The sequence below is a fragment of the Lacerta agilis genome, chromosome 5, assembly GCF_009819535.1.
Source record: "Lacerta agilis isolate rLacAgi1 chromosome 5, rLacAgi1.pri, whole genome shotgun sequence".
In the NCBI taxonomy this organism is placed as follows: Eukaryota; Metazoa; Chordata; class Lepidosauria; order Squamata; family Lacertidae; genus Lacerta; species Lacerta agilis.
The window spans coordinates 67,278,719-67,567,076 of NC_046316.1; the positions used below are offsets into that span (position 1 = coordinate 67,278,719).

Consider the following 288,358-nt stretch of genomic DNA (forward strand, 5'->3'; position numbering starts at 1 on the left):
TTGGATACAATGCACTGTAGCTATATACCATATTATGTGGAAGTCACTTCTGTGACAGTAGGCTGTCAAGAACCCACCAGTGATCAACTTTGTTTTCATGTAGTTCCAAAATATCTGGAGGGTACCATGTTGTGGAAAGCTAAACTAGAGTGAGATGACAGGGCCAGCTTTTTGTACAAGGCAGAGAGAGTGACAGCCAGCAGATTTGAGCTCCAGTACCAATTATTTTAGACAATAAAAACTTTGTAAATAAGCAGCCTTCAGGCTTGTGAAGATGGATAGGTATGCATCATATTATTCACATGTGCAGAATTGACTGCAGTGAAAACATTATTTTGCCTGGAGTTAAATGTATATTTGAGTGTTTGTAACTCAGCATTGTTCATTACACATATACAAAGTCTGGCTTCCTGTTATTTGAATCTGAGGGTGCATATTCAAGATCACACCTCTGATGTCTGCTTTAAATAACTCATAATAACTAACTACCTCTGCCTGATTTCCTGTTTGTTATCACAAATGTGAATCAGAATCTCCTCATAACTTACAGTATAAGCATACATTGGAAGAGCAAGAGGAATTCCAGCCCTTTACCACCCTTCAATTACTCTGGTTGATGGATTATGGATGCAAAGGTCTGGCTAAACTATGTTAAGGGAACATGACTCTACAGATTTTCTTAGGTTAATTGTATACTAGTTTGTTTCTGTATTATTGTTGGAGTTTTATGACTTTTGAGTTTCAGTTTGTTTTCATCAGGTCTGTGACCATGTAATAAAAGTTATTGTACTCAAAAATGCATAGAATTGCGCTGTTAGTTTCTCAAGAAATGTTGTTACCATTATGCAAGTACACTTTGGGACACTTTGACAGTAGCTATGATTTCCCCCCTTTACAGATTGTAGATATTTTTGTGCACAAATGTCACTTTGAAAAGAGATACTATAAAAAAAACTCTTTACTTAATTTTCAGCATAATATATGTTAAATCACAAAATAACTGTAAATGTGCAATTCACTTCAAGTTTCAATCCCCTGGGCAATTAAAAATGTTGCATCAAACACAGTGGGACTGACATCCAAGAAAGCATATATAGGATGATGCTCCAACTCTCCTAGATCCAGTTGGATATATATATGTTTGCACAACTCTGTGCTAGATGGTATATATCATCTTTATTGGTACCTCATGCCCTGTTTTTATTGACTTAATTCAACAAGCCAAGCTGAAGAAAAACAACATCCTCCTTGTTCTACCAGATCTTGTTCTACTAGGTGTCTACCATATCCTGAATAATCCCTGGTGGCCTGCTGCCATTTAGTATACCTTGAAAGGAAAGGCTTAAGATCACAAGGATGTTATAATTACACCATGACACACTTTTAAAACAAGTCTAGCCAGAGAAAATCTGTAGCACTGAAACAGATGGGTGGAGTTTGCCTCTTGGTGTCAGCATGCCATGTTCTACGACTTCCTCACACAGGTGTTTCTGTTCCCTTCCTACTTCCTAGCTTAGCCTCAGCAGCCTTTTATACATGGTTTACTATGCCCATGCCAAATAACGCAGCAAAAGCCATGCAACAGGTATTTCTGCTGGACAGGTGGCTGAACCGTCAGCGGTAGATAGGCTTGAGGAACACCTCCCAACCACAGAGAAGGAAGAAAATATACTTCTTGACTTCAGCAGGGTGGCCCAACCAAGGACTTCACTCCCAAAATAGTGTAGGAATATTGGGGTACAAGAGGGGAAATTTTTGACACCACTTGGGGCTGTCTCCAGGACCACTTTTTGTTGCTGGATTTATTGTGGCATTTGCTGGCCTGTGGTCAACTTCCAAGTGTTGCTTCTGCCTGTGCAGCAGAATTATTTCAAGCTTCTATCTAGTGCAGTTGAAGATGCTAGTTTGCCAGGACAGAGAACTGTAAACAAACTATCATAATGCATTGGTGCCACTGCTCATTTAAGGACTCACCCATCTTATGTTTACATCACAAAGTTGTCCTTCAAGGAAGCCTTTTAATGACACACCTACACATGAAAACACATCACTGCTAGAGTCTACATGAAGTTAATGCTGCATCGTTTATATACCGGTATTCTAAAGATCCAATGCACATGGTTAATTAGAAACCTGGATGAACTGGAAGGCTATTTGCAAAGGCATGACCTATCATGGAGTACAACTGTGAGGGCAATGTGCCATAGAAGGATGTATAAATCCATTGATTGCTTGGCTGATAACTAAAGCTACAAACCTATGAGCACTCACCTGGGAGTAAGCTTCATAGAACATAGTGGCACTTCCAGGTAGACGTGCAGGATTGTGCTGTAAGAGGGTCATTTTGTACAATGAATGTTTGGTTCCTGGTGATATCAATAGTGCTCGGTGCACCACAATTCTCTAAGCAGTAAGAAGTTCCAGGAGTTCAACATTTTTCCAAGTTCAGCTTCCATTGGGATGAGGTAACAGGAAGCTTATGGCATTCCAAAGTGCTTTTGGTGCCAAAACTGCACGAGGGAGGTCAGTCACACCAGTGGTCATTCAGCTACCACTCTCTTCCTCACCTCTAAGGCTAAATGCACACTCATGGTTTAAAAAGCAATGGCGACATTTTCCCCATTGTGTGTCACATCATTTTTTGTCATTGCTGTAAGCACTAGAGGTGGAGTGGGGATGTTTCTGCCCAATGCACATTGCCTGATTTGTTTCCCCACACCAAACACCTACTCATTGAAGTTGTCATCTGTGCATGTACCTCAAATATCTCTCTCTCTCAGCTTAACTATGACTTACATTTTCAAATTGAATGGAAGCTGGCTTGAGAGACAAAGATCAAGCTAACCTATGGGAGACTCGTTGGGAAAGTGCAATTCACGAGGAGGGTCACATCAAGTGTAGAAATGGCACGTAGTATCTTTAGATACTTGAAAGTGGGGGAGAACAGAATATTGGCACCATTTTGATATTTAGAGTCTGTTTAGTCAGGAGGCTTTGACTGACAGATTGCAAGGTGTATCCAATGGGCTTAGTTGCACAGTCAGGAAAGGCACCTGCCAAGAGCTGGGTTGATCAAGGTGTCAAAAAGAGATTGGCCATCTTTTCCTGGCATACATATTATCAAAGAATTCCTCAGATTATATACTCAGAGTGATGGGAATTATGTTTCCCAGCTTGGAGAGGGGTTGCAGAGAGGTGTGATTTAAAGAGACATACCTGGCAAGGTATATCTGAGTGTCTCAAGTATTTTTTTAATGTTTGTGTTTATTTACAAATACATAGGCTGAACAAAGGAGGAAATCTAATACAAATATTCAGTTTTCCTACAGAGAAGTCTACTTCTTCAACTTTATTTTATTTTATTTTTGACATTTATATCCCACCTTTTTCTCCAAGGAGCTCCCAGATTGGGAGTCCCCATGGCCGCTTCTTGAGGTATGACTAGTCCTAAGCATGTGATTTGAATATGCTTTTGATGTAACACTTACCTATCACATAGCATAGGAAACCACTATAGAAACCATTAATTGAAAGCAACTTAATATACGACAGAGGAAACTGTTGCTTGAAGTACAAGTTAACAGCTCCCACCTAAAAATTACTCACTTGTATGCAGTAATTCAGGTCAAGGCATACATGTATAAAATTAATTGTTACGTCTTCCATCCATTGTACAATTACTTTTGTGCATGCACACCTTGACCTGAATTAAGGTATGCATATTTAAGTTTGATTGTACAATGGACAGAAGGCGTGACAATTAATTACAAACATGACTGTGAGAAGCAAAAGCACGAGAAAGATGGAAAACTTTCAGACATGGGGACTCCATGTACAGATCTGTTTGCATAAATGAATGAACACACTGAGTTGGTCTGCACTGCCAGCCACACATTCCACCGCCTGCTTCCACTCCCCATATTCCTATAAAGTAAGTATTGTTTCATTTTATAATGGTTTGTTATGTCTTGTTTGATGGTGTTCCTTGTTTCTATTAAAAATTCAATAAAAACCTATAAACAAATGGAAAAAATGTCCAGTACATAACATTGAGATTGGACATCTCAATATACCAGAGTATATAAAGTTTGGTTAGCCTGGTTGAAACCAGTCAGGTGACGTGATCTCTTTACCAGTTGATGCTGAAACTGGATGAATGGGTGCCTTCCCTATTCATAAATAATTTATCACTCACAAATGTCATTTAATTTAGCCCTCCATGTTAATTAGGAATATTATACACCTCCTGCCAGTCCTTTCATTTCCCTCTTTGAATTGCCAGCCTACTTTAAGGACTTAATATTTCCCATAATGCAGTGGAATCAAGGGAGTTTGCTTGCCAACCCCTTTAAGAATTCCCAGGAACTAACTCTGAAAAAAAGCAAAAAGCAAAAAAAAAAGCAAAGACATCAGCATCTTAAAAAGCAAAGACATCACCTTGCCGACAAAGGTCCGTATAGTTAAAGCTATGGTTTTCCCAGTAGTAATGTACGGAAGTGAGAGCTGCACCATAAAGAAGGCTGATCGCCGAAGTATTGATGCTTTTGAATTATGGTGCTGGAGGAGACTCTTGAGAGTCCCTTGGACTGCAAGAAGATCAAACCTATCCATTCTCAAAGAAATCAGCCCTGAGTGCTCACTAGAAGGACAGATCCTGAAGTTGAGGCTCCAGTACCTTGGCCACCTCATGAGAAGAGAAGACTCCCTAGAAAAGACCCTGATGTTGGGAAAGATGGAGGGCACAAGGAGAAGGGGACGACAGAGGATGAGATGGTTGGACAGTGTTCTCGAAGCTACTAACATGAGTTTGGCCAAACTGCGAGAGGCAGTGAAGGATAGGCGTGCCTGGCGTGCTCTGGTCCATGGGGTCACGAAGAGTCAGACACGACTGAACGACTGAACAACAACAACAACAACTCTGAAACAGAAAGGAAGCTGTGGCTCAATTTACGTTCCATTTAACATCTTTTTATACTTGTTCCTCTTTAAACTCCTCTAAGCTCTGTGTTGGTATCCATTAGATGTAATAAGCTAAGGCTCTGTTTTATTTATATGTAGTGTAAACTCAAGCTGTTCCTCAGTGCATCAGGTTAGACTGCCTTGTTAGGGGTTTGTAGTTTAGCCTTTTCTGACCTTCTCAGGGAGAGCCTATTCAAAGTGTTGGTTTTTATCTATAAATCTCCAGATCTCCTGGATCTGTAGGATCACCTCTTCCCATATGTATCTACTCAGGGCTTAAGATCATCAACATAGGCCATTCTATGAGTGTTCCTTCACTCTTGACATAACAGAGAGGGTCTATGAGGGAGAGGCTTTTTTCAGTGGTGGTGTCCCAGTGGGGGAATGCTGCCATTAAAGAGGCTCATCTGGAACCTATAGTAATCATTTTTAGTGCTGGGATAAGCCTTTTTTTGTTCTCCCTTTTTACTATGTTGACATTTTTTATCAGTGTTATCATTTAAACTACTGATCTCCATTTTCCCCTCCCCCCTTTTATTTGCTCTTCGTTTGTTTGCTTACCTGTTACATTTATATCCCACTTTTTCTTCAAGGAAAAAGTGTGTTCCATTTTCTACTGAACACACTTAGAAACTCTCCCCCAAATGGGAAATCCCAATAAGCCAGAATTCCTGCTGGAGGGGAGGTTCCTAATAGAACACACTTAAAAGCCCTCTTCAGACCTTCAGCTTGATCACACGATTTCAGGCAAATCCCTTAACACAGCATCCTAGTCATCTCTCTTTTAAGTGGTGACAGTAGTCTTCTCTTGAATTCCACTCGTGTCTGCAAGATGTTTCAAGACCACATACAGATATGCTATAGTCCCTGCATCTCTGGAGTAATCCAATTTACTTAACAATGCCACAGTTAAGAGGTTTAGGGATAGTAGCCTCAGTCTAACCAAGGACTGGTTGTCACGGGTAATATTATTGCAAAACTTAAACCAGAGCAACATTGAGTAAGATTCTAGCGGAAAGAATTGTGGGGAAGCTGAACAGCTGTTGTGGGGCAGCCTTCAAGTGAAGTAACACTAAAAGAGACCCTGAAGGAAATGATTCTGAGTTGTGTTTGTGGAGTCTTGCCCAAGGAATGATCAGAGGGCTGCTGAGTCAGCTTTAACTGAGAGCGATTCCTCTGTAGTCTTTAACCCAGAGCAGAGAAGGAACCCCAGGGAGTACTGAAGGAATCTAACACATGAATCTTTCTAACATGTCGTGGGGGGTGGAATACAAACTCGCCAAACCAACTCCAGCTGTTGATTGCTTTTATAGCTGTGTTCACATCAATGTGTGCAGACACCCATTAGTTATTTCTATAGAAGATGAGTAGTAAGGAGGACACAGCTTTCCTTCTATACTGTTCATGAACCTTTTAAGAACATGAATATACAATGGGAATCCAGCAAAATAGCCCCAGCCCCAAACAGGAATTGTCTTGTGCAGGGCTCCAGCTGGGCTGGAACAGTAGCTTTGGAATGCTGTTCAGGGTTTGCATGGAAGGTTTCAGAAGGTGGGAAAGGATAAAGGATCTTTTCCCTCCCTGAGCCAAACAATGCCAGAGTAACCCAGCCTCAAGAACCGAGTGCTTTATTGGTATATCAGGGGGTGGGGGTCTAGAGAGTGGGGCGTTACTAGAGGGAATAACAAAGGAGTGCATGCTGTGTCGATGTTTTGGAAGCACCTTTCTTTTTTATATGGAAGAACTTGCCATTGCTTGCCCAACGAAGGTACTCAAAACATGTCAGACGATTTAATCATGCCAATGAACAGTTTCAGGTTCACCTTCCTTGGCCCTATTCGGTGGTAACTTTAGGTCATTAGGAGTTTTGGTTCAAGGTGCCATCTGCACACTGGTGACACTCAGCTCTGTTTCTTGATAACATCTGAATCAGGAGAAGCAGTGTGGGCCCTGGATGCGGTGGTGGGATGCATGAGGGAAAATAAGCTGAGCTTGAATCCTGACAAGATGGAGGCACTGTGGAAGGGTGGGTCCTGGATTTGAGAAATTGATCAATTGCCTGCCCTGAAAGGGGTTGCACTCCCCCTGAAGAAGCAGATACGCTGTCTGGGGTGCTCCTGGACGAGAGCTGGGACCAGAGCTAAAGGTAGGTGAAGCCATCCCATTGTTTTACCTTCCTCTATCCAATGCCTTTATCACTTTCTTCTCACCTCCCTTTGTTTCTGGTACCCAATTATTTCCACCACCACCCCTCCTTGCCACCTGCATGAAATTATTCCAAGGACTTATAACCCTCAGAATTCTGGCTGGCCACCTGTGTGGTTATATAAAATAATAAAATGGGTCTATGTACTAGATTTGCATGTCAAAAGCATAGAATCCTTTGCTTTTTTAAAAAAAGATACCCATTTGATGTATGTTTTATAATATTTCTGTAGTTATGAGGTATAAAACATTAAATACAAGGCCTCTTAAAATGCACCATTTTTAGCAATTTCATGTATCCAAAAGAGAGCCTTTAGAATCTGTTAAGAATTTTCTTCTGTCTCTACATCTGCTACAGAAATCTGATATGGAACCCCTGTCAATTTTCCCTACTATCTTTAAAATAGTGTGTCAATATTAATCTTTTATGAATTACATACCGCTTTAAATTACATACACCTTCAGAACTTATTTTCTCATATTGAGATGTACTTTATATGTATATTTGAGTAGCATGGCCAGCCAGGAAGACTCCTCCATATGAAGCATTAAAACAAAAAACAACCAGCACCTGCTATATGATTAAACTATAGTGAGATGAATACTTTCTCTCTCTATGTGTCAGCAGTGAATAGCAGTTTCATGCGAAGGTGAGTATAAGTTTTGTCACACAATTGCATTGTATTGTCCTGGAAGTGAAATGTGTCAAATAAAGGCAGAGTGGCTGTCAGAATTCCAATTGAGGTGCTTTGCTAGAAATTGTTCAGAGGAAATATTTCCTTACAGCTCTGGTGGTTCAGGCATGCAGACTGAAATGTTTAGAAGGTGAACTGCTGAGATAGTTGGACTATCGGGAGTAACTATTAACGCTTTTACAAATGGCTCTGTCTAGCAGAAATTTTTCTGTCACTGCAACATTAATGCAAGGGGTGGGTGGGCGGGTGTGTTGGGTGAGAAAGAAAGATAAAGCCTGCATTCAAATGAGGCATATAAGAACACAGGAACTGCCTTATTCTGAGACAGACCTGAATAGCCTTCTCCTGTTGTGCCCAGCTGTTAGGCAAACATGCTGTTAGGCAAACATGCATGGTTCATCTTGTGTTTCATAAGATGTGCAGGAGGCAGTGATGGCCACCAACTTTGGTGGTTTAAAAGGTGATTGGTCAAATTCATAGGGGGGGGGGGGGAAATGCCACGTTATTGCTTGTTTGGAGACACAGTGAATATAGCATCCCGGATGGAGAGGCATGGGGTACCAAGCAAAATTCACCTGAGTGCCAGCGTTCATCAGTGAGTAAGCTCTGACACAATCCATTAAGAATGCTTTGCTCTGAACACTTTACTCTGCATAAGGCTGTTGTTGTTGTTGTTGTTGTTGTTCAGTCGTTCAGTCGTGTCCGACTCTTCGTGACCCCATAGACCAGAGCACGCCAGGCACGCCTATCCTTCACTGCCTCTTGTAGTTTGGACAAACTCATGTTAGTAGCTTCGAGAACACTGTCCAACCATCTCGTCCTCTGTCGTCCCCTTCTCCTTGTGCCCTCCATCTTTCCCAACATCAGGGTCTTTTCCAGGGAGTCTTCTCTTCTCATGAGGTGGCCAAGGTACTGGAGCCTAAACTTCAGGATCTGTCCTTCCAGTGAGCACTCAGGGCTGATTTCTTTGAGAATGGATAGGTTTGATCTTCTTGCAGTCCATGGGACTCTCAAGAGTCTCCTCCAGCACCATAATTCAAAAGCATCAATTCTTCGGCGATCAGCCTTCTTCATGGTTCAGCTCTCACTTCCGTACATTACTACTGGGAAAACCATAGCTTTAACTATACGGACCTTTGTCGGCAAGGTGATGTCTTTGCTTTTTAAGATGCTGTCTAGGTTTGTCATTGCTTTTCTCCCAAGAAGCAGGCGTCTTCTAATTTCGTGACTGCTGTCACCATCTGCAGTGATCATGGAACCCAAGAAAGTGAAATCTCTCACTGCCTCCATTTCTTCCCCTTCTATTTGCCAGGAGGTGATGGGACCAGAGCCATGATCTTTGTTTTTTTGATGTTGAGCTTCAGACCATATTTTGCGCTCTCCTCTTTCTCCTCTTTTCAGGTCCATTATTTAATGGACCTGGGGTATATTCTGGCCAAGATCCTATGTTTTCACTCTACAAATGGAATGAGAGAATTGCACTCATGGGAGGAGTTTGTGTTGAGAGTCGAAATTAAGGATCCATACCTAATCTGGGTATAAAAAATAAAATAGGCAGGCAGTTAAAGATGTTGGCACTCTTGCCTTGGTTTTAGAGCTGAAACCTCCACTGTCTTAATTAGTGTGTGTGTGTGTGTGTGTGTGTGTGTGTGTGTGTGTATGTATATGCAAAAGTACCTGGTATCTTATGATTCTATAATCAGTTTAGATTATGGCATTTAAAATCGTATCTCTCCCTGCTTCTTGCTTTGGTTCTTGGTACAGTGGTACCTTTGTTTAAGAACAGTCCGGTTTAAGAACGATTTTGTTTACAAACTCTGCAAAACCGGAAATACCGTAGTGTCTTGGTTTTAGAACTTTACCTCGGTCTAAGAATGGAATCCGAATGGTGGAAGGACACCGGCAGCGGAAGGCCTCATTAGGGAAAGTGCGTCTCGGTTTAAGAACGGTTTTGGTTTAAGAATGGACTTCCGGAACAGATTAAGTTCGTAAACCGAGGTACCACTGTATGTGGAACCTAAATATTTAGAAATAGGCATTCTATTTTCTACTCAGGCTACACATCTAAATGTACACTTGGAAGGAATGCCCTCTAGTGGTAAAACTGATGATATTACACTATCAATATGGTCCTGCAGTATCAGAAAGACCCATCCACACAAACACACGGATAGGCTAAAATGATTGTTCTAAGTGTTTGATTTTAGCTTTTGTTCATGTAAGTTTTGGCTTCTTGAAGTAGAGCTATTAAACCAGGAATCAAAACATTTCCAGAAGGATTTCCCGAACGAAGTAACCATACAGTGTATTCATCCTTTTGGAAATGCCTGGTCTCTTACCAATTATCTTCAATGTCTCAGAAAGATATGCAGGTCACCTGGATAAAAAACAAATGAACGCAAAGGGCCTCATTTTGCAGTTGCCTCTTTAGTGTCCTTGCCAGCCTGGGATTTAGGAGGCATTAACTAGGGTTGCTATACTGTATTTCAAAAAGTAAAAACCAGGACACCCTGAAAGATTTTTTTAAAAAAATGAAAGTTGCAGACAAACCCCCAAGTCGGTTTTTTGATTGACTTGCCTAAGCTCCAGGAAAAAAGCACTACCTTTCAGGTATTTCACCTAGATGTCAATTCTGCCTTTGAAATCCCGGGAAAATCTGGAAAATGTGGGGAAGATCCAGCATTGCAGACTCCCATGCTGCTACCATGGCCCCAACTGCATCTGTCTACAGCACATATTGTGTGCATTAGCTGGCACTGCTACATGTACCCATAACTGTACAGTGTACTAACATCAACATAGCCTGAGATGAATAACTGAAACCAGGAAAAATATTGCGGGTAGGGGGTGGGGATTATGTGATATAATGAAAATGAAACACTTATCAAATGAATGGATGTTTGAGAGGAGACTATGGACTGCATGAGTTGGCTTACCTCCAGATCTCACATGCAGAGAGGTCTTGTGTGCATATCCACATTGCCCGCAGGGAAAATGCTTTGCTTGGCATGCAGGTTTCATTGCTGGATCATGGCCACACTATTGCCAGATCTATTGCTGCCTTGCTGATGAACTAAGAACCTTTTTTCTTAAACAGCCAAATGAATCACTCTATTTTCTATGCTTCAAACCATAATGGGGAAGCATGTGGAGCTGCACTTTATCATAGCCCAGACGCTTACAAATTACACAGTCCGTCTTCAGTTCAGGGAACACAGCAGCCTTTTCCAAAAATAAAATCCTCAGATGCCAGGCATGAAATTACTCCAAAATTCAGCACTACTTGGATATGCCAATGTCCCTTCTGCAAATGCTGCTGATGCCAAAGCTGGATATTCTCTCTTTTAAAAAGAAACAGTTACATATTTTGTTACTGAAATAATGAGGAGTACCTGCAACAGAAAGCAAACAGCACTTTTAAAAAACAAAACAAAAACACATTGATGTCTAATAAATTCTTCAGAATATGAATATAGGAATAAATGGAATGTGAAAGATCCCTGTCTTCATTGTTAACTATGGCTGAAAATGGTGATTTGTAGTGCAATTACATATTTTGGATCTAAAGAAAGTGTTTAGGGACAAATTATCAGTAATGCCATGTTTACTTTGAAGTAAATCCCACTGAGTTCAATGGGCTCAAGGCTACAATACTAGCTCCATTTGCCTGGAAGTAAGCCCCATTGAATTAAGTAGGACTTACTTCTGAGTTGACATGGCAGGGCTTGCAATGTAAGACTTGTAGAATCTGAGTAATAATTATGTGCATTTTCCAAAGTAGCAATTGAGTTTCCTCTACTAGATTTTTCATTAAGGGTTTAAAGAGAAAACATATTTCAAGTTCAGTATTAGTTTCGCAGCTGACTGATCTGCTCATTTAGGATGATGCCTTTTATATTATCCACAAAAGACAAGGAGCATGAGGAAGAAACATAAGCCGCTTGGCAAAATATGGATTAAGAAGGACCTAGTCTTATCTGTTCATGGTCAAGGTTAGCTAGCGTTCATTTTATAGCAATTTTGAACCATGAGAATCATTGTGATTCTTACCTAAGAACATAAGGCAAGGCTGCTGGATCAGACCAATGTCCCACCTAGTCCAGCATCCTGTTTTCACATTGGCCAGCCAGATGCCTGGGTGAAGCATATTAGCTAGAAATGAACGCAACAGCACTCTGCCCACCTGCAATTCCCAGCAACTGGGATGCAGAGGCATGCTAACTCTGACAGTGGAGGTAGAAGAGGAGCCATTGATGTTTATCTGTGAATTATTTTTTTCCTGGGGTTTGTTGACAAAGTCTGAAGGACCATGATGCAACCTTGCCTGAAGCTAAGCTGATACAGGTCTGGTTAGTGTCTGGATCTGAGAAGACTTGGGTCCTATTATCACAGCAGAAAAGTACAATAAATAACTCAGCAGGCTTGGCTTTTGTTGTTGTTTACTTTCTGCTGTCGTGACAGTCTAGTTCCACATGCATACATTCCTTTGAGACCACTGAAATCTCATGACAAAAACAAAATGCATAGAGGTTTTGCACATTTTCATCGTGAAGTCTCTTTGCAAATGCATCTAGATTAGGGAGGAGGATAAGCAGCCCTCCCATTTCCCCCATCTTATTGAAAGCACTCCAAGATGACCATTGAAGAGCATTTCTGTGGAGAAATGTGCTGCTATTTCTCCAGCATTGCAGAGCCACCCTTCAGCATGAATTCTGTCGCAGCAAAAACCAGAAAGTGTCTTGGGAACCTAGGAAGCTGCCTTATACCAAGCCAGACCACAGGTGCCATTTCTGTTTCCTTTTTGGTGCCTACTGAAGACTTTCATCTTCCAACAAGCCTTTCAAAGTAGAGATCTTTCTCCCTCTGCATCTGCACTGGAAATGTCTTATCCTTTGTGTGTTTGCTGCCCTGAACTGCTTTGGGAGGAAGGGCTGCATATCGATTTAATAAATAAACAATCTAGCTCAGTATCGCCCACACTGACCCAGCCCCACCTGGAGACACAAGGGATTGAACCTGAGACCTTTTTGCATGCAAAACATGTGCTGTGTTCCAAACCTATGGCCCTTCCTCAGTTTCTGGCACCTTAAAGACTAACCAATTCATTGTGGCGTAAGCTTCCCTAGACCACAGCCGGTTCCATCAGATGCGTGAAATGTACCTAATCTAAAACAGCCTGCAGGCTTGAAGGCGCCAATCAGCCTCTTCGCGGCTCTTGTGGCTCGCCATTTCAGCACCACAGACCCCTGGACAGCGCCTTCAGTTCCGGGCAGAAGCAACGACCCAGGCAAGGCAAAGCATGGCTGCGCTCCGGCAATTAGAGATGGCGCTGCAGTCATGCTGCGCGCAGAAAGAGGCGCTGTTTTCGTGACGGGGCTGCTCAGCTCAGATCCTAGGCAGTCAAAGGTGACTTCGTGGCAGGCCGATCGTAACCTTGCAGCGGAAGAAAGGACAGAGCCACAAGCCCGTTGTGGGGTTCCGAAGAAGGGGGTGGGTGGGGAGTGAGTGAGTGAGTGAGCATGGGGGCTGCAGGCTCGCCGCTCAGATTTCCGAGCCCTCGAGGAGAGGCTGGTTCCTTCCAAGCAGTCACGACATCCTAGCTCTCCGCCCGCGGAAAGGAGCTGGCCAGGGTCCCCAAACTAACGTGGCGTCTCCGGGGAAGGAGCAGAGAGCCAGAAGGATCACCCTGAGCGACGGGAATAAAGCAATGTTGTACGATTCTAACGCTTGAGTCATGCGCCAGAATGGTGAGTAAGCGACTATTTGTCTCCCCCACCGACCCCCAACGATCTTCCACGGGTGGTTTTTGTTTTGAAAGTTAACAGAGGGATCCGGGATCTGGAGGAGATGCCGATGAATTTATGTCAAATCGATTTTAGAAAAAAACCTATGAGCAGTGGGCGGCGGGGAGGGAAGTTGGGGGGGGGGCGTTGCTGCCAGTTTAGCTCTGTTTTGCTTTTCCCGGAGAGAAAGAAAAGCAAGGGATCCTCAGCTACTTAGCTCCGGAGCAGCCCTAGTAACTTTGGAGCAAGGGCACTGAGGACCATGCTAAGGTCTTGCCAAGACCGTCTTGGTAGTAGCCAGCGCCACGAGCAGAGGCGACCACGTCCACTCGACGCCCGTCAGTCAAGTGGCTGGAGGACCAGCATCAATAGATTCTGGAGATGGCAACCTGTAGCTGTCCCCTCCCTCCTCGCGTCAGTGGCCGACCCAGCCTCCAATGAAGTCCAAGGAACTGCGGCTGATGTCAATAGGGGGCGTCTGGCCGCACGTCGGTCTGGATTCAGGAGGTAGTAAATAAAATATCCCGAAGCGCACAAGCCTCTGCTCGCCTCGCACCAAGTAAAAGTCAAGAAAAGAGTGTTACGCACATTCTCGTTTTCTTAAAAAAGCTGACAAGCCCAGTTGCCCCTCTTTGTCCCCGTTTCTGCCAAAGCTGGAGTGGCTTAGAAATACGGAGAGAGGATTTGTTGTGCGCTGGGACAGCGCTTGGTTTTGGCAATCCAGTTAGCGGCCTGGAGACGCACATCAGCGCAGCTGTGCAGAGAGGCGCTGCGGTTATTAAGACCGCCACCCTATCAAGACGCGTTTATCTATCTCTAAGCTCCGTTGAACACTGTGGGATTCGGGGCTGATTCAATTCAGCTTCACACCTCAGAGCGTTTGATGCCTTCTCCTATTTATGGATCCGGGAGGCACGCAGAAGGTGGCAAGAGAGAAAGGCTCCCTGTGCAGCAAACCTGTAAAGGATGGGGATTGTGGAGGACATTCGTTTTTTAAGGAGCTCTGAGGGCGTCCAGAAGAAAAGTGCTTATTGATGAACTGGGGGAAGAGGAAACTAAGAGGAGTGGGTGTGCAAGAGCTCCCTGTAATTGTACTGACCCAAGTAGGTCATTTTGATCAGGCGCTTCTTTTGGGGATGCGCATCATCTGAAATACTAATCTGGGCGACTATTACTGGACATCTAAAGTAGAGTCTTTTCTCATATGCTTTGTAACAGTACCAAAGAGTCAAGCAGACATGCAGAGAAAGCTATGAAGGGAGTGTGCCCCTGAATCAGGAAAATGGCAAATTCCTCCCTGACTTTTAAGGGAACGGTGTGTTTGTTTCCTTTGCTCCTGTTTCTGTGCTTCTGCCCGATAAGGATGTTGAATAGCAAGAACATAGGAAACTGGTCCATCTAGCTCAGTACTATCGGGCTGACATGGTCCCCTCAATATGTTCTTGGACTCATCAGTTACAGTCATAGAATCATAGAATGGTGGAGTTGGAAAGGACCACGAGGGTCATCTAGTCCAACCCCCTGAAATTCAGGAATCTTTTGCCCATTGTGGGACTTGAACTCACAACCCTGAGATTAAGAGTCTCATGCTCTACCAACTGATCTATTCAAGTCTGTCATGTAGACTATTACGGTACATTTTAAAAATTCTGAATTACAGCAAAATAAGCCTGAAGACACTAATAGTAAACTTCATTATCTGGCCGGTTCTGTATTCTTTGCGTATTCGTCTTGTAAAAGCAAGCCAAAGTTTCATGTAATATATATAAATGCAAATATCATCCAATGTGATGCAAATGTAACTTTTAAAAAGAGAACGTTCTATTTCCCATTTTCATGCATTTGCTTTTGCAGTATGGCTTCATCAATACATGCCTGAAGTCTTTGGTGGTTGAAAAATATGGTGAAGAAGTATGGGAGAAATTAAGGTAATTTATACCTGGAGGAATTATTCATAGACTTTCTGTTTTGTTCCCTTTGTGATCTCACTTAATAATAATAATAATAATCATAATAATCATAATCCAGAAACACCTTTTGAAATCTTAGGAAGTGTCCTGCAAGGCACAAGTTGACAAGTGCTTCTCTGTATGCCCACCAACGCACCATAGTCTCAGACATCAGGCCAGCCAGTGCATAATAGGGGCATATGGGGTTTGTCCTACTGAGGTGGATCATTTGATCTGTCTCTCGATCCCAGTATTGTCAACCCCAACCTTTGCCAACCCTACTGCACACCAGATGTTTTGGGCTACAACTCTCATCAGTCTCAGCCAGTGTGGCCATGCTGATGGGCGTTGTAGATCTAATCATCTAGCGGTGGCACCATGTTTGCAAAGGCTAGTACACTCTGCTACCAGAATTCAGAGCCGTGGGATTGGGGCGGGTGGAGGTAATAGATACCATGGCAGCATTTTGCAAAGACACAACATTACTCTGTCAGGAAAGGAATATTGTTGCATGCCACTCCAATCTCTGAGCAGTGTGAGATTCTAAGGGTCCCAGGTGCTTACCGGGGGTTTGTGTTTTCTTTGGAATGAGGGACAGCAGACACAACCTGAGCCCACAATGGAGAGGTTCACAGTATTAACACACACAAGAGGACTTTGCTTTCCCCAATAGCCACAGCCTTGGATTCAAGCAGAAATCAAGCCCCTCTTTCTCTCTCTCTGGCTTCCACCTGCTTCAATTTCTCAGCTCTTGCCTTTGTCTTTCTAACTACCAGTCAGTTGAGGGAGGGGGCCCACCCATTTGTTCTCTGGCACCAATCCACTTCCTTTGTTCCCTTAATGGCTCGTCACCTCACCAGGAAGCTAGCCTGGCTATTCCAGGAACTAGAAGAGGGCCAAGGCAACCTAACCCCCACAACTCATAGCAGTATGTACGGCCTTCAGAGCAGAGAGACTGAACGCAGGGACTGCCCATTAGATTAAATTTATAGAATTGTAGCACCCACCCCAAAGGAAAGTAAAAGCACATACATGCCTAACACCTGGAAGCACAAGACTCTCATCATGACTCAGCATTTGTCGTCCCGTCCCGTCCCCCGTGAAGAAAATGCCTTTAGCCAAAGAATATTTAAGTGAAAGCAGAAGGAATACCATATTGCAGGAGAATGATTTCCCTGTGTGGGGATAACCTGAAACAATTACTGAAACAAAGGCAAGAGACATAGCTGTCAACTTTTCCCTTTTCTTGCGAGGAATCCTATTCGGAATAAGGGAATTTCCCTTTAACAAGGGGAAAAGTTGACAGCTATGGCAAGAGATTGCCTCATCACATAATGCTACTCTTCTCTAATTGCTTTATTTGTTATGTAAAATGGTGGTCGGGTGGACATTTTTGTGACAGAGCAGTGGCTGAAAACTCATCATACTGGAATGAAGCCCCTTCAAATTTTGAAAGTATTACAGCAGGCATCCTTAGGAAGTGTTATTAACTCTAATTGAAAGCATTATATTCTCCCTTCCTCCCTCTGGACATATTCTCTTGGCTGCTATGGGCTTATTCAAGACCCACATTTTAGGAGCATAGGAATCTGCCTTATACCGAGCCATTCCGCCAGCCCATCAAGTTCAGTATTATCTATGGGTGTGATGAGACCTGGGGATTACTGCATTAGTTTCCTTGGTTATAATGCTAGTGCATCTCTCCTGGTTTCCTGGTTTCTAATATTCCTTTTACATTGCATTACCTGCTGTGGTATGGAACTGTGGCTTTCTGTTAGATATACTGAGGTCCAGCTCCGAGGGCCTTCTGGCAGTTCCCTCACTGAGAGAAGTGAGGTTATAGGGAACCAGGCAGAGGGCCTTTTCAGCAGTGGCGCCCGCCCTGTGGAACACCCTCCCATCAGATGTCAAGGAAATAAACAACTACCTGACTTTTAGAAGACATCTGAAGGGAGCCCTGTTTAGGGAAGTATTTAATATTTGATGTTTTATCGTTTTTTTAATATTCTGTTGGGAGCCGCCCAGAGTGGCTGAGAAAACCCAGCCAGATGGGTGGGGTATAAATTATTATTATTATTATTATTATTATTATTATTATTATTATTATTATTATTATTATACATCTTGCATTTGTACCAGGGACCATGGCATGACACAACAGCAGGTGCCATAGGACATGTCACTACCCTTTATGCACATGTGTGCTTCTGTTCCCCTATGATTACCTCATGGAAATGGCGGGAAAGAACTATGCCAGGGTGGAATGTCTCATTTCACTGCTTGAAGCAAAACAGGAAATGCTGCTGTTATCCTGCTGTTGCTGCCACATGCCTTCTACTGCTGCCACCAACTGTTCTGCTGATACCATGCACCTTTACACATCTGCTGCAGGCAGAGAAGCTGCACCGCCATCAGGGCCAATTTGGGGTGAGATCTCAACCAAATGGATCCAATCTTGCCCCAAATTGGCATTGGTGGTGCTTCTCTGCCGATGGTAGAGGGGGCAGGCAGGTGGGACACCCGTGAGTGTGCTGCCGGGGGGCTTCGGCCCCCTGAAGCAGTGGCCTCACCCTGCCTAATGACTGGAACTATATGCCAGAATACTGCCCAAAATTTCATCACATGGCTTGATCCTAAGAGGGGTCAGTAGTGGCAGGCCAGCTGACTGAATGAGAGACTGAACTGAACCCTAAAAATGTTATTAAAATGCCAGCAAATATTAATTTCTATTACAGAGTCCAAACTGGAGTACAGGATACCTTTTTGACTTTTGAAGTTTACAGAGATGAAATCACAATGCAGCTGATTGATAAGGCATGCAAAATTCTAGGTATGTATGGTTTGGAAAGTAATGCAGAACCTGGGTTCTGCTGGCATTTGATGTTTGTGGTCCTGTGGGATATTTGCCACATTTCCAACAAATATTGCTGACTTCAAGATACACCTTTGCAGGTTTTTGTGGTGTCTTGTAAAACAATATAAAATCTTGCAGAAATGTTTGTTTCGATTGACTCATGGAGAGATCATTTGGTCTGTTTTAACTTTATATCTTTGGTTAATTATTCCACCCCTCCCCCAGGAAAATCAGGCCTAGTCCAACATTTCTATTTCTTAAATTTGTTAGACTTGAAACACTTCACCTGAAACTACAGGTAACATGATTTGGGTTATGCCTTAAATTTAAATGTGCATATTGGAGTAGCCAGGATTTTTTTTGGGGGGGGGGGGTTGCAGACTTTATGCTGGGGGGGTTATTTGCAACTGAGTTATTTGCAACAAAATTGGTAAGTTAGTTAAGTATTTTTATTTATTTCCTTGATTGGGGGGCAGTTGCCCCCCCCACACCCCCTGGCTATGCCCATGAATGCGTGAAGCAGTAATTTTGACCATAGGCACCAGATCCTAGGACCAATGCAGTAACCGCATTTCCCTTTCAGAGAATTAGGTTGTAAATTGGTTTAGATTCAAATATTTTGCCCTGATTGAATTGTAATTTTAGATGGGCCCAAAGCTGCAATCCTGATCCTATTGCAACCAAATGGGAAAGTGGTGATAGAACAATCTGAGCTAAGTATTCTAGGTTAACTGAAGCTCAGTATTGACTGATGGGGTGGCAAAGGTGGGTCAACCACACTGTGCCAAGCTCTCTCTTGGTAGCTGGCAGTCGCACAGTGTTGGGAAGCTCTGCTTACAATGCAGCCCTGCCTGCACCACTCCACCAGCAGATCCTCCAAGTGTCCTTATTTTCCAGGGATGTCCCTGATTTAGAGAAGCTGTCCCGGTTTCTGATTTGATCCCACTTTTCCTTAGGATGTGCCTATTTTCCTTGGAGAAATGTTGAACTTATCTGACCCCTGAGCTGTCTGAAGGAGGCAATCCTGTATAGGGATTTTTTTTTTAAAAAAAAAAGTTTAATGTTTTCTTATGCTTTTATATATGTTGGAAGCTGCCCAGAGTAGCTGGGGCAACCCAGTAAGATGTGTGGGTTATAGTAAAATTATCATTATGGAACGGGTTGTCCCTATTTTCATTGGAGAGATGTTGGAGGGTCTGCACCAGCCACCACTGCATGTAAAGCACATGCGAAGCACATGAATTTCCCCAAGGAATCCTGGGAACTGTAGTTGGTTAAGGGTGCTGGGAATTGTAGGTCTGTGAAAGATAAACTACAGTTCCCAGGGTTCTTTTGGGAAAGTCATGTGCTTCAAATGTGTGCTGCATACACAGCCCGAGTTAAACTGGGTTCTTGATCCTAAAACATTAATTGACAATTATTTTCCCAGATGTCCCCCCCGATATGGTCCTGAAGCAGTTTGGAGAATATTTCTTTGAATTCTGCAAGCGGTCAGGTTATGACCATATGCTGCGGACTCTGGGAGGGAACCTCTATGAATTTATAGAGAATCTGGATGCATTGCACAGCTACCTAAGTCTGTCTTACCAGGTAGGTGGAAATAACGTTTGTGGTTCTACATACACAGCACATGTTCACAGCAGCATAATGTGAGATTATGTCTATGATTATTATACATACTCTCTCTGATTAGTTGGGTGTATTGACCTTGGGCTTGAAATATTTACCTACTGTTTGATTGCCTTTCTCCACTGCATATGCTTGAGTACAGTCAGGGTGTTGTTATTTTTTTTTGGGGGGGGGGAAGAATCCAGATAAATGTAACATTAACTCATGGAATGCCCCCTAACTCCTAGAACTTTGGAAACCAACTTGCTTTTCTATATTTGTTCAATAGTGAGCTTAATTTCGGCCACACCTTGATTGTAATTTGGTAGAATTACCACCACAGCACAGATCATGTGCTTAACTTGGTGCCTAGGAAGGTTGCCCTTTCTGCTTCAGGGCAGTATTGAAAAATGAGCTGAAATATGAGACACGTGATTATTAAGAACTCTGGGTGTTTTTCAGGAAATGAATGCGCCTTCATTTAGGGTGGAAAAGAATGAAGATGGGTCAATGCATTTGCATTATTACTCAGACAGGCGAGGCTTGTGCCATATTGTACCAGGTATGTAGTTTCCTCTGGAATGGATTTTGAAAGGTGGAATAGTCAGCTATTGGATTAATGTCTTCTGAATGTCCTGCGCGCCGTGTTTTTCTCTTTAAAGACCTCTTCCAAACCCTCCATTCGCTATAAATCAGCAATTGTCCCAGTGGTGTCATATTGTGTTGATTCCTGCCATCATTCTTATTGTATATTTATTTAGAGTATAATATCTTTGTAACAAAGACTGGCCCTCTATGCAATGATTGAAAAACAGACAAACAAACAAACAAACAAACAAACAAACAAACAAACAAACAGGAGAAAGGACTTGGTTAAAATGCCATAAATTTATGGTTGCCATATTTCAAGAAGTAAAATTCACCCCAAAGAGGCAAAGAGTGATTCCCTGTTTAGGGAAGTTTTTAATATTTGATGTTTTATTGTGTTTTTAATATCCTGTTGGAAGCTGCCCAGAGTGGTTGGGGAAGCCTGGACAGATGGGTGGGGTATAATAAATATATTATTATTATTATTATTATTATTATTATTATTATTATTATTATTATTATTATTTACTCAAACACACACTTTCTGGTTCTGTTGGCAAAAACCTGGACATTTTGTCCATTTTTCAAAATTCCACCTGGACACTAATACCACTGTTTCAATCCCAGGCATATCTGAGAAATCCCTGACGTATGACAACCCTAATAAATTGCTATGGTGATTCAGATATTTAATTTGAAATCAATCAGGATTTGAGTTTGTTGGTGTCTCTGGTAACCTTTCTTTTACATCATGGATGTTGGCTGGTAGAATGGATGTATTATCTGTAATTTTTTATTGGTACTGATGCTGTAGGTTTTCATGTCCTTTGGCTAGAACAATAAACTTATATTGTTGTATCGTCTATTGGGCTGCCTTTGAAGACTTCTTGGATACTATAATTTGTCCACAATACAGCAGCTAGGCTGGTTGGTATGAATTGTGCTATCAGAGTTTGTACAACACCAGTTCTGGCATAATCCTGAAATGAAGCAAGGTGTGTTGAAGGCATTTTGGGCTTGGCTAAAGTGAAGCAGGATCTCTACAAGATGGCATGCGTTGAAGCAGTAACCCCTGACGTGCTTCACTGCACATGGGTGATCCAGACATGGGGGGGAAATGCTGCAAACAAGTGTCTGCTAAAAGCAAAAGCAATGTCTCTAAGCTTAGTATTAGTTTAGGGTGGGGTGATGGAGGAAAGGAAACGAAAAGGCAGAGTAGGGAGCAGGTGCAGAGGAAGATTTTTGCTCTCACTGACAAATCTAGCTTGCAATCAGAGGGATTTTTTTAAATCTAGAAAGTAAATCCCTTTTCCCCCTTCCCACTCCAGAAACACTTTGAAAGTATGCAGCACCTTAGCCCCTGGACCCATTTACTTGTAATTTAACAGATTTTATCCAGCCTTTATGGGCTACAATACCTGCAAATTTCATTCACTTCTGTTAACAGGGGGAAAAGTTATAGCCATTCAACAAATTCCCAATTTGTGAATGGAGGCAAGAGAATGTTTCAGACTCGAAGCCCCAAGCATAAAACTGGCGTCCAGAACAAATCACTGCATATCCCCAATAACATCTAGTTTTTTTTCTTTTGCTTCAGGAATCATTGGTGCAGCAGCTTTGGATTTTTTCAACATTGAAATTTCCATGGAAATAGTCAATCAGTCAGAAGAAGAAGAAAGAACAGGGAAAAAGGAGCACATTGTATTTCTTGTGACACAAAAACCTGTATTTTCATACAGAAGGCGAAGTAAGTTCTCTTCCTGTTCACCGTTCCTTTCAAGTTCCGGAAAACTGGTGGAAAAACAGCTGAATAAAGAGGTACTGTGATATTCATTTTTGTATGAAGTCATGTTTGTATTGGCAGGAAGACCTATATATAAAATATATAGCGTCGAAGCAGTTTTAAAGTAATGGGTTGTCTTCTTCTACATCATCATCATCAACATTAATGAAATTACTATTACTATTGCTACTATTGCTACTATTATTGTTGTTGAAAAAAGAAAACAGGTTTCAATATAAGACACTTCATGTTCAGAATGCAGGCATATGCTCAAAATTCGGATATTTGCCTCCAAAGAGTTAGAAACAATGAAGCATACTGGAAGATATCCCAAGAGCATTCCAATTCAAGAGTAGGAAGAAATTTAAGTTGTTTGTGCCTTCCATTTTTACATCAATTATGTTGCTGATGCAAAGACCTTGGTACGCTTCTCACTTTTAAAATATTAACAGTTTGGCAATTGCTTTGGGTTCATTCCACAGGATACTGAAAGCGCTATGAACAAGAACAGGGATAAAGCCAGCCCCCACTCTACATGCCCTGTCAAGAAAAGTCACTGGGAAACAATTAAAGGAATTGTGACAATAGGAAAAGGTAAAAGTGTAACTTTCAAAAAGCACTTGGCGCCATTAATTAATGCTTTCAGTATGGCATTTAAAACCCAGCCTTTTTCATTAAATATTATTGATTTCTATCCCAACTTTCCTCCAAGGAGGTCAAGGTGGTGTACCTTCTTCATTTTACCCTGATAACAATCTTGTGAGGTAGGTTAGGCTGAGAGATGATGAATAGCTCAAGGTCCCCCAATGAGCTTCATGTCTGTATTGGGATTTGAACTCTGTTCTCCAAGGTCCTAGCCCAACACTCTAACCACTACACCATGGTTCCATCTCAGTAAAAACGACCACGTTGTATTAAGGAAAAACACAAGATAATGGTTGTGTTTACATGTCATAATTTTTTTATTTTTGAAAACCCTTTCCAGGTTCTAATGTATAGTAGAAATCTGTTCAGCCTGTTCTTCCAATCACATCATATTCATATACATATACATGGAAAGTCCCCATGTACATTATTCTGGAGTTCTTTGAAGAAGATGGAGGGAAATGAATGAATATTTATTTATGAATGAGAATTAAATTATCTTGCAGAATCATGCTACCTGAATAATGGTACTGATTCTATCAGGGAATTGTGATAGGATTGAAATTACCACCCCCACCTCCCATATTGCAGGACGACTTCTGAAAGGATTTGATCCTGTCTATCCTAAGACCCTCTGCATAGATCCGAAGACATTTTGCAATGGGCTTCCTTTCCACATTGTATTTGATGAAGAGGTGAGTCAAACTAATTATAACTCGTTTCCCTACATATGTGAACCAAACATAGCCATTTTACAACACAATCTTCTGCATAGCAACTCAGAAGAAAATCACAGTGAGTTTAGTGGGACTCATTCCAAGATAAGTAGGCATAGGATTACAGATTCAATCACCTAATGCAATAAATTGTTTACTGCTACTGCCTACTGTTGATCTAGAAGCTTGCTCGCATGATAAGTTAACCTGAGACATTCTGTTTCATAATATATTAATAGTGGGATTAATAACTTGTAGCAGTAGTTAGCTGCTGAAAATTGCCAGAACAGCAATCAAGCATTGTCTTATAGCCTACTTTTCACCATTATTCCAACATGGTCCCAATAATACTGTTATGTGAGACAATGCAAAATCCACTCCAGCCTTTAAGTAATGGGATGGGGGCTGTGAGGGTCAGTGTGCTGCCTCTGCCCCCTGTCACTCTTCTGATGGTGTTCCATCAATGGTAGGCCAATCTTCTAAAGCAAGAAGCTTTCTGTCCCTTCCCTGCATGCATTCAGGGTTCTAAAATGTACAACAAAGCTTTCATGTGTACAAGAGGCCCCTCACTTCAGAATATCACTCTCCAACTCATGGAGGGTGGTCAGAGCAGCAGCAAGGGGTTGGAAATAGTGGACTTACCTCTCATGTTTACTTACCTTTGGGATGGGGGACCTTTGGCCCTCCAGATGTTGCTGGACTCCAATTCCTACCAGCTCCAGCAAGCCTCCCCAGCCTTGCCACTGCTTTATTAACCTAGTGATAATGCTACCAGGTAGTTGGCTCTGTGGCGCTACCATTCCATGCTGGCTGCTCCTGTTCTTACTCCAGAGGTAGGATTGCAAGACAATTCTTAGGGGGGCTGATGCTAAAGAGTTGTGATTCTATCTTTTAAGCTTAGAGTGAAGCAAGCCGGAGTCAGCATTCAAAAGATCGTGCCAGGCCTTCAGACAATGGGCATCCGTCTCAACCAATACTTCATTATCGTACGCCCTGAAGTGAAATTCACCATCTCCAGTGTTCAGAAATTTATCAACAGCCAATTTGTTTTCCAGACCAAGAGGGAGATGATGCCAGAATCTTGGAAGCAGCGTCCTATGTTAGAACTGAGAGGTAACTCATTGTCTCCATAAATATTGGGGTCAGGCATGATTAAGGTGACTAGATGAAGAGCCGGCTGCAGGGCTGGCCAACCCTTGAAGAGTGGTAAGGCAGTTGCTTCAGGCAGCAGATCCTGGTTCTGATGTGTGGGACACCCACTGTTACTCCCCACTGCCTGTCGCCTGGACAGTAGCAAATATGGGAACACCCTGCCCCCAAATCTATTCCCTAATCCTCCCCCCCAAATTCGGAAATTGTGTCTTCATTGTAATAATTGAGACAACTTTTTATATGTTCTGGGTGTTAGGATTCTTTTCCTGTGTTGCAGTCATGGGATTGGTTTTATCACATGACGGTGTATGTTTTCATTCCACATTGTGGGAAGTGATGGAGACAGGATGTTTTTATTACTGTATTTCCATGATGTAGGACATTTGTCCTTTGTTCTCCCTTTGCTGTATGATGCTGAAGAGGAAGGAGCTGAGTTACGATGCTCCAAGTGTATATATGTAAATAAATGTAGTTTAGCCAAAAAGCTATGCTACTGAGTCTGAATGCTGACTGCCTATACTCTGCGGATCCTGAAGTGTGCTGATGCTTCTGAGGTATCAGTTGCTGTGATGTTCAAACTGGAGAAAGATTTTGAATCTCCCGACCGGGGGGGGGGGGGAGAGAACATGCCAGTCGGGCATGTGTCTCTGCTAGACTCCTACTTGTGTGCAGGACCTCCTGACATTGGGTGGAGTAGAGGTCTAGTGAAGGGTTGGAAGTTAAATAATGCAGATATAATCTGGAGGGAAAGAACAGCAACCAAAAACTTAAAAAACTAAATGAATGGCATGCAGGAAAAGTACCTGTGATTCTGTATTATTTTTAAATCAGGTCAGATGATTTGGATGGAGTCTGTCCAGTGCATGCTGTACCTTTGCTCCCCTCTCCTGCGCACGCTGCATGAGCTGGAAGAGAGGCACATGCACATTGCCGACATTGCCCCCCACGATGTCACCAGGGATTTGATCCTTCTGAACCAGCAGCGGCTGGCTGAGATGGAGCTGTCCAATCAGCTCGAGAGGAAGAAAGAGGAGCTGCGGATTCTGTCAAAGCATCTTGAGGAAGAGAAGAAAAAGACAGAAGCCCTTCTCTATGCCATGCTCCCAAGGCATGTGGCCAACCAGCTCAAAGAAGGGAAACGAGTTGAGGCAGGTGAATGAACGTCAGGCAGATAAAACATTTGGGGCCAATGTGCAGGTGCTTAACTTGTAAGGAAGGCCAAAACGAGGAACTTCAGAGAAAAATTGGTCCAGGCTCCCTTTCCTCCTTACTCTAATGTTGCCATTAGCCATTCATTTTAACGCCAAGGGTTGGAAACATGTGGTCCTTCACAAATTTGTTGAACTACAGCTCCAATCTCCCACCCAGTCAGTATGGCTAATAGTTAGGGAAGAAGGTAGTTCATTGGTGTTTCCTAGAGCACCTCCATTGTTTAGAGGACAAATATCAGATGCTGGGGAGAAAGAACAAGAGAGGGCTGTTCTCACCAGGTCTTGCTTTGGAAGCTTGTAGGAAGCATCTGGTTCTCCACTGTGAAACTAAATGCTGGACTAGATGAACTTTTGATATGATCTAGCAATGCTTTTCTTGTTTTTATATGGATGGAGAGTTAAGCACATGCTTATAACTCTTATAACAAAAGGGACTGAATCACTCTTGGTCTAGATCAGGGTGGAGAATCTGTGACTCTCCAAGTTCTTTTGGACTCCAACTCTCAACATCCCAAACCATTGGCCATGCTGGCTGGGGCTAATGTGAGAGATGCAGTTCAACAACTTTTGGAGGGCCAGAGGTTCCCCATCCCCAGGCTATATCATGCATGTATATATGTATGCATATATAATTTTATAGTTGGCTATTTGGATCTTTTGCTGTGCAGTTGCATGAATTTTAGCTATGTAACTAGCTACATAATTGTTTTATTTTTTTATTAAATTACAAGATCTCGATATCTAGGAATGAATGAATAACTTGAGTGTAGGTACAAGTCTTGACCACATTTATTCACTAAACTATCCCCACTCCTAACCTTTGTCCTTTTGGGCTTGCAGGAGAGTTTAAAGAGTGCACCATATTATTCAGCGATGTTGTAACTTTCACCAACATTTGTGCCCAGTGCGAACCTATTCAGATTGTCCTCCTGCTAAATGCGATGTATCTGCGATTTGACAGGCTGACCACAGTGCATGATGTCTACAAGGTCAGTGACAAATGTTCAGCTGCAATTTCATGAAAGTGATGTTAGTGGGAAAGAGGGGAAAGGTGTCAAAGACCATTTCTCTCTCCTCCTCCTCCTCCTCCCCCCTAGGCACCTTGTAATTCCCTGCTCTCTTTGGCTCCACCTTCTTAGCAGCCCCTATAAAAGAAAGGAGAAAAGAGATGGGAAAAACTATCCTGTCTTATTCCCGGTACCTGGGCTCTGATTCCCTCCCTTTTCTTTTGCCTTGCTCTGCCTGAATCCTGTCTAAAGTGTGTGCATCTTCTCCCGTCTGCTTACCCTTAATGTGGGGGTGGAAATGTCTTTGCGATGACAATGTGGGCAAAGCTCTCACATGTCCACTGCAGCCTGTTGAAAGACATCAGTTGGGCCCGAGGGAGTGAGATGCAAGTAGCAGCAGCAGCAAAATGCACAAAGGAAGTTGAGGAGGAAGTGTGCTGACCATAACACACAAGCAAGGGAGAGATAAAAAGCAAAGGTGGTCTCTAGCCCCATGAAGTTGTTTGGAAGGAATATGAATTGAGAGTGGGAGAATAGGAAAATGGGGTGCGGGGAGGAGTGGTAGAGATAAAGCAGAAGGTCAGGGTGAGACAGCCATGAGAGAAACATCTGTGAGGGAAAGAGATAGCTGGGGGGGGGCAGTAAATCTGAGGTTACAAACTCTGTGGCAAGCCCGAGATGCCAGAGAGAATTTATGAGGAGTGCATATAACAAACAGGATCCTGTGATGAGAAGCTACTAGGGAAAACCTGGAGTAAGGAACCATTCTTAGACTCTGAGGTCACCCTGTGTGTTGTTATACGGAGCAAGAATCCTGACAGTTTTCCTCTGAGGCCCGCTTGGTCCATCTGTGGCATCTGTGCTCTTCCTTATCAGTAGCTGTATCAGAAGAGAGGGTAGCCATGGTTTTAAAAACCGCTGCGCAAAATCACAAACAGAATGCAATGTAATGCTTTCTGTTTCTTGAAGAACAAAAAAAGGTTTATATTATTGTTCAAAACAGCAATGTTACATGTTAAAATAATTTGAATATTAAAAATGTGAGAATTCTGTGCTAACGATATTTCACACTAACCCTCTCTCCCCAAAACCAGATCTTAAAATAATTAGGCAAGTCCTAACTAATATCATAATGCATTCATTTATTTATAAAAGTATTTCTAGTGTTAACACGCCACCCCAATCTCTGAGCGCTGCGAGATTCCAGGGGCTCCAGGCACTTACCCTGGAATAATAATAAGCTCAGGCAGAGACTATTGCCATGGCAGGGTTTGTCTGCTTCTTTTTTTATAGGTGGAAACCATAGGAGATGCCTACATGGTAGTAGGGGGTGTTCCTGTGCCTGTATCCACACATGCTGAACGGGTTGCCAACTTTGCGCTGGGAATGATCATAGCTGCAAAAGACATAAATAATCCAGTGTCTGGGAATCCTATTCAAGTGAGTAGCTAATAGACACATGCACATTATCTGTTTACTGTTTGCAAATGGTGATGACGCAATGTAGGGCCATAATGATCAGCAATCTCAGACTTGATTTGTGCCTCATGTGAAGTAAATTGTAGGCTTCTGGGCTGTCATAATAAAAAGCCATTATGTAAAAGATCCCGTTGGTTGGCTTGACAAGTTCACTGGGATGACTAAAGACCAATGTCCCAAAGGCCATCAGTTCTTTTCAATTGCAAGATATTTAATGTGCACACAGAGCTCTCAACCCAAGCAAGGGTACCATAATTCAGTTCAAGGGAACAGGAAGCTTTGCACATGCAAAGGGATGAGTATGTGGAGCTGGCTTGTGCATTAACACAAAAAGGGATCCCTATTCATGCAGGAGTGCTCTGCACACAGATTTGGACTGGGGGATATATGGCTAAGGGTTCTGTTTTTATATGTGAGATATAAGGGCTAGAAGGACAGGAGACATTGAGCACACACAAATGTCTTTGCAGGATTGGTCTCGATGCCTGGAGGGCCCCATTCGGCCCCCAGGCCTGAGATTTCCCCATTCCAGTTATAGAAGTTCCCATTCTGTGTACTCAATAACTCCGTTTTCTTTTAAAGGGTTGGGGATGTTGAGCAAGACCTTCCTGGTAGATTGTGTCCTCCTGTGTCAGCTGTAGTAATGTCCTTGCAAGTGTGATCGAGAGAGTTGCACTTATTTTCAGACCTCTGAATTCAGGGCTAGAGCTTCAGCTTCTGTCTCTCAGAAAGAACAGCCTGATAGATTTGCTTCCCACCCTGCACCACGATGCTTATGAATAGTATCAATTTTCATGAAGAATTACAATGGCCTGGGTTCAACAGTGCTTAGAAGCCATTTTGGCATGTAAGCAGTATATAAATTTTTTATTATTATTATTATTATTATTATTATTATTATTATTATTATTATTCAACAGAGCTCATCACGGGGAACTGTGGATTATGGCTTGTGACTGTTTAGTTTGTGTTTTAGAACTTATGGATAGATTGTGCTTGAAATGAAACCTGTTGTGGAAGTGATCTTTTTCCCAAAAAAACTCTTGCTCAGATCAGAGTTGGGATCCACACAGGGCCTGTCCTTGCTGGGGTTGTCGGAGAAAAAATGCCACGTTATTGCTTGTTTGGAGACACAGTGAATATAGCATCCCGGATGGAGAGCCATGGGGTACCAAGCAAAATTCACCTGAGTGCCAGCGTTCATCAGTGAGTAAGCTCTGACACAATCCATTAAGAATGCTTTGCTCTGAACTCTTTACTCTGCATAAGGCTGTTAATGGCTACTATTCATAAGGGATAGATTGCCTCCTGTATCAAAGGCAATATGTCTCTGAATATCAGCTGCTGGGGAGCACACACATACCCCCCTTTGTGATAGGATAGTGTCTGCTTTCTTATTGGAGCTACTTTAAAAGTATTTAAATTTGTTCCCAAATTAGTGGAGTTAATTACCAAATGTTCCCTTCCTACAAAAATACATGTGATTTACATTTCAGCTCTTGAGCTCTACTTTACTGGGGAATGGTGATTTTTGTGGTTGTGATTTTGAAAATACAAGATAGATGGTGGCACGATTTAGAGCACAGAAGTCCCTAAAATGGTTTGTTCACAGGTGATGGTGACCTGACCATATCAACGTCATCCAAAAAGAATCCTTAGATTCTGGGTGTAGATTCAACCTTCCACACTCAAGATCCCCTAGGGTTAACGTGAGATCCTTGTTTTGCTGGAAATTTCAGTGGGATCATTTTTAGTGCAGTAATTTGGGTGGTTACATGGAATGTCTTGTTTGTCTGCCCCAGGTGAGATGTACTTTAAATGCATGTTACAAGAGAACAATGTGGAGAAAAGCATTAATGTAGACAAGAATCCTTGCTTCTGTGAAGGGATGAATTACTGTAATAAAAATGCATGTTTCCACCTGCGTTTTCCGCATTTTGAAGAATATAACCATTGACTTTAATTAGTTCTGAATGAGTGGTTTTTTTTAGATTCTAGTATTTATTTATAGCATCCTACCTGAATGGGCCCCACCGATGCTTTATTTGCACCGAACACTGGGACATAAGCATCATTGTATAAGAACAGTGATATTGCTAAGTGGTGACAAAAGGGAGGATGGCAGGCACAGTTCATGCCATTCAGGACCCTGTCATAACACCACTAATATTTCAGGCAGGTGCAAAGCCTGCACTTGAAGGTGATGGGCTGTGAGTTCAGAGGCCATCATTCTATGGCCATGACTCATTCTGGAAGGCAAGCATTTCAATGCATGTTCTTTTATAGGCTTCTGCTAGTTAAATTGCCATTGTGTCACCATTCCAGGTCCTTCAACAGAACCTAAGCTATGTTGAACTTTCCACATTAGAGGCTGATATAATTATTGTCATTGCGCCATTTTCATAACCCACTGCTTAGACGTGCTGCTTTATTTATGTTTCAGGTGCCTAAAGGACAAGAATTTTGAAATGATGGAAAGGGGAGAAATTGATGTAAAGGGCAAAGGGAAAATGCACACTTACTTCCTGGTCCGGAATACAATGGCAACTGAGGATGACATCTTGGGAAGACCACCGAAGGATCCTGTTCCCAGCCATGAATCTGCTCAACTGTCTCTCGAATGCAGCGCTGAAGCATTCCAAAGCGCATGTCCACAAGGTAGAGGAAGGAGAACAAAGAGACTCCTTTTTATTTCATCATTTCGCTGTTTCTGATGCTCAGGCCATGAGTGCCCTTGCTTATGTTGTCAACAAGGCACCACCCATCATGCACTTTATCACATAAACAAGACAACAACAAGAATCGGCTGACAGCTTACGAATCAATCTGGCTAACCCGATCCAAAAACACACACATACCCCACTCTCACACAAAAACAAATCTCACTACAGCCAGCCAAAGACAACCAATCACACCCTAGGCCACCCCCCCCCCCAACATCTCTCACCACCAAGGAAATACAACAAGCAAATAGTAAGATAACCCACATGTGATGCTGACACACAACCCCACACGTACACTAAGTAGAATACAGTGGTGCCCCGCTAGACGAAAATAATTCGTTCTGCGAGTATTTTCGTCTAGCGGGTTTTTCGTCTAGCGAAGCGGCAATGTAACCGCGGTTTTCGCTAGACGAAAAGAAAAGATGAAAAATTTTCATCTTGCGAGGCAGCCCCATAGACTTTTTCATCTTGCAGGGCAGCCTCCCGCTAGACGAATGCCTTCGCCTAGCGAGTTTTTCGTCTAGCGAGGCATTCGTCTAGTGGGGCACCACTGTAGAAGCATTGCCACCCGACCCCACCCCACTCACCATTCTCCCCTCCACCTTTCCCCCCTTTTCTTCCTAATGTAACACTAATGTCTCACAACAAAAGAAACTGATCTGTAGAAAACGCAGCTTGAAAAAAAGAGACATTGCAGGTATTTTTGTAAACTAAGAAATCTTAATAAAAATATATTTAAGAGAGAGAGAGAGAGAGAGAGAGAGAGAGAGAGAGAGAGAGAGAGATCAGCAGGCTTGAGGGAACTCCAAAGTTACCAGCAGCATAAAATATTTTTTTTGATAGTGGGAAACAAGGGATTCCAAAAACATCCCGATGGGAGGCGAGCAAGCTAAGTAGCCATGGAAAGCTGACTGAATGTTGAGGGGCGGGGAACAGAAAACCAGCTGGAAGGCAAAACAACATGGAGTATTGTGTTGGAGGACATGTCTGACTTACTAGAAAAGTTAACAGGAGAAGCCATACCACAGTAGTTTGCTGCAGGACCCAGCTGTAAAAAAATAAATGACACGTACCTATTTCTATTCCTTTTCAGATTCGGATGAGACATCACTTCCTATCATAGCAATGAAATATGCAGATAGCCCCATAGAAGCACACTCCAGCATCAAAGGAAGAAATGAATCAAGAGCAAAGGACTTAGCAGGTATTAAGAAGTCAGGCAGAAGTTAGGGTTTGTGGGAATGGGGCTAGGATACACCCCACCTCTGGGGTGGGGCAATGGCTCTATCCCCGGTAGCAGTGACCAAGGCCAGCAGCCAGGCTGCCTCCTACCCATCCAATGGGTCTCCTCACAGGGAGGCAGGGAGGGAAGAGGTGGAGGCAGAGCAATGACAACAGAAAGAATGTAATCTGGGGCATGGAGGGGTACCCTGCCACCACCTTCACCATCAAGAGTAGGAGGGGTGGCAGAGGGAAGATGGCAGCAACGAGGGGGGCACAGTGTGGTAATTTGCCTTGCCCCCACCCTCCCAGGGACAGTCCTGCTAGGATTCCAGTAACTTCAACCTTGGATGGGAGACACAGCAGTCATGTTTGCCTTGTTGCCCTGCACTAAGAAATAACTTGATGTTGATAGATGACTCCATGATTCTATGATACTAACATCACACGATGCACCAGTTTGCATTCACTCTACTGGCTCTCAAATCATGGCACATTCAAGTTAGTGGCTGAGTACAGGCATAGCAAGGGTAGGTATTCATTTGGGAAGAAGGGAAACAGTCCAACCCACAAACCAACCTACAGCTTCCTGGGATATTTCAAGGCAAGCAGCCTGGCTTTTGCTTGTTTTAGCTTTAGGTTTTATGTACATTCTCAGAATATTCTCATGTTACTAGAGAGATGAAACTCTGTGTTAGAAAATGCATGCAGTATGAAATGATTGAACTATGGTGCAAATGTCTTTTCTTTTCTTTTGTCAAGAATACATGGTTTGGAAACCCATAGCATGTATTGTGTGCGGGGGGGATGCTCATTCAGTATTTCTATCCAGAAATACAGAAATATCAGTATTTCTATCCAGCAGGTCTTGTGGCCCCTGTGAAATGGGAGACTGTTTCAGAGTAGCTTTTAAAGAAAATCTCTCAATGTGTTTCTAAGCAAAATCTTTGTCCTATATAGTATTCAAATATATATTGATGAGGCAAGAAGACACCTAAAAAGGGTTTATTCTCCACAGAGTAGAGTGTAGAGGGGTGTTGGGAGAGGATTCCTTCAACATAACACAGAGATAGCCAACACGGTGCCCCTCTGATGTTGTCGCACTATAACTCCCATCATGCCTACTGGGGGTGATGGGAGTTGGAGTCCAATAACATCTGGAGAGCACTGTGTTGGGTATCCCTGATGTAACAGACCTTCTAATCATGGTTCTCTCCATTCTCAGGCTTTAAAATGATCCCAGGTTTTAAAGATAATGTTAGGCTCAGGCTTGATGCTGTTATTAAGACAGGGCCCACCATCTTTAAGAGCTCTCATGGAAGGAACATGTCTTTACAGGCAAAGCTCGTGATTCAGAGACCAATGTAAGTCTCCATGGTGACCAGCAGTCAAGCAAAGATCCTTATCATCTTACACAAGGAAGAAGCAAGCCAGCAGCAGAGGCCCCGCGGATCAGGAATGTCCGGTCCAATTTCTGCAATTTGCTTTAAGAAGCTCCTGAGTTTTAAAGTTGAAGAGTACAAATGTGTTCTGTAATGTAATGTTTTGCTGTTGCTCTCCTGGAGTCCTGACTTTGCTTACAGTAGTAGTACATCAAGTGCACTGATATTGACATATTTTTGAAATCACTGGTAGCAATAATGAAGCAAACTCTGGGTATTTCCCCGTTTGCCGTCTTGTTTTCTGTGTATGAACATGACACATCTTGTTGTGTGAGATTGAAGGGGGTTGTGCTCCAGATGTCCGCGTATTTAAATGTCTTTGTCACCTTATGCTCAAACTGTGTTTGACTTCCAAAAAGAAAGAAAGTAGAAACTTAGGAAGACATAATCGGTATGGCAGTGCATTTAAGCTTTACTAAGGGCTCATCCAGACTTTGCTTTTGTGCTGTGTTTCTAGGCACAGCTCTGAGCTTTAAAGCTCTGTGCTTGAGCGCTCCCCCCGGGGGGGGGCCTTTCCCCACAAAAAAACCCACTCTTTATCGCTGATTCAGAGCAAAGCAGCAAATTGCTGTTTATTCCGATTCAGCATTAAAGATCAAGTTTTCCTGAGGAAAGTGATGGAGGAAAACAAAGCGCTCAGACATGGACCAGGAATGGCCCTGTGTATGGGAAGCATGGGGCAAACGGTAAGTGTGGATGACCCCTAAGGCAATGGTCAGTGGAAGCTGTTGCACTTAGAACTTAAATTGCCCAATATCCCCAGGCTCCCTCCCTACACACACAAAAACACACAAACAGTATGATATAGGGATCTGCGTGTTCTCCTTTCAAGGATGAAAGCAGTCCAGGGAAGGATTTGGAGCTGGAAGGAAAGAGTTACATAGCCCCCCCCCCCCCGCCTAAGTCCTGTAAAAAGGTAAAGGGACCCCTGACCATTAGGTCTAGTCGTGTCCAACTCTGGGGTTGTGGCACTCATCTCGCTTTACTGGCCGAGGGAGCCAGCGTACAGATTCCGGGTTATGTGGCTAGCATGACAAAGCCGCTTCTGGCGAACCAGAGCAGTGCACGGAAACGCCATTTACCTTCCCACCGGAGCGGTACCTATTTATCGACTTGCACTTTTGACGTGCTTTCAAACTGCTAGGTGGGCAGGAGCTGGGACCGAGCAAGGGGAGCTCACCTTGTCATGGGGATTCGAACCGCCGACCTTCTGATCAGCAAGCCCTAGGCTCTGTGGTTTAACCCACAGTGCCACCTGCGTCCACGCCTCAGTCCTGTACTAGGCCTCAAAACACCTTCACTAGCATTACATGAAGAAAGGAGAATAGAATGTATTTTGATTTCATCCACAACTGTTTTATATCTTAGTTTCATCCATGTTAGTAAAAATCAGAAAAGATTAGCAGCCATGGTTGCTATCCATAGCTCACTGGGAATCGATGGCTGGTTTCCAAGCAAATTCAGTATATGCAGATCTGTATGAGTGTCACTGTGAAGGCACCTTCCTGGTGTTTGGTATAGTTTCTACTTCGACAATAAATGTTTTATATGAGACATCAAATTAGCACTTGCTTTTGTGGCATGAAAGGAAGCGCCTATCATTTGCAAAGTGATCTCTTAGCAAGAATGTCATTCTTTGCCAAAGGCCTCATTTTTTTGTGAAATGTTTCAAGTAGGGAAACATACTCCCTCAACAATTCCTCATAAGCACCATTACGTCTCTGGATCTGGACACCACACCTCTGTTGATGCAGCCCAGAACACCAGCCTTTTTTGCTGCTGCATCACACTCTTGACTCATGTTAAGCCTGTGGTCCACCATGACCCCCCAAATCCTCTCCACACGCATCCCTGGCAAGCCAGATGTTGCCCATTCTATACCTGTGCAGCTGGTCACTCCTGCCCAAGTGCAGAACTTTACATATGTCCCCGCTGAAATTCATTTTGTCTGTTCTGGCCCAGCTCTCCAATCTGCCAAAGTCATCCTGAACCCCAGTTCTGTCCTCCACAGCATCAGCCACTCTCCCAGCTTAGTGTTATCTGCAAACGTAATGACCATCCCATTATAAGGGTGCTGAACAACAATGGGCCCAGGACATGTCACTTTCTTCCAGAATGATGAGGAACTACCAGTGAGCACTCCTTGGGCTCAGTCAGCCAACCCGATACAAATCCATCTAACAGTTACTGCATCCAACCCATGCCCCACCAGCCTCTCTGCAAGAATATCAAGGGGCTCTTACTGAAATCCAGATACACTATATCCACAGCGTTCTTCTGATCAACCAAGCCTGTAATTCCATGAAAAAAAGAAATGTGAGTCATCTGGCATGACTTGCTTTTGAGAAAGCCATGCTGGGTCCTAGCAACCACAGCATCTGCCTCTAAGTGCTCACACACCAACTGTTGAATTATCTGCTCCAGGACCTCTCCTGGTATTGATGTTAAGGTGACTGGTCAGCAGTCACCTGGGTCTCCACCCTTTTTGAAGATGAGGACAACCTTTGCCCACCTCCAATCTGCAGGGACCTCACCTGTTCTCCAAGTATTCTCAAGGATTATGGACAGGGGCTCTGAGATTACACCCACAAGCTCCTTCAGTACCCTTGGGTGTCAGCATTCAGCTTGCCAAGCATCTTTGAGGACCTTTTGCCTCTTCTACTCTCATTGCCATTGACCTCACTCTTGCGTCTTGCCTGGGGGGTTGTATCCAGACTCCTATCTTGCTCCATGTAGACTCAATGAAATCAATTAAGTTAGTTATGGCTAACTTAAGTCCCAATTATTTCATTGAGTCTACTTTAAGCATAACGTAGTCTGCACCCTAAGTCTGATCCAGCAATGCTCTTATGGTCTTCCTTAGGAATGTTTAGCCAGAGGAAACTAGCCATAAATATTGTGCTTTGAAAATGAAAATGCCTACTCATGGAAGCTGGTTTAATATCTCCTGCTAGTAACAGTTTAATTACAAGAGCAATTAAATGCATATATCAGTCAAGTCAAGTTCTGTGTGAGCAAGCATAGTGAAAATGGAATCCTTAAAATCCACCATGTTTTAATATGTATGTTTTTAGTAATTTGTCAGAATGTTTCAGGGGCTAAATGCAAATGGACACAAACCAAACTTTTATTATTTGAAAGACAGATACGCTCCTGTATTTCTTTCACGTACTTTTTAAAGCTTTATAAAATAGACACTATTCTCCTGTTTTTTTACAAGTTTCTATATTTCTGGCAGCTTGAGCAGTAAAGGGAGCTTATAGTACGCACTCTTAAAAAGAGCAGAGTGAACACTGTTATATAAAATGCTGTTTAATGGGGTTCCGGAAATAAACCATGAAGTAAAAAATAAAATAAAATACAGCAGAGAGGCATTTGTTATCACTGGGTTTCTTTCAGCCCTCCTCGCACAGGCTTTTGACAGTCTCTGTCACAGGTTTTTTTTTTCCTTTGCAAAACAATCTGCCAATGACCTGCAGTGCTGGCCTGGGCGATTCTCTGAGGGCATTCTGCCAAACAGCTTTGCAGAAATGTAATCTGATGCAGGGCTCTCGCTTCAGGCGAGTTTATCTCTGAAGTCAATGGTGGTCCTTTAAATATTCACCGGCTCACATGTCCTTTTCAATAATGGTGCTTAACTGTTTTGTGTTCTGATTTTGCGAGCATGTGAAAGAGCCTTGATTTTCTGAATAACGTGACATGTCCATGGGTAACAGGAAACTGACAGCCTTTACTTTACCCCTGGGGAAAAAAGAAACATGCGCAAGATATTTGGAACAAAATGTTAAGCGATATGTTTTACCTTCTGGATCACAAACATATCAATACGGCATAATTCATCATTGCAAATGTATCCTGAATTAGATCAGGGCTGATGACCCATTAGCTCTCTGGATGTTGGACCCCGACTTCCATCAGCCCAAGCCAACATGGCCAATAGTCAGGATTGATGGTAGCCATAGTCAATAATATCTATGGGCCACAGGTTGCCAACTTTGTCCTAGTTTGTATAGCTTTTTTTGGGGGGGGGAATGTCTGGAAAGCATGCTAATCCATCCAGGACTATAATGTTAATGTTAAAATTATTTGAATTCCTTTCTATTCCCCCATGGTGTAGACTGCCCTTTCTACTCTTCTAGATGAATCCTCCAGCGTTCCTTTTATAAGAATAACTACTCAACGTGGAAGACTCACGGAATAACCACTTCAAAGCCACAGTGCACTATAACAAGACTAGCCGTGTAGAGCCTTGCAGATGTTGCTGGACTACAACTCCCATCATCCCTAACAATGGATGGGACGACTGGGTGGTGGGAGTTGGTATACAACATCTGGAGGGCACCATGCACTTGTATACGCTTGCAAAGGGTTTACATCTGCAAATACAGCTCCGCATTGTTAGCAACTGTTTCTGGGCGTTGCTTGACAGTTAACAATTCACGTGCAGCTTCAGGATCCTGGTGAAGCTATCCTCTTATGAATAGGGCAAAAATGTTTCTTGATGCTCCTGTTCCTCATATGGAAGCTAATTATAGTCAAGACATCCAAAATTATAGTCAAGACACCAGTGGAATAATCGGAATGCTGCTCACGGGGGACTGTGATTATACAAGTGACCTTGTAAACTGATGCATGTTAAGTCAGAAGCAAATCCTACTACAGCCAATGAGGTGAACATTGTAGGAGGTAGTGTGTTTAGGACTGCAGCCTGAGTCACACAGAGGCACTTCATGTGAGCTTCCACTTGCCATGATAGTGAAACTTGGCATTGCAAAGTTGACATGCTTTGCAAAAGGGATATGGACTCCGTAGCCCTCTAGATACTGTTGGAACATGGCATTCATCATCCCTGATGACTGGAGCTGATAGAGGTTGCAGTCCAACAACATCAGGAGGGCCACAGGTTCCCCATCACTGTTTACAACTTGCAATATTGCACCGGATATGCTTTGACTTTTTGTGTGTGTGTAAGCCTCTATAACCAATTTTTGGTGAACAGCGGAATAGAAATCTCTTAACAACTAATTTGTAAATAGACAATGTCTAACGGATGAATATGGTCATGAGATTTATCAAGCTCATTCTTCAATTAAATATGCTCAGGTCCAGTGCCATAGCTGTAGGAAGCAATACCCATGATATGAAATTGCCAGCCTCTGACATTCTAAAATGATTGGAGCCATCAGGTAACCAGACTTTTGCATTCTTCAGTAACCTGACAAGGGATTTCTTGAAGCTCCAGTCATCATTTCAGTCGGGCCTACCTGCATTTGTAAACATGGTCTTGGAAAGATCTCCTTTTGTTGGATGTACTGCTGGAGAGGCAATCGGATGGAATTTTTACAACTCCTTTTTCTTCTTTGTTGGTTAGTTGCGTATCTGTGGGAAAGGTCGGCTGCTTGATTATCTCCTTCACATCTAGGGCTCCCTTGAATGGATTCCTCTTGTCAGATTTATGGTGTTTGTTCCCAGGGAGTGAAGGCACAGATGAGGAGATGGAATAACGCCTCACCGTCATAATGCTACCTGTGCAAAGATTGCAATCCATGTAGTTTGGTCTTTTTAAAATAATAATAATAATAATAATAATAATAATAATAATAATAATACCTTTGTCATTAATAGCCTGGAGTGACAATCTTAACCTAACAGATCAGGTGGAATCTGACTGCGGTGGTGGGGAAATTGCCCATGCATTCTAATGGAGCAACCTCCACTAATTGCCCATGCATTCTAATGGAGCAACCTCCACTGTTGGACAGCACTGACCAGATTCTCACCTGAGAAGGTATTCCTCTGAAATCACAGGCTGGCTGATAACTGCCAAACTGAGAAGTGGTGGGTGGTGCTTAGCCATTTCCCAACTCACAACTTGATTGACATAATTAGCAAACCATTTGTATGTCAATTAGACTGCCTAGATTTGGGAGACTGGAACATCAGAACTCTGTATTCAACCTTTAGTTCATGCCTCGTTAAGCTGCTTTTAAAATGTGGTTTTTTTTGGGGGGGTGCTATTGGGTTGTTGTTTTTATTTTTATTAGGTATTTTTGTGCTTTTATATCTAGATTTCATTCTGTGAACCGCCCTGAGACCCCCATGTATAGGGCGGTATATACCGGTAAATTCAATAAAAATAAAATAAAAATAAAAAAGTATTAATAATCACTGCTGTCCTGATTTCCGAGAGTAACAGGATGAGTTTCTGAGGCCTACCCAGAGCAGCTTGTGACTATCAGTGGAATTCTTTACCTTACTTTACTTTAGCCAACATGGTGCCCTCCAGCCCACAAGTCCCCTCATCTCTGACCATTGACCATGCCAGCTGGGGCTGATGGGAACTGAATCCCCAATGACATTTGGAGGGCACCATGTTGGCTATCCTCCCTCTTCCTCTAGCCCACGAAGGGTCACTAAACAAAAGGTTTAGTCATAACCTGCCCCATCAGGAATCATGGGTACCTTTTTGCTCCTGTAATGTCAGAGCAGAGCCTGCCGAGACATTCCTGCGCAGGGTCACTGGAGAAGCAGCGGCCTCTTCGACTGAGTCCGCGAGGCTCCAGCCCTTGTCCTTTGTGTCTTCGGCCCCTTCTCCATCCTCTCGCTTTGCTGCCTTCTGCCTGCTGCATGTCAGTTGCCCGCGGAGGGCTCTGTTCTCTCTCTCTAACTTGATGATTTCAGAGCGCATTTCGTGGATGACCTGCATGAGCCGCTTGTTCCCGTCCATTTCCCACCTCCTTGCCAGACGGCCAACCTGGGCACCGCTTGCTTTAAAAAGAAACCATGAATCCAAGGTGAGGGGCTCATGTGGCACATAAACACACCTGAACAATGGCACTCCCTCCTCCGGGCTCAGCATTGTGCTGTCTTTCACCACCCAAAGAGCCTTGGATAAACTGTCAAGGCTTGAAGAGCCCCTCCATAATTTATTCATTCCGGGTTTCATTTTTCCAAACTGAGTTTTCCTTTGGTGACAGCTATTTCAGTGCAAAGGCCTGTGAAAGTGGCGGTGTGTGGGAGTGTAGTCACGATAATTCAAACACAGCATTTGTTGTGTGTGTGTGTGTGTGTGTGTGTGCTCCTGCATTTGTCCCACATGTCAAGTTCAGGCATCTCATGCTGGAAGGCTGCATTCTGCCTTCAGCGATCCTATCCTGTCCAGGGCTGCTGAATGCTTCAGACTCAGAATTATTCTGAGCTGAAGCCAAGTTCACCCAGCATGCACCTTTCTCACCTCCGCCAACATGCATTGTTCCCTTCCCTTCCTCAGCTTCTTGAGAAGTTCCATTTTCAGAAATGACTTTTAGGGGAAGGGGAAAACAACGCCTTTCCACAGTTCCCCGCGGTTCCCATTAAACCAAAATGCATTTCTGGCTGCCAACTAAGAATATATTTCCACCCGGCTACAGCTCAGCTTTGTTTGTGGCATTTGCTTGAACAAAGTGTGCACAGCAATATTCTGGGAACGTAAGGAGAGACACATCAAGCATGAATGTTGCATTAGAAACGAAAGGCAATATCGCGGGCTGCTCCTGTTACCTACTCCCTGCGAGTATTTCTGCGCAGCAAAATGCCCTCCTGTAGCACTGAGAATTTTCCTTCTGTGATTTGGCATTAATATTAAAACTCAGTGTATTCTCTGATCAGCATAGAAATTATTTAAAACCTGTATGCTTTGAACTGAACGCCCTCCACCCCACTTTATCACCTTGGAAGAGTGTGATTTTGATTCATTATGCAAAGTGGCTAATCATAGTAAAAAAATAATGTGTGCATGTGCCATGATTGGCCCAGTCCTTTACAGATGTTCGATAAATACATTGCAATCAATGTGCACTACCCATATCAGGGGCAGTCAATGTGATGCTCTCCAAATGCTGTTGGACTCCCATCAGCCCCAGCAAGCATGGCCAATGGTGAGGGATGATGGGAGTTGTAGTCTAATAACATCTGGAGAGCACCAGGCTGGCTACCCCTGGCCTATATTAATCCATCAGAATTGATGGAATATTTTTAGTTGCTAATGTCAGCTGACAGTCTCTCTCTCTCTCTCTCTCTCTCTCTCTCTCCTCTCATCTCTCCTCTCTCTCTCTGTGTGGTGTGTGTGTATGTGTGTGTTGTATAAAATAAAAACAACATCAAATGAGTGAACATGTGGCAGGAAGGAGCGTATAGGTTCAGACAATAAAACATCTGTATGTGGCCAGGTACACATTTTAACATATACATGCATAGACTTTCTTCAGACATAAAGACTGGGGTGAAGCCTGCTTCTCTCTGCCCTGTGTGACAACTAGGGATGGGCAGATATGTCAGTTTCAGTTTCTCCCAGTTTCTCATTTTTTCAATAAGTTCAATTCTCCAAATTTCTGCACAAGTTTTTTTAAAAAGTCCCTATGAAAATTCAGCATCATCTTTCTACAATATGCCATTTTGCCTAATATACACATTTTTTTGCAAACCAATTTCCCCCAATAGGATGCATTTTAATACTTATTTTCACCAAATATGTTTTTATACATGTTCCTTACCCTAGCACCTGCATTTCTGCACACATTACTTGGCTGAAGAACTGCATTGCAAAATCTGGAGAAGCGCAAATTTTGAAAGATGACCGTTTTACAGGCTGCATCTTGTTTTGGAAAGAGTGAAAAAGGTAAATTCGCCTGGTCAAGTTCTAACAGTTTCCCTCTGGATTGAAGCCGCTTCTTCCAAAGGGAGCATTTCCCTCTCTGCAGACATGTTGCAAATGTGGTTACACAACAAACCACATCTGCAACATCTTCTCAGCATCTCTGAGGTAAAGAAACTTAATTTGCCCCAAAGGGAAATTTTAAAAATAGAACACACACACACACACACACTCCCTTTGCATGAACTTGTACAAGGCCCACTTTTGACCCAGTAGTGCTTGCAATTTTACTAAGAGGCTTTGGTCAATCATCTCATTGGTATCAAAGTTTGCAGAGTGAAAAGCAATGGCATGTGAGAGATTCAAACAGAATTCTGTCTTCAAGTTTCTTATTCCTATATTCCCCAGCAAGGGATCATGTGTAGGCTAAGTGACACCAAAAGCACCCAATTATAGTATCATTTCTGACCTCTTGGTTCACTCTGTCAACAATCAGCTTCCACTAGGGAGTCTGAATGCGTGTGACCTTTTGATCTTGTATAGGCAATATCTGCTTCAGTCATTTGTTTCTGGAAGTAATGCCATGCATCTTTTTCCAAAGACACCCAAGGCAAGTAAATATGGAACATTCAAGGCCATAATTGTTTCATCAATAAATAAAATAGAGAATGACCAAACCAGACAGATACAGTGGTACCTCGACTTACGAGCGACTTGACTTCCAAAGTTTTCGACTTCCAAATCAGTTCCGGAAGCGAAAAAATGGCCGCTTCTGAAATTTTCGAGATGCGAAGGGAAAGCGGCGGCACGATACCTCGACTTACAAGGTTTTCAATGCGGTTTTTTCGACTTGCAAAGTTTTTTCCCGTTCTGAGATGGCGCCTTCAACTTACGAAGATTTCGACTTACGAGGGCGCCTTCGGAATGGATTAACTTCTGGTCTTGACTGGACAGATACTGGAATCAGCAAGGGATACCCACATGATCTGAAGGTGCTGCTGTGCAATGCCAGATCAATGATGAATAAGACCACTGCCATCCATGACCTGATTGTGGATGGAGGACTTGACCTGGCATGTGTAACAGAGACTTGGTTGGATGAAGCAGATGGGCCTGTCCTTGCTGCTGCTTGTCCACCAGGTTTCTCTTACGCACAGCAACCCAGGTCTTATGGGCGGGGAAGGGGGGTTGCAGTGATTTTAAGAAGTCATTAGTTTGCACCAGGCATCCTGTTGGGAAGACCCAGTTCTCTGAGTGCATGTTCTGGAAGTTGGGCAATAGGGGCAGTACAGGATTCCTTTTGGTGTACCGACCTGCTTGCTGCACCAAGGATTCATTGCCCGAGCTGCTTCAGGAAGTGGCAGATGTCCTCCTGGAGACACCTAGTTTGGTTGTCCTAGGGGATTTTAACATCCATGCCGACACAACCTTACAAGGGGCCGCTCGGTACTTCGTGGGAAGCATGGCCTCCATGGGGCTGTCCCTGAATAAGTCTGGCCCAACTCATAGTCGCGGACATGCCTTGGACCTGGTGTTCACCTCTATGGATGTTGGTGATCTGACACTAAATAAAAGTGAAACTAAAGAAGTGCCATGGTCAGATCACTTCCTGGTGTAACTGGACTTCTCCACGACCCTTCTCCTCTGCAGGGAGATGGGACTGATTCGGATGGTCTGCCCCCGCCACTTAATGGATCCAAATGGTTTCCAGAGAGTGGTAGGGGATGCTTTATCCCATGTTGATGGCCTTTCAGCTGATACCCTGGTGGCCTGCTGGAATGTGGAGTTAACCAGGGCTATTGATTGTTTGGCTCCGAAGCGCCCTCTCCAATTGCATGGAGCCCGGACAGCCCCATGGTTTTCCACCGATCTGAGGGCAATGAAACAATCGCTGAGACGGCTATAGCGCCGGTGGCGGATAACTCATTCTGAAGCTGACCGGACATGGGTCAGAGCTCAATGTTGAGCCTACTAAGTGGCAGTAGCGACGGTGAAGACTATTTCAGGTGGTTCGCAATCTAGTGGAACCACCTGCTCCATCGGGGCCCAGTACGGGCCACATGATCTCCTGCAATGATTTTGCTAAGTTTTTTGCAGATAAAATTGCTCAGATTCAGGAAGAGGTAGACTCCACCGTGGGAGCAGGGCCAGGGTGGGAGAGTGCTAGAATCCTGTCTAGTCAAGTTGTGTGGGATCAATTCCAATCTTTTACCTCTGAGGATGTGGACAGGCTGCTTGGACGAGTGAAACCAACCACCTGTCTCCTTGATCCTTGCCCATCCTGGCTTATAAAAGCTAGCCGGTAAGGGCTGGGTGATGGGCTTCACGGGGTGGTGAATGCTTCTCTCTGTGAGGGAGCCTTCCCAGACCCGCTGAAAGAGGAGGTTATTAAACCGCTTCTTAAAAAAAACCACCCAGTCTCAAATCTTCCATTCTTGGGCAAGGTGATTGAGCGAGTGGTTGCTGAGCCTGGAAGAAGTGGACCATTTGGATCCCTTCCAGTCAGGATTCAGGCCTCATCATGGGACTGAAACTGCCTTGGTCGCACTGGTGGATGATCTCCAGTGGGCTAGGGACAAAGGTGAGAGCTGTTTCCTAGTTCTCAGTGGCTTTTGACACCATCAACCATAACATCCTTCTGGACCGTCTAGAGGGGTTGGGAGCTGGAGGCACTGTTATACAGTGGTTCCGCTCCTTTCTCCTGGGCTGTGTTCAGAAAGTGGTGGTGGGGATGAGTGTTCAGACCCCTGGGCTCTCACTTGTGGGGTGCCTCAGGGTTCCATCCTCTCCCCCATGCTTTTTAACATCTACATGCAGCCGCTGGGAGAGATCACCAGGGGATTTAGGCTGGTTGTTTATCAGTATGTGGATGATACCCAGCTCCACCTCTCGTTTAAATCAGAACCAGTGCAGGCGGTGAAGGTCCTGTGTGAGTGTCTAGAGGTGGTTGGAGGATGGATGGCGGCTAACAGATTGAGGTTGAATCCTGAAAAGACAGAAGTACTGTTCTTGGGGGACAGGAGGCGGGCAGGTGTAGAGGACTCCCTAGTCCTGAATGGGGTAACTGTGCCCCTGAAGGACCAGGTGCGCAGCTTGGGAGTCATTTTGGACTCACAGCTATCTATGGAGGCACAGGTTAATTCTGTGTCCAGGGCAGCTGTCTACCAGCTCCATGTGGTACGCAGGCCTATCTGCCTGCGGACTGTCTCGCCAGAGTGGTGCATGCTCTAGTTATCTCTCGCTTGGATTACTGCAATGCGCTCTATGTGGGGCTACCTTTGAAGGTGACCCAGAAACTACAACTAATCCAGAATGTGGCAGCTAGACTGGTGACTGGGAGCGGCCACTGAGACCACATAACACCGGTCTTGAAAGACCTACATTGGCTCCCCAGTTTGGCTGAATGTTGGTAGACTCATCTACACAATCAGGAACTTTGCATGATTGGAGCTCCCTTTTCTAGAGAGGATTATTCACATGCTCACCTGAACTCACAAGGAATTCTCCTTTGGCCCTCCCACCCAATGCACGAAGGCGTGAAGCTGCAGCCCATGGAGATGGGGATGGTCCAGTTAGTGTGCATACCATGCTCCAATATATCAGTGGTGGAGAACTGTGATCCATTGCTCTCCAGAGCTCCCCATTTGGCCCTTGAAACTGTTTGGGTACAGCCACACCTACTTGCCCTGCACGTAATCTCATATACGATGTCAGGTACGGAGCAGGTAAAGATGTGGCTGTGATGACAGGTGATGGAAGGTGACAGGTGGTCATTGTGATGTTAGGTGAGTCACAGTGGTCAAGCAAGGCCTGCAGGGTGAGAAGAGAGGGGGAGATCAGAATCCTACCCGTTGGCTGGATACAGCTCCCTGTCTCTGCTCTGTGTGTTTCCATGCAAAAGGCCTGAATCGTGGGAAGGTTAACACAATAATATAATCAGAAAGCACCTAATTACATTTCTGGCTGAACTGAAAAACAACAACACAGAGATGCCCTAAAACTAAGCAGTGAGTTGGACCAGTGAACCTCCCTAGGGAGGTTATAGCATAATAGCTGCAACACTTCAGAGGAAGCCTGGTCCAGCTCCCAGGACATCCTAATGGGACCTTTCAGAAACAAGGCAGACGGAGAAAACATGCCCAAACGCAGCATGTGTCCTACTCTATTTGGCAAACATTATGACCCATAAGTGAAGGAGGATGCCTCAGGAATTTAGATTGTTCCTCATAAAAGCTTGCTTTCAGTAGACAGTGACAGCTACTCTGCTACTGGAATTGCTAAGCAGCTGTTTACAGCCATTTGTTATGCTGAGCTGCTTCTGCTGTTCCAAAATTTAGACAGGTCAATTCTTTGTTGCTTCAACAAAAGCCAAATGGTTTTGCAAATAATCACTGTGAGCCTGGGATGCGCTTACAGATATGCAAAGATTTTTTCCCCATAAATGATGGATGTACATATGCAGACACCAAAGTCATTCGCCTGGGATAAATTCAACCAAGAAAGTTTTAGGAAGAATGCAAATTTATCTAATAAACTAATGATTTAGTCACTGGAATGTTAACTCCCTGCTTTTCAGATGTCATTGATCAAATACAGTGAAAGCCTTACCTTTTACACAAATGTCTTAATGCAGTTCAGATAAACATGGACATCCTTGGAGGTCTTTAAGCAGAGGTTGGATGGCCATCTGTCATGGATGCTTTAGCTGAGATCCCTGCAATACAGAGGGTTGATCACCCTCGGGCATAGGCATAGCCAAGGGGAGACAGGGGGAAGCTGTTCCTCCTAAATCAAGTACTGTAAAACAATAGAAATACTTAACTAATTGACCAATCACATCAGTTCTCACCTCCTCCAACAAAAATCCTGGCTGTGTCCATGCCCTTGGCGTCCCTTCCAACTCTATGATTCTATGATTCATGTTCTAGATGGATGAGGAGCCATTTGACTGAACAGGTGCTGCATATGCAGTTACACCTCCAATCCAGGAGAGTCTTGTCAGAAATTCAGCAATAGAACTTCCCAGGTAGAGTAGTGAATAAGGTTTCCAGGATTGGGCTGGGCTGAGGACTAATTTCCTGTTATTAATAGACACCAGATATAATTGCCTGTCTTTAATAAACACCAGATATATGCATGTACTGCCTGAATACTTCTGTGTGCACTGTGTAAGTCGCAGCAGTACTCTGCATAGGAAGACATCCTTGTTCTGGGTGGCTGCTACTGAATTTGTAAGTCTCTTCTCCTAGAGACTCACCAAAGTCAGAGCCTTTATGGCTTCCTGCGCAAGACATTTTATCTGGCTGCTGTTAGTCAAGGATGGAAAAGGCAAGGCAGAAGAAACAACCCTTGCGATCAAAGGATTATGCATCCATGTCATGCCACAGTGGAGCTTGGGTATGAAACGTGGCTCAGGTAGATCAATTGCTTGATTTTGACACATTAACCCACTTGGACCAACATTAATGTCTCTTACATAAGGCATGTGGCTTGGGTTTATGACATGCACACCCAGCACCATGTGAAGGGTATCTTCTCTGCATCAAGAAAGCCATAGGAACGTGGCATGTATGATTTGGCTACTGTGCAAGATCTTTCCCCTTCTGAGAAAAGACAGGAGGATCATACCAGTTAAATGAGTTCCCCACCCTAGGCTGGTCCCAGCCCATATCATGCAAGGTTGCTGCTGCATGATGACGGTAGATGTGATAAGATTTGATGCTATGGATAGGACAATAAGGTGTCAGTATCAAGTTTGAAAAGTGTTCTGAGAAAGGTGTTTTCTGAGCCTCCATACTATCCTGTTGGGCACACACACACAAGCTTACCAGGGCCAATTCAACCTAACTTGCAACAATCTGTGGCTGCACATACCTGACTCGTCTGAGGTCCTCCAAACCTGCCTGATGTGATTCAGTCGCTAGCCAAATCTGGTGCATAGTGTCATGTGACAAAGACACATGAGAACAGGAACAGCAAAGCAGGCTGGGAAGTGCTAGGACTGCACGGACATTCGGCTTACTAAAACTGTTGAAGCCTAACAGCTAACTGTTGAGTCACTCTGGGTCAAGTGACTCACTCTCTTTTAAATGTAGCAACCATTTTCTCTCAGTCACAGTCTCTCTGTGTCTGCCTCAGTATACCATCAGTATAGAGCTCAGTCTGTGTATTCAGTATGTAATCTCATTCAAACTATTTGGAACCATATTATGAAGAAGTTTATTTAAGCATAGTAAAGATTTTATTAATTTCCGCTGCGCGACACATAGCCCTATTAGATTGGGCAGCATTTCCCACTGAGGACTGTCCTCTTAAAATAGGATATGTTACCACCCTATATTCAGGGAATGGTAGAATTGATAAGACAATCTTTATATCCATTAATCCACAAAATCCTGCAGGTATTAGTGTGACATTTTACAACTCCAATTTAGAAGGAAAAGGTTGAGAAACAACGTATTCTGCTGTGTTTTTTTTTAATGCTTTGCTTTTTACTCTCCAGCATGCTTACAAACAGCTGTAATGTGCATGCTATGAAAATAATTGTTACAGGGATTGCCAACGTTGTAAAAAAGTAAAGGTAGAGGTCCAGTCAAAGGAGACTGTGGGGTTGAGGCACTCATCTTGCTTTCAGGCTGAGGGAGTTTGTCCACAGACAGCTTTCTGGGTCATGTGGCCACCATGAATAAACCACTTACGTTCTGGATGATAGAGCAAGTTGTAGTGTGTGATTGTGGTGCCCACAATAGTTTATCCAGTTTGGAAATTCAGCCAAAAAGGCTGATGACTCCTCTTATAATGAGCATTATGACAAAGAATGTTATTACTTATACTATACAGCTACAGCTGTTTATTTCTCATGTGATTGGACACTTGGGCACAAATTTGAAGATGGACATTCTGAACAGTCCAAGCATTCACCTGTATACCCCTTGCAGGGAATACCTGCACCACCACTGGGTGGGTGGTGGGAGTTTTTGCTAAGAGCACAAAAGAGTTGCCATCTGATCCGGTCCTTGTTTTGCTTTTCCTGTTAATGCAACAGAGGGCTCTCGCCATCCTTTTTACTGCTCATGTGTCCTTTATGTGGAATTTCACATAATTGGATATGGAAAAATTATGTCACATTCGATGTGAGGGTGATTTAATGCTCTCCCTTCCTTCTCAATATTAACCAAATATGCCTGTTACAATCAACCAAGGGTCATCTAATAAAACTTCCCCAGTGAATATCGAGACATAATTACTCTGCAAGGAATGATTCCTATTAAGCATTAAATGAGTCTTCAATTTGAAACTGAAACCTTTGCCTGTGGTTTGGTGTCGGCGAAGATGTGATTAAACATAAAATATGCATAACTCTTAACTCCTTTAGGGGTGTTGGGATGACACCAACTAATGCATAAATAATACCTCAATAGATTCGTCCAATTTTACCCAACGGCAGAAAACCTTCATTTGTGAAAAGTGTGTGCTATTAGAGTTCACAAAAGTTTTGAATGCTAGTGGTATCAGGTTGTGACCAGGTGGCAACACAAGGAATTTGCCTTATGCTAAGTCAGAACATTGGTTCATCTAGTTTGATATTTGTTGACACTGAATGGCAGCAACTGTACAGAACCTGTACAGAACCCCAGCCTTTCCTGCAGACACCAGGGATTGAACCGAGGACCTTCTTTGTGCAAAGCAGATGTACTACCCCCAAACTAGGGCCATTCCCCTTAGTTGATGATGAAAGTAATACTACTACTACTACTACTACTAAATAATTTATTTATGTCCCCCCATCCAGCTGGGTTCCCCCAGCCACTATGGGCAGCTCTCAACAGATTAAAAACAGAATAAAACATCAAATATTAAAAACTCCCCTAAAGAAGATGTCTTCTAAAAGTCTGGTAGTTGTTTATTTCCTTGACACCTGATGGGAGGGCGTTCCACAGGGCAGGCGCCACCTCCGAGAAGGCCCTCTGCCTGGTTCCCTGTAACCTCACCTCACAGTGAGGGAACCGCCAAAAGGCCCTTGGCACTGGACCTCAGTGTCTGGGCTGAATGATAGGGGTGGAGACGTTCCTTCAGGTATACTAGGCTGAGACCATTTAGGGCTTTAAATGTCAGCACCAACACTTTGAATTGTGCTGGGAAACGTACTGTGAGCCAATGTTGGTCTTTCAGGACCGGTGTTATATGGTCTTGTCGGCCACTCCCAGTCACCAGTCTAGCTGCTGCATTCTGGATTAGTTGTAGTTTCCAGGTCACCTTCAAAGGTAGCCCCACATAGACCGCATTACAGTAGCACCACTCTGGCGAGACAGTCTGCAGGCAGGTAGGGTCTCAGCCTGTGTACCAGATGGAGCTGCTAGACAGCTGCCCTGGACACAGAATTGACCTGTGCCTCCATGGACAGCTGTGAGTCCAAAATGACTCCCAGGCTGCAACCTGCTCCTTCAGGGGCACAGTTACCCCACTCAGGACCAGGGAGTCTCCCACACCTGCTCTGCCTCTGTCCCCCAAGAACAGTACTTCTGTGTTGTCAGGATTCAACCTCAATCTGTTAGCTGCCATCCATCTTCCAACTGCCTCCAGGCACTCCAGCTAATCATTCCCCCTCCACCCCATTTTGATAGATCAGCCTGTAAGGCCAAATAATACTACCTATAATCCCAAGGAGCTTTCATACTGCACTTCACCAGAGATCAATTGCTTAGCATCTGAAGTCAAGGTTTGCACTACAACAGCTGGGAATTGATGGGATTCTTGATCAGAAGACATGTTTCCGGCTGTTCCTCCAAGTCTGAATCCTGTCCAATTTGCCCAACAGTAGGACTGGAGGGTTACAAGTCCTGATAATAAGTTATCACCAGTGCTTTGTGATGCTTCCCCTCACTCACCCACCTTGGTTATAACATCCAAGGATCGCTCTAGGTCTTAGATTAGATTGGAAAGACAAAAGCACTCCACAGTTCAGTGGCAGGGTATATGCTTGGGATGCAGAAGCCCCCAGGTTACAACCCTGGCAGCTCCTGTTAAAAGGATCAGAGTGCAGGGGTGCGAATAGTCCCCTGCTGGGAATGTAGCAGGGCTGAAAAGACAATACCAGACTAGATTCCTAGGCACTGCTCAGCTTTGTGATACGTGACAGGAAATCTGAAAACTCTCTAGTCTGGGATTCTGAAAATCTGAAAACTCTCTAGTCTGGGATTCCAAGCACGAAACCTTGATGCGTGCGTACTGTCTCTAATGGTCCTGCTAGACAGGGATCAAAGAAAACTGACTCACATTTCTGAGTGGCGTGTTGGGAAACTGCGAAAGGAGGGCCAAGAAGCTAAACGTCACTTTGTTCTTAGTTGTTTTTTTTTTTTTTTACTCTGTGACCAAGAACTCTCGAGAGTATCTGTTTTATGCTCTGCTGTTCTCATGTCACAGATCTGAAGAAGGAACTGAGAAATCCAGCCAGTTTTTTTGCCCCTTTTTCCATTTCACAAGTAATGGCAACCTATTAGGCAGGCAGCCCAACTGAGGGAAGCGGAAAAGTATTTCAAAACAATCCCAAAGTGAAAACCTTGTCTAAATGTTAATTTTGTCATATTTTAGAGAGGATGGAAGGTTAGAGGTGGCTCATTAATATCTCACAGTAATTAATGCCTTGCTGCAATGGTTGAAACTATCCAATTATTTGAAACCTGGTGAGGAATTTGGGGGGGGGATCTCTATTTTAAGTTCCTCACACAGTCCTGTCCTCACCCACCGACACAGAGATTAATTGCCTGGTGAGAAATGCAATGTAGAAACTGGCCCTAATATGAGGTGGAGAACCTCAGAATCGGGGAAATGTGGCCCTCCAAAACTCTCTGTCTGGTCCTCAGGACTCTCCTCAGACCCCATGTTTCACCAACCCTACCTCATGCCATTCTTGAATGTTTTTGCCTGTCTAGAATTTTTCTCCTGGATGGAATTTAAGCTCCTTGATGGAGCACAAGTGTGTGTGTGTGTGTGTGTGTGTGTGTGTTGTGTAGAGAAACTAGCCTAATGTATTGTACTTTTGTTGCTCCACCCACTCTGGGCTCTGGCCCCACTCACCACTGGCTTGTGGCCTCTGGTAATTTGTCCAGAAGGAAATGTGGCCCTCAGGCTGAAAGGCAGGGGTGAGGAAACATTATCAACCAAGGGCCATTTTATCTTCTCCGCCATCTTCTGGGACCACATGCCAATGGTGGGTGGAGCCAGTAGCAAAGGTGGGTGGAGCAACAAATGTTAATGTCCCTCTCCCTATCAAGCCTCCTTCTTAGGTGAGCAATCAGAGTTCAAAGACGCATTCTAGCAAAGTGAAAATACTCAAAAGGTGCAAAGCAAGGTTGGGGAGGGGTGTGTGTTCTGGGAAAAGTCTCAAGGGCCAGACAGAGAGAGGACTGGAGGGCTGCCTTTGGCCCCCATACCTGAAGGTAGACCAACAGCATCATCCATATCTCTGATGATTAGAGAGAGTGGTTTGTCTAAACCTTTTAGTGAGTTTTTTATGGCAGGGGATGAGGTTCAAACTGATAAGCCCTTGATTCATAGTTCAGTAGTTGGCCACTATACCATAGAGTCTACAGGTTGATATGTGGATGGATGGAGGTATAGCCCAGGCTTAAGCAACTGGGACATGGGGACAACCCATCAGGATAAGGTGAAGAATAGTTACCTTTCCATCTACAGTGGAATTTGATGCTCCTCTACTTAGAAGCAAGCAATTTGAGTTCAATGGGTACGTGTGCATAGGACTGCAGCCTGAGTGCAGGACTAGGTCTGTCCAAGCAGAGTGGTGGCCTCCAAGATTGGCACCCACTTTTTTCCACAGCCCACCCAATCATTAGGCACCTAAGGCGGCTGTTGCCAAGGGGCAAGAAGGTCACAGCTGTGTGTCAATGCACTATAGCAGGTGTTGGGACCCTGTGGCCCTCCAGATGTTGTTGGACTCCAACTCCCATCAGCTCCAGAACCCCGTGCTGGAACATTAGGCTTTGCATCCAGGGAGACCTAGGTATAAATAATCAACAAAGCTTACTAGGTGTCCTTGGGTCAGCAGCATACTTGGATCCAGGAAGGATGTATGCTGCCTTGAGTTCTTTGGAGATAATAAATGCAATAAACCATTATCATTCCTCTTTAGGAGAGGAATTAAGCACACAAGAGATTGCCCCAAGTCAACCAGTAAATTTCAGACCTTTCAGAGGCCTTCTATTTAATTGTACTGGTGTGTGTATATAATGCTGGGGAGTGTATTAAGTATGGCTGTAGAAATGAGAAATACTCTGTGATACCCAGTGCTTTTTTCTGGGGGGACACGGGGGTACACATACCCCTAAACATTTTGTGAATCTAAGTTTGGCCTCATTGAGGGGCAGTATTTCAATATGAGTAGGAAAATGAGAGTACCCCTAAACATTTTTTTTAAAAAAAGAAAAAAAGCGCTGGTGATACCAGAATCTACATTTATAAATAGAAATGTGCTTGGACGCAATGACAACTTAATTCAGATTTCAGGTGCCTGTATAGTAGCATTAATCAAGCCTCAGAGTGACAGAATCTCAACAGTTACTAACACATACTGCCAAGCATAAAAACTGAACATAATGAAAGAAATTTCAAGGGTAATTGCTTTTATGGATAGAGTAGCTTGTGGCTTGACCACAACTGTAATTACATTTGTATCTTCTTCCTGATAATGATGAAAAGCAGCACAGCAAATTGGAAGAGGTGTCTGTTTTCTAAATGCGGTTTTAGAACTGAAACCATCTCTCTTATTTCTAGGATGGCAAGGGCAGTCTCAAAGTGTCAAACAGGTACTTCTCCAGGAATTGCCAGCTTGAACTACAAATATAACTTAAAACATATGAGCTATACATTAGCACCTGGAGGTGTGACTGCCTGCTTATCTGGCAGAGGTAGGGAAATTCAATATATGATGTTATATTCCTTCTGGGCCACAGCTGGTGGCTTTAAGTGTTTGCACAGCAAGCATTTTAAACTTGATTTCCATTAGCTAGGCATCCTTATTGGAAAATATGCATCTAAATTGCATGTTTATTCAGAAGCAAGTCCTTCTGAGTTCAATAGAGTTTACTACCAGTAAGTTTGCACGCAATTGCAACTTCACAGTGCAATCCTATATACTCCTCCTTAGAAATAATCCCCACTGAGTTCAGTAAGAGTTACTCCCAAGCATGTGTGTCTATGATTGCAGCCTTTTATATCTTATTTACAACTGCACACTCTGCAGTTATATTGGACAATAAATATACAACCATGCAGCAATAAAACCAGCACATTTGCATGGTATCAAATTGGATGGGGGTGTGTATGTTGAGATTCCCGCAATGCAGGGGGCTGGACTAAACGAGCCTTGGGATCCCTTCCAACTCTTCAATTCTATGAGCCTATGATTCTATGAAATATTCAGAACAGTGTGTCCAGGCTATCTCACTTCAGCATGTGAGGCACACAAGCAACCAAGATCACTCCAGGAGGACTAAAACCATTTGCAAAATTAAGCATATAACCACTGGTTATATTCTGAAAGACCAGTACTTATACATTGTACATTCAGATCTTACAGAGCCATTATGTTAGTCTAAGATGCGGTGTCCTGCTCTAGCAGACCTGCTGTTGCTTGGAAACTTTGCCACGGCTGTGCTGGTGTTTTTGATTCAAATGAGCTGAAAAGTCTCCCAGAGGATGTCTACATTGTGCTTAAGTCACAAGTGGCATCTTAAATGGTTGTACCATATCTGGGACCAGGAGGGATGCAGCAGTGCTAGAGCTAGTGCCAACCCTCATTTCAAAACGTAACTAGTGACATTGGGCTCAAGGGTCCTGATGCTAGCAGGAAAAGTGATGTGCTCAGGTCAGGTAACAGATATAGGGCCAATAAATTGTTCCAATTAGGTCTCCCTTGCCTCTATCCAGATAATGGAAAAACACTACCGGCTCCTCCTGATCACTGTTACCAACCTTCAGAAAGAAGCAGTTTTAACAACATACAGAGGCATTTTCGTTATATTTTCCTCAGCAATGCAGGAATTGCAACTCCTAGAAGATCGCCGTGTAACTAAAAAGTTACTTTCAGACACTGCGTTTTCGTTAACCCTGTGATTTTAGTTGTTTTTAATATTCCCAGTGCTGAATATGAAAGGCAGAGCTGTCCTCACCAGCATGAAGATTAGATCCACATTCCTTCCATTTGGTTATGTGGCTGAAGCTGATAATGAGACTGCAGGCTGATTTTCATTGCAAGCAAGCACTTCACTCAACAGCGTGTATTATAGAGGTGACAGACGGAACAATTATCTACACACAAGCTAATGCTATCACTATATAAATGAGAAAAGGGAACTAGAGCAGTATAGTGTATTAGAGTAAGCAACTCCCCCCCCCCCCCGTATTAAGAGTTGTCCAACCTGGTTTAAAGCTCCCGTGAATGTGAGTAAAATACACAAATAAGTGCAAAAGTTGATAATAGAGGGGTAAAGGATAATATTTAAGAACAATGAAATTTTTACCCCTTTCCTCTATTATCAAAACTGCCTTGATTTACATATTTGCAGACTGTCTGAGTCAGCAAAATTGCTGTGTCCTAATGAGAAAAGTAACCAGTGGCAACTCACGAAGTGATGGGACTGCTTCTCTGGTTTGAGCAGGACGGAGGATCACCGCTCACTCCATTTCTTCAGTCCCCCCTCCCATGTCTTTCACTCACTCCACACATCTTGTTTGATCTCCATTATGTACTGCTCTCTACAGTCATACACACCTTCACTTATTCTTCCCTCTGTGTACATGGACACACACACATCACCCAACTTTTTCACATACTAAGCTACACATCCCATTCTTTACCTTCACAAATGCACCTACCAATCCATCAACACACACACCCACACACACCTCATACCCCAGTTGCACACAAATATCATACACCCAACACAACCAGGCAGGGTACCACAAGCCCTTTTTAAATCACAGCAACTTCATCCAACTTTGAAAGATAATCACCTTTCTAAATCAACTTCATCTCAGCAAGGGCTAGGCAGGTGTCAGCAACATTCCAAGGACTATCCCACAAGGGAACCTCATTTGCATCCCAACAATCTCAGCTCCTCACCTTTAAAGATAGGCAAAGCCTTCAAGCACAGTTTGGACAACTTCCTCACAAGGAAGGATGTTCTAGCTCTGAAATTCCTGTATTGAGCAAAGCCTGGGCAGGAAGATCTACAAGAGATGTTGTTGGACTCCAACACTCTCAAGGAGGCTAACCCAATAACAATGTAAATTGCATGTAACCCTCAAGCAAACCACCCTGGGCTTCTTGGAGGAGGGGCCAGATAAAAATGTGATAGATCAGATATATCAACCCCATCAACCCCAGCCAGCAAGGAAATCCAGCAACATCTGGGGAGTGTTTGGTTCTACTCTTGTGACAGGCAGAGTTGTGTGAATGTACCTTAAGTTTATAATGCCAGAGTGGGAGGTGATTAATGCCTCCTGAGCCCAGCTGAGCCTGTAATATGCTGGCTGAGGTGGAGATCTGCTGCATCTTAAACAGATCATCCCAATGGATCTTACCATAGGATTGCCCCTCAATGAAGGACTTTTTAGGCAAGGGAGAAAGGAGAATACGGTAGGCAGGGAAAGGTGAATGAAACTGAGTGCATGGAACCATGAACCAAAGCACTGCACACTGAAAACTCCTGTTGCAGGACCCAACTTGTATGGCGCATTCCCAATGGACATTGCAACATGCCAATGAATTCCCGTATCACAAAGGAGTAATTATCAGCAATTTTCTACACATAGACAAATATTTTAATATAATTGTATCTGAAACGTTATCCACATTTTAGTAATTATTAACTAAAAACTTTGTAAAAATGACATATTTTACACATCTTCTATTTACAATCGCAATATTCTTAAAGGTTATAAAACATCCACTTTTGACTTTTAAAATATATGTATACTAGGACTTGTATTAGATTATATTATCATTTACAGCAAGCGTAAGGCTTGTTGAGAAACCGAACTTTCAATGGAAATATCATGTTCTGTTTAATAAAGGCTGAACCATAATAAAGAAAACCATAGGAAATGTGCAAATATCAGGAAAGGCAAGAACATTAAAAATATCAAACTTACAATTTTAAAAAAAATTAACACTGAAATGTTCAATAAATTAAAACAATGCACCGCGTTCCATTTTCATGGCATCCATCATGATTTTGCTTATTCAGAATAATCCCAGTTTTCTGGCAATCCGTTGAAAGTCAATTTCAGCGATCAAATGTCAGCACTGGAGGCAATCAGCGGCCCAGGTGGGCCTGTGATTGTTCTACTGATTGCATGGGAATAAGTTGGTTCCACTCCTTGCTGCTTTGCCAAATCCTCCTTGTATGTGATCTTTTAAAGAACAAGTTTTTAAAAAAGACTTGTGAGATGCAGAAAAACTGGCAGAAATCAATACAATTGCACTATATTAAACACAGTTGTTCTAAAACATATCTTTCCAAGGATCGTACTGGATGGCAGTTACTGCCATATGAAAGGGAAGGCAAGTATGGGTCATTTTGCCACCTTGCTCATTCCTCCCCCCCCAGCCCCCTTCCGGAATCCTGTAATCATAGAATCATAGAGTTGGACGAGACCACAAGGGCCATCCAGTCCAACCCTCTGTAAGGCTGAATGTTCCCCGAATTAGAAGAAATAGAAAGCAGAAAGCGAAACCCCCCCAAAACCTGTCCTGATTCCAACTTTTGCTTCTTCTGTCTTTGTAACATCACTATGCTACTTCTACAGAGAGATGTCTCAAGCGATGTCTGAGCACTTCCTTATATCCCAGCTCCATCATTGCGATAATCTGCAGGAGCCTTGTTGGTCATTTCCCAAATTGGTGATGCTCATTGGACAACAACAAGAATCCGGTCCAGCATTGTGAAATACTCTGCCAATAGATTCAGCAGGGCCTTTTGTACTACCCTTTAAATGCCTACTGGAAACTTCTCTATTCTGCTAGGCCTATGCAGGCAATTAAGAAGGTAACTTTCCACATTGGTTCATTGATGTCTGGGCTTTTAAATATTTTTATATGTTTTTTGTTGCAGGTTTAATGTATTATTGCTGTAATAATTTGAACATTTTTCTTTTTGTGATGTAACAGTATACACAAAAAAAAAAAAAAAAAAAAAAAAAAAAAAAAAAAAACAACAATAAATGATTGTTATGGTACTTCTATATCTCAAAACTATATAATCTGATTTGCTGTGATTACAGGTAGCATTTACCAAGTTAGGTAAAATAATAGTGTTTGTGTGGCACAAATGTTCAGACATATTAATGCAAGTGAGAAGCATGTGTATTAAAAAATAACATAGGAAATGGGCTTCAGTTATAAGTCCGCAAAGGCCTAAGCAAGAGTACACTGTATCCGATCCTTACATTTCTCTCTGATCCCATATTATGTCCTAAGCTCCTTAAAGGAAATGGTGACTCATGCTCATTCCCAGTGCTATTTTTTTTCTAGAAAAAGAGGTGCCGGAGCTCACCACAAACTTTTCCCTTGTTCTCTTAGAATGCCAATGGCATCCATCTTAGAGGTGCCGGAGCTGAGCTCTGGCTGAAAAAAAAGCCCTGCACATTCCTATACTACAAGAATCGAAACAGAGATGATGTCCTAAATAGACATTAAAAGTCAGGCTACACAGAAGACTAGGCAAGTGAAGATGTATGACAGTATAGGAGCATGTAGACATAAAGAAAACCAGACATACCACTTTTGGCTATAGTATTGAGGGAAATGTTAGACAGTGAGGCAGAGAAGTTGTATAAGCAGTGACCATGACAGAGCTGTCAGAAAAAAGAGAGAGAGAGAGAAATGTTGATGAAGATGCCACTGCCATGGAAGGCACAAACAACGTGACAATGAGCAACGCAATGAGCAACCCCCAAAGCCCAGGTGAGAAAATGGAGCTAAGGGCTATTCATGGTCGAGACACATAGGTTATATTTGGATGTGGTAAAATTACAACAGGAGAGTTGACCTTTTCGGTTTGCATGGTTAATATATGTGCTGAGGTGGTGAAAGCTGAGATCTACCAAGCAAGCTTAAAGGGGTAACTCTATACCCAAGCATCTCCAGTGGCTATCTGCTCACTCAGGTGCTCTGGGAGGGCAGGACTCTTGGGTGTGCAAGTGGGAGAGGTGCCACTGTCAGGGTGTATGAGGCAGTCAGTTGGCTACGTGGAGGAAGAGGTCATCAGCCCTCCTCAGATGCAACCCAATGGGGCTTGCATAATATGCTGTACCTGAATGGGGGTGGGCTCCTCTCCTTTTCCAGTGCAGATTTGAACCTGGAGCCTCCTGTGAGACCTGAGCTGTGCCAGCAGGCTAGGGTTCTTCCTGCAGGCCGTACTGACCAATGGGACAGAGACAGAGGTGTGTTGCTAGGGCATAAGGAAAAGTCTAATGGACAACATGGTGGGCTGCATTTCTTTTCCTGATCTTACTTGAACCCTAGTGAGATGTGAGGAAAAGGCAGGGGGTGTATGTCTGGGGCCTGGAGGTTAAGATCACAAGAAGAGCCTGCTGGACCAGTCCCAAGGCCCATCTAGTCCAGCATCCTGTTCTCACAGTGGCCAACCAGATGCCTGTGGGGAAGCTCTCAAGGAGGACCCGAGCACCAGAGCCTTCTCTCCTCCTGTGGTTTCCAGCAAGTGGTATTCAGAAGTATTACTGCCTCTGACTGTAGATGCAGAGTATCACCACTGGTAGGGCTAGGTTTTGTAGGATGAGGATGAGGATGAGGAGTGGAGCTGGGGGTGTCTGCAGCCAGGAATTGCTCTCCAAGTGAAGGAAGTTTGGGAGTTGGAAGACCTGTTCCTTCCTTTCCAGCTGGACTCCAACCCCCACTCCCCAGGTTCTTCTCCAAGCCAGGCTCATGCTGCCTCCTGTAGCATCTCTAATGCCGTAGGAATAAGAGAAATAAAATAGGTCCAAGCCATCAGCCACAAGGGGATAAAACAGAATCGCCAACCTGTTCGTTCATAACTTCAGAGAGCTCACTGAGCATATCCTTGTAATGAGATTTCATTTCTTCCTGGTATTCCAGCTGGTCCTCCTTAATCAGCCGCTCATTAACTTCCAGAGCTTGTCCGCATGCGTCTGCAAACTGCCTGCATAGCACAGGAAACGCCACATTTTTAATATCTAGGCAAAGCAAAACAGTATTCTTCTCTCATTATGGATTTAAACAGTGATGGAGACAGACGCAACAGAACTTCAAGGGATTTCTCTCTCTGCATATGGACAGAAGAATGCAGTTCTGTGTTTGCAGCCTGGTGCTTTGTCAGGATTTGTTCAACGTTAAGTCAAATAGCTTTAGTTTTCATTTGCTTAACATTTCTTAAAGGAGTGATTGCCTTGCTATCTCTGGAATGGAAAAGCTTACCTGAAGATTTCCTTCAAAAGTTTAACTTGGTTATCTGGGTATTTCTTCGCATTTGTTTCTTCAAGGAAAGCTCGCGCATAAGCCATTGGTCCTGCATTTACCTGAAAGATAAAACATGCTGCTTTTTTAAAAAAAAAGGAAGGGCAAAGCTGGAGAAAGTCCTATGCTATTTTATCTTGTGCAGATGTGCCATTTCTTTTCATTTATTGAACAGGATTTATGTTCTGCTTAATTGTCCACACCCTTAAGCTGGGGGGCGGGGGCGGGCAGGCGGACGGACGGACTTGGCTCTCAGACCTCCCCATGTGCCCTGCCAGGCTGTTTTTGGGAAGCCATGCCCGTCCACTTTATACCTGACTTCATACATGACATCAGGTGTGGGGCGGGATGCCAAAGGAACAGTCAGGAGCTTAAAAGTTTTTCTAAATCCTGTTCTGTTACCTAGTATGAATCCAAGTTCCACTTGAGGTGGTAGAAATTGTCAGCCTCAGGCGTGAAAACAGTTTGCTTAAACAGCAACGCAATGCAAGGTCTAGGATAGGAATCCTGGTAGGAACTTGAATAACTTCCTATAGGTCTCTTCTCTTTCTCTTTTTCTTTCTTTATTTCTATTGTTTTTTCTCTTCTTTGCTTATTTCTAATTTTACTGTATTATGGAAAAATTTAATAAAACTTTTTACATAAAAAGGGATGCCCTGTGTTTGTCCATTTCCAGCTGCTATAGTACAAAACACACACACACACACAGGTAACAATTTATCTACTTGCTTGTAACCTATAGGGGACATTGTGGTTTTATCCTTATAATTTTCATGCACACTGCAGTCTTCAGAGGTGAGAGATTTTTGGGTTGTCAGCACATACCTCAGGTTTAGATTATGGTAGCTTTTGATTATGAGTAATAAAGTCCATAACAGAAGAACGACAAAAAGTGGAGATTTTGTTCCTTTTGGTAACGCGTAATCTGAAATGTCAAAATCCTTAAACCTCAATGAAGGACCAAGCCATATTTACCTTAACACTGACACTTCCTTGTAGTTTCAGTTGTAGCCTAATCATATCTACTTCCTCCATTGTGCAAAGCTGATTGAGTTCCAAAATCTTTTTAGACATCTCATCAATGGCTACTTCAATGGGGTTCAGCTCTGTGCTTGTTTGGCTTATGACCTGTATTCTTTTCTTCACATAAGGGAATAAATGGCTGGCTGCATGCAAACAAACACAGAGGGCACGTTTAAGGAAATTCCCCTTCTCTGTATTGTTCAGTCTGTGGGGCAGTCAAGGCATTAATCTCACATATTCACAATTAAAATGCAGCCATCATTCATGCAGTTCTTATGTAATAAATCATTTACTGGACTTTCAGTATTTTTAAAAATGTTCTGAATACTGATGAACACAATACACAAACTGTATCACTACACACCAGAGTTTATTCTCAGAGTAAAAGAACAACATCATTCCTATTATCAAATCTAGCACTTTATTTTTAATTTATTCTCCAGTAAATTAGGAGATGAGCAAATAATAAGATTAATAAATTTATTACACCCCTCCCACCTGACTGGGTTGTCCCATCCACTCTGAACAGCTAACAACAAAAATAGAGAGGGAAAGGAAAACAAACAAGTAAAAACATCAAGCATTAAAAACTTCCCCAAACATTAAAAAAAGTTAAAGGGACCCCTGACCGTTTAGTCCAGTCGCGTACGACTCTGGAGTTGCGGCGCTCATCTCACTCTATAGGCCAAGGAAGCCGGCGTTTGTCCGCAGACAGCTTCCGGGTCATGTGGCCAGCATGACTAAGCCGCTTCTGGCAACCAGAGCAGCGCACGGAAATGCCGTTTACCTTCCCGCTGGAGCGGCACCTATTTATCTACTTGCACTTTGACGTGCTTTCGAACTGCTAGGTGGGCAGGAGCTGGGACCGAGCAACGGGAGCTCACCTTGTCGCGGGGATTCGAACCGCCGACCTTCTGATCAGCAAGCCCTAGGCTCTGTGGTTTAGACCACAGCGCCACCCGCATCCCAAACATGGTGGGTTGGAATTCAATGTCGCTATATCTGCATAAGCCATGTGGCTTGCCAGATTGAACTGCCCCTCCTTCCTTTTCAGTGGGTTCTCCAGACTTCACCAAGCTAAGCTCGGGGGGGGGGCATTTGGGGAGGAGGCCCTGTCGCACAAATGGAAGTCCTTGCACAGGGCTTCTATTGTTGGGGATGCTTAGAGGAAATCTGTCCAGCATGATTAACTCTAAAGAAGCTTCAGTAGAAACAGCAACCTTACCAAAAAGGAGTAGTTTTTGATCCAGGCTATGTTAATCAGAGGATGGCGCTGTGGTCTAAACCACTGAGCCTAGGGCTTGCTGATCAGAAGGTCAGTGGTTCGAATACCCACGACGGGTATCTGTTAGCTCCTGCCAACCCAGCAGTCTGAAAGCACGTCAAAGTACAAGTAGAGAAATAGGTACCGTTCGGCAGGAAGGTAAACGCCGTTTCCGTGCGCTGCTCTGGTTCGCCAGAAGCAGCTTAGTCATGCTGGCCACATGACCCGGAAGCTGTACACCGGCTCCCTCAGCCAGTAAAGCGAGATGAGTGCCGCAACCCCAGAATCATCCGTGATTGGACTTAATGGTGAGGGGTCCCTTTACCTTTATGTTAATCACTTTTGGCTGCTATCTTATGCCACTTAACTGTGAGTAAGTCCCATGGAATGTGATGGGAATTTGAGTAGACATGTACAGGAAATGAGTGGGACAAAATTGGTCACAGCTAGCTCAGTTCAACAGGACTAAAGAGTGTCCAACATAGGCCTGCATCCAACTCAACTTGGATGGCAAAACAGCATCTTTCCACCTTTGCTCAATTTTGCAGAACCTTCTCTGTATCTGCCTGCTAAAAAAATTCTTTCTTTCTTTTTTTTCTTTCTTTCCAGTGCTGAGGATATGGAATAGCTTTCACTTTTGTTTCAGTAGGCATGTCCAAGATACTGCCTCTCTGCTTTCCCCCCTGCAATGGTTGTTTATTTTTATTTATTTTTTTAAAAAATACATGGAATATTTAATATGCGTTTTATAGGCTTTGTGTATTGAAGTTCTAAGGTACAGTACTATATTTGATATAGGAAAATGAGGTCCAGATTGTAGGAACAAATAAGCTTTGCTGAACCAATAACTCACACAATTTTAACAAAAGCAATAAAGAACTTTGGTCCGGGGGGAAAAAAGGTTATATGCCAAATGTCCTAAAAACTAAGATTCCCTCCTGAAACTATACATTCCTGAGCAACCTTGGCAGCTCCACAACAAGCCTCCCCTGTGGACTGAATAATGCAACAACCATCATACTTGTCAGAATGGTCCTTCTCTTGCATTGCTCTTCCACCCCTCCGTGTTTCTTCCCTGACAACGTGAAGGGCGTTTCAAACACAAAGCGATTGATGTTGTGATGCATTTCAAAGTCGGTCTTCCGCTCCTCGGCTTCTTTCTCTTCAAAGAAGGGTGTGACGTATGTCACTTGGATGTAAGCGTATTTCGGATCTAAGTCTTTGGGGTTAACCTGGACAGGCACGGCGAATGAAATGAAACAGCTGAGATCAGAATGGGGAGTATGACCAAACATTAATTAAAGACAGCTATAGCAACGAATGGCGGGCGCAAACAACCCCAGCCTCTTTCTTTTAATGGCATGGCAAGGAAGATCCGAGTCCTTTTTCTATGCATTCTGAAAAGAATGGCAGTGGTTTTTATAGCCCTGTGCTCTTTGCAGTTGACAGGGTGCACATGAATTTTGTACTTGGGCATGTCTACTGGCTAAAGTGTGTGTGTGTGTGTGTGTGTGTGTGTGTGAGTGTTCTCATGACAGAAAGTGAAAGGCAACAATCCCTAAGGAAGGCTTTCTTGGTGGCAGTTCCACCATGATTCAACCCTTCGCTTGGAAGTTAGACATGCAAACTCCTCCTGCTTGCACTTCGATTTGGTGTGTGAGGTTAAGCTACCCAACGAGTTATTTGTAGAATTGTTCATTGTTTTAACTGCTTTCAATATTGTATCTTCATATTGTTGTAACTATGGTTGTAAAGTTTCAACAACGTAATGTTGTAAGCTTATGGTGAATGGCAGGCAATAAATAATAACAGCAGCAACAACAAGGTTGTATGTCTGAGATTATTTTTTAAATATCTAATTTCAAGCACGTCATTTCTTGTCTTCTGAATGGAAAAGAGTAAGCAAGCAAATCAGAAGAACTCCAAATACAATTCATCCCTAAATCTGTATCCTCATCCAGCCTTCCATACCACCTCTGGCAAGCTACTTGTGCCTCTGAGACCAAGTAAACTGCAGCCACGTGAGAGGAAGAGCTCTTTGGAATATAGGAGGTGCTCGTGGATCTCTCATTCTCAGCAATAGCCTAGTGTAGCTCTCCCCGATCTGATGGCCTCCTAATGTTGTTGGACTACAACTCCCATCAATGGCCAAGCTGGCTGGGGCTGATGGGAGTTGTAATCCAGAAGGCAGCAGCTTGGGGAAGTCTGGCCTAGTGAGTACCAAAAGTGGAAGGGGCACAAGGCCCTCACCCTTCTAGCCCTTCATTGTACAGACAGATTTTACCATGTGTTTTCTTATAGTGGGTTGCCTCCGATTAAATCCTACCCACTGAAATGAATGGATAGGAATAAGCTAAGGTCGATTAATTCCAGCTGGTCTACTCACTGGATGCAACCGCATTTCATATATTTGGCAATGAACAATAAACTTTCCTTTATTTGCTGGTTAGTGGAATTAGCCCCTGACCTGCTCATTTAAGTATTATGAACTACTACATGCTAACAAGGGAACAGCACCGTGATTACTAAGATGTGCTAGAAATCAACATCCTTTCACATCCAGAATCTCCGAGGACAATCCATCAGGACTTTTTCCTTTGCAAATCCCAAAGAAATGCTGGGAGCCTGATAAGAATGTGTTTCTGCATCTCACCCCCCCATTGGTTTGACATAACTCGAAATGTGAGTTAAAATCTGGTGGGATGCTTTGTGTTACTAACATATACAGCACATATGTGTAAACATTTCTTTCTTTCTTTCTGTTATTTTGTAGAAATAAAAACTTCAATAAAAATAAAATAAAAAGTGTTTCTGCACATATTCCATTTATTTCAGTGGGGCCTGTGCAGCAGAACTTCCAGCTACCTTGTGCTCAGAGTCTCGGGGGTGCTAAAAAATTTCCATACCTTGTTTGAGTCTTGGATTATTTTCACGTTGTCTGCTCCGAACTTATCTGCGTAAAGCTTCAGCAATCTCTGTGAGATCTCAGACAGGCCTGTTAATTTGGGCTCTTTGTAGATATATTCCTTGCCCTCCTCTTCTTCGAAAAAGCCCTATTTAAAAAACAAACCATAATATTAAGAGGAAAGTAAGCAAGGCAACACTTCCAAGCAACCACTGTGGATGGAAGGTGTAACATATCTAATTGATAAGGGACAAAAAACAAACCACACACACCAGCTTATCTGAATGCTGCAGCGTGTGCGTGATGAAAGAATGGGAGGCAATAAAACCAAACTCTATATATTAGCACAGGATGAATCTAAGCTTTTTTACCAGCGGTACAAAACTCTGATGTGAAATGTGAAAGAAATCTCCTTGGAGCGCAAACTACTAGTCAGTACAGTACAGTATAATAGGGGCACCCGCATTTTGTGGAGACTGCACCACCGTGTGGTTCAATCCAGTAATTGTCACAGGAGATGTGAAATAATCTCACAGCACCATTAATATATGTTCAACCCACTATTCAGCCAAAAATAAACACAACGGGGGGGGGAAGTCTGCAGTTAAAGTAGGACAAAATGCTTTAGAAGCATGTTAAGGGTTAACAGCCACTCTAAACAGAATTTACACTTAGTAGGTGGAAAAGCTGACTGGACACAGTGGGATTTGGTTGTGAGTAAACATACACAGGCTTGAGTTGTTAGTCTACTGCAGTGTTTCTCAAACTTGGGTCTCCAGCTGTTGTTGGACTACAACTCCCATCACCCCCAGCTAGCAGGACTAGTGGTCAGGGATGATGGGAGTTGTAGTAAGTGTGGATAAGCCCTATGTCTGACTATGTGCTATAGAAATGGAGGGCAAGAACTTGACAGAGGGCTGCCATGTTTCTCAAAATGTGAAGTTTTGCGGTAAAACCAGTAACAAAGCCGACTCTGGATATATTCCTATGAAGTGCTGTGCAACTACTGAATCCTTCCTATGTGCCTCCTCCACATGTTTACAGAATCCTCAAGCTCATCAGGAAGGATCCTGATGTAGAAGAAAAATGTGTTTCCTTTCACCATTCTTTTTTGTGTTGGGGTGACTCATTCGCTCTGACTCTGCTGGCAGCCAAACATTTGGAGGTGGCAATTAAGAAGTCAGCAGCTCTGTGAAAACTTTACAGTTTTCAAAACACCCTTAGGTACACATAATTGCACCTATTTTGCAGAACTTGAGTGAAGCATTATTTTTGTCTATTGTTCAGGCTGGCTTACGAATAGTCAAGTCTAACACATAGTTTCTCTGTGAGCCCCTGAAATCCTCATTTAGGAATTTTGTATTTCAGATCTGTGTTTGTGAACCATAGAATTGGAGTCTTCTGTGGGTTTTTCATCAAATGCATTCTTGCCAAGAAAGAGCTGGTTACATAGAATTACTAATGTTGTCTGTACATACATGAGTACTAAATAAGTCATATGATAGCAGTTCTGCTTCTTTTTAAAAGTGTCATTGTTGACCAAGAAGCTTTCTCATAAGGTATTACTAAACAACATGTTTTAAACCTGTGAAATTTCTGCAGTTTACTGGGAAGATTTACTTTTTCCAGTTTCTTAGGTTTAGCTCTCTCGGTGTTTTTGAACTGGACTGTGAAGCTGAGTATGTTTGGACACCAACATTTCAGTATAAACTGCTGTCTTGCTAAGCATAATGAGCAGCCTCTAATATATAATATTGCCAGGGAAGGAGAACCTGCAAGTTCACAATCACCATGACAACAAGGTGTTGACGCTAACTCAAAGAAAGTATGTTGAAGCCTTAAATATTTTGAAATAAACACCTTTAAAATCAGGAATGGGGAACCTGTGGTCCTTCAGATGTTGTTGAATTTCAGCTTCCACAATTTCTGACCACTGGTTGGTGGGGGATGATGGGAGCTGGAAGTCCAACAACATCGGGGGGGGGCAGCAGATTCCCATTCTTGCTTTAGGTGAACAGAACTGCTACAACAGCTGAGCAGATGAAGATCTCCTTGCCACTCGATAAATGGGTGCACTGAAATATTTAACGCGTAGAAAGGTGCTGGGTGATATCACATGCTACAATAGATTTTCCATACATGAACACAACTTTAAAGTCTACTCTTCAATTTTTTGGGTGGTCTTTTTCACATTGCCCTCCCTTTCATAAATCAAAGTTGCAGATTGAGCAAAAATTAAAAATGACAACTGGCTGGTTCTTTGGCTTTTAAATCTGAAAACAGAAAAGCAAGGGCTAAAGTCACCCCTGTCCATTCCCAGCTTTTTGCACTGGGTTTTGCCCCTGTGATTTCCCCTGAACAGCTTGTCTCCAGTCACATAAGAATGTTTCATTTCAAGCCTGGCAACTGCGACAGGGTCTGGAAGAAGGTGTAACAGCAGCCCATCGATGATTACAGAAAACCTCTCGTAGTCCTTTCTGCCTCATAACCATTTTTTCATTGCCGGCTCCTCCTCCCCTTACTTGCCAAAATGGCTCTTAATCAGTTTGGATACAGCAAGGGATAGCTTTGAGGCTTGTATCACAGTCTCTTCTTTTCAAGCCTGCCCTGAGTTACATCACCTGGGCTCCACTGAAAGAAAGTTTAATAGAAGCATCTGCCTCCTTAAGAGAGGGGACAATTCTGAGGGCTTTCCTCATGCCAAATGAATAAGCAGGTGAGACTGGGGTTAAGCACAGGACTTGCATCCAGGAGAGGCTGTGGTTGGCTGTCCACATTGCCAGCCACATGGGCTCTTCTGCCTATCTGGGATGTCCCCTGGAATGCAAAGGCTTCCTTGTTCCTTCATCTCTTGGTTAGGTAGGTGAGGTATAGATTGGTCCTGGAACATCAGTGTAGCTCCTCCTAGACATGCTTGTTTTCTCTCTCCATCTTCCCTCTTGATTTGCTTTCTGTTTTAGCCCTGATCTCTCACCCCTGTCCCCCTGGCCTTGGGTGCTTCCTACGATGTATCTCTGGATTCTGGTTTTGTAGGTCCCAGCTGACTGGGGCTACCTCCTCCTTACTGGTTGATCACTGGGGGTCCAAGTTCTCTCTCCTCCATCCTGGCTTCTCCTAGAGACTCTTAGTAGTGTCCCCATTTCTGCCATTTCAGTGCAGTCTCTCTCTCCCTCTCCTCCCATCTTGTAGGCAGACAGGGGCCAAATGCAACCTTCTCCAACTTTCCCCAGGTCACAGCCACTCTTTCCAGGACACTTTTCCCACCAGCCATGCTTTGCACCTCCAGCTTGGCTGGAATGCGCCCTTCAATTTTGAATATGTTCCAGATATGCAAACAACCAACAACATCTAGAGGGCCTGAGGCACCCTATCTTTGGTCTGCAGTTATATTCTGGAAGATTTCTGGCCTCTTGAACATTTATTTGAGGAGCTGTGCAGAGATAGGTATCTAAGCTGGGCAATAAACCCAACAATTCATGGCAACAATGCCATGGCATGCATAAGACCCTGAAATAGTTTCACTGTGGGTGGGGATGGAGATAACTATAAATACCTTCTTAGCTCTGCAAACACATAACTGGCAATTCTGCTTGCAGTGGACATTTCAGTGAAAAGGAGACATGGCCTGAACCTGTTTCCCCTGGACAGAGGAACAGGATTAAGCCTCAAGTATGTAAACAGCAAAGAAACAGCTGTAATTTCAGAAAGCAGAACAAAAGAATTAGTTTTGCAAGATGCGGCACGGCATATAAATGAGTGAAAGCAATGTCATTTCACCTCTCACATTGAATGCTAAAGCACTTGAAGTTAGGTTTAACTCATACAGGGAAGACAATGAGTAAGAAGAACTAAACAAAAAGCATGCAAAAGAATAGACAACTTACCACAGCCTTGAATAAGATCAAGAGAAAAAAAGCAAATTTCTGCATTAAAACCTAATTAGCAGACAGAATGATTCAGATCAATCTGTTCTTTACACACCTCCTCTTTTCATTAGATTAGGGGGAATTGTTTGCCTGGAGAGCACTCTCTGAGAGAGAGCATGCTTAGTCCCCTGACCCAACTGGTGTATAGCAGAGGCAAGCGTAAGCACACACTACACCAATACAAGCATGCAGAAAGAGCACATGCTCCAAGACTACTCTAGAATGTACTGCAGAGAGCACCAGAGGCAAGCTAGAAAGCAAAGCCAGAGAGTCTATGAGAAATACAACTAATGTAGGGATGTGGATTTCAGGCCACATAGGGGGGGAAATATGTCTTGATTGCTTAAAACTATTTTGCAGTTGTAGAAGGGATAATTTTGGATAACATGACAAATGTCGAGTGGCAGGAGGAATCGCCAGAGGATAAAAGTGGTATTTGTATCCCCTTTCTCTGTTTCCCATTAGAAAATGTGCACCTCTCTTTTATCTCCTAGTAAACAACTGAAATGATGAGACTGGCTATTGGGTCCATTGGTGCCACAAAAGTCGAAAGTGATAGACCTGCCACAATTTTAGACTACCTCCAAGGACTCTGAGGTATTTTATGGGATCTCAAATAGGTAAACATTGTTAGTGACCAATCACTTCTGTGTCACCATTCATGGTGCTTCACTGCTGCCATGTTAATTGTCTTTGATCCCATGCATGTTTATTTGGAAGCTGAATGGGACTTACACCCCAAGTAAGCATGCATAGGCTTGTATCTAGATGTGCAGGGAAACAGCCAATTTCTTGTGCAAGGCCCTATGGCCATCAATATTGCTTATGCACTGCCTCAATTAAAAATATATATTAAAGACCTGATTTTTGCACTGGAGATGGGAGCACCGGTTCACTCCATTCTTCAGCAAAGATTTCAGAATTTGATCCTTAACAGTAAGTCAACTAGCACTATCCTTAATATCACCCCCTATCATCTTGTTTTCTTATTATACTTTCCTTAAGAAGAGCATCTCTGGAACTGTCTTTTGGAAATGTATATGGTATCTGTATGTTCACAAACATGTTGGAGTCACTCACCTGCCCATAAAATGCTACCCGGTAGTACCGTCCAAATAAGCGCTTCTCAGAATTCACGACTTCTGCCACTTTCAGGTAAGACCTATGGATGTCGTAGTACAACTCTGACAGTCTCTGGAGGTAGAAGAATGAATGGAATAAAAATAGGCTTTTAAAAAAGCAAAGCACTGATCTTCAATACAACTTTGCACTAAAGTTGGGAGCTCCCTGGACCACTGATTTAAGAGGCTTTAGTCTAGCCACATTCACCATTATAAGCAAAGTGTGTAAGTCCTATGTCAATTATGGGAGTTAATATTTCCCCATTTGCTCCTTCTGTATATACTCAAAACAAAAGCTGCATTTTTTAAAAAAAGGTTTCCCTTATTTTAATTGTAATTGTTACATGGATTTATTAATTATTTCCTCTCTATGAATCACTTGTATTACAGGACTTCTCAAGAGGCTCCCCACACATGCTTGACTCAACCAATGCCAATTTGGGCTCACTATACAGGTAAGTATTTAAATGGAAGAAGGAAGGGAAAGGAGAATGGGCAAGGAAGGGAAAGGGAGAAAGTTGGGGATATTATTTGTCTTGGTTGGAAAACTTTTAAATAAAATGCTTTTTTAAAAAGTGTGCATATTTTGTACTGGGGTGTCAGGATTTCCCTTCACATTTATCTGAATACATCGAAAGCCACTTCTCTATAGTGCAACGCCATAGCTGAAGAAGCAAGCTGGACATGGATAACAGAATTACAAAGGCAAATTGTTGTGTCTTTCCTATGCCATCAACACCCTCTGTCCTGGGTGAGCCAACAGGTGTGCAGAAAGCTTCTGGCACATTGGTTTTTGCTGTGTACAGAATTGCAAAGAGACCAACAAACTCAATTCACATTGAGATGGCCTCTCTGAGGTCTGTGCCCTAGGTGGCTGCCTAGCTGTACTGATGGTAGTACCAGCCTTGAGTGGAAAAAACTGTAGCCTAGAAACTGTCCCCTGCATCACCACCATGCCTTTTGTCACTGTGCAATAGGCTATACACAAAGTCTTTAGCCACTAAAGGAGGAATAACATGGGGAAAAGAATGAAAAATGAAAATATGTCCAACTATGTCATGGCATTTTCCAGGACTCTTCCCAGAGCAACTGCTAGATCTTATTTTCAGCTTTTCTACCTTGAAGTCTCTCTGTTTTTCAAACACTGCAATGATTGGCTTGTTAACTTCAGCAATGAGCTCATATCTTTCAGATTTCCACAAAAAGTCAACACACAATTCCAGCTGCGACACAAGGATGTTCTGTAATCACACAAGTTAAAAGAATGTTAAATCTGTGTCTTAACATGTTGATACAGTTGAAGTCAAAGGCCTGGTTAAAAAATTAGTGAAGCAAGTAATTGAAGCAAACATCTAAGGACATATTTGCATCTTACATGCCAAGGCTGCTTGGTTTTGGTAGGTGTGTTAATAGGTGTTGCACCGCAATGTGCATGCTCACATGCTGCCACTATCTTTCTTAAGTTGACAGCACGAGGTGACATATGTGGGCATGTGAATCACTGTATGCAATCTATGAGCACATCTGCTAAATGCAGGTAGTTTCAGCATAGTAAAGACATCCAAGAAGCTGCCCTAACTTTAAGGAAAAGTGCCATCCACATCTGCTAGATTATTTATATTGGTTGCAGATCAAGCACATGAGGGTAAAATCCAACAGACTTTTTTGAGACCCAAAAGGCTACATGCATGACCAGCCATCAAATTCATTGATATAACTAGCTCCAATTCTCCTGCTTTCAGATATAGGGGTGAAGGATGCCTCTTCTTCCGAAACTGGACACATCTACCAATTTATTTCAGTGCATGCTTTCTGTGGGCAATAGACATTTCATTTTGGAGGGTATAGCTTTTGCTCAAGGTATTGCTTTCTTTCATAGAAAGAGAGGGCCCCTCAACATATTATTCAAGGTTCTGACAATCCCCAGCACAGTTGCTTCTTAGAAGATTTCAGTTCCTCGACGACGATCCAGCAAATAGCACTGATTTCTCTTCCCAGCTTCCCCCTGTACTAGTAAACATTTCAATAAGACACTGGAAACAGGACTTTGGGTTTGGCAATGATAAGCCTACCTTCTATCGGGGATTTATCTATCAATTAGGATTTTGTCCTATGCAACCTCCATTGAAGGAAATGGGATGTTCTCACTCTTCCTGGTTATGCCTCAGAGAGCACTGTTGAAATTCTGTTTTTGTAAATTGGTTTACTTCTGCTGCTAAATTTGAATTGTGGATATGCAGTACTTGTGCTGTGATGATGAAGAACTGTTGTTGTTGTTTTAAACTGTGGCTTGTTTTATGCAACAACAAAAAGCAGTGTGAAAAGTAAAATGTAGCTGCAATCCTATGTATGGTTTCATTGGTAGGTCCCATTGAGCACAGTGGTCATGTTCATATGTCACAGTAAACCATGGTTTAGCACAACACATGTGAGCTGGAAGTAGCCTGAGGTTTACTCTTGTGCTTTACCCTCTCCACTCCTTCCTGTGTGCTGAGAGGAAATCTTTGGAAACCTTTTCTTTTCAATTTCCCTTAAACATGGTTGGCTATTGCATCTGAACCAGGGATCGTAGATTGCACTAACTATGGTTAGTTTTAAACAAGTCAGCTTCATAACCCATATTTTGAAGCTGGTGGTTTGAAACTAATCATAACTACTGACAAGCTAAAGTTTATAAGAAACTGACCGCAAAAGCTTCTGTGGTTCTCCTCTTGGCTAGGAAAACAGGGAAGAGGTGAGTGTGCAGGCCTGAGGCTCACTCAGGCTTATCCCAGCTCATGCAAGTCACACTAAATAATGATACAGCATGACATATGAACACAACCAGTGTGACTTACTTCTGAAAAACATGCACAGGATCAGGGTGTAAACATTAGCACTGCTGACCTCATTATATGGAGTATCCTGCATTCCAGAGTCTTCCTTCATAGCTCCTTCTTCTTTAATATTTGGTGTAATGTTGAGGAAAGCTGGCCATCCCATAGAGAACAAGCCTTTAAAAAACAAAACAAGTGAAAGAGCCCCATGAATCTATTAATATTACACTCTTAAAAAGAAGAGGATGCTACTATAAAGAATGCTTTAAAGAAATGCTGAGCAAAAGGACTTTTTTTCAGAGCCCACAGGGTGAGTAGAACAAATGGAACAGGTAATTTTTGATAGATTATTTATAAATTCCATTCAGTTCATTAACCTATTGGGGCAAGGCTGCAGAAAGTTATTACTGGATGATGCTGGCAAATAATATTCTTATTCAAAAAGCATTATTGAGAAACCTCCCAAATAACTATACTGCTAATATGGCAATGCATTTTTAGTTGGACCATTCAAAAATAAACAACACTCCTGGCTTCTTTTGTAAATAAAAAAATGCCAACAGACTCATATGCTCTGTGTATAGTCTGAAGTTATGAAAAGAATGAATTACCACCCCATCATCCTGCCCCCTTGCCAAGGTGGTTTAGGAAAAGAGGGTAGGGTAGGGTAGGGCAAGGCTGGTAAAAATGAAGACTTCTGCACAGAATCTAGCCTCTTTTGAACATGGCCTGAATCTTGGATTGGCCTGAAACCATATCAAAAGGTTTTGAGAGAACAAACTGTTGAAATTCAACATTTGATCCACTCATTTCAAGACTCAGAACTATCACCATAATATTTGTGAGTGAATCACATTTTCTCCCTTTCTCCCCTAAGTTGGCTTATGATATTGATTTTGCCACTATATATATTTTATTTGCTTTTGGAAACAGAAAAAAAAAATCACCAGAATGATGTTACATGGATTTTTTTGAACTGCAATGCAGGAAAAATGGAATTTCACTGGGAAGAGCTACCATGTTTTTAGGGTCCTCCAAATTAATTCATGCTATAGGAGTTTTTTTGTTCTATTAATTTCCTCAACTACGTGGCAACAGTCCAGTTCTAAGGCAATGGATGCATGCCTCCATCTTAGGACTGGGGTTTTTCCACTCGAGGGAGATGTAAGATGTAGCTTGTTTTGCATGCCTTTTCTTTCTCCCATCCTTATTAGAAAACAAGGAAAGGAAAATGTAACCCACAAAAGTAATGCATAATGCAGTCTAAGCATAATCTGATCTGAGATAAACTAAGCAACCTACAACAAGCAGTGAGTATTATCTCACTACTGATCCCCACTTCCTTCTTGGATGCTACTAGATGGAGTGCCTCTGGCCCTCTAGGTGGTTCCCATGTGGCTGCAGTTGATGGGAACTGGAATCCAACAACATCTCCAAGGCCATGTGTTCTCCATCCATGTTCTAGATATTCCTTCTACCAGGACTAGAGGCCTTTAAACCACTAGACTAAGGGTGGGGCAAGAGGTAGCTAGAACTACTAGGGCACGGAGGTAGGTGGACCCCACTCCACAAATATGGTCATTGTGCACAGGATTGCTGTTGCCCATGGGCAGCTTGCAGAAGTGGCCATGCTGACTTAGAATGCCCTGGTGTGTGTGTTGGTGTGTGTTAGAGAGTGAACTTTGCAGGCCACAAATTTCATTTCTTGTTTATCTTGGTGGGTTTGCTTAGTGATTATTATGCAGGCATACCCCATGCATACCTTAATGTGGAAAGTCAATGACCTGAGAAGTTGTCTTGGAGTAATCCTTATAAGAAAAATGCATACAGCATTGCAGTAAAAGACTTCTTCTAATCCAGTCCTTCCAACCAATAACAGAAACAGAGAAGACCTGACACCTCCCAATGTCAAAGAATATAAATATGCAACATGATATTCCCTCCCTTTTCAGTTAATCTCTTCTTCTGTTGAATCTCTGCCATCGGTGTGGATCAAATGTGGTTGTCTATGCCACATAAGAGACGTGGTTAGAACACTCACTTCCTCCAGTATGAGTTGTTAGTAAGACATTACTATCAGAGAGTTCAGCATCTTCCAGGAACATACGAGAGGTACATATCTTTTCCATTTTCCAGTAACCTACGATAGTGTGAGATGTTATTAACATTCTGCTATCTGTATGTGTTAATACATGCATATTTAATGATACACACTAAAGAAATGAGATACAAATGTCCCCCTTCCCAAAAGAGATTGAGTTAAGCTTGATTTTCACACCACATGCAAGGTTGTAACCCATTGATTTTACTAGTTGTAGTATCTTACATGGGAAACATTTGAGAAGAGTCAAAGCTGCTTAAAGGATAACTACAAAAAGGACATGAATTTCATCAGATTGAAATACGCGGTCATGTTTTACTGTTCGCTGCATCGATGCTAGCCATGGAATAAAGTTATCTTACCCTTTCTTTTCAGGTATTCGGCAATAAGAGCAGCTATATGGATATAGCACATAGCAGCCTGCAACAAGAAATTGTATTCAAGTGTTAATATTAAGCCGCACAGATTTTCTTATCCTCATAAATGTCAGACAGTGTTTTGCAGAAAGGTAGCCAAGCTTCACTTGACAGATTTATTAGTGTGACAGTTTGTGCAAAACAAGAAATTGATGCTGAAGACTTTACTTGAGCTAAGCTCCAGTTACCAAGAGATTTGCCTAAAAAGGCTAGGAGTATGGCTAAATGAGAGCATCAGGATTTCAACCATAAAAACAACTATCTGGGTCATGTGCTTGCAAGAGCTTAGAAAATAAAGGAGTCTAAAATAATTTGAATTCTGAATCAGGTTTCTTTTGGGGCGGGGAAGGATGCACAAGAATACTCAATAAAGTGTTTTTGCATTTTTACAAAATAATTGTTAACAAATGTCAATGGGTGATATACATGCTCTGCTCCAGCCAGATGTATTTAAGTCAGATTCTATAGAGTGCTCCTCCCAATCCCTTTTGGATACAAAATCAATCGTTAGTATTTGCAAGTTACCTCTGATAAGTCACCATTTCTAGCATGGATCTTGGCCATGCTTTCTAGCCAAGTCCTACGCAATTCAGGCGTGCTGGCGTATGAATTTGCCAAACTGTACTGCAAATCCACTAGCATCTCGGGGTCCTTCTCATGTTCTTCATTTGAGCTGTAGCCATCAAAACCGTCCTTATGCGTTTGGTCAAGTCTTTCACTTCTGCTGGGAAGTTACTGTTCTTTGGGGAGGAGAAGCAGCAGAAGTGTTGCTTTTAAGCTTACAGAATTTCCGTTTTCATGTTAAATCACATACTTTTGGGATAGATCATATCGTGGACCATACACACAACCACTGGATGCATAGTAGGCACTTCAAATCACGTGCTTGCTGGCTCCTGTTCCTGCTCCTGCACAGTTACTGACATCTTTGCATGCCACTCCTTGTTTGTGCATCATTTTTTTAAATATAGCATTTGTCATGCAATTCAAAAACCTTGATCATGTGCAAAGTGATAGCTGCACATCTAGCCACAGACTAGGCAGGCGGGATATGCAGGACTTCCCAGAGGTCATGAGAGTTAGCCAAAAGATACTGGGTCAGGATGGGTGCAAAAGCCATGACCCCAATACAGTTTTGTGAGCCCTCTCCAGGAATCTAATACATACTTTGGAAAGTTATTCATTCACTAAGCATTTGGACACCTCTTGAGATACTGTAACACAATTTTGCATGAAGGTTTTTGAGATCAAGGAGCAGGTTTTTGTCTATGTTTGGATACAAACAGATGTTTTTTTTAAATCAAGATGGCAGAATGAACCACTGAAAACTGCACTGTTTTTAACTGCTGACTTCAAAACTGCACTGATTTTTGGTCTCTTAGAATTCCAAGGGAACACTGTTGATGAGGCTGCTAGTAGCATACAAAGCAGACTGAAAAGGTTTATAGAGTTTGTAAAGTTGGAAGGGACACACAAAAGTCATATAGTCTAACCCCTGCAATGCAGGAGTCTTTCATTCAATGTGGGGCTTGAACCCATAACCATGAGATTCAGTGTCTCATGCTCTACTGAAATCCTCAGCTTTCCACCGGTATTGATCCCCACCCCCCAAAGGACCTGGTCTATGTGATACTTATCAGCATTATCTTTTTATTTATTACATTGGTGCCCTACTTTTCAGCCCAGATTAGCTCCTGAATAAGCTTACAATGAATATCTATCACAACATACAATTTCATCAGACTTTGTACTGATAAAGCAGGGGAGAGGGTGCCCAGGAACAACTGTTTCAATAACCACAAAAATTGGTGTGATTTAGCAATACCCTAAATGATTCTGAACAAATTTCAAGTCAATATTGGGTAATTTATTTACTCCAGAAATAGCTTCAATGATTGCAGTGATGAAACAAAATACAATTCAGTACCTGCAAAGATATTAGCAGTAGGGACTGGACTGAATTATGCATCTCAGAGTGATTAGAAAATTAAGTATATTCCTTTTGCAAAATATATTTTTGGAAGGTTTTCACAGAAAGAACTGAGATTGTAACAGAGGATAATGCAGCATAGGGCACATATATCTATAGTTGTAAGTATACCAGTCTTACTTTCATTTGCTTGTCTCCGTTAGCGAAGTTATTCGTAATCGCTAGTGAATGCTGAAACCGGGAGCCTCCAATTCCTGCATCTGCAATCAACTGGCTTACAGCTTTGATGAGCTAAAAAAAATTAAAGGAGGTGTTAGCATAAGTAAATCAAGCTGGCAAGTGGTTATTCCTTAGACGAACTACTAGTACAACCTAACAGACTGGAAAAGGGCTGTAGTTAGGAGCAGAACATCTGCTTTGCATGCAGAAGGTTGCAAGTTCAACCATCAATTTCTCCAGGAAGGGATGGGAATGTCCTTTGTCTGAAATCCTGAAGGGCCTCTGCCAGCCAGTGTAGACAGTACTGAGCTAGATGGCTCAAGGGTCTGACCTAGTACAAAGAGGATCCTATGTTGACTGAGTTACAACATGGACAATAGTCCAAGTAGTTGTCTGGGTCTCCATGTATATGCTCAAAGAGGGAACTAACAGCTCAAATGATGGCAGTGCCCCATGCCACATTTCAAAATCATAATCAGGGATATATAGGACACTAAGTGTGTCTCAAGAAGACACATTTTCAGAATTAAACCTGCACCCTTCCAACCAGAAAGTTCCCTTTAGTTTAGAAAGAAAAGTTGAGGTTTTGGGGATTTTGTCAAGGTACAGCAGAACCGGAAGAACAGAAGTGCTTGGGAACTCTATGTGATCTGCACATAGACACTGTTCATCTCTGGACTGAGTAGAGGCAAAAACTAAACAACACAATGACCAGGAAATTCAGAAAGTAATCTGTGTGGGATGCTTATTCATCACCATAGTGTTTACTTACCTGCAAATGGGACCTGACTATGACTTCTGCTTATTAAATTCAAAGTTCTTTCTCATGAAGAAATACAGCAGAGCAGAGGCTTCCATCTGTGTCGACCGTGACCTGTGATTGCAGCACTTAAGAATTTCATAGCAGAATGAGCCACATAAGTCAGCCTGCCCTTGGAAGAATGCTGAAGGGAACTATGGAGACAAAGATACACCTTTGCTACAACGTAAGAGATTTCTTATAACACAAATGCAGCATCTGTCAGTGCCGGAAGGCAATCAAAGACCTCACGCTGCTTATAAAATGGGCACAGTTGAGAAGGAGCTAGTTGTGACCCACAAAATACACCAACAAGGCACCGCTGTCTGCATGGGCCACCGTGATCTCCAAAGATCATTGCTCAAGGTCATTCTGATTCACCCAGATGTACATGTCGTAGGGATGCAACACAAGTATTGCTGCATTTGTGGCTATCTGACACCTAGCTCAATGGTTGCAGGTGAGCATGAGGCAGGAGAAACACTCAGAGAGCAACATGTTGTATGGTCGCTGTGTCTAGTGAAACTGACCTCTCCCTCACTAGAAGTCTTCAAGCAGAGACTAGACAGTCATCTCTAGGGGATGTTCTAGCTCTGGAATTCTGCAGTGTCTAGAGGGCTGGATTAGATTGCAGTAGGAGTTGGCTAAATGGGGGTGCCTCCATGAACTCCCTTCACCGGCGTCACTGCAGATTACTGGGAGGAGTGAGGCAGCAGTGGAGTTGGTGTGATGGAGCTAAATGGATGTCCCCACTTGCATCAACTTCACGGCTGCCTCACCCCTCCCAGTACGTTGCAGTGATGCTGGCGATGGAAGGTCATGTAAGGGCTGCTGCCCCACCCTTCAACTCTATCATTGATCATGGACTCCTGGAAACCAGAGCTCCCCCTTTCTGCCTGGACAAGCATTACAACCGTAGCCTCAATAACTTCTAAAAACATCGTAAGAACTGGTTGAAGTAGCTTTAAGTCCCAATTTGCTTTTGCTTCTGATGGAATTTCTTCTCCTCTTTAATTTTGGTAGGATATATCTAATATAAAATCTAAATAAATATAGTATCCAATTAATGATATGTATTAATGAACTGAGATTTCTCTGAGTAACAACGTGATCTCCTGAGCAGACTACGGAAAATAAGTAACATTATTCTCTGCATGCCACCTGTTGAGATGTGATTACTGAAGGAGAATGGAACGGAATGAGAAGGAAGAGAGCAACGTTACCATGTCAAGATGGAGTTAACCCCCATAGATATTTCAAGGAAGCATCCAAATCCATTCACTCCAGACAAAGGAGTGGGTAGCTCAGATGATTGGAGAAGGGCCATAGCTCAGTGGCAGAGAGAATATGCTTTGCATGAAGAAGGTCCCACATTAAATCCCTGGTTTCTCCAGGTAGGGCTTGGAAAGACTCCCTGCCTGAAATCCTGGACAATCACTGCCAGCCCGAGTACTGAGCCAGATGGACTAATGGTCTGACGCAGTGTAAGGCAGCTTCCTGTGCATCTGTACGTCTCCACTCTCCCACAATTAAACAGGCTCCTGACAGTCTGCCACGTAATTGAAAGCTGTTTCTGCTGGGTTTGTCTAATGTTTCCCTTGGCCCTAGAAATATGCCACTGGCGGCGTTACAATATCACACGTTGCGGAAGAAAAGCATTCTCCTCACATTCTGTTTTGAGTACTTCACCGTAGGGTTCCGTTCAAGGAAGGGCTTGTCATTATCCGGCAAAAATGTGGCTTTTAAAAATTTGCCGTATTACTGAAGATGGTGGAGGAAAAAGCTGTGGATGGAATGGGCAATGAGGAAGGGAAGGCCAGTCCAACTCCATGCTGCAGACGTATGAGTAGGACTGCAAAGGCTTCCCACTGGCACCTATCTGGTTGGCACCTGTGAGAACAGAGGGTTGGACTAGAAGAGCCTTTGGTCTGATCCAGCAGGTCTGTTCTTACGTTTTTATGTTCAGTAGTCCATGAACAAACACAAGGAGCTTTGCTGAAGAACTGGATTTTTTTTTTTTTAATGATCCTGGACTTTCTGTCCCAAATAATTCTCTATGAACTTTGATGTTGAATGTTGTCTGGGTTTCAAATATCTACTGCTTGATGCTAAAACTTGATTTAATGCCATATTAGATTTTAATATTTGTTATAAGAAAGGATGTGACTGTTAACAAGCAATGGGCTGCCATTTTAATATTTGGTTGTATTTGATCTTCAATAATATCGATCTATGATCAAATATTACAGCTGACATGCAATGCCTTTGTTGGAAACCTAGCATTTGATAGCTAGCATCTGCTTTTTTCTTATTTTAAAAGCAACCAACAGACTGAAAACATGTCTATAGCAATCAATGTCTGAGGTAAAATTTTGTATCTAAACAAAAATTCTGTGATAAAATATCTGAAATTGTATTTCAGTACTGATTTGCAGGATGCAGCTTGATCATCAATTATGTGGCAGACATGATTTCAATGCTGGTTTAAACAACGAATGAGCATTTCTTATCACAGGTGACCCAATTGTAGCAGGGACGTACCTTACTCACAAACAATCTAAGAGCAGCAAAGACATGCTTGAGGGCTGCTGCAGAGTGATTGATTTGCAGAAACAGCAGGAAGGTATCAAAGACTTTCTTCATCAGTGTGTTCTGGCAATCTGATTGTTGCAGCTGTCTCTGAAAAACGAGCCAACAAACACCTTTCAGTCTTTCAAAAACTAAACTGCCTGGCTTTCTCTGCATCTGTTTCTCCTACCCAAATGGGCAAGGTCTGCTTTAACAGAATTATCAACACAATGTCAAGTCATCTCAAATAATATAGTCTCCCTTAAAATAATTCTGCCTCCCCCCCACTTGCTGCCCCTTAGGCCAGGAAGTTCCAGGACACTTACATGATGTTCCTCCTCCTCCTCCTTTCACCAAAACCTATGTTTCTAGGAAGCTTTTGCCACCAGGAATGGTGAGGCTGCACTTTTCACCTGACCTCCCTTTGGCCAGCTTGTTGCAGCATACCAAGAAGCAAAGGTGGAAAGGTGAGGTGGCAACGCAGTGCAAATGCACTGGCAGAGCCAATCAGACACTCCCTGTTGACATGTTTGCACAGTGCGGACCTCACTGTTGTCTTGTCTTTCCCTTTCTCCATCCAGAAGAACTGCAGCAACCCAGACTGAGGGAGATCCATTGAGTAGTACATCACACCACTACTGTTTGGCACAATGCTACAATCTACTGAAACTTTAGCTTAGGGCTATGTTTTATTGTTATAACACATGCCTTGCATGCAAAAGCTCCAAAGGACAAAAGAGAGAGAGAGAGTAAATATACATTTTTAACCGTTGCAGAACTTCTGATATTATATCATATGCCTGATATTATTTCATATGCAGAGGGTAAAAACAACACCTTGAGAGGTTCTCTTCCATGAAATTCTAGGGTACATTGCCAGTAAATGTAGCCATGTGCATTTTTCTGTCTGAAGGTGAATTGCTTACATCTCTGCAAATGCCTATCACAGAAAGATAAGAATGGCTATGCAACTGTATATAAGAAACAGGGCACAGTAGTCCTGGGGAGAGTAGGAAGTAAAAAGAATCTTGGAAGAGGGTTAAAAGCCTATCATAATGATACATAATGCAAGGTGCATTGGCTTAGCACATTCCAGTTACTTTTCCAAGCATGATTCCTAGATTTTGCCCAGATATGATACCTTTGGGTCATGTCTTTCTCTAAAAAATAAACTGTGCAACTGTAATAGGTTGGCATAAGTAATAGGCACTGTAATTTTCACGTAAAACATGATTTTGTCATATGGAAATTATACCTGGTGATGTTGAGTAAACAGACATAATAAGTCTAGAATAGTAAGGCAAACTTCCGTGGCAATGTTGGCTTCAGTATCTACGTAGCTCACAATATCTGTTTCATTGGAACCACCTACAACAAAACAAATGTCATGGGGAAATGTATTTGAGGACAACAAGCACAGAGCAATTCATTAATGGCAAGTGCCAATAGTGAAGGGTAGGTCATTTTAACAGCATTTGTGTAAAACATTAGGCTTTCTATCACAGTTTATTTTTCTAAATTGCTAAAGATATATGTTTGAATGAGTTGTTTTAATGGATGCTCTGGAATAAGACTCATAAAGACTCATTACCCACATGGCAGCAGCTGATATTAGAGCAAAATTCAACATACACATAGGCCTTCTTTTGTGCTTACTTGCAATGGTGCTGTCTATCATCTGCAGGAGTTTAGGGTTGGAGAAGGCATTTTTGCCACGTATTATTGGTAAAGTTTGAGATCTGTGGTGCTTGTGGACGTCACCGCTGGAGGCAGAATGTATCCTGCAAAATGAGAAGTTAAGAGGGTCTTTCTTAAATGTTACATACCATGTCCCTAAAGTTCTTCATTTGCTTCAATATAGAGTAAGATGCCAGTTTCTATTTGACATATTCCGTTTTCTCCCAATGTGAATGTTGTGAAGCAAGGAGAAGTAATGGGAAACAAAGTGGGATATAAAGCTCACTAGAAAGGTCCTGAACGTTAGGTCCAGTTGCAGACGACTCTGGGGTTGCAGCGCTCATCTCTCTTTACTGGCGGAGGGAGCCGGCATACAGCTTCCGGGTCATGTGGCCAGCATGACTAAGCTGCTTCTGGCGAACCAGAGCAGCACACGGAAACGCCGTTTACCTTCCTGCCGGAGCGGTACCTATTTATCTACTTGCACTTCGTGCTTTTGAACTACTAGGTTGGCAGGAGCAGGGACCAAGCAACGGGAGCTCACCCCATTGTGGGGATTCAAACTGCCGACCTTCTGATTGGCAAGCCCTAGGCTCTGTGGTTTAACCCACAGCGCCACCCACATCCCAAGACTAGAAACATTACGTTGCTGAAATTTTGTACACGTGTGTTAAGTAACTTTAGGGACTTGGCTAAACTGGCAATTGTCTCCTCGTGCTTTGCTGAAGCGATGACAGAAGGGGTTCAGGATTGGAAAACTGAATCTTGAGTCACAGACTCTGCATTTTTGTGTTTTAATGGTGTTTTATGTCTTATAGCTATACACTGCCCTGATATATTATTGTATGGCAGTTTAAAAACAATTTAAGAAAAAACAGTTTCGTGTCTTTTGTGCTTGCAGGCTTCACTGTTGACATTAGAAAGATCAGCTCACTGTTGCACCAAATACCCAAATTCAAGAAAATTACCTGGCATGCTATATACTGAACTCTTACTAGCAACAGAATGAACATGCAATAAAATATATTAAACATGTTGCATATTTAGCTAAATTAATACCTCTCCTTAAAAAGGCAGAAACAAGTATAAAGCATATGTAGTATTAATATGGTTATAATTATTTTTATCTTTTTAAAGCAGAAGATTGTTGGAGGGCTATAAAACTTTTTTTCCCATCATGGCATCACAATTAAAAATATTACTTATTATTTAAGATTTTTTTAAAAAATGGGAGAGGGATGTAGATAAGCCACAAAAAACTACTCAGGGGTAAGTTGGATGTAGCCCATGTATCCATTCCTGCAGATACAGTAAGCATATATTTCTCTTATCAGAGGTGTAGGTTGGGGCTTCAGCAGCAGAGCAGATTTCTTAACAGCAGAACTTCCAATTAATAAAGCTCTCAAAAGCAATCAGAAGGAGCACTGGCAATTATCAAGATTCTCTTAAGATACAGCCTTGTACTCTTGTTAAGTTAAAGGCACCATGGCAAGCAAAAGACCAAGAGATTGCTATGGAGAGAGTAGAGTGAAGCAGTGGGTTAAGAATTTGCTACAGTACACCTCAATTGCTAGGCTTTTGTTTTGTTGAGGCGTCAGGGTCGTTTTTTCCTGTAAACATGCTGCAATACAATGGCCCAGTGAAAGGATTCATTCAGATATGTAAAGTGAGATCAGGGCTTGTTTTGGAGAGAGAAGCAAAGGAATGCATCATTCCCCCTCATGCTTCATTTGGTCCAGCCACTCTGCACAACACAAGGCTATTATACTGGCAACTGTTGAGTTTCAATTAGCTGTGCATGAACAAAGTGGCTCTCAAAGAACCGCGGAATAAAAATATAAATGTGTCTTAAAGCCTACAAGCAGAGCAGATTCAAAACGTTCGGCCCTTAACGGTAAGATGTATCTCACTGTTTTCAAAGAACCAAATAACAGCACAACAGGGATTTTAATCCCTGCTTATTTAACTTATATGCAGAATTCATCATGCGAAAGGCTGGACTGGATGAATCCCAAACCGGAATTAAGATTGCCGGAAAAAATATCAACAACCTCAGATATGCTGATGGCAGAAAGTGATATGCTGATGACTACCTTGATGGCAGAAAGTGAGGAGGAATTAAAGAACCTTTTAATGAGGGTGAAAGAGGAGAGCGCAAAATATGGTCTGAAGCTCAACATCAAAAAAACTAAGATCATGGCCACTGGTCCCATCACCTCCTGGCAAATAGAAGGGGAAGAAATGGAGGCAGTGAGAGATTTCACTTTTTTGGGTTCCACGATCACTGCAGATGGTGACAGCAGTCACGAAATTAGAAGACGCCTGCTTCTTGGGAGAAAAGCAATGACAAACCTAGACAGCATCTTAAAAAGCAAAGGTCCGTATAGTTAAAGCTATGGTTTTCCCAGTAGTAATGTACGGAAGTGAGAGCTGGACCATAAAGAAGGCCGATCGCCGAAGAATTGATGCTTTTGAATTATGGTGCTGGAGGAGACTCTTGAGAGTCCCATGGACTGCAAGAAGATCAAACCTATTCATTCTCAAGGAAATCGGCCCTGAGTGCTCACTAGAAGGACAGATCCTGAAGTTGAGGCTCCAGTATTTTGGCCACCTCATGAGAAGAGAAGACTCCCTGGAAAAGACCCTGATGTTGGGAAAGATGGAGGGCACAAGGAGAAGGGGACGACAGAGGATGAGATGGTTGGACAGTGTTCTCGAAGCTACTAACATGAGTTTGGCCAAACTGCGAGAGGCAGTGAAGGATAGGCATGCCTGGCGTGCTCTGGTCCATGGGGTCACGAAGAGTCGGACACGACTGAACGACAGGGATTTTAATAACAATACCTAAGGATTCCTAAAGTCAAAAAACTAAAAGTGAACTGGATTGGAACCCATCAACATTTCCATCTTTTACTTTAAAGGAGCAACAGGAGGCTCTGAACTTTCTGCAAGGCTGGTGCTGGAGAAGGAGGATTTCCCCTCTTGATTAATTTATCAATTCAATGGGGCTTATATCTCTGTAAATGAGATTAAGATTCTACTCTAAATCACACATCTATCTAAAAGTACTATAACTCAACAACCGGGGGGGGGGAGATACAGGTACCTCTATTCTGTTAATAACAGCTTGCAGAAACAAATCTTGAGCACTTTGCTTTTAAGTAAAAAATGAAAATATCGGGGAGATGTTGCCATGTATAGCTCAGCCCTTAGGGTCACTGTTCACTGGCTGCTTTGCATGTCTACATGCGGATCACAAGGCAGTGCTGTCACGTCCAAGGAGCTGCAAGCTCAAAGCAGCCTATTTCACAGCACTGAGGTGACCCAGATGCAAAACTGGCTGGATCTATTAGCGCATGGGATGAACTGGATACAAGCATTACAAAAATACTGTGGTCACGTGGCTTGTTAGATTGAAGTAACTGCATGAAAGGAATATACCGGTAGTTAAAAGCTCAGTAGCAAAATGTATCTTACCATTGGGGCAGAAGCCCAGAGGTCTGGCAGGATGAGTTAGAGCCTTTCAGGGTTCCATTATTCTGTGTTGTTTGAGCAACCTTAAATGCAGCAGCAATTTTCCTAATAATAATAATAATAATAATAATAATAATAATGTTGTTGTAAGCTGCAATCCTTAATACGCTTTTATTTGGTCAGCCTTGTTGAACACAACAGGACTTATTTCTGAGAAGACATGCACAGAGTTTCCCCTTTTCATATGAAAAACACAATGGGCAAGAAGTACTGTAATAAAAATACCAATAGCTTGTTTTCATTTTATAACTGATGGAAATGTAGCAGACAAAGCAGCTCATTGTTGCTGCTGGAAATGAAAAACAAACCATCATAATATTGCCAAGGAAAAGTGCGTGCCTGATCCTTGGCAGCTGCAAAAATAGCCTCATACTTCAGAAATAGTGGCCAAAAAAATGAAGAGGCAAGAAGATATTGGATTGCAAACGCTGCAAAGTATTATTGATGCCCTTTATACTACCGGTCATAGGAAAAGTCAGTTGTTAAAAGCAGCTGCTAATGCCATCGAATTAGAAGTTTTGTACACAGGGACAAACCCTTCTTAAGTTTTTTCATGTACCTAATTACTTATCTTCTTGATAGTAACAAGGGAAGCAGCATTACTTGGAATCCTACCAGCTTGAGTGCATTGGAGTTCAGCTTTCTGAGAAAAAAGCCAGTCTGGATTGAACTTGGATACACTGATATTTGGGTCATTCATTTACATGCCAGCTTCAAAGTGTGTTTGAAATTTCATCTTGCCATATGTTATATGACTAAAGCACAACTTACCTCACTATGTTTCGTTTCCCAAGATATCTGAAATTTTGGAAGCAAACCCTGAAAGAAATAAAAAGTAAGACTCTGTTAGTTTTTGTTTGATAGTACAGGGATGGTCAGGCACACACCTGAGCATAAAGTCAAAAGTTTAAACAGCAACAGAGCATGCACACCCTCCTCCTTGCATGTGTCTATCCCCTAAGTCTCCAACTTTCTTCATACTGTTCAGAGAAAGTCTTGTAGGAGTGAGGAACCTTGGTTTAACAGGGTCCCCGATTGCACAAACAGTTCTACTCATGTTCAAGTGAGTGCAAGGAGAAGCCCTTTCCTCTGCAGGCTTTGCCTCTGGAATATGGTAAAGGTGGGGAACTGAGTGGGGTGTGTCATGTGCATTGGGAGAGGGGGTTGTGTGCATGCCCTCCCCACCACACTTTCAGCATTTGCATGTTCAGGTGAGTGCTTGAACACATCTTATATAACAATGCTGTATTTGCAAAACACACACAGTTAACGTTTCAGCATACACACACTTTACACGGAACCATTTTTTCCTCTTGCCACGAGTATGGCACTGCAGCAAGACCAAGCTTGCATAGCCATATCTAGATTACAAGACTTACAAACCACCTTTCAGCTCAGATTTTCCATGCCTTTGGAAGCAGACAGGCCAGGAAAAGGGAAGCATTGGGAGTCATGATTCGCCTCCAATTCTGAGTAGAAGTCATTGGACTACAACACCCACCATCTCGTATCATTGGCCAAACTCAATGGGCTGATGGGAGTTTGAGTCCAACAACACCTGGAGGGCCTAAGTTCATCATCTCTGCTCAGAGGATTCCTGGACAAGACAGAACTGACAGTGTAATAATTTCTCTATCATTTTTATGGTAGTTTTATAAAGAAGTGAGCACCTTCTGTGCCAACCTTTAAACGTTTCTATTCCACCAGGCCTATGCCAGGCAATTAAGAACACATCCTTACACAATGGTTAATTGATGTGTGCTTCTTATGGTTTTATTGTATGGTCTTATGTTTCCATTGCTGGAAAGTGCTTTGATATTTTTTAAATGATACAGTGGTATACAAATATTTCTATGAATTAATAATTGAGCACACCCACATCTTTCACCTGCAGGTAGCTGGCTCTGTGTATAGCAAACTATAGGTATCACATGCATAGTGCTGAGGACAGCAGAATCCTAGGCATGTCTACTCAGAAGTAAATTGAATGGGACTCACTTTGAGGAATGCATGCATAGGATCATCACCTAAGAGATATTAGGAGATTCTGAGCCCTATCATGGCATGTGATCTACAGTGAGGCTGACATAGGGAGCAGATAATTTTCATTTGTTTCACAACAGAAAGAAGGGGAAGGAATTTGTCCCATGATGGGTCAGGAATGCATATGATGGAAACATTTTCTGTTCTCTATATATGGGAGAGCATAACACGCCATGATTTAGGCACAGATGTTATTAGAAGAGGTTCAAGATTCACAGGTTTCCTAAGTATATGGGTGGGGAGAGGGAACAGTTTTTCAAAAGGCCAGAAAAGATTGGAAATAATTGGCCATTAACAGTTCAAATAAAATGCATATGTGGATTTGAGGCTTAGAATTTTCAAAATGTCAGTAAAGCCCAGTATTTACACTTTGTTTCTTTCTATTTGAGTCACTGCCAATGACAGCCTTAGAAGGACAAACCTCAGAGTGAACTTACTCTAAAATGCTGAAAAAGTCTGTTATCTCTGTGAATGGGGCTCTCTGCCAGTAGGAGATCAATGTATCTGGAAAGAGACATCAAAAATATAAATGTATTATTTGCCCATAATTAAAGAGCTGACTCAAAGCATAAGAAGAACCGTGCTGGATCAGAGCACAGGCCCAGCTAGTCCAGCACCCTGTTCCCATAGTGGCCAACCAGACGCCTATAGGAAGTCTGTAAACAAGAGCATAGGAACACAGGAAGCTGTGTTATGCCAAGTCAGACCATTGGTCCATCTAGCTCAGTATCGCTTACACCGATTGGCAGTGGCTCTCCAGGGTTTCAGACAGGAGTCTCCCCCTGACTAGCTGGAGATGCTGGGAATTAAACCCGGAATCCTCTGCATGCAAAGCAGATGCTGCGCCATTGAGCTACAGCTTTTCCAAAGGCCAGTTGGTACACTACCATTCTCACAGCCTTGTGAGGTAAGCCCAGTGGGAGGAGCTATGTAGGATACAAATGAAGCCGAGGACATGGATGCAGCAGAACGCTTCCCACTAGTCAGTCCTAGAAACTGGTATTCAGAGGCATCTTGCTCCAGCTCTGGAGGCTGAACATAGTCTTTATGACAGGTAGGCATGACAGCTTTATGCTCCATATATTTGTCTAATCCCCGTTTTTAGCCCTCCAGGTCGGTGGTCAATGCTGCATTGCGTGGGAATGAATTCCATGGTTTAACTATCCGCTGTGTGAAGAAATAATTTCTTCTTCCCATGCAATATTCAGGTTTATTTGAAGTAGGGGAAACCTGACTCTATCCACTTTCCCCCACACCATGTGTAATCTTATACACTGCTACCATGTCCCCTTTTATTTACTTTCCCAAATGAAGCTTGAAACATTTTTTGTGAGTGCTTGCACTCTATGGTTTCCTCACCTTCTGAAATTGTTTTCATAATGTGAAGGAAACACATCAGGAGACTTCTCGTTTCAGCCTGATCTAGTTTGTCAAACCGAAGAGCTGACCCAATCAGGGATAACGGCCTCACAATCTGTTAGGAGTGAAATACAAAGGATCTTTGTAGTGACTTGGAGGCATTCAGATTCTGAAAATTGTTTCCAACCGTTCACATGCATGCATACCTTCTCACAGGTTTCTGTCGCCTCACTGTTCTTTTCGTTGGTGCTTGGGTTAGAGTCGAGACTTGCTAAGGAGCCTCTGGAGTCAGCATGGTTTGCTGCAGAAATAGCCACTGATGAAAAAGCTGGAAACAAAACCCACAACGAACATGCTAAAATGATGTTTATGGACACAAAAATTAGGCAGAAGAATGAAAACTCAAAGTGTTGGGCGGAAAAACGACACAGTTGTGGAACACAATGTAGCTCAATTAATGAAGACACTGATGGCCATGGGTCTGAGTGTATGAAACACTGTTGACATAGGATGATAAATACACAGGGATATTTGTGCTGTTGTTATTGATGAAGTTAGGTACATTCTGAGACACATTGGACCAAAGATCACTGAAATGAAGAATTTTATTACACACAATTAGTATTGTATACAGATATAAGTACAAACATCGAACAGTATTTTTATTATATCATTTGGGCCAGGAGTTAATTTTATTTATTATTACTTATTTTAAACACTTGTATCCCGCCTTTGGCAGGTCTGTAATAGGACAAGGAGTTAATGATGCCCATATTTCTGAGCTCAGCAGACCTCTGCTGTTGACTTGTGTTGGGGTGTTTTGCCACTCTGCATGTTCCTGCTGTAGCTGTGAAAAGTGTGGTGGATTGAATTCCTGATGGTGACTGCCAGCATTGAGCCTAAAAACAGAAATCTGCTAGATTCTATGCTAATCCATTAGGTCCATTACCCACACGGGACCAATCTGGGCCATTCAACTGCACTGACTTAGAGCTGGCACAGCAAAAAATGGTGTAAGAAACACCCTCCAAACTCCCACTCTGACCAGCATAAGCCAATAAGGCTTCAGATGTGGTGGTAAATCTGCTGCTCCTCCTGGGTACCATTTATAATTACTATTCTAATTATTTACTTTACAAAAATGAGTAGAGAACAATGTGACCTGTTCAAAGTTCTTTTATTTTGGGCACCAATTTTTATGGTCCTAACTACAAAGCGGGGGAAGTGAAATAAACTGATTAACTCCTCTCTCCTGGAATTATGGGAGAAAGGAATGTTTAAGAATATGCATATATTTAGGAAGCATGGAGAAATCCCAAAGGGATTTATCTTCCTTAAAACAAGAACAACTTGGCTGGGCTCATGTTTGATATCATTAACAGAAGGAATAAGATAAAGTCTGGTGTGAGAGTGCTGTAGCTGTACCAAGTGCAAAACTATCTCAGGCGTTCTTTGGATGATGAAAAAATATAATATGCAAGTTAAGTTTTCTTGCCTTGCATGTTAAGGAAATAACCAGAGTTTAAAAACTGGTAACAAGCCTCACGGTGGAGCAATCTGCCCATATGCTTTCGTACCTGCTATAGAGTTAAGAACATCTTTGGAAAAAGAGGTATCTACAGAGTTTGCATGTTTCATTGCTGCCTGACTCTGAAATCCACCAGTAGTACTCAAATCATCTCTGGATCCCTGGATTTCAATGAGAACAAGGGAACAAATTTAGTCACTCATATCATCAGCTTTTGAAAACAGCCTGTTAATTTGAGAGTTATATAATTATATTGCTACTGGAATGGTTTTCTGGCATGACGTTAAAAAACAACAACAACCCAGCATCTGCTGATTAATGCCAAGGAGAGCTTATCCTCACTATCAAGTTAATCTTTTTTATTTCCGTCTACATATTTTTCCTGGGGCTCAATTCAAATTCAGATAAAGCCCTATTCGTGTGCTACTCGTGTCTACATATGCATGTAGAGCAAGGAGAGGGACCTTCTGCTACCTTTGCTTCTAAGGCAAGTGTATTGGTTGACATATGAACCCTGTACATCAAGTCAGCCAATATGAATACACTCAGTGGTTGCCAGTGGCAGAGCAAGGTCAGGTGGTACGCGGTGTGGGAAATTTATTGTCTCCCCACCCCATTGAAATTATTATTATTATTTTTTGCCTGTAACAATGGTTTGACTTTATTTCATTTCTTGGGGAGGAGCCAAAGTTGTTGAGCTTTTTGGGGAGAGACCACGTGCCTTGCAATTAGGAGCTGGCTGGCCGCCATACACCTGAGAGAGAGCTGGACCATTTCGGCAGCGGGAAGCCTGCATGCGCCAAAGCCACAGCATTATTCACAGATGTTGACTGCCACACAGCATTTTGTCACCCCCCTCGGTGGTGGCACCCGGGGCCAACCGCACCCACATTGCGATGCCTCTGGTGGTTGCTTCCCCCTGAAAGTTGCTAGGTCAGGTGGGGTTGTCTCCCAGAGCATAAGAAGTTGGGAGTCACTGTACAGAGCTAAGGGGAGCAAGAGCAGCACAACATTTCATATGGTTTTGCTATGGAGGCTCTTCCAAACAAGCAATCTCTGACATCAGTGAGAACACTAAGCTACTACAGTCACATGAGTGGACCATGTGAATGAATGCTTGAATTGGTCCTTAGTTGCATTATAGTAACTCTTCCTCTTGTCCTTCATTATTTCATTTTTTTAAGAATAGCCACAGTCACCTCTCAGAGTTTTAGAACAATAGCCGAATAATCCAGTGATATAGCTGAGAAGCCTCTTTACACAGTGCTATATACAGGCTTCTATATAATGTATGGTTAATTAATCCATAAGGGCTAACACAAGTCTGTTGAGGGCCCTCGAGGTAGATATATGAGTGTGTAACTCATTTAAGGGCCTTCAGCTTAGTGAATTTGGATCAGTTGTTGATAAATTTACCTAATTACTCACCCAGCAAAGACAGACCTGAAAACAGAAAGGTCTGTATGAAAACGTAACAAAAAATGATTCAAAATGAATTTATGGAACGGAAGCTCACTCTCGTTTACCTGATTGGACGTATTTATGTTGAACGGAAACAGGTCCTTCATATATATCCTTGGCATGTTGTCCAAAAGCATGCCGTACAGGGGCATATACAGGTTTGCTATCTTTGCCTGTTTCTCCTGGGGGGGGGGGTGAAATTCAAAGAGAAAGGCTCACTGCAGGCGGCTGACTGGTAGATTTCAAAAGCACACTGGAATATGCAAGTACGGCAAAAATTTACCAGGTCGGCATATCGATCATCAAAGGAATGTTTCGCCATGAGGTTTTTTAGTACTGCCAAGGCCATGTGCCTAATATCTTGATCTTCCTGGAGCGCAAACCCAACCTCTCGCAGAAGTAATCCAATTAAGAAATGCTTTCGGCAAAACTCATTTGTCACAGTATACTCTGGAATATCTTGAAGAGAACAGGCAAGAGGTTCATTGCATATTACTAAAGTAATGCATGTCCAAGAAATAGATATGTGAGCAAGAGGCTAGTACTATTATCAGCCATTGCTATTATCCAGTTAACTTTTGTTTTGGTTTTTTATATATATAAAAAAACTCATTATATTTTCACAAAGCTCTTTCGATTGAACCAGTTATTTTTCAACGGTTCCGAAGGCAATAAAGTATTAGCTATCTTTGCAAACATTTCTGTCAAGTATGGTTGGTGGATATTAGTCTTATCCAAGATCTCACAATATGGAAAACATCCAAGCTGACTGCCAACTATCAACCTTTGCAAATACTTGGCTTCAGGTAATATTGTAGCTAACTTCAGAAGTGCTATGAATGGGATTTGGACCTCTTAGTTTGTTCATCCATTAATTTATGGTCATGGAAGGAATAAAGCAATTCACTTCTTACCTGATGCATGAAACTGCTGTGTTGTTTCTGATGGTGTTGCTGGATCTTAAATGGTTTTACAGAAATAGAAGGGGAGGGGAAAGACAACAATTACATTTTTATACAGTTACAGGTGGGTAGCCGTGTTGGTCTGCCATAGTCAAAACAAAATCGAAAATTCTTTCTAGTAGCACCTTAGAGACCAACTGAGTTTGTTCCTGGTATGAGCTTTCGTGTGCATGCACACTTCTTCAGATACACATCTGAAGTATCTGATACATCTGTGTATCTGAAGATACATCTGTGTATCTGAAGATACATCTGTGTATCTGAAGAAGTGTGCATGCACACGAAAGCTCATACCAGGAACAAACTCAGTTGGTCTCTAAGGTGCTACTAGAAAGAATTTTCGATTTTGTTTTGACATTTTTATACAATGAGCTTACTTAGGAAATGCAAAATGGGCACATTGATCCTTCATATAATTATATTAAGCATCAAAGTTCCATTGGTTTCCCTAGGGCATATTTCCATGTAAGTGTCTTTAGGATTAAAAAATGTTTGTTTTCCTTGAAAAGAAATAATAAATAAATAAATAAATAAATAAGGAAGTCCTTACCTGGTATGTCTGCAGATCTCATAGGCAGGCACAGAGGAATGAAGTGTTCATGGTTGCATACTTCTTGAAGAAAGTCAAATTTATATTGGAACAAAATCTGAAATGTTACAATAGTGATTGTTTTGCACTCGGTATTGGAGATTTACACTTGCATTACATAGGTCACACAGAAAAGAGGAAACCAGTGGTCCGTCATGTAAAGCAAAACTGGGTTTGGTTTTGCTATTTCACTGCAATTTATTTTGGATCCTTAAATATATTTTATTTCTTATGAGCATTAAATCGTATTGAATAAGAGGATGCTCTTTGGGAGAGGGCAGGAGATACTGTGTAATAAATGTGAAAATAATTCCCATATGTTGCATTTATGTTTGGACTATCTATGACCCATGGGAAAAGGACTGTGTAAGCACTTCCTATTTAGTCAAGAAGGAAGGGAATGCAGAACACATATGGATATTGCTCAGTTTGCTGGAGTAGAGCCTTTCAGTTATTTCCTTTATGAATAAGCTTTCAACAAGGGGTGTATTTCGAGAGGAAATGCAGTATACAGAGTGCCTTGCTGATGTAGGCATCCTTTTTACTGCACATCCATGATGATTTGTGTACATGATTGTGTCAGAGCAGTCACATGTGATCCCGCTTTGAATACTGTTTGTGTCTGCAAATGCTTTGGGGAGGTCTCATTTTCGTTGCCTCTTTGGATAGCAATAATTTGGTAGCATCGGGGAGCACCACAGAACCAACTGAAATAGAATAATTCCATCACCGATGCACTGTTACTAGGCCAGAATGCACCCTCAATAAAATAATAGTCTGGAGGGGTCTGAAGTCTTGAGGTGTGTAGTAAGGCTATGTATAGCTTTAGGGATTGCACTGTATAGATAAATGTTGCATAACTGCTTCCACTTATGTTTTGGTAAAGCTTTGATTATAAATGCAACAGAAAAGTAATATCTTGTAGAGATAGGATCGTCCTACTCGCGTGTAGGACCCTGGCAGAGACACATACCCTACTGGAATGTTCTCTCCATCCTGGTCAGTCGTTCAGGAGCTTCAAAAGCTTTCTCCAGTCCAAACATCACAGTGACTGATACCAAGAGGCATTAGCATGCTTACGGATCCTGCAGAGTGCTAGCAGTTTGCGTAACAGACTCAGTAGCACAGCATTTTGGCTAATCTACTTTATTTACATGAGGGACGCGGGTGGCGCTGTGGTCTAAACCACAGAGCCTAGGGCTTGCCAATCAGAAGGTTGGCGGTTTGAATCCCCGCAACGGGGTGAGCTCCCGTTGCTCGGTCCCTGCTCCTGCCAACCTAGCAGTTCGAAAGCACGTCAAAGTGCAAGTAGATAAATAGGTACCTCTCCGGTGGGAAGATAAATGGCGTTTCCGTGCGCTGCTCTGGTTCACCAGAAGTGGCTCAGTCATGCTGGCCACATGACCCAGAAGCACCGCAACCCCAGAATCGTTTGCGACTGAACCTAATGGTCAGGGGTCCCTTTACTTTATTTACATACAATACACTCAGAGCATTCTGACTTAGCTCCTTCTTCTTTCTCATCAGACAGCAAAGATAAAGAACAAAGGACAATAGTCCCACATCACGGAATACAGTAATACCAAACATCCTGTCTCCATCACTCCCCAAACTGTGGAATGAAAACATACACCGTCATGTGATAGACAACAATCTCATGACTGCCAGCACAGAACAAGAATCCTAACACCTGATTCTTTCAGGTGCTGAAGAACTGGGCTGTACATTTAAACACACATAATTTATCTTACCTTGTGGTCACCTGGTCCAAACATACTTATATAGCTGTTGATCATCTTAAATACAAATCCACGGTCCATGAATGTGAAACAACGCTAAAAATAAAAATTGAGCTATTTTAATCATTCACCCTGGAAAGGGATTATATTAGCAGAACGAAGGCAACAAAGCACCAATGTTATTATCATCCCGTCAAACAATAAATTGACTGTGGACCATATCTGGTCTTGGGGACCAAATATTTGTCAGCAGTTTTCAGCTCAACAAGGAAGTTGCCTTGTGTAAATGGCCACTAAGAGATGAAGAGTCACAGTAATGTAAGTTCTTCTTCTTCTTTTTTGCAGGGAGGGGGAAGCCAGTGCAAGGCATTGTCTAGAAGCCGAACTATAGGTTTGACAAAAATGGATTCAATCCCACCCCTCCCCCACCCCATATATCCATGGACTTTTGACACGGCACTTAGAAGTATATTTTCTCTGCAAGCTGTGATTTGCCAGAACTAGTTTCAGTGAAAACCAGGTGTCTGGTTCTATAAAGGGCTATAAATACAAACTGAAAGGTAGTACGATAAAGTTGCATAGTATGCTAAATTAGCATGAGCTTCTCCACATGGAGTGTAGCTGCACAGCTTCCAGGTTCTGACTGTTCCAAGCTGAAGGCAAACAACGTAGTGCTGCTTACCAGGTGCCCAGAAACATTTAAACGTAGCACATAAGACTTTTACCATGTGGTGTAACACATTATGTTGTGTCAGCAACATGTAGAAAATTCACACTGTTTGCAGTGGCTTTATGGATGTTGCAAAACAGGATTGGGGAACCTCCAGATACTGCTGGACTACAACTCCCATCATGCCTAACTATTGGCTGGCCTGGTTGGGGAATTAGAGTCCAATAACCTCTAGAGCGCCATAGGTTCTCCATCCCTGCTGCAAAATGTAGATCAGACAATATCAAGGCTAGGTAAAGGCTATTTGCTGTAAAAGCATCTTACCTTCAGAAACCTGCCAATGCTGTGATTTGCATTCCTTGTCTCTTCAAGAGCATCCCTGTGTTTCCAAACAACATGATCTGAAATCACCATGATGAGCGTATCCAGCTCATTTTGGAATGATTCGGGAAATCTCTGAGTGCGAGGCATCTGAACAGACAGTAAATGACTTCTTTAGAATATAAATTTAACCCTGCCACCACTCAAAGTTCCCCAGTAGTTCTCCCCAGCCCACAAAACCCAACAAAGCCACAACTTTCAAAGCTTTCAATATAAGCGCTCTATAGGAGAATTTGATCGTATTACTCATGAATAGGTTGTTAGGTAGAGCGGCCCACCCATGAAGCCAGCTGAGACAACTGTCTCAGGTGGCAGGATCCATAGCGGCAGCTGATCTCAATGTAGATCTCATGTAGGTTCAGAACCATGTATCGGAAGGGAGGAAGAGGTAATTATATCAGTTTTGCACAGGAACCTACATATAGTAAGACAAACCATTGATCCATCTAACTCGGTATTGTCTATTTTGACTGAGCAGCAGCTCTCCAATCAAAGAAAGGGAGGGGGGTCCTCCAGAAGGATGGTTGCATCTGTGAACCTCCCAATGTTGTTCAACTACTAGCTATTGATTGTAACAATAAAAAATTGATTTTATTTGAGCTCCTATAAGTACTACCAGCATTGCCAACTGTGAGGGATTATGGATGTTGTAGTACATCTAGAAGTCCCACCCATGCTCCAAAATTACATTTGATGTGCCATGAGAGCACAAAAAGTACAATGCTACCTAATATTGAATCAGACTGTCTAATCCAGCACTGTCTACACTGATTGGCAGCAGCTCTCTCTGAGATCTCAGGCAGAGGTCTCTCTTAAGAGGTGATACTGGGGATTAAACTGGGAACCTCCAGCATACAAAGTACATGCACGACCACTGAGTTATTGTCCTTCCCGTACCTAGAGCACAGCCATTATATTATTAACTGTGAGAAGCAACAGTCTATACACTAGCTCACACATCTCTGGATCCTGGCAAATGATGCTTTTTAAGGGGAAGGGAGGGAAGGAAGGGGATATTAATGGTTTGTTGTTTTTACTTAGCTTATTTCTGGGGGGGGGGGGGGGGAAACTATGCTTAAGAAAGTCTTTACCTGACAGCTTAATGAAATATAATTGGGACTGTGGAGTAATCACCACCTTGGCTCTACCAGACAGAACAAGGTAAGGATTATATCATGCACACTCTGTGCAATTATCTCTCCGAAACAACAGATGTGTCGCTGTTGCCTCATTTCTCTGCCAGATACACATTTGATTCTGCTGACCATTTGTCTGTGTGCCAAGCTACACATTTTCTTAGCTGCATAACTCTGCCTTTAACTTCAGGGTTTGAATATATATAGAGGTGTTTAATACAAATGATCTGCAGGTGTGTGGGTGTGGGTGTAACAATGGGCATATGCCAAGGTGTCTTTTTATGCTCAGGGATGTTTTTGTTCAAGTAAGGTATTTTAAATGTGTGTCTATGTAAAGATTGATACCTGCTTATTCATAATGGAAAGCAGCACACAGTCTTACCTGTATTCTCTTTGTATCCACCAAATGCTGAGCCATTGATTTTAAGATAATTGCAAAAAAGAACCAGGAGTGCTATTAAAATTTGGGGGGAAAAGAGAGAACAGCAAGTTATCACAATGACAGCAATGCTCATTTCTTTGTTTTCCTCGTTCACCCTTACTTTATAGTTTTCTTACTAAAATCAGAATGATCTCTGTAATTTAGCTGAGGCATGAACAAAAGTTTTACCAAAAAAAACACACATTTGGAACATTTGTTTTGATGGTCCAAAAATTCTGCTTATTGTCATCTTGTTTCCAGAAGCTGCTGACAAGATTGTGAACACTGTGAGAAAACTGACTTGCTCTTCTATAATCAGGGAGCTAATTTAATTCCCAGTTTGTATACTTGTGAATACAGAAGGAATGTACTATAATTTCATTTAAAAACAACCCACTAATAAGTTAATAGCTGTCCACAGAGCATATAGCACTCATTTAATTAATAACCAAAACTGAATGAACAAATTGGTGTGAACTTTCAGACTTCAGGGTGATTTATAGATTAGAGCAGGGGAACAACTGAATCTAATGAGTGCCTTGCACTTGTAAAATATGTTGTGCAAAACCTAGCACAACTGTTGCTATTACTAGGTGACAGTTAAGCTTGTGCACTACAGCTTGTGTAATGTAACTCTCAAACTTCATGTGCAAATGCCACATTGGATCTCATCCCATATCTCCATGCACTTTAAATGTTGACACCCCAGTGAAGAATCCCATATGAACTTCTAGGGGCACCCACTTGGGAATATCTGTTTATGCAAGCGGCTATGTTCACTTTGGTGGAATGGATAATCCAACAAACACAAATGAAGTGAAGTACTCTCTGGTGTATGGAGCAGTAAAACGCCAACGATACACCAAAAAGGAGCATGAAGAAAATGGTAAATCTATGCAAACCTTTCTAGAACTTGTAGGGAAAAGGAGAAAGATTCACCTTTAAAACATGTTTTACTGTTCTTTGCTCATTTGACTTCAACAGACCGGTCATATTCTTGGCCAGCTCCTCGTGAACTGTTCTTTCTTCAAATGACTTGGTCTTGAATACATACTAAAATACATATACAATATATATAATAAAAATAAAAATAATAAAAACATCATCCACGTACACAGAGGAATAGTTGGCAGTGAGAAGGCTGGTCTCCCAAGACTCAGTGTAACATTCCTATTTGCTTGAAATGATTGACATCTGACAGAAATAACAGAAGTGTCACAGTGGTCTTTATATTTAAAGCAGAATTTATTGCACTGATTTCTCATTTCCCTTTTCTCAAGCAGAATGAAAGGAAGAAGCGTATCAATTCAGAGTCCTTAGGTTCAAGAGGAGTTATGTGTTTTCTAGATACAGTGGTACCTCGGTTTATGAACTTAATCCGTTCCGGAAGTCCGTTCTTAAACCGAAACCGTTCTTAAACCGAGGCGCGCTTTCCCTAATGAGGCCTCCCGCTGCTGGCTCCCTTCCACCATTCCGCTTCCGTTCTTAGACCGAGGTAAAGTTCTCAAACCGGGACACTATTTCTGGTTTTGTGGAGTTTGTAAACTGAATTGTTCTTAAACCGGACTGTTCTTAAACTGAGGTACCACTGTATATATATAAATGCAGGAATAGGAATTATGTATGAATGCCTGAGGCCATGGCGATAATCAGAATCTCCATATCTTTTTGTTTATCAAACTGCAGAAATCCTGGATTGCTGTTCACAGCATAAGCACTTCAGGCTGAAGAGCTGGAAGCTCCTTTTGAGACAAGAAAGTGTTTTTCCTTAAGTCCTTCTACCTTTGGCATTGGAAATACTGCTTTTATGGACTGAGCTACAAGCTATGTGGAGTTTCGGATCACATATTTCCCAATATCATTTTCTAAAAGCAATTCTCTCTGTGTGTATGTAGATTTGAAGCTGTGAAGGATCTTAATGGCTTCCCTCCAGGGCAAGTCCCCAATGCAAATTGCCTCCCACTGCTTAATTAAGATAAAATTGTGTGGGTACTCTGTGACTAAAAGTGGCTTCATGAGGACAATTTGTCTCTTGCAACTGGAGTAGGGAGTTTTTCAAAAAGTACCAAAATTAAGGATTGGCACTGCTCAGAGTAATCTAAATACACTTGATTAATTCACCGAATAACCATTACTGTACAAGCATAATGAATCACTAAATATTATCCAGCTATTCAAGAGTTTTTAATGCAAATACTTGTAATGGCAGTGACTGGGCTATGATGTAATTAAAAAGAAGTGAAATCCTTCACAAGTCTGCTCAGAAGTAAGTCCTGCTGAGTTTAATGAGTATTACTCTCAGGTATAGCAGAATTTGGGAGAAAGGTCCTTTGAACTCAGCGGGTTTCCTTCCTGGGTAGACATGTATAGGATTGTACTGTGAATATGGATGCATACACACTATATACTGTATTTACAACACTGGACCCTGCACCACAGTGTGGACAGAGCCAACCCTTGAAGTAAATGTTATGGCAGTTTTGTAAAACAAACAAAGAAACAAAAACTCATTTTACAGGGCAATCATTATCTACTAACAAATGAGTAGAAGCATGATCCACATTCCTATTTTACCTATAAGTTTGGTATAAGAATCATTAATACTTGCTTCACACTCTTTCCCCCCCCTAAAGGGTCACACCACTTTTAAGTTTACTCACAGAAGCCAGGTCTTCTGATAATGGTGAATAGCAACACCTTCAAAACATGCCTTTTGAAATAGGCAATTAAATGTTGAAAACATACATTTAAATATTAAAGCATCAATCCTGGCACCACAAAATCATTGACAAATGCAATTATCTTGCACATGCACCATTCTTTAGCAATAAACTCTCCTTACTGGCCAATCTGGAAATGTATGAAATGTAGTAACTCACACATTTAACGTTTTTTTTCTGAAATATGGGACGAAGGGGCAAACCAGCCATTCAACCAATGAAGTCAGAGAATACTTTTAGCAACAACTAATTAAACACTTACACATTCCTCAGTCATTTACACCTGAAAAATACACTACATCTCAGCTTTGCATCACTGTCACTCCAGGCATAATTTGGCTAATGGAATGTGACTTGTACAATGAATTATGTACTGTGTATGTTGTGAAACAGCATTAAGCTTAACTGATGTTGAAATTCCTCCCTAATAAACCTTTCATCACACACTCTTCTTAGGTTGGAACTTGACGCTATAGGAGATGCAAGGCTACAGTCTGAAAGAACAGACTCCTGTAGCAATTATGTGAAATCTTTGGCCCTCCAAATATTGCTGAACTACAGCACCCATCATTCCTGACGGTGACACTTGCTGGGGCTGATGGAAGTTGTAGTGCAGCACCATCTGGAGGGCCAAAGATCCCCATACCTGACCTATAGCATCTGTTTCTTTCCTGATTTATATAAGGATAATGAATATTTTGATATCGTCATGCAGAACAATGGCATCATGCTTTGTGACGAATATCTTAAGAAGGGGAAAGGGGAATAATTCATTTGCAGCAGATGCCAAAGTCCAAATCATAGAACAGCAGCAGCAGCAGCAGCAGCAGCAGCAGCAGCAGCAGCAGCTATTTGTAAACACTTCTGAGTGTTCAAAAAACTTCACATACATTGGCTGCATTTGCACATTACGGTAAGTACAAAGCATGGCTTATCATACACGAGTGTGATCGTTTCATTCTTCCCCTCTTCTTCCACAAACCCTGGCTTAGCATTACATCCAAACCAGGTATTGTGATTTCTTTCACTCCAGCAAATCACAAGTAGGCCAAGATCATGGTTTGTTGGGGGCGAAACAAACCATGATGTCTGGTATGGCCATGATGCTAGCCAGGGGCTGTGGCTTATTTCCTCCTTTTGTGAGTGGGGTTCATCATGATGTATGAACTGGGCTGTTATCTTGTTTGAATCCTTACAAGAACACTGTGAGGTGTGTTAATATCCCTATGCAGCAGTTGGAGGCTTGAGACTGAGAGGGAGTAGCTTGTTAAAGGTCACATAGTGATTTCATGTCAGAGGTAAAATTCAAGGTGCCAGATTCACAGCTCATTCTCTTAGCTGTAACTGCAGAATAGCCTTTGACATTATTCAGAATGTTTGTTAATTATGGTGTTGCTTCTTTCTCTTGCAAGGTAGTGTTTCTATCCATTGCCCAATTCCCCCCCCCCAGCCAGTGCTAGATTAAATCCCGGGGAAGCCTTGGGGCCCCTAGGCAGTCAAAATCTCTCCCCTCACCCATGTGCGTGTTCTAGTGGGATAACATTGAAATAAGAAAGCTTGATTGCAATGTTCTTTCAAGATCAAGTCAATATTATTTTGATCCGTTGTTGTGGGGCCCCTAAAAGGCGTGGGGCCTATAGCCCAGTGCCTTCTCTGCCTGTCTGATAATCTGGCACTGTTCCTAGCAATAAGCTCTTAAATCCTCACTAAAAAACAACAAGCATACAGAATGAATACTAGTTTATTCCATTCGCCAAAATATTCATGTAACCCACACTTGTATGCTGTATCCAATTACAATTTGAACGTAAGAAAGGTGTTTAATTTCCTTTATCACACTCACTTTATTATTATACTCATCATACAGTAGGTGTAAGCTTTCTTTACGCCAAAATTCAGCAGTGTAATACTCTGAGAGAACCAAATGAAAAAAGTGTTTCTTGTTTTGTTCTCACAAAAATGTATAACTACTGTAGATTCAATTCCTTTTTTGTTATGCCTCTTCTAGGCACAAAGTCAAGCAGTAAAGGATTTATATCCCAACACTTAATATTTCTGATGGCATATCTGCCTGAGATAACTGCAAATCTTCAGGATCTGTGACAATATATGGATGCAGAACTCAATAAATCTCACCCTAATACAGACATGGACTGATAAGTGTAATTCTTAGCTTTAGGTCATTGCTGTCCTAAAGTGTTTCAACTACTGTACACTCATATCCTAACAGTGAGTACAAATACATTCACTTTTTGTTTCAAGGATGAACTGCATGGATGAAACAGCTATCACATATCAAACACCACAGTTAGACCTTTCATATCACCTCAAACACAATGCTTTACAATGGAAGCAGTTCACACATTCCCTTTAAAAACATTCGGCAGAAAGTCACTGAGCAATGATTCTGAAGCTATGTACATGCACATGTGAATCAGCCCTAAATTCACTAGTTTGTTCCTTTAACAAAATTTATATACCACTTATTCTCTAGAAATCCTCCAAGTGGCTGGACTAATACGGTGTAACTCCAAGCCAGAGGTGAAGGCTGGCACCAACTGCTCTCTAAATTTTCTTATTCCTTTGTTCACTGAAACACAGAATTTCTAAACTGCTGCTTTTGAACTAGTTTCTATGAGGCTTCCCAGTGTCTGTGAGTTGATTCACACTATTTCTTTTTTTTTTCTTACTTCAATGAATTTTTGTTGTGATAAGTGTACAGTAGAGATTCTCATATGGAAACATTTCAAGTGAATGTGTTCAATATGATCCAGTTCAGTCCGTTCTAACCTGGTGCCTCCAGATGATATGGATTTGAACTCCATTCAGCCCCAGGCTTCAAGGCCGTGCTGGCTGGGTTTCATGGGAGATGTAGTACAAAACATATGAAGGGGTCCTGGTTGTAGTAAGCTGTTCTAGGTCTTTGCCATCCCTCCAAGAGACTGCAAAGTCAGATTTGTCTGGGGATAGGCATGTCGGCAGGCAACAGTTGGAACTTATTTGTAAATCAAGCTGTTATTTCTTATTGCTACTGGAGAAGATCACATGGTTCATTATTAAATATTAAGCTGCAGTTCTGTATTGTAAACGTAAAGGTAAGGTAAAGTACCCCTGGACGATTAAGTCCAGTCAAAGGCGACTATGGGGTTGTGGTGCTCATCTTGCTTTCAGGCCGAGGGAGCCAGCGTTTCTCCGCAGACAGATTTCCAGGTCATGTGGCCTGCATGACTTAACCACTTCTGGTGCAATGGAACACCATGACAGAAACCAGAGCGCACGGAAACGCTGTTTACCTTCCTGCCGCAGTGGTACCTATTTATCTACTTGCACTGGCATGCTTTCGAACTGCTAGGTTGGCAGGAGCTGGGACAGAGCAATGGGAACTCACCCCATCGCAGGGATTCGAACCGCTGACCTTCTGATTGGCAAGCCCAAGAGGCTCAGTGGTTTAGACCACAGCGCCACCCGCGTCCCTGTATTGTAAGCAGCACATAAAGTGGTACATCTCATTTCAGAAATCCATAAACTGGAAGATACCCAACAGTTCTAGGAACTGCATATAACTCCGCGGATGCCAGGCAGTCAGCGTAACCCGCCCAGGAGGTGTGTGGCACCATTGACACCACAAAAGCTACCATAGACGTATCAGAATTTTCAAAAGTAGGGTGGTTTGTGGATTTGCTTTTGAAAAAATAGGGCGTTTGCAGTACTTAGCTAATTGGGAACCACTTAGCTGCCTGGACTCCTATGCACATGTCTGATGATGCATGATTTCTATCTGCCCCAAGGGTGGTATTGGTAAAAAGACTGCATGTAATGTACTGAATGTGCATAGAGCTCTATGTATGTTCATGCAAAAAAAAAAAAAAACCACTTCCCCCATCCACCGAGGATGCATCAGCTGTGGATATTCTTTCTCCTTTTAGGAAGTTAGTCTAATGGAGGTCTGCAGCAGAGACTTCTAAGTGGTTGCACTGAATTTCTGTACACAAGGAAATGCTTTTAAGGTACTTGGTGCCAGCTTCCTAAATATCCCGGAAAGTTCAATGACAGTTTTGAGTGAGAAGTGAATGGAGAAGGGGCATAACAAGCAGTGCAGACTCACGATAATGTGCAAAGAATCATGCTGGAAGATTAAAAATATTTAACATACCATAAGCAGGTACAAAAGCACTGTAATTTGGACAAATAAAAAAAAAGTTTCTTAAGAAAATAATGAAAAGAAACTAAGGAAATATTACGGCACAAGCAATTTCAAAGCACACAGAAAAGCATCCTTATTAAAATGACCACCGAAGCCAATTTGACCATTTGTCAATTTCTTGTAAGAGGAGCAATTGATGAAATCACCACAGTTAGCTAATAAAGGAAGATAACACACCTCTTACAACAATGTAAATGCAACTTGCCATCAGAGAGGAAACATGAGATAGGTATGTAATGTAACAGGGATGATCAAAAAGTGAGTTAAATGCTCTTACCTTTACGTATGTCTGGATACAGTGGTCTAATTGTTCTTCGTGGAACTTTGCAACAATATCAGTAAACACCCTGTAAAGTTAAATTATTGAATGATCATGAAGATACACCTTTCCCCTTGGAGTTGTTTCACATTCAACATGGAACACAAGCAAATTCAATTAATTAAGGCAGAGGTTTTCAACCTTTTTGAGTCCACAGCTCCCTTAACCAACTACATTCTTTCTGTGGGGCTCAGGAGCCCAGTTATGTCACCCCTTGCCTGCAGAGCTGGCAGCCTCTCGCCCTTTTTCAAACACCCTTTCTTGTGGAGTGCTCCCTCAGCCTCCTCTCCTCTGCTCTTGGGAATCCTCAGGGCAGAGGAGGGAGGGAAGGAAAGAAAGAGGGACAGAGGCCAGTGTTGCCCGCGGCACCCCTGACCATCATTCAAGGAACACCACGGTGCCATGGCACACAGGTTGAAAACCACTGAATTAAGGGGTTGTTTTCTGAACCTTAGGAGCTCTCCAAACCTGTTTTAGCTTGCAAAACAACATTTTATTATTATTTTTAAAATGCACATGTGTGGAGCTAGAACTGGTTGACTCGGGTTCTAGAAGCCAACAGTTGACATAGGAGATTCTACGGGCTTGCATTGCTATCTGCTTTGGGAGCACTGCTGCACAGGATAACTTCAGGATAAATGCTTTGCTCCATATTTGATTTTTTAATGTTTATTTTTAGTCAGCAGTACTGTGCTACAGGAACCAATGGTCTGAATGCATATAAGGCAGCTTCCTACCTTCAAAGCCTATAAACATTCTAATATATAGATTTTAATAAAGGTATCATCAAACTCCAGTGTTGTTCTGCCTATGAAATTAAGGCAGTTAGCTCAGGAACGGAAGAAGAAGAAAAATCCAGCATTTTTCATTGAATTAAAAATTGAAGCACTACCTTCTACAAAAAATTCATTCTGGACTTCACAATCTACTCTGGAGTTTGGGCATAATGAAATGGACGCAACCTTACATATGTCAAAAACATATTGGATTATTTAGCAAAGTTGTGGCCTCTGTGAAGTCAGCTGCAAAATTCTGCTTGGTGATTTTAGTGAAAGTGAACTGAAAACTTAATCTAGATATTCCGATGGCAAAAATAAATACATAGATAATAAAGAAGTGTGTCATGTGGAAGTGCATTCTAAATACAGTCTTAGTTATTCTGCCCATCCCTTTCCATAAATGTGACCTCTTTGGTGTAGGTGAGACGATCACAGAAAATGTCCTCTTCGCCTCCCCAAAAAACTGCATATACATATGTTTTCAAACATGAATGCATTTTTAAAGTTAAGACGGCCTTCCCAATTTTGGTGTAAGTGACTAGAGGTTGTCTGGCACCCTCTGGGAAGGGTGTAGCTGTTTTACATACAGAAGGTCCCAGATTCTACCCCAGAATCTCCAGGTACAGCTGGAAGAGGCCCCCACCTGAGAGTCAATGCCAGTTAGTGTGGACAGTACTGAACTAGATGGACACTAAAGCAACTTCCTATGTTCCCAGTACACACAGCAAACATGAAACGAATACAATGGAAAATAAACCTGGTCACAGCAGTTGTAATCTCATCCTCCTTATTCTGTACAAGTACCCAGAAGAGCTGGTTCAAAATCACAGGCAGAAAATTCACGATGACATGGATCCTCTCAATTTTAAGCAAATTCTGATTAAGAAACAAAAATACACGTAAAGACAGGCAGATTCTCTGCTGCTCTGTGACAACTGCACATTAACATAATTTCATCAAAGTAGAGTTATATTTTGCTGTAGAAACAGTTGTACCCAAATCACCTATGATTTAAACTGTATTTTAAATAGGTATGCAAAGATAGAGCCAGAGCAGTATAGCTGTTCAGGTGTTGAACATGGAGCAGGGAGATGTGGTTTGGATTTATGCATGTCCAATGGAGCTGCCTGGGTGCCACTGATCTGATAACACTTTCTCAACTTAACCAGCTTTAGGTGTCTATTTCTGAAATCTTCTATCCTTGCATGGTTAGCCAACAATGACAGAGTTAAGAAAGGATAAAATACAGTAACCCAATGTATGCCATTGTGAGCTTCTTGGACAAAGGGAAGTGTGAAAAATGAATTAATATCAAGATTAATGGAGAATTTTCTCTGCAAAAGCTTGCTGTTTTCTAAACCTTAAGGCAGTCTTCACCAACCTGGTGCCTTTCAGAGGTTTTGGACTACAACTCCCATCAGCTCCAGGCAGTACATGCTGGCTGGGGCTGATGCGAGTTGTAATTCAAAACCTCTGAAAGGCTATACACTGGTGAAGGTTGCCTTACGAAATCTCAAGAGAAACCTTAGTGCCAGCAAATTGCTAAAGACTGAGCTGTGGAAAATTGACCACAAAGGGAGGAGGGTAGTTAATGACCACATTTCCCCACCCTGTTACTTCCTCTATATGTTGCAGCTGTTTGAATGAGGAAAACCCCCAAAAGAATGACATAATGCTTCAGATTTAGCTTTCAAACTGGCTAAATTTAATTTTTGGAAATGCTCTTGAATGAAAACATGCAAATGGCTGTTCCAATAGCATCATGGATCACAAACTGCATTATGCACATTTACCTCATGACAAAAGCGATATCAGAAATAGTGATGGACAAAGAGTTACGAGCTAGTTTTAAAGGGGTAATTTGATCATCTGTAAATAAGACAATTATTGTTCAAAAAAACAGTGAACCTAAACTTGGTGTCCTAGGACAAGCTGCAGTGATTCCCTCCAACTTTCATGACTTTAAAAGGGGATTATACACATTCAGGGAGAATAAAAGAATGCCTGGTCACGACAAATGACATCAAAACTATCAATGATGGCTATATACTAACGCCCCCACCCCCCAATCAGAGTCATCATGCCTGAATGCCAGTTGCTGGGGAACATGAACAGGAGATAACTATTTCGCTCATATCCTGCCTGTGCGCTTCCCAAACACATCTGGTCACTCACTGTGGGAACAGAAGGCTAGACGAGATGAGTCTCTGGTCAGCTCTGGCATGGCTGTTCTTATGGTATTAGGCACGCAGTTCTGCACATGGGGCATTGCTGATCTCTTGGCTTCCAAACATAGCGTGTCACTAGCTCTCATTGGAGAAAGAGGGTGAGGGGTGGGGCAAGGGGAGTTCAGGGTTGTGTGGCACAACAGAGCCAATCAGATGCTCTTGCGATTACATTCCCCAACAGCTCTGAGCTCTCCACGCCTTACCCCCTCTCTGGTAAGCACCAGCAATATGCTGCTACACAGGCTGCTACTGGTCTCAGGACATAGGGAAGCTCTTATGGCTTTCTACCACCTATAGTATGCACTCACATAATGAATGGGAAGGACAGTAAACAGCAACATACAAGATCATAGGGTTCCCGGGAGCCAAATAAGGAAAGCAAACATTGTGTACCCTGGAGTTTTCTTGAATGCTCCAGAACAACCTTGTAAATAGCCTCTTGCCTGATCACCAGTGGTAAATAAAGGTTACATCAGTGTGACTAGGCAGGATGATTTTTTTTTTCCATTTTGGAGAAAGTAGGATAATTCCCTTTTTTTAAGCAGCCCATGCTAGGTGGGCAGGTATTAAACATTTGCCATGGGCCTGTAACATTTGGGCTAAACATTTTTTGGGGGGAGGGGCGATCAGTGTCATTTGCAAAGCTGCTTTGGAGCTATTCAGCAACGTGCCATCCATTATTGTGAATGCGTGTATTTCTAAAAGTGATACAACGGGAGTTATTCAAAAGGCAAAGTCAAAATGTAGCATTACTTAGTGGTAATCTCATCTTCATCACTACCATCAAATGCATCATTATCATTAACACTGCCATTATCATTTATCATCTTACCTTACAGGAGATGATAAAGTTTGAGGTAGGTGGTTGGGAGAGATCCCTGTTCCTTTTTTGGCACTGCTGGAAAAATCTATTCAGATATGGATCCTAAAAGCAGCAAAATACATTATTTAGTTATTTATACCTACATCATATACACATTGTATCTTGCTCTTCCTCCAATAGGAGCAGAGGGAAATCCAACCATATATGAACAAGAAACAAAACAGCAGTACGAATTCATCATAAAAATGTCTCAAATTCCATCAAACTATTTCAGCAGCAGCAGAATACAACACCAAAACTACCAACACCCAGTCTATTTCAAAGTGATACACAAAATGACAGTGAAGTGTCAGAAATACTGATTTGCATTCTTAAAGAATAAGCAGAGGCAATGAAACAATGAAAAATTAGCCTGATACAGTTAACTTCTGCATCACTCCTTTATATGTGTTTTTCATGTTTTATTCAGCATTCATCAGTTCTGTTGCAGTGTCAGCAGTGTCACTGGCTTCCTAGAAAATAATACTGTATTTTCAAATTCATTTTTTACTAATACCTGCACCCTCCCCCTTTCTGCAAAAGACATAATTAGCCTGTTTTCTTTAGCTATTTACTGTGCAAAATCTTACCCCGTGGATCTGTGTTGCTGGAGGAATGTGAAAGAGGTCCCCCACCTGCTGCTGCTGTCCACCAGAGGCCCCCACTGTCATCATGGAAACCTTGATGGATCGAACACGACTGCTGGTGGCAGCCAGCACAGAGCCCCAGAATGGGATAAAGCAGAGCATGGCCAGCCATAAATCTCCGCATCCTAAGCCCATTCATTCCCCTGAAAGGGGCTTGATCTGGGCTTCTCACACACACAAAAATGAAGGCAGCCTTTCCCTCTACTTGCCCTGACCCAGCATGAGCTACCAGGGCTTCAGATGTGGTGGCTGATCTGTTGCTCTGCTGCTGCCAACCATAGCTCAGGACTGCTGTGAAATTTTTGTTTTGACAATCTTTGTATACAGTGGTACCTTGGTTTATGAACTTAATCCGTTCCGGAAGTCCCTTCTTAAACGAAAGCGTTCTTAAACCAAGGTGTGCTTTCCCATAGCAGCAGGGGACTCAATTTACAAATGGAACACACTCAACAGGAAGCGGAACATCTTTGGCTTCCAAGGCAATGTTCACAAACCAAAACACCTACTTCTGCGTTTGTAGCGTTCTTAATCCAAGCTGTTCATAAACTAAGCTGTTCTTAAACCAAGGTACCACTGTAATTCCTTGAGGAAGTGAGTACGGAAGATCCAGATTAAACAATTTATTACAGACTAAACTAAATAATCTATCATTCTCCTTTGGTGATCACTCGTAGCTGAGTAAGATTGCCTTCCATGAAAACGGTCTTAACCATGAGTGACTGTGGAGGCCAATTCTGGATCCACATGTCCTTCCACAGTGGGGACATAGGTTTCCACATGGGAGTTGATCACAGTGAGGGCTTGCCAAACATGCTTTCCTCTTAGCTCAATTCTCCTTTTCATCCTGAGTGCGTGCTTCTTCAAAGTCCATGACACCTTTAGTAAAGGCTGTTCTCCAGTTGGAGCACTCACAGGCCAGTGTTTCCCAGTTATCAGTGCTTATACTACATTTTTTTTAGATTTTAGATTTTTTTTTTTTTTAGATTTGCCTATCTATACATTCATATTCAATACTGCATCTGTAAAATGAAAACCATGGTGACCCTACTGAAACGTCAAGCAGAAATTCTAAATGCAGCCTTTGTATTCAGCCTTTCACACACACTGCCTTTCACAAAGATAATTTTTTGTAAAGGTGCTCACCTGAGTATAAACTGTTGATACAACCAATGAAGACACTTTGAAGAGTGGCTTCCCTCCATCTACCCACTTCACGTCACTTCCGCTGTGCTGCAAACAATACAAACAGCACGTATTTCTATTTAATTCCTTAATTTGTAACACTAGATTTGTAACACTTGCTAAATCATGGCGCAGGATCATTCCAAGGGGGGAAATGGGAAAATGGAGGATGTCATTAAACAGCTGAACTTTCAGCCTTTCAGAACCACAGCCTTCTGTTGGATCCCTTCGGAGGTACCATTTTCAGAATGGAGACACTTCCCTGTAGTGAGTTCTGCAGCTGTTGTGGTAATCAACTAATCATATTTGTCTAATCAACTAATCATATTTGTCTAAATTTATAAAAATCACCATGTCTAAATTTATAAAAAGAAATACTGAGTCAAATTCCTCCTGTCACTGGGAATGTAAAATTCTGTGCACATGTCCAATTTCGGCAAACGTACCTCCCACCCCTTGACAATGTTACCAAAAGCAAGAGTGCACTACACATTTAAAGCAGTATCATGCCATTTTAAACAGGCATGGCTTTCTCCAAAGAATTCTGGGAACTGTAGTTTGTTAAGAATACTGAGAGTTGCTAGGAGACTCTTGTTTCCTTCACCGAGTCTACAGTTTCTGAGTGGTTTAACAGTCAATTCCTCTTCCCTCTGTGATGGTAAAAGGTGTCTCGTAATAACTCTCTTTGGGGAAAGCCATGACTGTTTAAAGTGATATGATGCTAATTTAAATGCAAAGTGCAGATGAGGCCTAAACGTTGTTGGATACCAGCACAATGTCCACTACCCCTAATTCAAAGTCAAGTCACTGCATATTTTATAGACTACCAAGAACCAGAAAATGTTGCACCTTTTTGTAGATGTCCAGAACAGATGTAGCTGTTCAGTATGTGATTCCAGACATGTATGGGATTATAACCAACAACTAGAAGAAAAACACCCATGAGCCTTAATACTAAAGGCATATTTACACTGTACTTCATTGTGTCAGCTCTACAGCAAGTGAACCATGGAAGAAAATTCTCTCAAGTAATCCAAACTGCATGCAAAATGTCCCAGGTGAAGCAATGCATGCACCCATGCGCCTTAATACTAAAGGCATATTGGAAAGGACGTTCAGTGGTTGCTCATGAGTGAGACGCCAGATGAAAGAACTTCTAAAAACTAAGTTCTTTATTGTGCAAACTATATACAGTGTAGCAAAAGTTCAAATGTCCATCTCAACCCTCCCCTTCCGGTTCTTTGTCCAGCAAAAAAGGCGCGGGATTCTGAACCCCCGCCTCTGCCTTCCACGTCCTTCCTGCATGCGACCAGCGAGCATGGGAACCTGACCCCGTTCCCCGCTTTCCCTGTGGTGTTCAGGCTCAGCGACCTCAGCAAAGCCCCTGCACCGCCTTCCTGCCTCTAGCTCCCCTCCCCTCCTGAGGAATGGTTGCTTCCGGAGGAGGAGGGGCTGCTCGAACTGGTAAACAGTGGGGGTGGGTCCCTATACTGCAAACGCTCCCGCGACTCAGCCAGCCGCGGCGAGGGGGGTTTCCTGACACATATTTACACTGTACTTCATTGTGTCAGCTCTACAGCAAGTGAAGCATGGAAGAAAATTCTCTCAAGTAATCCAAACTGCATGCAAAATGTCCCAGGTGAAGCAATGCATGCATACACAATTATCTACCAGGTCCAGCCACCACAGAAAAAGGATGTGGTTGTATGAGGTGATTCTCTCTCTCTCTCTCTCTCTCTCTCTCTCTCTCTCTCACACACACACACACACACACACACACTGTACACATGAGGCAACAAGTTCCATGTCTGTGAGCTTGAGGTTTACTTCTGTAACTTATCATATGTAGAAAGTGAACCTTCATTTCAGTAAGTCAGTGTCAGACACCAAGGATAATAAAACTACACAAATAATATAAAGATTTCAAATTGTAAGATTCACAGACACTTTTCTTTTTGCAGGAGAGACACAAAACTCAAATGCTACACAATACCTTTCCAGCTGCAGGATCCTGAAGGCTCAGATATCCGGGAGGCAGGCTGGTTGCCACTGGTATGTTGTGTTCTTGAGACACTAGCTGGTCATCTTTCAACAAAGGTAGCCAAGCATATCCCACTGCAACCAAAAGGAGGTATTAGCATTAGAACATTTTGCTTTATTGAAATAAAGAGAAGCAATGATGGTCACACACACAAAACAAAACTTGTCATAAATGCTTGACCTAAAATGATGCTACGTAATACAGGAACAATACAAATCATGGCTTCGATCAAAGTATAGCTACCTGATGTTTCCAGGGCCTCTTTCTTTTTGGCATTAGCTTTCGCATTTATGTCGCAGGTGACGTGATAAAATGAAAAGAGAATGTGGTGCTTCTTATGGAGTTGAGTAGGCAGCTCAAGCTTCACCTGAAATGTAAAATGTTGCAACCATCTTTAGCTGAGACAGACTCAAACAAGAGCAAGAGAGGAGTCCTGGATGGCTTGAGACTGATCTTAACTTATCATCGTTCAGTACAGACATCTGCTCCTCTTGTCCCTATGCTGTGGAACTTGTGCATGAAATGGGGATGAGAGTACAAAACTCTAACCAGTTACATAAGTCTATTACTTTTTAAAAGATGTCTTTTAAAAAACAGCACTGTTCAGGCAAGCCTTTGGAATGTGTTTCTTCAACTAACCTGTCTTTATTGATGTTTTAATTGATGCTATTGTAGTATTATGTTTTTATGTTGTACACCATATACAGTGTGTTTTATAAATATTAAATAAATAAATAGTAAACAAAATAATTGACTGTGTATCTTATCATTTTCAAAAACTGTGTGTGCGAATAGAACCACCTCACAACCCCAGCCCTTTCCTTAAAAACAGTCAGTTCCTAAAAGGCCTGTCTTCTCTTGCCAATGGAAGGACAACAAGGAGGGAGCCAGTCTAACTTCTCTAGGGAGGGAGTTCCAAAATCTGGGAACAGCTATTGAGAAGGCCCTCTCCCGTGTCCCCACCAAGCGTGCCTGTGAGGGCTGCGGGACTGAGAGCTTTAACTGTTAAACATATCCTAAATAGTAGTAATACATATGAAATCACAATAAAGTAAGCTTACCTCATCGTAAAAATCAGGGTTCTGTGAATGGTGTAGAACAGCTGTATATGCTGCTGATGCAAAGAGTGGCCCACCAGGCTTTCCGTAGATACACTGTTCAAATAGATTGTGCTTTAATTTGTTTGTTACATTTTGTGGCTTGTATTCCCAACAACTGCTTTTAGTGCCCAAAGCTCTGAAGACTTTATCAACCTGGATTCTCATAACTTATATGAACTCTTGTTATAATGGGGCTGGAAGAACTGATGTGGATCATAGTTTATATGAAACAACAGTGTACACTGGACTGTTTCTCTCTCTCTCTCTCTCTCTCTCTCTCTCTCTCTCACACACACACACACACACACACACATGTATGAAACAGTCCAGTGTACAATGTCCTCTCATCTGCCTACCTCCAGAGGGCAAGACCTGAACCAATGGTTTCAAATGATAGGAAATGAGATTCTGGCTAAACATTAGGAATAATTTTCAGATGGTAAGAGCTGTTTGACAGTGAGGGATGGTGGACTCTACTTGACTGGAATTTTTAAACAGAAGTTGGATAGTCCTCTGTCAGGGAGATTCCTGCATCGGAGGAGGTTGGACTAGATGACCCTTTGGGTCCATTCCAGCTCTACCATTCTGTGATTCTAAGTTCTGCAGAATAGGCATTTCCAGCAAGTCCTACTAATAATTGTTATAATAATGGATTGTTATGGAAATACAAAGAATGCATGGGACAGACTCAGTGGTGCGGCTGCCAAAGAAATTGCTTTTGACCTATTGCTTTGTGAATGAGATCCATCTCTGCTCACCTTCATGGGTTTGGCTCCTTCTTCATCGGAACTTTTAAATTCAATGCAGACTGTTATATTCCGTGCCTGTAAGAGAAAGGTGCAAATGGAAATTATTAGCTCATAAATTACATGCAAATTAAAGACGTGTGAAATACAAGGCTTTGTTCCAAATCAGGAACTATGCTGCCAAGTTGAGAGCAAACCAGAGCAGTGTTATGAAGCCAGAAAGAAGACTGTGGAATATTTAACCTCTTATCAGCTGAAGTATATGAACACAGAAAGCAGACCCTTCACTTTTGAATCTTGCTTTGGTTATAATTCACATTCTGTATATAGTAATATTCAAATATTCATTAATTTATTTTTATTTTTTCAGGTTTAACACTACAGTTCTGTATTTGGACATACTGCATTCTTAAATGTGATTTTTTAAATAAAAAAACAGGGCATGTCTATGTGGCTGAGCCCTGCTTTAAAGCTGGTCTCATTTATTTCAGTGAAGCACATCTTAATGAAAGTGTGTTTAGAATCAGTCTTGGTTCCATTACATTGCAGTTGCTTCTCTAATGTCATTAGCTACTATAGTTTGTCAGATCATTAACCCTGATTGAGATTTTGGAAAACAAAATGCAATTTTTAAATTGAGCAAAAGAAACAAACAGAAATGAGAGGCCTATTTATTCCACAGGAAATTCTGCTATACAGGTCCAAATGTTATTCATAAAATCAACAGGTCTTATTTTTACATAAATGCATGTACAACTGGGGGTTCCAAAGGTGAATAGGGTTCAGACGTATTCTATATTCGTTGCAACCTAAGGGCCAAATTATCTCCTGGTGAATGGTTATTAGGAGCACAGTGAGCTTTCAAGGAGCAACGAAGCTAGCATTCAACTGCTTAATCGCACTCAGATCCCTTGTGAGAACAGCTGAGGCCAAGCAGCTGAATAATTGAAAGCATCACATAATTGCTAGGGATCTAACCTATGCACTGAAAGCTGCTTGTGAATCCTTAAGTTTAAGGGAATCGAGATTTTAGTCGCAAACCGGTCAATAGGTAAGTCCCGCTGAACTAAGAGGGACTTACTTTTGAGTAAACACACTGAGGGTTGCTGTGCTAGGGCTCTTGCTTTGGCATACCTTGTTGAAGCATTTTTGGCTATCGTATTTCAGATGTTTGGGATAGATGTAGATTTGGTTTTTATATACTCTATAAGTCTGGGAGTACTTTGTTGATTCTTGGACAAATTCTTCCACCTCTACTGTGGGCTGATGCTCCTTGATATCATTGAATGGCTTGATTGGAATAAAAGATGATGTTACACAATCTTGAGAAAGAAAAAGAAAGAAAGAAAGAAAACCCTTTAGTCACAAAACTGTAGCCTTTTACAATTATGGGCTATAATCTAGAAAGATGCGTTAATGGTGCAAAATCTGCCTATCTACCAAACTCCTTCACAAAACTCCACTCCTATGCAAAGGAACCGCAGAATCAAAAAAACCAACAAATAACCCAGTTTTTTTTTTTTTAAAGTGATATTCATTCCCCTCCCCCTTAATCCCGGTGTCTCATCACAGTGGTTAGCAATTTCTTAGAAATTATAAAATGGAATCATACTTTGGTGCTCCAAAGGTACAGAATCAACTATGATTTCTAAGCTGCCAGGGATGATCTGAATTTTGTTGATCTTCTCTGCCCTGCAAACATCAGAAGAATATTTTTTTATAAGGTGACGCCGACAGAACAAGCAAGAGCAGTTGTAAGTGAACACAGACATTGATCACATCCACACTGTATGTTTGAAGCACTCTTATACCACTTTAACAGTCATTGTTTCCCCCAAAGAAACCAAGGAATTGTAGTTTGTTAATGGTGTTGAGAGCTGACAGGAAACCTCTCACGGACCTATAGTTCCAAGTACAAATTAATGGTGGGACCATCATATAAAGCAGCGGCTAGGGAACTGTGGCCCTCCAGATGTTGCCGAACTACAACTCTCATTATCCTTCTCCATTGGCCATACGACTGGGGCTGATGACAGAAATAGTCCAGCAACATTTGGAGGAAACCCGCCCCCCTCGCCCCCCAGTATAAAGGAAAATGGAATTAGTGATTTAAGGTACAAAGAAAAGAATAAAGCAAGACATTAAATTTTAGTGAACTGGTGAACTACAGCAAAATCCATTTTCCTTCACAAATAGAAGTGAGGCAACTGTCAGGAAAAGAGCTCTTTTATTTAATCTTATTTCTGTTATTTTTTCAGCAACAATTATTGTAATAATGGTAGGAAATAACTCTGAGCAATATTCACTGTATTGTCATTCAGCTACGCCTAGCTGAAAAAACAGTGTCAGCTTCTGCATTGTAACAATGAAGGGCTGAGGAACGAAGTGAAAGCTCTGTCTAGGTGACCATTATTCCATTGCTGAAAGCTCTTCAATGGCAAATTTGAAAAGCATTATTATGGCTAGAATTGCTAAGCCATATAGAACAAAGCCTTGCTGATGACGAATTGCCATAGCTTCTGAAAAAGCAAACTATGCTGGATTCAGCCACTGGAGATTAACTTTGTACTGCAACCTGAAGTATAGAGTCACCCTGGGACTCTCTCTGCCCTCTCCTCCCTTGGCTTAAGAGAAAACCCAAAGCAGGCTTGTCCTAAGAGCCCTGCCAGGGAGCTGTACACAGCCCTAAACCAGTTGGGTTACCAGCTTCTGTATGGAGCATGAACATATAATGGAACTGAGGATCGGCAGGATGGAGTGCAGGAAGATTTATTAGTTTAGGGGGGAGGATGGAGAGGAGATATGGATTTCGTTGAGATCACATCAGCACATCCCCCTTGAAGCTTGAAGTTGGAAATAAGAACAGTGAAAAGGACAGGACAGACCACAGTGTATATCATCTTGACAGCTTCAGAGACTTTCAGACAGAGAAGAAGAGATATGGATTATGTTTATTTATTAATGATTTATTAATGACTGGTTGTATGTAAAACTGTATGTAAATTTGGCTAAATGTGAAGGGTGGGTGACACTGGGGGATTGGCAGTGTTGGGGGGGATGTATATGATATATTTATTAAAAAATATTATAGGGGTTCCATTTTCACCCTCTGCACACAGCACCAGAGAGGCTGAGTTGTTTGTTACTGGGGCCAGATGTCAGACACCAATGCTCAAGGCTATATTAGGGAGGAATGTGTGTATGTTGTCTGGGAGGAAGCAAGATCTGTCTTTCTCAGGCAAAGTGTTACTCAAGAGGTATCAGAAGGAAATGTTTCAAAATTGTTGAATGGCTATTATACATAGATAAAAGAGGATTTACCGGTACTCTACTCGACTATTTTGAGGACAGGTTATAACAATGTACAAAAGCCACAGCAGAAATTGGTAATGGAGCAGGTGATGTGTAGGGAGAAGGGGGTGAATGGATTTTGAAATGATAGTTTAAAAAATTATTTCATTGGGAGCAGCAAGGGAGGGAGGCAAATAGGGGGGACATCTGGGGGTGGGTGGGATGTCAGCTTTTAAATTTGTATTGAATTTGCATTAATTTGGTGACAATTTGTTAAAAATTATTGTAAATCAATAAAAATAATTAGCAAAAAAGAAAAAACCCTCTGTACTTCCATTTAGTCAATATATCTGATAAAACGCTCCTCCATGAAATGCATGTATATATCTTTAATTCCTACAATTCAACTGAAATTAATTCCATTCAGCACTACAATCAAGTGGCCATAAAGTTTGTTAATGCAGCAAACATCTCTTTAGTTTTCCCAAAGAGTTTTGCTGGAAACCCACTTTGGCATGCAACTGACTAATGTGAAAACCATTCCATGTAATGTGGTTGTTTTGGCACTCATCTCTTCTGCGCAAACAAAACCACTGATGCAAAGGAGTTAATCAACAAAGCCAAGCAATGGTTCCTTGCCTTCTGTATTCCGTGACGAGTTTCATTAAGTCATCCGTTGAAATTTTGCTACTTTCTTGCCTGAACAAAGGTGAGAACCGGGAATCTCTGTCAATATTTCCCTGATTATCTTTAAAGACTGGTCTGTAACAAAGGGGAAACAACATATTAAATGAAAACCATAAAGGTAAATGAAAACCAAGCCATTGCTAATTATCTCTATGGAGGCACGAGTTCCTTCCTTTGCCGCTGAGTTCTACTTTCAAGCTTTCTTTTTACTAATTCCATATATATATATTTTAATCCCCAAACCTAAAATTAAACATAATTTATCTGGAGGTTTTCAGCAATACGTCAGTCAGATTGTGGCATGGGCACTGAAATCCAAGTAGTTCAATAATATTCACACCACACACCAGATTTCTGGCAGCACTTAGGATGATATCAAGGAGGTACCTCCATTCTTGTTGGGGATACAAGTCTATGCATATTTACCTGGGAATAAACTAGGGTGACCAGAGCACCTTTAATGGTGGTGTAGATGAGGGAATTGATGCCTTCTCATGCTACACTTAAAGGTGCAGGAGTCCTGTCTTCTTACACATCTTGGCCACCTTGGAACAAACCTCACAGAATAGAGTGAGACTGACTTCTGAAGAAGCAGCCACAGTGCTCCATCTGCATCCTCATCATCAACATCATCACCATCCTTTATTTATACCCTGCCCATCTGGCTGGGTTTCCCCAGCCAACAGAATATTAAAAACACGACAAAACATCAAACATTAAAAACTTCCCTAAACAGGGCTGCCTTCAGATGTCTTCTAAAAGTCAGATAATAGTTTATTTCCTTGACATCTGATGGGAGGGCATTCCACAGGGCGGGCACCACTACCGAGAAGACCCTCTGCCTGGTTCCCTGTAACCTCACTTCTCACACTGAGGAAACCACCAGGAGTCCATCGGTGCTGGACCTCAGTGTCCGAGCTGAACGATGGGGGTGGAGACGCTCCTTCAGGTATACTGGGCGAAGGCCATTTAGGGCTTTAAAGGTCAGCACCAGCACTTTGAATTGTATATAGAAATTATTCTATATAGAAATTCTGTACCATTGCCATGACAAGACAGAAAAAGTTGGGAATCAGTGTGTTTTCCTAGGATGCAGCTTTAAAGAAGGGCTGAGCAAGCTTAAGATCTCCAGGATCTACTTTGTATTTACTACAGTCCCAAGCAGGGCCAGATTTAGGTTTGATAAGGCCCTAAGCTACTGAAGGTAATGGGGCCCTTTATATGTCCAGCTGTCCTTTGTCAACATCAAACTGTCACTGTTTTTCGTGTTGAATATATGCTATATGGTAATTTATGGACCTACACAACACAAAGCAAAACACTGTTGCTGTATGTAGGTTTTATTTTATTTGTTTTTTATCTTATATTTTGGAAATGGGGCCCCCCAGAGAGTTGGGCCCTAAGCTATAGATTGTTTAGCTTATACATAAATCTGGCACTGGTCCCAAGGTAAGTATAAAATAGTGGCTCAAGGAAGGTGTAGACGGAAGCTGAAGTCAATGACTAAATCAATGCTGAGGGGGACACCTGCTGTTTGTTCCCTGGGAAGACTGAGCTCACATGAAAGTCTATTCCCCATTTCATCTTAAGTTTTTTCACTTTGGCAGCCTTATTTGGGGGTACAGTGGAGTTGGGAGACTTTGGGTTGTTGCTATTGTTAAGCGACTGTAGGCACATGCATGCAAATAAACCGGCTTCTTTTGAACTCTATGTGCAACATACAGTATCTCCCTCCCTATTCCTTTCCTGACAGCTCTCTATTCCCCCTTGGTATGAAGGATCATTATCCTTGATCGTCCTACCCTCTACATTTTGTCTTATCTTCTTGATATCTCTTCTGTAGCTTACTTGAAGATGCAGTTGTCCCCATCTTGAAAAACAGCACACCCTTTTTTTTTTAAGGAACAAGGTAAGCCAATGTGAAAATTATTCTCTAGATAGGAAACATGGACTGAGGATAAGATGATAAGAGTGACTTTCCACTGAAGCTCCCAGGAAGGGTCTACTTTTCTGTATATGGATAAAGGTTATGATATAATTGTGACAGATGGCTTTTTAATCTATTTCTTCTTTTCTCTCTTGCCTTTTTCTCTCTTCCTTTTTATTTCTTATTTTGGTTCTCCTTTATTCCCCCCCCCCAACTAGTTTGGCTTTTATTGTATTATTGTATTTTACGTTGAATTTTTTAAAATAATTTTTAATCTTAAAAAAACCCAAAACAAAACAGAGCGAGTTACCACCCAGAGAAGTTTAGGTTCTGATGCTTCACCTCATAGTTTTAAGCCCTTCCTTCATAAGATACACAGGTTCAGATTCTCAACCACTGGATATTGGGGAAGCAGTTGGTTAAGTAGATATAGAATCAGATATAAAGGATACTTCTAATATTGCAAGTAATTGAGATATTCTACGGATTGGATTCTAAAATGGTCTGGTAACATTCGGTGCTCCAGATGTTGTTCAACTCCCACTCCCATCAGCTCTAGCCATCATCCCCAGTAGCCGTGGGATGATGAGAGCTGTCATTCACGAACATCTGGAGGGCCAAAGGTTCCCCTACCTTTGTTTGAAAATAATAGAATAATAGAATGGAAGGAAGGCTATATGGAAAATATTTTGTGGGAAATGAGGTCTCCAAGTACAAATCCTATTTGCAAACTCTGGCAGCAGTGGTAGAAATATGAGAAAGGGAGACTGACTTCTCACATTGTAATTCTAATGTGTGCTGCAATTATTGTCTCTTGGGAAAGTGTACAGGGCAACAACCCAAATTCCAGGACACGGAAACTGGAATAGTGACAAAGGGCAGTTCTAGTGGCCACCTTGAGATATTGTCAGATTAGGAGTGACTCAAGAGTAAAGATTACATTATGGCTGTATGCGCCTGCTTTAAATTATAATAGCACAAAGTAAAATATAAAAATCCACATTAAATGGGAATAGTACTATAGCCAGAAATTAAAGAAATGGAAAGCACATTCACAGTCCAAGATTTCTGCTTTTCATCATAGCCGAGCCACATTTTGCACAGCATGTTGTGTGTTTCTAGTGGAAATATCTATTTATAGCCTTGTGCAATTACTAGGGCAAATTCCACTTTGTGAGCCTAAAATGTGGATACATCTACGAACTCCAGAAACTTTACTTTGGTTATGTGAATGGAACTATTGATCCACAATTACCAGCTGTGCTAAAGCTATCCTGTGCTTTAATTTAAATGCTGCTTTTGCAGTCTGTGAGCTACCTGTATATGGATTGGTACCTTGTCTGGTAACATATAAGAGCAGGAATTAAATGGGATGGGTGTGAGATGCAGTTACTTGCCAAGTCAATGCCACTCTATAGAACATTTCAAACTAACATGCAATTTAAAATAGTGAAATGAAATTCTGCCCAGCCTTGAAAAGCACAGAAAGGTGAAACAGGAAGTGGGGGAGAGAATCATTTCCCCAACTTCCTTTTTCTGCTCTATGTAGTTTTTAAAGTTCAGATCAGCAGCTGAACAGAAAGTGGAGTGACCAAGAGGGTAGGAGGGAAAGGGGAACAGACCAGAAGACTGAGGAAGGGAAAGCAGAATGGCCAGAGGGGAGAAAGGGGTATGTCACAGGAGTCCGGGAGAGAGAGGGAGAGAGAGAGAATGAATTACTTAGAGGGTGAAGGAAGATACCAACCCACATATACATATACTGGTCCAGTGAAATAGATCCTCCCTACCCAAAACCACCAATGAGTCACCCATTGAGCTTCATCACTGAGTAGGGATTTGAACTCTGCTCTCTACTCTCCTAGTCCAACCCTCTAACCACTACACTACACTGGCTCTCTTTCTTTCCTTGCCCTGGAGAACTACACCAATTCATAGTCCTCTATATAGGGGTAGTGCTGTTGTTGTGCCTTGCTGTTTCAAGAAGAAGGGCCAGTTCCTTTCGCAGCCTCTGTTTGTATGATCAATTGCTGAAAACAGCATTTACAAAGGCAGTTACGTACCGTACAGACCAGGCAAAGGGCATGCGGTATTTCCCCAACTTGCTGCAGAATTGCTTGTTGGATTTTAACACTCTCTGGGCCCACTAGGGGGAAAACAAACAAACAAATTAATAATTCCTATAAAGAAAGCTATCTGAAGTCCCATAAACATGCTGTAAATGTCACCCTGCTGGATGAACACTTGAAGTTTTAATTATTCACAAGGAAAGAGTGACAGTAAAGCTGCACGTTTCAACCACTTGTTGATTCCTCCAACCAGTGGTCTATCATAAAATTGGAGGAAGCTCATTTGTCCATCGGGCCTGACCCACTTGCCAGTGCAGGACAATACAGAGCAAGAGCATCTTCAAGAAGTGGCTGTCCATCCCCCTGCTTGAAGGCCTCCAGAGAAAGGCAGCCTGCCACTGCTCTAAGTAACTGGTACCATTATGTTGGTTTCATCAATGGACCTAGTTGAGCCATAGGAGGGGAGGGGAGGGATTTGTAACCATCAATACCATAGCCCAGCAGGTTCAATTACTTAGCTATCAGATACTCAGACAATGGGAGTACTCAGGCAATGAGAAACAAGCAGAAGCAGATCGTTCCTAAACTGAAAATCCACTGTGGTCCTATGGATTGCTAAAGCAAGTTCTGAGGAGGTTTCTCAATACAGTGTTCGACTTGACCCCTGGGTTGTGAAAGGCATTCCATCTTTCAATCACATTACCTTGTTAGAGTCTGGATTCCTTATGTAAGGTTCTGCACTGGTGGCAATATTTCCCATGAGCACCTTCTCAATCTTTGCCACCAAAACTATTTCGGAATGAGGGTTACTTATGGAGAAAACAGCCTGTGGAGACAAGAGGCGAAATTCACTAAGACAGAAGAAGTCCCAATATGTGAGAGAAATGTTTAAATAACTAAAGGCTCCCATGAGCCAAGCACAGCTCTTGGCTGCAAGGGCAGGGACTATTATACTACTGGGCCTATTAAGTCACTCTGAGAGACTTTTCAGCTACAGAGCAAAATAAAAATAAAAATAAATGTTATAAATAAATAACTATAATTTTCTGCTTTAAGGTGTCAAAAGCAAATGCCTGTGGAACTAGTGAAGTTTTAGGTACCTGTTTTGGGTACTTCAGCCATTCTTCTGGAAACCCCTTGACCTGTGGTTCCTCGTCTTTGGTGCCAGCACACTCAATAGTACCATTTTCCAATGAGGGTGAAGGACCTGACATCATCTGTCTAACCAGAGTATGGTTTAGATCCACGTGAAAATCAGCAGAGAGCTTCCTGCTGTCCCGTATATCAAAAAGAGCCACGCTCACAAAGAAAGGCTCAATCTGGAGGCAAAGAGCAGGAACAAAAAGTGCAAAATCAGGCTAATAGCAGGCTAAAAGAATTTAAGTTTAAGCTGCAAGGTTGACAGTGAAATCCTATGCACTGTAACTCAGATCAAGTGGCATAAGGCATGGGACTGAGAAGAAGCAAGAAGTGACTTCAACCCTCACAATGAAGGAGAATTGGCCCCATTCATCTCTGAGGAAGGGCCATAGCTTAGTGGCAGAACTTCTGCTTTGCATGTAGAAGGTCTCAGGTTCAATCCCTGGCATCGCCAGGCAGCGGTGGAGCAAGCTGATTGGGCACCTGGGGTGGCATATGTGCCTTGTGTCCAGGGCCGGGGGCAGCTGGGGCAAGATGCTCCGCGGGGCCTCTGAAGAGTCTGCCTGACTCCTCCCACTCAGCCACCCTACAGCTGAGGGGGAGGCGGCGGGCAGACCGTTTGGGGCAAGATGGAGCTTGCGGGCACCCAAGCCACCACGTCACTCCCAGGAGCGGGACGGCATTTTGTCACCCCCCTCAGTGGTGACACATGGGGAGAACCGCCCCTATCACACACCCTTCCTCTGCCCCTGTCACCAGGTAGGCCGGGGAATGCTCCCTGTCTGGAACCCTGGAAAGCCACTGCAAGTCTCACAATACTGAGCCAGATGATTGGAAACAATATTAGGAAGTTTCCTCAGCTTCTTTCCAGAGAAGCGTATATAATAATAATAATAATAATAATATTTATTATTTGTACCCCGCCCATCTGGCTGGATTTCCCCAGCCACTCTGGGCGGCTTCTAACAAAAATCAGATACAAAAATATCACACATTAAAAACTTCCCTGAAAAGGGCTGCCTTCAGGTATTTTCTGAATGTGCGGTAGTTGTTTATCTCCTTGACCTGTGATGAGAGGGCGTTCCACAGGGCGGGCGCCACTACCGAGAAGGCCCTCTGCCTGGTTCCCTGTAGCTTTGCTTCTCGCAGTGAGGGAACCGCCAGAAGGCCCTCGGCGCTGGATCTCAGTGTCCGGGCTGAATGATGGGGGTGGAAGCCCGTACTGTAATTATATACATGCTTATATATATCACTGTACTCAATGTAGGGCTGCCATGCACCCGGAATTTCCCGGACATAATCTGAATTCATCTGTCGAAATTGGCATCAGGGCGGAATTTTTGGAAAGTGGCTGAAAGGTCTGGGAAAACCTGGGCATATGGCAGCCCATATGGGAAGAGTTGATTTTTTTGGCAATTACCTAACAAATAGTTTTTAAAACCCTTCTTTTTGGGGGGAGATTTTGCAAAAAAATTATCATCTCAACAACTTTTGTGTCCAAATTTTCACTTTGTGAAATATGGCAACCCTAACTCTATGGGACTTACTTTTGAATAGGCATGGGCAGAATTGCATTGTTAATCAGCTTAACAAGGAAAGTTTTTGCTAATTAATGCACCGGGCTAAGTTTTAATTGGGAAGGCCAAGTTTTATTTTGTTTGAGACTGCATTTGGTCTGTAACTGATAAAAGTTACTAAAAAGAAAATGCTTATTATGGTGTTTTCCTCCAAGTTTTTAAAGAGTTGGATTAAGTTTAGTCAGTAAATGAAATCTGGTTTACATTTGAACTAGGAACCCTTGTTTCAAGCTAACACTGGTCGGTTTTAACAAGGCAACTTCAAACAAAAAATTATGAAGCTGGCATATTGAAGGAACCATACTTTGAAAGCTGGGTTCCTGGCTTGAATGTAACACTAAGCTCAGATTTCTTAAAACTGGAAAGAAACCTGGCAGTCCTTCTACTTCACAGAGGATGGGGAGAGAAGTGTGCAAGCCTACATTTCATTCATGCTCAGTGAGGTTCATCCACATAGCACTAAACCATGGTTTTCCTTTTAAATTAATTTGACTGTTGTTTTTTTGATGATATGCTTTCAGCTAGGTTTATAAAAAGTGTTTCTATCTATTTCTGCATTTTCTATCAACCTGTCCCAACCCATTGACTAAGACTCCATATGATAGTTGCTTGCTCTCCACTTTTTGGAAATCCTGCATTAGCAATTTTTTTTAAAAAAAATAAAAAAATAAAAATAAATTATGCACTCGCCCCATTCTCACTACGGCTATGATTTTGCCAGCATTTTCATCCTGCCAAAAAAGTATTGACTGACATGTGCAAAATAGACACTGCTGATGTCATCTGTTAATGAAAGAAATCAATGTCTTCTCCAAAAACCACAGAAATTGCATTGTCAGAACCTGACACAGTCCCTTCAACCTCCCCTCTGTAACATAGACACTGGCTAAAATCTGATTCTCCTGAACTGGTATTTTGTAATTTTATTAAAAAAATGTTATTTTGATGTAAAAATTAGAAACAGTTTTCTGGAGAAATATTAAATTGGATCCAATATAAGCTAGTCGTGTTTAAGTTCCACTGAAAGTTGTAGCAAACTTGTCCCATTGATTTCAATAGGACTAAAGCATGACTAGCTTAGCCTGGGTCCAACCCATGGGCTGCAATTCTGCATGCTATTCCATGTGCAGTGAGATGAGTTCTATTTCAGCTTATAGACTGCTCCAAGGTCCCTCCTCAGACAGCAGACACTGTTTTTGCTCCCAAGGCCCCACACCCTGAATTACATTACATAAGAGTGAATAGCTAAAGACACACAAACTCATTTATTTGTATAAGGTTTGATCTGAAGCCTGATGCAGCCAGCTTTTGTACTGATTAAGGTCATGTAGTTGCAAGCCCCTATTAAGATAGATATTAAAATAAAAAAGAGGCTTAGCATCATCTTTTTTTTAAAATTTGTCTTAAATCTATAAGGAAACTGTGTTTCAAAAACATGTGTACATTCAGTGTTGTTTATATAAATTGATTTATATAAAATCCCCACCATTCTGCTCTTTAGCAGTAAAATAAAAATGCAGAATAAAACCTGTTGTTTTTAACAAATCCACATGAAAAGCAACAGGCTTCAGATGGGATTTGAGTCACTCTCTTGAGGAAACAAAGCAGTGGCTTCATTCACATGCAACACTGGCCATAAACCGTGGCTACAGAAACTGCACCTGTGCAATGCAGTTCAATGTCTCTGCTTTGCTACTCCTTTCTTAGAGTGGGGAAACGGACCACACAGCACATCTGGCTTAGTATTATGTGGGAACCAGGGCTCATGGGTTGTTTCTCCCCAAGAGGGCCAGCAAAAGACATTACACGTACTGAGACAGGCACAGCTATCCTTTTCCACCACTTCCTCTTTCCTCTCTCACTGCTGCCACCATCTCCTCCCTCCTCCCTCGCTCCTGTTCCATATTCCTCTTCTGGCCTGATCAGCCACAGGTGCTTCTACCTTTACTCTGAGGAAAGAGTGTGTGGGGGAGTCCTCCCCCAGAGCAAGGCATTGTGGACAGAGGCGTGGGAAGGGGGGTGCGGACTGCCCTGGGTGTCATCGCTGGGGGGGGGGGGTTCACATCTGGTGCACCGCCCGCAACTCCCAAGCCTATCCCAAGCCATCAGGGGAAGGGGGGAGCTGCACCTTTTTGCCTTCATTTTGAGAGCTCGGGGGAGGCTTGGGGTGACATTTGGCGCGCCGCCCACCCGTGACTCCCAAGCCGTCGATGGGGGAGAGGACAATTTTTTTTTTGCATCGGGTACCACCTGGCCTTGCTACACCTCTGATTGTGGGTAAGGTTACCAAGAGATCACCTGGCACTTTAAAGCACAGCTCAAAAATGCATTCACTAATTTCCTTTGTTCTTTGTCCTGAAGATTTGTTCTTCACTTTCTGCTCATGGTTTGTTTATTCATTTATATTTATTTATTGCATTTATATCCCACCTTTTCTCCAAGAAACTCAAGGTGGCAAATGTGGTTCTGCCACTCCTCATTTAGTCCCCACAAGAACCCTGTGAGGTAGGTTAGGCCAAGTGAGCTTCGTGGCTAAGTGGGGATTTGAACCCTTGTCTCCCTGGTACCAGCCTGACACTCTAACCAATAGCACTTGTTTGCATGTGGTGCTAAGCCAGCAATTCCATGGTTTGTTTCTCCACTCCAGGAAGAGAAGAGCAAAGTACAGACTGCTTGAACTGTATGCAGCAGCATGCAGCTCATGGAAAGGCCAATGTCCCTATGCTTTACTGGCCAATATTGCGGCTGACCATGGCCAGTGCCTTGATATAAGCCCCCCTACCTCTGCTTAAGACTTACATTGGTGACGGGGTCACTTTCATTATCAGAAACGCAAGCCTGAAGATTCAGATTAAGGGATTTGCATGTTATCATGATTCGCTTGGCATCCCTTTCCTGAAAAGGCTTGAGCAATGAATCTGCTGCTGGAAATTCCTTTCTTTGAGGATTCAAGGCCTGGAATAAAAACACTGGGATAATTAGCTAATTGAAGTTAGTATACAGAATTTTGTAGGAAAAACAGACTTTTCTGGAAAATAGTTGTAAGATCAGAGATCCAGTGACAGTCAGCATAAAATTCATTTCTTTACAAGCCAGTTTTTTGAAGAAAGACAGTATGTGGGACACTCCTGATAGTTCCAATGCCCTCATAATTGTGATGAATGGTGGCCCAGGAGGGAGTTTTCTTCATGGCAGCCCTTAAATTGTTATTGAGTTTACTTCTATGCCGTTTTTCCACAATGAGCTGTGCCCAAAGCAGTTTACAGCAAACATTCAAAACACTGAAATACAGAGCATTGGAAATACGTGCAAATATACAAAATGCATTTAGCATTTTCATTACACAGCTTCCATTGTATGTTGATTGCAAACCTCTTTAGTCTGACCCTGGACATTTAAGGTTTTTTTTGGGGGGTAGATCCCACCCTTTCCACTTTGTTTAATTTATACTCCGCAGCTTTTGCTTGGAATTGTTTTAACTTGTCTTTATAATTGTATATAAACTGTTCTACTTGTTTTAAGTGTATGCTTGTATGCCCTTGGCAGATTACAATGAAGAGCGGGTAAGAAAACATGTGAATCGAAGCCATAATAAATAATGAATGCAAAACAGTGAGAATGACACAGCTTCCTCCCCAATGGACATGCTGGTCACTTTTAGCTTTCTCTCACCTAACAAACCCCTTCATGGATCACTGCCTTGTCGTGGCGAAGGGGCTTGAATTACTCAGGGAAGCTATGAGCTATGCCGTGCAGGGCCACCCAAGATGGACAGGTCATAGTGGAGAGTTTGGACCAAACGTGATCCACCTGGAGGAGGAACTGGCAACCCACTCCAGTATCCCTGCCAAGAAAACTCCATGGACAAAGACAACAGGCATATAAAAGTTATGACGCTGGAAGATGAGCCCCTCAGGTCGGAAGGCATCCAACATGCTACTGGGGAAGAGTGGAGGACAAGTACAAGTAGATCCAGAGCTGATGAAGCGGCTGGGCCAAAGCCGAAAGGACGCTTGGTTGCGGATATGCCTGGAAGCGAAAGGAAAGTCCAATGCTGTAAAGAAAAGTATTGCATAGGAACCTGGAATGTAAGAACCATGAACCTTGGTAAGCTGGATGTGGTCAAAAATGAGATGGCAAGAATAAACATTGACATCCTAGGCATCAGTGAACTAAAATGGACGGGAATGGGCGAATTCAGTTCAGATGACTATCATATCTACTACTGCGGGCAGGAATCCCGTAAAAGAAATGGAGTGGCTCTCATAGTCAACAAAAGAGTGGCGAAAGCTGTACTGGGATGCAATTTCAAAAATGATAGATTGATCTCAATACGAATCCAAGGCAGTCCTTTTAACATCACAGTAATCCAAGTTTATGCACCAACTTCCAGTGCTGAAGAAACTGAAATTGACCAATTCTATGAAGACTTACAACACCTTATAGAAATGACACCAAAGAAGGATGTTCTTCTCATTATAGGGGATTGGAATGCTAAAGTAGGGAGTCAAGAGATAAAAGGAACAACTGGCAAGTTTGGCCTTGGAGTTCAAAATGAAGCAGGGCAAAGGCTAATAGAGTTCTGTCAAGAGAACAAGCTGGTCATCACAAACACTCTTTTCCAACAACACAAGAGACGACTCTACACATGGACATCACCAGATGGGCAACATCGAAATCAGACTGATTATATTCTCTGCAGCCAAAGATGGAGAAGCTCTATACACTCAGCAAAAACAAGACCTGGAGCTGACTGTGGCTCTGATCATCAGCTTCTTATAGCAAAATTCCAGCTTAAACTGAAGAAAGTAGGAAAAACCACTGGGCCAGTAAGATACAATCTAAATCAAATTCCTTATGAATACACAGTTGAAGTGAAAAACAGGTTTAAGGACTTAGATTTGGTGGATAGAGTGCCTGAAGAACTGTGGATGGAGGCTCGTAACATTATACAGGAGGCAGCAACGAAAACCATCCCAATGAAAAAGAAATGCAAGAAAGCAAAGTGGCTGTCCAATGAGGCCTTAAAAATAGCGGGGGAGAGAAGGCAAGCAAAATGCGAGGGAGATAGTGAAAGATACAGGAAATTGAATGCAGATTTCCAAAGAATAGCAAGGAGAGACAAGAGGGCCTTTCTAAACGAACAATGCAAAGAAATAGAGGAAAATAACAGAATGGGAAAAACCAGAGATCTGTTCAAGAAAATTGGAGATATGAAAGGAACATTTCGTACAAAGATTACCACAATTAAGGACAAAAGTGGAAAGGACCTAACAGAAGCAGAAGACATCAAGAAGAGGTGGCAAGAATACACAGAGGAACTATACCAGAAAGATATAGAGGTCTCATACACCCCAGGTAGTGTGGTTGCTGACCTTGAGCCAGACATCCTGGAGAGTGAAGTCAAATGGGCCTTAGAAAGCCTTGCTAACAACAAGGCCAGTGGAAGTGATGATATTCCAGCTGAACTATTTAAAATCCTAAAAGATGATGCTGTTAAGGTGCTACACTCAATATGCCAACAAGTTTGGAAAACTCAGCAGTGGCCAGAGGATTGGAGAAGATCAGTTTACATCCCAATCCCAAAGAAGGGCAGTGCCAAAGAATGCTCTAACTACCGCACAATTGCACTCATTTCACACGCTAGCAAGGTTATGCTTAAAATTCTACAAGGCAGGCTTAAGCAGTACGTGGACCGAGAACTCCCAGAAGTGCAAGCTGGATTTCGAAGGGGCAGAGGAACCAGAGACCAAATTGCAAACATGCGCTGGATTATGGAGAAAGCTAGAGAGTTCCAGAAAAACATCTACTTCTGCTTCATTGACTACGCAAAAGCATTTGACTGTGTCGACCACAGCAAACTATGGCAAGTTCTTAAAGAAATGGGAGTGCCTGATCACCTCATCCATCTCCTGAGAAATCTGTATGTGGGACAAGAAGCTACAGTTAGAACTGGATGTGGAATAACTGATTGGTTCAAAATTGGGAAAGGAGTACGACAAGGCTGTATATTGTCCCCCTGCTTATTTAACTTATATGCAGAATTCATCATGCGAAAGGCTGGGCTGGATGAATCCCAAACCGGAATTAAGATTGCCGGAAAAAATATCAACAACCTCAGATATGCTGATGATACAACCTTGATGGCAGAAAGTGAGGAGGAATTGAAGAACCTTTTAATGAGGGTGAAAGAGGAAAGCGCAAAATATGGTCTGAAGCTCAACATCAAAAAAACTAAGATCATGGCCACTGGTCCCATCACCTCCTGGCAAATAGAAGGGGAAGAAATGGAGGCAGTGAGAGATTTCACTTTCTTGGGTTCCATGATCACTGCAGATGGTGACAGCAGTCACGAAATTAGAAGACGCCTGCTTCTTGGGAGAAAAGCAATGACAAACCTAGACAGCATCTTAAAAAGCAAAGACATCACCTTGCCGACAAAGGTCCGTATAGTTAAAGCTATGGTTTTTCCAGTAGTAATGTACGGAAGTGAGAGCTGGACCATCAAGAAGGCTGATCGCCGAAGAATTGATGCTTTTGAATTATGGTGCTGGAGGAGACTCTTGAGAGTCCCATGGACTGCAAGAAGATCAAACCTATCCATTCTCAAGGAAATCGGCCCTGAGTGCTCACTAGAAGGACAGATCCTGAAGTTGAGGCTCCAGTACTTTGGCCACCTCATGAGAAGAGAAGACTCCTTAGAAAAGACCCTGATGTTGGGAAAGATTGAGGGCACAAGGAGAAGGGGACGACAGAGGATGAGATGGTTGGACAGTATTCTCGAAGCTACTAACATGAGTTTGGCCAAACTGCGGGAGGCAGTGAAGGATAGGCGTGCCTGGCGTGCTCTGGTCCATGGGGTCACGAAGAGTCGGACACGACTGAACGACTGAACAACAACAACACCTAACAAAAAGCAACAAAGAATAATACTTACAGCAATATCAGGATCTAGGGAGAATAGATTCAACCTATCCATATTTCGAGATGCTCTGACAGTTTCTTCTGTTTCTGTGAGGTACTGCAACAACAACACCCTCTTATTCTACAGGTAAACATCTTATTAGCTCAAACTGCTTCATGTCAGGGGTTCAAATCTGGCCCACAAAGCTATTTCCCCCCTCCCTGCAACACTCACACACACGTATTCAAATTTATAATTTGTGTCTCTTTTTGTTTCTGGTATTTCTCCCTCTTTTTGAATGATAGCCTGCAAAGCAAACCCAGGTGTGAAATCTACATTTAATCTGGGGCAGAATCTCTAAAACATTCAAGAATATCACATTGGTGTAATTTGGATAATCCTGTCTTATTTTGAGTAATTCATTTAACCTAATTATCGACTACAGTATGTTTAATTTCATCCAACAGTGTTGTTTGTCATTAAAATACATACTTATTTCCAGTGCTGTAGCAAATTACTTCAGATGCACCGGTACCACATTATAAATTATAATTATAAATTTGCCAACAGCAAAGTAACAAACACCAAGCTGAAAATCCATAAACAGCAAGTGGCAAGGCAACTCTTCAAAATCTGACACTATGTATGCAAATTGTTGTAAGAGAGTCAAATTTACATTCACGTGCTCTGATTTGGAAAAACCTCAAGCTGTTCGGATAATTATTTTCCAAACCAATATTTTTTTTTTGGGGGGGGGGTGGCGGCTTTGATTGTAAACTCACTTTAATCATGAAGCCTAAATTATTTCAGTTTTGTTTCCTGCCATGTACAAGACACCTTGTTGTTAACAATGAAAAAAATACCATCAAGCACCAGTATTAATGCGGCAGCTTATACTGTGAAGAAAATTTAACAGGTGCATTCTGCTATGCCTCATATTACTCCCAGTACTATTTAAAAAGTTTACAACTGAGGTTAACCACATAAATGGCTCCATAGCTGCTAAGATGCCTTCAGAATGGCTTGTGGAGAAAGTCATCTGTCACAATGTCTCCAGCAAGCCCAATCTCCACCCATTTCTCACCCGGTACTATGCCAAAATGACACATCTTTAGATGGCAACTGTTCCCAGCAAAACTTACCCTCTCCTATAAAAAAGGTTAGATTTGGAGGAGCAATTTTAGTAAATGGTTGAATTTACTTCAACAAGGCCTAGTGATGGATACCAACTTGGATGCTTTAAAAATGGATTAGACAAATTTATAGTCAAGATGGCTAGTTTCTACATCCACTGTCAGAGCCAGCATATCCTCAGAATACCAGCTGGGAATCACAAGTAAAGAGAATGTTGTTGCACTCAGGTCCTGCTATTGGGGTTTCCAGAGGCATCTGGTTGGCCACTGTGAGAAAAGGATGCTGGACTAAATGGCACTTAGGCCTGATCCAGCAGGACTTTTCTTATGTGCTTATCCTGATGAGGACAGTTGAATGGTCCTAGGCTGCATGGCTGAATGGTTGCAAGGCTGGAGCTGCATGGTGTATTTTGCCACTAAAGCAGGACACTCTGGACCCCAGATGTGAATGCTTAGCTTTGGCACTGGCAACACACAGAGGTTATTATTGTTATTATTATTATTTTTAACAATGGTAGTCTCTTACTTTTGAAAAATCTGGATGCAGGCTGTTCTCTGAAGAATCAGTTTCCTCTTGCGGACAATCATAGCTCATCGACATGTCTTCCAAATCTTAAAAAGTGAAAAGCACAACTGAAGATTCAGAATCAGAAAAATCTTTATTTGCATCAGCCATTAGCCATAAGCAATAAAATAAAATGAACTGAAGGTAGAGGTTAAAACTTAACTATAGAAAATACATTTTGGGGGTTTACATCAACAATCAAATAACAGATCTTATTCTAATTGCCCCCGCTAAAAACCTTGCAGTTTTTGCTGTCACCAGATCATCTTGATCTGCTAAAAGAAAGGACACTATAGCAATGGTTGAGCGACCCAGCATGGCCAATAGAGGGGCAATAGCCTCCTCAAATCTTTATAAAGAGTGCAAGCCAGAAGCACATGAGCCACTGATTTAATACTGCCATCTCCACAGGGACATAACCAATTTTTCAGTGGAATTTTTTGAAATCGACCCTCAAGCACAGCCGCAGGCAGTATATTCAATCTTGCGAAAGTGAAAGTGTGTCTGTATTTTGGAATTGTTAAATTTTGCAAACATAGTGCCAAAGTGTCAAAATGACTAGGTGGAAAATAATCATACCATGGACAAAATTTCCTTATTGTGGCCAGATTATTCTGTCGCTCGATATCATATAGGAGCTGCCTAATTAACAACTGAAGATCAATTTCTCCCATACAGGAGCTCTGCATGTGCAGGGGCTCTCCTGCTTGTTTTTATAAGTTGCCCTCTGCACATGAAATGTCAGGGTAGAAGGAAAGAGCAGGACAACTCTGCCAAACAGCTCTATGTCCCTATCAGTGATGTACTTCTACTAGCACTACAACTTCTAGCTACACAACATACTAATTTTCCCTTCCTCTCCACTCCCCATGCACCTCCTATATCTGTTCCAGATTTACTTCTTGTCTTCCAGAGCAGTTTTTAAGAGGGTGTGCAGGGAGAGGAGAGAAAGTTCTGTTGTGCAGCCAGAAGTCCTTGAGCCAGCAGAATTACGTTGTTAGATACTGCCCACTGTCTATCTAGAAAGAAAATCATTAGAGAAACATTTTTAATAATCCTTTCATCAATACCAATTAGCCGAGGACTGCTACTCTCATCACAAAACCTCTTTAGCAACGAAACATCTCTGCGGCTGTCAAGTAACCATCTTCTGCTGCGATGTGTCAAAGAAAAGTTGCTGTTCTCTTGTGGAATTATGACTCACATGTAGAGCCCATCACAGGATATGCCCTGTGGTTGAAGGAAGGCTTAATAAAAGCATAGGCTCTTCCACTGCGTCTCCTTTGATGTAAATGCATTTTGAATCATAGGGCAAGTCTCACTATATAAGGTCTCCTAAACCTTTAACAGTGTGATTGGTTTGTGGCTTCCTGCCCCAATATATAAATTAGATGGAAACGAAGTGATAGAAATGCTTTTGCTAATATCCTGTATGTACTGGTTTATACCATGTTGTTCTGAAGGACACTAGCACAACTTTTAAAACATCCAACACTATGCAGTTAACAACAGGGATTGCGAACAATTAATGCTTCAACAGATCTATGCAAAGGGGGGGGGGAGAGAAGCAAAGCTTTACTTTTATCATTGCTTTTTTTTAATCAATGCACCCAAAATTATTAAAGGCATTCCCTGTTACCAAATTTCAGATCTGTGATGTCTGCGCTCTTCCTCTCTTGAACGGACCCTTCTGGATTTATCTGCAGGATCTTGTTGAGAGTGAAAATCCATTCATCCATATCTTGCTCATTTTCAGCTGCCAGCACAAAGTATGTCAAGTCATTCATTTTCAGCTCAAAGGCATGTTTTCGAAGCCTGTTATTCTATTGGATCAAGATATTTATAAGAAGCAGGGAGGAAGCAATAGGAAAAAGCATTAAACTATAATGACGAATCCTATATTGAACAAATAGAACAAGAAGTAGCATCTGTAAGTTGCAGATACAAATGTTCTCTTTAGGCGGGTAATTGGGAATCAATAGTGGTAGAAGCAATGGAAGGTTTTTGTACTTCCTATACCTCAAACAAGAGAAAAAGCATAGGAAAATGCCTTATTCTGAGTCAGATCAATGGCCCATCATTGCTGTTTACACCAACTGGCAGCAGTTCTCCTAGGGATTTAAACTGAGACCTGCGAAAGACATGCTCTACCACTGAGCTAAAAGGTAAAGGTACCCCTGACCATTAGGTCCAGTCATGGATGACTCTGGGGTTGTGGCGCTCATCTCGCTTTACTGGCCGAGGGAGACGGCGTTTGTCTTTGTCGGCAGACAGCTTCCGGGTCATGTGGCCTTGCTAAATTTTAGGTATTTAAAGTTTCAGTCTATTTCCATCAGGACTATTCCTGAACAGATGCTTTGCAATTTGATCCAATAATATCTCCTCAGTTCCACTCAGTTCATTTCGGCTTACTATCAAGTAACTATGTGGGACCACAAACACAGTTGCTTATAACAGTAAGGTTGAAAGTTGACCACAACTGATAATGCTCAGAAAGTTTGCACAAGGCAGTTGTATACTAATATTTTTATATACTGCTCTAATACTCTCTACGCTGGCCCCTACATAGCATCTATGCTTTTTGGGCCACCAGAGTGATGGACCTTGCTGCTTGGTTGTATAAAACTGATTAGTCAGGCTCGTATGGGAAGAGCTGGATATAAGACCTCCCCCCCCCCCCGCAAAAGCAAGTCACTCTGTAATAACTGCCAGATCTTTCAGGTCATTGCTTGAAATCGCTATTGATTAGCACTTTAAAGCAGACGTAGCCAACACGGTGCCTTTCAGATGTTTCGGACTACAACTCCCATCAGCTACAGCTTTGAGGGTGATGGAAATTGTTGTCCACAACATCTGGAGAGCACTGCTTTGGCTATGCTTGCTTTAAAGAGGAGAGTGGATTGATATTCAATAATTGCAGACAGGTTAATCCGTATTCAGAAAAGTGCTGGAAACAACACCCCCACATCCCACACATGCATTTTGTTAAAATGCAAAGTAATGTTCAGAACAGAAAATAAAGTTAATAGAAAAAAGAGACAGTGTGTTCCAATGGAAGCCAAGCAAAATAACAGGGTTGAAATGCATTGAAATATAAAAGCCAGCTAGTGTATTACATGGCTACTGGTACTGCATGGCCTTTGATCTGTCTGCTGACTTAATTGAATTCCTTATAAACGGCTTCTTTATAGCATTCCACAACATGCAAATACTTTCTCTCCCAAGAAACACATACAAATGGGGAGTCCTCTCTTTTAATCTGCACTCAAATTATTCTTTCCTTGCATCTCATTCAATTCTTGAAGAACAAGAAAGCATCTTGGAAGATGTGGACTTACTTGGAAGATTAAAAATCTGCCAAGGATTCAGCTATAGACTGAATCCTCTGTTTATTAAGAAGATGCAAATGAACTGCCTTCATGAAAGCAAGGAACAAATGTCATTTAATTTGAATGTTTTCTATACTGGGCACTTCACCTTTTCTGAAAAGTCATTCAAATTAGATGACAAAATGTTACCGAGTTTCTTTTTTTTTTAATAGCAAAAATCATTTTCACATGCTGAGTACTTAAACATACCAAACAACAGGAATTCAATATGTATTTATAAGCTGTGCTTCAAAGTTATGGCAAGCCTACAAGGTTCTGTGCAAAAGCTTCTTTTTCATATCTACAGCCAAATATTTCCTTCTGTGGCAAAGTTAATATAATGTCACCTCTTTACTGCTCCTGCCACTGGAGAAATTGGCTTTTGACTTTAGTATTTCCCACATTTAACTTAAAGTTCAACATTATAGTATACATAAAGAATGTCACAAACACCACATCATATAGGTTGAGATAGATATTCCAGGCTTAGCCCAGATTATGTATAATGTCTACTGGAACTATCCATCTCTTAAAAGATCACAGAGTGGTTTGAGAAGTTATTCACATTTAGAGTTTATTTAGGTTTTAACTTTCCAACAGCTATTTTATGTTACACAGACTCAGGCCTACGTATTAATTCACATATAACCCCCCCCCATCACATATGCCAGAGAAAGTAGATCAAAATAACTATGAATACAGTACTTCTAATGGACTAAATATATTGAGTTTCCATGATATGAAATACTTTATTCTACACCAAATAGCTGAACAGCCAAGAGCAAACATTGTGAATTAGAAAGTTGGGTGGCTGCACTACAATATGTGGTGTCTGCAAGTTTTCACCAATAGGGCAAATAGCACTCGGAGGGCAATTTAAGTCTGAGAAAGTGGTATGGGGAAGTACTTTCTGTCCCAGGATTGCTATCCCAATCGATTCTGACTCCCACCCTCATCACTGGCTATGTGACACAATTAACTAACTGTCCCTAGCCTCCAGTCAAGGTTCAACAGACAATACACATGTACTTAAGTAAAAGTTGCTGAATATCTGGGCACAAATCTCCAGGTATCTTATCTAATTTGCCCCTCAGACTTCTACTTTCTTCTCCTCTGATTGTTGAGCTCTAAGAAACCTCTGGCTTCCAGAACAACAAACGTTCCAGATGTTCGAATTTAGAGGTTGCAAATGGCAGGTCTGTTCATTCACACTTCTTGTCCAACAATACTTTGTTCTCTGGATCAACTCATTTTTATCTCTGAAAATACCACCTGCTAAGAGATAGGGGAAACAAATAATCTTTCCCAAAGCTTGGAATTAACATTTCCAAATATTCCATGTATGTGACATATGGATCTAGACTAGCCATGCTGGCTAGGGTTGATGTGAGCTTGACTCCAACCATGTATGGAAGGATACAGGTTCCCCATTCCTGGTCACCTTACCAAACAAAAGCTAGCCAGGATTCAACAGGATAAAGTGACCTTTGAATATCTATGTTACCATAATTATATTTCAGGGGGGGGAAACTCTGTAACAATAACTAAAATATGAATCCTGAAATATTTCTGTATGTGGGGAAAATGGGATTTTGTTCCCAGGTGAGGGATAGGGGTGGGGAATATGTGGCCCTCTAGATGTCGTTAAACTACAACTCCCACACTCCCTGGCAATTAGTCATGCTGACAGGGGCTGATGGGAGATGGAGTTCAACAATGTCCAGAGAGGGCTGCAGGTTCCCTATCTCTGCCTTAAAATAATGTGCTTCAGTTTGCTCCTTTTGAATAAATAGGATAAGTAATATAATGTATTATTTAAAGGTACTGTAGAAAAACAACTATGACTAACATTCAACATGCTAGGCTACCAGCCTTCTCTAACAAGTTCCATCTTTTTTAGCAAACAGATTTATGAACATGATCACTAACTCTCCCTTGGTTATGAATGGATGAAATTACAAAAAGCAGGTAGGATAAAACATTTGTATTATACGGTAGAAGAAACACACTCTGTATTTTGCATGGTTGAAATATATGAATGGATGCTACAACTAAGTTAGATGTTGCTCTGTGTTGGAGGCACTGTGGTCAGTCAGAGAGTATTTGTATCTCCTTTTTGAGGCATACTTCCTCTGTTCAGCAAAGACAATAAATATAGTACAGTTGTAAAACTTGAGTATTCGCCAGAAAGTCTGGTTGAGCAACCACAGCTACACAGCAAAGTGCCTTAAGAAAACCTCAAGAACCCAAAGAAAACATATTTGTAGCAACCAAAGCAGTCATAAGGATAAGTGCTATGAATCAGGACCCTAAAAGTTAGGCCATTCTTTCAAGAGGAAGAGGGATCATTCATGGCTCACGTGGAACTCCATGTGTGCATCAGTATTATCTCAAGTGTCCGAGAACTACTAGATCAGGATGATCCACTCTCTTTCTTCCAAGTTGGCAAGCGCATGACACCACCAGAAAACATCTGGTGCAATTTAAGTTAGCTCTACTTTGTCCATTCAACAAAATGTTGCAAAAAAGTTCGTCATGAAATGTATTGGCATTTTTTCTTTTCTTCTTCTTCTTTTTTAAAGCAATTAATGACTCAGTCATCAGATTTGATAACTACATTAAGGAGATGTTCTGTGAATGATATCCGGCGTGAGTCATACTTGGAATATGACTTAGGCAATTTAATTCTATTGATTTTGAGGGCTCTACTCCGAGTATGACTTATGGAGCAATCTAAATGCCTGAGCAGCAGTGGTAAAGCCTAACAGAGTGGTGCAGCCACCACCATGTCCACAGCCCTGCCACTCATGCTGGTTGGGAAAGGCTGGCACAGCAAAGAGGCCCAGTTCAGGCCCGATGCTTTCAGGTGATGGTGGTAAGACTGGCTCAGGGTTCAGCGGATATATGGCCACCCCGGTTCTGCCTCCTCTCTGTCTCCCAAAATGCTTCATTTCAGGGATTTTCATTGGCCAACGCCAACAGTAGTTTCTGTGTGCCAGCTTGGTAGACCGGGGATTTGGGCTGAAATCTTAGTCAACACATACACACACACTCTCTCTCTATATAGATATTGTGCATGCATACAAACTTACACAGTAGTTTCATGGTTACCTGTATTTCAACCTGCATGTATTAGCCTATATACCAATAACAAACTCATCCGCTAAGCACTGATCCATTCATGCTCAAGACATGTGCCTGATCAACAGGTTTGTGAGGGGCCTCAAGGTATTTATGTATTTGAAATATTTATACCTTACTTTTTCACTGAATGATCCTCAGGTCAATTACAATGGGTTATCATAATACACACACAAAAAGTAGTGGTAATATGTGGTCGTGTGTAGCCACAGAGCCACTATCCTGGCATTGGCATCAATGCTATTTACCTGGATAAGACTAAGGTGGGACAGCGGTGAAGTCAGAGCTACCATACTACAGCCGTGCAGTGGCGTCGCTAGCCTCTGCGCTGCTGGGGGCGGCGGCAGCGCAGAGGCACCCCCCCTGGGGGAGGGGCACGACACGTGCGTCGTGACGTCATAATGACGTCACGGCGCACGTGTGTGCAGAAAGGGGGGATTTCCCCCTTTCCGAGGCTTTTTTTCGGCGGGGGGTGGTGACCAGCGAGGAGGGGTTGACAAGCGTGACCCCCCCTCGCTGGTCGCCCCCCCCCCCGCCGAAAAAAAAGCAGCGGAAAGGAGAAAAAGAAGCAGAGCGGCGCTTAAACGCGCCTGCTCTGCTTCCTTTCCAGGCTTTCCCCGCCCCCCCGGCGGTTTTTTCGGCGGGGGGTGGTGACCAGCGAGGAGGGGTTGACAAGCGTGACCCCCCCTCGCTGGTCGGGGCCCCCCCCGCCGAAAAAAAGTGGCGGAAAGGAGAAAAAGAAGCAGAGCGGCGCTTAAACGCGCCTGCTCTGCTTCCTTTCCAGGCTTTCCCCGCCCCCCCCCGCGGTTTTTTTCGGCGGGGGGTGGTGACCAGCGAGGAGGGGTTGACAAGCGTGACCCCCCCTCGCTGGTCGGGGCCCCCCCGCCGAAAAAAAGCGGCGGAAAGGAGAAAAAGAAGCAGAGCGGCGCTTAAACGCGCCTGCTCTGCTTCCTTTCCAGGCTTTCCCCGCCCCCCCCCGGCGGTTTTTTTCGGCGGGGGTGGTGACCAGCGATGAGGGGGTGACAAGCGTGACACCCCCCCTCGCTGGTCGACCCCCCCCCCGCCGAAAAAAAGCGGCGGAAGCACCCCATCCGTGTGCTGCTGCTCCCGGGGTGCCGGAGGGAGCAGCGGCGCGTGGGAGTGGCAGGAGGGGCCGCCGCTCATCACCCCCACCCGCCGCTGCTCACCCTGTCACTGGGGGCGTCCCGCCCCCACCGCCCCTCCCCAGCGACGCCCCTGCAGCCGTGTCAATGTAAGCAGTGGAGAGGCCAGCATTGGGAGAGTGGCCCTGTGGCTCTGTACCACTACTGTACATAAAGCCACACCACCCAGCACCCTTTGGGCAATGAATGGGGTTGCAGAATGCTTCCTTTCAGCTCCGCACTCTAAGTCAACTGACAGTAGAAGCCAAGTGGCAGGAAGGAGGAAGCAAATTCTACCCCCACCCAGCTACCGCTTTGCTGGCTGATGCATGGGCTCAGCTTTGTCTCCCTTGGTGTTATTCCTGGGAGACATTGGGTATGCAGAAGTACAAACAAGCTTTTTTGGGGGGGGGGACTTATCAGTGGAAGGGAAAAGCCCAAAGAGCCCAGTGAAGACTGAGGATGCTTTAGTGGAAGAAACGGAAAACCGGAGGGATATTTTGGAAAAGTGCATGGTTGACTGGAAACCTGAACAGGAGCACTTTCAGGAGACTGAAAGGAGGATGCCATGGAAGCTGTGAGCACATGATGCAACCACCTCCTCTGCACAATGGTTTTATATTGTTTTAATGCTGCTTTTATTGGAGCAATTGCCGATTTTCACAATGTGCTTAAACAGCCTCAGGAGGATGGTTTAAGTGGGACATACGTTATGGAAACACACACACACATTCTGGTACATTTGTACATAGCTTATATTTGAAAACCCAGCAAAATGGCTTACCTGCACAACCCCCGTACAGGAATCCAAAAAGATACAGCCTTTGGGTTCCTTTGATATCTTTTCATCTTTGTAGAAGTTCATTATGTATGAGTTGTCTGACAACTGTGTCAGCTGGAAGTAGCGCTTTTTGAATGACTAGGTGAAAACAAACAAACCAAGATTGGACGTACTGCAAATTGTTTCTGAAAGGTGTTTTATTCAGGTGTTTTATTTTAAGTGTAGCACTACTGATAAACATTTCAAGTATATGTTTTCGGTAGACAATGGCAACATCCACTTTGATATCACTTATAGCGCAATTTATACATTTCTACTCAGAAGTAAGCCCTGCTAAATTCAATGAGGGCTCACTCCAAGGTAATGTGAGAATAGCATTGCAGCCCAAATGCACTTTTATTGATTCTATTTTGAGACAAAGAACTAAATGAAAACAGAAAGCAGAAAAGCAATGATCATGGGAGACAAAGAAGGGAGAGGATGGATAGAAAATAACCAAAACAATGAAGACATAGTACTTACCCGAACCATAATGCTGTTGTTTACTGTGCTGTTAAAATTCCCTTTATAAAGCCAGCCCGATTTGAAAACTCCTGTATTTCCTCCTCCTCCACCTCCTTTTGAAGATGAGTGGGATGTTGTATCCTGTGCAAAACACATGGTTAATATTCCCTTGACTTGTTGATTTCCCTTCCCTTCCACTCACCGCCTATTTTTTGGCAAGTTGAAAACATCAAGCCATACTATGTGACTGAATACCTTCTTTCTATTAAAAAAACCAATTTCCACTTCCTTTTTAATTATATATTTTTTCTTTTTTTGAGCAAGCAATGACCAACAAAGTTTGCTTCTATTATGTTTCCATTAAAATAAGGAAAACAACAAGATACTCAGCAATGAGGAGGAAAATGCAGGTGGGGGGTATGCTTACTTCGTCCTTGTCAACATCTTCATGATCAATTTCAAAGGAGTGTGAAGGGAGTTTATCTGGTCTGCATTCATGCCTAAGGAAAAGCAAATGGATTAATTTTCATCTTCATGAAATATAACGGAGTATTTCCTTTAAAAGAGGAGAAGGGCTGCTAATGCAGTCAGTCAGACCTCTTATTTCTCCATCGTTTAAAAATATAGTGGTAAGAAGTGGATGGGTAAAGCATCAAGGAGCTTGGGAGCATTGGGTTGGCTCTGCCATTGCTCCTACATGCAGCGGCGGAGCAAGCCGATCGGGCGCCTGGGGTGGCGCGCATGCCCTGCTCCCAGGGGTGGGGCCAGCCAGGGCAGGACGCTCCGCGTGGCCTCCAAAGAGTCTGCCTGCCTCTTCCCACTCAGCCACCCTATAGCTGAGGGGCAGGCGGCGGGTGGACCGCTGGGGCAGTGCGGATCCTGCAGGCGCCCAAGCCACCGCATCACTCCCAGGAGAGATGTGTGGCTTGGGTGCACTGCAGGCCCCATGGTGAGTGCTGCCCAGCATTTTGTCACCCCCTCAGTGGTGACACCTGGGGCGGCACGCCCCCACCACACACCCCTTCCTCCGCCCCTGCCTACATGGTGCCAAGCTCCCCATTGTCTTGTCCTTCCCTCGCTTGATGACCAGCAGTGATGTACATCATTGGGAAGCCAGGAGAGCAATGCAGCCCCACTAACGCCAACCTGCCACCTGCTACTGCTTGATTGTGATCTCCTGGTACTGAAAGGGTGATTCCATGAGTATTCTAAAAGTGTCGAATAAACACTGGGACTTGTCCATGCTTAACTCCCTTACAAAAGCTACTATTGTGTTTTATTTAAAACAAAGTAAAACAAGTTCAATAAAATCAACAAGAATATAACATGCACATTAACTGGATATGTGTGTTTTTAATATAGCCAGAAAAGGCTTGGACAAGCATGTACTATAAATTTTAAACAAGTGCCAAAAGCACATCCCAGTTGGCACTTGTCTCATTTCAGAAGAGAGACAACTCCCCAAACTGGGCACCACCTCAGGCAAGGCCCTGCTTCCCAGTTGCCACAAGATGAACTTCAACAGACCATGGCACAACCAGGGGGTGCCTTAACTAAAGATCTTATTGAACAGACAACAGACTTGTTTATTTAATGAGTTGCTTCCCAGGAAACTTCCCAAAGTGATTAACAATAAAAAACAACATGAAAACTAAAAACAATTTCAGATCCCAGAGACACAGTGGGGTAAGAATCTCCATTTAAAAGGCTTGTTAGAAAAAAAGGACTTTGAAAAGTGCTGAGATGTGTCTATCATATAGGTCCTAGGAGGGAGTTCCAATGGTGCCCCCACACTGAAGACCCAATTCCTATATCACACCGAATGAACTCCCTCCCTTCAGATGTCAAAGAGATAGACAACTACCAGACATTTAGAGGACATCTGAAAGCAGCCCTGTTTAGGGAAGCTTTTAATGTGTGATATTTTAATGTATTTGATTTTTGTTGGAAGCCGCCCAGAGTGGCTGGGGAAATCCAGCCAGATGGGCGGGGTACTAATAATAATAATAATAATAATAATAATAATAATAATAATAATATCTATCAGCAGCTTTCTCCTGCAGAACATACCAATCAGCTGGGTAAATAACAGGTGACACAATACTTTAGATATCTCAGTCCCAAGTTGCATAGGGCTTTGTATTCCTGTACCAACAACTTAGCTAACTGGCAGCCTGTGTATGGTCTATATCAAAGAATAGTGTATATTTTCTTAGCAGTTTCACTTCGCAGAGTGAAAAGTTTTCCTTTTCAACAAAAGCCCACATCTTCTTAAAGAGGAAAGAAGTCAGCTGCTCATGGAAAATCTATTCTATACTAACTGCTAAATACACAGGATGAGGCATATTACACATTGTAAATGCTTCCCTGTCATCTTACTTCACAATTTAAGGACAAAAAGACTGTCCCAAAGTCAGCTTTTTTGTCTCCAGATGATTATATGCCCACTTGTGCAGATTTTTTTAAATCCTCCCCTCCAAAAATGTTTCCTGCTATTGAAAAAATTGCTTTTGAGTGCAGCTGACTTCTCCACCAATCTATGTGCTCTGTGAGTGTCCAAAACAGCCAGTTAACGCAACATGCCTTGAGGGAAGGAAACAATTGAATCTTCCCAGTGCAGTGCTTCAAGGTTTCAGTCATGCTGGCAGCGTAGTATCACTGCCCGGTTCAAATTCATGTGGTTCTCAGTACAAAATCCAAAGGCAAGGTTCTGATTAGTACTGAAAAATAAAATTTCTAAGAGCTATTTTGGGTCTGGTTGAAAAATAGCTTGCTGGGAGGAAGGCACTTAAAAAAGAAGATGATGATTTAAAACAAAAAACAATCTCCTCACCAAGCTTCTAAGTTTCTACAATATAATAGAAGTCAGGATGGGATGAGACACAAGGTGTCCAGTGAAAGGCCAACTCGTTTACTCTCAAGCTGTTATTAAGATGGAAAGGACAAGAGATATGTAGAAGGGCAGCTGAGAAAGAGATGCCTCAAAGTGCTGGGCCTTCTGAATCTGCCGTGCAGCTCTATGGGCTGTCCTTGTCTTCAGTGGGCCAGATCACATGGTGTCCCTGTCACACAGGGTTGATAAGTACAGGAAGCAATGAGCGAGTTCTTCACTCGGAACTACTCCCAGGACAGGGAGAAGTGCCTGCTTCTAATAGTGTACATTTCCTCCCCCATCCAACATCCTTATGGGCTTAAGCTAGCTTCCGGTTAATGTGGTCAGGAATGATTTGGTTTTTTTGTTTGCTTTTGGTAGGACCAGAGGGGAAAATCCAGTTGGTTACCCTCTGCTGTCCAAAGACATCAATAAGCAGAATGGGGAGGAAGGCAATTTTCAGGGATTCCTCATCCTCCTTTCCAGACCCCTAAATCTGCCCCAAAGAGGCCCATACAGTTCATAGCTGATTTGTGGGGGCAGGTGCATGCAGAGATGGGGAGGAATGATTGAAATTTGTCTCCCTTCGTGATGATGTATGCCCTGTTTTAAATATTGTGTAATATTGCTTTTAATATTAATGTTGTGTTTTAATTGTTGTAACTCACCCCGGGACCTTAGGGTTAACAACATCTTCATCAACAACAAGATATTAGTCCCTGAGTTTCATGTGTAATCCAGGGTGGAATTCAATGCGGTGTTGCGCCAAAATGAACATTCCATCGGCGCAAGCATTCCAGCTTGTCAGGCAAAACTATTCCCCTCCTCCTCCCCACCGTGCTGTTCTGTAGTTTCTGCTGACGTCCCCCCACAAGCTTCTCAGGGTGGCGGAAATTTAAAAAGCGCCCTTCCTGCTGATTTTAACACCCAAGAGCGATTAGTTTTGATGTCCAAACTGCTCTTGCAACTTGAAAAGGTTAAGAACCACATTATGTTTCCAGATAAATATCGATTCTTTAAGAATGTATGGGAGCATGGCTTGACCAAAGACACCTGAGTTGAAGACAATTTAAGTCAAGGACACCCAGGCTCACTGCTTCCATTCTTACTCACTACAGCACACCGACATTCAGTTCAGAGCGCATCAAGCACTGCTATTGCCCAACATGCATTCCAGTGGAGATTAATTACATGATATGAATTCATTATGACTGAACAGAATGGCAGCCATAGCAGGGAATGTTGTGTATACAGTGTCCTAGGATAACTTACCAGAAACTAGGGAGCAGTTCCACAACATAAACCTAGACACCGACATATAATTATTAAAAATAACATTAAAGCACCAGGAAAAAAATTAGAGTTTCTCTTACCTTGGTAATTGTCTAAAATCTCCTGAGTACTGCTCATATCTGTAGTTTACAATGTGCCATTGGGAACTGTAATATTTACAAGCCTAATAAAATGAGAAAGGAACAGTTACATCAAGCAGATTTAGTGGTGGTGGGGGGATTGATAATTCATATACAGAAACAATGCAGATCAACCTTGTGGATGCACTTCCACATGTGCAAAAAGTTATGCGTGTCCAACAAATATACCTAGTACATACACTGGTCCTGCATCCCAAATGTACCACCGAATGCTTGGTGCTATTATCACTGATGCACCAATAAGCTGTTGGAGGGAGACCACTTCCAGGCACTGATATTCGCCATTCCCATCCACTCCCAACAGTAGATTTATTCTCTTGGAGACAACAGCTGGAGGTAAGAAAACCCTTGTGCACGGGATCTCCAGGATCTGTGCCTCGGAAAAGAAACATTCAGTCGTTGTAATCCTCCATGATTAAGTCACACAACGAAATCAGCAGGGCTGAAGTGTGAGTAAATGGTGAAGAGAAGCTTGTAGGAAAGTATGCAACAGGCCTTTTAGGGTTTTTTCCCTCCTCAAAAGCAGCCCTTTCCTTCAATATAGTATGGAGACTGCTGTTTATTCCCCCCAATGTAATTTCACTCCCCTTGCAAACTCACCAGTCCTAAGCTTATCCATTCTTTCTCCTCCCTGTTTTTTATGGTGCATGCAATCCCTGTTCCAGTGGAATCTGTGGCAACACTCCAATCAAGTTAATGATTGCACCCTCTGTGCAATTAATTATATCTCCTGTCTTTTTTTTTCTTTTTCTATTTTTGCCTAAGCAGAACTACTTATTTTTCCTCCACACAACTCATATTTTCCAAACCATGAGTTGGCTTTGTTGCTCATCTTGGACTCACTCGTTAGCACAGTGAGGTATCTTTCAATATGTGTGTGATTCTCTCTCTCTGTGTACCCATAGTTCATCACATACCCCTCAAGGAGGAACCCTCACTGTCAAGAGGAGTGGAGGATTAAACGTGTAAACTGTGTTGACAGTAGCAGACAGTTTTGTCTTCACACTAAAAACATTTCCCAGTTTATTCTATATTATTCTAATATTATGACACATTTGCTAAGGAATAAAAACTTCACAAGAACTTCACCAAGAAGTAAACAACAAAGAGAATGGACTTGATTAAATCCTGTCTTGAGAATTAGGGTTAAAGCTTCGTGGCAGGATTTAATAACTGTACAGCGCCTTAAGAGCACTACAACATTGTCTAATCAAATCGCAAGTGTGCCTAGTAGCAAGTTGATTTATGCAATGCTGTGTCAGCTGAGCTGCCTTGGCTCTTTGTCCTGTGCTTGTGCCACAACATAGCTATGGAAATAATTCTTAGATGAGAACTAGGAAATAAAAAATAAAAAGGACCACACATGTTGTTCTTCAAATTAAATCTGTGCTTTTGCTCTGATTCAAGTGCCCAGGGCAGGAGTCCTAGAAACACTGAGTTTATTTGATTACATAGAATCATGCTAGGATTAAGCTTGGAAGACTTGCTTTCCAGTCCTACCACAGGTACAGAATGACCTTGAGTTAGGTTGCAATCCAACGCTTATTTTAATGGAGCAATGAGGCCATCTCTTCAACAGCAGCCCTGCTGTGCACACCAGCATTTTGCTAGGGCAATGGCAGAAGATGTGCAGACAAATCACTGCCATAGCCTAGAATCTGGGGGCTTGCCATTGACTGCCAGTGGTGGGAATCCACTTAACCACATGTTTGGCAAGTGGAACATGGAGCCCCAAACCAGCAGTGATGCTAGTGGAAGCTGGCAGGGCTGAATGGAGGGACACCTCCGCCAAATCCACCCCATTGCCCCCAAAATGGCACAAAATGATTTCAGGGTCAGTCACTCTATCCCAGCTTTGACTGTCTGTTTGCAAAAGTATAATAACAGTAACCTCCCAAGTACAATTGCTGCAAGGATGAACAAAATAAAAGCCGTGAAGAACAGTCTGTGTGTGATGAGGAGCACATTTATTTATTTTCTCGCAGTAATTTACTGCCTTTCTTCCATCATGGAATCCAAGGCAAATCCCATATTGTTCCCAAGAAGTCACCCAACCAGGTGCGGACCAGACCTGCTTAGCTTTTGCAAGGTAGCAGTCCCATGTGCCTGTAGACATAAATTATTATATTGCTAACTAGCATAGATAGGTAGGCAGGTAGATGATAGATAGATGATAGAGATAGATAACCAACCCAGCATAACTTTCCCACAAAATTAGAGGCAATGGGTTGTGTATCTGGACAAAGTTAATTAAACCTGATGTCACCAAAGACTTAAATTAAATCTCATTGATTTAAATGGAAACAACATGCAACCAACTTAGTCTAGATTTGACCTAATGCGAGTTCTGCATGAAATGCTGGACTGGGATATAAGGAGATCAGTCGCCGGTGTGCAGATTAGCAGGTGGACAAGAACATTCCTAGCTCTGTCCCCCCCATGATTTAGGTTTTTCTGAAAGAAAGCTGGTAAACATCTGGTCCATGATAAGTGTATATTTGATTAGCAGCAATGTGTACACACTACTATATGAGCCAGTGAAAAAGCCCTTTCAGTGAGTTGGATAAGGATCAGAAAAGATCCCACACTTCATTCATTTTGTGGCTGGCACATGGAGAAAAACTGCATTCTTAAAGAAAGGGCCAGTTTTCTTCTTTTCCACTTGCATTTCTCTTACTAGTCATTATAAGTGGGGTGTGTGTGTGCAATAGTTACGCATGCATTGAAAGATCAACAGAGCATTAATTCGCAATAATATGTCATATTCACTCGAGAATTTGTAAATAGATTACGAGTTGACACATACAACTAACCACTGTTCTTGGACCTACAGTTTAATACAAAAGGGTTGATTTTCTTTATATAAATCAATACATCTAATGTAAACAGAACAAAAAGCACATTCAAATAACTGTAAAAGACTAGCTTGAATCTGCAAAGCTAGTTATATGAAGAACTATATAGTTTTTGGATAGCAGTGCACCATAGATGAGCACATGCAAAGTTCAGATGATGTTCCAACAAGCTACTTCCTGCCAGACCACCCATCTATAAACTGGGCAGAGCCACATCTGAAAAATGGGAAAAAATGAATATTCCTTAGTAGGATCATGCCAGACTTGGATGACAAGTCTTTAAAAAGCGTGCTGATGAGATGATGTTTTTCCTTGATACCATTATGGCATGTGTCAGCCAGGAAGGTTAGACTGGGATAAGAATGGGAATCTAGGAGATTCTACAAATGAAAGCTGGAAACATTTATTGAATATACCCAAGGTTAGACTCAGTTCCTCTTTCTTGACAACATGCGAGAGAAAGGGGATGTTACCACTATAATAAGCATGGAAAAAAGACAGAAGAATAATTAATATCATTTAACCAAGATGGGTGTGGCATTTCATGAACTTCCTCTGCACTGCAGAGCAAAGTTTGTGAAAGTGAAAACAAATCAATTACTATTCTAGCCAAGGGCCATGACAAACCTGCAGCAATTGTACCAATAAAACAAAACAGATCTATAGTATGAGCCAACACCCATGATTTAAGAGAGAGGGTACCAGAGACAAACGGCCAGTTGATGCAAGTTATATCATATACTGGTAGCCTTCTAAATATTGTTCATAATTAGCATGCAAAATAAATATCCATAACATTGAATAGGGATAAATGTAAAAACAGTTATTATATACTATTTTTTATTTCCATGATTTTTCAAAGTGAATGTATACAAAAATGTGTCTGCACAGAACCTGGGGTTAAATTCCAGGAAGTCTGTCCTGTGGATATCATCTGTAAGCAGGGCATACCACGTTGTGGCTCTGTTATGTTTGGGGAAACAATGCACAGCTCAAGATCTTACTAATCATTCCATCAGGCACCTCAACTATATGGGCTGGAATAAAGGAATCCTTACATCAGCCACCCAGAGCCCTCTGTATGTTATTGGAGCAAAACTCACACCCCACGCCAGTCATTGGTCATGTTGTCTTAGGCTGATGAGTTTTGGATCAAAATATCAGAGATGCACCAGGTTGGGGAAGGCTGCCCTTCATTTCTGAGTGACCTTTATTACTGCTGATGGTAACAAAGAACATCCTTATTCTGAACCTTAGTAATACTTTCAGCCTCAGCAGAGGAAAGAAAAGCCTGGGTGCTACTAAATACTTTGTGCTGAGGTTTTCATTTACTTGCTATTTATAGACTTGGAAATGGAAAGTGGAACCGTTTAAAGCCCTTATCCTGAGACTGTTCCATTAACCAAATTCCCATTGAAATCATAATTCCATCTCCCTGCATTTGCCACTGTGTCACGGCTTTCACACTTCCTTTGGCTCCATGAAAGGCTTCAGCCTAAGCAACAACTTGCCAATTCGCAATAATTTCCAGATAGAATATGTCATGTTCTGCTCTGAAAGTCATTGCTTTTCTAATAAAGGCAAGGAAGCCAGTGCTGGCTTTGCTACTGTGTTGAGTATCATGTTTCAACTCCCGCCTCACTTTTTCTGAAGATCACAACTGGAAACAGGATACTTTCCCAAATGGAATACTCGCTAAGTTAGGACAAACAGCTACTCCACACTCTACAAGTAGTGATTCATGTGGAGGGGCCATAGCTCAGCGGTAGAGCATCTGCTTTCCATTCAGAAGGTCTCAAGTTCAACCCGTGATATCTCCAGCTAGGGATGGGAATGTCCCCTATCTGAAATCTTGGACAGGCTCTGGCAGTCAGTGTAGGCTGTATTGGGCTAATTCCCGTCAAGATGCTATTGTTCATGCCTTCTTGAAAGGCCATAACATTGTTTAATCTTTAATTAAAATAAAATCCACTGCAACAACAGTACCTATGTAAGGTCAAGGAGATAAAGCAAATGTTAATTTACCTCTTTAACAAACAAATGCTCTGCTTTTTGCTCTGTATCTTCAGAAACTGATGAGTACAGTGTTCTTATTTCCCAGGGAACTGTGGATATCTGCAATTAAACAAAAGAGATTCAAAATGTTTCAGCATTCTCATTTTAGTCTAATACGGAAGTGGAACAGGGATCTGCTATATAGAGATGGATAACATGGTTCTGAGACAAGTCCTTTGCTTCTCCAACATCATAGCATTTGAGCTAGAGCAGAGGTGGCCAACTCCCAAGAGACTGCGATCTACTTACAGAGTTAAAAACTGGCAGTGATCTACCCCCTTTTGGGGGGTTCAGGTCAAAGTTGTTCAGCTTTTTTGGGGAGGAGGAAGGCCCATTTTTTAGGCATTCAGATCAAAGTTTTTCAGTTTTGTTTTTTTTAGGAAGAAGAAAGCCCCAGTTTTCGGGGTACAGGGCAAAAATATTGAGCTTTTCTTAGGGGAGCCAAAGTTGTTGAGCTTCTTTGGGGGGGAGCCAGTGATCTATCACAGAGGTCCAGTGATCTATCTGTAGTTCACGATCTACCTGTTGGATGTGCCTGAGCTAGAGAATAAGATTTTCCAGTGGATAGCTCAGTCAGTAGAGCATGAAGCTCTTAATCTCAGAGTTGTAGGTTTGAGCCCCACATTGGGAAAAAGATATCTGCATTGTAGTGGTTGGACTTAGATGACCCTCATGGTCCTTTCCAACTTTGCAAGTCTATGAACCTGTTAACAGGACAACTTGCTTCATCAGCTCAACATGAATTGTATCGGAGGGATGTTGATATCCCTGAAAGCAATTGCTATTTTCTGTATCCTGCTGAAAATGAATTTTCAATGAAATTGCTAAATATATTCCTTCTCACATATATCTCAATATCTAATAATGTTCTTTCACACAGCACTACCTGTTTATTGGCATAAACAGGGAACATTTTGTGAAGCATCACAATTTCACAGCATGATTTTGGGGATTAAGGAGCGGAACTGGAAAGTATTTTGCAAGGTAATGTGTTCTATATAAATTATTAGTATTTATGCAGAGCATGTCACCAGGCAAAATGCTTTGCAATCCCCATTAATCATGTAATCCCCATAATCATGTTGTGAAATTGATTGTTATTGTATTATTCAGCATGATGGAGTACCTGTAGTGATCAGAGATGTGCTTTTGCATTTAACCCATTGGACTTGGAGATGAAAAATGTCATCTCTGATTAAAAGAAGCTGGAAGGAAAACTGACAGCTCTACACAGCTCAGAGCAGGGATGACCAATGTGTCATTCTCCAGATGTTGTTGGACTCCAGCTCCCATCATCCCTGGTTATGAGCACAGCTCTAGCCCTTTCTCTGAAGAAAAGAAAACTCAAACAATGGAAGGCTTAAACCAAAATCACTCTCTTCGAAGATTGATTGTATTCAGGAACCAACTGCAAAGATTCTCTGGGGCAAGTTTGGGCTTGTACATTGTGGGAGATGGGAAGAATCAGGGAGAAGTTGCCTTAAATCCCCAGTTCCTCTCTGAAGTTCACTCTTGTATATTTCATGCCAGGATGTGGATGTGGATGGGAGGAGGAAGTAGCAACCACCAGTCAGAGAGACAAGGGGGCCAGGTGCTAAACATCTGGCAAGTTGGCCACATTGCTGTGAAAATTGTATAAACAAAAGTTGTGGCCCCATTTATCAGGTTGGAGACAGAAATTATTCAGCTGTTTGCTCAAATAACCCACTAAAATTCATGTTTGAAATGTAATGGCAGTTTGTGGATTAAAAGCCATTGTTCTAAATGAACAGATAATAACTTAAAAGGAATTCAAGACTCAAAATTTAGAAAGAACTGGGGTATGAAGAATCCTGTGCTCCTCTTAGTATTGTTCTTCAAGTTGCAATGAACTTCCCTTCTGAGAATTAGGCGTGCTCAGACCACTAGCTTCAAACTCTGCCACAAAAGTGCTTCCTGTTCAGTAATGTAATTTTGTTTCTAAACTGCAGCAGTTCGTATTAGTCTGAAATGAGTTGATTTTAGCATCTGACAAGGGCAGCAAATGGTTTGGGGTTGTAGAAATGAAAGGTTGCAACAGCTCACATTTTTAAATGGAAACATTCTCTCACCAAAGGTTGTAGGTTTTTTGCTAGGAGAGGAGCTGGACAAGAGGAAAACTTCTTGGAACCATACCTAGAAAGCACAAGTCAAGTGGAAAAATACTCAGTCCCATGCTTTCTAGGCACAGGACAAGCAGAACTATGGACATGCCCTAATATCCATGTATATATCTCATTGGGTTTAAACGGTTTTTGATGTAGAGCTGGCTACATTGCTCTCTTCTGCAATAAGAACTGGTCCAGCTTAACCAGGAGCTCTAGAGGGGAAATGGTGTTGGGTGAGCTCTGGCATCATTTGTCGCTTACTGAAAAGTCATCATCTGGGAACAAGATCAGTTCCTTGAGACCGTCGTTTTCAACAGTCTTCTCAATTTCCCCAATGACGGTTTCATAATCCAAAGGCTCTAGAAGTTTGGGTTTCTCCTGCTGATGAAACAGAAACAAGACACAAGAACAACATTAAGCTCAGCTGCATCTTTTCTGGAGCCTCAGTTTCTAATATATAAACAATATAAACACAATATGAAATCTGCTGCTTTCATGCACAGCAAGATGTGCTGAGACAAAGCACACACCGAGACAAAAGCATCATCGGCTGGTCAAAATGGTCATTATCAGCCTGATTAATCCCTGATAGTTAGCTTGCTCAAGGGGTGGTGGTGGATAATTATAGCATGTGGAAATAATATCAAATCATCCTGCACTGCCATGTTAATCAACACCTTTAGCTCAGGAACTTGTCCTTTAAAATAAAATAAAAAATACATACGTAATGCCTTGTCACAGCTCATGGGCAATATTCTCAGTAAATTTGCTGCAGAACGACCTGTTGTAATTTCAAAGGTTTCCATGAGCTGCACACTTACCCCCCCCCCCCATTACTTTTTTATGCTTGGACACATTTTAAATTCATGTGGCTTACTAGAAATAGAAATAAAAAGTACTATACTATTGCTCTATTTAACTTGGCATTTATCCTGATCTCTTTGTCAGGATAAAGTATTTGGCAGTCAGCCCCATTCCATTGCCAGTCAGAAGCTGGACTATATAAGCCATTGTGAAAGCATTGTTATTGCCAAAGTGCAATATTAGCCTTTAAAAAAAAAAGTGCTCAGGAGAAGCAGTCAAATAAAAGGTAAGTCTTCATGTAATAATAAAAAGTGTGTAGGGGACGGGTTATTCTTGTTTTCATTATGTATTTTGTCTTTTCTATCTTGCATTTTTATGTTGTGAGCCACTCTGAGATCTACAGATAAAGGGGCAGCGTACAAATTAATTAATTAATTAATTAATTAATAATTCATGTGCCACACACCCACACCAGCTGGAGAGCCCACTAAGTGGGCAAATGAGTTTGAAATGTAAGATTATGGCTACAATCCTAACTCTCATTCACCTGGAAGGAAAACCCATTGAATTCATCAGAGTTGACTTTTGAGTATACGTAGCTAGGATTTTGCTGTCCATGTCAGCGGGGTGATGGTGATCATGCCCATTGCTACGTTGCACTAGGGGTGGCTGGGCACAAGAATGCAGAAGATCCCCACACCCTCTCCAGCTTGGGCTTGACTGTTTTGGTGGCAAACCTTTGGATGTGGAGAGGAGAACAAGGGATTGTTATGACCTGTTGAAGGGGCACACGAATAGGTCAGCAACCAAGGCCTTGGTTCTGAACACAGTTGGACTGAAGGAAAGGCATGGGGGCCTGGTAACCATACAGCTCGGCTTAACTACCTAGACCAGCCAAAATGTGTGGTACTCTAAGTGATGAGTCAATGTGGAACCACTGTTGGGGAAAATATTTGACAAACCATAATATATGCAGATCCACCACACAGAAATCACTGGGTGAAGTATTTGGCTCATCTAAAAACACAATCGCCTGCAACTGAAACTGCATTCATGTTAACATAGTTTCCCCATCCTCTCTTCCACCCCAACCCCTGGAGCAGATTTGGAGGGTGCATGGGGGGTAGGGGCTGCAGCAGGAGGGGGAAGTTTCATTGTACAAACAGAAGTCTATTGAGCAAGCAAAACATCCACTCTACAGTTTGTTTTTATAGGACTGAACTCAGTGATATTCAGGCACCTAAATTCTTTGAACAACAAAAAAACACACAGAGAAGACTTTTGAGGCACTTCAAATATTTATCTGAAGTTTACAGAGGTAATGTGGGGTGAGTACGCAGGCCTTATTCAAAATACAGCATTCAAATAAGATATCCGATAAAGGAGATAGTGAGATCCTACCAATTCAGTTACACGAGAATTGTCCCTAGCATTTTAGCTGACTTCTAAGAAGTTCTAAGATCAAGGTTACTGAGGGTGTTCTGGGTGTGATGTTGCTGTCTCAAAGAGCATTAGTAAAGAAAAGTTGCCAGTATTATATTACAAACTTGAAAGCAACGGGATAGAAAGCCAAGCAGGGAAAGTGCAAACTGTACAGAAATCTTGATTTTGGGTGGTCATTGTATTAGCTTATGCAGCAAAGAGAAACTGGTTTTACTGAAGTTACTCTATGTTTATGAGGTTCACATTTCTTACTACTGCAGCACATTTAGTTCTCCAGAATTTTGTCTATGTTTTCCATTTGTTTTTTTATTACCCTTGAGTTCTGTGTCCCTATTGCCAGTGCAAAAACATTCTACCCCACCCCCGGTATTACACTGGTGCCACCACCATCACAACTTGTGCAATGAGGCAATTGCTAGACTTCTCATGTGTTGGTTCAGCTATGCTTCCCAAAAACCCCAGAGTCATGTACTGGACAGTTCTAAACTGGATCTTGTAGAGCCATTCCAATGCTGCATCACTTCCTTTAGATAAGTATAAAAAGCATTATTTTACCAGAAATGTAGTAATAGACAGCTAAGGAAAATAGATTTCATTCATTTTAAACCAATGTAATGTGATTTTTAGTATTAAGTGATCCAATCCTATCCAATAATATTTCATACTATTATGTGAACCACTTAGATTTTTTTTTTTTTGGAGGGTAGGGGATTAAGCGGTATAGAAATCTTTCCAAATAAATAAAATATCCTATATGCTCTATATGCTTTGGCAGAAGCTTGGAAATAAATGGCACTATAACACAAGGCAAGTGGAGAATAGCTTTGCACACTTAGTCCAACTACCTTTAAAGGGCAATTTGATAGCGCAAAGCTCACAAATTGTTTGAAGATGGTGGCCGTGTGGTGTGGTGCTTGTTCATGTACTTCAGAGAAAGAGGGAGCTGAATTCATGATGTTGATGACCAATTGCCATACATAATGCAATTTCTATTTCTCAACATATGGATGGGGGGGGGAGAGAGAGAGAGAGGGAGAGAGAGAGAGAGAGAGAGAGAGAGAGAGAGAGAACGGGGCTAGTGATTTCCAGACTCGCCTCCACCCATTTCATGGACCACTTGAAAATTGCTACAGGTCTTAGTGGGCTCAATGATTTTTCTGCCTGTTGTAGCAATTGTGATTCCATAGAATTCAAACTGTAGTACAATAAAATACAACATGAGAAATAAAAGAATCAATTAAAAATGCAATTAAAATCAATATGATGGGCTGTCTCTCATCTACAACCACAAATCCAGACACCATAGACCAGACACCACAGACCACCAGAATTAAGCTCACAGGCCACAGTTTGGGAACCCCTGAATTTTGTTTCAGAAATGAGGTGGGGGGATCGATATCTGAACTCCTCCCTATGCCCCCAGTTGCAGGACCCTAAATAATCAAGAGTTCTAAAGTTTAGGATATGCAGTCTGAGTAGTGCTGATTTCATTCTTTGCAGAGAAAATTGGTTGTGATTTGGCAAACGAAGCCCTGCAATTCCCTTCCCTTCTCCTTGCATTTTGAGAGGTTTTCTCTGTGTTTGGGATGGAAAATCCTGATAATTATTGCTACCGTTTTATCTCTGCACCAAGATCCTTGGGATAAAAAGCAGTCAGGAAAGTCTTACAGTGTTTGAATTAGTGCATTTCTTTCTAGAAATGTATGCTGGGAGATTTGTAGTAGAGCTTATTCTAATTTAAAGCTCCAACAGTCTCAGGATTGTCTCGCCTGAATTTAACTTGTCTGGCTCTCCTGGAAATGAACCAATTAGGCAATCTCTGTGCCAAGGCTGAATGATGCAGGATTGGATTTTGATAGTGCTGTTTTGATATTTGCTAGCTTAAATGAGTAATGAATTACGTTAGCGAGATGCAGATGATGTGACTATAAAAAGAGGCACTCACCAGCAAGCTCCTACTATTACACCCAATTTCTACAGACTATTCACTAGGCTGCAAAATGGAGCCTTCCATATTCATTCTCAATAGACAAGCTATCGTTAGCATGCACCTGGGTCTGAGGCTAGTGCCAGAACCAAAGAGAATTCCCCCTACAATTCACAGCTGTTATATATGCACTGGCTTCAATGTTATGTAGATTGTTAATGATTAAATCAAGTCCCACCTCCTACAACTTCTCATTGTTTGTTCCAGTCACAGCACTGTGGCTCTTCCAGCAATGATGACTAAAAATATCCCCATAATTGATTTCATAGAAGCAGACATAGTGCATCCATAGCTTGCCTGAGGTCCCAAAATGTGACCAGTCTCAGAGAGCTCTTCTTTGGAGCAATAGGGCAAAACAGCACATTCAGATGCAATGCAAGTTGACTATAACCTTTGAGTGCTTGGGGGCACATTGTGCATGATGAGTGCACACTAGATATCACATTACAAACTAGGTTTTGTGCAGAACATCTGAACTGTTTTTTAACACCTCAATTAAAAGCCTGTCTCGAAAGCCCACAACTGTTGAATAGGAATCTAACAGAAAAGCTCCAGTGAGCACAATCTGTCATTTGAGTGTATGTTAAACCTCATGCTGCATTGTAACTATTATGTTCTACTCCCTGTGTGGTAGCCCCAGAAGGGCAAATTGCCTTGTTGGCCACAGTCCTCAAAGCTTCCTACATGGGACTGCTGGGGAGCAGGATAGTGAGAGGTGGCAGGAGACTGGTTGATCCAGAAGCCATCCTAAAGTTGATGTTTTCATAGGGTGATAACCAAGGGAAAAGAAGGGGGGGTCACAGTTATAAATGGAGTTTTTTTTTAAACAGGTCATAGGTCAGGTCAGGGACCCACCCTTAATCCCTAACTTGCAATTTAGGACCCATTTTCAAAGTTCAAGGCTTCAGCCTTCTTTTTATTGTCTTTGTTCAACTCATCCAACACTTTCCTCCCCTCCCTTCAGCTCTCTGCAACTCCCTTGTCTCCATTGTCTTTGCCTCACTTGCCTTTTTCCTCTCGCCTTTCACTTCCTGTGTTCTGTCTCTTACCCTTTCTTTCCTTCCATCAACTCCTCTAGCTTTTTCCCTCTGCTGCCTTCACCTGCCTTCTCTGAATATTTGAACTCAATGAAGACACAAATCTAAGCATGGAAACAATCAGGAACCATGGTCAATGGGGTCAAACAGGGTCCCCCCCCCCTTAATTTGAAAGCCAGCTATTATTCCTTTGTGTTTATTTGGAACATTTATTGACTGCTAAAGATTAAAAACATCATAGGGGATGCACAACATTAAAATAAAACAAAACAGTGTTCTAAAAGGGAGACGGCAGCTCAGTGGTGGAGCATCTGCTTTGCATGCAGAAGGTCCCAGGTTAAATGTTTGACATCTCCAGGTAGGTATGGGAGAGATTCTTGCCTGAAACCATGGACAACTGCTGTCATTCAGTGTAGACAAAACTGACCCAGATGGCCCAACAGTCTGACTCAATATAAGGCATCTTCCTATGTTCCTAAATATGATATTGACCATGAGTCATTGTCAACTCATCCTTTTGGGAAGGCCTGAACAAACAGGAGGTTCTTTTTAGCCTCTCCCAAAATGCGTATAATATCAGAGCTTGTCTAGCTTCAATGGGCAATGTGCTCCATAAGGAGAGAGCAGAGCCACAATGTAATATATTAACACATATTAAAATGCACGTCGGCTTTACAAATTTGGGTAGGCTTGCCCAAATAAAAATATTTTTAGCAGACGTCAAAAACAGTGCAGCAAAGGCACCCACCTAATGTCAATGGGCAGCAAGTTGCAGAGTGTAGCTGCTGCAGCACAGAAATTGCAACTCCTTACAAATGCAGAATGGACGTTGTGTGGTAGAAGTCTGTTGACCAATATTCCTGTCCATGCAAGATGTAGGGAAAAGGAGAGCAGCTGGTTGGAGGGAGGCAGCTGGAGGCTATCTGTTGTGACTACTTATGTGATGAAAAGTCACAATGGAATTTGTTGCCACAAGATGTGATGATGGCCACTAGCTTTGTTGTTGTTGTTCAGTCGTTCAGTCGTGTCCGAGTCTTCGTGACCCCATGGACCAGAGCATGCCAGTCACGCCTATCCTTCACTGCCTCTCGCAGTTTGGCCAAACTCATGTTAGTAGCTTCGAGAACACTGTCCAACCATCTCATCCTCTGTCGTCCCCTTCTCCTTGTGCCCTCCATCTTTCCCAACATCAGGGTCTTTTCTAGGGAGTCTTCTCTTCTCATGAGGTGGCCAAAGTACTGGAGTCTCAACTTCAGGATCTGTCCTTCTAGTGAGCACTCAGGGCTGATTTCTTTGAGAATGGATAGGTTTGATCTTCTTGCAGTCCATGGGACTCTCAAGAGTCTCCTCCAGCACCATAATTCAAAAGCATCAATTCTTCGGCGATCAGCCTTCTTTATGGTCCAGCTCTCACTTCCGTACATTACTACTGGGAAAACCATAGCTTTAACTAAACGGACCTTTGTCGGCAAGGTGATGTCTTTGCTTTTTAAGATGCTGTCTAGGTTTGTCATTGCTTTTCTCCCAAGAAGCAGGCGTCTTCTAATTTCGTGACTGCTGTCACCATCTGCAGTGATCATGGAACCCAAGAAAGTGAAATGTCTCACTGCCACTAGCTTAGGTGTCTTTAAAAGAGATTAGACAAATTCACGGAGGATGGGACTTTCAAGGGCTGCTACTGCTGTATTGTATAATGACCCATAATCAGGAGGAGGATACCCCTCATACTAGTTGTAGGGGAGCAACAGCTAGGTAGGATTATTGTCTTTATGCCCTGGTTCTGAGATTCCCAGAAAAAATAGGGTTGGACAGTATGGGAACCAGGATACTGGGTTAGCTGGACCTTTCCTCTGACACAGCCAAGCTTTTCTCATATTCTGGTGCCCTTGTATTTAGCGAATGTAGGTTTTTTAATGCATGACTAAAAAATAAGTCTCACATGTGAAGTTAACTGGGCGCAGGACGGAAGAACACAGTCAATCTGACACACTATGACCCTGCAGGGAACACTCATGCTTCTGTCTGCACATGCGCCCAATGAAAAAGAAGAGACTGACAGAAATCCACAAGAGAAAGTAAAAGAGAAACAAGGTGTGTTTTACTGCACAGAGCCCAGTTTTTCAAGAAGCTTCTAGCAAAATCATGATGAGGTAGTTGGAAGACAAGTCACTTCCACCCCCACCCATAAATGCAATAAACTTGATCTACTCAGCATTTTCAAGATCAGCTAAACAGCCAGCTGTACAATACAAAACAAACCCTCCATAAATGGCCCGTTCAAGAGGAAAAAATCCTGCTGCTTAGTTAAGCGTGGCTTCCTATGGAGACATTTAGCCACTCAGTTTGCTTTTTCCAGTGCTAGTCTGTTGCAGCAAAAGCAACAAAATAGTAGCTTAATGACCAACACACTTTATTGCAGCATAAATGTTTGTGGGCTAAAATCCACTTCAACAGGCGCGTTCTGGTGTTCTGATGAATATCTAATGAAGTGGACTCTAGACCACAAAAGCATGTGCCAATAAACATGGTTAGTCTCTATGACCTTTGGTTGTTTCAGTTTGCTTCTCTGTGGTGTGTACATTTAGGCTGTGGTTGGGTGGGGGTGGAGAACAGGACCTTTTAGTATGGGCCCACTTGCTGGACCTTTAAAGGAGGCCCTTTAAAACATGAGCACAGCTGAATAGATTTTCATTTTTGTTCCAGGCCCTTTGTGGTTGTGCAGACTGTGGTTAGATTACATCCTTAAAATTTAGCTTGTCACCAAAAAGTGAAAACATGGCAGTTCTAACACAGAGGTACCCTAAAATGGAGGCGCAGAGTGGAGAAAGCTCCTTCTTTTCACCCTACTGTGCTTTTTAGGCCAAATACCACAAGGATTTGGCAGGCTTTGAACCATAATGCTGGAACTTTGAGAAAATACTGAAGTATAGTTAAAATCCTGCAAGAGTTTTCAAGGGTGTGATATAAAGACAGACTGTTGTAAGTGTAGAACACTGCCTAATTAAATCCAACACTGGAGGAAACATAGTGCAATTAAAGGTAAAAGTAAAGGTAAAGGTAAAGGGACCCCTGACCATTAGGTCTAGTTGTGGACGACTCTGGGGTTGCGGCGCTCATCTCGCTTTATTGGCTGAGTACAGCTTCCGGGTCATGTGGCCAGCATGACTAAGCCACTTCTGGAGAACCAGAGCAGCGCACGGAAATGCCGTTTACCTTCCCGCAGGAGCGGTACCTATTTATCTACTTGCACTTTGATGTGCTTTCGAACTACTAGGTTGGCAGGAGCAGGGACCGAGCAACAGGAGCTCACCTCGTCACGGAGATTCAAACCGCCAACCTTCTGATCGACAAGTCCTAGGCTCTGTGGTTTAACCCACAGTGCCACCAGCGTCTCATATATTACTCATGGTTAAAGGCCACTGTAGCACTCCAGTTCCAAACCAATGGTTGAGAGCTGTACATAGTTTCCATCCACGGAAGCTGATACTGTATATCTAACCAACTTCAGAGCATCTGTCAACTTTGACAGATGGGTGGGGCCATCCACCTGTCAATATTTGACGCCATAATGATACCTTGTCATCTTACCCACCTGTCAAAGTTGACCTATGGGGAAGGTGGAGATACTGCCCAAACAGTATTGAGCTCCCTGCACATCAGCTGATTTTGTAAGGTTCAGCTACACCAGCCATGACCCAGGGAAACTGTTTGGTGCGTCTGAACCAAAAAGGACTGAACTTTCCACACTTCAGCCGGTGAGTTATTCAATCCTGCTTTATGTAGACATGTCTCTACTTGCCCCATATCTGTTCTCTACCTGCCCCACATGTGATGCTGTAGCTCAAGGAAAACAGTCTTATAAGCAAAAGGAGGAGGTCTGGTGTCCCACTGTCCCAGGTTTCACCTGCAGACTGGAGGTTGCCTACTCCTGATCTAGCCCAATCTTGCCTACAACAACTGACAGTGATTCTTCAGTTCTCGGGCAGCATCCTTTCCCAATGCTTTCTGGAGATGCCAGAGATTGAACATGGAATTTTATGCATGCAGAGTAGCTGCTCTACCACTGAGGTTTGGCCATTCCAACATTTCTCCAATGAAAATAGGGGTGTCAATAAGGCATATTAAGCAACTCAAGGAGGTAAAGTATGTTGATGGGGCTGAGAAACACCCAATGTGGGAAATCTGTGATCAGATAATTTAGCTTTAAAAAACAAACAAACTTTAAAGCCACTCCATTTTTTTTTATCAGAGCAGCAACAAAGGTACTTAATAACTTCTACTTCAGGTAATTCAAATATAAATTTCTATTAACATCACAATCCTCTACATTTCTGCTCAGCCCCTTTGAATTCAAAGGAATCTCGTCCCAGGTAAATGAGCCCAGGATTGCAGCCTAAGAGGCCATCAAAGGATTCGTAGAATCATAGAATTGCGGCTGCCTATTATAATCCTGTGTCCTGGCACAGTGAATATTCTGCAAGATCGCATGGATAAGATTGCCCTAAAACTGCCTGGTGAATTTTGAGATCATATGAATGCTTCCTGAAACTTAAAATTATTTCTGACAACATGAATTTGATAGACGAATTTGTAGGGAAGCTGCAGGGATGGTAGAGCTAAACTGAATATGCAATTGTCACATTACACGAGAATAAGTGGAAGTGATAGGAACATTTCACAGCAAAAGTTTTTAAAAGGGGGGGGAGGGAGTTCCAAGTGCAAATAGATTTAGATGCAGACTATAAGAAAAATAGTTGTAGTTGCAAGTTGCAACCATTTCATAATTTAATGCCATCATCACTAACATCTGCTTACTTGGCCCTCCAGCTGTCTTGGGACTACAATTCCCATCATCCCTGACCACTGGTCCTGCTAGCTACGGATGCTGGGAGCTGTAGTCCCAAAACAGCTGGAGGGCCACGTGTGGCCATCACTGGCTTACAGTGAACACGCCCCCTTAAACATTAGATGCCAGGATACTCATCCTGCAATCTATTCTGAACACAGGAGAGGTGCAAAGAGATTCTCTCTATAAGCAAACATGGCAGTAGCCAATTTGAGTGCTCCCCCCCCCCATTGATGGGTGGGGGTTGGTGGGGCAGCATACCTGGACTATTCTGTGATCCTGTCTCTTTTTGTGCACTTCTAATTGTGGCAGCAATTTGGGTTATTCCACACCTGACCCACCGCAGCAGCCACTGGCACCCATCCCATCTTCTTAGCCTCAAAAGATTGGTGACCCTTGCCTCAAATCAAGAGTTTTCATTACTGTTAACGAAAGAAGAACCCAGTAACAGTTCGCCGCAAAGTGGCAGAAATGAATGAGGGATGATTTATTAGATGTTATGACACAGTGATATTATAAAGCTGATTTCAACAAAACTAGGGAACGATTCTGAATTATGTATGCATTGTATGGTAGAAATCATAGCCACCTTCACTGTGGCTCGTCAGTGCATCATGGCCTTACAGAATACAATAAGGAAAACTGCAGCTGTTCTGGGGAGGATGGAAGACTCACTGAATACTGACAGCAGAAATGCCTTTGGGACAAGTATTTAGTGTGCTCCAGTTGTGAAATATTGGGTGGGTGGGAAGGCATAGGTTATGAACTGCAGAAGTGAAGTCAAGGGAATCCATGTTTCAAGCACTTTTCTGAAGGCAAAACAAGCGACTGAAAAATGCCTGAACAGGACAGCAGGCCACAGTGACTGCAACTTACTTTTATCCAAACTCAAAGATGCAGGGAGTAGTGCTTTCCTGTTTTAAGCAGCCACAGTTTACAACAGCTCGTCTCATGTTGCATATGAAACCAGAACCACAAATGTTATTAAAAGCAACAATATTATTTTAGTGCTCCAATATTTTGTTTTTTAAATCAGGGTGTTGCTTTCACACACACACACACACACACACACACACACCTCATATACAAAATATTATTCTTGGTGCAGTCCTACCCTTGTGTAACCCAGTGTTTACTGACTGAGGGGTGATCCAGTCATATTGATGTATTAATTTGATCTTCTGATTTGTGTATTTTTAACTTGTTTTGTGAATATATTTATATTGTTGATTTCATGCTGTTGACTGCCATGTTATCCCCCCCCCTTAAGTTTTGCAGTGTACGCATTTTTGGCAAATAAATGAATCCTGTATATGTACTTTCAAACTAGCAGCTCTGGAAGGAAACACACATTCTGAATTAAGGTATCCACCCAGCCAATTCAATGGGGATTGATTAGTATTCTGATACCAACAATGCTGCACATCTGCATGTTTGTTAGTCATCTTCCACACAGAGACTTTCCCTGCTAGATCAGGGTGCCTTGTTTCTTAAAGAAATTCTCCAAAAACCACTATTTGCAACATTAAACTAGAAGCTACAAGTGAGTTCCATTTTGCTGCATTAAATTAGATTGATCCAGAATGCTAGTTAATTGGCAGTGAGATATTTCCACAATAAGAATTAGGCAGATGAGATGCCCCAAATCGTACGCTGACCTGATAAGATCGACAAAATAAGACTATTTATTTTCAAATCTTCCTGGTGAAAATGAAGAAACATTTAGAAGCAGGGCAGTAGGTCATCAGCTCCAAAAAACATATTAAAGTTCTGTCTAGAAACCCAAGTCCTGAAACAAGGCTCATCCTGTTCTGAGACCAGAATACAATACGTCAAAGATTCAAAATTCCTTTCAGAATAAGCAGATAGAATAGTAATCACGGGAGAGGGGAAATGATCTGTTGAGGGCCACAAAGTCTCAATTCCTGGCCACAATTATACAGACCTCTAACTATGCCCCCAACCCTCCTTGCATATCTGAAAGGTCAAAGCAGATTTAGCATAGGGACAGAGGAAACTGCCATACCAGATCTGCTTATGATGCCCATCTACCTTGCAATTATCTACTCTGAGTGACAGTGGCTCTCAAGAATCTCAGGCAGATATTTTCTGCATCATCTTTCACCCAGTCTCTTTGATGGGAGAAGCCAACGATTAAACATGGGATTCCAGGGACTGGCCATGAGAAAAACATGTATTCTTCAAGTGAACATTCTGTCTCTTTAATTTCTTGCACATAGATAACACAGCATTTGCAGAGGGGGGTATAAGCCTTTCCCCTAACCATTTTCCAAACATTAATCAATTCTGACACTATCTTGTTCATCCCTCCTGAACCTGCCACAGCACTTTAGGAGAGGGTTTAATGCCACCACCACCCTGTCATTGCCTCAGTATTAATCTCCTTTCCTGTTAGGTGAAACTATGCTTCTCTGATGGTACAAAGAGCAGCTGGAGGGAGATTTGCATCAGGAAAACTACATGGGGAAAGGGTTAACTATTGCCAGTGTCATCATGACAACCAAATTGGGGAGGTGCTGTCTCTGTGGCTGCTTTTTTAAACAAAAATGACAAAGAGGGGAGGATCCAATCCCCAGTCCTCAAAATCTTTTCTGGTTTGACCCAGAGACTATTACCAAATGCCTGTGCTTTCTGGAGCTTCTCTCGACAGGCTTAAGTAATTGGATCTTCCTTTTGCAAAGAAACCACGAAAGCAGAAACACTTTAAAGATGCAAAATTCTGTGCCAGGCCTTGAATTATAAACAAGCATGATGAACGCACACAACCGGGGGGGTAAGGGAGGAGCACTTTCCAAAGGCCCCAGTTTTCAAAGGCTGTATATCAGGAAGGAATGGTGTTTTAAATCTACTGTGTATCCATGTGAAAGATCTAACATTGTGAAAATCAGTCTGCTTGGCCAATTGCCTGGCTAATAACCAAGATTTAAAATTGTACTCTTGTAATGCAACATTACAAAGATGGAGGGCACAAGGAGAAGGGAATGACAGAGGATGAAATGGTTGGACAGTGTTCTCGAAGTGACTAGCATGTGTTTGGCCAAACTGCGGGAGGCAGTGAAAGATGGGCGTGCCTGGCGTGCTCTGGTCCATGGAGTCACAAAGAGTCGGACACGACTGAACAACAATGCAACATTTACCTCCTTTGACAGATCAGCACTCCCATGTCATAAACACAACAAAGCAACAATCTGAATTAATAATAATACTAATAATTTCCCCCATAAGCCAAACCGATCTAGATTGTTAGTTCCCTTTTTCCTTGAAGGAACAGGCAAATGAGTAATTCTAAACCCAAGATAAGATTAAAAACTAGATTAAAGCTAATTTTGTTCCATAACATTCAGACAGGGTTAGGATCATGATATGCTGTTTGACTAGAAACGCAACCTCCAACTTTATCATGTCAATTGGCGTTGTACACAGATATTAACTAGCTCAAATTCCGCTCTCTCCCCTATCTGTAGAATGGGGAACTTGCATGAGAAAAGAACTAGACAAAAGAAGAGGAAAGATATATATATAATACATACGCAGCTCAACCTGTGGACTTCTCCTTGATTTACTCGCCTAATCGTCCTTTTTCTCCTCCAGAGTTCACTGGGTTCCCTTTTAAATACTTTCCCTCTAAAACTCATGGTGTCAACAGGAGTCCTGGCAGCATATTCCTTTAACCTTTTGGCTACACCAGCTTCAGAGAAGAGAAGAAACCTAGCTGTACTGTCTGAAGGGGAAGTATAGTATGAGCATTTACTGCATTCACAGAAGCTGCATTTAAAAAAAAAGCCCCAACACTCTCAGTTATAACTCATTACTTCCTGTGAGCTATATAAAAAAAGATGGTGCTTCAGTGAACCGCAAATAAAATCTTAGTGGGGATGACGCCTTATGCACAATATTTCCCTTTGCAGACGCACTCATAAGAAAATCATGTTTCAGTTAAGAAACCCTGATTAGAAGAAACCTGGTTACCCCAAACTCACACCATTGCTCCACCCAATTAGTAATTTCGACTGCGGTAAGGGGCATGCAAGGAAGGCTTCCCTAGGAAGATGGAGACATTTTCTAGAAGCAGCTCAAATCTTCTATGACTAGGAGGTGGAAACTGCATGGAGGGTGTCGATTAAGGTTTGGGAAGAAAATCAGATTGCATTTAAAGGTGAATGGACCTAATTCACACTTTCCAAAACCATGTGTGAACTGAATCACAAGCATCCTTTGAATTTCACACATTTCTGAATTTTGCAATGCAGCTCTCCAGCCAAGCAGTAGTGTTGCATCCTTTGTTGGTGCCCAGGACCGCCGTGTCTGTGTGCACACCAGGTGGGACAGGGGACTGGGCATGCAGGGTGAACAAAACCTGCTGCACAGGCATAGGGCATGGAGTATGGCGGTCACATCCCAACTCTGGCTGGGCAGCCATTCAGAGAGGGGGCCGGGGACACAGCGGCAAGGGCAGGCTAGGCTCTGGGGCCCAGAGACCCCAGTGGCAGGCAGGACAGAAATCCCTGCATGGGGGCACCTGGTTCACACCCCCTCAAAATCATGCACCTTTCATGATTTGTGAATCAATGAAACAAATAATGAAAGGAATGGCAAAGTAAAGTAACAAATGAGTTTTAAATGGCGACAGAACCATTCATTGTTCATTTGTTCAATTCTCTCTCTCTCTCTCTCTCTCACACACACACACACACTCTTCCTAAGCAGCAGAAATAGATTAGATAGGGAGATTGCAGGGAGGGAGGGATAGGAGAGGTGGTAAGCAAGCTTTTTACTTTAGCTAAATCTAGATTTAACCCAAGACCTAGATCCCAATTGCCACTCACACAAGCCAAGAAGGAAAACAAATGAACAAAAACTCAAGAGCATTGGACTTTTGCCCTCCAGACAATGATGAACTACAGTTCCCATCATCCTTGGCTATTGGACATGCTTGTTGGGGCTGAGAGGAGTTGCAGTTCAATAACTTCTGGAAGACCAAAGGTTTCCCACACCTGCTCTAGCGACTGACAGGAATGTCCAGTGATACTCCCAAACTTCAGTAGAGAGAGAAAAACAATATAATCTCAAAAGTTAGCAGTGTTAGTTTGGGTCACTGGCTGTTTAGTAAAAAGTCTTACATTTTAAGTAATTAGCTAAAACAATGTATATATTTTTTTTAAAAAAAGATTTTATTAGTTTTCTACACCATAGAAAAAACAAAACACAACAACAACATCAACATAATAACAAATACAACGATTAATACAAAACAAAAACAAAAAAAAACAAATACATACCTAAACTGGAACACCAATCTATCTCTTACTACTTAACAAAATCTAGTTTCTAATCTTCTTAAGGGACCTCCCCCGCTTTCCCTCCTCTGCCTTCAATACTAATATACTTTGGTAACATCTATTTTTAACATTACAATTCATTGCTGCAGCAACTTGAAACTTAATTACCTCTCTACACAACAAAGGAGAGGGACGGGCTTCCTTTTAACATCCCTCCCGGTTGCCAATTATTCAAATGTAAATCCAATTAGTCCCGTACTTACAGCAGCCGGGGTTCTTCTTTTTTCTTTGAAGTTAGCAGGAAAAGCTTGGTGCTCAGGTCTGGCAGAATCGCTGCTTTGATCTCCTGGGGGGGTGCATCCGCCTCTTCAGTCCCGTGTCGGAGCTCCGCTCGCTTGATTTCCCCCCCTTACGAGGGTCAATCAAGAGCAGAGACAGCACGTCTGGGACCCACGAGGCCGCGGTCCACGGGACGCTCTTCCCGTGGCTTTAAGGGGCCCTTGGCGCAGACAAGGAGACCCCTAAAGCCCCCCGGGAGCCGGAGCTCTTCAGCTCCGCTCCGCCATTATCCGGCACCAAACCGGAAGCCTAAAACAATGTATATAAAGAATGCTGAACAATTGCATGTATTTTATGTAGTAGTATTTCTCTTCCATAGGAAAGGAGAAACAAAATTTTGGAAAGAGCTATGGAACTTTGGGAGGAATGAATTCTAGGACAAGGTAGGAGAAACGAAACAGATTTGGGTTTCTATTCTTCAGTTGTATGACTGGTCTTTCAATTTGTCTTTAAAAAAAAAAAAAGTGTTGATGTTCTGAGAACCTGATCTGAAAACCTAATCCAGAAAGTGTTATGGTGACTCATTTTAGAGGAGATTCCACTCTGCACATGTTTGAAGCTAATTTTTGTTCATGGTGTACATATCGTTGAGCTGGGCCCTGACACAGGAACTGATTGCCACAATGATGTTCTGAATCTGGAGTGAAAAATGTCTGACATTGCAATATATTCATGCTCAATATCGTGCTGGCACCAGTGAAGCATTGGTCTCCATCCTGTCCATTCTCTTACTTAATTTGCTACAAGAAGATGCTTTACAATACTTTACCTGTGGCAGGAGGTTGACCTAGATAACCTTCAAAGTCCCATCCAACTCTTATCATTTTATGTGGATGGTACTGGTCACCAGTTGGGTATTTGTAATGTGCAATGGTAGCCACAGACTCCATGAGGTTTTTTTTCTGTGAACAGACAAATCTGGGACTTGGGTCCACCACTCTGGAATGAACTCCAAATCCAGCTCCATAGTAGTGGTGAAGGTGGAGCTAATCACAGGATAGGATACCATACCATTTAAATATTGCCTAAATAATACACTCCGTAAGGGCACAGCCCTTAACAGCTGCAATTTCCTGGAAATTTTCTGGAGCTCGGGTAAACAAGGAAAGCCCTTCACACAACTTCACACACCAAAAGATTTCTTGAAAATTCAACATTATTTCATCAGATATTAAATTGATTAAATGACTGGGTTACACCTCAGGCAATGCCTTACAAAACAAAAATGTCTTCAGTAGCTGCCTAAACATCATCACACCAGACACCTGCCTGATTTGGGCTGGTAGTTAATTCCAGGGAGCTGCGGTGGCAGCAGCAAAGGCTGGATTCTAGCAGAGGCCACCCTGCATGGTCATCCATGGAAACAGAGGAGCAACACCCCCCACAATACCTAATCCAAAAACACTCAGGTACAACACTACATGTGGAAAACAAGCTGAATATGCTCACCCGTTCGCCATACAAGAGATCTTGATGGTTGATTACAAAAAATAATTCCCATAGCTCTTCATCATGTAGCAAATTGTTGCTGATTGTAGTAACCTGATTGTTTGCAACACCAAGGTATCAAATCTTGTTTTGGCACTATAGCTAGACCTCTAAAAGGGTTGTGCTGAATTATGGAAGCTTTCATTTTTGGGACCAACAAAAATGTTGATTGCAGTTCTGGTTTGATCTTACAGAAATTATCTTCATTAAGGAACTCTCTAAAGGCCAGTCACGTTTTGCGGGTGGCTGTTGGAGGAACGGAAAGTTACTGTCCTTCCTTACCCAACTCCATCACTCTGAACCACACAGTCTCTTTCCAGTAACTAAGAAGAAAATCTGTACTTACAGTACCCCTTTAACCATCCCTTGCAATGGCTTCGGCCTCATTGGTTAATGAAAAGGCAAAAAGAAATGGGTGAAAAGTTCTCCTCCCACTCTCACATGGCCATGCAGCCACTAGCATGGGCACAGCAAAGGGCAGTCCTATTTCTTCCAAATCTGGACATGATGCCCAGTGGTGTGGTCAGAGACGGACCATTGGGGCTCTGTCAGCAAAATCATCAGGAAGCCCCCCCCCCCCAAAAGCAGCAGAACTAGCTTTCCACATTTTGAGGCAATATACATTAATATCTGAGGAGCCCTCTCCCCCACCTCCATACGACTATTAAGTCCACATCATTAAATTACCTAACCGCACCATTGCTGATGACCCAAACTAACCACAGCCTCCAGACCCTGAGTTGGAAGGCAAGGGACGACTTCTTCCATCAAGCAGAAGCATTTGGGATTGGCATGTTTGTGTGTAGAAATTCTCTGCATTGCTTCCTTCCCACCTCCCACTTAGGAAACATAGGCTATCCTCACTATACATTTAAAGCACTGGGATACCACTTTAACCGGTTACAGTTTCCCCCACAGAATCCTGAAAACTGTTGTTAAGGGTTCTGAGAGTTCCTAGGAGACCCCCAGTATTTGGAAAAATGGCCATTATTGCCCCATCTGCAGAGTACACTTAAAGCAGTATCATGCCACTTTGAATAGTCATGGCTTCCCCCAAAGTTTTCTGGGAACTATACTTTGTTAAGGATGATGAGAGTTATTAGGATACCCCCCATTCCCCTGGGAAGAGGGATTGTTAAAATACTCTGAGAATTGTAGCTCTGTGAGTGGAATGGTGGGGGTATCCTAATAACTCTCAGCATCCTTAACAAAGTATAGTTCCCAGAAAGCTTTGGGGGAAGCCATGACTATTTAAAGTGGCATGATACTGCTTTAAGTGTACTGTGCAGATGGGGAAATAATGGCCCTTCTTCCAAATACTGGAAGTGCTTTCAAGAGGAATATGGCTCCCTTCAGTATATCCCTCTCTGTGGTGACCAAATCACCCAATATGTTTTCCCTACGCACAGTATTTAAGTTTCCCCACAAGAATGTGAATGGAAGCTATTTGCTTCCTTATAAGAAAGTAATGGCATAGACTCTGCTTCTAGTGCTGTCCCGGTGTTGCAAATTGGATTCTAGTGCTGTCCCGGTGTTGCAAATTGGATTGGATCTGCTTCTAGTGCTGTCCCGGTGTTGCAAATTGGATTGTGGTTCTGGTACAGGCCCTGGCCAACCTTCAGCCTCTCTGCCTGTTTATCACCAGGAGCAGGACAAAAAACTCCTTTCACCCTCACACAGCATGACCACTGGTTGGAGATGATGGGAACTGTAGTCTGGAGGACTTGCTTGCTCACTCGCTCTGAAGACTTGCAGAAGAGTGGATTCACTGTACTCCCACTGAGTGAAGTACTGAAAGGCAATGGCGTCTGGCAATAAAGAATGGAAAAGAAAGGAGAAGGTCTTTGCCAAGCTATGCAGACATTCCCAGTGGCTACCAAGGAAGAACCACAACATTAACAAAGTTGGTATGTGTCCTTGTTTTCTCTCGTACCACCAACACTGGCGGCATTCTGAAAACTTCTCGCATGACACTCTTAAAAGAACTGCCAAGGCGAAATGTCCCTGACAGACTCAGGAGTTAACACAGGATCCCCCAAGCCCTGCTGACTTCACTGAAAGTAGAGATTCCTTTTTCAGTAGCTGGAAAGGACATTGGACATTATCTGCAACACTTTATCTCAGGAAAGCATTCTAAGATTTCCTTGCCCCTAAAATGCCTTTGCCATGCAAATATATATATGTGTGTCACACACACACACACACACACACAGAGAGAGAGAGAGAGAGAGAGAGAGAGAGAGAGAGAGAGAGAGACATTTGGTTCAAATTGTATAAAGATGAAGAATGCCATTGTTGCAAATAGCCCTAATGGAAGACAACATAGCTCCAACTCTGCCCTACCTCTCCAACAGAGAAATACCATAAATATGCTTTGTCCTTAAAGGGAATATACAAAGGGAGGGAGGCTTTTGTACACTGGCCCAGAGAACACATCGATTTGGCCCAAACAACCACTGAAATGGCAAGATAAATATTTGAACTTCATCCAAATTGCTTCCACCTAGCAAACGAAGCTGAGACTGTTTTGTCTTCTGCTTTCAGCTTCAAAATAGAGAAGGAATTCTGCAAGTGCAGCCATTAGTGAAGAGCAATAGCAAAGTCCCACTTCCCTCAGTAGATATATAAAGCCATTCCACTTTAAAATAAGTGGAACCAGATTTTGAACAGAATTGATATCCCAATGAAGCACCATTTGAGCAGATCTAGATTTAAACACACACAAAGAGAGAGGATCTCTGGATGGTTACACACCAAACAGATGCTTGGCACTGGTTTAGGTGAGCCAAGAAGGGCAAGTTGGTTTAGAAGAGGAAGAGGCAACTTTAAGGTTTGCAAAACCAAGGCTGAGCATCACGTTACCACCTCCTTAAAAAGAAATCTGACAATGTGTGCGCAAAACATGGTATGTGCATGACGTCAAAGGTGAGCAGTGTGTGCAATGCTGGGGCCCCTCAATACTGGGTGCAAGACTGTGCCTCTGCATCCCAGCAAGTGAAAAATAGGTGGTGCATGGCTTCATTTTGCAATAATAAATTGCTTTCTCCCTGAGTGTAAGGACATAAATGTCCTCAACTGCAACAGTCAAGTTTAGGAGCAAGGGTACCTTTTCATGTTTCTAGTTGATGAAGCATGCTTTGACATGGTAACATCCCCAAATGTTAAACTCCCCAATTTTGTTTCGAGGATAAAGACAATCCTGTTTAAGTATCTGCATACTTCTGCATAAGGGTTGCATTACTGGGCAGGACCAGGTCATGTGAATTAATGTGCCCTCATCAGTGTTACATCTCAAAAAGATAGCTCCTGTTCTCATGCCCTTTTGGTAGAGCCTGGATGGAATCCAGTAAACCCTCCAAACCACTTCTTTCTGGGTTATCCTTAACCTAAAATTTAAGATAGATTATGCATACATGCTCAAGAGTCTAAAAGTCCTGGGTGAATAAAAATGGTGTTCACATAGAACTAGTGCTGTGCATGTCCTCTCAACAATTTCACATCAATTAATGAGATAAGAATTTGCATTTGAAAATTAAAACGTTACTTTTCAAGGAGCCATGGGCTGTTTGTGACTATAGCCTCTTTCATTCTACAAATCATCAGCACTCGGCAGCCTTCCTGGGTGTCCAGGTTTCAATCAAAGCCCAGGGAGAAGGCATGAGGCAATTCCCCCCATGGGGCTTTTTTAGACCAGGAAGCACCAGCAGCCAGGGAGACTGCAGAGCGCTGGATAAATGCTTACTGGAAAGAAAAACAGACACCACACCATTGTGTTTGGTTGAAAATTACTGAAATCTGTGTCTCAAATAGGTTTGTCCATCATCTTACACAACCCATTGGACCGTGACATATGATATCCAATTGAAGGACCAACAGTTCACTGCTCATTTTGTAGCATTCAGCAGCAAAGCTGCATGTCCAATTTCCTTTATTTGCAGCAATCTGCATCTGCATCTGCATCTGCATCTGAGTCTCCAACAACCACAGAAGCTGCACTGTATGCAAAATAAAATAAAATTAAAAAATAAAATAAAATTAAAAATCATCAAAGGCACATTGTGCTGACTTTCTTTCAGCAATGCACAATTTTGAAGGCATGGTAATTTAACAATCTAAACTTTTTTGATATGAGTTATTCCTCAGCTGAGACAGCGCTTGTTTTAATTTGTGAACCATTAGCCTGCAAGCATACCCTTGCTCTTCCCAGCATGTTTGCTATCAGAGATGGAGCAATGATTCTAGCAGGGGGAGGGGAGCTTAACATGTAAATATTCCTTGTGTGAGACATTTCATGTTGGCTACAAATATAACCCCATGACTCCATGCAGGACATAATGGAGAAAACAAAATCGAAAATTCTTTCTAGTAGCACCTTAGAGACCAACTGAGTTTGTTCCTGGTATGAGCTTTCGTGTGCATGCACGAAATAATGGAGAAAGTCATTTACAGTCAAGGAGTGATGGGTGATGCCATTCTTTGATAACAAATAACATTCTCCGTGCATCATTCCCTGCTACACTTAATAGGGCTTGCAGTAAAGCTGCTGATTTCTGACCTAAAACATCAAGAAAGAAAGCTTATGAGCTCCTAGCCTGCTCTCCTGCCTTCTGCTGCCTTGCTGCCCACTCCCACTTCCCCATATTTGGCAGGATCTCCTCAAAAGAGGTTGTAGTTTCTAAAGAAGCTCTTTAGTCTTCCCTGTTCATAAGAGATTACAACAACTGGCTATCTCTAAATCCTCTCACAAGCTATGTCAAAGTACTGGGGGTTCTTGGTACTGTCTGAACTTCTGTGGAATTATTGACAGCAGTTCCAAGCAACTGCCACTGCCGTTAGACTTAGTTGGTCTCTAAGGTGCTACTGGAAGGATTTATTTTTTATTTTTTATTTTGTTTTGACTATGGCAGACCAACATGGCTACCTACCTGGAACTGCCACTGCATGTCCTTTCTAGCCAGCTTCTCTGCGCCTTCCATCCACCAGAAAACAGAATATGTCAACAGCAGCGCTATTGGGTCATGCCTGTATATTTCACCCACCACATCTACCTACCAGAAATTTAATGATAGCCCAGATGCTACCTTGGGGCTTCTAGAATTGTCAGCAGTGAATACTGATGCACAACTTCACATTTTGCCCTGCTCTGCCACACCACAGAGGATGCTGGGTCAAAATTCTTGGGCTTCTAGGTCATGCACAACTTGGCTACCTAGCTAATTGGTACACTTGTTGTTGTTGAGTCGTTCAGTCGTGTCCGACTCTTCATGACCCCATGAACCAGAGCACGCCTATCTTTCACTGCCTCCCGCAGTTTGGCCAAACTCATGCTAGTCGCTTCGAGGTACACTTAACAATAACCTATTTAACTGGTACAGATATCAACAAACAAGCACCGAGACAGGCAAATCGTTGTAAAGTTGACTTTTCCAAGAAAGGGTCTGGAATATTTTAATGCGGATTACCTGGCCTATTTTGGTTCATCTGTTCCAACTGGATCAGCATATGAGTCAGGTTGCTAGCCACCAGCAACTATTTAGCTATCACTTATGTGAGACAACCGTTTTCCCTTGCATGACCTCACACTTTCATCTAATTGTTACCAACAGTCAGTCATTAAGAGTTTAGGGACAAAGTAATAATAGCTTCCTTCCTTCCAGAAGACTTTCACAGCACAGGAGCTCATCAAGCAGAAGTTGAAGGCCAGAACTCTTCCCAATGCCTCTATTTCCAGAGAGAGAATAGTAATTTAATTTGCACATGTCATTCACACTGTGACCCACAAGGGTTTTTCTTTCCTTGATGGAAGTTGATCCCATAGATATTTCAGTATGGATCAAGTAATTTAGAGGCCTTTTAGCCTCATGTTTACCCAAGGCTCTATTTTGAATTCTGCTCCTGCATCCCTGGTAATATGTGAAGCTAGTCTTCCATTTCCTTTAATAGACAGCACATCAGATTCTTAATTGAGCTGGGCTTTGCCTCTACCCATGACAGCCATTTTTCCTTCCATTCTGCTGTGAAAACAGGATGTGTTCCATAATTGCTTGATCAGCTACTACCTAATTAATTTGGGGTGTTATTTGGTTGAAACATTTTGCCCAGGGATTTTGGGAGCTCTGTTAGGTCTTTTGTGCATCAATACTAAGCAAAGCAGGCCATCTCACATTTGCAAACTTCATTCGTGGACCAAGCATTCCTTTACCTTCAAGACATTGTTGTATGGCACATGTGTAAGAGATTGTGTTTGAATGTTTAATGCCTACACAAGGGCATATTGATTTATTTAATTTGAATCCTGCCCTCCCTCCCAAAAGTAACCCAAGACAGCAAACATCAAAAGGTATTCAATATTCCCTTCTCCCACAAAAACCCTACAAATTCTTCATAGTTTCTAATTTTCATGGATCCATCAGGATCTCAAATGGTTTGGCAGCTCAAGATAGAAGAGGAGCAGCAGCGGGGGGAGAATGGAGAAGAAACGAAGAAGAGGCTTGAAAGCTGGCACTTAAGGATGTAAGTTCTCCCTTTGAGACCCCAGATATCAGAGAGGGGGGAGAAGATCTGCCAACTCTCTACATCACCACTCCTGCACAGCATGGGGATTCATTAGGGAGTGGAGAGAGCTTTGACCAGCTGAGGTGGATGAAGTGGTGGCAGAGCTTCAGTCAGACACAGCGTTGTCACCAAGAACCAGGCATCACCTTGGTAGGTGGGATCAGAAGCCCCAGTCCAGATGGAGTATGCGTTTCCACATAAAGCAGTCTAATAAGGCAAACATCTCATAAGTGAGATCACCCAACCTCATCTTTAAAATATTGGCAAGAGGGGAATGGCAACAGTTGGGACATCTTGGTTGCTTCTGTTCAATTTTTCATCTCTTGCCTTGCTCGACCCTGTGCTTGTGCTGAGCCTGTACCATTGTTAACCTGATTTCCTTGTGTTTTGGGACAGTTAATTCCAATAAATTTTTGTGCCTTCCTTAAAAGTGCGGCAATTACTCAGATATTTCTGGCAACCTAGAGGATTTACCCAAGGCAACATGCCCATTGCAAGAAGATCTTTTCCCTAGCATTTAAATTGTTGTTCCTGGAGGATCCCACTTCAGCTAGCACTCCCATTACTATTGTGAACACAAGTTTCACCTCATTCCTAACAATGTGAAATGGATCATTCCTAAAAATGGACAACAACTTAGGCACCAAGCAAAAACATTCCTCTTCAACCAGGCCGCAAACGCATGGCTACATGCAGTTAATCACAGACTATTCAAATGGTGGCAATAATTCAAGACAATGAGCCTCCTTGCCAGTGTTAATGTGCTATGCACTAGATAAAAGAAAACAAAAGAAAAAACACACCATGGCTTACAGAATGGACCACATACACACATAAGAAAATGAGTGAGAGAATGGAATTAACAGATTAACAAAGGGAACACAATCAAATCCAGAAAACATTTTCACGGAAGGTAATAACGAACAGAAAATACAAATGAGTAGGCAGTGAAGACAAAACAGTCTTTGTCTCTAGGGCACACTTAGTTGTATCTCACATTAGATTTTTATTGAAGATGAGAGGAAAGGCCACCACCATCACTGATGCCATTCTAGTGTTCCACACAAAGCCATTTTCTCCTTCATTATAAGCAATCAAGCTCACTAAACCTTCCTAGCAAACATAAAGCCAAAGCCTCCTACAAAAAGGTAAACCGCTTAGAACTTATTATTTTTACAGCCAAGCAGTATATACATTTTGTTAAATAAAAATAAATAAATAATTTTATAGGGGTATGCAATGGCCCCATGATTCATGCTTTTGTCTGTATGTGTGCTTTTTAAAAATTCCAACCTGTTTCTGAGTCGCTCTGTCTGCTTTGAACTGTGATTTGACTTCTGAGCCATTCTGTATAAAAAAAGCAGCTCTGAGTTCCCCATTCACTCTTCGGGGGTGTCTAAAAACAAGTATAAGCTTTTTTCTTTTTCTTTTTCCCTTTTTGGCAGAAGCAGTTGAAATTTGGAGGCACAGGAGCCCCTCCAGAATTGATTTTTCCTGCCAAATTGCAGGTCTGGGGGCTTTTGTGGGCGAAGTAGAAAGGATACGCTTTCCTACATAATCCATATTAGGTTAATACCTTTGTTAGCCTACTAAAACTCCAAAATCCATATTGGTTTCATATTTTCTGGAAGGGGGATGGGGGCTTATCTTTGGCTCCAATAGGCACTACAGATGAGGCTGTCTCAAAGAACCAAAGCACTCAGTAAGTTCCATAACTGGTGCATTTTACTTTTTCTATGGATTATGGTTACTAGAATGGATGATAATGTAATTATTCTCCAATACACTGCAACTTATCCTCTCTGATAAGCAATCAAATGTTTCCTATGATTGCCTACCACCTTCAATTTTTATTTTTAGCTCAGAATGGAAAGTGTCTCAAGCACTAAATGGCTCTACATCATTAAAAAAAAAAAACAGATTATGCTGCTGTGCTGACCCAGCAGCCTCAGTTACAAGGTGGACTCCAGACCTAGTTATTCATAGCGGAGAGACCCACTGCCATCAAGGGGACATATACTATTCCTGTCTACATTAACTCCCATCAATATCAATGGGCCTACTCAAGCACTCTATGTCTGAATCCAGCCCATAAATTCTTTAGAAACTATCAGAGATCAAGCTTAGAAATTGACCAAATTCAAAAGACTGGAAAGTTTTCCATGATCTAAAAGTTAGTAATATAGACAGAAATGTATTTGTCACATACCAGTCATTCTTCATCATATGCTCTTTTTTCTGCACTGTTCCCCCCACCAAAAAAAAAATACTGAGAATTTCAGCATGACAGGAGAATGACAGGTTGGAACTACCAAAAAATGCCTCTTGTGACACAAAGGAAGCTTACAACTAGTGTCTGACCTGCAGTGCTACCATCTTGAGTTTCATGCCTGCCAGATCTCTGCTGGAAGATCAGCATATCACTGGCACAAACTGTCATGGGTCAGGAGTCAGCTTCACCTGCTGAACAGCAGTCTGAAGTGGCAGAAGGCAGAATGACTCTACCAGCTGTGAGAGAAGGCACTGATGAGAACCAGCTGGCACTTATATGAACCAGCTGGCTTCAGCCTTCTTAAACAGAGCTCTCAGCAGCAGTCGGATGCTGGAAACAATGCCTGTGGTTCCTGGCTCTACCTTGCAGCTTCCTGTTATCCATCTGGACCCTTGGCTTTGTGATTATTGGATTCCATTATCTCTGGATTGTCTACATCAGGCTTCCTCAACCTTGGTCCTCCAGATGTTTTAAGACTACAATTCCCATCATCCCTGACTACTGGTCCTGCTAGCTAGGGATCATGGGAGTTGTAGGCCAAAAACATCTGGAGGACAGAGGTTGAAGAAGCCTGGTCTACATGGATTACTCTTTGCCTGCCCCTCGGAATGGACTTCACTTTGTATGCTGACTCTCCCAGTAGTATCTCAAAAGACTTTTATATTCTGGCTGGCTGGCTGGATCCACACTCCACCAAGCTCTGCACGGTGTTACTTGGCAATGGGATTATGACACAAACCTCTTTCTAACTAAGTTACAGCTATTGATTTTAACAGGTCTTCTCCGTGTATGACTTAGCTGGATATCACTGGAACAGAAAGATGTGAAGAATAGGAGCCAAATGTAGCTAGTATTTCATTGGAGTGGATGGAAAAGACCTGCCATCTCATTGCCTCTTCTATAGCTGTGTATGGAAGGCTAGAATCTATAAGAGGAAACTTGCTGAACCATTCAAATCAGTTCCTATGCCTATCATCTGCATCTGAGTGAGCTCTGTTGCCACAGAGACAAATGTCACATCAGCCTAGGGTGGAGACAGGCTAGGGCGTGTCTGCTGAATGTGAGTGGGTTTGGTGAATGATGGAAGCTGGAGAGAGAGCCATATCTGCCCCTTGCTGGACCCAGAGCTGAGTTTCGGGCTTCCCTGGCAACCTAATGGGGAGGCAAGTTACTAGAAGCCCATCCAACCTAATGTGTAAATATTGTCATATATCCTAAAGATCCCGTAGTCTCCATTGACCTTCATTCCAAGGAAACCAAACCCTGGTTAACTGCAGGCACCCCTGGAGTCTCTCACCACGTGGAGAAAGGGGTGTTGTTTAGTTGTTTGTTTAGTTGTGTCCGACTCTTTGTGACCCCATGTTCTTCCCCTGCCTCTCGACAAATATCGAAATAGAAAAACTAACACCACTCACAGAAACAGCTGAAGTTGCATGCTGTAACTGCAGAGGAATTTTTCAACATAGGCTGATGGCATCCTTTCAGGAGACAGCCATGCACAAATAGTCCTCCCCCCCCCCAAAAAAAACCCACCACCTCCACTTCTGCCTCCAACCCCAATGCCTGCCAGAAGGAAGCTAGCGTACACTAGCAAATAAAGTGCATTGGCTGCAGTTATGCAAGTCTCCTTATTTGTCTTGGATGACATAAATATATTATCAGCTACCCCTCCTCCCACAACCATTTTTTAATTATTATTTTTACCTTTGTACATGGTCCAGATGCTATGGTGCCTTGCCAAAGGAAAAGCATTCCTCCCCCCTCTGTGTACAAAGATTGCTAAGACCTCCTTGCTAAATCATCGGAATTGTGATGTTTAAATGTTCCGTAGACCTCTGCTTCCTTGTGCATTAATTGGAGTCTTTGCTCCTGGTTCATTACTTTAGCCCTGGGTAAAAGGAGGCCATGAAGAATAAAGCATGGCAGGGCTGTGTGTGTGTGTGTTACACCTCAGTTGTGCTCCTTGCAAAATCTGTTAAGCCAATTAAAAGTCAATGGATCTGATTTTAGGCAGAACAATCCTAAATAAAGGAAGCTGGTGAAACTTAAACAGGCTTAAGTTTAGCTGGTGTAAATTGCCCCTCCTCCACAATCCATTCAGGAGCTGGGCTACTGCTGGATGAGGCAGCCTAAGCCTGGCAGAGAGAAAATAAGCCTTTAAAATTCAAGTCCAATAAATGACAACACCCAATATCTTTTAACAAATTCCACATGCAATCCTCAGGGGGTGGAGCTGAATGAGGGAAGCTTTGTGGAAGATCAATTTACCAGTTTTTCATTCATTCACCCCCCCCTTTTTTCTATTAGCTATGCACAAAGTGGTGTACAACAAATCATGCATTAACAATTTTTAAAACGAAGCATTAAAAAAAAAACCTACCCTAGCAATGAAAGCTAAATAGTGTAAAATAAAATTAGGGCAGCTTGAAAAACTTAAGATGGCACAGCAAATGGTATGACTCAAAAGCCTATCCCAAAAGGCAGGCTTTCAAAACCCACAAGAGACAGAGCCCGCTGGATCTTTCCCAAGATCTTCTATAATTTTGGCACCAGCACTGAAAAGGGCCCATCCTTCACACCACCTGTCATTTTTTCAGTGTTGAGGGGACAGAGAACATGGCCTCTGAGTTGCTGTTAAGAATTTGGGCAGGCTCATATTTATTTAGTTATGACTTAATCCATCAGCCTCTGAAAGCCTGAGAAAAATGATGAGCCTCTTCACTTTGCACCTAAAAGAATTTCAAGTTGGAGTGGGACACACCTCACTGGGGCAATATAAACCTGGGGTAAGATGCACCTCAAATGAGGAGAAGACAGTCCTTTAATAAACCTTTAAAAAGGAAAAAAAGAACTGGACATTTTGGTTAGGCCAATTTGACCTTGACTTGTGACCTCAAGGCAGCATAATATACTATAGAGCAGTGTTTTTCAACCACTGTTCCGCGGCACACTAGTGTGCCGCGAGATGTTGCCTGGTGTGCCGTGGGAAAAATTGAAAAATTACTTTATATATAGTCAATATAGGCACAGAGTTAATTTTTTTTAACATTTTCTAATGGTGGTGTGCCTCGTGATTTTTTCCATGAAACAAGTGTGCCTTTGCTCAAAAAAGGTTGAAAAACACTGCTATAGAGAACCTCAGAGTAACGATCAAGAAGACTAGTTACAAGTAGGTAGCCGTGTTGGTCTGCCGTAGTCGAAACAAATTTAGAAAATCAAGAAGACTGTATTGCTACCTGGGCTGATTTGGATCCAGCTCAGGTGTGCTGAGAACAGAAGGCATCAAAATGATAATGCATTTGGGGATGGCAGAGTAAGTGGCTGTGTCCGTGCTCTCCTTTGCAATTCAAATCAGCTTAATCTTGACTGCCGCTGCTTTTGAAGGATTTGTGGAATATTCAGATTCACTGCAGTTTACTATTTCCAGACATGCTTATTTGGATTTCCACACACATAACTCTGAATGGCTGCCTAATGAGTACCAGAAATATCTGCAGTAGTTATAGAAAGGATTTTTAAAAAGTTAATTTAGGCAGGAAAGCCCAGCTCAGACACAACATCTGGTTTCTGCAGACTCTGCTTTATACCCAATTTTCCAGCTGAAATGACTGAAGCAGAAGGAGGTCAAGTCCTTTACCCAAAGTCACATTGGTTTCTCAGACAGATATTTCTCTAGTTCTTAGCAGGGGATCACACTCATTCACCATCTAATGCTTACGCTTGACAATTTTCCTATGTAAACTACTATTCATTTGCTTTATTAAAATCATGGAACCAGCTGATCAAGACCCTTAGGGGGCTTGCAACACAACAAAGTATATAAAAAGCACTTTAAAATAAGATGAAAAAAACTTTTTGGGCCATTCAACTCAAATGAGGTGTATAAAATACCGGTATTCCATAAATGAATCCATCAAAATTGAAAGCATTCCTTAAAAATGAGGTCTTTGTAAACCTTTTAAAGTTAAAAAGAGTGCAGATCTATCGGAGAAGGCAGTTTCAAACAAGGTGCTACCACTGAGAAGACCCCACATCTTACTTACAGCTTCCAGACACACCACTGAAAAACAGGACACTTGAAGCAAGGCTTCCTAGGGTATGTTTTAGGGCTGTGCAACTGATCTGCCTGTATCCCAAACTGAATTGGGGCAGCTTGGGTCAATTTTGGTGGCCACAGGGTGAGGCAAGATAGCCCAAGATCACTCTAAGGCAGAGTGCCCCACTCCAAGTCACTTTGGAGGTCCAAGGAGACTGAGTTTAGAAACACTCAGAAAGTCCCAGATGATTGTCTCAAAAATATTTTAAAAATGAAGCAAAAAGTCAAAGATACACCATACAAGGAAAAGGTGTGGGGAGCGGGAGTTGGGCTTTCCTTATTGACAAACTCTTCTTCCAATCCAAGGCTAGAATGCCAGGGTGGGGAGATGGAGAGGTCGGCTTTGCTTGTTGAGACAGCAGTCTTGCTTCCACTCCTCAACTAGAAAGTCTCATCTAACATATTTCCAATGACAGTGCTTGTGGGGAGAGATGGTGAAGCCTTAAAATTACGAGCTTTCCCTCCACTTGCTTCACTCTTTTCTTAGCTTTTCTTGTGGGAGGAAGTTTCAAAGAGTTGATCAGCATTTGGTTGTTTTATATTCAGCTTTTCTTGTTTCATCCTCTGGTCCTTAGCATACCAGTACCTACTCAGCCTTATACCTGTTTGCTTTCCCAATCCCATTTACTGTAAATAAAATACAATGTATGTTGCCTGGGTCTTATCTTAGCTATTCAAGCTGTGCTACCAACCCACCTGCAATTTTGGCCCTATTTAGTAGTCCCCTCTATAGAGGCTACCATGTTTCCAAATAAGCCTATGTAAAAAAAGAAAAGAAAAAGAAAACATTTATGGTGATTTTGATTTCTCAACGCAAGTTAATGGGATTCCTAAAGATTTGGTTTTCTGGGTCACAGTCTGGAACTGAGGGTCAAGTTGGGTCAGAGTAGGGTCAATATGAATTGCCAAATCAGGCCCTGAATGGGATGCAAAGTGGGGAGCTGTGCACATCCTTACTATGACTGGTGGCATATGGAAGGTATGTGTTCCTTGAGATAACCTCAGATCAAAGTCATTAGGGCTTGCCTTCTTGCATGGGAAAAAGTTATAGAAAAGTAACATGGAGCCAGTTTTGAAATAACCTTTACAACGTCATTCCTCGGGAAACAGAACGTTTGACCAGTTTTCCAGAGACATGTAAAATCAGAGGTGATTGTACTGGTGTCTCTCACATATGGGACACTGCTTTCAGAATTGCATCAGTAGCCTTTCATCAACTATTTGACAGTATTGTGTTAACAATGTGGAAGCCTTCCAGTGTCTGTGCAGGGAGATCATATCGACTCATCCCTGGATTAATCTGGGTGATCCATCTGTTTGATTGTCACATGAAAAGATACATAGATTTACTTCGTGAAGCACAAATTGCCACATGAAAAGTTATGTATGTTTTGCACCAGGCTGGGGCCTCAGTGCATACAGAATATGCACTGTTCAAAAATGCTATTTTCCTAGACACTAAAAAGCTGTGGATTGATTTTTATGAGCAGATACAATATTTCTTCTTCTTTTTCCTCTAGCATGAACTGCAAACACGCTTACTGATAGGAAAGTGAATTATTAGCTGCACGAGCAATCACATCTGGAATCAAAATCATCGTTTGACCTCGTCAGAGCTGAAAGTTTTGAAAGAGTTCAGCTGCCATCCTAAGCATGCTTACTAGATAGTTTCACTGAACCTCAGTAGAGGCTTATTTCCAAGTCAACATGTTTGGAATCATACTGCATGTCAGAAGGGTCAGAATTTGGAATGCTGACTGGAAGATAAAAAAAATCTGGCTGTAGCCCCAGTCCTCCCAGAAATGTATTATGTAGTTAAGGATGAATTATTCTGTCACAACTCACATCCTCCCCAATACATTTTCTTATGATGACCCTTAAATGACACAAAGCATGATCTGTGGAATAAGGAGACCATTTTTGTATTCTTCATAAATACATTTCTCTTACTTCCAAGCACCAGATAAGTGAGTCACATAACTGTAGATGCATTGCCTGTGTGAGGAAATCAAAATTAATTTTGTATATTTCCCCTCCATGTAGGGTGATCTGGAGTTCTGTGCGAAGTTTCAAGTACAGGACACAAGAACGCTTGAATTAGCTTTCACATGATTGTATTCTTTGGGAGCAATCCTATGTACAAGAAGCTGGCATAAAACAAGCTGGTGTAAGTTAAGCCCATGTAAAGTTACACCAGATCCAAACCTCATTCAGCAGCAACAGCTGCTGCTCTGTTGGGACTTAACAAAGGCTGAGCCCAGCTGAACCAGGAACCAGCTGGCTGAGTTGGAGATCTTCTACCTCCTAAAATGCCCATCCCAGAAGATCTTGTCATAGGATTACCCCATAAATAACGCATATAGGCATATTTGATTTTATTCTCACACTTGATAATGCAGATATAATCACCAGCTTCTGCTTCAATACACAGTTTTCAGGCTCACTTAGTATAGTGTATTCCAGAGAATTGTTTAATTAATAATTTGCAATCTGTTTGTCCAAATAATTTATTTCATTATTGTAACAGAATGCTGTTGGTCAGAGATGATGGGGGGTATAGTGGTAGCCCAACAACTTCTGTAGGGCCACCATTTTTCCATCTCTGGTTTGTTTTTCTTATACCAAGAAGTCTCCTGCTTATCTTTACAACTCCAGAGGCTTTCTCCACCATGGTAATTCTTTTAGGATTGGATGGTAAATCTTTGGCCTTCCAACACCCATCACCCTTGGCCATTGCCCATGCTGGCTGGGACTGGTGAATAATGGAGTCTGATGGCCATGCATGTTTTATAGAATGCCCTTCCCAAGTGAAGTTGTCTATTTGACATCAGGCAAAGTCATTTTTGTTTTTTCAAGCCTTCCAGGGTGGAATGTGATCTGGGTGATTAGCCTAAAAATACAGCAGTGTCAATAAGCCTAATCTGCCCCACCCCCTGACTTCTATTGTTCTGATTTACAGTGGTACCTCGGGTTAAGAACTTAATTCGTTCTGGAGGTCCGTTCTTAACCTGAAACTGTTCTTAACCTGGGGTACCATTTTAACTAATGGGGCCTCCCGCTGCTGCCATGCTGCCAGAGCAGGATTTCTGTTCTCATCCTGAAACAATGTTCTTATCCTGAGGTACTATTTCTGGGTTAGCGGAGTCTGTAACCTGAAGCGTCTGTAACCTGAAGAGTCTGTAACCTGAGGTACCACTGTATTGTGATAGGTGATTTTATTTTATTTTTTGCCTTTTGCATGTGATCCCATCACTCGCACCTGGTAGTTTAATTTAAAACTAGGGCAGGCTAAAAACAAAACATAAATAAGTCCGTGAAGTAATTTACATCCAGAGAAGCAGTGATTGTACCAAGGTCACCCAGCCAACTTCATGAATGACTAGGGATCTGCCTCTGTGATCTCAGACCAAGATGCTATCTGCTGCTTCTTTTTCTTATGGCAACATTACAGCAAAGCAAAATGCATACCATACTCGTTTCATTGTTTGTTTCTAAACATTACTGATTAGTTCAGTTTTGTTCATATATATACACTTCATTTGCTTTTGTGCAAAAAAAGCCAGCAAATCTGATTAGATTTACATCAGGAAATGACTCCTTTGTATGTGCTGACTCCAGTGCAAATGAAAAACATTTCCACAGTTATTCCAGTTTTGTTTATCTGTAAACAGGTATGGAAATTCCATATCTGTTGAAGCGGTTATGATTCCTGATGACTGCATGACACAGACCAAAAGCCTGAACAATCCAGAATTGACTTTGGTTCAAGGAAGGCTGATGTAAGCACAAGTTGTGTCTATAGAGGGCAGTTCTACATGTTACAAGGAACATGCAGGTGATGTTGAAAATGACAGGCCTGTGTTGAGTCACTCTCCACAATACATTTACAAGTATTCATTTTCTGTAACTTGCTGCCTATTAAGGGAAGTTCGAGCAGTGCCAGCTGTGGGTTTGGGGGAATCTTCAGGCAGGAAGCTCCCAGCATGGGCCATTTTTGAATGTTACTTCAGCCCACTTGCTTGCATGCTTCTGCTGGGCCCAGTCTACACAACTAGCCAGAGGGATGCTGTGCCATCTCTCCAGTCTGCCTACTGTTTGAGTCCTGGAGAGGGTAGGTAAACAGGGTGATAGTCACAAGGAGGAACAGGACCTGGAGGCTCGGGGAGCCAGCAGAAGGCCCCTTGCATGGTTGAGTGTCTTGTCGGCTACCCAGCAGTGCTGATCCCTGACACCAGCCTAGTCCTGGTAGCTTGCACAAAGGTAGGCTTGCTAATAACTCACTCATTGCTTTCTTCCTTACTGGGTGTTTTATTGACTTGAACAAGCTAAACCCCATTCAGGCAGTACATTTTGCAGCAGGGATGGGGAAAACGGGATGGTCCTCCATCCTGTTGGATAACTGCTCTCATCAACACTGACCATCGGCTGTCCCAGCCAGCCAATGGGAATAGGAAACAACATGCAGAGGCCAAAGGTTTCCAAAGTCTGATGTAAACAAATACTGTATTTTCCTATGTATTAGACAAGGTTTTTTGACTCAAAAATCATGTCCAAAAACTGGGGTCATCCTATACATGGATAGTGATGTGTGGGGGGGGAGCTGCGTGCCGCCAGCCAGCTGGTTGGTGGGCGTGCTATTCCCCCCCATGTAGCTGCGGGAGGTGTGTACTCTAGTGAGTGTTTCCTGAAGCTGCGTGGAGGGGAAGCTGAGTGCCACCAGCCACCTGGTTGGCGGTTAGTGTACTAGGGAGCTTCCCGCCCACAGAGGTGTGGGGAGAGCGGCTGCCCATTTCGTCAGCCCCCAGCAATGGCACTGCTGGGGTGATGGCGTGTGTGCAATTCCCCCTAAAAAAAAAAGCTCAACAACTTTGGGGCATCTCCCCTCATTTTTCTTTAAATTTAGTTCCCCAAAATTCGGGGTGTCTTATACATGGTGGCATCTTATACACAGAAAAGTACGGTACTTAGAAACAAAATTGTACACTAGCATTTTCCTGTCATGGTCCAAAGCAGTTTTGAATTGCATATTGTTGTTGTTGTTGTTTAGTTGTTTAGTCGTGTCCAACTCTTCGTGACCCCATGGACCAGAGCACGCCAGGCACTCCTGTCTTCCACTGCCTCTCGCAGTTTGGCCAAACTCATGTTAGTAGCTTCAAGAACACTGTCCAACCATCTCATCCTCTGTCGTCCCCTTCTCCTTGTGCCCTCCATCTTTCCCAGCATCAGGGTCTTTTCTAGGGATTCTTCTCTTCTCATGAGGTGGTCAAAGTATTGGAGCCTCAGCTTCAGGATCTGTCCTTCCAGTGAGCACTCAGGGCTGATTTCCTTCAGAATGGATAGTTTTGATCTTCTTGAAGTCCATGGGACTCTCAAGAGTCTCCTCCAGCACCATAATTCAAAAGCATCAATTCTTCGGCGATCAGCATTCTTTATGGTCCAACTCTCACTTCCATACATCACTACTGGGAAAACCATAGCTTTAACTATACGGACCTTTGTCTGCAAGGTGATGTCTCTGTTTTTTAAGATGCTGTCTAGGTTTGTCATTGCTTTTCTCCCAAGAAGCAGGCGTCTTTTAATTTTGTGACTGCTGTCACCATCTGCAGTGATCATGGAACCCAAGAAAGTAAAATCTCTCACTGCCTCCATTTCTTCCCCTTCTATTTGCCAGGAGGTGATGGGACCAGTGGCCATGATCTTAGTTTTTTTGATGTTGAGCTTCAGACATTTTGATCTCTCCTCTTTTTGAATTCCATATACTTACCGGTAGTCAAAATGGTAACTGGGTTTTGTCAGCAGTTACAAGTGGGGAGCTGCTGAACAATTTATATGTTTACTTATAAAGTGTAGCAAGGAGACATTAGAAAGCTAACTAATGCAAGGTAGTAACATTTACACATTTGAAAACTGTTACTTCTGCACCTTCTCAGATTTTCTTCCTCAAGTGTTAAGCAAACACAATTTATTGTCACTTTCCTTCCCCTTTTGTCAACAAACTGACAAACACCAGCTTATCCTTAGCCAGTGCTGCTGAACGGTTTTGAACAATCATGTCTTTTGTTTTAGATATGATGCTTCTCCTTATGCAAGCCCGAATTGTGTCTGGCATTGTTTACATTCACATTTTGTTTGTAACCCAGAAAAAGCACCCTTGTTAGTTGTGGGTTTTTTCCTCTTGCTTAGTCTCGTGCTCTTAGAGCATGTCTTAAATGGATGCAAATCCATGCCTACATGCTTCCAAGGATATTGTGAAAATATGCAACACATTCAACGCCTGTCTTTATAGCATCCAAATCCCTTTCTAATTTTGATTATTCTCATCAAAAGACTCCCCAGTTTAATTGAATGACCATTCGCCTTTGTGTTTCCAAATACCAGTAGTGAAATAGAAGAAATGGTGTTCATTAAGGGCTATGGATAGAGGAAATACACCACTAATTTAAAGAAGTAGAATGGTTTCTAAATATAAAGCTGTCTTGGGGGCCTCATCATCCAGCTATAAAACTGCTATTTTTCATAGGGTAATTAGCTCAGGAAAATACTATCTCTACACGCTGAGTGATTATAGTTACTGCAAAACACATGTTGATAAAGATTAAAAATACATTCTAGTAGTAAAAAAAAGGCAATAAACTATTTTGGAAAATTGTTTAAAACCATAAAAGGCAGAGATAAACACACAAGGTCAGCTTATTCGCTCTCATAAGTGACAGGACTCAAAGGGATATTTCCTCCCTAAGCATTTACGGCTGCCAAATTTTGAGTTGGCCCATTTAAATATGCTTTAAACAGCCGTCTGACCTGAAGCAATTAGCAGGATTTATTATTTATCTCCATAATACAAAAGCTTCATTGGATGATTTCTTTATATCAAATAGCTATTCAAGGTCCAAGAGAAAGCCTGGCCAGTTTTTTTCTTCTTCTTCTTGCTACTTGGAAATCTTACGACTGACAGGGATCTGTACTTAGGGAATAAAAAATGAGTCTTTTATTGGGGATCCATGCAGCATCTGACTAATATGACAATATGAAAGACAAGTGATCAAGGCCATTTCCTACCCATTTGCTGTTTCTGTCCAAAATCTCTTGAAGCCATAAAGAGAAATGGAACAATTAATTCCTGACATTGCAACACATGAACAACCTAGAATTGGCCCATGAGCTACCTAGAACTGGCACACATTTCCAAGCCTCAACTACTCTTACATCCTGACAGTGACAGCTTGCAGACCTCAAAATCACCACCATGGATCAAACTAGAGCATTGTGCCATATGTTTTGTTTTATAAATGCCAATTAGAGTAGATGATATTGAACTACATCAGCAATGGGGAACCAGTAGCCCTTCAAATATTGTCAATTTATTGTGCTAATCAGTGACCGTAATAAATTGATTGATTGATTGTCAATAGCCTGATGCATTTTGAGGCCATTGCATAGCCTCATAGGGCCACAATCCAAATCCCTTATCCATTGGGTTGGAGTGGGTTTGGATGAGGCAAAAGTGTTCCTCTACCCAGCCCCGCCTGCTTCCGTCAATGCAGAGGGCCTCAACGTGCCTACTTAAACAGTGGTGGGTTGAGTTAGCTAGTGGTACTTAGTGGTAACCTTTGAAATGGGGTGTTTTTGAGGGTAGGGAGAGGGCATTTGATCCTGAGCCAACCTGTTTGCATTATGCCATGGCAATGGGCCTGATCCAGGCCTCTTTGCTGCACTACCCTGGGTGGTGGTACAGCAAAATGACATTGCTGTCCCCTTCCACAACCCTTTTGGCCCTGGTCATCACAAGCATTGGGACCGTGGATGCAGAAGTGGCTGCACTGCTGCATTCAGCCCCACTGCTGTTGGGCAGGGCATGAAGATTGTTCTGCTCGTCACATTTTAGTCACATTGAAATTAACGGGAGTTCAGTGTTAGCCATGACTCACTTGCACCATTGATTTCACAGAGGATAAAACTTGACCAGCTAAATGTGGATCCCACCCTCTATATTTTCCTCTGCCTCCTGTCGGAGGATGTGCCTTGGTGGACACAGAATTTCCACAGGCCTAAAAGTCATTTGGTGGAGTTATGGAGTTGCAAGCTGAAAGGCACAATTCCAGTGACTAAATCTGCCAGGCTCCATGAAGCTGAGTCCAGCTGCAAGAATTCAGGCTCCAAAGGGTGATGCTGATGATGTCAGTGGAGCTTACTCACAGAAGGACATGCAACCCATAAGAAAGCACAGCGAGTGCTGATTGCTTGATGGGAAGATCTGCTCTGGAGTCTGTGCCAGAAACAGCTTAATTCAGGTTTTGTTAGATGTTAATCCCTGAAGTAAGGTAAGATGGTAGTTAAATGCACAACATCGAAGGATTTTCTAGTGGAATAAGGACTGCAGAAAAGAAATTTCAGGCTAATCATCATAATAAGGAAATTAGAAACTGGGGTATTAAGATAGACCAATGAGAGACAGTGGTTAGAAAGCGGATTATAATAAACTATCTTTTCAATAGCAGTGTGCCAATTTAATTAGGGCATTTTACATTTGGCTTCTCCTTCCCTGAACTCTTATACTGTACTGACTCTGCCTCTTGATCTTTCTGCTTTATACCCCCTTCTAGTTTCCCAACAAAGCTCTTCATTTCTGGCATTTTCTTTTGCTTGGCCGACTTCCTCATCTCGTCTCTCTGCTTTATGGGTCTGTTCCTCAATCAGTGCCTCTCTTGAAGAAGTGCCTATTTGCTTCCAACACTGAGTTTACAGACTTTCGCTACTAGCCAGAGTCCTGGAGACAGCTTCTAAGTATGTTTACACCTATCCAGATTAACTGCACTGAGCTGGAACCGAAGACAAATACACTCAAGAACAAGTCCAGCTTACTTGACACGCCAAGCAAATGGGTTGCAGCTGAAAAACAAACATGTCTGGTGCAGCTTTTTAGCTGAGAATAGGTTAAAAGTAAAATTAGCCTCTCTGCATCTGCCTAAAACTATGCGACACCAACTATAGCTTTAACTGTTTATAACTGGCTTGAATTGGGACCAAAAAAACCACATTTGTGGATTCTCTCTCTCCCTCTTTCTCATTTTTATTTAAGCTCAACCTGACAGTAAACTAAGTAAAGCACAATCTTTATTTTGTTCTTGCCTTCCTATTTCTTATCTCTCGACTTCTATTTTTGCAAAGACAACAAAAAAGTTATTAGCCTGCAAAAAATAAAATTAAAGCTGGGAGTAGGCTTCACTGAGGCTAATAATTTTTCTTTCCATGCTAGCAGCAGAAGAGGAGAAACACTGCTCTCCTTGCCTCACATGGAAACATAGACATGCTGGAGCCGGAGCAAGTGGTAATGTGTAGACAGCCCAAATGAGCTATTGGAGGAGAGATAGATTAATCTGTTCATTCTCTACCAGCCTGCTCACTTACCTGCATTAACCAGGTGAGTCCTTAAATACAAAGCTAGCCTAACACTGTCTTTCTATGTTTATTCTAGGGCTGCATTGGATACCGGCCACTTTTTGTTTTTTACTCCAAAAGTGGCCATTTCTGCTGAAATCAAAATGTTTCATCCCACCCAGTAACTTAGTCCCCCCCCCCCCCAATAATATATATATATTCACCTTTTCCCAGTCCTGTTAAATACAATTGTTTTCTTGGGTGTTGCTTCTTCAGCTTTGCATAAACACGTGTGCCTTCCATACCTGCTTATTTCTAGCCCTGGAATAGTCACATGGGTAATTTCAGTCAATCTGAATGAGATAATTTCATGATGCTGTAGCTGAGTGGATAATTTTGATACTACTAAAAGTATTTATTTCATAAAAATCATATAATACTTGACTTTAAAAAAAAAAGCCCTGGCTGTAGTCGTTAATTCTCAGATACAGAGAGCATCTATCTATGGTATTTCTTTTATATCACTATGTTGTTTAAACAGAAGCCTGACAGTATATGGCTGTTCAAGGCTCAGCCTGTGATTGCTTCCCGTAACATTTTCTGACACAGGAACCTTCAGTCTAACTTAGGGGTAGCCAACATGGTGCCCTGATATTCCCACCCCCCCCAACTCCCATCTTCTCTGACAGTTGGCTATACTGGCTGGCACTAGTCCAACCATGTCTGGAGGGCACCAAACTGCCTATTCCCTGGTCTAACTCATGACTTCCTACTTTGTTGTCGTTCAGTCGTTCAGTCGTGTCCGACTCTTCATGACCCCATGGACCAGAGCACGCCAGGCACGCCTATCCTTCACTGCCTCTCGCAGTTTGGCCAAACTTCCTACTACCTCCTATGAAATACCAGTAATCCTCCTGTAATCCTCCTAAGTGCCTCCATTAGGTTGCACATTCTTTTAGAGCAACAAAGAAGACTGGGGTGTACAATGGCTTCAAGTACCTAGGCAACTATTCACTTTAGACAAGGTATCATACATTGCTATAGACCTTTCCCAGTGGAAATCTTGTTTCCTGTTATAAGACAATTGACTTTTATGGGGAGAAAAGAACCACACAGGTTAGAAATAGGGCATCCCTTCATCTTCCAGTGCTGAAAAGCAGGAAGCCTAATATCTTTTCTGCTGACCCAACTACTCACAATCACTCTGACCTAATGCTAAGTCTCCTGCACAAAGTCACATGTTTATTTGTGATTAGAAAATGTTGGAGAGAACCACAAAGCAGTATTTGGAGCTGGCATCCAAGTGGCTACTCATTGATTGGAAATTGTTCTAGGATGTACATAGTGTTGCTGTACTAGTGTTTTAGGTACATCCACCTGGAGCATCTCAGTGATGGATGCATTATAAAAAACAATCAATAAATACATCAACTTTAATAATTAATAGATATTATTATGCATCAAAACTTCTGAGTACGCTAGAAAGCAACCAAATTGGAAAATCACCATCTCTCTCAGATGATATGGCATACAATGTCTGACTAAATGTAGCAATTTTGAGGTCTTTGGATGAAGCCCTCTAACAAATAATAGTAAGCATTACCATGGTTCAACCATTTAAATTTTAATCAGGTGCAGCTATTTAGATGTCAGCTTGATAATTCCATCCATGCAACAACTGATCTTATTCTCAAAGAATCTAATGAAGCAACTGAAACACAACACACACACACAACCAAGTCACACAAGTAGCCTCTAATGACTCAAATGGCTGTCCAAATTCACAGCCCACTCAGTTTCACAATATTTGAGTGTATTTGCTGAACAAGGCACAAATCCTGTTTACTACTTCATCTTCTAGAAAGAACAAATACTTCAGGTTCTTTTGTAAATTTCTCTGTTCTACAGGAAACAGAAATTTAGCAAACTTCTTTTTAGATTGCTTCTTATGGACTCTGAACTCAACAAGAAGGAACTGACTGAGCTTGTAAAAACAGGGAAACGCTATTCACTGAAGTACTGGTATGAGGCTATGTAATTACACAAAGGGTACTACTATACAAATCCTATAGAAGTAAATGCTTCATTTTTTTATTTTATTTTGCAAGGCTCCTGTGACTTTAAACAGTTGCATGATCAACTGTCATGGACTGGTTGGACAAAGATGAATGGTGGGGGGAACCAGCTGGGGAACCCCCAAGGGAAGAACGCTCAGAGTCCAGAGAGTGGTGGTGGGACAACAATGAGTTGTCAGAGGGAGAAGAGGAAGAAGACTGGGAGGAGGAGGTGTTGGAAGTTGAATAGGTAACAAGTTTTAGTGAGATAGGAGAGTCTGTGGCAGGGGGGAGTCCAGAATCAGAGGCAGAAGCTGAAGTAGGAGGTGGAGGTCAAGAGGCAGAGATGAGTCTGGCTGGTGAAGAGGCATGGGTGTGTCCCCCTCCTGCTGTGACACCCCCCCCCCCCCCGGGTCTGCCAGAACCAGTAGAGGCACGAAAAGGCTGCAGAAGTTAACTTCATGCAGGCATAGTCTCAGATTGTTTGGGAGAAACCCTGTGGGGAGGCAAGGAATTAGTTGCAATTAAATTACCAAACTTAAAACCATGGAGAGACCTAGTCTGAACAAAGACATTGGATTCTTATCTCATTATACACAACAAAGCTATATTTAGCCATCTCACCCCTTGCCTTTTCCTGTAAGACCAATTGCAGTCATTAATAGTCATTAACAGGTTTTCCACACCTATCAGCCAATCACCCATTCCCACCACCTTTCTGAGTAATACCCCTCCCCACTCTCTCACTAAATATAAGAGTCTGGTGACTTCTGTTTCAGTGTATCTGAAGAAGTGTGCATGCACACAAAAGCTCATACCAATAACAAACTTAGTTGGACTCTAAGGCAGTGTTTTTCAACCACTGTTCCGTGGCACACTAGTGTGCCGCGAGATGTTGCCTGGTGTGCCGTGGGAAAATTACTTTATATATAGTCAATATAGGCACAGAGTTAAATTTTTTAACATTTTCTAATGGTGGTGTGCCTCGTGATTTTTTCCATGAAACAAGTGTGCCTTTGCCCAAAAAAGGTTGAAAAACACTGCTCTAAGGTGCTACTGGAAGGAATTTTTTTTATTTTTCATTTTGTTTTGAGAGAGAGCCAGTGTGGTGTAGTGGTTAAGAGTGGTAGACTTGTAATCTGGGGAACCGGGTTTGTGTCTCCGCTCCTCCACATGCAGCTGCTGGGTGACCTTGGGCTAGTCACACTTCTTTGAAGTCTCTCAGCCCCACTCACCTCACAGAGTGTTTGTTGTGGGGGAGGAAGGGAAAGGAGAATGTTAGCCGCTTTGAGACTCCTTCGGGTAGTGATAAAGCGGGATATCAAATCCAAACTCTTCTTCTTCTACTATGGTAGACCAACCTACCTGTAATAGGTTGTTCATGTGCACTATTTCAGTGTAATACCTGTGTTTTAGAATTTCTGCTCAGGAAGCTCACCTGTGTTGCATGTCATTAAGAAAGAATATAAGCCCTGAATGGAGGCCAATTTTTAGCTAAACAGTGGCTTCCTCAGTGCTATATATTGGTGAAATTTGCTTCTCAGAAAGCCTTCCCAACCATGGCATCTCAATCAGGGAATGTGCTTCCCAGAGCATTCCATCTTTTCCCCCTTCTGGTGCCATGATAATGCAATTTAGTTTCCCCAAACCTTTTGCACATAATTTTAGTCCTACTGTTTGTTTTTATCTGGCTTCTAAGCTCTTGCTGCCTTTTAGTTTTTGTGTTCACTGTGATAATCTGGATTTGTATTGTTTATTTTCACCCTGATGCAAACCATCCTGGGAATTAATTCACCTTAGTTAAACCATCCCAGTATAAATATATCTATAATAAATCAATTAAAAACAGAAATGTTCATCAAAAGAATGTGAAATTTTGAAACTTGCAAAGACAGGCCACTGCGGTCCGTAAAGAGAAATCCTTCCTACGGCAATTGTGCTAACAATGGTGCTAATAGTAGTATCAGGATGATACTTAGAGGATACATGGAATATCATTTGTTAAAACAGGGAGTCAGCCACAGAGACTGCACAGTCCACACTTGTCCCACAATAGTCCGTGTCAGCTGTCTAGACTGGCAGAACACAAGTGAATGCTGAACATGTATTCTGCAGGGACAGAATGTGCTGATATCCAATATGAACCATGTAGACATGTCATAAGGTATGCGTATAGGACTAAAATCACACTTTTCCCCTTTTACATTCCATATATCTGAATGTCTATGAATGATTATGAGGCTCTTTACTATGGAGCAGCATTCTGGACTATCTACTCAGGTGCAATGTGCTGCAGGAACCAAAACGATATTCACCGATACTTTACCCTGTGGGGAAAGATGTGCATAACATGCAGAACTGAGCAATATTAACATGAGGCAACATCATACCTGCCTTGAGACTTTGCAATGTACTAGTGCATCTGAAAACACTGTGCTGTGGTCATGGTAACTGGAAATAAAATGCTGAGAACTAAACAATCAAGGCCATTCTTGTTTTATACCCTAATCAGGAAAAAAAAGTAATTCAGTTGGAGTGTTTTGGGGAATGGAAAGGGGAGTAGGAGGGTGGTCTCATTTCATTGTGCTCTTACTCTTAAATCTTCTGCTTGAAAAAGCCAATTCTAGCACAAACAATATACCTAGTTTAAATTGGAGGTACATCTCTGAGCCCAAGTCACCATGATTCTATTCAACCAAAGCAAAATAAATATGGAGAGATCTCTTGTATTTATTCATAATCTAATAAGTCACTCTTATTATGGAAAAGCCCACTGGCAGGGTAAAGAAATCTCTAGCTCCCATAAAAAAATAAAATAACAAAAAACTTAAAATACTAAAAGGAATCATTTGCAACAAATGGTTGTGAGGAACTATGGGAAGGTGCTAGGAAATCACTTTGCTCTATAATATGGCTGTGTCTATACCACTGAGGCAGAAGTTTTGAAGGAAGATGACAGAAGCACTACAGAATTCAAAACAGATTATAGTCAAAATAAAATGACGAGGTTTGCAGCAACTAGAACAAAATGCAAAAACAAATCCTGCCAGATAGCAAAAATGCCCTTTTCTCTATTGCATACAGACCTTTCCTAGTTTCAGCTGCAGAGAAGTGGAAATTGCACTCTGTTAGGTAACAGGCAGAATTTCAATTAGAGGGTTTTACAGAGTTTCAAGCATGTTAGCAAATGCTCTTTTCTCCCCCTCTCCCCCACTCTCTATCGCAAGTCAAGATATCACAAAACAATTGTCCTAAAAACCCCTCTCAGCTGTCACTGTATGCAAACAGTATACGGTACCATTATGATGAGAGTTCTGGGTCTGCTCATTTCATCATCACTATCCAGAGGCAGGATTTCATGTGACAATTCCTCTTGCCGTCTTCTACAAATATGTGCACAGTTCCTCTGTACCACTGAACGAAAGGCTTGAAGCAGAACAATGCTGGCAGCACAGCCCATAGCTGCATCCTGAAGCCTACAAAATAACTTCTATGTTTATGCTATGTTTGAAAAACAGTAGCTCCTTGTCCCTGAAAACAGCCTACAGTGCAGCTGCAGCCAGCCAGCTTGCTCCAATCATTTCCTTGAGCTGCAATCATCTGATCACAACCAAATAGCTTGGATGCAGATATAGGAAAGATTTGATCCACTGAAACAACATAACACAGACACACACACACACACAGAGAGAGAGAGAGAGAGAGAGAGAGAGAGAGAGAGAGAGAGTATTAAGGTCCTTTTTTTGCAGCAACTGTTTCTGAAAACACAGAACAATTTTTTTTTCTTTTCCTTTAGCAATAATCCTCCTCCTCCTCCTGATCCCAGATTCAGAGAGCTGAAAAGTATAAACCAGCTGTTTAATAAAAAAATAATAATCTGGCAAGATTCATTTAAATGCCTGTTAACAATCACACAGAGGAAAATCAGCAATGACAACCATAAGGAGGATTAAACAGTGATGACTAAAAATGAAATACCTTGTTGTAGTGCTTTATTAAGAATGAAAAATAAAATCCAGCTTCTGCTTCATTGAGGCACATAGGCTGGTACCTTTAGATGAAAGTGTTTCATTTTCTCAAACAAAATTAACATGTCAAAGTATTAAAATGTGATGCAACATAATAACAATAAATGGGTTGCACAGCTCATGCCCGAACATCAATGGCTTCATGAAAAACACCACTGTTTAGCTATGAAATGCTTTTGAAGACTAGTTTTTTTGTGAGTGATCCCACACAAACACTTCTGCAGACTGTGGCATTTTTTATACCGGCAGAGGCAGCTTGTGTGTGGCAAATCTTTCTAGGAGGGCTCACTTCCAAGGAATTAAGCACAGATTATCTCTCCCCCACCCCACCCCCGCAGCCACCACCACCACCCCTTAAAAGAAAAAGAAAAAAAGCAAGGTAACCAACCGGGAAGCATTTGTAAATGTTTTATTGCTAACAATTAATGCAAAGAAAGAAGCAGGGTTTGAGCAGTTAACAACTTAGTATTCCAACTGCTGGCAGAGAAGTAATTGAGAAAGCTGCTAAAAAGAGGTACTTAGAAACCACATGACCCCGTTTGGATAAATATCAAGATCTTAATGGTACAGTTGTGTGAGGTAAGAGTACTTCAGGGGAAGTTGGCACTAAGCCTCATTTCTCACAAATGAAGAGAGCTGCGAGTGTTGCAAGTAAGATGTTTTCAAAAGGAACGGCATTCTTGTTTCTATGCTTATTTTCCTATCTTTCTGTTGCATCTGCAGTCACATCTGTCTTCACTTTTTAAGCATTGTTTCTGTCTACAGACATGTGAGTACACACACACGGCTCTGCTGCTTTTGTAGGCAGTGGGAGCCTTGCCATTCACTTTCATGGGGACTTGAGAAAGCCTGTAATTCTTGTTGATGTAATCTTTGGAACGGCTGTTTCATGGAATGGATTGTTTAAAAAGAGAATGGTGCTGCTAACACTGTTCTCCGGAACCATTTTACACAGGGGTTGATTAGGATTTAATTGCTCAGTAATCTGTCACAATATGGCAGCATTTAAATGAAAATATTTACCAGGGCCATTAAATGGCTTGCTTTAAAAAAAAAAAGTCTCCTGCCCACTGCCAAATGTTTCTCTTTGCTTGTATCAAGAGCGAACTGATTGCAGTACTTTGATCTATTCTCTCTCGCTCTGTCATGTATGCATATATGAGAGATACACAGGCATAGTAAACAGCATTTGCATCTATTCGCCTTGAGTTTTGTTAGCATCCTTTCAAGAAACAGTTTGCTTTTTTTCCAAGTCATCTCACTAGATAACTCCTTTTCTTGAAGCATGATCTGGTGCACAGGAAAGTTACACGTTAGAAAAGTCCAAGGCATACTTTTTATGCTTAGCAGTTTCATTTCTGCAAATACACTTGCAGCAACACAGTGTTGTCATTCCTGCTTCAAAATGGGATGCCTCGCTGCCTCTTGCCTGCACAACTTGTATTTTCATTACTTTCCTTCTGCACATTAGGATGAAGCTGACACTTTGAGGAGATAAGAGACTAAAATACTTATCATTGCAGGTCTTAATAGCACCAGTCTGGGTTTGACTAACTTCCATTATGGTGTATGTAGTTTGCTCTTCTGGTGTCTGCTGTATGGCCTTGGGCAATATTAATGTCCCTGGCATGACAGGCTGCTGCTGTTATTTTACTCATATCATACTGGAGTGCTTGGAGTTTGGTTTCTATGGCAACAAGGCCCAATTTCACCATGCAACTGGATGCCAGACAATTCTTTTCCAAATCCCTTTAAAAAAATAGTGGAGGGAAATTCCCACAGAACTGAAGAGTCCTGGATCAGGTCCATTCTCTTTAATTACAGAGAAGAGTTGCTCGAGATACAGCTAGGAAGAAGCTGTGGCTTATAATTGCTATAAAGAAGTGTAAAGAGAACAAAACCTACCCCAAGGGAACAAGACAAGCTTCTTATAATTACTAGAATTGTAGAATTGTAGAGTTGGAACGGATCCTGAGCTTCATACTCCAACCTCCTGCAATGCAGGAATCTCAACTAAAGCATCCATGACAGATGGCCAGCCAACCTCTGCTTATAAACCTCCAAGGAAGGAGAGTCCACCACCTCCCAAGGGAGCCCATTCCGCTGTTTGAACAGCTCTTACTATCTAAAAGTTCTTCCTTAAGTTTAGTTGGAATCTCATTTCTTGTAAATTGAAGCCATTGGTTTAGGATGTTCCCTCTGGATCAGGAGAAAACAAACTTGCTCAATCTTCCATGAGACACCCCTTCAGGTATTTGAAGATGACTATCATAGCTCCCCTCAGTCTCCTCTTATCTGGGCTAAACATATTCAACTCCCTCAACCATTCCTCATAAGGTTTGCATTCCTTTATCATCTTAGTCACCCTCATGTGTGCGTGAAAAGCCAGAGGAGTTTTGTGCTTCAAACTAAGGGAACTGTAGGCCAAATGGGTTGCAGAAAAGGAAAGCTGCACTCCACTTATTTACTGTTAACCAGCCATTGATTTACTGGGTATCTTATGAAATTATCTTTATACAGACAGCAATGTATAAACTAGATTTGGAGATCTGGAAGGGCCCAGATAATAATCTACTGAAGTTCTTCTTCAACCTGGTGTCATCCAGGTAGTCCAAATTGGACTACAATTCTTTTCAGCTCTGGCCAGCATGGCCAATGCTCAGGGACGCTGGCCACAGTAGTCCAAAACATCTGGAACAAACCAGGTTACTACCCAAAAGGTAGGAAGATCCTTTCACCCAGATGCACCTAGGCACATGCCGTTTCGACTACTGTGTACAGTTCTGGGGCATCACACCTTAAGAAGGAAGTAGGCAACCTGGAAGGAATGAAGGGGAGTGCAAAATGATGATCAGCACTGTGGCAAGCAAATCATGTGTCAAAAAGTTGAAGGTGTTGGGCATGTTCAGTCTGATAAAAAGAAAATTGGGGGAAACAGAACATAGAACTGTAGCATTGGAAGGGACCATGAGGATCATCTAATTCAAAATTCAACCTCCTGCAATGCAGAAATCTTTCACTGTTGTGGGGCTCAAACCTACAACCCTGAGATTAAGAGTCTCAAACTCTACTGCTTCCATGCCAGAAGAAGTGTTCTGGGCTGAACAGAGGAAGACAACCTGTCAGCACAGCAGATCAACTGCTTGGCTTGAACCACCAAACTTTTTTCCCCTTCCAAAACTGTCACCCTCTCTAGCTGATTCCATGGGAAAGGCCCATATAATAAGGCATGAAGTCTTATTTTAAAGGTAGATCTCTAACTTCTCTTGCTTTGGGGCAGATTCTGTTCATATCCTTTCTGACCATTGACAGAATTTATTTTTGTAGGATTGTATATTATATCTTTCAGTATAGCCTTTTTGATTGAAATTACTTAACCAGGGATCAAATAAGTGATGAAAGGCAAGATATAAATTGAAATAATCAGTCAATCAATCAATTGGCAGTATGGTCAAAGTCTTTATGCTTAAGTCGTATGAGCTCCATTCATCTGTAAAGCAATACGTCTAAATTGCTATATTAAATCACCAAGGAAAAACACCTATTAAAATCACCTTGATTCAAATCAGATAATCATACATTCATCCTATCTCATTGTTCTCAATGCCACAACTAACATTTTTACATTGGGTGAATTGCATCTTATTTATTTATTTATTTATTGCATTTATATTTCACCATTGCCCCCTCCTCATCTAATGTTCACATCAACCTTGTCTAGTAGGTTAGGCTGAGAGGCAGTGACTGACCCCAGGTCACCCAGGGACTTCATGGCTGAGTGTGTATTTGAACCCTGGTCTCCCAGGCCCTAGACCAGTGTTTTTCAACCTTTTTTGGGCAAAGGCACACTTGTTTCATGAAAAAAATCACGAGGCACACCACCATTAGAAAATGTTAAAAAATTTAACTCTGTGCCTATATTGACTATATATAAAGTAATTCTCTGGAATTTTTCAATTTTTCCCACGGCACACCAGGCAACATCTCATGGCACACTAGTGTGCTGCGGAACAGTGGTTGAAAAACACTGCCCTAGACCAATACTCTCCCAACCACTGCACCACATTGGCTCTCACGTACAGTGGTACCTCGGATTACAGATGCTTCAGGTTACAGACGCTTCAGGTTACAGACTCCACTAACCCAGAAATAGTACCTCGGGTTAAGAACTTTGCTTCAGGATGAGAACAGAAATTGTGCAGCAGCAGTGCGGCGGCAGCGGGAGGCCCCATTAGCTAAAGTGGTACCACAGGTTAAGAACAGTTTCAGGTTGAGAACGGACCTCCAGAACGACTTAAGTTCTTAACCCGAGGTATCACTGTATTCTTATGTGTTGATGAATCCTAAGAACTAGATGCTAAGACAGGTGGTTTGCAGTGCTGAGAATGAGATCTGCAGCACTCTGAATGTGCTTTGACAGCACTTTTAAAATATATGATATTCATTGCTATATGTTGCAGCTAGCTACTCCTGCTATGTTACAGACACATGCAAATGAAAGAAAACTCAAAGCACATTCACAGCCCAGGGGGAAAGGATAAGAACCACCATTATCATTGTGAGAAATGGTCCATCTAGTGCAATAAAGTGACACAAAATAGAAGTAGGATCAGATGAGACAAAGGGAACTGTTCAAGAAGCAGAGCACTTACAGAATGAGCAAACAGAAGCTGTAGTTAACTATGAATATCTAGCAGTCAGTGATGAATACATAAATTGGAACTGGCCAATTACAGATTCCCGTGGCACCCCGCTTACTCTCTGCAATGAAAAAGTAAACTCGAGTATGATAAACACAAAGTAATTTAAAATGTGCCAGCTTTTTTTAGTATTGAAGTGAAAATGTGTCGCAGCACAGGAACCAACCAATGATACGTTGTTCAAAAGAAATGGATCAAAAGAGAAATCAATATAAAGTTAATTCTGAATCCCTGAACTGTCTTATTACAAATGGTGGGCAAATATAGTTGCCGTTGATGAGGGTGTTGCTGTTGTTGTTGTTGTTGTTGTTGTTGTGCATAGACACTCCATTCTTTAGAAAGGGGAGCAGCATCCATTTGAAAAATAAAACCTCTTGCATCAGACACAGAGAGAATCACAATACCTCTCAGTTAAAGAGTGACATAATTTCTTCAAAATACTACTGTTAGCAAACAGACAAATGAGGAACTGCAGGAAATTAGTAAGCATATGGCACCCTCTAGGGAGTAACCCTCGAAAGGCAGCTAGATCACCCAGAAATATTTCAAGTAAGTAGCTTCCCAGATTGCAACTATGCCTACTGAACTTTCTTTAGCATTAAAAAACCCAACAACTATGATTTTTTTAATTCCAGATGATCACTTTATCCAAGCTAAAGGTGAGAAGGCCAAGGGAGCGAGCATTTGGACTTAGTCCTGCCTTGAACAATGGATCATCACTATTGCAGGCAGATAGCCCAGTCAGTGATGAATACATAAATTGGAACTGGCCAATTACAGATTCCCGTGGCACCCCACTTACTCTCTGCAACGAAAAAGTAAACTCGAGTATGATAAACACAAAGTAATTTAAAATGTGCCAGCTTTTTTTAGTATTGAAGTGAAAATGTGTCGCAGCACAGGAACCAACCAATGATATGTGCCAGGCAGAAGCAAAGCTCCACATCAGGGCTCCCCAGATATTGGGAAGTATCTCCCACCCCCCAACCAATCATTTCCCCAACTGCTAGGGAATAGCTGCATAAAGCATGAGTTTGCACATCTGAAGCCATTGTTATACAGTGCTTGTCACTGTCCTTTCCCCCTCTCTCTTCCAAGTTTGCTTCTGATGCGGTTGCTGAGAATATTTATTCATTATTTAAAGGCAGAATGCTGAGAGAACATTTACCGTATTAGAAAAAGTAAAACCTTAAGTAAGCAACATCAACAAGAACCATTATTTGGTTCAACTAAACCAGCCAGTTGAGGGAGCCCCCCCCCCACTCATTTGCAACTTCCTTTCTTATACTAAAGACCTGTACATATGGGCATTGTGGCCCTTGTCCGGCTAATTCAACAATGGAATCCCCCAAACTCACAACAGTATGCTTTCACCTTCATAAGTCAATAGTTCTTCCTCATAGTGGCAAGTGAGTCACAGCATTTGTAAACAGTGGAAACATAACATGGCAAGAACATTTCGGATAAAGTAACATGCCACCTCAAAGCAGCAGCAACTTCCTGTCGAGCTATCTAAAGTCACTCGGTCACCTAGCAGGAAAACCTAATCTTTGCTGTTCTCCGGCATCATTGCCATGTTTTGTTTTGAGCTGGCTTTGTTTTTGTATCTTGCTTTAACATGCGTTGTTTCTCTTGTCCCTGCAAAGGCTTTCAAAGTAACCATATACAGGTAGGTAGCCCTGTTGGTCTGCCGTAGTCAAAACAAAATAATAAATAAATAAATTCCTTCCAGTAGCACCCTAGAGACCATAGAATCATAGAGTTGGAAGAGACCACAAGGGCCTCTTCCACAAGTTTGTTCTTGGTACTGTATGAGCTTTCGTGTGCATGCACACTTCTTCAGATAACCATACTTCATCAGAAAGCTGAGACTGGGATAGGATTCATATGAGAGTGTGCCATTCAACTAAGGTTTACTCAGAGCAGAGCCATTGAAATTAAAGGACATGATTAAGTTAGATCCATTAATTTGAATGGGTTTACTCTGGATAGCATCTTTATGTACTTAAGATTAATGGGTAGGGGGAAAGTATATGCAAGAAAAATCCAATTGATTTCAATTATATTAATTCACTAAGACCTAAAAAATCATAGTGCTTAAGTGTGAGAGGAAGCAAGTGCCTTTTTCAAATATGGCCTCAGTCATAAATATCACCACAAGGTGATAATAATACTATACTATCATATGGGATTGTGGTAATTAATACTAAGGTAATGTATATAATTAATCCCATGGACTGCAAAATGATCAAACTCATCCATCCTTAAAGAAATCAGCCCTGAGTGCTCACTGGAAGGACAGATCCTGAAGTTGAGGCTCCAATACTTTGGCCACCTCATGAGAAGAGAAGGCTCCCTGGAAAAGACCCTGATGTTGGGAAAGATGGAGGGCACAAGGAGAAGGGGACGACAGAGGATGAGATGGTTGGACAGTGTTATCGAAGCGACTAGCATGAGTTTGGCCAAACTGCGGGAGGCAGTGGAGGATAGGCGTGCCTGGCGTGCTCTGCTCCATGGGGTCACGAAGAGTCGGACACGACTGAACAACAATGTATATAATACTTGAAATGCACAGCATATGCAGAGTATGAATTAATCTGTGGAAAATTGTCTCAGTTAACTATGAAAAATAAATAAATGGTCATGTAACACAACTGGGGAGTCAGCTTGTGTCTCTGATAACTTTTAAATAAATGTACCTGTCAAACAAAGAGAGAACTTAATTAGCTGGAATTTAATAGAACTTGCTCTGTAATCCTAAACATGTTTACTCAGAAGTCAGTCACATTCAGTTTAATTATCAGAAGTCTATATAGCTGAACTAAATTCAAATTAGGGCTTGACAGTTCAGTTTGTTCATGGCCCATCTCAGTGTCACATAAATTACATACATGTACTCTCTCCCCCACATTAATATGTGATTCTGCCTGCCCCCCCCAAAAAAAACCCCTGCTTGAAATTTTCTATTTAAATACATATTTTTGATCCTATTTTCTCATAAAATACAAAATTCTAAATGCAATTTATGCTACATTTTGATATATATGCATCTTTGCTATGCTTTTTAAGCTGAGAAGAGAAAAATCTGCAAGATAAGCTGTGTTCTGATCCACAGATTAGTAAGGAAGGGCAGATCAAGCCAATTCAAACCAGAATTCACAAAGAATGTTTTCCTCAAGCACCCCTAATAACTGGGTGAGGTTTGCAGATAACCTCTTGGGCTTTTAGCCACCTTCTTAAATAAGCCATTGTACACATATACATTTCTGAAGATAGAACCATTTAAAATTAAACACTATCATTCTAAAAGGACTGATTTCTTATTTCACAGTGAATAAACACAATTTGACACTGAAACAAATCACATAAAAAATGTGCCATACACATTGAGAGACATGGTCCCCCCCCCCTCTCACTAGATGAAATGTAGGTTAAGCAGCAGAAACACAGACAAGACAAGATTTGACAACAGGCAATAGTTCACTTAGGGAGGTCGAGTGGGTAGAGAATGTACTGTTTAAGGGAACTGAACATCAACACATGAGCTTTAAGTAGAGATGAAACACTGGTAATTATAGGCAGAAACAAGTAAATAAAAAAAGAGAGATACGCACACCTCAGAAAGGGGATGTAAATACAAATGCCATTGTATTATTGGCAGAAACTATTTCAGAATCAGAGTTCTGGTCTAAATTCTAGCCCTAAATATCTTATTTCCAAATAGTTTTAATTGAATGTGATTTAACTACATCTAGGTCAACATCCTGTTCTTGCAGCGGCTAACCAGTTGCCTATGGAAAACACAAAAGTAGAGTGTAACACCACTTTCCTCAGTTGTGATTCCCAACAACTGGTATCCACAATGTACCAGTAATTCTCATTTAAGCATAATATGCATTGCTGTCTGACATGCTCTCCACAGAAGGACTGGATCACCTCCAGGTCCTAACTCTATGATTAAATATTATTTGCTGCATATTCTTTAAGCACAAAAATGTTGTGGCTGTGATCTTTTCAGAATAATCTTTTTCACACATGCTTTTCTAATACCTAGAAATTATTATTTTTGAATCTAGTCTTTTCCATTTGCTTGTATACCCCAGTATTTTGACATTATTTTGGGGTGAGCTTATGGATGCTTTGCCTACTTTGTGTATGTTTGTATGGTTACAGTTTAAAAAACAATTATTGCTAAAAACTACTTAAGTAGCCAGTGGATGGAAAATGGATACATCCTATTGCATATTTAGGGGAAACAGGGACAAACCCCTCAGCAAATTAGGGTACTTTGCTGGCTGTTGACAGTTTCTACTTCAGAGTCTCAGTTTTACATCTGACAGCTTTGCTGTACCAGTTTTCAGAGTCAGAACTAGTAGAGGTGGGTATGAGGAGTTATATCATAATAAGGCAGTTCCAGCCCATGTTTCATTTCTGTTAACTCCACATGACATGATGGTGTCACTAGTTAGTGCAAAGATAACCATTTCATTAAAAATGGATGAAGTGCTTACATTTCCGTTATGCTGATCAACAGCAAGAGAGACAGGACCAATAATTTCAGAGAACAGAGTGGGAGAATGTGTCCTTTCGCTACAGACCCTCCCAGGAGTTAAGATCAACAGAGGGGGATCGTCATGATAGAACCACTGCCCTTGCAAGTTTGGGAAGTGGTGGTTTGGGAAGGAACACTCTCTGTGGCAGCTCCTTTGTTGTTGTTCAGTCGTTCAGTCGTGTCCGACTCTTCGTGACCCCATGGACCAGAGCACGCCAGGCACCCTATCCTCCACTGCCTCCCGCAGTTTGGCCAAACTCATGCCAGTTGCTTCGAGAACACTGTCCAACCATCTCATCCTCTGTCATCCCCTTCTCCTTGTGCCCTCCATCTTTCCCAACATCAGGGTCTTTTCCAGGGAGTCTTCTCTTCTCATGAGGTGGCCAAAGTACTGGAGCCTCAACTTCAGGATCTGCCCTTCCAGTGAGCACTCAGGGCTGATTTCTTTAAGGATGGATAAATTAAATGTTTTTGCAGTCCATGGGACTCTCAAGAGTCTCCTCCAGCACCTAAGCTGCGCGATTCCTTCCCTACAGAGGTGCAGCTGCTGAAGAAATATCTCGACAGCTGCATTGCAAGGAATTGAACCAGATAATCCTCAGGATCCCTTCCAACTCTATGATTTTTTACCCTGGGCCTTTGACAATTCACTCACTCTCACACACCAGGACCCACCCTATTCTTCTGGCTGTAGATTGAATTAATGGGGCTCCGCTCAAGTGCAAGTTCAATTGTTGAGAAAATCATCACCATCCCTACATACCAACTGGCATGCATAAAAGCAAAATGCCGTTCAATTTCACCTTCACAGATGATAGACATTCTGCGTTTATGAAACTGAACCCACCAGAACAAGGGTGGGTGGAAATAGAAATCTATCCAGACCCTTTAAGTAGGTGCCAGAACACAAAGTAACAATAAGAGCGTATGCCGAGAGAGGAAATTATAAGCCATCCTTTTCATAGCTTCTTTTTTTCACTCCATATTTGATCATGAGTTTACTCATGACTGATTTGCTTTTGTTAGCTTAGTCTTTTTTTTGTTTAGCAAAAGTTAATAATGTTTAATTTAGCCATCTGATTGTCATGCTTATTCTGCAAAGGTGGGCAGCATAAGACTTTCACTAGCTTTTGAAGTCCCACTGCCTTTGCTTTGTTTATCTGACTCCGTTGTATGCAGAAGATAAACTTATTTCAGATCATTGGCATCTGTATTCATTTGGACATCCACCAGTGCAAATAACAATTCATGCCCTTCATACAATTAACAATTATGTCAACGGCTTTTATAAGTTAAATAGCAGGTACAGAGGCCCCAATCTGGGGGGGGGGGGTAGGGGCTTTAATCCTTTGCCACCTGCTGTGGGTCCAATCCTGATAAAATGGTCCCCCCCTTCCACCCATCCGACCCAAGGTTCCTGCTCAGCAGAATGAGATGTTTATACTACACATAGCTACTGCTGGAAATAATCAAGGGAAAGCAGGCATTGGGAAGGTTTTAATTAAAAAAAACAGATAAATTAATGTTCTTGTGGTAATTAAAAAATGACTCAACCTGACGTTTTAAATTTACAGTTAGTAAGAACTTTTTAGATTTCAGATAAGGTCTTCTCATACCAAATAGGTTAACCAAAGGTTTTGAATACCCTTTTCGCATGTGCTTTTTCATAAAAATTCATATCCTTTTTTTTTCTTGTCCTAGATTAAGTATGGAAGAATTCCATGAGAGAGTGGAGGTTCACTGTAGTTATAACTAGCAGTATAGGTTCAGAGAGAAATCCACTTGAAGGGTAAATTACTTTCAAGAAACATTTAAACCAGGGGTACCTAACCTGTCATCCCTGGTCATGGATCATGATGGCTAGGGCTGATAGCAGTTGGAGTCCAACAACATTTGGTGGGCTACAGGCAAGCCAGCCCTGTAACAGGCCTACACCCGTAATAATGAAAACCTAAACAGGCAGAGCAACAAATAAAACCAGCAAAAACGTCCCTTTGTTGATCAGATTTAATTTTCCTTTCTTCACATCCACGCTGGTATCAGTTGTCTCCAGTTAGAAAAGAGGTGTTTTTCTCCTGCTGGTGCTTGTAAGTTAGCTGCATTCATTAAACACCATTATATCTGCATCATTTAATTTAGGTCAACATGTCAAAGCGATGCAAGTTCATATTTGCTCCCAGTCAGTCTATCTTACCATCAAGAACAAAAGAAAGCTAAACAAGCTGTATTTGGACTCAGCAATATATGTACTTTTATATTCCATGACGCTACACCACAAAGAATACATGCACCATATATGGCATATAATTTTGTTTCTACCTGTGCAGAGTTCCTATTTCCAAAGATAAATGTGAATGTTAGCCATCAATTTCTTACTTAAGAGTGATAGCAATGTGTTTAAGAAATGAGGGCTTTGAACAAACCTAAGCCATTATGCATCAAGTCAAACACACCTGTAAACTAACCAACAGGACACCAACTTTCAGCTTGATTTGTGACTACTCGACACTAGTCTTCCACGGCTACCAGCCTGCCCTACTATTTGTATTTATATGTTTTCTAATAAACCGCTATGACGGCCATCATCATAAGGGTGGTTTATACATATAAATCTTATTGTTGAAATTATAAAACACAATGTAACAAATTAAGGCCAGTATTGCAATACATACCAAGCAAACAGCAGAAAATAGTTCCGCATTACAAATGGATGACTTATCAACTGTTCAGAAATACCGTATTGGCCTGAATATAAGCCTCACTTTTTCCCCAAATTCTGACCGTGAAAAGTTAAAGTGTGGCACAAATTCGCAACCTTACAAAAATGGGCTTTTACGGTATCGCTGCTGAAATAGACATATGGTAAAACGGAACAGATGAGGTGATCAGGCACTCCCATTTCTTTAAGAACTTGCCATAGTTCGCTGTGGTCAACACAGTCAAATGCTTTTGCATAGTCAATGAAGCAGAAATAGATGTTTTTTTCTGGAACTCTATAAGCTTTCTCCATAATCTTGAGAAATCTCTATGTGGGACAAGAAGCTACAGTTAGAATTGGATATGGAACAAGTGACTGGTTCAAAATTGGGAAAGGAGTACGACAAGGCTGTATATTGTCTCCCTGCTTATCTAACTTATATGCAGAATTCATCCTGCGAAAGGCTGGACTAGATGAATCCCAAGACGGAATTAAGATTGCCGAAAGAAACATCAACAACCTCAGATATGCAGATGACACAACCTTGATGGCAGAAAATGAGGAAGAATTAAAGAACCTTTTAATGAGGGTGAAAGAGGAGAGCGCAAAATATGGTCTGAAGCTCAACATAAAAAAAAACACCTAAGATCATGGCCACTGGCCCCATCACCTCCTGGCAAATAGAAAGAGAAGAAGTGGAGGCAGTGAGAGATTTTACTTTCTTGGGTTCCATGATCACTGCAGATGGTGACATAGTCATGAAATTAGAAGATGCCTGCTTCTTGGGAGAAAAGCAATGACAAACCTAGACAGCATCTTAAAAAGCAGAGACATCACCTTGCAGACAAAGGTCCTTATAGTTAAAGCTATGGTTTTCCCAGTAGTGATGTATGAAAGTGAGAGCTGGACCATAAAGAAGGCTGATCGCCAAAGAATTGATGCTTTTGAATTATGGTGCTGGAGGAGACTCTTGAGAGTTCCATGGACTGCAAGAAGATCAAACCTATCCATTCTGAAGGAAATCAGCCCTGATTGCTCACTGGAAGGAAAGATCCTAAAGCTGAGGCTCCAATACTTTGGCTACCTCATGAGAAGAGAAGACTCCCTGAAAAAGACCCTGATGTTGGGAGAGATTGAGGGCACAAGGAGAAGGGGACAACAGAGGATGAAATAGTTGGACAGTGTTCTCGAAGCTACCAACGTGAGTTTGACCAAACTGCAGGAGGCAGTGGAAGACAGGAGTGCCTGGCATGCTCTGGTCCATGGGGTCATGAAGAGTCGGACATGACTAAACAACTAAACAACAACAACAACAAAAACAGAACAGGTGTGAGTGCCTGCGGAATTTTAAAGGAGCGGCTTATGTTCGGGTATTGTGTTTTTCTCCCTCCCTCCCCCTTGGATTTTAAAGGTGTGACTTGTATTTGGGTGTGGCTTATATTCAGGCCAATACGGTACCTCAGTGAAGAGAAGTTTTCAGCTGGCATAAAAACTTATGCCAGCCGCATTTCTGATGGGAGGGTATTCCATAGCTGGCACCTCAGAAAAGGTCCTATAGCAAACTACCACCCAATGTACCACAGTTACTAGCCAGAGCTTCAGAAGACTTTTTCCTGCAGATCTCAGGGCCTGGGTAGATAGGTGTAGGGTGTGTTATAGAAGAGGGGTTGTCCATGTGGTACCCTTCAGGTGTTGCTGGACTACAATTCTCATCATTCCTGATCATTGGCCATGCTGACCACAGCTGGCGAGGGTTGTAGTTGATTGCCTGGAGGACACTACACTGGCTAACCAAGTTATAAGTATACAGTATACTATACCTATATACCGTATATACCCGAGTATAAGTCGACCCGAATATAAACCGAGGCACCTAATTTTCCTACAAAAACCTGGGAAAGCTTATTGACTCGAGTATAAGCCGGTTCACCTTTGCCGCTGTGGAGGAGGAGGAGGAACGAGCAGCCCAAAAGCAGCCCTTTGGGCTGCTCCTTCCTCTTCCTCCTTTGCCAAGTTTGCATTTATGAGAGCAGTTCAGGAATGGAACAAGCTGCCTGGGGAGAGTAAAGAACCACCATTCTTGTACACTTCTTAAGGAATGGTTGACTGGGGAGAGCGGGTGGCGGCACGAGCGGAGAGAAAGGGCTTCTTTCTCGCCACCCCCACCACCCGCCTCACTCGAGTATAAGCCGAGGGCAGCTTTTTCAGCACAAAAAATGTGCTGAAAAACTAGGCTTATACTCAAGTATATATGGTAGGTTAATTTGGATATGCTACTGGTTTCCTTCCCGCTCCCTCTTTTATTATCGTTTTATAAGTGGGGAGTGGGGAGGCAAATTGGCAGCAAAGACTGGGAAAATTGTCCATCTTATGCTATGGTTGCAAGTCTGCAGTGGGTATACTTAGAGATGTTATCTTTTTATGGAAACACTGCACATTGTGATATTGAAATGTATACATCATTGCAGTTAGCAACCATAGGAATTTAGGGTGAGTCATTGGTTTTTACCATTTGTCTATGCTGAGTTCACTGCAGATTCCCTTCTTTTGAAATTTGATGGTTGGAAATGGAGTAGGGAGGTGGATGAGTAGTAGAGGGTTTGTGAAAGTGGAAGAGTACCACCTGGCTAGGTGTTTCTGAACCTAGGAACTCTTTATGTGGGTGTGTGGGTATGCACTTAAGAGATCTTTCAGAGAGCTCAGAAAGACCAAAATATATGATTCAAGAAGGGGGATTTCACCCATCACTAGAGCTAAATATTTCCAGCCCTTGACTGAAGGCTGGTTCACACACTGACCCAGTTGAGGAGTATGCAAATACAGTACTGTTTCTCACCATGTGTACAATCTAATCTGAGGCATGGGAACGACACACATAGAATTAGGATCACAAGAATCTGGCCTACAAGTAAATATGCATGCGTTTACCATTTTTGTCATTATCTTGTATGCACATATTCCCAGCATTTATTTCTAAGGCTCTTCACATCTCCTCATTGATTAGGCCTTCTCTTAAATGCCCCCTAATTTGCATTCTGTTATTTCCCTTCCTCATTTGGTTGCTGAGCACATCATCACCATCTGAATACATATCTGCCATTCAAATATTGCAGTCTAACTATACAAAGAGCAACCCAGGTAGCAAACATATTGACTGCATTATCTCCAGTCCTGAGGTGAAACAGGAAAGTGTCACCCCACTACCCCTGCTGAAGGCACCCTTACCTTGGATTGTGCAGCAGTGCCCACAAAGTGGCAGTGGCAGGTCCTAGCAAGATCTCACAGAGCTCTTGCAAGATCTCACGGAAGCCATCGCCGCTTCTCTGCTATCATCGGAGGCAGCAGGGTGGGCAGGGCACCCATGGGAGCACTGCCTCTTGGGCTTCTTCTGCCCAAGGTGGCTGCCTCAGTCTGCCTCACAGGTGGCCCAACCCCGACTATTTCAGACTGCAGTTGGGGATTTGCATGATTCAATAAATCAAATGTTTATTATGGTCCATCAACCATAAAACAAAGTTCAAAATACAAGAAATACATAATAATATCCTCAGAAGAACTAATTAGGAATTACTGAAGCTGACAAGGTAGAAACTAAAAATCATAGCAGGTCTGAGAGATATTACTATGTTCAGATATATTGCCACCTGTAACACATTTATTAGTCCTCCTTTTGTAAGACTGACTCAGCTCAATTGATCTTTCATGATAATCAGTCCATTTCCTCCCTTGCAACTGCAAGCTATTTGCCAATTGCTTATTTCAGCTCTTTCACTTCAAACTTGCTACTTTTCCACAGCAGGACAACAGATTTTGTAAAGCTAAAGCTAATTTGCTATATATTTTTTTTGAAGTTTACAAACCTTTTGAAATGCTTGCTGTTCAACATGATTCATAGACCAAATGATTTATTTCTTTCTTTTTTGTTAGTTTAAAACTTTATCCTTTCTTTAAAAATTACAAAAGCTTATAGAAGCACACCTAAATTAAGGGGTGTGTGTGTTATCTTGGAGTCTGCAAGAATTCAAGGGTCAGTTTGTTAGTCATCCACCCACCTGTCCAAGCTTGGATGCAGCTTTCTTTGATTCTTTTCTCCTTTTCCATTTCATTTTTGTTCTCTCTTTTGCTGCTACTTCTTTTCTCCTTTCTCCCATCTCTGTTATGCTTTATTCCTTTGGCTGGACTTTCTTGCTCTTTTTCTACCTCCTCCTCTTTCGAGGAACAAATTCATCTCTGGTGTCAAGCTAGTTGGACAGAGCTGCAGGAATAACTGGCCCTTTGTCTTGGTCTCTCCTAGAGGGCGAGTCCAGCAGCCAGGGAATTTGCAAGCAACACATTCTTGCCTCTGCCCTTTTCTGGTTGCCTCCTAATCCACCGTTCCAGTAGCTATGAGATAAATCTATATGTTGGTAGCTGAGCCTATTGAATGATATCGCAAATGTTAAGAAGTGAGCCTCTTCACAACATTTCTCCAGGGAGAGAAATTATCCTACAGTAAGATCAGTTTAACAAAATGAGATTTACCGCAGACTAAATATTCAGCAGAATTTTTGGAAGTTTTTGTTCAGATTACCCTGTAGAGTATTACCAGTTTCTTTTCTCTCTAAAACCCATCTGCATTATTTAAAGTGACGGCTAACAGATGGCACCTCTATTGCTTCATAGGGTTACCTTTTCAAAACCCACCTCTTCCATGAAGCCTTTGGCACAGCGCACTAGTTCCCATGTCCAGTAGAACACAGCCTGCAACTAAGGCTAAGGATGTGTAACTGAAACTAATGTATATTGCTTCCCTGTTTAGCCCTGCCTCTACTTCCCTTCCCTTTCTCTATTCCCCCTGTGTTGAATTTTAGATTGAAAAGCCATTGGCCAGTAGCCTGTTCTCTTGTATTCTGTAAAGTGCCATGTTCAGTAATGGAACTATGTAAGTAACAACAGCAAGAACAAGCAACAACAACACTTGTAGGAACCTGATATAGCCAGATTCTACTTAACATACATCTACCATAACTGTCTGGATCCACAGACCTCCTGTGGACAAATCAGAGGGAGAAAGTAGAGGAGAGAAAGTCACTAAAGTTGGCTGAGTAGCTCTTGCAAATCTGCTATCTGTTCACATTTTAATCCTGGCTCTTCAGGGGACACACTGTATATTCCAATTTCACTAGAGAAGAATGCTTCTTGGGCTTTCTGCCAATTCCCTACCACTTACCGGTAACCTATCAGTTATAATAGTCTCAGTCTATTCAAATCCAAAGCTCTGCTTCTAAAGTGGGGTGAACCCTTCTGTACAAATAAAATAATAATTGTTCCCATTAAACAGCACAGAATGTAGGTTGCACACCATTTACTCAAGGGAATCTCACTAGAGATAACAGGACTACTACAGTGAAAGTGGACTGCAACCACTTTCTCTCTGTCTCTCTCCCCCACACACAAAATTTGTGTTAGAATATCGCTGAACCATTGTTTCCCCTAACCACATCCTGTGGCAATGCTGCAGTGTCTAATTACTCACAGAGTGAAATTAAACATGGGTTTCAACTTTCTTTGTCCATTTTGAAATTTCCTAGCAGATAACTCAACATCAGCAGCTGTATTCATCAGGAAGAGAATGCAGAGGCTTACTGAAACAAATGCAGGGAGCAATCTACCAAGCACTGCTGCAGCACAATCTTCACTTCAGTGGGGCTTCTGTACCAAAATGAATGATGAGTGAAGGCTGCACAGAAATGGTGCTGGGTGAAATGAACTAAGCACAAATGCCTGCTTTGTTTCCTGCTATGAAGAGAACAGATGGAAAGCACTGTGGCACCTTGGGATTCTGACAGTGGCATCCTATGCTTTACACAGTAGCAAGTTGCACTGTGTTCAATGCAGCTTGCTCCATAGCAAGTGCATTTAGGATTGCAAGCTAAGGCTTCAGTCCTGTGCACACGTATATGGGAATATGACCCTTCAAATACAAGAGGACTTATTTCTGAGTAAACACACATGAATCACACTTCACATCCTACATTGATCAGGTGTACACGAAGCAGGTACTACACATGGCAAGCTGTGTCCACATCTTCCGCTGCTGTTACGCATAATCAACTGCTGCAGGCAGATAGTGCAAAGGTGCAGAGCACCAGCTACACAGATTCAGCTTCTAGCAGCCTCCATGACTATTTATTTTGTTTCTAGAAATGACCCCCCATAGTTTACTGTGGCTTTAATAGGCCACAGTATTAGACATGCTTAGAATACATTCACTGATTGCAATGCTCTGCATTAAGCAGCCAGTGGTCTGCTTTAAGCATTAACTTAAATAGTCTGGACAGAGGCGTAGCAAGGTCAGGTGGTACCTGGTGCAAAAATATTTTTGTCAAACCCCCCCCCCCCCATTGCAATTTTTGGTAACGTTGCCTGGAGTTCTTGAGCTTTTGGGGGGGAGGGTACCCCAAAGTTGTTGAGCTTTTTGTTAGGGAGGTTTGGTCACGAAACAGATATGCCTGCTGATCGTGCAAATCCGACCAAATCTGAGTCAGCGCCACCAGCTGGGGGTGCGAGCACTGACTGCTGGGGTTGTCAATAAATCTAAGTCTCAACATTAACAAGTATGTTGCATTTGCAAGAAAGGCAAAACAGACTTTTTTTTTAAAGCTCCTGTTGCCCCATGATCCAGTCACAATTAACAACAATGAGGGTGGGTGAAAAGAAAAAGTTACATTGCATCCACTGAAAACTGCAGATCAAAATAATGAACACAGAACAACCTTTAAACGTTATGGTATATTCTGGAGACTTAAATATTCTCACTAATGAATTATTACATATAAACTAATAATTTATTGGAGGGGTTGTTAGTGTGTTGGCTATGATACTGATGGCCAGATGCAAAATAGAATTGGGATCCTTCAGCTTTAACAGTTGTTTAGAAGAAGAAAAAAATCAGTAGGTGCACCTACTTGGCATCTAAGTGGATAGGCTTTTGGTTTAATGCATATGTGTACATCATCAAGATACACTTGTTCAAAAAGCTGAGAACTGGAGATAAAGAAAATATAATGCATTGGGACTGTACGATAAACATATATTGAATTCAATTTAAAATAATAAAACCCCGGCCTTGAAAGAGTTAATAGTCATGAGTGGGTCACACTCTCCCCTCACATCTAATCTGAAATAAGTTTATTTGAATAAGATCAATTCAGGCATAAAATTTATCCAGAATGTGATGCTTTCCAAACTAGTAAGATCTCTGTACTCTATCTGCATTTTCAGTTATGTCACTGGGCATAGGATGGATCTAACCACAAAATTTCAAAACAGGAAGGTAGATTAATATATTCAATGGATGTTTCCTTGGCCTGGCCCACACATTTTTCAGAAGGGACATTCAAAAATATAATTCTTGTCCTGGAAGCTTAAATCATGCAGTTCATTAATTTCTGTTTCATTTCACTGCCAGTGTAGACCCAGCCTATTTATATGCCAGAAATATCCTGTCTTAAAACTTCAGAATTAATAGGCATGTAACGCTAAATAGCTTCAGTGACACTTGCAAGACTTGTAAATTTGTGTGGTGCAACCTTCAGATTATGTTTTAAAATACTGTACAATAGATGTTTTCCCTTGGGTGTTTTTGTTTTGTTTTGTACATATATTTTCAGTTTCTGGAAACAACAAAGGTAAATATTTTTAGGAAATTACCTGGTTTGCATGCAACACTAAGCCAAACCATGGTTTAGCATGAGCATGAACAAACAAACATTAAGGTTCTCAGAGTGAAGATTATGACTACTGCACCTCAAGTCCTCATGCTGCAGCACTACTCAGGCTGAAACCATGGTTTTGTTTTGCATTGCATCCAAGTGGGGGTTTATTGTTTGTCTCATGCCAGACAAACCATGAGCAGTAACCAAGGCTTGTTCTTGATAATGACTGTGGCTTGTCTGGAGGAAACAAACCACAAGCCCAGATTCAGACATGATGCTAAATCACATTATGGCTTAGCAGCTCTTCACTCCAGGAACCTGCATGTTTACTCATTTACACTAAGTCATGGTTTAGCTTAATGTTACACACAAATACATACATTGTATAACTCTGATGTATCAAACCTAAGTAATTTATGTTACTTACTCAAGAGGGTGTATTTATCACTGCCAAATGACTGCTGCTGGAAACTCTTTTGCCAGAAATCTGTTGCTGTGCAACATAAAAATGAACTTGGTGATGGAATTCCTTCTGTAAGTTCACACATGGCTACAATCCTTGGCCGAGTGAATAGCCAAGAAATATATATAGCATTTTCCAGATCTGCAGTACTCTAGCCAACAGTAACTTAACAATAAAAATTATACAGTTTTGAGCCCACACTGACAGTGCCTTTGGATGTCACAATCAACCATGGTTTATCACGACAAGGATTAGCTTAGAGAAGCCTCAGGCTCATATATTTCCCACTTTTCTCTTCTCCCTTGGCACAGCTGCAGAATTTGGAATTTGGAAGCTTTCACTTGTGATTAACCATAGCTGCTTGTGAACTGAATGCAAAAAAGGAAAAGGGGTGGGGAGGTTAATCTGAACTACAGTTTGCTTGCAACAAGCCAACTTCAAACTATGGATTATGAAGCTGTCTTGTTTCAACACACCATCATTATGATTTACCGCTGTTTAGATCTGAATGCAATACTGAATTGCATTTAATCAGAAGCAGAAGCTTCCAAATGCCTTCTCATGTCTGGAGTAGAGGAGAGGAGCAATGTTGATTCTAAGGTTTAAGTTTGTTCTTGTCACAATAAACTAATGAGTTGTGACAGCAGAAGGAAATATAAGGTCTTCTACTTTTCACCCCTCTCTTCCCCTGATTTGCCCCTCACATTGGCTGGGGTGGGGTGGCTTTCAGAGGAACTCCTAGAATAGTGCATGGGCAAGAAGGAGAGGGGAGATTGTTCCATCTGGTATGCTGAAATGCTGGAACTGCTGGAACTATCTTCTTAAAACTACATTGAATTTCTCCCAATGGTTCTAACAGCCAGTATTAGGAAAAACCAGTTATGCTTTTTGCACACATGTAAACCAAAAACTGTTGTTATGGGCAGGGTATTCTTACACTGAATAAGAATGTCATAGAACTTGCCATAGATGGCAATAAGCAGGAAGGTTTTTTTTTTTTGTCATAGTCGCATGGCAGCCTGGTCATTCAAAATTGTCCCTAGTTAAGACATCATTTTTTCATGGGGAAACATTGCCAATCAATGATGAACTCATAATAAAGGCGGTTTATGAATGGAACATCTTCATCCACCCACTTCTTATGCAAGAGACACAAGAGTTTGCGCCAATGTTCCTGTACTGCCGCATGTCCATAAAAATTACAGGAAATAATTTGGCAATGTTTGCTCACTGCAGACCAAGGACACATCAGATCTTTCCCCCAAGCGTTACAATCAGAATCGATAGCTCAGTGGTCTATAGTAAACTGTGTGATTTTTCAGGTGGGTAAGCCCCCCCCCCCAAAAAAACCCTGTAAAAACAATGGAACCCTCCTTACAATGGAGGTCATGACATTTTCTGTGCAACAGGGGTAGCTGGATGGGATCTCTGTTAGAAAGTAAGAACAATAAAGAAACCTGCAAACATAACAAATTCATAATGGAATAGAGTTTCATGGACTAGTCCACTTCATGATAAATTGGACTCTGGTATAGGAAAGCTAATGGCATTATTATTATGTATCACAATATATTTTGTTATGCTTTAAGCAGATACAGTCCTCTTTGGCTGTTTTAGCTGCAACAAATTAACCCAGCAGGAAGTTGTTACTATTTGAAAGTACCAACATAGGCATAGATGGCTACAAAGAGACAGATGTCATTTCTTCTTCTTCTTCTTCTTCTTCTTCTTCTTCTTCTTCTTCTTCTTCTTCGGTGATCACTCGTAGCCAAGTAAGATTGTCTTCCATAAACACAGTTTTAACAATGAGTCACATCAAAGTTTATTGCCTTAGCCAATTGGCCATAGCACATAGAAAAGAATTCAGGCAGAAACCTGCTGCAGTTATACAAGATATGTTAGATACATTTGCTAAACAACAGATATAAATCATGTTAGATAAAACAAGATATGGTAAAAGCAGTAATAAATGAGTCCCTAAGTGACTGTGGAGGCGGATTCTGGTACCACACATCCTTCCACAGTGGAGACATTGGTTTCCAAGCAGGAGTTGATCACGGTGTGCATTTGCCAAGTGTGCCTTATGCAGTGTTTCTGAGATGTGAAAGCTAGGAGCTAAATGGCACCTTAAACCTAGGTTATAGGCACCACAATGGAGTGTCTAGGCTCGCTTTTTTTTTTTTTAATAACAAGAATACAAAGATGAAAATGAACGCATCTTATGTCCATTTTTCACATGGCCTAGTCCTCATCTTAAGACTGCAAAAAACAAAGCCATACTTCCCCCCCCCACCCCACTAATATTCTTATGAGGATCCCTTTTCCAGTCTTCAGCGAGTGGCTGGAAGTGGGGAGGCAGAAAAAGGTCCCTCTTTCCTTCCAGCAGTGGCAGTTTCAATCTGAAATATTATGGGCGCAGTACTGCTCCCAGAGCTCAGAAACTGCTTGCATTAATGAAATCCCGTAGCAAAACGCTGGGAGTTTTGAACACTGGTCCTATGCAACACACCATAACATATGAAAGACCTTTGCCACAATCTTATTAATTAAAGAGCTGCTGTTACACCATGCCTAAGGGTTCAATCCTATGCACACTTACCCTACTGAGTAAAACCTACTGAGAACAGTGGGATTTGCTTCTGATCACACATGCATAGTATAGTATTACTCAGTAAGAGAGTTGCTGGAGCAGGAAGCCCTTGCTTTGAATCTTGCTTCTGTGGGGAATTTAGGAAGGAAGGCTGCAATCCCACCTGCATCTCCCTGAGAGCAAGATCCCAGAATCAAACCCCAATAGACATGCATCCAACACTGTTGCGTGCCACTTTTTCGGCTAACCTCAAGTCTGAAAGCTTCAGCCCTGCTTCTCTCCCCCGTCCCCATCTGCAATATGAAAGAGGTGGGTGGGAAAATAATGATTTCCCTTATAGAATCATAGAATTGTAAAGTTAGAAGGTGTCCCAAAGTTAGAAGGTGTCCCAAAGGCCATCTAGTCCAACCCCAGCAATGCAGGAATCTTTTGCCCCCCCCACCCCCCCACCCCCACGAGACTCGAGTCCACGACCTTGAGATTAAGAGTCTCATGCTCTACGGCTCAGCTATGCATTCCCAGATTAAGGTTTGCTTAGAAGTTTGAGAGAACGAACGGGAGACGCTCTGAACGCTCGACAGCGCTATACGCATGGCCAAGTCTCAATACTATTGAAGGGGACACATCGAAACAACGGCCTTCCGATCCAAGACAGACGCGACACTAAACGCTGGAACCCCCCGCGAGCGACAGGAGGCGCTAGGGCTCCCTCCGCCACCCCCCACTTTGCGCCGCTGTTCCACGTCCCCCCCCCTCCAAGCCACATGGTAAGCGCGCCCTGCCAAGGGATGCCAGCGCGCGAGACGGGACAGCGCGAGTTCATTGGCGGCGCCCGCGGGGAGACGGGACGACGCTTCTTCGCGCCTTTCCCGCGCTCTCCAGAAGAGGCGAACTGAACTCACCCTCAGCTGGAGCCGGCAGCGGCTGGCGACGGCGGCGGCTGCGCTCTGGCGGTGCTCGGACGCCAGGCTGGGTCGTAGCAGGCTCCGGGTGAATCTCCGCGTTTTCTCCACAGCCATGAGAGGGTCAGAGCGGCTGGCAGGAAAAGTCCGGCGGCGGCGGCGCAGACTGGCAGCTCTCCCGCCTCTCAGCCGCGTTCAGGAAGCGGAACTCGGGGCTTGCCTGCTTGCTTCTTCTCCCTTTCCTCCCTCATCAGCTCGAAGGCGTGACACGCGCCCCCCCCATCCACCTCCGCGGCGCTTTCTTTCTTTTTTTTAGGGGGGGAGCGTCGCTCGGCGTTCGAGGGGGCGCGAGGCGAGGCATCGGAGCGGAGACGGAGCTCGCAGCGTGAGGCGCCCAAGTTGGCAACTCTGCAGAACGACCGGCGGGAAAGCTTCCCCTCCAGCTGCCCAGCCGCCTCTCTCTCGCACATGGCTGCCTTGGGCGAGCGGGGTGGGAGTCAGAGCCTCCCTGCCACTTCCCGCAACAGGCCGAGGCTGTCAGGGCTCCTGCTTCGCTACTGGAAACAACGGGGCCCTCGGGGTAAATGCCCAGGCCCTCGGCTCCTAGAATAAGCAGGAGGGAGGCCCCACACTCCGCAGGGCTGCCTTTCCACCTGTGAAATAACTCACATGCTGGCATAGGAGACAACTCCTAGGGGCCGAAGTCCCTTCGCCGCTGCCCCCCCATCAAAATAATTGAGGGGACCGCCCTCCCATAGCTGTCAAGTTTCGGATTTGAAAATAAGGGATCACATGGAGTAACACATGACTGGAAAGTTACAGGTGGGTAGCCGTGTTGGTCTGCCATAGTCGAAACAAAATAGAAAATTCTTTCCAGTAGCACCTTAGAGACCAACTGAGTTTGTTCTTGGTATGAGCTTTCGTGTGCACTATCTGAAGAAGTGTGCATGCACATGAAAGCTCATACCAAGAACAAACTCAGTTGGTCTCTAAGGTGCTACTGGAAAGAATTTTCTATTTTGTTATGACTGGAAAGGTTTGCAATTCCACAAACATAGGTGTGCACTGCCTCAAAATAAAAAGTGAACAAAAGAAGGCTCACTAGGGGGGCATTGCTAAAAAAAAAATTCAACCTTGTAACCAGTGGTTCAACTGAATAGAATCTGAATCACATGCACCACAAGGCCTATGCAGCCTCAACTTAAGGTGGCTCCCGGCCTGGCTTTTTACAGGCCCCAGCTGACTGCACAACCTGGCCTTCGGAAAGGCCATATAGACAGATACCTTTAGCTTCTGCACCCCTCCTTTGCACACCTGTCAACACAACCACATAGGCATTTTCCACAACAGCCCCGCAGCACAAAGCCCTTCTGCAGGCAGGCACCCGTGCGCAAGAAATGCGCTCCGCTCCCCACAGCAGACCCATGCTCCCTCGCCCTCTCGGATTTCCCCTCTGCAAGCTGTATCCATGGATAGAACATCACAGCTAAATATTTCCATTCTGCACAACGTGCAGAATTTGCACAACCCCCTCCTGACAGCACCACACACACAGGGATAATTTCCACACACAGCTTGATGGGCACATGTGCAAACACCCCCACCCCACCCCCAATATATATATATCAGATCTGCATCAGAGGGAATGGCACATGCCTCTTTGTCAAATTGAGCATAGTTGTGCTCCATGGGCAACAACGTACGCAAATAGAAAGAGATGGGCTTGGCCTGGGCAGGCCGGGTCGTCCTCTTATGTACCTGCTGAGATTGACAAGTCATCTGACCCTGACCCTCACCTGAATCTCATAGCTCTCCGGTAGCTGCCTCTGATCAATTATCATTTAACTCTTGGGGAAAATAATTAGCATCACCCATCTTGTGCCTGGAAGTTGCCAAACCAATTAACCAACCAGAAGGATTACTGTTAATAGCACCAGTTTTCCTATAACTTGATATTGCTGGATAGTTTTGATCAACTGCAAAAGCATTTTTAGTTTGCTTTCTGTTGCCACACTGGAACGTTTCTTTATTAGTGCCACTTTGTTTTTTATGATTCCTTGCAAATGAAGGAAAACAACTTTTCTGCTTGTATACGTTGATAATATAATTTTGGTTACTGAGGACAAACAAGATTGTACAAAAACAACATAGGGTGCAGGCCATGCTGTAGTGTAGTGCTTATGCGACTGTGAATAAAAGGTGGCTGGGCTCATTGTCCCAGGGTTTGGCGGGAAGAGGTGACAAAACTGATTTCCAATAAGTGCCCCCCTTTATTTCCATAACACGTCCTTGAGTCTGAATGGTGACATCAGGGACCTAGAAGGTGCAGGGCTTGTCAGTCCAACCCCTACACAGTCTCATCTGGGCTGACCTTAAGGCAATTGGAGCAACTGGGCCAACTTGGGCCCCGCGGGCCACTCATAAGGGGCCCCCTGCACCAAGGCAATCTAGATGGATTTTATTTATATCTATATTTGCAGACTTTGGGTGTGAACTGAGGTGCTACAAGGAAAAAAAAATCAAGTTACGCCCCACTGCTTCAAATTGGGCCCCACTGAGTAGCCCTGAGTCTAATAGTTGCTGGGCCTGAATGTGTCAGATAGGGGCTGAGTGGGGAAGGGCATCATGAGTGCATTGCTAAATAAACAGAGACATAAGCAACCTTAAATTCCCATTAAACTCCAGTGTGGACAACCCCTCAGAGAAGAACATTGAGTTGCAACCACTCTGGGACAACAAAGTCCCTCACCACTCCTTTTAAGGCAGGCCTCTGGTCTTCTGCCTACTACGTAGACCAAACAATATGATGCTTAATGTCATCCCAGTGCTATTTTTCTAGAGAAAGAGGTGCCAGAACTCACCAGGAACAAATCTAGGATTGGGGGTGGGGGTTAGAGACCCACCGGAGGAAGGAGAGAAAGCTCTTGTATGTCACCCCCATCAAAAAAAAGCCTCCCTCGCCGTCTCCTCCTGTCTCTGCCTGCTTTGCCCCCCCCCTTCCCCAGACGAGCCACGCGGCTCTTGCTGTCCCTGCGAAGATGATGGGGGGGGGGCGATGGAGCATGAAAGAGGCGTGCGCGGGTGGGGTGGGGTGGGAGTTAAAGGGCCAAGTGGCTTCACAGGCAACCCATGGAGCCCACCTTGGTGTTTTTCTCCTGCGCTGCACGATAGCTCGCTTTCAGATCCAGGAGGACTTTTAAGGGTCTCTGATGTGGCTCTCTCCGCGCTCTTCACACTTGGTATGCACTCGGCAGCCGGATGTTGAGGAACGTGGGGCAGGAAGTTTGGGAAGTGTGGCCTCTTTCCCTAGCATGGTCCTCCAGCTGCGCGGGCGGGGAGGTGGGTGGGTGGTGGACTCTCCTCCTCCTCCGGCTCCTCCTCCTCCCTCAGCGGCGCTCTAGGATTGCAGAGGGGCAGCAGCTCTGCTCTCCCCGGACTCCAACTCTCCTTCCCGGACACTCAGCTTGCCGCCCGGCCCTGGTTCCCCGTGCCACTGGCACCACAGGATAGAGACGTGCCTGGGGAGAGGAATATTCCCTTTGAAATAAGGGAAATTTAAGGGATATAAAAAAATCAGGGATAGCAGCGGGAAACGGCTTGGAATAAGGGAGTTTCCCGCAAAAAAGGGAGACTTGACAGCTATGCACCCTCCCCAACCAAAGGTGATGGGCACTGCCATTCAGATGCTGTGTGCGTGGGTTGCATCTTGTGTTCAATTATGAGGGGCAGAGCTTACTTGCCCCGCCCCCCGCCAATATCTAATTCAAGTTGGCACCCCTGCGTGCCAGAACTGTACCGTTGGTAAAGACCCTGAGGATCAGTGTCCGATTTACATATAAGCTAAACAAGCTGTAGCTTAAGGCCCCACTCTGTTGGGCGCCCCCCCCCAAAAAAAAATTAAAGGAAAATAAACTGGATGTACATTTCCAAAATATAAGATAAAAAACAAATAAAATAAAACCTACATATAGCAACAGTGTTTTGTTTTGTGTAGGCTCCTATGATGGAAGTAATGGGCCCCGCCTGCTAGCCTGCTCCCTAAAATATCACTGGTTTGCTCATTTCTATATATAGGGTGCCTACATTCTGCATGGACTTTGCATTCTGCATGGACTTTTCAACAATTACTTAGTTAAAATACACATTTTGTTATGTGGAAATGGCTTTATTAGGTCCATAAATTACCATATAGCATATATTCAACAACAAAAAACAGCGACAATTTGTTGTTGATAAAGGACAGTTGGACATACAAAGGGCCCCATTACCTTCAGTAGCTTAGGGCCTCATCAAACCTAAATCCGGCCCTGCTGAGGATCATCGTCATTTTATTATTTATAACCCCGCCCATCTGGCCAGGATTCCCCAGCCACGCTGGGCAGGTTCCAGGAAAACATGAAAACGCAATAAAAAGTCAAACTTTAAAAACTTCCGGATACAGGGCTGCCTTCAGATGTCTTCTAAAAGTTGTGTAGTCATCTGGTCCAACTCCTCCCCCCCCCCCTTTGCAATGCAGGAATATGCAGCTGTCCCATACGGGGACAGAAGGCGTTAATCAAGCCACAGGCCCTCATAGGATGGGTGAGGTATAAATAATAAATTATTATTATATTATTACTCCTAGGTCAGCATGGGGTGATAAAGATACAGTGATGCAATGATCGTCACACACTTAATGCAAATAAGTGGTTCTGCCAGGCATCCGGTTCTACAAAGGATGGCTGCAAAAAGCTCAGATCCTGTATTACCCACGCTGCAGTGTGGGTGGCTGCGTTTACACAGTTCAAAAAACATTTCAGGAAGTGGGTATCATGGGCAGAGTTGACAGCATGGTTACTTCCCACTCTGGAAGCTGGTAATCTTGTCTTGAGACTTAACAGCGACACCATCCCAGGATCACTTCCTTCAATCATGACTGGAGCAGAATGAGTGTTGCCACACCACAACTGGTAGCATATGAACTTAAATATTTTCTTCCACCACCCTCCAAATGAATTTCTGTCCAGGGTATTTGGTAAAGCAGTATAATTTTGAATAAATATATAAACAGCACGTCCAGGAAGGCATGTCACATCGTTTTAATTAAATTTCTGTGGTTTTCTGGTCATTTTTACAACCATGTTAAGCGAACCCACTTCATATATCTCACATTTTCGAATAGGTAATCCAAACCTGAAATCTGGTGGCAGCTCTGCTTTGCAGGGAAGATGAAGTGTGGAACAAATTCTGCAGCAGCAGCAGCAAACATCTGTCCTTTTCTTCCATTTCATCAATGGCATGCATCTGTCTAGAAGAGAGGAGACAGCAACTTATTCCACTAGTGCTTGTGTGCTCAATTCATAACCAAGGACACTAAAGGCAGAAATGAGATTTTTGGGTGGTATTCTCTTCTCTCACTTAACTGGAATTTTTATATAGGCTTGAGACAATTTTTTTTTTCAGGAAAGAAAGGAATGTGTGCCATTGTGGCTGCCTTGTTTGTCATAGTTGAATGACAGCAAGGTGCCTGTCTGAAGCTAGAACAGGAATGCATAATCTCTCCTGCTTTGGGCACTTAGGAAAGTCAAGAGATGGTAAACACAGGCTTAGTTGCCCAAGGGCTATGTTATTGAATGCCAAGGCTTTGAAATTTAAAATCAGCGGCAGCTTATTGCAGGACTCTCTCCAATAATTCTAGCTTAGTTTGCATTAATTTTAAAAGGCAGTGTCTGGGCACAGAGCAGTAAGCCTCAGGGCTCTCTGAGGCTGCACCCTATGTTGCTTGGATTATCTATTGAATGTGGTGGAATCAGGGTAGTATGTACATGTGAAGGAAAAGCCATTGCCATTGAGATGTTAATATGTGCTCCTTGACATCTCCCCCAGATACAAGGAACAGAAATTTAGGAATACATATCTTACATGCAGACTGAAAATGTGATAGGTGATCAGTATTTACAGGCAATGATACTATCAAGTAACTGGTATATGCAGTATATTTAATGTGTTCCTAACATGCTAGTATTATCTGGGATAGTAACTATGTTAGAACAGGCAACCCCTGTACTGTGCAGGGGTTACCGGTATGTTCTGGGTTGCTGTGTACGCTGGCAGAGCATGAATAAGCTGGCCCCATTCCACCCCTTTCACACCCTCTTCTGGGTCCCAAACCATCCTGTGCATGCACGGTCATGAGTTCTTTGAACTCGTGCAAAACGGGAGCTGCCTGTATACCTAAAGTTGCCCATAGTAGTCTATCACTACTGTGGTGTACCAATAAGATAATTTGAATCAAATTGTGATGGGTTAAAAATGGGAATTGACAAATTCCTGGAGGATTTGTCTGTCAAATGGTTACAATCGTGATGACTACATGCTGGTAGGAAAAGCAAGAGAAGGCTATTCCCTTCTTGTACTGTCTGTGGGTGTTACAGAGGTGTTGGGTTGGCAACTGGAGGAATTCACCCAAATACCGTATATACTCGAGTATAAGCCTAGTTTTTCAGCACACTTTTTGTGCTTTAAAAGCTGCCCTCGGCTTATACTCAAGTCAACCATTCCTTAAGAAGTGTGCAAGAACGGTGGTTCTTTACTCTCCCCAGGCAGCTTGTTCCATTCCTGAACTGCTCACATAAATGCAAACTTTAGACCCCAGAAGGCAGAAAGCCTATCAGTTAAGGAAGTATTAAAACCCCACAGGTGCTCACTTTCCCTGGCTCCTGCTTAAACAGGACAGGATCCCAGCCTTCTCTGTATAACACAAGGGAACATTGCGCTGTGAGTTAAACCACAGAGCCCTAGGGCTTGCTGATCAGAAGAATGGCGGTTCGAAACCCTGCGACGGGGTGAGCTCCACAGCAGCAAAGGAGGAAGAGGAAGGAGCAGCCCAAAGGGCTGCTTTGGGCTGCTCGTTCCTCCTCTACCACAGTGGCAAAGGTGAACCAGCTTATACTTGAGTCAATAAGCTTTCCCACATTTTTGTAGGGAAATTAGGTGCCTCGGCTTATATTTGGGTCGACTTATACTCGAGTATATACGGTAAATGATTTTACCATTTTGGGAATGAAGCTAGACAGTTTTCCAGTTAGTCACAAAGTCGGAAATGGTTTGATTTCATTACAAAAGTACATGAGGGATGTTCAGTTGCTCTGCATTCCTATCTTGTTTTGTTAGTCAAAAACAGATCATTCAAGCTGGGAATGTAAAGAAACTGAACTTTGCCCTCCTTACCACACACCTTTAACTTGTTTTTGTTGTCATCATTTGTTTTGTTATGAAACGGGGAATTGCTCTTAGTTCTTGTTTTGTCATCAACTATAGCCTATTCCTATGCTGCTTTTTCCTATATGGGATGCACAGTATACACAGACTTCAGTATACATCTCTTCCTAGATACGTTTAATTATCATTAAGGGGATGATGACCCATGTTTAGACTTGCTTTGGATACTAGAAAAATCACCATTTCTAAGTAGCAGCAAACATTGATAGAACACGTATCACCTTTTTTCTTTTTGGAGATACTGTCCTCCTCCTTTCCACGACACATATTTTTTGTAGGAGTTGATGGGATCCTTTTCATGAAAAGCTGAACTGCAAAATACTCCTCCTAAGTAACGATGGTGAAAAAATGAAATTCTGCTTGAACTTCTTTTCCTAGCAGCAATTCAAATAACTGTTCCTTCTACCATTGGGTTCTTTCTTTCTTTCTTTCTTTCTTTCTTTCTTTCTTTCTTTCTTTCTCTTGAAATATTGTTCTGGAGGGTTTTAATATTAGAATTACCACTCTAGGGTTATGCATCACTGTGTGGTATAGACAGAACACAAACAACATGTTGGTTTGTGATGTTCCAGATTACACCATCTGCGATCTGCCTTTTCAATATGTTTCTTGCTGGGTAATGTTGTTCTCACTTCTTTCAGATTGAAGCAATTGAACAATATGTTCCTGCTCTCCTGGAGCAGACCACCATCAGCTTCCACTGTCTGTAGCTCATGTTGAGAATCTAGCATAGAATTATTATTCTTTCACAGACCAGCCACCTCATCTCCTAATAGATGCCCTGGTTGAACTAGCAGAGATGGTTTCTGGCTTCACCTTGTATTGAGTACAGCATAATTGCATTTTGGGACTTAAAAATCTATGCAACAGGGACATTTGAAAGGTGCGTTCAGGACTTCATAGCTGCCATAACAACCATATTGCTTTCCCAAATCCAACAGATGAGACAGATCATATATTGGGTTTGTTGTTCTGCCCTGGCCTGGGGAAAAGGTTGTTTCAAATTTAGTCAGTGGGCTAGGGAGGATGATATTGATGTTTTATACATGGCCAGATGATTTATACATGGTCTGAAATTGTGTGTGCAATTTCTCTGACACTGATTGGCTGAGATGATGCAATTGCATGGAATGTTCACAAATACTCCAACTGTTCAGGGAATAAAGATGTTTCAGAATGTTTGCAGTTCAGCTTGTGTGTGGGAGATGTGAAACTTGTCAGTTTGACCGAGACTGAAACTTCACACAGCATTAGAATGAAATGTTTTATGGATGAAAAGATTTATGGAGTATGGTGAGTACTGGGGAGTTTAAAAAACAAACAAACAAACAAAGGTAGGGAGGGAACCATTTTCTTCCTTTCAGACATTATTATCCTGAATTTTTCCTCTGACCCACTATGCTGCTCACAGTGGATATGGGGAAGGTAATATGGGGAAAGGGTGAAGTAGTGTCCTCTTTGTTCCTCCTGTCATTCTTCTCAAATTGAGAGCATTTTGAGTCTGCTTTTTTAATGCAGGGGAAAGATGCATGCAAGTGCATGTCACATATATTTGGGGCCTGAGGTACATGTTAAGAATGTAAGCAGAAAATGTCTGTAATTTTTTTTTGTCAAAGTCACTCTCCTTTACTATATAATTCTCTGTAGAACTCTGTTGTACAATCACTTGCCACAGCTAATAGTAAAGATTTGATAAGTAACTCTGTGCACTATTTCATGACTAAAAATCTGTTTCAAACCTATTTATAAAAGAAATGGGTAAAAAGCCCTTAATAGCAACTATTTGAAAAAAGAACAGTCTTAGATTTTTCAAAAATAGTCCTTGATTCTTCAAAATGTACTATCAACCTTTATTTCATCAGATCTAAGGAAGAGCTCCCTTAAAATAATATCCATTGGTATTTAAGACCACATGTAATTACAGACATTCTCCTTATGCATAGTAAAGGTAAAGGGACCCCTGACCATCAAGTCCAGTCGTGTCCGACTCTGGGGTTGCGGCGCTGATCTCGCTCTATAGGCCGAAGGAGCCGGCGTTTGTCCTCAGAAGCTTCTGCGTCATGTGGCCAGCATGACTAAGCCGCTTCTGGTGAACCAGAGCAGCGCACGGAAATGCTGTTTACCTTCCCGCCGGAGTGGTACCTATTTATCTACCAGTACTTGCACTTTGACGTGCTTTCGAACTGCTAGGTGGGCAGGAGCTGGGACCGAACAACGGCATATATTAACTTAAATTCAGCATTCTTTTCACAAACAAAAACATGCTTGCTTCCATGAAGAATTTAAGTGCTGCACATAATTCAAAAGGGACAAAAGCTTTTGTAACACATTTGAGGTTTAAAAATCTGAAGACAGGCAGGCAGGCAGGCAGAAAGTCGATTCATTCATCTTGGATCTATTATGTCCCTGGACCAATATAAATTATCAGAGCTAATATCTGTATTGCTTTGGCAAAACCAGTTGTGGTTTGCATACAACAATCTGTGGCTTGGGGTTATTCCAAAAATGGAAGTATATTGATTTCTCTTGAAACAGGAAAATATGTGCAAACATTAAGGAGCCACTTTCCCCTCTTTATTCTTTACCACAAACATTTATGCCTTATAACCAACCTTTTAACCACTTTGCACTGAGAGTCAGCTTGAGGTCAAACTCTGCTTGCTGGCTTGCATGAAGCAAATTAATAAGGCAGACAGAGTGAGTGGATTACACAGGGTAGCAAAATCAGAAACTGCTCCTTTGCATCACACATGAGATCCTTAAGCCTTTGGTAGATGCGCTATGATCCATAATAAAGATGTGGGGAATCTACAAATATTTTAATAATGCCAGCAAATGAGTTGTTATCAGATGAATAGACTTATCCATTGATTACATTTTAAAACCATCCTTCCTCTTAAGGGTTGCCCTTCTCCCCATTCCCACCACCAATTATTGTATATTATTTTGACAGGCAGGAGAGAATTACGAGATGGAACTATAAAAACACAAGAAGGTGCCATAGTATTGCCCGCAGGAGCAAACAGTTCTACACTTAAACACAGCATGTGATAGAGCTCCTTGGTGCATTAATAAGAAATTATAAATATGGCCATTCAAAATGCATTACACCAAGTCAGACCATTAGACCATCTACACTGACTGACAGTAGATCTCCAGGGTTTCAGGCAGGCAATATTCCCAGCCCTACCAGGAGATACCTGGGGCTTTCAGCAGTTGCTCTACCACTGAGCTACAGCCCTTTCTGAGAAACGTGGATGTAGCTATAAGAAATACAGCTACAGGAAAAAAGGTCCATTTCGATTAATTAAACTTTCATTTTTTTGTATCCAAGTTGTTCCCCTGAGGTTTGTGCTGCAACAACTAAATCAGGATCATGAGCTTCAAAAGATAGCAGGCATTCCTTCAAGAAGAAACCTGCCCCTTCTCACATGACAATTGTGTGAAGAAATAGGGCTGTATCTAACAAAATCATTGTGGAAGCAGAACAAGCTCCATAAGCACCGACATTCCCCTCCCCTATTTACCCCCCCACACACACACATTGACCCCACACCTTTTCTAGAGGGTTTGAGGAACCTCAAGAGCATATCTGGGGAGTATATGGAGGAAGGGAGGGGAAATTCCCTTAAACTCATGGAAGTTGACACACCCATGCAATGCCTTAGTTGGACGCATTCTAAAGCCTTTGCCAGGTGTTCCAGTCATGTATAAAACTAATTCACAAACAGGGACAAGCACATTGGACTTCGCCGCCGACCCCATCACTTTCCCCATCATATTCAAAAAGTGGAGAGCAAACTTCTGAATCGGGACCTCCTGTACTCATGGAGGCACCCTGCACAATTTCTGAATGGCAAAATAAAAATAATCAAAATAAAAATTTCAACACATTAGCTACTACCGATGGCGTGTTTAGCATGCAGCTGAACCAGTCACATAAAGAGAGCAAGTTTTGCTTTTAAGAACCAAAAAGGATGTTCTGGAGATGGTGAAAGTGAAGAACTCTGCCAGTGCCTCCCCTCCAGCAATTTCTCTCATTAACCAATTCTCTCCTGTAAACTAGCTGTGACCACAGCTAGGCAAGAACCACTTGGGAAGAGGGAATGCTATGAGGATAGCAGAAGATGATGCTATACTTTGGTGTGACTGGGACAGTTCTGTGCTGAAAACACAGAAAACGTCTGCCGTCACATACAGTTTATCTAAGGTTTAGGGTAGAAGGAGAACAATCTTTCAGCAACAACAATGTCCATGCATTTTATGCCTGTTCTCACAAACTAGAATCTTATAATCAGCTATTTCCTTCCAATTCAGTTCAATCATGCCTTCCAAACCCCTCCGGATTCCTTAATTTGTTTCCTAATCTATAAATAACCCCTCTTTGCATAAACAGCTGTTTGTGCCAGACCCCCAGCTCGTTCCCACTGTAATGGTGAAGCTTTTCACCCACCCAGTGCCTTTGTAAGAACTAGAAATATTTGCAGACTGACAAACTTAAATTACCTGAGTTGCCAGGCTACTTGTACCACAAAGCAATGACTGGACCTTACTAAAAGGTTCCTAAGGCAGCGGTGGCTGCGGGGGGGGGGGCATTGTTGCTGACCTACTGCCTCCCTCACCCCCACATTGCAGGACTAAGGACTCAGCTACATTAGTCAAAAAATAGTGCTTTGAATGTGTTATAAACATGAAACACCAGATGGCGCTGGAGAGCAAATACATTTTTGAATGTATTTTACATAGCATCTTTTTCTGACTTTATAGCGTTCCCCACCCCCCTGTGTGTAGATCCACCCTAAGGCTCCTTGCTAACTTAAAATACAACTAGGTCATTCCCATACCTGTCAACCTTTCCCCCCCTTTTTTGCAGGAAATTCCCTTATTATAGCATTGGGAAACAGCAGGGAGGGTTGAAAGCTATGCATCCCCCCCCTCAATGTGGATCAAAGCTGGTTTTGTGGGAAATGCATCAAAAAGCAGTACAGTATTTGATAAGAGGATAGATATGGATTGTGGCTAATGTTTCCAAACCAGCGGGAGGAATGCATTGGATGCAAAGTAAACAGGAGAGTGTACACAGTCGAATTGTTTGGCTATATTGACAAGCATCAATGACTTGGACATCTCCATCCAGTAATGTTAGGGCTTCCAGGACATCTCTTTTGTCACCCATTGGCCAAAAAGGAGAGGGAAAGAGGGGCTCCATAAACTGCTAGTGTCCCTGACACTAATATCTCCTGTATGAAAAAACGATGGGAAGGGAAGGGCTGGAACATGAAATGATAAATAGTATGGTCTGGAGATGGAACAGTAACAGACCCACAACAGAGAATGCAGCTGAGGATGTTCTACCACATACACATTCAGCTTAAATCTATTGTGGCTGTTTTCAAACCATGCTGGGTGATATCTAATTTTGTTTTAAATAACCCTGATTGCCAGTTCCCTTGATCTGTTAAATATTTTCAAAGTCCATGCCACTCCAATGTACAAGGCAGAGTTTCCCAGGCGAACATATACGTTGCAGCAAAGATGCAAGCTTTTGAAAATCATTGCTCAGTGGTGGAGCACATCATTTCCATTGTAAAAGATCCCGGTTCAATCCCTCACCTCTCTGTGAAGGACTGGGAAAGACTCCTTCCTGAAACCCTGGAGAGGTACTGCCAATCAGCACTGACAATATTGGGATAGATATCTGACTCTGTTTAAGGCAGCTTCCCATGTTCCTCTCTTGAAACTGTCATTCTTTAAGAGCAAAATAGTTAATTGACTCTCTTGGGGTGATAGATGCTTTAGTTTCTCTATATTTTTATGTTTGCTAATTATGGGACATAAAGATCGAACCTTCAACTTTTTGCATATTTATTGGCTTGAAAAAAACTTATCAAGATATCTTTTATCAAAAAATATTTATGCAAAATATCACTTCTCCTCTGTACAATACACCAAAGCATTAATCCCCCACCCCCCGACTGCTGTTCACAATATTTTCAAACTGAACAAATCTTTGTCCTCTGAATAGCCTCCTTTACTAACTCTGGAACTGTATGTGAATTTATGTATTCCTGCCTCCCTCTAGTGGCTAATTCCACGAATGGTTTTATAATATAAAACAACACACACACACACACACACACACACACACACACACACACACAGAGAGAGAGAGAGAGAGAGAGAGAGAGAGAGAGAGAGACACGCGGGGGGGGGGGGAGGGAATGTGCTGGACTATTCATTAGGAAACTATGCTCATGTACAATCACCACCGTCTCATAAAGAAGTAAAATCTATTTCAGTTCAGTTGACTTGTTTCATATATAATTCCTTTTGACAATTAAAATATGTAGCTTTCCATGCATGCATCCAAGTCATAACAATAATCCATTCAACCTTTTGGGCAAAAAAAACCCCACCTGTGATATTTGCTATTGATTATTGTAATTATCTAGAGGTTCCTTAATCATATTTTTCTGTTTAAATAAGGGTGAGTTTACATATGGATTTTTATGATGGCCATAGCCCTGAAAGAAATTTTAATGAGTGAAATAGTGGCTTCCGCTGATCAGTTGCCATTCATGAATTTCATATTACAGTGGTACCTCAGGTTACAGAAGCTTCAGGTTACAGACTCTGCTAACCCAGAAATAGTACTTCAGGTTAAGAACTTTGCTTCAGGATTAGAACAGAAATCGTGCGGTGGCAGCGGGAGGCCCCATTACCTTGGCTAAAGTGGTACCTCAGGTTAAGAACAGTTTCAGGTTAAGAACGGACCTCCAGAACGAATTAAGTTCTTAACCCGAGGTACCACTGTACTTTGTCTTATCAGATACAGTATCCCCCCCCCCCCATTGAGGTCTTTCATATGTTAGGTTTTGTTCAGATGAAACATCAAGTGATGGCCATACATGTGAAAAATCATAGAATCATAGAGTTGGAAGGGACCCCAAGGCTCATCTAGTCCAACCCCCTGCAATGCAACTAAAGCATCCAGGACAGATGGCCATCCAACCTCTGCTTCAAAACCTCCAAGGAAGGAGAGTGCACCACCTTCCACGAATCAGCACTAACATTCAAATGCAGCTGTATAAAGTAGTGGCTAGAAAATGTTGTGTATAGTCTACCCCAGTGTTTTTCAACCTTTTTTGGGCAAAGGCACACTTGTTTCATGAAAAAAATCACGAGGCACACCACCATTAGAAAATGTTAAAAAATTTAACTCTGTGCCTATATTGACTATATATAAAGTAATTCTCTTGAATAGGAATCAAATAAACAAAATTTTCCCACCGGCACACCAGGCAACATCTCGCGGCACACTAGTGTGCCGCGGAACAGTGGTTGAAAAACACTGGTCTACCCATGCTGCAACTGTTGGTCTGAAATTGTGAATTCATGGCTGTTATCTAATTGCAATAAGAGCTATTCAGGGAAAACCCACACGTTTCTCTTTGGAAAAAAAACAGATAGAGAGGAGTTTTTCTCATAATAACACAACTCGGGGCCATTCGATTAAGCCGAATGCTGGAAAAATCACAGAATCACAGAATTCTAGAGTTGGAAGCGACCACGAGGATTATCTAGTCCAACCCCCCCACAATGCAGGAATCTTTCACCCAATGTGGGGCTCAAACCCACAACCCTGAGATTAATGGCTCAGCTATACAGCTGCAAATAAAACGTTTTAAGTTTGTTTTAAGTGGAATATATAAAGTGACACTAGATGGCGATGGCAAGCCTTATGGAGAATTCAACATACATTTTTTTTTTTTACAAATGCTTAAAAAGCATTTTCAGAACTTTTTTTATATGTGTGTAGATTCCACCTAAGAGTCTCATACTGTACCAACTGAGCTATCCCACTTGAAAGCACATAATAAAACTATGGTGCTCGCTCCCATAAAATATAGTGATGGTGACCAATTTGGATGACTTTAAATGAGGAATGGGCAAATTCATGGAGGATAAAGGCTATCAATGGCTACTAGTCACGATGGCTCTGCTCTGTTCTGAATTACAGTTACTTGGAATTACAAGTTGGCAGAATGTTGTTGTACACAGGTCCTGCTCGCAGAGTGTTGGTTTTTGTCCATTTTTAGTAGTCCAAATCACATGCTTTCCAAGAAAACAGTCTCGCCTTCATACGCCATCAATCACCAAAAATAAAAATGAAAGCCAAAGTGCTGACGTTTAAACCTGAGGTCCTGACGTTCCTGCTATATTGTTATGGAGCTTTGGAAAATTTATCCTCTAGACTTCAGTGGCAGACACCAGATTGTGGGAACAAAAGCCTCAGCATCTGTCTGCTTGGCAAAGCGCCCAGTAGCTGCCGGAGTTGTTTTGGCTTTGGATCTGTGGCAGGTCCCTTTCATGATTAAGCTGCTGCTCTGGATCTTAAGTATCATACTGAAGCTATTCACTTATAATAAAATAAATACAAGACCCTACCCCCTTTTGAGGTAGTCCACACATCGTATACAAACTGCTTACAGTTTGAGGCAAACTTGTGCCTGGCAGCTTCAGACTTTTTCTGTTTACTAGCAACTGCACGCACATTTTTATACTTTTTGAACTTTCTGTTACCTTTCTTGGCTTGGTAATGATACTTAAATTCTGGATGTTCAGCTTTTCACTTGGTTAGTACTGTAGTCTCACAAGTCTAGGGCCTTTTAAGTAGAGCTCTTTGCCAGTCTGCACCTGTATTGGAATATTTTTTCCAGAAGTTATTAAGATGTTTTTGTTGTCTTGTCACCTGTTATTCATCACCTCACCCTGGGCTGCTTTTGGAGAAAGGATGCGATATACCGGTAAGTTTAACAAAATTAACAAATGAAACAGAATAAGCCCTATGTGTTCAGTGGGATTTACTTCCAAGGAAACACGCTGAAGAAAAAAGGAAATGCTTTGAAGAAACGAAGTTTGGGGGTGGGAGGATGATTTCACAAAACCATATCTCCTTGAATTACTGAGTAAATGTCATGAGATTTGGGTCAAATCACTATTTCTCACCCGTAGGGATACGGGAGAAATTACATTCAGTTCATATTTAAAGATGTATCTAGAAAACCCACACTTTCCAAAACAATATAAGAACTGAAAAAACAGCCAGCCTTCAAAATTTGCAGTTACCCTGTTCTCCAACCAACAAATGTTTAAACAAATGCACATGTTAGGTTTAATAATAACAATAACAATAATTTTATTATTTATACCCCACCCATCTGGCTGGGTTCCCCCAGCCACTCTGGGTGGTTTACAGCATATATAAAAACACAATAAAACATCAAGCATTAAAAACTTCCCGATACAGGGTTGCCTTTTAAAGTGTTCATATTGGTGAAAATAACAGCCTAAAATTTATTATGAGTCATTGCTTTCAAAAAATGTGTAGGTTAATCAACTATGCATTAAAAAATGTATTACCAGGAGACGTTAATGGTAATATGCTGAATAACTTTCATGAGCATTATAAAACCAAAAAAACGAAAGGAAGAATGCTGCAGAAATGATAGATTTAAGATTGGGAAAATGAGAAAGTTAGAGAACTGAAGTCAACAGATCTTTCCACCCTTAGCTGCTACTTGCATGTGTTCCATCAGAGATACAAGCGGAACCATGTAGCACTGGTCCAGGACTAAATGAGCCAGAGTGCCACATGGCAATCCCTATGCAAGGGGCATAAGTAGTAGAGGACAGTGGTCCAGGGCAGAGTGGCACTGCTTACTTGTACCTGGGCTTGGTGAAATCTGCCCCCACCAAGGCTGCAGGCCAGCCCCCCCCCCCCAAATCACCTATCAGACTATGGAGTTTATGACATATATGTGGGTGGTGATAAACCGCTGCTGTCATGGCAAGATCAAAGGCAGGAGAAGTTTCCCATCCTTCTTGCACCCTGGCACATTGATGTGCAATTTTTTCGCCCTTATTCTTTCCCCTGCCTCCGCTCCAGAGGTTTTGAGTACTTGCATTGTGTAAAATGTAATTTCTAATGTGGCTACTGCGGTAAAGTGGTCCCCCCCCCCCAGCATTGGGTGGGTGGGGGCCCAATACAGCCAAGGGTGCAAAGGGACACTAGGTACACCCCTGTCATCGCATCAACACAACTTTAATGACATTGTGTACCGCTACATGAACTTAAATTGTAAGCTGTTTTGAGAGCCCATCTGGGCTGAAAAGCAGGGTATGAACATATTGGAACAAAGAGTAATAAATTAATGTATCCGGTATCAGCCTTTGTGCTTCCATCATGGCCAAGAACCTGGTACTCTGAATTGCAACAATTGCCTTCTGCATCAAGGCCCTTCCTTTGTTCCACCTCAGGTAACACAACAAAAAGATTGCTTAATAGAATGCTGAATAGAATTCTGTAATGAGAAAGATGAGCGGAGTCTGAAAGTGTGGGAGAGTGGAATTGAAGAAAGCATGAAATCCAAAGCCATGCTGGGCTTATGGCAGCAGGGCAGGAGGTTTTCATGTGTGTCCCAAAAGGAGGGGAAACGAGCACACCAGCTCCAGGTCTAGCTACCGCCCTCCCCATTCTGTGGACATCAGGGGAACCCTGCCCTACCTCTGCCCTCCCCCAGAATGCCTCCTTTTTGTCTTCTGTGCTGTCAGCAGTGGAGGCGGGCCTGCTGTAGATACTTCTGTGGCTGCAAGGAAAATGCAGGTCTTCTGCTCTGCCTGACAGGGTGGGGGGATATGCTCTATCCCAGCATCCCTAACCTGCGGCCCTCCAGATGTTTTGGCCTACAACTCCCATGATCCCTAGCTAACAGGACCAGTAGTCAGGGATGGTGGGAATCGCAGTCCAAAACATCTGGAGGGCCAAAGGTTGGGGATGCCTGCTCTACCCTGTGGTCCCATGGGATGCCTTCCTAGAGATCTCAGGATCGCAGCCCAGATTGTTTAAAGGCATTCCATTCTATATGGTGCACTATTTGCCTTGACTTTTGCTGATCACATAAGCTTTGTTCTCCCTGCAGCACTCTTGTCGTTTTGAAACTCTCATTTTACATACCCCAGTCTTTTCAGGTGTGTGTGTGTCATGGGTATTCACATTCTTCCAATATAATTACTGCCCAAATAATATACCGCTGATCTTGCTGTATGTGTGTAGCTGTGGTTGCCATGTCAGCCTGCTCTCACGTTACAATTATTTCACTCTGTGCCATGAGTTTTCAAAGCAACATCTGCATTAGCCTCAGAAGTAAAATCATTCACTGCTGAGCTGTTAATACATTCAATGTGCAGCAGCAGATGTTGACACCTCCTGCTTTTGTAATTATGAATTAAACAAACACCATATCCCAGGAATAAATCCCTGGGTTGGAGTAGCCCTGAAGTATGTGTGCATTCTGGCCCTCCTCTGGTGAAAATTCTGCTGCATAAATTAGTTCCTTATGATCCCAATCTCTGTAAGTGTTTGAGTGACCAATGCACTCTGTGAAATGAGTGAACTCTGTTCATTTTAATTCAGCAACAGCGGGTGACAGATAGCCCTTAAACCATTTCCTGACAATATGTCCTGCTTGGTAATTTTTGCTTGACAGATTTAAATATGAATATGACCCTTAAGGGAGGTGGGGGGGGAGGGGGAGCTGATTGGTTAAAATGGTTCTGTTGACAGTGCCCACTAGGTCTTCTATGTTACCCTTAGCCTTTCTACTCAATTTCAATCCATTTGCTAACTTAATAGAAGAGTGGGCATAAATCTGTAGGGCATAGCTGTCATCTTTCCCCCTTTCTTGCGAGGAATCCCATTTGGAATAAGGGAGTTTCCCTTAAAAAAAGGGAAAAGTTGACAGCTATGCTGTAGGGTTGCCATCCTTGGCATTCAACACAACTGCAGATGACCCACATTTTAAGCACATGGCTTCCCCCAAAGAATTCTGGGAACTGTAGTTTGTTAAAGGCGCTGGGACTTGTAGCTGTCATAGTCTCATTGCTGAGCAATCACATGTGGAACTCAGTGGAAGGGGAAGCCAGTCAACTAGAAGAGTCTCTGAGGTGTACTTGCCTGGAGGCAGAGCCAGCATCCAAAGTCAGGTCCAGCCCTAGGGTTGGACAAACAACAATCCATGTGGTCAGATGGTCCAGGGGTCAGGGAATCTGATGGTCTTGGGGTCAAAGGTCAAGTGTCAAGATGAGCAGGAAGCAGCAAAGTAGAGCCAGGAACTGCAAGCATTGTTATCAGCGTCTGACTGCCACTGGAAGCTCTGCTTAAGAAGGCTGAATCCAGCTGGTCCTCATTAGTGCCTTCTCTTCTGACTATCTGAAGGTTGATCAGCTGCAGGTGGAGTCACTCCGCCGTCTCCCCTTCAGGCTGCTGTTCAGCAGGTGAAGCTGACTCCTGGGCCATGACACTAGCCCCTGTGACGGATAAACTACAGTTCCAATGATTATTTGGAGGAAGCCATGTTTTGTGTGGATATGAGTGGGGGGAAAACCCAGAAAAACTGGTCAAGAAACTGAGGAAAGACTAGACAGCCCCAGCACAATAGCACTGGAATGGGTTGTATGAGCAAGCTGCCTAAAGTTGTGATTAATAGTGTGGAGGTAGGAAAAGATCTGTTCCATGTGTCGGTAATTAACAAAAGTATTGGCTGAATGCCTAGATTAAAAACACGGGGCTTTGCACACTTTCCAGTGAGAGAGAGACCTTAGCAGAGTTAACAAGCAGTATAGCATGGAATATAGGTTCTTAAACCCTTTTGCATATCCCATTTAGTCTGCTTTAATGCTCTTGTCCCCCTTTCTCTACCCATCTAGCAATGAACAGACCACACCCTCTTAAGTAAGTTTAAAAGCTTTACTTACTACCGTAAATCCAAAGTTCTGATTCATGCATTGTTCCAAGCAGCAGCAAAGAGAACACAGGTAAAATACTCTTGGGTACAAAATACAGAAAGATAGCTTCTAGCATGCAGTGCGAAGAAAATGTAAGGAACAGGAAGCAACACAAGTTATGTTTAGGAACAGAACTCTCTGGTCTCAACCCCTTCATGCACTACCTGTCACTCATGCATAGTTGTGTTTGTCTGCAATTTCCCACAAATGGAGTATAGGTCATGGTTTACTGTAGGCTCAGTCCATGTAAGCTCTGGGTGATACAGTAGAACTACAAGTTTCTGTTTCCCAGTTTACAAACTGATTCCTGAGTGATTTGAAGTATATTTGCCAGAATTGTGCTTCCTGATTTTTTTGCAACAAGAATATATGTTCTAAACTAGGTTGCTAAAGTGAAGATACCTGGTGGGCAGGGGGAGACTAAGAGTGGATGTTTGCATGAAAGGGCTGTGAGCTCATTTCTGGTACTAAACCCTCACCACACGCAAATACCACAAAATCAAGAGCATAACAGCATAGACGGATAAAACGCAAGAGTCTACACGTGTTATGATGGAAACGCAGGAGAGGAAAACTGGGTCAGCTCGATAGGTACTTCTGAGACATGAAAATTCTTATTGTAATTTGAAAGGGTTTGTTTGCACGGACCTCTCTGTGTGCCCCCGCCCACCCCCATGGTTTTCTCTTTATGAATAAATATCTGCCATTCTGCAACAGATCTGCAAAATCTCCTGCATCTTATTAGTTAAGTAATTTTCATTTAGCTTGGAGTGTATAAGAGGCATTTCCTTCTTCCTGTGACGCTAGCTGTGAAGTACACCTGATTGCTTGGCAATTAAAGGATGCATAATTTCATTTTCCTGCAAAGCAGAATTTAGGATGATGCGATCTTTTCTGACCGGCTAGGACAAGCTCTGACCCTCTTAGCTGCATTGGTATTGTTTTTAAGATGCATTTAAAAAGATATTTTTTGTTGTTTTATCGCCCGCTATTTGCCATCCTGGGTTCCTTTGTGAGGAAGTACAGGATATAAATTTAATAAACAAACAATCAGAAGGAAGTCCCATGAGTTTGGTAAGCCTTATATCCAAGAAAATATGCAGAATAATTAAGGAAATGATGCAGGGGGAAAAACACCTTTTCTTGAGTAGTATCTCCTTCCACCATTGAGGGCAGAACAACACACCTGTCAATCACCTGACTACAATATGATGGCAGATAACTATCAGGTTACCTATCAAGGTTGGCCTTCCGGGGTGGGGCAGATAAAGATCTGGCCCAGTGGGCCAAAAGAGACCCCCTCCCCACACTGAAGCAAGATTGGATCCTAAGTTAGTTGCACTTAATTTACTCTGAAATCATTGGGGCTTAATTTCAGTCACGACTAACTCACCCCATTGATTTCAGCCAACATAATCTGTCTTCAGCTCAGAGACTTTGAACTCTTTCATAACTATTGTGTTTCAGAAAATGCTGGTGAATGGAAACCTGCTTTTAAATGTGTGATTCTTCGATATATCAATAGGTTGCAGTAGAGAGCTAAATTCGGGTGGAGATAACTATTAGTAAAATGAGAGTGCACAACCAATGATGGTTCTTTGACAAACTGCGTACAGAAAGTCAGTCCAAAAGCAAATATGTAACACCAGATCCTTCCATATCACAGCGAAAGTGTTTTAAATGTCAAAGAAATACACATACACCTCATAGGAATACATACACACCTTATGACATTATAGGAGAATATAAAAGTTCCCAGAATTACATTTAGAGGTTTTGGCCAAAATCCATTACACAATTACCTGGGAGTAAGTTGCATTGAACTCAACAATGCTAACAACTGAGTAGAGATCATAGAATCATAGAATTGTGGAGTTGGAAGGGACTCCAAGGGTCATCTAGTCCAACCCCCTGCAATGCAGGAATCTCGACTAAAGCATCCATGACGGATGGCCATCCAGCTTCTGCTTCAAAACCTCCAAGGATGGAGAGCCCACCACCTTGCGATGGAGTCCGTTCCACTGTCAAACAGCTCTTACTTTACAGAAAGATGTACAGGATGATAATAAAATGGTTCTAAGACAGGACTCACACTGTTTAGGTGCATACACAAGCACCTAGCTGTGTAGTGGAAGCTTGCTTGCTTGACAAACACAAATAGCCTGAAGCAGTAATTGCTGAATCCAGCCAATTTAGGAGGCAAGAATGAAAAAAGGAAGAAAGGAGACATAGTCATCTGTGAGAGTCCCCCTCCCCCCCATACAAAATATCCAGTGGTACAAATAAAGAGCAAAAATTGGCAGTGAAAACCTAATTATTACTTTGATAATGAAGCTTGTTTCCTTCATTGATGATATATTGGCATGCAGAAGTAAAAAAAAAAAGGGGGGGGAGGAAGAAGATGCAATATCCCATTTAGTCAAAGCTTCTAATAGCTTTTAGCAAGGTCTCTGATCCCCTCAATTGTTCCTTTCCTCTAATTTGGTTGTACGCAGTAACTTCACAGCTGCGCCTTGGCAATAAACTGCGCATCTATAGGCTCCTATATTTAGATTGCATAGACATGCGTTAACAGTGACAAAGACAGAAAAGAGCGCTGCTTAGCCCCTAGTGAAACTGTACAAAAGAGCTAATGAAGCTTACTCTAATAGGCTTTGCAGAGTGACCAGCTGTACAACTTCATTTGTATTCTGCTACAGGGACCCTCATTGTTGAGGAGAAACTCCAAACAAAGTATCAAGTGATTCTTCTTTCAGAGTAGACATATGAGTGCTTGTCACCGATTCCTTCCGGTGGTATGTACACAAGGCCGTCCAATTAAATGTGTCTCTTCAAACCAAACCAAACAAATAAATCGAGCACTGCTAAAACAAAACGAAACAAACATATGTTGCTTTATAAATAGCCAGGTTTTAAGTGGCAGCAAACTCTCTGAGCTGTACCCAGCGTTCTCCAAACGCAAGCGCGAGGGTCCTTGCGATAGCAAACGGGTTTGTTTTAATGTTCAATTTAAAGCGGAAGCAGGAGTTTCTAAACTTTCTGCAGCTTCACCGGAAGGGGAAAAGGGAGGGCAAAGTGTGAGAGCCAAAAGGTCAATGTTGCTCCTCCCTGTAACACTAAACCATGGTTTAGCATTACATAGAACTGTATTCTGGTTCCTCTTCTCACAAATCACTGCTTGGACCACGAGAAAGAATACCACTTGGTTGTAGTTTCCAACCTGATTTCCACATCCATATTTTTTCTGCTTGCTACTTTTCTTTGCTTTCCAGGCTTCCTGCCAACTTGCATCAATGTCTTACGTTTCACTCCCCAAAACGCTTTCACAACAAATGTTGGCACTTTATTTAACATTTTGTTAGATGCATGTGATAGATCCTTAAGAGAACACAGGAATGACCTGGCCTTACTTCAAAGGGCTCTTTTGGAGCAAGTGTGTGTGTGTGTAAAAATATTTTTCAGCCAAAAAGGTTTCCAGGGGGCTTACATATGATCAGTTAAAACAATGCAATCCCTGCCCTCAGGTTTGCAACCAAAAAACCCACAGCGCAACACGCAAGGGAAAAGGGACATGGAAGGAAGAGGGGGGTGGAAATCAAACTCAGGCACCAATTCCTAAAAAAATTATTCCTATAATGACCAGCTGGCATAGTTCAGGGCAGGGGACCAACTCCTAGGAACTGAACCCCTTTGAGTCGACGTCCCCCCAATATTTGTTAGTGGGGAGGCAATTTCAACCAGGGGAGGAGGGAGACGGAGGGGAGGGACATGGTCCAGACCATCATCATTTACTTTCAAGTCTCTTTTCTGCTATTCCTTCTTCCATATCCCCCCAACATTTGCCTGTCCATTTGATAACCAGTGCAAAGTTATGCTGCTGGGGATAGAATAACAGCAGTTCCTCAGTGGTTTTGTGAATGTCACACAGACAGTGGATACAGATTTTTTTCTCAGCAATATGATTGGATAGAGTCATGCCTTAGCATGGAAGCAAGGGAATCGCCCTGGATCCTTTTGCCAGATGCCATGATGCATCACGGACTCAGAGCAGTGGAGAACAGGATTGGCCTATAAGGCAAAATTTACTGAATTTTCTGCTGACTTGATGCACACGATAAACTTCATCATTGCTTACTGGACTGAACTTGATTGACAAGTGAAAACAGAAGACTGCCAGCAGCAGAAAATTCAACACAATGCCTGTTTCACCAATTGACTGGTCTAGCTTGTTCTTTTAAGAAGTAAACTGTGGAGTGAGTTAGACTCTAAATCATACAGCTTTTCCCAATACCACAGCACCACGGTCTGGGTTGGTGCCGGAGCTACCATAATGATATAAACAGCTTGCAACTTAACACAATGCAGCTGCTTAAGAAATGGCTTTTGCCTGTGGTTTTGCTTCCAGTAAACTACATAAGCAGGCTAAAGTAATAATATAATCTGTGTGATCATTAATTCCTTAATGAAATGGCTATTTTTAGATTCAAATAAATATCTGGGTCTTGCTGTGTGGAACATAGAGAATGCCGCCCTCTATTTGTTTTAATTAAACCCACTTGCTAAATAGCAACCCCCCTCCCCCCGCTAAAGAAACATTTCTGAATGTAATTCTGTAGCTTAATTCAGTTCATTAATTTTTCTCGGTGAGCTTCATACATCAGAAAGGCACAAAAAACAACTGGCAATTTTTATTCTTTGTAAACTCTCTCTAATGCTAACTGGGCCAACAGGAAGTTATACTTCAGCAGCGACACAAGCAAGTCAGGGAATTTAGCAGTGATTTTTCTCTGTATATTTGCCTTACTTTAATCATTATCATCTTTTGGACCTTCGTGCAAAAAGTAGCAACCCTACCCACTGAGTGACATGATGCAGTGCACTTTTTCCCCAACAAAAGGCTGAGGAGCCTTAGGCTGAAACCCAGATGTGTTCCTCCAAGCCTCTCCCTCTGGTTTTGGGGCCTTTTACCAGGCCTCTCACCATCCCTGCTTCCCATTCTCCCTATTGACTGCAGAAGACTACTTTGAATGAACCGAGCATTAAACTTTATCACTACCCTAAGGAGTCTCAAAGCGGCCAACATTCTCCTTTCCCTTCCTCCCCCACAACAAACACTCTGTGAGGTGAGTGGGGCTGAGAGACTTCAGAGAAGTGTGACTAGCCCAAGGTCACCCAGCAGCTGCATGTGGAGAAGCGGAGACGTGAACCCGGTTCCCCAGATTACAAGTCTACCGCTCTTAACCACTACACCACACTGGCTTTTGGTAGAATATGCCTAAGGATTAACGGTACCTAAACAATTAGGCAGCTGGGCTTATTGGGGATGGATGAATCTGTCAGTTTTGGTTTCTCTCAGCTTCTCATTTTTCCAATCTAAAGTTCAGTTCTTCACCTGTTGACACCTGATTGCTACTCTTTTTAAAGTTCACATGAAATATAATCAGCACTTTGGTTCAAATTTATTTTGATTTTGGCATGCCATTTCGCCTAATATATACTGTGGAGATTCCTCTTATTTTCATGTGAGTCCCAAGTACAGTGGTACCTCGGGTTAAGAACTTAATTCGTTCTGGAGGTCCGTTCTTAACCTGAAACTGTTCTTAACCTGAAGCACCACTTTAGCTAATGGGACCTCCCGCTGCCACTGCGCCGCCAGAGCAAGATTTCTGTTCTTATTCTGAAGCAAAGTTCTTAACCTGAAGTGTTATTTCTGGGTTAGCGGAGTCTGTAACCTGAAGCATATGTAACCTGAGGTACCACTGTACCTTCAGAGCCCCAGTATGTCTGCCTTGTTCAGAGACATCAGGTGAGCCTCACTCCCTTTCCAGGTTAGGGCTCTTTCAGGTATAGGCAAACTCTTAGGTTTGCCTGTTCATTCTCCTGCCACTTAACCTGTCACAGGAAGATGCTGTGCCTGAAGAAAAATATCAGAGCAGATGGTCTTCAGGAAACTGCATGCTCTGCATTGGAAACACAATTGCTGTATGTACACCACAGTTTCCTACCACACACTTGTAAAGTATGGAAAGCAAATACCTGTGCATGTGTGTATTACTGTTTTCAATCCTTTAGCCCAAGAAAAGATATGATGGCATTCAGGGCAAATCTGTCAGTTTCAGTTTCTCTCACTTCCCTATTTTCCCAATCTTAAATTCAGATCAGTTTGCAATTTTGGGAAGCCTCTGTGAAAATCCATCAGAATTTTAGTGCAATTTCCCTCCTTATAAACATTTTCTATGATATATTGCCCAATGCACATATTTTCGCAAAGCAATTTCCCTTGATGCATTTGTGTATGCAATTCTCACTGATATTTGCATTTGTATGCACAGCTTACTATAGTATATGCATTTTTATACATATTGCTTGCCTGGGGAACTGCATTGCAAAATTCAGAGAAGTTTGAAGGGTGTTTTGGAAAATGTGAATCAGGTAGTTTCAGCTTTAAATGCAAACTGAATGAATTCCACCCAGCACCTATAATTTAGGCTGAAGAGGAACAGAGAACAATCTCTCTCTCACACACACCGCACACCTTCAGGCTCCAAACCATTGAACCAGATAAGTGACCCACCACCATAGCTGTCAACTTTTCCCTTTTCTTGCGAGGAATCCTATTTGGAATAAGGGAATTTCCCTTTAAAAAAGGGAAAAGCGGACAGCTATGCCCACCACTGCTGCCTTTCTGATCAAGAAATGGGACAACTGAAGCACTGACCATCTACAAAGCCAGCTTCAAGAAGTTGGAATGCACTGGGGAAGGCCAAGAGAAAGCGAGGGCAAGTGGAGGACAATATTTCATCCCTTTGCCCTACTTTTCTTCTCTTTCCCTTTCAAATGACATTTTGCCTATAACTATTTTCTTTATCGCTGCAATTGGAAAACCTCCTTGCTATGCTTTCCCTTGGCACGGAGCTTTTTAAATAATCTAATTGTCTGAAAGCACACAATGAACCTCCCCCACACTCGGCCCAGTCACTTTTGGCATTCTGCCAGACTCAGTCAATAAAACGGAGAGGCAGATAAATGTGATGAGACCAAAGTGTCTTTCCATTTCCACCAAGACATCAAGGTGGTTTTCAAGAATCATGATTAAAAAAACCTAAAAATTGAAGGAATACACCCAACTGTTTTTGTTACTATTTCGCATTTCAAGTCAACAGGTTTGCCCGGCTTCCACAATACACTCTCCAACAGACATTTGTTATAGGCAGATTTATTTTGAATAAATATGTATGATATGGTAAGGTAAGGTAAGGTATTCAATGGTGGTGTAATTGTATATTTTTGCATAACATTTATTGCATGCCATTTTTGTATGCTTATTAACAAAGCAGATGCATTTAATCGTTGAGATCTGTGTCTATATTTAGATTTGCAAACCTAACTAGTGAATGCGATTGTGCTAAATGTTTTAGTTTAGTTAAGTCTGTGGCCGCAGACTAGGCCTTCTTAACTGATGTGAAACAGGCAGCAGGTGATCTAGTTCTTCCAGTAGAAATGTCTCTATATTAATGATGATAAATTATAGTGGGTTAATAGAGGTAAAAATGTCCCACTACCGTATTGGCCCGAATATAAGCCGCACCTTTAAAATTGGAGGGGAGGGGAAACCTGAATATAAGCCGCTCCATTCCTCACTGCTCCTGGCTGCACACGGGGGGGGGGGGGGAAGCCATGCTGTGTTGCCAGCGGCCTTTTCCCTTCCTCCCTCTCTCCCTTCCTGGCCATGGGGGAGAGAATGGGGGACTACGCACGGGGCAGGTGCGCTTTGCCGGGCTCCAGGCGCTGTTTGCCCCACGTTCCTGGCTGCATACCGTAAGGTCGCGAATATAAGCTGCGCTTTAACTTTTCATTGTTGGAATTTGGGGGGAAAGTGAGGCTTATATTCAGGCCAATACGGTAGCTTCTTTTCTCTGCTTCACATGATAATCATAGTGCTGGATGTTCTTTAGCTCAGTCAAGTTCTGATGTGATCAGTGAGAGCTACCTCCCCTGACCTGAGTCCCCAGATGTTGTAGGTCTACAGCTACCATCATTCTTGACCATTGGCAACAGTGGTTGGGAGTGACAGGGGCTGTAATCCAACAATAACTGGGGAAATAAATGTCAGGGAAGGCTGAGCTAGAGAGACAACTGGGCTCAACCCCAGAAAGCCAGCCCTGCCCATTGCCACCAATATGACTCTGGACTGTGTAACCTTGGAAAGTTGACTGGCTGCATTTTGAAAATGAGGCATGATTCCAGGCAGCACTGAAAGTTTAGAGGACGCAGTTTGTGTGAATTTAGAGTACAAGCTGGTTTTCTTCCCTTTTCCCTGGTATTTCTTACTGGAGATCATGAATGGAACTCTCCCATCTCCACTGGAGTCTGGAAACCGCCATCCAGTTATAGCAATGATTATTGTGGGCAGAGCAACTCACATCACGTATCTATAAAAAGGGCACTCCCTATGAGAGATTGGAGCTACCCTGCAAATTCATTTAAATCTCAAGTAGGGAGAGAGAGAGAGAGAGAGAGAGAGAGAGAGAGAGAGAGAGAAACTTGCAAAAGGATATTTGAAAACAGAAAGTCTAAATATGTTCTACGATGTTTGAATTTTGACTAAGGGACCTTTTGGCTAAGTGCTTGTGCTGCTGGGAACAATTCAGGCTTAATATGATTCCCATACTGGTATTGAAGTGTTTTACAAGAAGTTAGCATGAGACACAGGGAGTAGCAAAACTGGAAGATTGTCAGCTAATGTATTTTGAAGTGGATTCTAATGGAGAGGTGCAGACTTGGAAGAAGCGTACAGAGAGCAAGAGGCACAATCTCTGTGTCCCCACCCCACCCCACCCTGCCCCATCTGTTAGAACACTTGGTGCTTGGTTAAATTTTGGCCCAAAGGACATTGAAGGAGATGCATGTGGCTTTGATTCAACGTGCTGACTTAGTTGCTAAGCAACTGATTTTCCATGTTTGGAAATTCTGCTCTCCATTTGACACCTGATTGAGCAGGGTAGCTGTTCCTGTGTTGGAAGCCCTATGTACAAGTCAGACAGCCCCCTGTAGGCTAACGCCAGTCATTCATTGGCCAAGAAGTACACCTGGCATGTGCAGCATCACTGAGGAAGTGGACCTCAGCTGAGTTCTCATGTTCCTGCTTGTGTCTTTGCATGTTCAGACCCGGAGAAGGCTAAGATGTGCAATACAAGGAGAGATGGCCTTTTTTTTAAGATCAGAAATTTATGGCTGCCTGCAAAGGACTCCTCTCTGGAGCATTCAGCATTTTGGGCCATTGTGCTGTCTTACAGCCCCATAATCTCTAGTCTGTTTATCTTATACATTCTTGCTTGGTTGAAATGTTAACTTTCTGACAGCTTGCAATATGTTGCCGTCGGTCTTCATATATCCAACGTACCTCTGCGCTGTTTTAGACATCCTCGGGAAATCTATCTTGAATTGCACTTAATTTCATTTCCCCTCCTCTCATTGTCTGGTGTCACTCAAGTGCAATGCTTATGATGCTGCATGTAACAAACAAAAATAAGAAGATGCACGAGACGTAGGTGTATTTCCGCCCCCCCTCCTCAGTCTAGACTTCACGAAAGCTCTCTCGGTGCTCTCTGACTCTTGGTGTGTCATGTGGGCTTTGATGTCTTTGAACCTCCTGTAGTTAAATGACAGACAGTCTGAATTATTATTTATCAGCTCCCTGCAGCAAACAACTGCATTTTTTTATTTGACAATAGTAGTTCGGGGTGGGTGGGTGGGACGGATCACTCTATTCAGCTTTCATAGATAGAGAGCTCAGAAGCTTCAAATTTCTCTCCCCCCCTTTTCTTTTTTTGATAATAATATTTATTAAGTTTTCCATTTTAACAATCCAAATTAAACCACATCAAAACCATTCCAAATTATAATACAACTAGTGGTTTCAGCCCGATAAAATAACGGGTGATAGAATATATGTAGTCAAATTTTTTGGGAGGCAGGATGAGCTCATCCTACCAGGTTCATCCAGGGTCCAGAAGCGTCTCCAGGAAGTCAGGTAAGCCCAAGGGTTGAGTTGGAGGGCCAGGATCAGGATGATTGGGCCCGCTTCATTGGCGGCTGCACGCAAGGGCTCAGGGCCCTTCTGCCGCCGACGCTTGCCATGGGGGTGCTCCCGCTGGGCCTGGGAGGGCGAGGGGAGCCCGGGAGCAGGCCGCTTGGCGGCTGGAAGGGACGCGGGCGGCGCGGAGGGCGCAGGGCCCTGCCGTCGCCGCTGATTGTCTTTGCAGCCTCCCACTGGGCCGCGGGAGCCCGGGAGCAGGCCGCTTGGCGGCTGGAAGGGACGCGGGCGGCGCGGAGGGCCCAGGGCCCTGCCGTCGCCGCTGATTGTCTTTGCGGCCTCCCGCTGGGCCGCGGGAGCCCGGGAGCAGGCCGCTTGGCGGCTGGAAGGGACGCGGGCGGCGCGGAGGGCCCAGGGCCCTGCCGTCGCCGCTGATTGTCTTTGCGGCCTCCCGCTGGGCCGCGGGAGCCCGGGAGCAGGCCGCTTGGCGGCTGGAAGGGACGCGGGCAGCGCGGGAGGGCTCAGGGCCCGGCCGCCGCCGCGGGTCGTTGGGGCCTCCCGCTGGGCCTGGCGGGCTGCGGGAGCCCGGAATCAGGCCGCTCGGCGGCCAAAATGGATGCGGACGGCGCAGGAGGGCTCAGGGCCCTGCCGTCACCGCCGCTTGTTGGGGCTTCCCGCTGGGCCTAGAGCGGCCGTTTGATCGGCGGCGGCGCAGGAGGGCGATGGGGGAGCCGTTGTGAAAGCCCCCGGCGCCTGTGCAGTGGCGTCCGCCGCTGTTGTCCGGTTGCGCCGCGCCTCTGCCGACGCCTGGCCAGTGGCTGTTTCTCTCACGGAGGGGGGGGAGAGAGAGAGAGAGAGAGAGAGGGAAAGGAGCGTGAGGCGCCGCGGCCGGTGCCTCGCGCCCGATGTCTCTCCATCCAATCCCTGTGTCCCTGGGGCACATGCGCAGTAGCGCAAACCCAGAGACACACGGACTGGACGCAGAGACACTTGCATTTTATATATATAGATCAAACAGTCCAAATTTTATGCCAAATTATAAGTCTTTGGGTGACTTTTGCATTCAGGTAATTCCAATAAAACAATCCGATGTTGATCCTTCATTTGTTTTTAACAGCCTCTGAATTTGTCTAACAAGCTGCTAAGTCCTATAAAGTTCTCTGTGAAAGGTTTCTTGATGCCAGAAGTGTCAGTGTCTATACAGCTTTTTCTTTATAATGAAATATTGCTGGTGGAGAGTGGCATAGGGAAGTCAGTTATATACATATAATGTTAGTAACCTGGTTCTTTTTTTGAAAGGAACGGTTAAAGGAAATTTGATAATATTAGAATATATAATATTATTACTTATCTTTATTTGTCTATGGAAACTTTGAGTTTATTTGTGAAGATCATATTATGAAGACTGCAAAAATTATGTATCTTATTATAAGTTTGTGTGTTTGTAGGTCTGATCGTTGGTGGGGTTTGTTTGGGTATCCATGTTGTCAATGTCTTTATGAAAATCAATAAAAACAATAACAACTAGAATTTATAGGAATTTATAGGAAGGGAGAGGGGGGAGAATAAAATAACTTCATGCATGCCAGACCGTGCTGTAAACTATGGGTACTGTTCCACCATACATGGCATTTTTTCTAAAAACAATGGAGACCCAGTACTTGGCTTTTCTATGTAGCCTCCCCTGCAGTCTAGATCTGTTGCTTACTTTTTGTCCCTAAAAAGCACTTCCTGAGAAACTGGTTCCATTCTAAAAATAAAAGCTCATTGCTGATTGATTCTGCATTACACCCCAGTGCGTCTATTTGAAAACAGATGTCGGTGGGCCCAGCAAGCATGTGCGTGTGGACACTTGTCCAATAATATTGGGTGAGTGTATCTTCTTCTTTGGCAATCACTCGTAGCCGAGTAAGATTGTCTTCCATAAACACGGTTTTAACAATGAGTCCATAAATGACTGTAGAGGCCAATTCTGGACCCACACGTCCTTCCACAGTGGGGACATTGGTTCCCGGGCGGGAGTTAACCACGGTGTGGATTTGCCAAGCGAGCCTTCCTCTTAGAATCATAGAATCATAGAGTTGGAAGAGACCACAAGGGCCATCCAGTCCAACCCCATGCCAAGCAGGAAACACCATCCCTTGTGTTCTGAGTTCGAGTGTTTTCAAAGTCCATGACACCTTTGGTAAAGGCTGTTCTCCAACTGGAGCGCTCGCAGGCCAGTGTTTCCCAGTTGTCAGTGTTTATACTACATTTTTTAGATACCAATATCACAAACATGAATTTCTCCTCCATTCACCTAGGTAAGTTTTCAAATGCGTATCAAGTTACCGCACCCATCCTTGCGGACAGCAGTATATAGAAACAACTGAAAGCAGCATGTTGAGGAAAAGCATGAACTATTTCAGTTTTCTTTTCTTTTTTTAAATACTTCTATGTGCTACAAACAGATTAGTGTGTATGCAGCCTCAATTGCACAAACTCAGAAGTGTGGGAGAAAGGGAGCCACCTATTTTGCCCTGGAGAGTCATGAGTCACAAGCAGGTAGACAATTGTGTAAAGTGTTCATTCTGGTCTATTCCCCCACCCCACCCCTGACAATTGCTCTCATGACACAGGTAGACAAGTGAGGGTCTGCTAAAGACAGAAAGCCCCTAGTGATGCTGAAGAGGGTCAGTCCAGGTGCACTGTAGCTGAAGGCCTGATACCGACGAGTGAGTCATAAACATGCAAAATTGTACATAATCACACATTGCAATATTGCAAAAGATACTGAGCACAAATAGTTAAACCAGAATTAATTCTTGAAACTAAGAAACCTAAAGCCAGGGGCATCTTTATGTCTGACGTATTTGCTTGCAGCCGCTCTGAGCATGTTTTGAGCTTAATATCCTTTATCATCAAAATCCCACAACTGGGAATTTGACCAACGAAATGTGAAATGTTGTCGGGTGCACCAAGGGGCACCTTCTAGGCTTTGCACGCACTTGCATGCAGCCATTCAGTCTTTGTCTGAACCGCTGACATTTTGAAATCCTTAAAAAAATAAATGGTGACCAAGCCCTCCTTTTCAGAAACAAGGATCTTTTTTAAACCTTATTATTAGCATAACTGGATCTGTCAAAAGAGCTACACCTCAAAATCTGCCTTCATAATCAGATGAGTCATTTGTTTACTGCGTTCCTATTTCCAGACCTGCAAGGGGGTTTCTGATCTGTCCCTACCTCGGCAGATGGAATACTCCTATGATTGCATCGCCATAGCAACCACAGCTGTACCAGACAACCAATGCTCTGTTGATTTCCATGCAACATGTGAGGTCACTGGAGCTGGCAGAATCTTCTTTATTCCAATTACGATCCTCTTTGATTTAATTCGTTTTAACATTTGGTTTGACCCAGATCCCATAAATATAACCAGTGCTTAAAAATAAAAATTCAGGCTCCATTATAAGAAATGGAGCTAAGCATCAGGAATGTTGAATGTACATATTTTGGTAAAATAAAATAGCACTTAAAAAAAAAAGCTTTCCAGCTATAAATAGAGAATGATGTGTAATCTTGATCAACACTTTTCTGTGTGCAAGAGCTTAACATAATTTCAGGTGAATGAAATGAGCTGATCTATGTTTATCAAAACATAAATAGTGCTGTGCACATGCTATAGCTACACACGCAAACACAGACACACAGACACATTTCAGTATCATTAGCATCAGTATAGGAAATGATGTCCTGATTTTGCTGGGGTTTTGAAGAGCAAGGTTTAAAGCTTAGGTTTACTTTGTGCTTCCTGCACTACAAAATATTACACACCCCACAATCTCTTTCCATGTCAGTTACCATGCATGTTAAAATCAAGCCATTACATTCAATTTTTTCATGCTTCCTTCTAGTTCTAATCTTATTTATGAGAACTGACTGCATGAGCAACCCACATTTTCTGACCTCATTACTCAGTGGCGTTGGTATCATTTCCCCCACTTACGCTGCAATTAAGTGTGCAATCCTATACTTCAGTTCCACTAGCTGAAGGTCTCTAGGATCTGGTACCATGTGCTCTCATCTAGGTATATGTGTATAGCAATACACAGACATACACATGCAGGGATCTTTAACAAAAAGTCATTGTGTAACAGCAGTAGGAACTGCAGCACAAGTTGGGCGGAAAGCAGAGCCAGGGTAAATACATGGTTTATTACAGAGGCAGAGAAAGTATCTATGCAGTATTTCAGGGGTGTCCAAACTTTTTTCAAAGAGGGCCAGATTTGCTGAAGGGAACATGTGTGAGGGCCAAACAAAGCACAAAGCAAAGTTGTTGAGCTTTTTTTAGGATTGAAAACCGCTCAGGCCCATGCTTCCTAGGCATGGGACAAGTGGGAGTGTGGACAAGCCCTCGGTATAAGGCACATTTCTGTGTTTCCAATAAGTGGCTCTACAAACCTAAAACAAGAAATCAGCTTCTCTTAAAGCAAGCAAATGACTCTCTAACAGCCCTTGTCCTTCAGGGAGAGTGCAGCCCAGATATGATAGATTTTGGAGTGCTGTCATGAAGATACCACCTGAAGAAGTGCAAATACAAATGTAACCTGACCTGGCATCTTCATTTACAAATCACAGAGCATTGGCTACTGAGTGATAGACCTGGGCAAACAGGCATAAAACCTCTGAGGTCTGTATTCACTTCATCCTCCCAAACCCAGAGGGGCTTTTGATGTGATTAGAGGGGAGATGCAGAGAGAACTGAGCATGGAAGAGTGACCAGGCACTACACTATTTATTTAGCATTGTTACTTTAAGAGATTGTTTGGACACGTTGTCAAAATCCATCCAGGAAAATCTCTCACTGAGTGTGTTTGAAATTGGCTGAATGGTATGATCATCAGACAGCATGTGGGGATTGGGGTCTTTGAGGGGGGGGGGGAAATAAGAAACACATAGTTATTATATCAAGGGAGGAGACACAACACGTTACACGCCCACCCATTTCCAGGACTCCACTGAGATATTTCTAGTCAAATATTGGGGGAGGGGCAAATCCCTTGTAAGAATCTCTCTGCTCCATATAAAACTTGAAGAAAACTATGTAATGCATTTTAAAAGTAGGATTTATTTATGGTATGTGTTGATTAATATATATAACCTTCTGCTTCCATCAATGGAGATGCTCAAAACCACTTACAAACAGAAATTCAAAAAGTAACAGTAAGACCGTATATACTATTGTAAAAACTGGTCACAGATAGGTCAGCTTCTCCCAATATCTACTAATTTCTACATTCACAATAACACAACTAATAAGATAAAGGTGAATGTTTAGACCCCAGCTGCACTATAGATTTAAAGCAGTCCCATACCACTTTAAACAGTCATGGCTTCCCCCTTAAAAAAATTCTGAGAACTATCATTTGTTAAGGGTCCTGAGATCCGCTAGAAGATTCCTATTCCTCTCACAGAACTACAGCTCCCAGAGTTCCCTGGGAAGAGGGATTGATTGTTAAATCACTCTGGAAATTATAGCCCTGTGAGAGAAACATGGGAGATCTAGTGACTCACAAGAACTTTAACAAACAACAGACAGGACCTTTAATCAAGAGGAAGAGGGATATTGGAACTGGAGGGACCTTGAGGGTATCAGGATGAGCCAACCCACCTCAAGGGACAGCACAATTGCTTTGCCTCAAGTGGATGGACCACAGCTGTGGCAATGGCGTAAGTTGCTGGCAGTTGTAGCCTGCTTCTATCTTCTCAACATGGCCCAGCAGGTGGGCAGGATGAAGCATTTGTGATAGCACATGGGATGTCAGAATTAGGACGCTTGCCATGGACCCCTTGCTTCTGTGAAACTGTATCCACTAAAAGATACTCTGTATCTTGTGTGTTCTCTTCTCCCATCCACACTCTGCTCCTGATTGCAGGGTACAAATATGGAAAACTATACCTGCCTCTCTCATAGGTTTCTTGGTAGGGGAGGAGAACCTGCTGCTCACCTTATATTGTGGGACTCCCATCATTCCCAGCCAGCATGGACAATAGTCAGGAATGATGGAAGCTGGATTCCAACAACACCTTCAGGGCAACACCATCACGATGTGAAGGAGGTCAAAGATAATATCTGAGTTTTCCACACTTGAAATGCACTATGCAAATGCTCAGAATCATTGTTAAAATAAATAAACAACCTTCATTTGTATATCTGGCAAAGTCCTCTCTCTGTTCACAGTAGCATAGATTGCTGAACGGCTGGGCACTGACACTGCTTAGGGCAGATGTTTTCTGCCTGGTACATAATCAAGGAGTTTTGTCACTATATTAGTTTTCATTTCAACATGTCATAGGCTTCTTTACTTGCTCAGGATTTTATTTATAGCTGCAGAAAGGCTAGCTAACGGAGAAATGTAGCCTGCAGTCAAAATGACATCCATCATTCAAGCAGAAAAATAAATTAAGTCCAACGTTTAGGCTCTCTCTGTAAGGTTGTTGAGAACCAACATCATTTGTTTTGTGTTAATGTTAAGTTTTGGCAGCAGAAATCAGAAGAATTGTTGGGGGGCGGGGAATGTGTTGCCTGTATTAATAGAGCCTTCTAATTAAGTATGTGCTTTAGAGAAAGCAAGTATTTAATAGCATGCTTAAAGAGTAACATTAAGCCTTACCAAAAGCCACATTGCTTTAATGAAAGCAGGAGCCTGATGGAATAAGTTAATAAGTTAATAATATCATAAATTAGGGTAATGGGGTTTAGTTTCAGTGCTGAAAACTGATCTCGATTTCATCTTCAAAACTATTATAATTTATAACTGGAGTGAATTGTGTCTTAAGTCACAGGCAAGCACACTTGGAATTCAGTCCACACACCAAAGAAGCCAGTCACCTTTTGTATGATGTATGCCAGCCCCGCCAGCTCCTGTCTGTTAAAAACACATTGCTGGTGAAAATATAATTGAAAATATTGAAACTTGCAAAGTGAATTTCTGATTATTTGGTGTGTTTCTCAGAACTTCCATTAAAACAAGTGGATAGACTAAATTACATTTACAGTCCCATGCATGTACAAGTTCATTTGGATTTAGGCTGCAATCCCATGCACGGTTACCTGGAGGAATACAGCTGCTGCATTGCAACACACAACAGTAAATTTTGTTTCAGCATTGCAAGAAGTCTATGTGAGTTTGGGGCTTATATGATGTTCTCTCTTCCCCTCCTCTTCAACTGTGAGGAGATTGGAAGCTCCCACTTCCATTTTATGTTGACCACAGTTTAGTGTTATGCGGTTAATCTTACAGCTTCATAAACCACACTGAACTTGGCTTGTGATGGCAAACCATCGTTAAGATTAACTACAATTTGCCTAGGTTCAGTTGTCAAAATTAACCGCTATTAATCTCCTACCAAACTCCACCTTGCAGTTGCTGCAAGGTGGGAGAGCACAAGTTTTAAAATATTTATCTACAGTATAAAAATACTAATATTTAGACTGCACTAACAACAAATCACCAGATTAAACATTAAATACATCTCTAAAATGAAACAAAACTCCTTTCCAACTTAACAAAAGAATTCTGGGCTTGTCCATTTTAGATCTGTAAACGCAAAGCCTTCTATCACAGGACAATCACTGCCACTATCCTTTTGATATTTGGCAGGATTCATCCCCTCTAAATGGTCCGTTGTTGTTGTTTTAACTGTGCCTAGAACAAAAATCCCTGTACCTATAACGTAGCAAGCTTAACCCACTCAAGGGGTTACGATGCCTGCATTTTCCCCTTTTCAAACGTCTAATCCTCTCTGGAGAGGCTATGATGCCTGTATAAAGTGGGGGAAAGCTATAGCCATCGTTAAATTTCAAATGAAGCTTAGTTTTCCTGTAACTGAACTTAGCCTCAAACCACAAAATGAATTGGGCAGTCTCTGAAATTTTCCAGATCACTGTGGACTGTAATCCAAAGGACCAAAAATGGGGTCTGGAGCAAATCTTATGGTCAGTGTATACACCCGTACCACAAATCTATGAAGTGCTAGTTAATTGAATTGAGCTTCATCACACTGTGTGTGTCTAATCCCAGAGGCAGCATTATTATACAGGAGTATGTGAATATTTTGGTTACTTTAGGGGGAAAAAAGAAACCCTGAGACTGTTGTAATGATGGCAGGGGGAAGGAACTGTCACATGTTCCCAATTTCAAGTTACCAGACTTAGAGTTTACTATTTTCAGGCAGTTTCATTTGTTATGTCTGGAAAATAATTGGCTTGTACTATGCAATGCTGACCTTTCCACTGTTCTGAAAGCCTCTGCAGGAAAAGCTGAATACCTAACAGCTGTTCTTCAAAAGGCCAGAGGGGGGAAAGCTATCCCAGGCACTTAAGAGTAATTCATCTGACCTACATATTTATTTCATTAAATGACATGAAATATTAGCTCCCTGTCTACCCACTTTCAATTTCCTTACTCCTCATTTAAAAAGTAAATAGACCATATAATGTATTATTGAATGTTTACATGGTAACCAATTTGTTATTCTTTAATATTTCTGCATATATCATTCGCTATGGATTGAACTCTGGAGGCTGAAGACAGATGGACTACCATATGGACTCTGGAAAGGATTCACTAAAATGGTAGGGATAAAACTTAACACGAAATGCAGGAGAATGAAGAAGGCATTTTTCTGCAAAAATGGTTGCTAACATGCATATTTGCTATTAAATGGTGTATTGGAGTTGCATCATATTTCTGTGCCGTTGGTGAATGACAGTGTTTCATTGCACCAGTATTCTGAACTAGCGACTGCAAGTATAGAGGGCCAGTTCGGATATAACAGCAAACCATGGTTTACAAAAATGAGAGTGAGCCATGGACAGTATTGGGCTTGTATGCTTCTTCTCCCTGTCATTTGCAGTGTTGAAGAGATCAAGCTTCTGCTTTTAAGTTTAAACTAACCCCAGTTCCTGATGTTGCTCAAAGATATAATTTGTTAAACTCTGGTTGGATGAGGGGGAAAGCTCAAACAGCTGTTTTAAACCATGGCTTATTCTCACTAAGCTAATCACAGTTTTCTGAGCATGACTGTGGCTTATTTAAAATAAAATGTTGTTAAAACAGCTTAGAGATGGGAAGGTCTTGGGGGGGAACTGGGAAAATTGGGGGTGGGGTGGAACCAGCCCCCCTTTCCCCCAAGCTGTTTCCCCCCCTGGAAAAATTGAAAAAACAAAACAAAACAGTTTGATATAGTTTGAATATTCCACCCCCCCAATTTTTCCAGAAAAAAATGGCTTGGGGGGATGTAAAAACCCCTGGTTTTTTTACCCATTTTTTTCGTTTCCCCCATCTCTAAGACAGATCCATATGTTATCTCAGATTACAAATTCTCTGCAATTTGGATTCATTGTTTAAATTTAATCTTTAAATAGATTAAACAAGACGTCGCGTACAAACATATTTTGATGTTTTCTGGTTACACCAGATAATTCCATTTTAACCACCATTGACTCTAATTGCTGGCTCACCACTGAGAACCAGAAGTTATCCTCTTTCCCACTGACTGCTCCCCCCTGTGGAACCCATTCACTAGTAGTATGCTGAGTGTGTGGTGCAGATGGGGAGGAAAATTGATTTCCTCTCCATCTCCTCTGACTCAATTACCTTTTCTGCCTTAATATAAGGGACTAGACAAACTAGCTTTATAAGATAAGCTAAAAAATGTCATAGCTTTTATACTAACCAAGGTGCTCAACTTTGCCATTTCAAAGAGCAAGATGAGTAGACTCCAATGAAGGTCCCAGAAAAACAAAACACCCCTAGATAAAGATGTCTAGTAATAATATAAAATAGGTTTTTAGGTTATTTGGCTGAAGGCTCCCGACCTAAAAATGTCCCTGTCAACAATCTAAGGGTCTGTTCCTAATCCTATCTCTGCAGGGGGTGTCAATATGTTTTATAGCCTACACATGTATAAACACAGCAAAATGATTTGCAGGAAACAATACAGGAAATAATATCTCTTCCACTTCCTAATATGAAAACACATTGCATCATATATCATTTTGATTTACAAGAACAAAAACAAGAGTGTATTTCTTCAGTCTGTAAATCTGTGTATTTCTTCAAAGCTGTAAAAAAAAAAAACTTAACAGAATTTGAACAGGATTATGAAGAGAACTTTGAATTTCCTGATTATTATTTTTGACTATTTTTGCGGGATAGCAATGACAAGGAAGGAACACAAACTGAAAGCTAAATGGTTTCAAACTAACAGCTCAATTCAAATAAATAACAATCGCCCGAAAAACTACCCAAAAAAAGCTTTAATATGAAAGATACCAATCTGGAATGGCAAAACAAGGGAAATACATTAGATGATAAGTAAGAAACATTGGTGTTGATCCAGGTGTACACCTGCAGCCTGAGCTATGATTAGGTTTACTAAATTCTCATCCCCACTGCAGTTTGGATGAAAATGCGCACTGTTGTCCACACCATGTCACAATAATGAGGGTTACATCTGATGCCGAACACTGAAATGCATATCGTATTTCAAATGCATTTTAAGATGTGCATCCACATCTAGTCTATGCATGCTTTTTCCAGTTCAGCAACAGAATATATGCACAAAGGTGATGTCTATATGGGAGGATTTATAGGAACCCTCTCACATATTGAAATCATGTGTGATTGTGTTGTGAGGTTGCACTGACTAGCTGTGCCCTTGCCAATGATGCATAATGTGTTAAGAATAATTGGTTAATTGAAAGTGAAATGAAGAATACCCGAATGTGTATTGCTAACACTGGGGATTCTCCATGGCAGCAAACTAAGAGCTTTCTGAGATCTAACTGAGTACATGATTAACTGAGTATGTTCTCTGCTCTAAACTTGTGAGTGTTTAACCTTAGATCACATGAGTAAGATATTAAATTGTAAGACACCATTTTGAAGGGAGTTGTCTGTTAGTCATTCTGTGGACACCACAGAAATAACAAAGGATGTGATAAGGGCTCTGCAGGAGCTGCATAGCCTTAGGCAGAATGCAGGCTAGTGTAGGCTGGAATGAGAAAGAGACCCAGGACTGCAAATATAACATTTTAAGTGTGTTTTAAGTGCATTATACAAATGTGACACTAGATAGTGCTGGTGAGCTAATGGCAAATTCCATTCTTTTTTTAAAAAAGCATTTTCACAGTGTTTTTTAAATATCTGTAGATTCAGTCACAGTTTTGAATTCTGGAAGTAGTAAAGTTATTTCTTTAAAGATGCTGAGTCTGTGCAGGACATGCACAAGATATTTTATGCAACTATTTTGCATGTACCACTTGTTTTTGTTCTGTTTTGAAGAAAGTTCTGCAAGTAAAGTTTTGAATCAAATACTTATGGGCCTGGACAATGTTTTATTCCAAAAGGAGTCAGTTTTTATGCATCCAGTTGCTTAAAGCTGCACAATATTAATACCTGTAATATAATACACACCCTGTTGTCTGTACATTCAGCAGCAATATGAAGAGGCCCAACATTGTGTGGGATCCTGGACCAATCTCTGGGACACCATCACAAAGCTTTCATTAAGCTAGAGTGCTTGGGCAAAACCCCTTCTGTTGATGGCAATGAGATTTACTCCCTAGTTAAGTGTGCTTCTTAAGATTGCATGCTCAACCATATATAGTTCCACATAAATATCCCGTGAAAGAGGTACTGCTTGAGTATTGCACCTTCTCAGGAAAAAAGAAGCCTTACTCTAGCAGGCTGCAAAATAGAGAACTTGCAAGACAATGTGGGTGTCGACAACTATGTATAAATAAACAAGCAAGGACCAGGTGAGAAATGAAAAGTTTAGAACAACAGGCGTGCATTGTGCAAGACAGATGTAGACACTGAAAACTACAGTGGAGAGACCATTATGTATCAAATTTAATGGATGACCTGTGGTTGTGTGTGTGTGTGTACACACAAGCTACTGTTGAACAGGCAAGTGGGCTAGGGGAAAATAAATGTCCCAGACAGACTCTAGGATGAGAAGAGTCCATAGCTTCTGTGGGATTTAGGGGCCCATCAGGTGAATCCTAAAGGAAGGGATGCTCTGCTCCAGGTTTGCAATCGAATACACATAGATGCAAAAAGAAAAAGGAAGATGAAAGCAAGTACTGGTGCAACTGCAGCTTCATTAGGAATGAGGCCAGGATTTCCCCCCACTTGCCATGATATTATTTTTGGTACTGAAGCAGTGGCAGTGGCAACAGTAGCATATGCCAGCTCGGTGCTTTCCAGTTGTTTTGGACTACAACTCCCATCAGACCCAGCAAGTGCTGCTGTGCTGACTAGGACTGATGGGCATTGAGGTCCAAAAGAGCTGGTGAGCATCAGGCTGGTGAAGGCTGCACTAGAGTGTGCTCAAGATGATGCTCTTTGTAGCCAATATACCAGGAACAAAAGTTATAATATTTTTTAATCCCACTTCAGGGGAGATGGAAGTGCAGGAATTCATAGCAGCAAGGAAGAGGTTAGCTGAAGCAAAATGCTTTGGACTAGATACAATTGTAGTGACATCCATGCAAGGATTAAGACTCTCTGGCTGGTTTCATTGCAGACTGGCAAGAGGCTCCTAAGCCATTCATATTAGTTAAGACACGTGCTACTCCTTGAATCCTTGCCCGATATTAGCCTTACTTGCACATCCCTCTGATGTTTGAGAATGTTTGATAACATCTCTCAAAATTTATGAGAACTTTAGGCTGTTTCCCTAAAAATAGCATCTGCTGCCTTGCTATCGCCCACATTAGCTTACAGGATTAAATAGAGGATAAATCCATGGAGAGCTCTTCATTTGCATTTCGTATTACTTCTTTGAAAGAAAACTTAGGAAGGTCTGCAAAAAGCCTCTTAAGAGTGCAGATGATGGAGTTAGTATACTGAATGCTATGTTCTCAGCATATGCAGAAATTATATGAAAACAACATGTTATTATTATTCTTTATTATTAATTAACATTCTATACCTCCCTTCATCCGAAGATCACAAGGCAGTTCACAACATAAAAACAAGTAGCTTGTATTCAAAGTCAAAATTAATCATTTTTTCCAGCATCCATTGTGAGATCCACTACATGCAAATACTGTACTCTTCTTGGTTTATAGCCCAGCTTAAAGGAACTAAAGACATCCTGCCAATCCAGGAGTATGAATCAATACACCAACATTTTTATCAGCCAGCATCAATATATGTAGCATGTGGCATGAAAAACCACAACATGGCACAGACATGAGTGAAGAGGGGTTTATGGTGGTAGCAGTTCCTGCCTCTTCCACTCCAAGGGCTTCATTATAAACCAGATAAATTATTAGATCCTTCTCAGTGGCAGCACCAGTAGCAGACCGGATGGTGCAAACACACTAGCAGGAGTACTGGGTTGGCTCCGCCAGTGTGTTTGCACCATGCTGACCTCTCTGCCATCTTGCCCACCCCCTTCTACCTCCCAGTAAAAAGAAGCAATATGATTGACCGAAAGACAGGTGACTGGTGGCACCCTGCAACACTCTCCACTACCGGGTGACATCCTGATTTTGGGAGGGGGGGGAAGAATTCAAGCTTTTATCTCCTTGAAATCCCACCTGTGCTGCTCAAACAGTTAAAAGTGGTGAAAATGGGGGTGCTGCAGAAAAAAAGTGAATCTTCTCTAGAGGTCCCATCACCCTGCACCTGCTGCTTCACTGCTCAGTGGACAGGTCTGTTAGGGCATAGATTGTGTGATGGCCTGGGAGTCAGACTCTGATGCTGAACCTGAGGGATCCCAGCCTGCACAGGATCCCCCGCCTCCAGAACCAGCTGAGCCGGGGCCAGGGCTTGAGCCTGAAGGATCCCCACCTGTGCTGGATCCCCAGGTGCAGGCATCAGCAGAGTCTGCTCTGGCTCCTGATGGGAGGGAGGACTCATTGCCTGCAGGTGCTCCACTCCCAGCCTCTTCAGAAGAAGCGGAGGCATCCCCTGGGTCTAGTAACCCACCAGCCTCTCCTGAGCTACAGAGGCTCAGGGCAGAGAGGCGAAGGGAGTTAAGTGTCTGCAGGAGGAGTGCTCGCCTCCAGGCCCGGAGGAGAGGCGAGTCTCCGGAGGATCGGGACCGCCCTAAGCATAGGGCCAGATAAAAGCCAGCCAGACCCAGCCCAAGTTGCGTGAGCAACTTAGTTGCAAGCGTGTGCTCAACCTGCAACCTTGTGCCTGAACCCGCCTTGGACCTTGACCTGCTCCCTGCCTTGCTCCCCGCCGGATTGACCTCCTTTGGACCCCTAGACCCAGGACTGGACTTGGACCTCGCTTCATGGACAAACCCTTGGGGCCAGCACAGTTTGCTCACGCCACACCCGCACTCCCCCTTCGCTGGGGTGCGTTCGGGAGGAACTAGTAGCCATGGCAGACCAGGCGGCTGCGCTAGTGGCATTGGCCCAGGAGAACCAGGCCTTGACCCACACCGTGCAGCAGCTAAGCAATGCGGTTACAGCGCTTCAGCAGCGTTTGGATGCCCTACCGGCTCCTGGGGCCGCCGCCCCAGCTCCTGGCAAGTACCCAGTGGCCCTGCCAGAGAAATTTGATGGGTGCCCAGCCAGCTTTCCCATGTTTCTCGCCCAGGCCAAGCTGTATATTCAGGGGCGAGCTCGGGATTTCCCTGACAACCGCACCAAGGTGCACTTCCTGATCAGCTTGCTGAAGGACCAGGCGGCCAAGTGGGCGTTGCCGCTGCTCCGGCAAGACTCCCCCTTGCTGACAGACTATACGGGGTTTTGCAATCATCTGGAAACCACGTTCGCCAACCCTCAGAAGGGGAGTCAAGCCAATCGGGCAATTCGGCGGTTGAAACAGGGCAAGTCCACAGTGGCCACCTACGCCACGGAATTTCGGCTGCTGGCGCAGGACTTGACCTGGAACGACTCTGCCCTGCGGGACCAGTATCTCGAGGGACTTTCAGACGAGATACTGGATCAGCTGGCCACATTGGATCGCCCTGCCACACTGGATGCCCTCATCCAACGGAGTCTGCAGATAGACGATCGGTTGGAGGACCGTCGCCAGGCCCGGGGCCGCCGGCACTCCGGGCTCCCGGCACCAGTGCTTCCCTGCAGTTCCGTGGCCAGAGCTGAGTCATTGGAGGAGCCGATGCAGCTCGGGGCAGCGCGGCCTCGCCTCTCCCCCTCGGAAAAGACTCGGCGTCGGGAGGGGAACCTGTGTCTCTACTGCGGTGGGAGTGGACACTACGCCCGAACCTGCCCTGAGAAACGCCAGCCGCAGGGAAAACTGCCAACCCCAGTAGCCGATGGCCCAGGCTACCTGGGGACCCAAGCATCACATGATGGGCCCTCACCAGTGGAATTGCAACACCTCATGATACCGGTGCGTCTATACCCCCCCGGTGGGCCCTGGATTCTCACCCACGCTCTGGTGGATTCGGGGGCAACCCGCTCCTATATGGACTCTGCCTTCGCCACTCAGCATCAGGTGCCGCTTCAGAACAAGCCGGAACCAGTACAGGTGGAGGCAATTGACGGACGGCTCCTACGCTCGGGCGCTGTTACTCGGGAGACCCAGCCCTTGGTCCTGTGCTACCAGCAGCACCGGGAGGTGCGAACCCTGGACATTGCCACCATGCCCCGGTTTCCCCTGGTGCTTGGGATGGACTGGCTGGAGTCACACAATGTTCAGATCGACTGGGTCAATCGGACTGTACGCTTCCCAGACCCGGGTTCCCGTGCTCAGTCCGAGTTAGTAGCAGCTGCCCCCATGGGGCAGGCTCTGTCAACGCTCCCTGCCGTGTACCAGGACTATTTAGACGTGTTCGAGGAACAGGGAGCAGACAAGCTGCCGCCTCATCGGTCCTTCGACTGCGGCATAGACCTACAGCCTGGGGCGCCCCTGCCTGTGAGCCGCCTATATTCTCTTTCGGAGCCAGAGCGTGAAGCTTTGCAGGACTTCCTTCGCAAGAACCTGGAACGTGGGTTCATTAGACCCTCTACCTCACCCACTGCCGCTCCTGTACTCTTCGTTAAGAAGAAGTGTGGGGAGCTTCGCCTCTGCCATGACTACCGGGCCCTGAATAAGATCACCATCCCAGACCGGTACCCCTTGCCCCTTATTGCAGAATTGCTGGAGCGGGTGCAGGGGGCGCAGATGTTCACCAAACTGGACCTCCGAGGGGCCTACAACTTGATTCGGATCCGTGCCGGGGACGAGTGGAAGACTGCATTCGGGACCCGGTATGGGCAGTTTGAATACCTGGTTATGCCGTTCGGATTATGCAACGCGCCCGCCGTGTTTCAACGGTACATCAACCACGTGTTCCAGGACTTGCTAGACAAATACGTGGTGGTGTACCTAGATGATATTCTGATTTATTCCCGTGACCCAGCCCATCACGAGAGTCATGTTCGGTCCGTGTTGCAGCGCTTGCGGGAGCACCGCCTGTACGCCAAGCTTAGCAAGTGCGAGTTCCACCAGCGGTCAGTGGACTTCCTTGGACACCGACTCTCCCCTGACGGGGTGCAGATGGACCCTGGGAAGGTGGCTGCGGTTCGAGAGTGGGCAGCGCCCCGGAACCGCAAGGACTTACAGCGGTTCCTAGGGTTCGCCAACTATTACCGGACCTTCATTGCAGATTATGCTCATCGCACCACCCCATTAACCCGACTGCTGCGCCCCAAGACGCCCTTCTCCTGGGATGAGGAGGCTGAAGTGGCATTTCAGGGGTTGAAAGCCTGTTTCCAGAGGGCGCCGATTTTACAGCATCCTGATCCCTCTCGTCCCTTCGTGGTGGAGACTGATGCCTCCAGTACGGCTCTCGGTGCCATCCTGTCTCAGCAACACGGACCCGATGCGCCACTGTTACCCTGTGCTTACTACTCCCGGCAGCTCCTTCCGGCGGAGCGTAACTATACCGTGTGGGAGCGGGAACTACTGGCCATCAAGGTGGCCTTTGAGGTCTGGCGCCATCATCTTGAGGGGGCACGACACCCGGTGGAAGTGAGAACGGACCACCGGAATCTGGAGTACCTCCAGACCACCCGCAAGTTGAACCAAAGGCAGATCCGGTGGGCGCTGTTTTTCTCCCGGTTCCAGTTCCGGATCCGCTACATCCCTAGCTCCCAAAACCGGAAAGCGGATGCCCTGTCCCGGAAACCTGAGGACGTCGCAGACACTGTACAGCAGGCAGTACCGACGACTATCTTACCACCAGCCGCATTCCTGGCCACTCAGGAGGCCAAGCCGCTGCAGGCTCGGGTGCGAGAACAGCAACGGGTCGACGCTTGGGCACAGGAACGGCTCCGGGAACTGTCTGACGGGTCATGCCCTCGATATCCGGGGCTGGCCCTGCACCAGGGCCTACTGCTGCACCAGGGTCGTCTATACATCCCACCAGGACCATTGCGGGCTGAGGTTCTCCAGATGTCCCATGATGCCCCAGCAGCAGGGCACTTTGGGCGGTACCGGACCACCCATCTGGTAAGCCGGGAGTTCTGGTGGCCCCGCCTGAAGGCTGATGTGGCACGCTATGTTGCTGGTTGCGACGTCTGCCGGCGGGCCAAGGGTCCTACCGGGCGACCCCCCGGTCTGCTCCAGCCATTACCAGTCCCACCGCGTCCCTGGCACACGGTCTCGCTGGACTTTGTGGTGGACTTGCCCCCATCTCGTCACTGTACCTGCCTCCTGGTTTTCACGGACCATTTCACTAAGATGGTGCACTGTGCCCCCTGCCCGTCCATACCCACAGCTAAGGAAACGGCGCAGCTGTACTTGCAGCACATCTTCCGCCTGCATGGCCTGCCTGAGCGTGTGGTTTCTGACCGCGGCGTCCAGTTCACATCCCACTTCTGGCGAGCCCTGCACCAGACCCTTGGGACGGAGGTCTGTCTATCTTCGGCCCACCACCCGCAGACCGATGGCCAGACGGAACGGGCAAATGCGGTGTTGGAGCAGTACCTCCGGTGCTACTGCAGCTTTCAGCAGGATGACTGGGTCGATCACTTGCCATTGGCGGAGTTCGCCTCCTACGGCTACCATCCACGTTTGTTCCCGGACGTGCTGCCAGCTTCCGCGGTCCCCGCAGTGACAGACTGGCTTCAGGAGCTTCAGTCCCAGCAACAATTATTGATGGAGCAACTGCGCCAAGCCAAGGACGCATACAAGGCCCAGGCTGACCGACATCGTCAGGAGGGGCCAGAACTCCGTGTTGGCGATCGGGTGTGGCTCTCCACCCGTCACCTGCATCCTTCTCGGCCCTCACGAAAGCTGGATGCACGATTTGCCGGCCCATTCACCATCACTGCACAGGTGTCGCCGGTGGCGTTTCGCCTCCAGTTACCTCCATCGCTCAAGGTTCACCCAGTATTCCACCGGTCCCTACTTAGTCCAGTCGCCCCGCCCGACGAGTTCCACCCGGACAATCCACGACCGCAGCCAGTTTTGGTTGAGGGGGAGCCTGAGTACGAGGTGGAGCGCATTCTCGACTCACGATACCGCAGGGGGAAGCTCCAATACCTCATCGACTGGAAGGGGTATGGGCCTGAGGATCGTTCATGGGAACCAGCAGGAAACGTCCACGCACCTGCCTGCCTCCGTGATTTCCATGCAGCTTACCCCAGCAAGCCTGGTCCGGCCCCTCGGTTGAGGGGGAGGCCTGGGAGGGGGGATGGTGTGATGGCCTGGGAGTCAGACTCTGATGCTGAACCTGAGGGATCCCAGCCTGCACAGGATCCCCCGCCTCCAGAACCAGCTGAGCCGGGGCCAGGGCTTGAGCCTGAAGGATCCCCACCTGTGCTGGATCCCCAGGTGCAGGCATCAGCAGAGTCTGCTCTGGCTCCTGATGGGAGGGAGGACTCATTGCCTGCAGGTGCTCCACTCCCAGCCTCTTCAGAAGAAGCGGAGGCATCCCCTGGGTCTAGTAACCCACCAGCCTCTCCTGAGCTACAGAGGCTCAGGGCAGAGAGGCGAAGGGAGTTAAGTGTCTGCAGGAGGAGTGCTCGCCTCCAGGCCCGGAGGAGAGGCGAGTCTCCGGAGGATCGGGACCGCCCTAAGCATAGGGCCAGATAAAAGCCAGCCAGACCCAGCCCAAGTTGCGTGAGCAACTTAGTTGCAAGCGTGTGCTCAACCTGCAACCTTGTGCCTGAACCCGCCTTGGACCTTGACCTGCTCCCTGCCTTGCTCCCCGCCGGATTGACCTCCTTTGGACCCCTAGACCCAGGACTGGACTTGGACCTCGCTTCATGGACAAACCCTTGGGGCCAGCACAGATTGCACACTTCTGGACAAAAAGAGGCATGTCTTTCAGAGACTATGCATACTGCCTGAAGCATGTTCATAGTGCCCAGGGAATGTACAAAATGCAGTTGAGAAATGCACATTCCCTAAAGCCTGTTGGATACTATGCATAATGGTAAAAAAAGGTAAAGGACCCCTGACAGTTAATTCCAGCTGCGAACAACTCTGGGGTTGCGGCGCTCATCTTGCTTTGCTGACCGAGGGAGCCAAGGTTTGTCCACAGACAGTTTTTCCGGGTCATATGGCCAGCATGACTGAGCCGCTTCTGGCAAAACCAGAACATCACATGGAAATGCCATTTACCTTCCCACCGGAGCGGTACCTATTAATCTACTTGCACTTTTTGGGGTGCTTTCGAACTGCTAGGTTGGCAGGAGCTGGGACCAAGCAGCGGGAGCTCACCCAATTGTGGGGATTCGAACTGCTGACCTTCTGATCAGCAAGCCCTAGGCTCAGTGGTTTAGACCACAGCGCCACCCATGTCCCTGCATAATGATAGGAGAATGTAAATAATAATAATAATAATCAGCCAATATATGCTAATTTCCCCAAAGCCTGTTGCAGATTATGCATGATGGGCAGAGAATGTACAAAATTCAGCTGATAAATACACAGTTCCCAAGACCTGTTGGAGATTATGTGTGTTTACTGGAAAATGTGCACAATTCCCTCTTCATGGAAGGTTTATATATACATTCTCCATGAGGTCTGGCACATAACCACTTAAATTACATTCTCCCAAGTTTTTATATATGCAGTTGTTCTGGGTATGCTTTTACTATTTTGTAAATTGCTTTGGGATGCCTCATGAGAAGCAATTCATAAATGAAACAAACAAATAAATAGGACAAATGCAGGCCACTGTCTGGATGGGTGAATTATCACCAAGAAGAAGAAGAAGAAGAAGAAGAGTTTGGATTTGATATCCCGCTTTTCACTACCCGAAGGAGTCTCAAAGCGGCTAACATTCTCCTTTCCCTTCCTCCCCCACAACAAACACTCTGTGAGGTGAGTGGGGCTGAGAGACTTCAAAGAAGTGTGACTAGCCCAAGGTCACCCAGCAGCTGCATGTGGAGGAGTGCAAACACGAACCCGGTTCCCCAGATTACAAGTCTGCTGCTCTTAACCACTACACCAAACTGGCTCTCCAAACAGCCCAATGTGAGCTGCTTCAGTTTTTTCAAAAATTAATGAAGCGGAGATCAGTACAATAAACGGATAAATAAAACTTAACTGATATTACAGAATTTTGGAACCCAGCAACCTACTTCTGAGTAATTTAGAAGAATCCTAATACTTTTGGAAACAATATTAAGTGATTTCGCCCTCTAACTATTTATTTAGTGGGAAATAGGATTAATTTAAGGAGAGCCTATTTCCCTCAATAGTGAGAAAATTATAAATTATTGGATCTGGCAGTCCAACAATGCACAGGCATTGGGTTCCTGCCCATTTCCAGACTTATTTTTGCACATTTAAGAACAGAGGCTGACAAGCGGTCATTGACTTAATTCAGATGATTAGGAAGCCAAACAAATTGACATCTCATTTAGCTTATTTGCCAACTTGTTCCCCTCATTACTTTCTTTCTTTTTTCCTTACAGAAAAGCCACCTGAACCAAAAGTCTCAAACTCCTAGAAATTCATCTGTGTGGGATTTGTCCTCTCAAAAGATACTGCATATGGTGTACTCTTCCCACTCAACTGTGAACAGGGCCGTCTCGTAATAGGGGCTGGGTGGCACGGTGCACCAGGGCGCCAGGCCCCCCAGGGGTGCCCCCGCGAGCCCGCCGGCATACTGGGCGTTCCCTCCCCAACCCGCGCCTGCCCCCATGGGCGGGCGGCCGCTCACGAGCTGGCGGGCAAGCTACAAGCCGGCTGCCCTCCGGAGCCCCAGCTGGAGCACTGGGAAGGGTGCGCAAAGCCCCGCGCTGCTCCAGCGCCACGCCCCTCATCCCCCGCTCGCCCACCTCCCTCCCGCGCTGGCCGCCCCTCGGGGGATGAGGGGAGCAGCGCGGGGCTTTGTGCGCCCTTCCCAGCGCTCCAGCTGGGGCTGCGGAGGGCGGGCGGCTTGCAGCGCCACGCCCCTCATCCCCCGCTCGGCCACCCCCCCTCCTGAGGGGCGGCAAGCGCAGGAGGGACGTGGGCAGAGAGGCGGCCCACCGGGGGCGCCGAGGGATCGTCGCGCCAGGGCGCCCGATCCCTTTAAGACGGCACTGACTGTGAAGGACACAGAAGCCTCTGGTTAGGATTTTTAAATTATCATGCTAGTTCTGTCTGAATCTACAGAGCACACTTTTTCCTCTATGCTGCTTCGAACCCATGCTCCTAAGAAGATGAAGCATTTATTATGAAGTGTTGAAAACTCTGTGAATAGGAAATCCTAAGTCTCCAAGTAGAGGGTCCACACAATCAAGACATTTGCCTTGTGCGTGAAAGGTCCCAAGTTCAATTCTAGGTATCTACAGGTAGGGCTTGAAGAGACTTGTGCCTGAAACCCCACAGAGTCACTGCCAGTCAGTGTACACAGTACTGTACAGAGCTGGCTGGACCAGGGGTATATAGAATCATAGAATCATAGAGTTGGAAGAGACCACAAGGGCCATCCAGTCCAACCCCCTGCCAAGCAGGAAACACCATCAAAGCATTCCTGACAGATGGCTGTCAAGCCTCCGCTTAAAGACCTCCAAAGAAGGAGACTCCACCACACTCCTTGGTAGCAAATTCCACTGCCGAACAGCTCTCACTGTCAGGAAGTTCTTCCTAATGTTTAGGTGGAATCTTCTTTCTTGTAATTTGAATCCATTGCTCCATGTCCGCTTCTCTGGAGCAGCAGAAAACAACCTTTTACGCTCCTCTATATGACATCCTTTTATATATTTGAACATGGCTATCATATCACCCCTTAATCTTCTCTTCTCCAGGCTAAACATACCTAGCTCCCTAAGCCATTCCTCATAAGGCATTGTTTCCAGGCCTTTGACTATTTTGGTTGCCCTCTTCTGGACACGTTCCAGCTTGTCAGTATCCTTCTTGAACTGTGGTGCCCAGAACCTATTCCAGGTGAGGTCTGACCAGAGCAGAATATAGTGGTACTATTACTTCCCTTGATCTAGACGCTATACTCCTATTGATGCAGCCCAGAATTGCATTGGCTTTTTTACATTCCTTTTCACATGTACTGCTGTCAAGCCAGGTGTCACCCATCCTGTATTTGTGCCTTTCTTTTTTTTTTTTTTTTTGCCCAAGTGTAGTACTTTACATTTCTCCTTGTTAAAATTCATCTTGTTTGCTTCGGTCCAGTTGTCTAATCTGTTAAGGTCATTTTGAAGTGTGATCCTGTCCTCTGGGGTATTAGCCACCCCTCCCAATTTGGTGTCATCTGCAAACTTGATCAGGATGCCCTCAGGCCCATCATCCAAGTCATTGATGAAGATGTTGAATAAGACTGGGCCCAAGACAGAACCCTGTGGCACCCCACTAGTCACTTCTCTCCAGGATGAAGAGGAGCCATTGATGAGCACCCTTTGGGTTCGGTCAGTCAGCCAGTTACAAATCCACTGAATGGTAGCATTGTCTAGCCCACATTCTACCAGCTTCTTTACAAGAATATCATGGGGCACCTTGTCAAAGGCCTTGCTGAAATCAAGGAGCTCTCTGCTTGGGCTTTCTGCTCACACAACCTTAGAGAACATAAGCTTATTTGGGAACGAAGGGAGATGCAACATGAAGGTGGCCCCATTCACTCCTTGCTCCACACACTTTTCAGGGAGTAATACCTGTACATGAACAGAGCAAAGGTTCTCAGGAATGAAGTTGCAAATGCATGTACGCATTGGAATAAGAAGTCCTAACTGCTTCCCTGTCCAAATGAGCTATGGCAGTTTACATTACTGTAAAGCCCATTCATCTTTGTAAGGAGCCATGTATTTTTAAAGTGCTGCTTTATTATAGTTATTTCTAACATAGCTGCAGTTGCTAGGATATTAATCTCTCTGAGGCATAGTTTAAAAGACAGCAAGCACACCTTGATAAAATGCGAAGGGCAAGCTATATTTGAACGAACAGAAATAAATTTCACTTCTAGTCAGGTATGGCTGGAAAATGTGATTCTTTGATTATGCACTTCCAACTAAAAAGTGTTGACGTTACGTTACGTGGTTGGTTGTGACAAGAACATGCCACAGAAAGGCTTTAGGTTGGTTTTTGCTCTCCCCCCCCCTTCCCTCCTTCATTGTGCATAAGAGGAGGAAGTTTTAAGCTTCTGGGTATGGTTTTGAGAATATGACCGAATAAGGAGAATTGCAGTTTGCTTTAACAACGCTTAGTTACCAAACTAGGTTCTGAAACCATGGTGTGATCATAATTTGCTTAAGCTAAGTGAAATTAGAACAAATTGCACTATGCCGTTATCTCCAGAAACTGTGATCGAAAGCTTGAAGGAAGAAGGAAAGAGGGAAAGAAGCAAGAGGCTCATACTTGGTTCTCCTTATAACACCACATCATGTTTCGTGTTACATTACATCTGAAATCTCATTCACTCAGATTTTTAATGGCTGCGGCCAATGATCATTACAATGAAGTGCCAACTTGTGGCATGTGAAGTCAAATAAAACCCCAATGCCAGACACAGTTGTCCTCTCTAGGCACGATTGACCCTGGACTTTTTGCTGCCTGACGTGGAAGGACAACAGCTCTGTTCTCTGCTCCAACACATTGCTGACACCACCCACCCATCAGCACCCATCATCCACCTCCCTCTATCTAATGGTGGGACTGGGCTTGCCTCCAGAAGCATCATAAACAACTTGTTGCCTGGGCCTGCAAAACAAAGAGGTTGGCCAGCTCCGAACAGGCCACCATACAAGGCTGGTGGTCTGCATTTAATTCGGTATCTGTGCATTCATGATAGCTAATAAAGTTCTAAGAGACTGCAATTCTAAACATGGTATTTGGAAGTAATTCACTTATACCTGTAAGTGTTTTTAAGGCGTCAGCTTAAGTGCAACTGTTTTTATCTCCAAGACTGAAGCTCAAGCAGAAAATCTACATGGATGATTGAGGTTTTCTAACTGAAAGAAGCAGGATTCAAGTAGCAGAGCCTATCCCAAAGTTGAACCTTTAGGAATTTGAATGACTCAAAATTCATGGCTGTGTCTGACAAAGCATTTTTGGGGGCAGGGGGATAAGTAATTTAGATGAGCTAAGAAAATATACATGGTGGCCCTGAACTTTCAGGTCTTCTTCCTTTGGGCAAATCCACATTATACTACTGAAGCATATTCAACACAACTTAAAGCACGGCTTCTCACAAAGAATCATGGGAATTGTAGTTTCCTCCTCACAGAGCTATCATCTCCAGCACCCTCAACAAGCTGCAGTTCCCAGGTATTTGGGGGGGAGGGGGGGCTTTAAGTGTGTTTTAAATGTTTGTTGAAGATGCTTTAAATGTACAGTGTGGATTAATATTTCCTGCCCTCTATCAATAGGCAGGTGAATGCAGAAAGCTAAAGACAATCATTCTGTAGTTTAAACTCATCATCAAAACAACTTTGGATTTAGTATCGGCTAATTATGCCAAGAGAGAGAATAATAATAACTAGAGAATTAGCCACCTTCCCAGTTTCAAACAGATGTGTTAACATTTAATTTAATGAGTAAATGACCTTCAAATATTCTATGCAGTGTTTATGGTGTGTGTGTGTGTGTGTGTGTGTGTGTGTGTGTGTGTTACACAAAGCAAGCTTGGGGAAATGAATAGATACTACATTTGCATGCCTTGCATTTCAACTGTAAGCATAATTATACTGATGGAAAAATCACCTTTCACGTGTTGCTCATGCATTGAATGGGAAGAAAGGAAACACTGGTAGCATTGCCCACCCAGCTTGTAAGCTCAGGCTAGCTCTGCCCACAGAATATCTGTTTGCTGAGTGCAGACATCTGAAGAGGGAGAACCTGTTTGTGAGCATCTGCTCCGGCATAGGGGCTTCATGTAACCAGGATGCCGGTGCAACTGAGCTCCCAATTGCATGGGACATCTACGCATGAGCAGCTGCTTTTGCATAGGGGCTCCGCTTCTGATGTCCACATGCAACACATGGAGATTGGGGGCAGGACTAGCTTAGGCAAATGGCAGTAATTGTGGGGCCAGTCAAACAGGCTGCTCCCCAGTCATCACATGTGTCTAATGTGTGAGGAGAGCTTAACTCACATCAAGTTTAATGAGACTGAATTCCTAGGACAGCTTTCCCCAACATGTTCTTCAGATGTGGTGGGGCTCTCATCAGCCCCAACCAACATGGCCACTGGCCAGAAATGTCGAAAGTTGTACTCCAACAACATCCAGGGGGCAGCTGGTTGGCGATGGTTGACTGACTTAATTCTAGTTCACAGAGCTTCAAGCAAAGCATCCCGAGCATCCTTCTAGGTGGCATTTGGGAGAGAATGTAATATATGAAATGGTCTAGTCAAGCACAGCCACAGTAACACTAGAGCACAATCAGAGCACTGCCAGAATTGCAGAAATCATTGCTGAGTAGCTTCAGTTCTATCTGTGGAGTTTAAAAAACACAAGAAGAGCATGTGGGATCAGGCCAATGGCCCATCTTGTCCAACATCCTGTTCTCACAGTGGCCAAGCAGGTGCCTAATGAAAAAACACCAGTGCTCTCTCTACATCTGATTCAGAACCACACTGGGGTGGAGAATATAGTCTTCATGGCTAGTAGCCTTATCTTCTGGTTTCCTATTACATTCTTCTAGTGAGAATGGCTGTGATGCATAGTTTGCCTGAAGCTAAATGTAAACATATGAAGTTACCTTTAAGATGAAAATAAAGTCCATACAATAAACTTTTTCTCATTTAGTATTTAATTTTTAATCCTATTACTGTCTACTGCAGTTGTACCACATTACTCTTAAGTCATATTTTGAATTATTAACTCAAATATTAAAAGTCTGAGTCCTGAAACTCAAAACACTTTTCAGTTGTACACATTTGTATAATTTTGTGTTCTTTTTCTGTTGAAATCCACTGGCTGGCTTACATATCACAAATGGATAGGATCAGGGTTGGCCTATTCTATTGTTGAAGGCAACTTGGAGTCTTCCAGATGTTGTTGGACTCCAGTTCCCATCAGTCCCAGCTAGTATGGCCAATGATCAGGGATGATGGGAGTTGGAGTCCCAAACAGATGGGAGGCTTGAGATTGGTCAAGGCTGGTCTAAGGTGAGAAGCTAAGCCACTGCTTCTGCCATCCAATCAACTATACCTCGTTCATGCCCCATACCCTTGCTGGCACTTTCTTTACCATGATAGGCAAGAAGGTGCCACCCTAGAGTAATTTGCCTAGGAAACACATGTGCAATGTAGTTGTCTGGCAGTCACTGCCCTGACACCCATGTAGAAATCTGCCACCTTTAATTGCATCTCCATGGTAGGGTTGTGCCTTCACAGGCAAATTCCTATTTCCTTAGCATCTCAAAATCGCACCAGCAGTTGCATTGATTGCTTCTGGAGCTGGGCTCCAGAAATGAATGAGGACAGGAAAGAGGACAACCACAAATTTTTATACTTATCATTCACTCAGCAGTTAAACCAGTAGGTAAAGTCACAGTCCATTCTTCTTTCAGCAATCTATCAGCATGCCTATACCCTAGTATACAGGACTATTTCAGAAATTCACTGGTGATTGGGAGGGGAGAAACTGACACACAACTTGATGGAAGATTACATACAAGCTGCACTCCTGTCTGTGCATATTACATTGTTGTCAGCTAGCACTTGCTACCATGAGCACGGCACAGCAAAGTTATGCATCCGAAGTAGGAAGTAAGACAAATCGTCAGGGAGGGAAGCTTTTGTTCTCTTGAGATTTTGGTATGATGGTGTCCATCAACACCTTACTTAACACCCAGGCATTCAATGAGTTCTTGAACATCTAGTTGTGTTATTCTAGCTGTGGTTAAGGAGAAGGAGAGGGCAAGCAACTATTGTGTGTATGTGTGTGTGTGTGTGGGGGGGGATATATTACAGATATGTTCCCATCACAAAAGATACTTCCCACTGCCCACCAATTCATTGAAATGAACAAGCAATGAATTAATAGAGCTTTTTAGTTATGTCTGGTTCATTGACAATTCACCTGTTTAGATGCAGGTGACATGCTTCTGCACAGCTATTTAAAATGCACACCTACCCAGAAATATTGAGATACTTTTTTTTTTTTTTGCTTTGTTTGTAGGGTATTCAAAACAATAAACAACAAATGAAATGGCCCCATTTTCTTCTATAAAAGGCTTAATTTGTTTCTCCTATGGCTTAAAAAAAATCCTCCACCCAAACACCAACAAGACCACAGATGAAGAATATATGCTGGAGAAATTTCCTCATTCAGTCTGTTCTCTGAAGGAAAGTCCAATTTAGAAGTCTCCTGGTCCTTTGGAATGTAATCATATTTTTACATTCCCACCCCCCATTGTTCAAATTATTATTATTTTCCAAAAGTCACTGTCAGTTTGAAAAATTAGCCGTACTTACTGTGCTTTTTATACTGGAAAGGAAAGCTGACGGATGCATCATCAGCAAGTATCCCAGGGTTTCTCTCATCAAGCGCTAGAGTTCATGTCAGAGCAGATAAAAGGATTAAACGGCTTAGATTCGTGATCCCCCTTACTTTTAACTAACCGAACTTTAAATATTTAATGATTCTTAGAAAGCTTGAGGTTTCTATATCTTTTTTTAAAGAAGACAACCATATTTTAATATAAAAGGCAAAGGAAATCTGTCAGACACCACCCCCTTTCCCCTTCTATTTTCCCTAAATAGCGGAGAAGTATGGAGACATATAAATGTAAGTTCTGTGATGTGCACATGGTGGTCTGTGGAAGCATGTCAGGTGCAGACCGCTATACACAAGGGGAACACGCACTGTCTTTCCCCTGAAAATGAAAGGAACAACCTCTGCTAATGCAGAGCTCCAGGCACACCGAAGCCTCATAGAAACACATTTTTGTTTTATTTACTTATAAATTCCATATACTGCCCATTCAACCAAGTACTCTGTGAGGTTTGCATAGAAAATAAAATACAATTTGCAATAAAAAAACTCTTAAAAATACATAACAACAGCGAAATAAATATAAACCAAAGACATTAAAACTAACACAAAACATAGCAAGGGGCAGCTTGATGCCACAACTGAAGCATATTGAACCCTGAAGAGCAGTATGGCAAACCTCTCTTCCATAAGTGGGCTGCCACCACCAAAAAGGCCATCTCTCTAGCAGCCACTCAACTCACTTCTTGAGACTGGGGGACCTGGAGAAGGTCCTTTGTTGTTGTTTAGTCGTTTAGTCATGTCCGACTCTTCATGACCCCATGGACCAGAGCACGCCAGGCACTCCTGTCTTTCACAGCCTCCCGCAGTTTGGTCAAACTCCTGTTGGTAGCTTCGAGAACACTGTCCAACCATTTCATCCTCTGTCGTCCCCTTCTCCTTGTGCCCTCAATCTTGCCCAACATCAGGGTCTTTTCCAGGGAGTCTTCTCTTCGCATGAGGTGGCCAAAGTATTGGAGCCTCAGCTTCAGGATCTGTCCTTCCAGTGAGCACTCAGGGCTGATTTCCTTCAGAATGGATAGGTTTGATCTTCTTGCAGTCCATGGGACTCTCCAGCAGCATAATTCAAAAGCATCAATTCTTCGGCATTCAGCCTTCTCTATGGTCCAGCTCTCACTTACGTATATCACTACTGGGAAAACCATAGCTTTAACTATATGGACCTTTGTCAGCAAGGTGATGTCTCTATATCAGGAGAAGGTCCTGATATACTGCAATTCCAAGTGAATGCAATGCAAACAGTCACCAAATCCCACTTCCTGAGAATGTCAGCTTTCACTTTAAAAAGTGGGACCATCAAGTTTCTAGCCCTTATGGCTTTGAAGATATGCTTGATACCCAGTGGGCAATTTGTGCTGACAAACAATACGCCAGTGGTAAGAGTTCCTAAACATGCACACACAAACACTAGCAAAACCTGAAGAAATGTTCACTGCCCTCCCTCAAGTAGTAGAAAGTGCAGAAGTGAAATATATAATAAAATGCTCCAGTTTCGTTTCACAATTTATATAGTTTGCAGAACTCCCTTATTTAGAATGCAGAATTGAGGCAGTTTCACCCAATGGACCACACATCAAACTCAGTATGCACAAATGGAGATCTTGTAGTCTCTCTCCCCAACAGTGCCTTACACAACTCCTGGAAAGTCACCACTGAAAGTTGCCCCCCGCCAGCAAAACCATTAGATAAAAGCATGAGGAACTACTGCAGGGGCAAAAAGAGAGTGATGTGTATATTGCAGACTCCTGAAGATATATATATTTTTTCCATCATGGCCTAAACATAGAAAGAAAATTAGACCAATATGCTTTGCTGGAAATCCTATTACTTTCTACTTTTCAGTCATCGTAATATAGAACTTGCACGAGGAAGCAAAATGTGACATGAAACCGTCTCCTGCATTCCCCTGGTCTTTAATTGCTTCAGATTAGAAGTGACGTGCCAAAGTAATTAATGCAAAGTAGCAGCTCCTTTGCATATTGTAAGGATCTTTGACATCCATTTTGATCTGCCCTGCTTTGTGCAGCATAAGCTGATCATCTGGAAGGGACTGCCTCCTGCCTAGTGCCTACACACCCCATCAGTCTCATGACAAAGCATTCTGCAGAACCTAAATACAAGCATTTAAATTCCATCCTTAAATTGCAAGAACATATTACTTCCTGAGATCTATCATAGATGCTGTTCATTCTGTGGGTGCCAAAATCCTGAGAGCCTTTCCGGGTGATTTTTTTTCTTCTTCATGCAAACAATTGTGCCACTGCTATCCAGTTGTTCCACATAATCCAGAATGGGCTCTTTCTCTCTCTCTCAACAGAGTGCAATTATATCCTCACAGCTAATATGTATATTGAAACTATGAGTACTGCATGTACCAAAACTACAATTTTATTTCATTCCTTTACAGGCAAAGATCCAAACTGAATGTTGTATGTCTTTGACTTAAGGTGCAAGTGTTTTAAAATTGCAAATAGCATTAAATGAGTACCCAATTGCATGCACAGTCTGTGCTGAGCAACGATCTAAGTCCTGCACCTTGATTCTGCTTGGAGACTTATGGTAAATGCCAAGTCTAGGCATTTATGTACTAATTTGTTTTATTTATCCCATTCGTATCCTGCCTTTTTAACCAAATGGTTCATGAATTTGTTCGCAACTTTAAAGCACACACACACACACACACACACACACACACACACATCACAAAATGCCTTAAAACAACCAGAAGAGAAGCTAAACAGTCAACTCTGAAATATAGTCTTAGAACATAGAAGATATCAAAGGAATGTCACTACTGCAGTAAACATTTGCTTTGACTTAAGGAAAGTATGATGCTGTCTGGTAGCTTCATTTGAGGAATATCAGGTTACATGGGAATTTCAGCACAGTCTTGGAATTATTGCACTGAGGCTTGAAAATCAGATGCTATTAAATAAATAAAAAGATTATATTGCTTTGAGTTTGGGGTACTAAGCTATATTCCAGACCCTTCTAATCCCTGGATTCAGCAAATGTTAAAAGCTAATCAAGCCTTCTAATACTGAAAGTAGCCAATTTAGCTTCCTGGTGAGGTGATGGGAGATTAAGGGGCTCGGTGCGAGATGGCAAATGGGTAGAGCCTTCTCCCTCAACAGAGAAGAGGTGGCAGTGATGTGACCTAGAAGCAAAGCAGTAAACTGTAGAGAGAGAGCCAGAGAATATTTGAGAACCATGTTTTATTTCTGTTTGACCCTCTCCATCATAGGCTCAGGTTGTATGTATGTGCAAATAAACCATATATCCTAAAGACACAACAGTCTCTGCTGTTCCTCATTTCCAAAAGGAAACATGAACCCTGGGTAAGCATTTGGAACCTCTGGGATCTTGCACCGCTCAGGGATTGGTGTGGCATACAGCAATATTATTGGGAGGGGAGCCATCATCAAACATTTTGCATACACAAAATATTGCAGAAAATGGTGGTCCACAAGGAACCACCTAATTGTTATCACACTGAGTTTGGGGGCAGAAGTGGCATAATAAAAATACCACATGATGAATTTGATACACCAGTTATGCCCAGAATGAATGTATTTATGAAATAAGACACTCCATTAAACAAATATTCCTTGTACAACAAAGCACCTCTTTGAAATCAATGGTGCAGTCATTCCTGTCATTTCAGAAAGGATTTGCATAGTAAAATGTTATGTAGTATCATAAAAACCACCAACAAAGTCAGGAACAGGAAGCAAACTACCCACTCTGCATGCAAGTATAACATCTCATGTAATCCAGACAATTTACCAAATGACTTTTTCCATATGCAGTTTCTTGATTTTATAGGATTTTTGCTTCAATTTGCAGGGGTGCAAAATGACAATTAGAGGAAGGGGAAAGAAAAAGGCATATGTTGGTATCTCTCTTACATCCACAGGCATTTGGCAGGAATACAGCCGAGGTCTCAAGAAAGCATCAGAGAGAAAGAAAAGGTGTTTGGATGCAAATACATCATTCCTCTGCTAGTCTGAACTGTTTGAGTTACTTATACCAATGAATGGGTCCACTGGGACTACTAGGGCACAGCCCTCCCAGTTAAAATGTCAAGCTTTCTTTATTAAAATAAAATAAATCCTCCTCAGAATCTCAAAGCCACACACTTTCCCCCATCCCATACATTTCATACTTCCTTGAATTCACAAAGGCATTTCTGTCAATCTCCCACCCATATTATCTCTAAAGCAGAAAAATCATGTGACTGTTTGGGTTGCCAGGAAGTCAGCCCTGATAGGAAAGCTCTTGCTCCATCTGTTGTCATAAGACCTGTCCAGCATATATGGGAGGAGTTATGACTGCTTCATAAACATCTGTATAAGGTAGCATAAGCCTATCAGAATCATGCATTGGTTCAGAGCATGGTCAGAGCTATTTGCCTGGAGGCCGGTGAAGCAACAAGGGGTGCTTCTTAGTTGGAGGAGCTTTTGTGTGTGTTTAGTATATATTTTGTGATCTTGTTGAGACAGAGACAGTAAGCAACATCGAGTCTCTTTATGATAAATATCAATTTTGTGCTTAATCATTATGCTCCTTTTTTTTTAATTGGGGAACTGGGGGAGAAGTAGGTAAATAAAGGTAAGGTAACTGACCCCTGGGTGGTTAAGTCCAGTCAAAGGTGACTATGGGGTGCAGTGCTTATCGCACTTCAGGATGAGGGAGCCGTCCTTTGTCCACAGACAACTTTCCAGGTCATGTGGCCAGCATGACTAAACCGCTTCTGGTACAATGGAACACTGTGACGAGTGCCAGAGCGCACAGAAACAATGCTTAACTTACCGTCGCAGCAGTACCTGTTTATCTACTTGCACTTCCTCAAACCTGGAAGATATTTTCTCAAATTCAGTGATAGCAGGATCCAGGATGGTTCTCACTGCACACTACTGTAATGAGGTAG

At 42.7% G+C, this 288,358-nt stretch overlaps 3 protein-coding genes across 3 annotated transcripts; 1 reads left to right on the plus strand and 2 right to left on the minus strand.

Annotated features, from left to right (window-relative positions):
* Positions 1–13,380: 13,380 nt before the first annotated feature.
* LOC117047305 (guanylate cyclase soluble subunit beta-2-like) lies at positions 13,381–34,504 on the plus strand. Its single transcript, XM_033150271.1, has 16 exons — positions 13,381–13,606; positions 15,497–15,570; positions 18,327–18,421; positions 19,875–20,035; positions 20,516–20,615; positions 22,239–22,459; positions 22,907–23,018; positions 23,661–23,764; positions 24,682–24,898; positions 25,769–26,089; positions 26,989–27,137; positions 28,449–28,595; positions 29,686–29,840; positions 31,078–31,292; positions 32,451–32,561; positions 33,917–34,504. The coding sequence occupies exons 1-16, from the start codon at positions 13,604–13,606 to the stop codon at positions 34,066–34,068; spliced, it is 2,337 nt and encodes a 778-aa protein (XP_033006162.1). The 5' UTR covers positions 13,381–13,603; the 3' UTR covers positions 34,069–34,504.
* Positions 34,505–37,316: 2,812 nt separating this feature from the next.
* On the minus strand, positions 37,317–40,781 carry LOC117046332 (putative coiled-coil domain-containing protein 195). The gene is made up of 3 exons (XM_033148131.1): positions 40,483–40,781; positions 39,285–39,546; positions 37,317–37,761 (listed from the first exon to the last, which is right to left on the minus strand). The coding sequence occupies exons 1-3, from the start codon at positions 40,745–40,747 to the stop codon at positions 37,629–37,631; spliced, it is 660 nt and encodes a 219-aa protein (XP_033004022.1). The 5' UTR covers positions 40,748–40,781; the 3' UTR covers positions 37,317–37,628.
* A 16,708-nt stretch (positions 40,782–57,489) lies between these two features.
* Positions 57,490–225,587, minus strand: DOCK10 (dedicator of cytokinesis 10). Its single transcript, XM_033150272.1, is given in 58 exon segments — positions 57,490–58,084; positions 60,714–60,852; positions 61,128–61,228; positions 62,142–62,332; positions 64,475–64,685; positions 66,360–66,506; positions 71,365–71,478; positions 72,524–72,646; positions 74,292–74,398; positions 76,263–76,361; positions 76,685–76,742; positions 77,264–77,403; positions 77,406–77,478; positions 78,849–78,959; positions 79,660–79,682; positions 79,685–79,841; positions 82,228–82,365; positions 83,510–83,622; positions 83,911–84,035; positions 87,409–87,510; positions 88,237–88,284; positions 89,946–90,012; positions 90,868–90,982; positions 91,074–91,195; positions 92,445–92,556; positions 93,922–94,038; positions 94,140–94,315; positions 94,771–94,815; positions 95,369–95,465; positions 97,159–97,242; positions 98,141–98,287; positions 99,716–99,787; positions 100,694–100,807; positions 106,956–107,025; positions 108,534–108,652; positions 110,837–110,929; positions 112,657–112,743; positions 114,689–114,810; positions 114,980–115,103; positions 115,798–115,890; positions 116,595–116,660; positions 117,717–117,904; positions 118,195–118,274; positions 120,513–120,635; positions 124,548–124,630; positions 125,257–125,379; positions 125,654–125,872; positions 130,070–130,225; positions 134,208–134,291; positions 135,834–135,919; positions 137,512–137,695; positions 144,308–144,442; positions 144,827–144,949; positions 145,236–145,308; positions 149,054–149,136; positions 153,994–154,083; positions 156,411–156,530; positions 225,379–225,587. Coding segments are annotated over 58 exon segments (6,549 nt in total). The 5' UTR covers positions 225,496–225,587; the 3' UTR covers positions 57,490–57,964.
* Between the last annotated feature and the right edge of the window lie 62,771 nt (positions 225,588–288,358).

Bases quoted from the DNA above. Each gene is read 5' to 3' on its own strand.
- LOC117046332 (XM_033148131.1), bottom strand. From the start codon at position 40,747: ATGGACGGGAACAAGCGGCTCATGCAGGTCATCCACGAAATGCGCTCT. The intron at 39,547-40,482 runs GTACCCATGATT...ATCTTTGCACAG, and splicing joins GACATTACAGGAGCAAAAAG to GTAGCATTATGACGGTGAGG. The intron at 37,762-39,284 runs GTAGGCCCGACT...TTTTTTCCCCAG, and splicing joins GACCATGTTTACAAATGCAG to GGGTAAAGTAAAGGCTGTCA.
- LOC117047305 (XM_033150271.1), top strand. The intron at 27,138-28,448 runs GTCAGTGACAAA...CTTTTTTTATAG, and splicing joins CAGTGCATGATGTCTACAAG to GTGGAAACCATAGGAGATGC. The intron at 32,562-33,916 runs GTATTAAGAAGT...ATGTCTTTACAG, and splicing joins AAGAGCAAAGGACTTAGCAG to GCAAAGCTCGTGATTCAGAG.